The sequence below is a fragment of the Vidua chalybeata genome, chromosome 5 (assembly GCF_026979565.1).
Source record: "Vidua chalybeata isolate OUT-0048 chromosome 5, bVidCha1 merged haplotype, whole genome shotgun sequence".
In the NCBI taxonomy this organism is placed as follows: Eukaryota; Metazoa; Chordata; class Aves; order Passeriformes; family Viduidae; genus Vidua; species Vidua chalybeata.
The window spans coordinates 43,191,029-43,475,487 of record NC_071534.1 but is presented as its reverse complement, the minus strand read 5'-3'; the positions used below and the strand labels follow the sequence as shown (position 1 = coordinate 43,475,487).

Here is a 284,459-nt window from a genome sequence, read left to right as displayed (position 1 = left end):
GAATCCTGCTCCGAACTTCACCCTATCTTTGTGCTCCATCAATACAGAGCACCTGTTGTATTGGACGGAAGAATTTCAAGGAGAAGCAAATGTAGGTCACCACAAACTCCTAGAGAAGCATGCACAAGAAAAAACAAAAGCCTCTAACCTGATATGTACAAGTGATTCCATACAAGTAATTCAAAAAAATAAGAATTACTGTAGTGTGGAGACAAAGGCATGTGCACTCACTGCCAAAAAGCATGCTGCTTTTCTTTTTTTTTTTTTTTTTTAGTCACAAGCACACTGCAGCTGTTACTCTGGCTGGAGTGAAAGTAAAGAGACATAGGGTCCAATTCATCTCTCATATCAACACTGTTAGTTATGCCAAGGATAGTTTGGCTCACATAGCACTCTCCTAGCTACCAGCCTTTTTCAGAGTCCCACTCTGGACTCTAGCTAGTACCTAAAATTAGTCTACAAGAGAATACAAATTTAACATTCCAAGACACTAACAGCAGTCATAAAATTGACCATCAAATTATTAATAGCAAGTGAAATGTGCTAATGCAAACCTGTGTCTGTGCCAGTCAGAAATGCTGGCTTTAGCTGGAATTAGACTCCTCAAAACCAGAGATTTGCATTAAAATATATGTGGTAAACTGTACTAAGACCAGGAAGATCCAGAGGCATCTGAACTCCAAACACTCTGTTAGGTGTGCTTCTATAGCATGATGGAAGGGATTACTTAGAGCACAACATGAGATATCCTCATATCCCAGTGCTGTGTTTCAAAAGATGTGAGCTTGTTTTGCATTAATTTCATTGTTCTGACATTATAGTCATATGGCACAAATGTGGGAACATCATAAATTCATGGATCACTGCAGTATCTTACTGGACCAAATATTGTTATTCATTGTTAGAATACTATTCATGTGTTAGAACTCATAACTCTGACTATGAAATTGCTGAAGAAAAAAGGAGAAGAAAATCATATGTAGTAGTAACAGGCTTTCCTGGAGAGAGTATATGCTTCGTGTCTTTCAAGAAACTTCTAGGAAAAGAGTTGTCATCTCTCTGCCAGCTGATAGCCACTACATTAGCATACCAGAAACTACCATCTTCATTCTGGGTTTTTCTCAGACATGGGGTATTTTTATCCTCTTTCAGACACTATTTTTCGCAGCTGGGAGACTCACAAGAAAAATACCAAACTGATTACCAAGACAATGGATGGATGAGGGCTTCCATGGCAAAGCAATACAATGCTGTGTGCAAAGAGATACATTGTGCTTCCATCTTTAGTAATTCAGAAATATTATCTCCTGGTACCCAAATTGAAAATGCTGACATTGTAGAAATTTGCATAATTTCTTTTGTGTAGATAGGGCAGCACTACCCTATCGTTGTTGTTAACAATTGAAATTGTCATTCTGAAAAGTAAATACAAGTTCAGGAGATTATTTCTTCAGAATTTAGTTTTAGATTTACAAAAACTAATTAAGGAGAGTTGTTTTATCCCATCCAGCAGTAACAGAATTCATTCAGGAGAAAATTCATGTTTAATTCTATTTCTTCCAATGGAAATTTAATCTTGTGTTTCCATTAATTGTTTAATAGCGTAAACTGGGCATGCTCATTACTCATTTTCTTGATGATGTTCTTCATACACTAAAAACTCAACATTTCCCTATCAGAAAATTTGTATAACAGATATATAGTGTATGGCAGTTAGATCTGCTTTCTGTTGCATGGTTTCTGCTTTCTGTTGCATGGTTTCATATCTCATTAAGACACCAAAAGAAATTAATGCAAGGATCCCACATCATTCTTCTTGAGGTCTCTAAGTCAGACTTATTGGGCAAAATTTCTTTTTTATGAGCTTGAAAGAAATGGCATCAAGCTGAAAGTTTTTCCAGTTCTTTTATATCCTTTAGTCAAACATTTTGAGGATGAAAAACTTTAGATTAAGTTTGAACAAAGGAACTAAAATAAAAAATTGGGTCAGCCACTGAAAAAAAGGTAATAACTTTATATAGTGCCAAGCAGAACCTAAAATGTGTGTCTTGAATGCTTACTGTCCTGAGCAGATTTGAAGTTCATACTGCTGAATGGACAGGTCATTGAGTCATTTATATGTTGTGGGAATTCAGTATAGCAGTACAAGGATACTTTCCTCAGTTCTTTAAAAACTGATTTAATACATTTGCAGTGCTTTCCTGAGATGCCACTGTGTCCCTTTATGTAAGACCCATAAAGCAAATTCCAGCCAGTGAGAGGTACAAAACTGAGGCATTTGTCTAAAACCAGTATTGAAAGAGAACGTGTGTGTTTTTTGAAACCTAGGACACAAAGTTTAATGTTACCAGTAAAATTCAAATAACTATTATTAACAACCCTAAGACTTTCCTGCCAAGCAAAGGGTGTTGTGTTGTAGACCCTATTTGCTAAACACTGAAGCAAAATCATCTGGTCATTTGATTTCAGATCCTGGAGAGTCACGAGATGGATAATATTTAAATAACAGTAATTTAAACAAAAATACTTTGAATTTGAGGCTACAGGATAGTTTCATTCCCTCTTTTTTCTTCCTGAGACTAATTGCCTCTTCTTTTAAGCATTTTAATTTCTAAAACTAGAGAAGTGTTAAACTTCTGTAGTCAATAATGCATTATGCATTTACTACTAAAGAGTGAGAAACCCTTAGTTCCGCTGTAACTTTAACATGTCTCGCACTCATGCATAAAGATAAGCTCTCACATTACACTTTGAAGCAATAATGAGCACTTTTATTTGGTACTTAATACAATTTTAAGACTGTTCCCTAGACACAGAATAACCTAGAGGCCTCAAAGGGACTTAAGTGGTTGTCAGACCTCTGAGGGGAATATGTGTACTTTGCTCACATGCACATTTCCTCCTGAAGAGTGCTGCTATAAAGCAAGAAAGCAAGTGCATATAGTGAGTTACCTGGAAATTAGCCATTTTTTAAAACTGGCAGTGTCAAATCAGGGCTCACAGGGAGAAATTACACATGGTTCTGTCATGTTTGCATTCCTTTGAAACTTTTCAGGCAAAAATAGTAACAGTAATGGTAGTTTCTGAATGGCTGCTTTTTTCTGTTTCTAGAAGGCATAGACAATCTACATCCTAATTTGTACATAATGAGATGTTATTACAGATACTATATCATGTTCCATGGCTTAGCGTCTTATTGGTAATTAACCCTATAGAAACCAAGCATAAATTCAGTAAAAAAGTAAAAGATCTAAAGTCATTTCGGTATTTGGATGTAGTATGGAACCAACCCGAATTATAAGTAAGAAAAGCGTAATTCTTAAAACCAGAGTCACCAGGTTCCAATTTTTTTAAATTAATAATTGCAGATTTTTTAACTAATTACAATTAGCAGAATAATCCAGGGGAAATGCCTAGATTAAAACACAGGCTACAGAAACAGTTACGATTTTGTCACCAGAATGTCAAAACATCAGCTGGATTCCATCTCTATTCCATACAGCAGGTGGTAGAAGGAAATCATCTGATCCAATGATCCCAAGTTAGCAGGTGGTGGCATCAGTCAGGCTTTTCATAAAAAGCAAATTGTCCTCATCAGAAAGTTTAACAGAGAAAAATACAATTCCACTTCAGCTTGTGTTTTAGTAAGTCATTTCAGAAATAATCTAACTAGCTATGGTGGCTCAAAAATGAACAAATCATAAAGTTATCACTATACATATCAGTGTTGTTTAGCTACTTTCCTTGGGGCTTTTTCTAATATTCAAACTATTATTTGTTCTTTAAAATTAGTGTAAGAGCTGCCTAATGACCATTGCCCTGTGATCATTCTCTCATTAGACTTGGTGAGTCTGTGTGTACACATCATCTGTGCCTGCAAATTTCTCTGCTTTCAAATTGCCATGAAGGACCATGCTGGTAACTTTCCTCTTCCTACATGCATTGCACCAAAATAGTTTTATCTTAAAATATCCAATCATATTTCATCAATGAAGTAATGTCAACTGCTCTGTAAACTCCATTTGCTAAACAATCTTTTTACTCATATTTTATTGTTTATATTTATATTTATTCAGAATTTTTTCTCCTTTCTTGCTGTTCAGGTACTTATATATTCCATAAGCATAAAAATAAACAGATTTTAAAAGTGCAATAGATATACCTCTATGAGGTCTTTATATATAATGCATTTTCCAAAAAATGTAACTTTGTTTTCAATAATGAATTTCCTTTAAACTCCTGTTTCTTAAGGATTTTGCTGATAAATGTACTCTTATTGGTTTTTTTTTAGGAAGTACACGCACATATTGTTCTAATAGTTGACTCAAGACTGTACACTATGTCTAGCATTTGATTTTCTTTTACTCATAAATCATGGCTCTTAGTTACAGTCATTCTAATTTTTGAAACATTTTGCATCTAATTTTCTCAAAAGCATACTATGGAGAATTATGGTCTCTATTTGCTAAAAGATCATTTTTGATAATATATGGAAACATTTTCTAGAGATTTTAGCATTCTTCTTGGACACAGCTTACATTAGCAAATGCCCTAACAACATGCTCTTGTCTTCACTTGATGAATTATATAATGTTTCAGGTGTAGTAAAGACTCACTCAGGAATATGGAAAGCACATTATCTGTCTGGAAATAGAAACTAAACTATGTTGCTTGCATAATACTACTATTATTACTGCATCTTATTCCGAGTTGTAAAATAATGTCTCCTTCCACATTTAGAGAACATCCAGGACTAAACCTTCCTGTGAATTGCATCATACCTGCCTAGTGAGTTCAGCAACCTTTGTCTGATATAATTTTCATTTACAGACAGATCTATCATCTGATACTTGGCAGAGGAACACTTAAATATAATTACCTGTAACCTTATTACAGTGTCTTAGAGGTGGAAACTATTAGCTGCCAAGACTGACTGTGATGGACTGGTAAACAATCAGAAATCTACCTCACTTGGGTCATTCCTTTTAGTAAGCAATAAAATAGCTAGAATGTGATCTCTGCAGCCATGGGAAAAAATCTACAGGGCAGCAGATACATCCTTGAACTACTAAATCTGTATATATTGGGAAGATCTCTTATGGTGTAGTAATTATCAATGAGAACTGTTTATCATACACATAGCATTACAGTATTATGGATTATGTTGCTTCAGCGTTGCTAGCTTATTCCCTGTAGTTTTCCACTTTCTGTTACAAAATCTTCCAGTTTCTGAAAATGCCTCTGCCTATACACTGGCAAGTTGCAATCACCCCTTTTTTATATATCCATTCGCATACCCATTTATATATCCATGTATATATCTATGTATATCCATCTTTTTATTTTGATGTGTTACACTATGTAACACATCAAAATAAAAAATAAAACAAAAAACTTTATGAAAAAATAAATTTTGCATGAAATTTCTTCTTAAATGAGAGTATTTCCTGGGTAGCATTATTGTATTAAATACTCTGGACCCCAGTTAATGTACTTGTTATATAAGTGGGTGTTATAAAAATGGAGGTTGCATCAGAAAGCTTCAAATTTGAATGAAAAAGAAAGGACCTAAAATTAGATAATTGGAAAACGGTGTCCTTTTACGAGCAGTCTAAAAGTAAAAGTAGACCAAATGTCATCCAACAGGGGTTCTCGCCAACAAAATAGCCTGGCAGGAGATTAGAGGGATCAGCAGTTACTCCAGTGACCTGACAGAAGGCTGGTAAGGTGGATTGGCATCAGGTTGGAGGTGAAAATCAGGCACAGAGTCACTGGACATCCATGTCAGAAACAAGAGGGCAGGAGGCCAGGCAGGATAACAGCATACTGTTCTTCCCCTTATTAGAAGGCAGAGCAGGCTGTATGCAGTGAATATTTCTTTCCAAATTCTCAGATACTTGAAATCAATATGTGCACTCTTTTCTCATTTGGAGCTTCCTTGATTTGCTGCAGGGAAATATGCAGAAAGGTTAGTCTGTTGTGGTGAAATCCTTTGTACAAAGTGAAGCAGAGACGAGCACGCATCAAAGAAAATACTCAGAGTTATTTTTGCCCTGAAAAACTGTTGGCACTTTGAAAGTTCTCTCTTTAGATATCAAGATAGAGGAGTGACATGCAACTGTCTCTACTGGGAGCAGTTAATTCCAACAGTTATGCCAAACTGAAGGACTTTGCTCTCCTCTCAAACATCCTCCTGTATACACAAAAATGGAGGGGGAAAACACTCATGCTGGGGGATCTCCAGTCTGGTGCCACCAAAAAGAGCAGCAGCCAGAGGCATTGCAGTATGGCCTGTTCCTGTCGATGCACAGAAAGGCGTGACAGACAGTAAGCTGTAGAGCCAACTAAAAGCAGTGACAGTGAGCAACAGGCCTGAGATCCTGCCAGAAGGGGAAATGTTGTTTGATCAAGTCAGTCTTAGGTTGGTGCATAGCATCATGGCTCACAGCACAGCTAACATGCTTACAGTTCCCTCAGATACTCTATAGCACTTCTAGAGCAATGACAGTAGACTTGTCTCAGCATCTAGGAAGAAATATTGATGAGATGATCTTCGTGTAGGGTGAATAAGTACATTTTCCTACATCACTGCTAGGTTTTTTACATGATAGACTTTCAATCAATCAAGAGAGCTTTACCATATAAAACAGAAATTAAACAGCTGCTTTATTAATATATGTTTTTACCTAGCCTTTTTAGTGCAGGGAAAGGGGTTATCTTATTTGTTGTACCTTTGGTAGTGGCTCATCTGTATCAAAATCTGACCTGCAAGTCAAGACTGCTCCTTTTGGGATGTGCCAAAAAGCACTTTGATAGGAAGAGATGAAAGACAAAACTTGGAAATGAAACATTTTATCAAAAACTGCCATCCACTAACCAATGCAAAAGCAAGACTGATTAAACAGTCTGATTAAACTGGATGAAACATTCAGTGACAGTGGGCAGTGGTGGTGGACTGCAAGGAGTCCCCACCTCATTTCAGGTGGTGTGTTGGAGACTCAAGCACTGTGTCCCTCTCTCAGTAGCTCAGGCTGTGCTTACTTTTTGCCTCCTCTAAAGGTTACAACCACCAAACCAGACAGATGTATCCCATTTCACTCTCTGCAAGCAGCAGCTATAAATAGGTATTACTGTAAGCCTCACCCCTTGCTCTGTGCTTTGGGTAGTGGGACAAATCCACATGAGAAACCACACAAAAAGAAATCTTACGGGCTCAGTGCAGCTCCTGGCACAGGAGCGGCAGTTCTACAACTAACACCATGGACTATGGGATTGAATTAAGTGGGAAAAAATCCTAAAAACACTCATGTTTTTCGGAGTGATAATGCATTTTTGCTTGAACAGAATCAGTATCGAATTTACCAGTCTAAATAAATAGGTATAGTTTCACTGAATGTAAATTTGGATCATTGTTTAAAAATTTATTCTTACTGACTGAATATCATTGAAATATCAGCTAAGTATTTGAGCACAAAATTCACCAAGTGCACCAGACTGCATGAGGGGTTCAGACTTCCAAGTTCCCAGATACTCCCGGTTCAGTCTGACCACATCTTCTGAGATGTTGGTCACCTTGAAACTACCAATCTCAGCACGATTTGGGGATGCAACATTTTTCTGCGAAAGCCATAGCACTTTGCAATTTAAAGTGGGAACATTTGTGATGGTGCTCATCCATGTTAAAGTCATGTAAGAGCTTAAATTACTTCTCAGATCTAATTAAACTTTTTCGGAGTGAGAGCCACCACTATAGCTATTTATTAAAACAGCATACAGATGTTGCACAGGGCTTGTACAAACCTGTGCCTATGAACAAATGAAAAGCTTTTAAGATCACAGAGGAGTGTTTGAAGTTAAAAATTAGCCATGATTATGTACACAATAACCTGTCACTTCTTCTACACTTCTGTAAAATAAAACACTGTCAAGAAAAAAGAAAGTGTCCTGAAGAAACACCAGAACATAACTTTGCATTTGCTTAAAATGTGCTCCCAAGGCTGTTAAAACTTGATTGTTGAAAAATATTTCTTATTTTAAAAGACCTATTTGTTGTCATTTTGTATTGACACAAAAAAGCATGTGTAAGATACAAAAATACTTGCAGCACTGTAGAAAAGATTAATTTATAAAACCTTTTATTTTAAATTGACCACACAATATACTAAAGCTAGTTTTCATAAACAACTAGAAATGATGAAATATAGTGAGATAAATGCATAATAGCATTCATTACAAGTATTCTGCTTTTTAAAATGTGACTAAGTATTTAATTAGTGAAAAATTCTTTATTGTAATCTCATTCTTTTATCTATTTTCCTGTTCTTCTGGAACAAAACATCTGAAAGATTTTTACAATTTTTAAGCAAAATTAAATTTTGCTGCTTAAAAAGCCAGAAGAAAGTTCACTTGTGCCTTGGGAAAGGGCAAAAGAAGGAAGATGATGGAGGGGATGTTTCAGAGCAGAGCCAGATAAAGAGCGACAGAAGTTCCTGCATCAGACACTGCCAGCAATGAGCAGGGACCCTCTGCTATCAGGGGACTGCTCCTCTAGCACCTCAAGAGCCACTGTCTTCTATGCTCCAAAGTCTGGTTTCAGATTACCTAACACAGGCAGAGTGTATGTGGCTGCTTTTACAATCCTTGGCACTCCTAGGTGGTGGCACTCCTTCATTGGTGCCATCAGCTGAGATTGTAGGAGCTCTGCACTGGATGCTGATGTTTGTGAGCAGCTGTCAAAGACTGCTGTTGGCTTGTTAGGCCTTCAAATCATCAGAGAGAAGTGGTAGGAACAGGGATCAGGCAGCATTCCCCATCCCTCTGCTCATGCAAGAGGTCTATGCTGAGAGAGGCTGCTGACACCTGTGACAGAGGATACAACTCCTTAGCTTGAATGAATCCTGTTTGCTAGATAAATACTCATCCAGCCACTGCTTGCTGCAGGGGGCAGACCCAAACGACCTCATCCCACATGAGCCTGACTGGAATTTGCACAGCCAGATGCAGCAGAAACCAGGACTAGGAAAAATCTCCCTGTGTTGTGGAGGAAATTCCTTACAGACATTCCAGTTTGAATTGGTAATTCTTAACAGACCTGTGTTTTTTTCTGCTGAAAGAAAAAAGGGCAAAAAAGCTTTTTCCAACTTATTTTGCATTGTTAGTAAACCAAATGCTAGAAGGAGTTATTTAGTATCCTTGTAGGAAAAGTGAGGATGGTATACTTGCAATTTAATCATCACAGAAGCTGCAAAGAAATCAAGCAAATTTCATTTGGCAAAAGCCTGTAAAGGATCTAGCTTGTATATTGTGGAAGTCTAGTGCAGTCTGAATTTTCAGAAGTTTCTAGTTTGCCAAAATCAGGGAAAATGCAAAGGTCAATCCACTATGATATATCAAATTTCTTTACTCCAAGAAAGTTCCTTTTAGGTGAGCAGCACTTTGTCAGCAGGTGCACAAAAACTTATTATTTGCATAATCAAAGCATCAGAGATGGCTACAAAGTTTTCCTTGAAATTTTTCAAATATAATCAGCCCAAAGTCTGGTAAAGTTAAGAATAATGACAACAGGATCCTGCAAAATTTGCCTTGTACAGTCTCAATACCAAGTAATCTTAGAAGGTCTACCTACCACAGCTGTGTACACTACTAGAAAGTAAGTAAATAAATATTTGATACTTGGGAACTTTAGACTGACAGAAGCTCTAGGGGAAAAGACAAAAAAAGACATGGCTCTCTGTATTTTTTCTTAAACTTGTGATAGCTGGTTCTTTTCCACTTCTTATGAAAGGGCATAAAAGTCAGACCTATCTCTTTTTTTGTCTTCATAAACCAAAAGACTGATTTGATCTGTCAAGAACAAGACACTAAAAAGCTTCCTGTATCAGTCTGACTGATGGGACTGACCTTCCTCTGTTAAGGCCTCACCAAAGCAACAGAGTAGATGGAGGATATATGAAAAAAAGACCATGCTAGTGGGCAAACTTATACTGTTTTAGCTTGTGATGTGGAAACAGCTTTTGAATACAAGCCAAAAAAAGACCCGAACAACTCTTGTTTTCTCTTGTAAGGAGAATACAGCTCTTGAGAAAGATAACGAAATTTGGATCTTAAACTATCTTTAACAAAGCAGCAGTTCATGGTGGCAGTTACTGCACGTGCATATTAGAAGCCAAGTGCCAAATACTCCTGCTCAATTTCTTTAACAGCTGAAAGAATTTTTTTTTTTTAATTTTGATAACAGCTAAGTGGCATTCCTTCAAACTTCCTTGTTAAGGTAGATAGGGTTTGCAGTCCAAGATAGTCAGGAAGAGCCACTGCAAACTAAGACGTAAGGTATAAAGTAGTATCTAAACTATAACTGTAGCATCCCCTGAGCGTAAATAAATTACCCAGTTACAACAGTAATCACTGCATATTTATATATCAGGCAACATCTAGAATGATTCCGAAATGATTCAGTGAAATGTCAGTCATCACAACCTTCCTGATGAACAGGTGTCATTATCCTTATTTCAGAGATCAAAACACTGTAACACTTCTTGATTTGCATGACTTTGAATGCTTAGCTTCACTCAAGAAAACTGTAGCAGAGCCATGAAATGTGTCTAGATATGAGAACTTCACATTTTAAACTGTCAATTCAAAGTCTTACACTTTAAATGCAACATACTTTTGCATTTGATCTTTGTCCAGAACTTCAAACTTAATTTGAGCTCCCATTTTGAAGCTGTACCATTTGTATGCTATGTGGCCTGCAGGAATACACTGTTCACAGAGTTGGAGACTTTGTTTGAACATAAGAGGAACATACCTTTCCCACAAATGTCTTTAGCTAAATCATCAACACCTTGTTATTATATCACTTACCACAGTGTGCATGGATCTCAGAAATGGTGTTAAAGTGAAGAGGGAGTATGTGGCTTTACATTCTTTAGAGAGATACATTAGTTTGTACTTCCAGCCTGAGCAAGACCACTTTCACACCCCTCTTTGAATGCACTACAGGAATGAGCTTCAGTGAGATCCAAACCCCTGATTTTTATGGTTGTAATTCTGTGTAATTCTGTAAATCTGTGCCTCACCATCCTCATGGTAAAGAATTTTCCTCTAATAACTAATCTAAACTTACTCTTTTCAGTTTGAAGCCATTGGCCCCTTGTCCTGTCACAAGTTACTCTTGTCTCTCTCCCTCTATCTTGTAGGCTCCCTTCAGGTACTGGAAGGCTGCAATTAGGTCACCCCAAAGCCTTCTCTTCTCTGATTAGCTGTTACTTTTTCTGAGTAGCTGCTTCCATTAGGAAAGGGAAAACCTTAAGAGAGTTTGAAAAGCTGAGGACTGAAAAGCTGGAGACTAAATCATTGGGAAAGTACTTGGAACTCTGGTAGAATTTCCATATTTTTCTAACAGCAATAGTATAAGCAGACTTGCCTATATAAGCATGAGATACCTTGTCACAGCTTTTCTACACCATTATTTTAATTGACTGAAAAGGAGACACTGGCATATGCTCATTTTTCCCCTCCTTGTCATGAGGCATCCATACAAGAGAGATAATGCTGCCCACATTGTGGCAGCAGAAAAATTAAATGGAATAGCCAAAGAATGCTATATTGAATGATAGGCAGTGGTCCCACTCCAACAGCACTTAAGAGATATCTTGTCCTGGCAATGTTTGCAGCAGGAACCAGGACCAGCAAATAAGCTCAGGAAGTTGCCATACTGAAGATGTTTGTGGGCATTTAATTCACTCTCAATTTTAATGAAACAAACGTAATTCTGGAAATTGTGTCAGAAGCTGATATTGATAGATTTGTGCATCATTGAGTAAAGAGACAAAACCATTTCCTAAATTTTTCTACATGCAGACACTGACAACTGATGAACCAGTCTTCACAGGTGATTGCTTACTATATCCCATTAAAAATAGCCCAACTAGAAAAAGTTTTATGCATGACTACATACATACATACATACATACATACATACATCACAGGTGAAACCAGACCAGGCCTAAATATAGACAATAACCTTCTTCCATAGGACCTTTCTAGCCAGATTCTGAAGAATGGCAGCTGGGACTACACAGTAACATAAAAAGATACGCAAAAATGAGTGTCAGAGATTTTCATCCATTTGCATGTGTTTCTCCCCAATCTGATTTGGGTTTCCCCTAAAAGGCAAGCTCTCTCAAGTCAAGTGACAAAAGAAGTGAAAGGTTGCCTAGCTGTAATTCTAAGCAGAAGACAGGTCTAGTTCTGCGTATTATTTGTATGAATTTTGAGATTTCTCTGAGATGTGCTCTTTGGAAGAATTCAAACTCACCAGTAGTTTCTCCTGGGTAGGAATTACTCCAATGGCAGCAGTGAGCGAAGTCCCAGACTGCCTCTTGGATCCCTACACTGCACAGTGCAGTGGATGGATGGACAGCTGATGCCATTGGACAGTTACTCACTGGCAGTAACTGATGCATCACTCCTGTCTTCGGGAGCAGAGGTTTGCTGTTAGAGATTTAGAACATCGAAATATAAGATGCCTGCCTGCTACAACTCTCTCTTCAAGCTTAGCAGGCCTCTCCTCGAGAGGCCTTTGACACTGCCTCTTGCAGGTATCTCTGAAGAAGCTGCACACAACACTGTTTCTAGGCTCAACACAACAGGCCTGATGCTCTCCATGCTTAAGATGATAACATTTGACAGTCACTGAACTTCCTTCTTCCCCATAAAATGCAAGGAAGGGGAAATCCCAACATCCTGCAACTGAAAAAAAATAGTGAACTAATCCAATATGCTCATGAGCACCAAAAGGCTCCTTGTCTGCCTGCCCCACAGTCCTTGTTATCCCCCTTAATTAGATGAAACTATGGGCCCTCTGTGGGCCTTACTATTTTGAATGAAATTTGTCTACAAGCATAACGCTTTATTGTTATGCACGAAAAATGTCACCACAGCCATACAGAACAAGAACCCGTAACACTGCATGCCCTTTCTGGCTGGCAGTTGCTGGCAGAACAAAATTATTTGCAATCTTTTCCGCAGCTGCAAAGTAGCCTTTGTCTATTCATTTCTCCAGGATGTAATGCTACTCAAAATGCAGAATTCATTTTTGATTTAAATGATTGATATTTTGGGCCATTAATTTGACTGTTGAAATATCCCATCAGTTACCTAAGCAATAAGATATAGCAGACATATCTGCCATTTCATGGTCTAATTTTCAGATTGTTTCAATTTATTCTGTACATGAGCTGGGAAAGCATGCATGACATTTAAGTGATTTCAAGTGGTATTAAATTTTTTGGCCATAACCTACGGAATTCTGCGCAAGCCAGAAAGGTTGTGATTTATTAGGAGAAAATTTCAGCCAGAAATATTTCTTGAAGACTGGAACATTTCAGTTTGAGACTGAGATTCCCTGCCTTCCTATTATCCCAGGACTGCAACACTTGGGAATTCAAAGGGCCTGACGTAATGTTCAACACAATGTGGCTTACAAATATCCGATGTGAAAAAGCACCCCTAACATCAGCCTCTTTACTGCCATCCAGAGGAATTAATCAATTACCCAACATTAATATTAATATTAATATTAATATTAATATTAATATTAACATTAATAGTAATAGTAATAGTAATAGTAATAATAGTAATAGCAATAGCAATAGCAATAGTGATAGCAATAGTAATAATAATAAGAATTACTTATAAACAACACCTTAGAGACAAAAATGTTTGAAGAAAAAAATTGGCTAAGGCTTTTCAGCCAATCAGAAAGCAAATAGAAATGATGGAATGTGTTTGACATATGGAATTTTTATTCCAACTGAAAATGGCTAAAAAGGCAATGATAGGATTAAGGTGGTTTGACATTAAGATTTTACCAGCTCCCATAACTTAAGTAAAAAGAGCCTATGAAAGGTATTTCAATCATGTGCCAATAAGCTTCAGGTCATACATACCATATGTATCTTTTTATTCCTTTACATTTAAGTATTGCCTTTAGTAATAGTGTATATTACCCTAGGTATAATTTGTGCTGCTGAAACTTTAGCTTGGGGAGAAGGACTCACTGAGTTGAATTCCTGCCAAAACACAAGAAAGTTTTATACAGTAGTAAGAAAGAGAAAATACAGCTTTGCCTTGGAGAGGTACTGGACTCCCATGCATTTGCAAGGGACTCAGCTACCATGGCTTGATATATTTCCATGTAAGCTCAGCAACAACAATATTCTGCAACTGCTTTCTTGGGCTGTATCGGACACTATGGTGATTTTATCAGCTCCTTCATGTTGAATTTTTAGCTGTGTATTCTGAAAAACAACAGAATTGCAAAAGTTTACAGAATTCTCCATGCTTATTGTCACTTCTCACTCAGACTGGAAGTTAATTTGCACTTTCTGGTCAAGCAAAAGGACAGCAACGGAGAGCTTATAATATCTTTATCTTTCTGCTTGTGAAATGAAACCCACCTTTTGCTATTTAGTAATGTATTTTCAGAAACTGCTGCTTCACCCTCACAATGCACCCCTGGCCTCTGCTTGTGCAGTCCAGCCAGCTGTGACAATTGCTTTTTAAACCTCTTCACTCTAAAAGACAGTCCAGCAATTTCTCTGTTCTTCCAGAAGCAGGCCCCACACAGATATAATGGGGCTGAAAAGATGGCGTTAGCCTTCCACAGGCTTTTTCTACTGGGTCAATTGAGAAGTTATTGATTTTACAGACCTTTTTAAGAATTTAATAAACTTTACTTCTCCTTCCTAACCTACAATATAATGTGGCATTAAAGTAGCTTTCCTTTAAGAAATATTTCAAATACACTAAACTGACACTAAAAACAAGCAAAGGTATCATAAACATGGGTTGAGATTAAAGCTAAAACATTGTACATATATTCAAGTAAATAACAGCTGCTGTTATCAAGAAGGTAATCCTTTTAATTTGATACTTCCAAATTAAGCATTAATAATTTGGGCAAAAAATATATCTTCAAGCTGAAATTATCCTCAATTTTGGTCCTGACATTTGGCATTTTGCCACAGGTTAATGCCAGAAGTGCGAAATTCCAAAATTCTGGGGTAATCTAAAGGTCACTTTAAGAGTTTCAGCTCAAATGGGGAGCCATCCACCTTGTAAGCATGAACCAGGGGCATAGGGATGCCTGGGGATGGGTGGATGTGTGAGCCTTTACTCTTGCTGTCGACACTCAACAGGTTTGGCAGAGATGCTGATTTCCAGGCAGCACTGCAGAGTTGAGAACTGGGCTGACACCCCATGCTGAAGGAAGCAGAGGACCTTGTAAGCAAGACAAACACAGGAAGAATATAACCAAATGCCCTTCTGAAATCCACAATGACAGAGGTGTTGAGCAGTGCCAGGCTCAGTTTGGGCTACTGAAATCAATCTCAACTGAAGCTGCTTACTGCACCTAGGACCACACATTTGAAACCACCCTGTTCTGTTCAAAGTTGTCTCTCCTGCAAATGCCGTGCATGCACCCCTTTTGTGGTGTAGGGGGCTATTTAAATTGATGAATTATGTGTACACTTAAATGCTTGGAGGATTTTAGTCCATGAGAGTTTCTCACTTTCAAAGATGTTGGCCTAAGGCACAAGTGCCAGTTGTAAAATTGTTTGCAAATAAACGGGTAACAAAAATCATATGTACAAAATAAATAAATAAATATATAAGAACCTTTTCTGCAAAGCTTCTATGAGCATTAGTTTTTCTAATAGGTTAAAGATAATATTATGGGCAAGTTGAGAGTTCAGAATTTAAACGGTTGACATGTAGTGAAACTTAATTTTAAACTACTGATGGTAAAAGTGTGAGGGGAAAAGTACCTGTTTGCCTTTTCCATATTCCTTGTAATAACAACATTTAGGTATAGGAAATGCGCACAGCTATAAAAATGACATGGTAGAAACCTGTGAAAACAAATAAACTAATATTACTGAAAAACTCTCTCAGCACACTCTGTGGAGCCTTAATAGTGGCAGCAAAGGCTCCTAAACAAGGGTAAACTTTCTTGTCTGATTGCTACAATGCTTAGTTATAAGGAGATGAGTTAAGGGGTCTTTTGTCGTGTTAGCCTTCATAATATCTATGTCTCCAAGGTTGAGTAAAACCTTTCAGATTTTCCAAAGACAGTTTTGATGCCTTAATTGCTATCTTTTTCTTTTTTTTTTTTTTTCTCGGCTAATTAACATCAGTTTGTAAAAATCTCCTGCAAGACATTGTAAAACATCACTTGTTAAAGAGATTGTGGCTTGCTTTTGACAAATGTGAAGTGACATTCTGCCTGTGTCTTTTGTAAGATCATATAAAGGAGCTGGTTCATCTACTAGAAAAAAATCTCACCAGGAACCAGTGAAAAAGACAATACTCATCATACAAAGTCACAGGGCTAAGTGAATGGTTCACACGTCTTGCTCACATGAGATGAAAGGGAATGAATCTAAATTCATTTTACATTTGATCACAGACAAGGAATTCTCCAGATCAAAGTGTGCCATAATAAAGAAGACTAACTAAATGCAACTAGATCCAAAAACATCTGTCAGGGGCTTGATGTCTAAAAATGGAAATCCTTTATATTAATGTTATTATTACATAACCACATGAGAACCAAAAGACTCTTGAAGTCTTATTTTGTTTTTTGTGTATTGTGGTTAAGAAAATTCAACTAACATAACCTCCCCAAATGCATCTAACACATTGAGATACTAGAGAGTTAGATGAGTTTTCAACTCTTTGCGTCTGATCAGGCACTACTTTTAAAAAGGCTAACGGCAGAAATGCTGGTGACCTAAATAAAATATATCAGCAGGACAGAAAATGAGTTTGATGGTTGTAATCCAATTTTCAGTGGAGAAGGGTGCACATTGCACATCACACATCACAAAAACCTTCTCCACAATTAGCACTAATTGGCAACTTTTTTGGCAGTCTCTTTACAAAGACCAAAAACTGAATGAACACGGAGATTAAACTGTCCTTTTGTTACTAGAAGTACTCTGTTTGAACAGCAGCTGAAACTTATTGATACAGTAATGTGGAAAAAAAAAAATGTGGCATTTCTGACTTGCTGTACCTGTTCTGGAGATGATCAGAATTCATTTTTCAGGGCTGTCAAAGCAACTTGTATATGCTAATAGAATTACTGCAGAAAAGTGAAAATATTATTTAACCCTCTAGGTGAAAAAGCTTAAAATGTGTATAATATTTAAAGTTGTAGTGAAAAAAGTGTGGAAACCTCAGCTGTGCAGAAGTGAACAAAAATGGGCTTGCATCTTTTGGTATGAGAGGCATGTGTGTGCTGAAGGAAGTGTTGTTTCTTTCCATCATTGCTCTGCATTCACTCATTCACTAATGCAATTCTTTAGTGTAGTAAAGCTGTCTGGGTGCTCAGAAAAATTGATGCCCTTTCCAAACTTTATTTAACTTACTGAATTGCAGTCTGAGCTTGATCACACAGATGGAAACACACTGTTCCACCGAGAAGAAGGCATGCTTTGCTGCAGCCAGCCTTGCTCCTGAAAAGCTTTTGGAAGTTGTCAGGCTAAACAGCAGCTCTTGGCTCTGCAGTAGCTGGGACTTGTACTGGCATAGAAGTGCCCTTCATGTTTCTGGTTGAGTGAAGCTACAGTGCAACAGACACTTTAATCCATTACCCTGCAATCCAGCATGCAAAGAAAATCGAGGGCAGAGCAGAGTCCCTTTTCTCATAGGTTACCAAATCTACTGACTCTTGGCTGTAGCTGTCTTTACTATTGCCATTTCCAAGAAACTGTCCTTCTTGTCCCCAGCTTTCACAGTCTCTGCAGTTTCTAAGAAATACAGGCAGCTCTGCTTGTGGTGACATCAGCTTCAGTTCTGCTAGTATTATTTTGATTTATTCTAGAGTCTCTTTTTATTCATGACCTAAAAGAATTTAGATTGGTATGTTGGTACAGTATAATAGTACTAATTTCTGGAAACAGTACTTAGTACTTCATGAGAACAGTTTATTTTCATGGTGCTTACTGAACTTCACAGCTGTCACGTCATTCAGTCTTTCATTCCTCTGACAGATTTAGATTATCCTGTGCTCTTGTCTGAAATTATTCAGCTCTAACAGCATATGCAAAGAAAATTACAAACACTGTTTATGTTTCTACTGCAAGACTTTATTGTTGTCAAAAGATACAAAAAAGGTGAGCCAAGAGTATATCACCAGAATTCCTACTTCTTGTCAGTGTTATCATTGCATTTTTGTGGAAGAAAAAAAAAAAACCCTTCTGAAACAGATTTTAAAGCATGGGAGATGATGGTATGGCAGAAGCAATTGATTGTGTTTTGCAAGTCATATGTACAGCTCTTCTTGAGGTATTTGCTTGTCTCAGTGGTTTGATATTCATTTACACACTATGGAGAAATATATGTAAATATCATTATAGGCTAGAGTCAATGAGATATCAAGCTAGCAAGTGCTATTGATAGCAAGAGATTATGCATTATTAATGTTTGTCTGTATCTGAAGAGTTTGGTTATGAACCAAAATCTTTGTGAGGGATAGGATAACAGTGGGCTATAACTTGAAAGACAGCAGCTCTCACTGAACAGGATACAGATCTTTCACATGAAGCAAAATGCAAACATCTCCAATGTTTGATCTACCCTGAAAATTTTTCTTTTTACTCTTCTATGTTCTCAGGTGTCTTTTAATTGTTCTGTTTCAAGGCCTTATTTTTTAAATCAGAGATAACCTTGTTTATTTGCATTTTATACCAAGTCTTTCAAAGAAAAGTGAAAAAGGATGACTACAATGAAATAGCAAAATATGCTGCGCACAGTAACAAAAGTTTCCATACATTTCACCCTAGATGGTTTTCAAATACTGATCTGATTCTGCTGAAAGCTGTTCACATTCAGCACCCCCTTGCTTCATGTTTACCATAGGTAATGCATATCAGTGCCAATCAGTTCTTCACCCTGAGCAGATCTGCTGCAGTGAAACAAAGACAAACTATTAGCGAAGAATGGCATTGCAGATTAGACACCTGAAACAGTTTCCAAACTTTATACTCCAAGTATGACTGAAATGCAAGTTTTTGAAAGTGGATGGCTATATTTCTTAGTGACTGAATGAACAAGATTTTTAAATACATGTTGTTTCAATTTAACACAAATTGTTACCTATATTCTTTATTGTTCCACAGATGAGTATTATGTCCTAAAACTCCAGGCAAGTATGAAAAAATACTTTCATGAACACAGCTTTGCATGCTAACAAGAGTTTCCAGACTTCTGGAGGTTTGGGTCATTCCATTTGACAGATGTTGCAGTGTATTTTTAGTGTCTTCAGATGGTAAATTACCCCATTTATTATTCAAAATTGAGAAGAGTTGTTATTTAAAGCAGAATATTTTTTTAAATCAAAATTATCTGGTTTATTAAATTGCCAGATCAGTTAAAAATGTAAGGGGAAAAAAGGGAAGAATTCATTTCCGTTTCTTTCAATAATTTTTACTCAAATCACACAAAGACCTACTCTGAACTCTATGGCAGTTAATAAATTCTCCTTATATTATGCACCCATAAGGGAACACAAAGATGAACAATTCTGTTTTCATGAATTTACCAGGGATTTTGTCTTTTCAGCAAGGCCAGGATTTGACCTAAAATATTTACTGGTATAGAGATTATTACATTTTTTTCAGGGAGGTTACACTGAGGAATTACATGGCTTTGCATATGCTGTGCTCTGTGTGCATTTCTTGCCACACTCCAGAAGCTCCCCACTCCTAGAGGGGTAATCAGGGCCAGCTGTGAAGAGGAGGGTGAGCGGACACAAGGCAGCCGCTCTGGCAAAATCACAAAACAAAGTAGTCTCCTTTCGGATAGCTCTGTGCCCATCAGTGCCCAAGGAAACAAATCCAAAGCAATTGCTGTTCTCACTCAGTATCTTCAAAACCTGAAGGCAGAAATGTCCTGGTGAATAAAAAGGCATCAGACTGGATTTTGACACAAAATGAACAAGATCCATCCTGCGGATCACTCTGGAACATACCTGTGACTTATAGCCACCTTCCAGATTAACAGTTTGAGGGAGATTTTGTTTGGTTGGAAATCTCCTGTGTCTACCTCTTGATGATCTTCAAGAGGGGCTTTATTGGGACCATCTTCTTGAAGGGCTGACTGAAGAACAATTGCAAGACTCCCAGTCATTTTCTACTATTCCAACTATCTTCCTTCCAGGTTCGCTCTGAGAAATTCCTTCTTCAGTCCTTCTCTCTCTCCTTCATCTTCTTTATTTCATCCTCAACTACTGGTTCTGTCTCATAGTTTGTTCCCTTATTCCAGCACACAAGACTCTAGAATCTTCCTTCTATCATTCAGGTCCAGAAAATCCCTATTTCCAATAAATTCTCTGTTAATGTTTCTATAAAGAGATGATTGGTGAAATTTTTGCCTCCACAATTCTGTAATTTGGCATTCAAAAACAGTAGTCTTGTGAATGAGATGCCAGAATACACAATGTTGCAATTATCAGTGAGCATCCATAGAAAATTTGATAGTTATTGCCAGCAAAACACAACATTAGTTCTTTATCTGTAGTATTGCTGAGGTATGTTCTTTCCAAAGATATAAAAATAATGACTATTTCAAATACCAAAATAACATAACATTAGGAAATAATCAGAATGTGCATTATCAGTGTCACATCTCTGCCTAATACTCAACTTATAATTTCTGTAACAGCAATCACGCAGTTAAACTTTCAAATAAGTAATACTAACAAAAACAACAATAGAGTCCAAGTAAATCAAGGAAATTATATACAGTGTACTGAAGTCGATTTTAATTCTGGGCTCCAAGCTTCTAGATTGCTCCTATGTTTGTTCAGTTCATGAAGGTTTTACCCTCAATATGTTTCACATTGCCATCTAAGCTTGCATTGAAAGACAAAAAATGAGAACTAATTCACAGTGAACTCAAAGAGACACCACACAATATAAACATCAGAATCTACTTTTATTCTGGCTGAACTTCTGTAGAGTCAGATGGCAAGTCAGATACAAGGGAATTTCAATTTCCAGAAATTGTTTAGGCTGGCTCTTTATTATGGGGTCTTTGAAGGGCTTTGATAGATTCACAGATAGATATTCTCCTATTTATCTGCTACAGTGCATTTCACAGAGCAAACAATTCTATCATTTTGTGATTTTTTTCTTGACTTTCATAATGCAGTTCTCTATGTTTAACTTTACTCTTAAGATGAACTAAAATTTTTAGAAGATAAAATCTCAACTGGCATCTGTTAAAATCTCATTCTGGCATCTGAAAATATAAATTGTGCTGTTCTGTTGGTGACTTGGGCCAACGTAAGGAGCATTTTGATCATGCACTCATAATTCTTGCTGGTCTCCTTAAGCCTCCATTAATTACTTTTTTTCTTTTTTTTTTTTTCCCAGCATGATCCATAATTATTAAATACATCATACTGGTTTTGTCTGCCCTACAATCCTGCACCTCCCTACCTACAGGTTGTCCAGGTTAGCCACAAGACTGGCAATCTTAAGAGTGACTTGAAGGGAGGGAATGTAGAAGCCTGGAGTCTGAAGCTCTTCCTTTTCCTAAAGCAGAAGAATAATAAAAGACGATCACTTTGAAAAGTGCCTCCAGATCTCCTTCAGCATTTTTACAGCATTCTTATGGGTCAGTATTCTGCAGGTGATACCCTGATGTTCTTCTGTAAATAGCAATCTGCAATTCTGTCATCAGCTTGGAAGCTACTCCACAATCCTCTCTAGGAAGAGGAAGAAGAAAATCCACTTTCACTTGTATGTCCACCACAAACACAAGGTCCTTCTGGGTGTGAGGAGAATGGTCACATCATCCTTTGAATCTCTCTTATGGTAACTGAGGAGAACAAAGGAAAGCCCATAGAGTTCTCCTTGGGTAGGTTCCTCTCCCACTGTGTGAATATGAGTGTTTCAAGTCCAGCTTCTTCAGGCACACCTTTGTCAGACTCTAGACCCTCATTATCTCATATTATAGGAGGATAAGTTGGGGCTTTATCTTGGCATTTCTCTACCCCATGGGCTTTTCTAGACCTTTCTTAAATCTTTAATCCTGGCAATTACATTTTTTCTTGGTATTTTCCCTTTTATTTCCAGTGTTGACAACTTGCCTCTAGCCAAGCAGCTCCCTCCATAAGAGACGATGTCTGCAGGTCAGGCTCTGATCTCAGTCATGACTCTGTAAAGGACAACACTAGTCTAATGAAGATTAAAATCCACCCCATCATCTTCTTCTTCTATAAGCTCTTCAGAGCTTATATTCAGTTATTCTGACTCCACTCCTTCAAAGTGAGAGTTCTCTCAACTTCAGAGAGAGTTGAAGGCTACATTGCAGGCATGGCCTCTTCAATTCATTTTTATTTAAAGAAAAAAGAGAAATATTTACTCATAAAATTTGGCCATATTTTAGCTGTGTTAGAATTTAAAATGGAATATTTTGTAAAAGTTTGTAAAGCAGTAAGTTCTGTGTATCCTCAGAATAAACAGGATTCAGAAAAAAAATCAGACAGAATTAAGTCTGTTCAGTATTTACTAACCTGGTGTTTTCTTTACAGAACATTTATGGGGGTACAGTTGAATTCTATGACATGAGCACCTCAAAAATAGATCTGACATAATAACTCCTGTTGCAGAAATATTTGCCAGTGTCAAATGCTTGCTCGTGACACTGAAAATTTTGCCGAGTCAAGATGATTCAATCACTGGGAGTGTTCAGAAATAATTTTAATATCATGTCATAATTTTTATCATAGCAATTATAGTCTTGTATTTTAATTTATACTTTTCCCCTTAAAATCTGACTCTGTATGTCTTCAGCCTGTATTCAAGTTTGCAGTCTGCCTTTAGTTGCTGTTTCTTCCAGACAAAGAGAATCTCAGATAATGTAATTGCCTGACTGTGCTACAGCCAACTCATTAATAGATTTCATGCCTATGGGAAACTGAATTTACTCAGGTATGATGAAAACAATACTGAAGAGATGTAAGGACATGGTAAGGACAAGAAAACCTTTAATTTAGGTAAAAATCACTTTTTCAAAACTCCTCTTTTGGTACAACAAAGATGCAAACAGAATTATTTTTAATCTTAAGAAAGATTAAATTCATAATAGCTGTAGAGACAAAAACAGAGGATTCCAGTCAGACATGAAATTAATTCTGACACAAAGAATATTGTTTTCTAGATGACAATAGAATAAATAAAAATCTATCCATGCCCACAGCTGGATTTGTCTACCAATCTCATTTAAAGTATAATTACATTGTCTTTCAGAGAAGGATTTATACACTCTGCTGCCCTCAGCTTTTTAAGTACTTCTATTAATAAATATAAGAATAGGTTTTTATCATTTTCCTAATGGTCTCCTTTATTAGTTTCCTTTTTTTTTTCAATAAATACATTATAAGATGGAAAATCCCTCACTTGAAGATCTTACAGTTAATGGATGTGTTTTTTCACTTTGCTGCAGTCAAGTCATCCCTCCAAGCAGGGTCTGGAAAGCAGCTGATGTCATCTTCTCTTGCAGTAATAGAATCTGACATACTCTGAATAGAACTTTTAATAATCACCTTGGAGGTATTTCAGGTGTTTACCATTGGCATAATGGTAAAGCCCACTGGTAAGTGAAATCTGCAACCCTACTGGAAAACTCCACTTTTGATAAATGGAATCAAAAAGCCTACTGTGCTTGTTGCCTTTTTTGGTCCTTTTCTTTTCAAAATCTTGCCTTGTTGCCCAGTAAAGTTGCTCTGAGGGCTGGCCTTCAAGCTGATGGTGTTCTTTACAGCTCCAGCTGCATTTTTGCGTCTGCATTTCAGCATTGCATGGGATAAAAAGAGTCCCCTGATTCAAGCATGTGGAAAGGACATACACACTGTAAACCCACAACGTATCTACTGTGCACCAAAGGGGGCTGCCACATGATAGCAGCCGTCTGCCAAATCCTCTGAACTTTTGGCATCCAATAATAGGGACACCGCAATAAAAGAAAACCAAGGAAGGAAATTATTAGGGAACTGGGAAAAGTGACTTATGTCACTTTTTTCAGGGCAATCTCTTTATCCCACTTCATTAATGCAGTGATGATTGGATTGATAGAGGCTTAGCTCAGAGTACATCTGTTGGACAATAGCTGCTCTTTATTTATCTCTGTTCTGTGTATCAAAGAGTATAAAGAGAAGTTAACACTCTTTCTACACTTCAGCCTCTCACCCCAGTCCCAGAGCCTGGAATTTTCTCTCCTACTGTTTTGCTTCATTTAGAAAGGATATGCTCAAGTGTTGCCTTTGTTCCCACTTCAGAGAGATGGTCTCTAGGACCTGCAGCAACCTCCAGCAAGAAAGACAAATTGAGCATAGTAACCCTCAGGGCACTATTGATCCCAAAAGGAAAACATGGGAAAAGCACACAAGAAAATCTTTTATGAGTAGTATTTTTAAAAAATGTGAAGAAAAAAGTAGCTTATATAGTTATATACACTCAAATATGAGTGTATATAACTAGCTGAGTGAGAACTGATTCATAAATATTTACCTGTTAAGTGCAAATAAGATTGTTTTACTAAAATAACTAACAGAAATTGTCAGACTTGGGTTTATTTTTTTGTATTTTTACTCTTTTTTTTTTCAAAAGAAAATATACCTCTTAGGACAATGAAATTAACACCACAAAGTAAGGTTTGAACAAACCTCATATCTTTATGACACTAATCCCAAAATAGCACAGAAATTTGTTATTACTGGCACTGACTCAACTGACCTTGCTCAATTCTGCTTTTAGTTTATATTGCTGCATAGCCCATGAATTCCAGGGGAGTCATCTGACTTTTCTGACTTTTTTAATTTGAAAATTGTTACATGGAAAGCTGCTGATGTTAATGGAATCAGCTCAGACTTATTTAAGTGTTGGCAGAGTGTGCTGTTATAAATAAAAGGTTTTCATCATGTTGCATGAAATTGATCTCTAAATACCTCAGAACACATGGTTCAATCTCCTTTATTCATATGTATTTTTATTTTTCATGTCTTCCCTCTGAAAAGCCTTTCAAAACATTTACACATTAATTTTTATGTCCTGCTCCCCCTTTAGCTCATTCTCTTTGCTCCTTTCTTTTCCATGTTGCTCTACCTCTGAACATTAGTGTTATTTTTTTTTCCTCTATATTCTCTTTCTCCAGTTCTATCTTATGCTTTTTTTACTTAAAAAAAAATCTTCCACCTTACCAGGTGAAATTGTTTTTCCAGAGCTTTTCTTTTGTCAAAATGACTGTTTCTGCACCAGTTGCAGCATCATGAGCAAGCATTTCCTGCTGGACCAGAATTATCATTCCACAGCATTTTATTTTTTGAGAGTGAAGTTTTAGGAAAGAAAAGACAATGTCTGTTGTTGAGAGGAAGGCATATTATCTATCAAACCACACTAACCAACCTCTCTGCATGTTCTCACACACTACCAGTTCTACCAGGACTAGCCTGGACCAGTTAAACTCAATTCTATAGTGGAGGCAAACAGCAGAAGTGTTTGAACTTCAGTAACTTCACACTCTTAATTGTCTAGAAATATTTTGAGTTATGCCTTACACTCCCTCTTAGATGAGAGACAGTCATATGGAATTAATTCATATGGTTTATCCATTTATGAATAAAGTCAAAGAAAACTGATTAACTGTAGTATTCTGCTGGTTCTCCCTAAGGAAAAATGTAGATAGCAACAGGCATATCACCAGGCAGTTGTGAAATATTTATAAATCACCAGCGAGGATTGAAAATAAAACTAATTTGACAAGTACTTGTGAAAAATTAAATTAATTCCAACACTGGAGAATGGAAACAAGCCTTATTCAGGTTAATGAAAAAAATTATCAACAACAGCTGTACAAAACCACCAGAAAGGGATTCAACATATATGTCATCTTATGGCATGTGAACAAGACCTTAGAAGAGTAAAGTAGATATTTGTAAATATTTTGCTGTAAACAAAGTTCTGCTAAAATGAAAATAATTACTGAATTATTACTCATCAGAGGTGGTAGTGCATTTTCAGAGAGCTGGACATGGATTACCTATGGCAAGAGGCAAGCTCATTTCAGCCAAGTAATTCTCCTTCATTTCCAGTAATTGCATCCTGGAAATCAAAAATCTAATTTCAGCAACCACTCTCCAGTGATGTATTTGGTGTTAAGTCAAATTTCTGACTTCAGAAAACCAAAGGGACACAGATTTTACTGATGAACTTTTACAATTCACAAAGGTTCAGTATATAAAGTTCTTAGCCACAAGGATTGGATTCTTTTCTGGAGCATTGTGATCTTTCCTGACACCCTTTAATAATGCTACAAGGGTCTTTGTGTTTCATCATATTCGAAAACATTATTTCCATTGAAGTCTTGGGCCATGGCTCATTATTTGTATTTTTTGAGAAGTAAGAACCCCGCCTGAATCAGGGTTTCCCCTCCACCCTCTAGCCATGGTAGGCACCGCAATTTCACATGATAAAGCATTCATTTTTCACCAATACAGTCCTATTTGAAAAGAAAAAGCAAACAAAGAATAGAAAGGTACTACCATAATTTTATCAATAGCACCAGAGAGACTTGAAGTGGGAGTCTTCACCAAAAGGTTTATTTTAAAGAGGCCAATGCTAAGTAGGACCCTGCCACCTTGGAGCTCCTCAATAGGGAATATAGGCTGTAGGTAAATAAGTACTGTCACAAGGCAACTCATCTGATCTATTCCAACTGTCTGTGTAATGAGAAAATGAATCTGTACCTATAAAGGGTGTCCAGTTCAGATTAGCATCCTGAGAGTGACTCACTCAGATTTAAAAGTCAATCTTTTGATCTCTGTTAGGACCGATTACTCTCGTCACTGGTCACTTGACAAGGCTGTACAGCACATCTAAATCAGAGCCACAAACTGAAAACAAATTACTGATGTGTCATGCCCAAGGCTCAACTGTGAGGGCAAATTCTGAATAGCAGTTTCTAAAGATAAATTATATTCCCTGGGCTAGAAAAAGTGAATATCTAAATAGGCAAGAATAAAGAATTGCTTCCTGATTTATATCTTTCTGTTTCAGAAAGCTCTTTTCCTTTTGTCAGGCTGGCATGTGCATTTCTTCTTTTGTGCCAAGCAAGAATTTTCAGAGTTCAGAACATAAATGAAAGGTCACAGAAGTATAGTTTGCTTGCACTAAATCTTCAAAGGAAAGAGGCTGCTAATCACCACAGATGAAGTCTAGCATAGCAGAAAAGCTTGAAACAGCTTCTTCAGAGAATGTTGTAACAATCAGACCCTTTTCAGGAAGGGGGAGGAAAGTAAGCACACAATTGCAACCTTTATCTAATAATTACTACCAGCAGCTGCAATACCAGTTTTCCTCAGAGGCATGATATATCAAGACTTAAAGACAGTATCAGAGAAAAATAACATTAATATTACTCAAAACTGAGTCAGTTCTTTGATTCACAATATTCACTTGTTGAAATAATAAATTGCTAATTTTTATCCTTCCTTTTAAGATAGGGTTTTTTGGGGGGGTCTTTAGGTTCTTTGGGTTTTCTTTGGTGGGGGGATTGTTGTTTGTGGTTTTTTTTGGTTTTGTTTTTGGCTGATTGGTTGGTTTGGTTTGGTTTGGTTCATATCTGAAACATTTACAAAAAAAAGTGTTAAACATGGAGATAGTTCAAAAGGCTTTAAGGCCAGGCAGCCTCCCACTCCCTATCCTTTGCTAAGCAGGATGCAAGACATACATCAAAGCTTCTGTGGATGAATGTGGTAACTGTTACCCTGCACTCTACATGCTAAGAGAGACCCAGATCCAAAAGGGAACTTGGGCACTAAACTATGTGAAATCTTCTTGGCTGCTAACTTTGCCATCATAGGTTTCAGCATCTGTTTCCCAGAGTGTAATTCAGAGGGGTGAGTCGGGCCTTGGTGCTCTCAGAGACAATGCAGAGCAACATCAAAACCTGCAAAGTGGTGCCTGCCCCCATCCCACTACTGGATTTCTTCCTGGCCCTTTGCCCTGGCTGCACAAGGGACACTCCAGACACCACTCTGGTGCTTCTGATGCTTGAAGTAGGGAAGGGGAGATAGTATTTTTTTAAGAATTAAAAAGAAATAAAACCACAAGGTGGAGGTTCATGGCCTTTTATATGGCATCCTGATGCAGAATCTTAAAAATGATGAGTTACAGCCTTCCAAGGAGGATATTGGAAAAATTAGTTTAATTTCTGCTGAAATACCAAAAAAAAATTTTGGACTTAATAATTTTTATGCTATTGTATACTATTTTATTGTATTAATTTTTTATTTTAATGCTGATCAGTAAATGTTATTGCAATAAAGTAAAATATATAATTTGAAACATAATAAAAGTAAATTGTGATGTTTTATTGTTTGCAACAGATGATTTCTTCTGGAATGGATAAGTGAGAAGCAGTTGTAAATACCAACAGGATAATATTTTTTTACTGGTTAGAAAGAAACCATTTTTTATTTTCTTTTTTGTTTTTTTGTTTTTTTTTTTAATTATTTATTTATTGTTGTTCTTTTTTATAACAACAATGAAAGCTGAAAGCTTATATGGAAGGCAGGAAAAGGAAGTAGAACTCCTTTCTTCTTAGATATTTAGATCTGCATTAATAACAACAGCTAATTTTTTGTTTTCTTGATGAATTAAAGCCAACCAAAAACAATTGGCTATGCTCAGCTAGACTGAAATAAGAAAAGGTCATAGAAGAATAAGAAAGATCTTCAAAGCTGTTGAACAACTTTCCTATGGGAAACAACTAGGAAGACAAAAACTTTCAGACTGGATATGACCAAGGAGTGATATGAATGTGGACTACAAAACTTTAAGAGGCCTGGATAAGGGGAATAGGGAATTACTGTTTATTGCTTTTTCTAGTACAGAACTATGAAGCCTCAAATGAGGGAGAGAGGCTCACAAGCAAACAAGGAATTCATTCTTCCCACTGCTCACAGCTCTGGATAAACCATATAAGTTAATTCCATATTCACAGCTCTGGAGCTGTGAGATCAGTGGAGCTGGGGGACTTGGTGCCACCAGATGTTTCTGCTGATAAAAGTCTCCAACTTCTCCAGGGAAAGTGAACAAAGGAAACACATCTCAATTTAGGCAAATGAAGAAAAAGGTGTCTTAGACAAGTGATATCCTGTTCCACAAATTGGTGGCAGGCAGGAAAATATTCTGGGAGTTACTACTGCATTCCTAGGTGTTTCTAATCATCTCCTTGGGCACCTGCTACTGTTGGAGGTAGGCTATGGAGCTAGATGAGCCTGGGGTCTAGTTTGTCATGGTTTCAGTGTTTTTGTGAATGAAAGCTCTACATAGTTCTTGGCAATAGGAAGAGACTCCACAGCTCCTTTACTGCCCTATGAATGTTTTAGATGCCAAGTGTGGAGCCTCGGTCACTCCTCCTGACCTTAAATGTATGGTGAATTATTGTCCTGACCTCTTGAGCAAGCAAAGATCATTGATGAGTGATTATCATTAATCATCCAATGCCTCATATGGAAAAGAAGGCAGGTTTAAAAAAGTAATTTTGCTCATGTCAAATCTTTTTCAGTGTCTTTCTAAACAGAGTGTAAGATAAATGCAAAATTTTGAGATGACATTTTTCCTAAATTGGAGAGAACTTCTAGGGGCACTTCAGAAACTGGTGTAACAGAACCAACAGATATTCTAAGGCTTAATATGCCAAAGTCACAATGTGGTTTTGCAGGAACTATATTACAGCAGAAAATGTAGCTCCCATAAGATCATTTAATATAATTTCATCATGAATATTTGTTGTTGTTTCAGTTACTAACATAATCAGTCACAGCAGAGGAAACATAGATGTTCTAATTTCATTTATCATCAAAATGAGTAAAAACATTCTTCCACTGATTTTGGCATCTTGAATATGCTGACCATTGAAAAATGCATTAATAGTGGTCATTTAAGAAAATTTTCATAATGTTTATGATATGTTTATGTTTAAAATATGAAATATTCTTTACTGAAATTAAAAATCCAGAGAAAAGTTTTAAAGAACAATAAATCCTTGATATTTTAGAGAGAGCTGCAGAAAAAAAATATTTTATTGGAAAGTCGCTACATATAGAAGAAAATTAATTCCAGCAAATTCACTCAAAGTCATTCTGTCTCATTTTCCTTCACCTTACCTAGGAAGAGCAACTGTCACCAGTTTTCAGTGGCTATGGCAGCATGGGTACATGGGCAGCATCTGTCACCATTTTGCTACCAGTTGGGTATTTCTCAACTAAACTATATGGCAGCATATCTCGTGCAACATTCCTGCTGTAGCATGAAGAACTGGAAGAAGATAGAGCACATTGCCATGTGGGAGGCTGGAAGAGAAAGGCCATCACAGGTATGATGCAGGCAAACACCTGCAGCAGGAGTTAAGGGCATGTTTTGGCATCCAAGGCTGATCATGTTCCCAGGTGTTTGCCTTCTCCTCCATGTAACAAAAAAGAGATTTTGCAAATTAGAGGTGTTGATTAGGGACAACCTCATAGTCTCTCAAAAGACATTGCACATATAATCTATAGGGCTTACGCTATAGGAATATATAAATATTCTGAAAATTCATTGTCCTCTTTCACACATTTTTGGTGAGGAAGGCCATTGTGTGCTTTCACAGTAGATAAAAAGTTATTTTCTGAAAGCATAAAACTCTCTCATTTCAGCATTCTTGATCCACTTACATTTACAGACCAAGGATCTGAAGACAATAAAAAAAATAATGGGACAAAAATAATTCAAGGAAAGAGATACAGGATTATTAATCAACTTTCTGAAATTTGTGAGAGAGGAAATTCATTCAAAGGGAGGGTTTTGGAGAGGAAAAAAAATGGTCTAAGTCCACAGGGACTTCAAGATTACTGCCATGAGAGCAAATCAAGATTTAAGCTAAGAACAATCCTCTCAGACATAAAGGTCAAGCATAACTTTCTTCCTCAGTGAAGACATCTGTTGTAATGGAGGAGACCATACAGTATCTGAGCTACCAAAATGGGTAGTTTTCTTGAGGTTTTATAGATACAAAAAATATATTAATCTTGACATCATGAAGGTAAACTGACTGAAACTCTCTCAGTTCTGCAGAATTAGAATGCATTTCCCCAGTTTCGAATTTAGAAATCCTTTTCTTTGCAGCTGCCTGCAATATTTGCTCATGGTCTCTGCTGTCTCATAGTTTTAATCTTTCCAAGATTTCCATGGTTTTAAAATAATACTATTTTTATTTTCCATTCTATTTCTGCTGGAGTACTTTATGTGTGCAAATCTTTCAGCTGATCTTTGCACCCCTAATTAAATCCAAAACTGTTACAAGAAATTGCCTCACAAGCATGTCACGTTCTGCACAAACTTCACAGCTCCGTGGGTGGTTGTTTGAAGTACATACTTGCTATATCTTGCAATCTAGAAATCTCATTCCATGTCCTCAGCAGCAGTATAATATCCCTCTATCTATTTATCATTTCAGCACTATCAGTCTTTTGCTATGCATTCCTACCATACATTTTTACTGCCATTTCTGGTTTGAGTATCTTCTCTAGGAGCCTTTGTACTTTACAGTGCAAAACCTCAGATGAATATGTAGTCTTTCAAAGCCAGATCCTAGAATTCAAATTCAGACATAAGAGGGCATAGTCATCTTTGTTGTACTCAAGTTCTCAGAGTTAATACACATTTATTATTAACACACAAAATGCTGAGTTAATACACACTTCCCTGATGGGTGCTGGGATGACTTACTAACAGTTTCTCAAACATGTTGCCTGGATAATGGTGATACTAAAGCCAAAGCCAAAGGCTGACTTTAGCTACGAGGCTGGACCTTTTATCAACTACCTGCTGCAGCACTGGCAGGAAGACAGGGTCAAAAGAGCTCCTGTTGAAGTGTGTCTTTGTTTTGGGCTTAGCCACGCTGACGTGTGCTGATGCTTTGGCAGGTGCCCTGATGCCCTGATATTGGATTGCCAGGTACTGGAAGTCCAATACTTAGAAAGAATAATTCTTTCAATAATGCAACACCATGACCACTGTCATAAAATTAGGAAGGGTTTTGTGCTAGTTAAAAAGTTGTAATACGTGATTTCTATTATCTTGCTTTAAGTTTACATGGGAATAGAACTTAGTAGCCTTTAACCTACGCCTACTCCCTCCACAAAGTAATGGGTTCGCATTAAGTAAATGCCAAAGAAAACTGACTTCTAACATCTTTCTGAACAGAGGATCATTTATTTTTTATTCCTAAGTTTACTTTATACATTTTCTTTTGCATTATTTTGTCTCTTTTTAATCCTCTTGGATGATAAACCAGTCCATTCCCATCATTGCAGCTAACCAAGACATTAAACCAGTGACCTTCCCTTAGTCTGATAGTTCCCATCCCCTTGCTTCATTTCCCACACTGTCTATAAGATGATAAACTTTTTTTGTAATTAAATAATCCCTGAGTGAAATTCATAAGCAATCTTTTTAGCAGGTATCCTCTCTTCCAGAGGAATATCTTGTCATCAGTCTACAAAACTGTGCTCACTCTTGCTGCCATCTATTACTACAATGAATTGTGAATTCTCTATCAGCAGAGCTGTACTGTTTCACAAAGAAACAGAGGATAAGTCCACCCCACAGTAATTAGGAGAGGGGAATTCTGGATCTGAATACTCTCAAGCTGCGGACAAATATATCAGGTCAGTTCTTTGTCTTTTGCAAGTATGTTAAAGAAAAGAATGGCTGATGCATGAATTTTAAAGAAACCCTGTAGAAACCATGATGGAAGAAGTTACAGAGTATGGACAACAAATTCCAGCCTAGCATGTCACCCTACACCCCACAACAGGTACCAAAGTACCAAAAGACATGGATCTTCGAAACACCTCTAGTTTTGCATTCCAGGGACCGAATTTTGAGGTATTTTATTGTTCTCAGGCAGGGCATATGGTGCTCCAAACACTCACTCAGGCACAATTTCTCTGTGGTGTGCAGTCCCACACTGCTCACTATCATCTGTATTAATCTTAATAATTAAAAATTGAAAGTAGTATCAGTGTTTTATCAAATTAATTCACACATAAGAAATACTTTGCATTAACAAAGTAAGTTGTCAAGTATCAGCCAATCCTTATCAGAAGTCACCTCCATTAAGATGAACAGTTTACTGCATCATTCACTTTTGAATCAGGGGCTTGCTCAGGTGGCCATGATTTCCTTCTCCTTCAAAAAGCAGTGGTGTTACCTGCAAACTGACATGTTCATTGACCACCAGGCTGGTATTGAATATTTTGTCTGCCTTTTCTCTCCTTTTTCTTCCTTTTCACTGCCAGTTAGTGTTATTTTGACTTTCCTCTTCAAAATGCAAATCAGGGAGAGAACAGGCTCTCCGTTATTTTTTGGGGGGGGGGGGTGGGGGGATTTTGGGGGTTTTTTTTGTTTATTTTGGTTTTTTTGGGTGGATTTTTTGGGGGTTTTTTGGGGTTTTTTGAGTTTTTTTTTTTTTTGTTTTGTTTTGGTTTTTTTTGGGTTTTTTTTGTTTTTTTTTGTTTTTTTTGTTTTTTTTGGTTGGTTGGTTGGTTTTGGGTTGGGTTTGTTTTGTTTTGTTTTGTTTTGTTTTTTTGAGGCTTACATCCGAAACACAGAAGAAGAGACGGGAACACAGGTACTAAAAGATTAAATGCTGGGCACTAAGAGATATTTAGAAGAGCTGCCAAAGGTCACAGCACTAATGCTATAATGCTTAGGAACGTGCCTCTGCTAAGTCCCAGTGCAAAACCTGCTGTTCATCCTTCATGTTTCTCACAGAAGGGGATGGGTTTCAAAGCCTCCATCAGGGCAACCTGACACTGCTGCAGTCTTATGTTTGCCTTCTTGAAATGCCACTTTGAAATGATTTCTTTCTGGATATTTCAGAAAATCCTTTTGAAAGAAAGGTGCCATAGCCCCCAGAAACAGGATACCAGTGCTATTGCTGATTCAAATGCAAATCATTGTGCTGTCAATGCCTACAGTTACCTGCTTTATTACTTTGAGTTTCAGCCTTCCCTTTCCATTTGTATGAATATCTTTGATCTGAGTTAATACCTTTATTTGGAGATTTAGACAGCTGTAGTGTACCTACAAGGGATGGCATTGTTTCCATAATGATGGAAGTTTCCTCATCTGCTGTTCCATTTTATCTTGTAATTTAGCTAAATCAAGAGTTCTTATTCTCTTGGATCACCTTCTGCTTGACAAAGACACAGCTTGTATCAAAAAAGCAAGGGCAGAGTGTTTTTACCTTTAGAACTCAATTTAGCTCCCATTGCTTCCATCACTTTCATTTCATTATCTCTCACAATTTAAAGTAAATCTAAACAGATATTACAGGTGGCTATAAAATTACAGAACAATGGAAGAATACAGAAATTTCAGCATATTTGTTGGATTTTGTGCTCAAATTGGCAGCAAATGAAGTTACCGTTTTATGACAGCGTGTTTCTTTGTCTGAGATAATTACTATATGCATTCAGAAAAATTAAACTGTCATCTGAGGACCACATCATAACAGTCAGTTCTATCACCTTTTGTGAGCAAATGTGATACTTAACACTTGCATCAGTGGTGATTAGATCAGGTTCTCAGAGCACTTCTGAATAACAAATGCCTGTTCAATCAAAATAAACTACTCCTTTGGGGCTACTGCTGAAAAGAGATCATATATGCAAAAGAGTTGAACTGTTTAGATGCCTCTGGATGTTTTATTTATAAGTTAAGGTACTGTGACTATCAGTGCTTATTCAGGAAATGCATCAGAAATCTCAAGGTCAAGCATTCAGAGTTAGAAAATGCCATCAAAGGCCATTGTGACAATGTGTTAGGAAATAACTTTAATAATATTGTTATATACTCTCTTCCCATTAATCTGTAGTCTCACCTAAGGGATAGAACAGCCACTACCATCAGAAAGGCAGCTATGGAAAGCATCCTTTGACATTTAGCATTCCGTGAACAGTTCCAGGCTCCATGCAAGTGTTAAAACCCTGTTCTGAAGAGATGTTTTGATTTCCTTATGAACATTTCATTATATTATAGTACCATACATGCCTCACAAAGAGTAAATATTTTTTTTTCTAAAACACTTTAGAAAATGAGACAATAATTTATCTCCAAATGCGGGGGGGGGGGGCAGAAATTACGGAAACATTCTCCATTTAATTTAGGTAAAAAATCTGATCCTTACCATTGAATTTTCAAAAAAAGGAAATTCAGTGTATTGTTACTTTCAATTTCAGTTCATGCCTCACACTTTGCAGAAGACAGGGTCTCAAAAAAGCTTGCCGTAAAAGTGAGGACACATTTGTAAAAAATCTGTGGGTAAATGCCTTGACAAATTTCCTACACAGGAATTTTATACTGGAGGCAAGGACAGAATCTAGTCCCACAGAACTCAGCTGCTGCAATTCCACATTTTACAATTCTGTATTCAACTGTCTGAAACAAAAGACCATTTTTCCTTTCTCTTTGGATCCCTCCATCATAAGAACAGATCATAACACAAAGCCTCTTTCACTACACAATTCTTAAGTCTTCCTCAGAACTCTATCCATCCTTCACATTTCCTGTGGGAAAATAATTAATACAGGGCTGAATAATAACAGCAACACAGAGGAAGATTGAATTGAGCTTGCACAGGGAATCTCAGTTTCAGCATCTTTCTCCTTGCTACCATAATATTCTTTTATGCACTTTCTAACAAGCAGCTTCGTAGGGTTTTAAGAAAAGCAGGCATAGACCCCAAAAATTCTTTAATATGGAATTGCAAATTATGTCCACACATAATCTCCCTACATACATAGCAGGAGTAAAGCAGGCTGAAGGCTGGGAAAGCCACGCCTGCACTGCCCACATTATTTACTGTGGACTCTGTTGTAGCTTGGCTGAGAACATTAAAAGTGCTTAGAAAAAGCCAGCCTCAGGGTATCTGCTAGTGGATGGGGCTATATGTGCTTGGCTCAGAATATCCTGACCCTCATGAACTGGGTAAAAGAGAGCTTGGATCTACTCTAAAGTATCTAGAACACCCAAGCCTTCTTTTCTCTTGGGAGGTCTCTGCAGTCAACTTCATATATGACTTTCAGGCAGGCCTGACTTTCATAAGCAGTTCTGAAATATCAGGAATGCCTCAGCTTTTAAAGGGAAGTATTCATTATTTTGTCTATTGCTATTCCTACTGGGTTTTTGCCCTAGAAACCCACCCTTTATCCATTAAAATAGATCATATCTAAAACCCCAGAAGATAGTCTTTTGCACATTTTCCACTAAAATATACCAGAATAATCCAGTAAATCTAGTACATCTAGCAAATTCTGTTTAGTCTATTGTGCTTACTAAGAGAAGCAAAAGAAACACCTATGGAATAAAGTTGTATGATGTATTAATTATGAACCTGGAAAAGAAGCATATTCATTTCAAGAGTCTATTAATATAGATTTGTTTCTATTTCAACTCTGAATGACTCTGTTTTTACAGATAACTAAGCCATTAAAAGCAAAAAAACTGCAGTAAATTATGCCCACATTCTGATTCCTATTAGTACTGTCATGCAAATTGCTACACTCCAGTAGAATGATCTGTCTGTAGCTGAGATAAGCAGCTCCACATGAGTGTAGGCATCCAATGCAGAGATCTTTCCACGAAGATCTAACAAAGGGCCCTGGAAAAGTCCTTCTGTCTCAGATGTACTGGGTAACCAGAGACAGGTCAGAGATATCCTCTGAAGTGTGCATGTACACGTGTGCCTGTATGTGCAGCCTCTACTGGAATCTGATTTGTATGAATTGTATCAATCTGATGTTCTAGGAATAAAGAATGCATATTGAATTATTTTATAGCAAGTATGTGTCAATGTGCCTTTTAAAACACAGAACATCAGGAATGTGACACAATTTTCACAGTTTCTCCCCCATATGTGTATCTCTGGAAAGCAGCAGTTCTTTTGACTCAACACCTTGTTTCAGTGCACTCCGGGCCCACGCGGGTCTCTCTGATAAACTTTGTGGTCAGACTCCATGGCATGTAAAATCAAATGCCCTTCCCACACAAATACTTTTTATGAATTTGTCTGTCTGGCTCTGATTCTACCTCAACATTCCTTCACAGCCACATGATGGTCTTTCAACAAGAACCTCTGCACAATATGCTATTTTATTCTTTATGCAATTGTTAAAAATATGACAGGCTGGAAATCTCCTAATGCCTAAAAGCAATTTAAATCCTAGAATCAAATTTCTTGTGATGTTCTTACTCAGATGGACAGTTATGCTGATAATAAACTGAATTATGAATTGTTCTACCTGCACAAATTCCTTTCTGAAAACAGGAGTGTTATAAGCCACAGAAAATTGCTCATATATTACAGTGAAGAACATAAAAGAGGCTAGTAAATACCAGTGACAGATGAAGATCCAACAGTAGAAATGCTAATTGGTTCATGTATCATTTCTCAGCATTATAACATTGGAAGAAAATTATGTTAAAAAGTAAACACTGCATGTGACAAAACAAAGACCTTTGATATAGTATTTTTACAATTATTTCCTGATGTTAGCCTAAGAGACTACAGCATAAAACACTGTACCACACAGTAAGGGATTTACCTTCCATATCTGCATTGCTTTAATATATGGAGCAGAAGGGAGAAGTTTTCAAGGATGAAGTTTTCTCATTCACCTGATTCTCATTTTTCAATTCATTAGAATTTTTTAGATTCTGAACAGAGCACCACTTTTTATTGCATTTTAGGAATAGCACTTCATATGTTTGCTCAACTAAGCCTTAAAAGCACTAAAGACGAACTTGTCCTTTGAAGATAACAAATCACTTCACAGTTCCTGAACAGATTCAGCATCAAAAAGGTCCTTAGAGGAAAAAGTATCAGTTGTGGTCCAGCTGCTTTGCCAAAGACTATATACTAGTCTTCTGCAAACTTATTTTTCTTCTGTTTGCTAAGGTCTTTGTTGGGTAAATTCAAGTCAGACAAGCTCTGGGTGCAACTGGGTCTCTTCTTGCTCTGACACTCTCGAGACCATATTGGAGAGCTCTCAAGCATTGAAGGGCTGAGCTCAATCAAAAAATGTGACTTTATGTTCCTGCAGTGAAACTGGGCCTCTGTCCTGCAGTTTTACTTTACAGAACTCTTTCTGTACCAGCAAGATGGGAAAGAAATGCCTGTACAGTTACGCAAAGCTGAGTGACAGTCCCCAGTGCAGGGACAGGCAGGGATGAGCACTGAAGGACCATGGCAGGCCCTCTGATGGTTAACATTAAAAGGTCACAGTCCTGGCTTCGTGGGGCACAAGTTATTTGCTGCATATGATGGTTCTCAGCATCAGAGAGAGGAATGGCTTCAAATAAAAGGTGAAACTAGGAAGTCAGGATAAAATAAAAGAGTAAAATAAAAACTCATGACATGGAGAGAAGGGGGAAGGTTGATATGATGCTTTTCTGATAAAAAATACTAAAAAGCTGCTATAATTTAATAGCAGAATACACTCTGGCTTCTTTTGAAACAAGGAGCATAAAATAAAATCTTAGAGTCACTTTGAATACTATAATCACACATAGTCTGCACTTGCAGTGAGATAGACCCAAAACATGCTTTTTCTCCATTAGACTGTCTTTTATTTTAAACTGCCCTTTAATCAACATGTTCCTTGACAGCCCACACCCCACTGTACTATATATTCCCTGAGGTATCTCAGCTGGCTCCTGCCAGTCAAGCTAACAAGGATCTCCATCCAGCTTTTAACAGAATTGCTATTTCAGAAACTCGTTTCCTTCCTTCAAGTGAATGCAACAGTGGGTGAGTACAAGTCACACTCTGAACTGATACACTGAAAATATGCTGGAAAATATTGAGTGAAATGGGGAAATGACAATTTACACAGATACAGTTTCTTATATCTTACTTTCTCCTCCTGTATTACCATTTCCCAATATCATTCTTTTTATGAGCACTGTTTCCTTCTCAGATCATCTCTCTCTCTTCATACCTGCCCTTCTCAACACCACTCCAGAGTATCAGTCTTATCAATAACCCCTTCTCATACAGCAGTCATCCCATCCTCCAAAATCATCTCTCCTTCACACTGCTCTTATAAAAATTGTTGAAAGCATCCAGCCTAAAGCTTTCTTTTTATCTGGAAAATTTTCTTTTGCTCCACACATCCCAAGATGTACTTCCCTAGCTTTGCTGTGAGAAGCTCTCTGGGTAAAGGAGAGGTACAGGACTCTCAACCTTTAACAGAGCTTTATGGAGTATATTTGATGGAGTATATTGTTTTCCCCTTGGGAAAAATAAATAAATTAGTTAATTCACAGTATCATTATCTTATACATCATTCTAGGACAATAGGCAACTTGAGGCATTACTAAAATGTCTGAGTGCATGTTTATGTGAAAATGTTGTGAAACAGAAAACTATTCTTTGCCTTGGACATACCAGTAGGAGATAAGTACTATCTGTATCAGGTGTCTAGCCAAGATTTAGGGCTTATGGACAGTGTGAGATGGTGAACTCTGCCCTGTAGTTTTTCAGGATTTGTAAAATAACACAGTTTAATAATTTGTCAACCACTTAGCTAAAAGGCATTCTTTTCAAGGTGTAAAAGAAAATGGTTTTACAAAGGAAGTGTTGGGATAAATTATATGGCCTGGTTGCAGTGTGTATCACTAATGATGCATGTTGAAACTTGAGTTTTATGAAGGAGAAAATCTTTTGTCTGTCAGGCAACCATGTCATGGCCAAAGTCTGTTCCACTGCCCCAGACAGGTGTAGGGTGCAGGCCAGGGAGCACTGGGCCAGGCCCAGCCCCAGGCATCAGGTAGAACACCATGGGTAGGAAAGGGGGAATCTAGCACAAGGCGTGTCAGGACTAATCAGAGTTGCAGGCCCTCGGGACCCAGGGAAATTCAGTGCTGAATCTGAAGCACATTCTGATTCTTAGAAGAAGGACTTCTTGTCTCCTTCCAGAAACTTCCTTCCTGCAGGAAAAAAAACCCACGCCTGCCTTTGTGGGGTAGCTATCATCAGAGCTATGTATCCCAGGAAAAATGCTAGATGACCTGACCAAAAATGCTTGGCTTAACACAGCATCTGATGTGTCTACTGGCAGGTTAGGGTGAAGGTAGGTATTGCCTTCCTTCATTTCAGCCTGTGCTGAGGGTGGATGGAAGGTGAGTTCCCATTGCTCCAAGGAGCAACTTCATGTGTTTTGGCAAGTTCTATCAGACCTTTAGGAGCAAAATTAGGATTAAATAAAATATATCCTTAACTATGTGCAGTTTCTAGATCACTCATCTCAAAGGTTATACTAAAAATTAGTAAAAGCCAACAGAAGGACAACAAATATGGTAAGTATGGAATAGCCTGCCATAGCGGCAGAGACTGCACAGCTGCACAGTTGTGCTAAGCACCTCATTTAGGAGATACATCTGGCAAGCACACCCAGATGTACTCATATACATACAGCTGGATACCAAGGGGATGGATAGGGACGAAGTCCCTACCATCCTTTGAATTGAAATGTAGGAGCCGAAGATGATCAAATGAAGTCAAAAGGAAGCAGTTTCAAGTTTTTAAGTGCAGGAACATTCTGGAAAACAGAATCAATTTTTTAAATCAGTTATTTCTAAAGGTCATAAAAAACCTTCCTGTTTGAAGCAGGGAGAAGCACTTTTATATAAGCTGAAAATACATCTAAACTGCTGTAATATAAAAGACTGACTTCTGCTAAGCAGAATAAAGTCACTTCAGATGGTGTGAACATCTGACTTCATTGATTCTGCCTTCCTTGCAAAGACAACATTCCCAGACGATGTCTGCAGGATGGAAGCAGCTTTTTGGTGTGACAGAAACAGATCATCATATTGGAGCATTGAAACATACTCAACAGAACATACCCATGTGTAGGATTTGAGACTCTCCAAATGACCAACCTCACATTTGGATCCCCGTTTCTCTATGTGGACATGAATATGCTTGGCCTGCAGCTGGAGCTCACCTTCTGGTTTTATTTCCTCCAGAAGGAATCTAGATCTGAACAATGTGCTGCAAGACATGACCTCAGACTGAAAGAAAGGAAAGTGTTAATATTCTCAGCTTGCTCCCTTGAGTACCTATTACAGGCAGAAGTTCTGCAAGAAAAAGGAGGTTTGTCCTCATCAGCAGATTGTAGGAGGTCAAACCGGCAGCTGACAGGAACTCGCACTAAGAGAGAAGTTAATGGAGTTTTAATGAGTGAGCTGGGCCAATAATCACACATCTACCTGGCTTCTGAACTGCATTTGTGATAGGAATGAAATTTTAAGCTGTCTCCTTCTGAAAGATCTGAAAATTTGTACATTCTCATTGAGGATCATACTAGTTGTCAAATTTGTAGGGTATTAAAACTAACAGGATTTCACAGATTAAGAACATTTGCATTTCTCCCATTCAAATTCCCAATTATCTGACATCTGTGCTGAAAAAAAATCAATTGGTCATTGAACTTAAAACCCCTTTTGTTAAGAATAAAATCAGAAACCCCTCTTCATTAGTACTAGCGAATTGCTTTAAGGATTATCAGAAAAGGATGGAAGCAATAGAAATGTTTAGTAAAATGAGAGATGACTAACACATGAATCCTTTCCTTAAATTCAGATCAGTGCATAATGACAATCTTCTAAATGCAAGGGTGCAGATGTTTTGCTTATATAGATTATACTTACAAAGCTGAGTATTGCACTCATACAAAACTCTCTGAATTCAGCTATTCATGTACACAACCCTGCAAAATAGCTGCTTGGATTAAGAAAATGAATTACAAATGAATAAAATAAAGTGAAAAAGGATGTTTATAATATAAATATTCTAACAGCTAACCTGACTTCCCTGGTAGAACATTTCTACCCTAGGAATTTAACCTATGGGCACACATAATTAGCTCTTTCACCTTAAAGTTGCTGAAAGAATGATTTGCTTAAGAAGATTAGGGATTTTTAGTGTTCAATAGAAGTACTGACAAATGATCCTAAAATGATTATAGGGGAACTTTTTCAACACCATCTTCTGATCTTTTATTTTGAAATAGCATGCCTTTCAGTCAAAAACCTTTTAATCTGACCTTTGTGTTTTTCCAAATCAATGCTCAACTTTTAATACCTTCTGTGTTCAAATTGTGAATGCGATGAGACGGTTTTCAAGGCTCTTGTCATCCACATGGACAATGACCACAATACTCTTCTTGAATAGAACTTGAGTGCTAGTTTATTTCTTCTGGTCATTGTAACTGCATGCAGCTTCCTGTCTGCACTGGAGCACTTTACAATGCCTGTGCTGACACAACAACTCTTTCTGAGCTCTGCTGTACCAAAATTAAAGTTAAAAATAATTTTCCAAAATGGGGGGATTTTTAAGGGCAGGTGGAAGACAGATGAGATGATACTGAAAATCAAAGATGGAAGAAAGTTGACTCAGTTGGGTCATGGCAGGGAAATGGATTTTCCATCATTTTGCCTGTATACCATAAACTTGAGGCATGGAGTAAGCACTGTAATAGGGTAAGCATTGTAGGACACTTGCAGTGGCTCTGTAGCTATTGTGTGCATGACAGTCTATTTCCTCGTATAAAAGCTACGATCAAATTTTGAATTACTGACACAGACTTACAGAGTAATCCTCTTTTTTTAAGGTATAGAATTATCTGGATCCTTCATTGCTGCACAGTTTTATACATGCATTGAAATTATGTGAGGTTTATTTCTATTTTTCCTATTCCTTTAATTCTCAAGCTTGGGAAATTTATCCTACTCAGCTGTTAGCATTATCTGAAAAGCTATGCAATCATTTTATCAACTGGTGCAATAAAGAGAAATCAATTTATATTACTGATTCTTGCTCAGTAAAAATGTGTAGACTTTCCTACTTTAAGTTATGCTGCCATCTACAGGCAATCCAGGTAGGAAGAGGTCTTTAGTTTAACTGCCTCCACAAAACAATTATACTAACGATAATAAAAAGGGAAAAAGTATCTGATACTGATGCCAGATCTCCCTTTCCAAACCCAGATCAGCTCCTCTTCCAGGTAATTCCCGCGAGTTTATATACTGGGCATGATGTTTTATGGTGTGGAATATCCCTCTGGTCAGTTCAGGTCACCTGCTATGCTTTCTCCCTTGTCTCCTTTGTGTACCTCCTCACTGGCAGAGCATGAGACAAGAAAGTCTTTGACTCAATATAGTTAACTTAGCAAAAAAACCAAAACATCAGAGTGTTACCAACACCATTGTCATTCTGAATCCAAAACACAGCACTGTGATAACCACTGTGAAGAAATTAATTCTACCCTAGCTGAAACCAGGACAGTTACTAAGAGCTTTATCCCATTTGACCTTACAAACATCCTCAGATGGAGGCTGCACAGCCTCTCGGGAACCTGTTCCACTGCCTGACTGTCCTCACAGGTAAAAAGTCCTTCCTTTTAACCACTGTAAATCTGTCATTTCAATTTAGGCTCCCTGTCTCTTGTTCTCCTGCCACACTCACTATGAAGAGCCTGGTTCCACCTTCTTGCTAACCTCCTCATAGGTACTTGGTGAGCTGCTGTTGATTCCCCCCCACACTATGTCTTCTCTAAGCTGATGAAGCCCAGTTCCTTCAGCATCTCCTCAAATGGTAAGGGTTCCAGTGCCCTGATAGTTCAGAAGCTCTTTGCTGAACTTGGCACTTGGTTCTTGTATGTTTTTCTTGTGCTAGGGCCAAAACTGAATGTAGAGTTAAATGTGGTCAAACAACTGCTGGAAACTGGGATGTAATACCTTCCCAAGATCTATTGGTTGTGTCCCTGCTAATCTATTCCAGAAGGGTGTGGTTCGTTCTTGCTGCCAAGGAACAGAGCTGGACAGGGCCCCTATTCAGCTGCTCACCATGTATGTCCCTGCAGAGCCGAGTAGTGGCTCTGGTGCTTCCCTCCCTCTGGCAGCACTTCACATTTGTCCTTGTTGAGTGTCAAACACTTCCCATTGGCCTCTTCCTTCTGCATATCTAGGGTGCCCTGAACAGCAGCCTGACCCTCCAGAATATCCATTTGCTCCCTTCATTTGGTGTTATCTGCAGATTCAATGAAGCTGAATTCCATCCACTCCTCCAGGCCACTGACAAAGACACGAAGCAGGGTGGGGCCCAAAAGACACTCCAGTGACACTCATTCCAGGGAGGGTGTGACCCCTTAACTACTACTCTCTGCACCTCATTATCCCATCACATTTTCACTCATCTGGTTGTCCACCTATCCAAACCACAATGTCCTAACTTGGTTTCACAAATATTGTGGTACAGTGGCAAACAGACAAGGTAAATTATGCTTTTTTTGTTCTATCCTTTTTCAAAAATCCACTCATTTTATCACAGTTAACTGCCTTTTTTTTTTTATTTAATCAAAAAGAAAATAGAGAAGCTTTTTTTTTCCGAAGTTGGTTAGTATGCTTTTTTGTGCTACCATAAGGCTTGACAATAACAGGAATAGAGCCTGCATCTTCTAAACAATGTTAGGTGGCTTTGGTTTTATTATAAATGTTTTGATGTCAAGTACTCGTTTGATCTTGAAGAGTTTACTGAAATAGGCACTCCCAGCTATGCACTACTGAATCCTGAAATCATCAGCATTAACTTAACTTGGGGCATTCATCAAATGTCTGATAAAGCAACCGACAACTTGTCACTGTTGACTCAGGACTTTAACCTTTTTACATTAAGTACCTGAACACAATGAAACACAATATATTTAGGAAACCTCAGTACAACTTTTCAGTTAGAAACCTTTACGCTGTAAACTTGTAACATTATTGCTTGAATAACATTTAGTATAAAATATTTTTAAAAAATACTATGAATTACATGATCCATTTGTTTGCTGCAAATACTTTTCCAGGACTTAATGTTGCAAGCCAGATGCCTACGCAAACAGGAAATTCATGTTGGTTGCCCATGATTTCTTTAAGTTCTGTTAGACCTTTCTGGTGTAAGAGTTTTACTCCAACACATTCAATGCATTTAGAGTTTGGAATTATTTTGAAACATTCCAAAGGATTTTGGTAATGGTTTTTTTTTCCTTATCTGGATGAATCTCAATCTACAAAATTTTCCTGCTCATGACTTGAACCTACCTTATGTTCTTGGCATAACATGTAAAATACCAACACTGTACAATATTCCTGCAATCTTTCCTTAAGTGGAATATTAAAAATCACATTTCATTATTTCTCTCAGAAAGACTGTTGCATAACATGAAGGATCAAGGTCAAATGATATATGAAGAGAGACTTTTAAATCATTCAGATGGTTGTCCTCTATTTTGGTCTCTTTTTCACTACTTTCCAAAAAATATGAGAGATTCTGAACTTTTTTCAAAATGAGTCTGTAGCATCCAGGTATATTTAGCTGTAATGGAGACACTCTGAATTTGCACAACTCCAGCTCATCTTTAGAAAGTCTTTCATGGTACCATTGTCCAACTTTATTACTGGGATACTTGATACTGTGTCCCACCATTGGAAGAACCACCTTCAAAGAAAAAAACAAACATATTTGAGGTAATGCTCACCCATTCCCCTTTAAATAAATGTGATCATTTAAAATGTGTTTAAACCTTGTGTTTTGGGGCCTGAAATAGTAAACCAGCAGATTCTCTTGTGAAATGATGTTGTGCATGACAGGTATATTGAATGTCATTAAAGCAGAAAAAATAATCAATGTATCAGGATTCCAAAAACAAAGCAGTATACAGCAGTAAAGACATTCAGTTGCCATGCAAGACTTCACAACTACACTCTGAAACCTTCAAAAGTTATATCGTCAACTCCTTTTGAAAGTTTTTTTCAGTAGACTGAAATCTTTCCCAAAGTATTCAGCTTCAGGACAAATATTGCCATACTGCAAATGACACTATGCTTATTTCTATCTACTACCAAGTAAATTTGTTATGAGAGTGGAAATTAGTTCACATGTGTTTTCTTCAATATGCATTCTGGCAGTGACAAAGACTGCAGCAGTTAAATTAATCACATTACTTAAAATTAATAAGATAAAAAGATCAACAACTCAGAATTTTTCATACAGACTTACTTGGTATATAGAATATTTGTTAGCTGATTCTTCGGAAGCAGTGACTACATGAACCTGACAAGAGATTTAAGAAGAAAAAAAACCACCAACCTTTTAAAAAGTAAAAACATATGCTTTATTTTAGGAATTATGCATTGTACTCACAAACTTGCACAGAATATTAAGGTCATCTGACTACTGCAGGTGCAATACACTCAGATATGAAAAAATCTTAAGATTTGCTTAATTTATATTAATCAGTTTACTGGTAGATGGCATTGCATGAAACATTTACTGATGCTAGCTACCACTATTATTCTTTGAGTCTGAAGTTAACAAAGTCAATGGCATCTTGTACTACATCAGCAAATATAAAAATACAAAAAACAATGTTTTATATTAAGAAGGAATATATCTATATAAAACTCTGTAATTCAATACTGAATTTAATATATCTGCTTTTCATTTTATTTTATCTAATTGTTTCATTAGCATTCACTCTCAAAAATACTGGTAAAGAAAAATCTCAACTGAAATACAAGCTACTCCATAGGGACTGGAGGTAACCTTTCAAATGCTCTTGCCTTCAAATTTGTAAGAGGTTCACCCAAAAGAAATTAATTACATTCTGCCTCTGCACACATCTGTTTGCTCTCCAGTAACACATTGAACAGTTCATGATTGATCTGATCAGGAGAAAGATAGAATCACAGAATAATCTAGGTTGGAAAAGGTTGAGTCCAGCTGCAAAACATTGCCAAATCCACCACTAAACCCTCATCACATACCTCCAGGGACGGTGTCTCAAGCCCTTCTCTGTGCAGCCTGTTCCAGTGCTTGATAACCCTTTTGGTGACTAATAATCTAATTTTTTCTGGCACAACTTGAGGCTACTTCCTCTTGTCCTACCACTTGCTACTTGGCAACTGTCTTCACAATAAGGTATGCTAACCCCAAAAGAAGAGAGCACTTCAGAATGGACTTCAGTATGTCAAAACCTGGCACCAGACACTCCACTGCCAGATTCTATTCACTGGCTCACCTATGGCTCCATGCACAGCTCCCAGGCTGAGCTATGGGCAAGCAGAAGCACTACCTTGCCTTTTAGTATTTTAGCAAGAAGACCACTGCATTTTTTGAACAGCTGCTACCAGTTTAGACCCAGCACCAGTGAAATGGTGCTAAACATGTTTTGCCTGTGTAACTGCAATTACAGTTATTATCAGTCCAGCCTGAGGCTACCTTTAACCCTGGACTCACACTCAGCATTGTATTTAGGAAAGGCCTGATGTGGAGAGCAAGACTCAGATCTGCACTGACTGGTAATATGGGCACACCCAGAGTCTACTCTGAAGGTTTTCCCCAGTCAGATCCTAAGAAGAGCATTATATACCATGGAGACTAAATTTTCACATGTATCATTTCTGACCTTCTGCTCCTTCCTCTCACTTGAATAAAATGAACAGCCAAAACAGATTAAAGCTGCTAATTATATGCCTAGCTCGTAGGTCTATTTATGGTGAAACCAAAAAACATCCTATGTTTTTTTAACTTTGTCACAAATATTAAATATTTTAATGAGTGAACCACAATAAAAGCATTAGAGTATTTTTGTTTATGTATTCAAGTGCATTAAGTTGTTTGGGGGTTTTTGTTGTTGTTGTTTTCTTTTTACAAGAACTACTTTACAAGAAGACTCACCTTGTCATTCAGGGAAATGCTTTCATCATTTTCTTCCAAGAAGACAAGATCACCCTCAACCACTTTTGAGCCATAAGTCTTCAGCCTATATGATGCTGCTTCATTCCAAATTTTACTGCAATAAGCATGGACATAGAATATGCGCAAGGAGTGAGGAATGTTGAGCCATCCTTTGGTACAACCTTCATGATTTACACCATAGCGATTTAAAGCTCGTAGCAACATCTTCTCTCTTACTTTAAATTCTGGCAGCATCACAAGTGTGCCCTTTGCATCTTCTGATATAAACAAAAATAACCATGTCAGTAATCCCTAATGATTCAAGTATTACCTGACATTTAAAAAGATAAAATAACCAAATAGAGAAAAAAGGTGTCAGTCTAATGTCTCCATGCTTTGATTATTTCCTTTCCTTCAATGTGTTGTGTTAGACAAATTTCATCTTGTATGCCTATAAACACAGACCCATAAATTTTATTCTGTTTCATGCAGTATAAATTAAACTAGCTGTCATTCAGCTATTCAGCCTAGTTTGAACAATATTTTTTTTTTAGAAACTTATTTTATCACTTCAAAGGGGTTTTTCTGAACCAGGTAACTGGGAGTAAAAAACAAGCTATAAAAGAACATTAAATCTCTACTTCTCATCATTTCAGAAGATATATTTCACAGCAGGTAAAAACCATGTCTTTATTTTATAGGCAAAAATGATATTTGCCTTAGGGAAGTCTGACTCTTAATTAAGATGAAAATGCATTTAATCAGATATTTACTACATTATATAAATGTTGTATATTTAAAATTTTATGGTTTGTTTTTTTTTTTTTTTCCTATTACAAGTGATTACCTGATGAAGCCCTTTGCAGACTTCTACGTCTACTTTCAGGAAAAGGCAAGCAGCTGCTTTCAGGGTCCACATCAATTGGAAGTTCCATGCATCATACAGCCATATATAGAACAGAATTGTTTATCTTACATATCTTTGTCTTTTGAAGCTATATATCATAGTTAGTATGTCAATCTACACTGATAAGCAGTCTAATAGATGTGGAATATTTGAAAAGAAAAATGTATTTCTTCTTCAAATTGGTGAGAAAGTTCAGCTGAATGATAAAACCAATAAATATGGCAAACAGAGCACTCTACTCAGCACACTCCTGCCTTTGACCTATTTTGTTGATTTTAGTTCAAGAAAGAAAGAAAGTAGATGTGTTAAGTGCTGAGTATGAGTTGGGTGCCACATTCCTGTATACTTCCCTCACTATCTACTATCCCTTTTGGATAAGTTCATTATCCAAAAGCTGACAGATGGAAGGAGGCTGATAAATCTTAGTCTCCTCCAGCATTATGATATACAGTGTTTGCTCCCATATTTTCTTGCACCTGAAGTACATTCATTTTCCACTATTTTGCACATTTAGGGCCTCACCCTCATATAATTTTGAAATGTGCAACTCTATTGAGTTGCACATATAAAAATTATAATGAAGTTCATTATAATAAAGTGTAAGTGGCATAAAACAGTAGGAAAATAAAAAGTATTTCCCTGTGCAGCAACACTTTATTACCTCACAATATCGACTCTGCATAAATACATGGACAATTTAAGTAGACATACCAGTTTGAAGAAAGTATCTTTTTGCATTGTTTACAGGATCATCAGTATCTTCAGGTGTGAAAAATAATTTCACAGCTTTCACCTTAAAAGTACAAATTTTTTTTCAGTTAAATATGACTATTTGTCAGGTAATTATGCATCCAATTCTGTCTTGGCATATTCTGCAATCTCTCAAAATTAAATAAGTTCTTTAGTGTAAAAGTCAAATTCTCCCTTTCACAGAAGATCCCATGAACCACAGAACAATGTGTTGTGCCCCTTCTCAAGTTAAAAAGAGGGTTTAGTCACCCCGAAAATGTAAAACAGTTTCAAAGCTTTATGAGAAACCAGGTCACTTTCCTGGTCATCCAGTTCAAACTTCTCCACGTGAAATTGTCATCATTCCATCCTGAAGATAGAATGCTTCCATCCTGCATGCTTCATGCAAAATTTAGACTGAACACATTCCGCAATCTCATACAGAGGGAAAGCTTTTTTGTTTTGTTTTTTAATACTGATCTGTATTAGGTCAGATGACACAGTGACAAGGAAAACACTACAGTAATCGCCGCTACTTGCAGTATTAGAGGACCTGCTCAATTTGCTAGCATTTCTACCAAGCTGTGACACCTGGTTCTTGTCCTCCTCTGTATTGGACTGCGCAATCACATACTGGCACATTTTTTAATATAAACAGTAATCCCTACATATTTTAAATTAAAGTAACTAAGTTAAGACTAAGGATTTAAATCATTACTCCTCAGGGACTGGCACCTGGTCCAACTGCTATCTGATGTCAGATACATCAACAGCAGCTTTTCATGGGCTGCTCTCAAATCTTGATTCTTGTATTTGAAAGATAAGCTTTTTCTGATTTTTCTCAGAATGAAAACAAGATTAGAAGAAAAGGATATTCAAGTATCCTTTTGACTTTGTAGTGTCTGATTAATCTTCTACCTACTTCTTCTATAGTGCCAAACACTATACCACATACACTAAAAAGTACATTACTCTTATCTTATTATTATTTAATAAGCTCAGAACTGAGAGTTAGGGAAAGTAGTCAAGGAATAATGGAAGGCAGAAATCTCTTCTACATAGCAGATAAATTACCACAGTATTGAAAAAGCAAATCCTTTCTTACAAACTTACGTGACATTTTTAAGAAGTAAACAGACCCCCAGCAGGATAAAGAAGTTACAGTTCAGAGGTGATCAGGACCATGAATGAACACTGTATGAAGACTGCTTCTTTTCAGTGTTCAAACCCTGTACGGGTTTCAAATGCAAACACTTTCCTGCCAAGTGGCATGATGACAATCCCAATCACATTCCAATCACAGACAGAACTATCACCCCAGAACTATTTAAAGCTTCACTTGCTGTTTAAAAAAAGGTTTTAGTTTCAGTACGAGTATCTTCATGCTTATCTTGTTTTCAAAACTGATCTAGCAATTGCTTCCAGCACACAGATGGGTTCATCTCACAAATGAAATTGTTCACTGAGATGGTCAACTCCAGTGCTAGATATTGCAACAGTAATATGAAATTCTCTTGACAGTAAGTACTCAAATTACAAAATGGAAATACCATTTTTTCATTCAGTAAAGCCAATCCTATTTGATCTGTCTGAACAATTTGTCCTTGTCCAAATCGCTGAGGTCCGTAGTAATTCACAAAACCTTTTGTCTAGAATGAGAAACAATAAATATATTACATGCATGAAAGTACTGGGTATGATCAATAAGGCCTGGCAGACAGCACACATACATCCATATTTACATCCAAAATGTATAAAACCAGAATCAGAAGTTACATGAAAAACAAAACTCATAATTCATTATGATATTTTGGCACTAAAAAGACTATCAAGTTCTACCATTGTCTTCACATTATTAAAAAGATCCCAGGTAAATGAAATAAAATTATTCCTATTATTCCAGTCAATTATTATAATTACAACTATAGGTCAAGTCAAAGAAATTAAGCTTTTTAAATGTGTCAGATTATGGAATCTCTACTCAAGCAAATGCAGCACAGCTAACGAACAGTAACCACTGGATATTTTTCCTTAAAAACACTAATCTTTTTGACATGAGATAACTTCTGCTGTTACTGCAATATAAAGGTCAAAAGTGAACACTTCTGCTAATTGGGATTTTAAATCTCCTGATGAGTTCTAGGTCACACGCAAGAAGTAAAATCACAGTCATGTGACCCAAAGAGAACACCCTTTTCTAGAAAATAGTAATATTTTCTAGAAAAGGGTGTTCTCTTTGGGTCACATGACTGTGACCCAAATAGTCACAGTCACAGACCCACAAAATAGTAATATTTTCTAGAAAACATCTATATAGAAAATAGAAAATATACACAGTAATCTTTTCTAGAAAATAGTAATATTTTCTAGAAAATAGTTTGTCTTCTCTGCATGGAGTAGACAAACACAAAACACATATTTGTTTTCCAAATGGTTATTAGGTTCAAATTTTATAATCTTGCTTTGGACACCTAGAAGTCCCATACACAATTCTGCCTTCACAGAAGATGAAAAATGCATATTTTGGATTAATATGTATCCTGTTTTGTCATTTATCTTCTGACCAGTAAGGTAAATCCAATAAAGCAGGACACAATCATGGGAATTCGGCTTCATTTTCCAAATGGCAAAATAAAACAAGTCAGATGGAGCAAAGAAGGAATTTCCAAAGTACATGTAATGTATTTTGCTTTTGCACATTGGGTAGTTTTCATTCAAGACTTTATTCCTGGATTAATCTTCTTAAAGCAATTTATATTATAGTTATTACTTTGAAAGATAGGGCAAGAAAATCAATACTGTAAAATATATTTGCAGTTTTTCCCTTCCATTATTTGCTTTTATTTTTCTTGGTGGTTTAAGAATGTCACATGATCAGAGTTTGTTTCAGGGACTAAGGAAAGCAGAATCAAAATCCACTGCATTTCAGGGGAGTCTTCTTTCTCAAGAGACAGACATTCCACATATGTTCATACCATGAAAGCTTTTCATCCAAGCCAACCATGCATGTTCCTCACATGACCAAAAAAGGCAACCAGCTGTGATGTGTACTGAGCATATGTGTACCACATACACATACCACATACACATATATGGATGTGCATATATGGATGCACATTATTTCCTCCTTCATCTGCCACAGTGAGACCCATCACTTTGGCTGGCCTCAGCTTTGTGCAGCAATGGCTTTTATATCCATACTAATTTGTTACTGAATTCCCCTTTTCTTTTGCTGCACTACCCTGGGGCCTCCAGTCTAAAACACAGAATCAATTCATTTATAATCCCTTCTTGGAAGGCAATTTTACTCCTGCTTCCCTAAGTAATGCAGGAAAGACATAAAACTGCAAAAAGCACCAAATTTGGGAAATATTGCCATTATTGTGCTATTACAAGCATTTTCCTTAAAAGTACTTTTTATAACAGCAAAGAATTAAAGCTCTGTTCATTATCATGAGTCTTTCTTACCTCAACACTTTCCACTGCCTCAGATATTCTCTCCTTCAAATCTGCAGAAGAGTCATGACTGTGGTGTTGGAGATGTCTCACAACTATGTCGAAGTGATTGCCCTTCAGCTGACCAAGTCTGAGGTGCTGGTATGCTGGACGGATGTTGTATATTTTCATACCCTTTTTTTCCATTTTGCTTCCAATTTCCTTCAACCTGAATAAGTAATTAGGAGAAATTATGAACCATCCTCTACTAAAGCTATACAGCTTCTAATGAATGTCTTTTTCACCTTTGCACTGATACTAAAAACTCATAAAAAATAAAATGGGAGGTAAAACAATTATTATAAGAAAACAAAATCAAATGCAGACATAGAAGTCTTAAAATTTAGTTATAATCCAGAAATACTTTTTAAATTATTGGCATTTTTATGATACTGACAGATGCTGGAATTAAGCAATTCATGGAATTTTCTCAGAGTAACTGCACTAAATTTTTAATTTTTTTAATTGAAAAACTAGTAATTTTTTTACTCTTACCTCCTCAAAACCTGTTTTTCATTAAAGAGAGAGGAAAAGAAATGGTAATGTGCTCCAGCAGACTCCAAAACACAATTGCTCTTTCTTCGTCAGCCTTAACAAAAACAAATTTAGTGCACTGATTCTCTGGGTGTGCTCGCAGATGCTTGTAATTGGAAACACAGCTGACAGTTCAAATATTTACCCTTTAAAATACCCACTCAATCTCTTTGTTCTTATGTGTAAAAAGGAGTCATTCAAACCAAAGGAAAATTTCAGCATAAGAGCTTGAATCCTAAGCAATATTTTAATAACTTCATAAACTGTTTATTTATAAAAAAGATTTCTTTCTCTTGCTGTGTGGATGCATTTACCTATTCTTCTTCATCATTTAAACACTAACACAAAGTTTTGCTAATTACCTCCTGGACAACTGGCCCCAGTTTGCAGTGGAGATTTACCACTGAGTGCTAAGTTGCACATTCCCTAAAGCCACAAAAGTTTAATGCCATTTCCACTGTGCTCTATACAGGCAAGGGGAAGACACATCAGAATGGACATTTCAAGAGACTGTACTATGCTGATACTTATTAACACCAAAAACTACGTGTTAAACTGCTTGTACCCAGATTTTAAGTACCTCTCAGGAGTCACCTTCTTCACCACCATAGGTTGCAAAGTGATAGCCTTCTTATCTTTGATGCCAGTGTAACTGAAGTCTGAAGGAAGAACATCAAGTTCAGCTGCCAACAAGCCGATTGCTTCTAGTGTTTCTAGGTTTTCTTTCTGAAGGGTGAAAGCTGAAACAATCACCTCAGAATTATTAGGAACTTGCCTTTATGTTTCAGTGTTCTGCCGTGACAGATGGGCAGGTTCTTCCCCTCAAACCGCAACAGCATGGAAACTGTAAAGAAACTGTCCTCCTACCCCACAACACTAAATCAAATGGGACTTTTACAGCATAGAAGGAAAAAAATAAAAATGATACACAAAACTCAGACCAGCCAAAAACCCTGATGCCTTTAAAAACAGTACCTCATAAAATGCAACACAACTCAACAGACATGCATGGACGTATTGCAGGAAACATTCTTTGTATCAGAGAATGCTTTGAAGAATGAGATCATAAGTCAAATTTGACCTTACTGACTTGTTCAGTATCTAAATGCACCTCCTAAACCCCCACAATTACTTTCAAGGGAAAGCTATCACCCTGGGAATGCCACAGAGTTAGTTAGTGGCTACAATCAAAAGAACTGTAACCATTATCAGCGAGCAGTTTATGCCAAATGGCTGCAGTAACTTGATTCCTCCATTTCCTTCTCCAGGGATATAACACCATTGCATTGACAATGATTTATTTCAACACGAACAATGAGTTGACAGGCCTATGTGTCGTATCTGTCATATATGTGTCATATAAAAATGATCCTGAGTATCAGTCTTTCTACAGAACACCATAATACCTGCTACCTTCACTAAAAATGTATTTACCTGTATAAACATCTTGCTTCTCCTGAAAACCACCAGCACACCTTTTTCTGGACAAACTTTTTTCTCGAAACCGTACCATTATTGACATATTCGACTGATCATTGACATCTGTCACGGTAAAAGATTTTGTTTCTAAAAGCTTTCCAAATTTTCTATTGATAAAGTGGTGAACTGTTTTTCTGTGCTCTTTGTTTCCATCAGGCTCGAAGGAAAACGTAGAATTTTCTAGCTTTGCATCTAAAAATTTAAAGAAATCACTTGTTTCTTTTTCAGTTACTAATTGACAAAGTTCTCTGTAATCAGGATTCCCTTTTACAATCATTTCATTGTCTTTTGTAACAGTGACTAGAAAGGGGTATTTCTGCCTTACAGCACTGTGTAAATCAGCTCGAATTTTCTTGTCCAGCCTAGGTCCTAGCGAGAACTCCCCGGCACCAGCATCCGCGTTGGTTTCCAAGCCCCACGCATCCTTCACATCGCAGGCAAATTTGTTGAGCAGTTCGCTCACGGGCCTGCCGAGTAAGGACTCCAACACAGGGGCTTCCCCGAGGCCGGACTGCAGATCGGGGTCTCCCTCACGCTCATTTCTGCCAGGGGATGCAGCACAGCCGCCTCCCGCCCGGCTTGGGCCGCGCCCCGGGGGCCCGGGAGCAGCATCCCGGGGGCACCCGGGGGCAGCCGGGCCGGGCGGCTCAGTCCTCCGCTTTTTGGGCTCCCGCGGACACAGGCTGCTCTGTGCCGGCGGCGCTTCGCTGGTCTTCTGGAGCAATTCAGCTCGGGTTTCCCTGAGGAAGAGTTCGGGCACCTCGAGCTCTGTCACTACGAAGTCCCTCGGCGAGTTTTTGATAGTGCCGCGGAAGCCGGTGTGCTCGGTCAGGTAACTGAAGCAGGGCAGCATGGCCGCCCTGCTCCCCGCCAGGCCCGCCGCACCTGTAGCGGGCGGAGAGGAAAAAGGGAGAGGGGCGAAATAGCATCAACTGCTACGAAAAAGGCTGCTGAAAGGCGAGGAGGGTGGGTGGCTGGCCGGCTGGCAGGGACGGACGGACGGAAGCAGGGAAGCAGGGAAGCAGGGACGCAGGCAGGGAGCGAGGCACGGACGGACAGCGGCCGGAGCGCCGCGCGCCCCCGGAAGCCGCCGCCAGGGGGCGCCACGGCCTCCACCGCCCCCTCCTGCCATCAAAGGGGCCCAAGGACGTTACCAAGTTCCCCAGGGCCGGGGGGGAAAATCAACGAGGCAACGAGCCCCCCTCCTCGCGGCCGGACATGGGTCGTGCCGGGGGCGGGGCCCCTTTCGGCCGCCTATGGGAGGGCCAGATGGGAGAGCGCTTCCGCTGTGTCCTCACCGCGCCGGTGACGTCAGCGGCACCGGGGGCTGGGCCCCGCCCCCTTAAAGGGGAAGCTGTAAAGGTGGAGGGGAAGCGGCGCCGGTAACGCCCGGTAGGGAGCGGGGCTCGCGGGCCGGGGGGATCGCGGGCAGGAGGCGACGGTGAGGCGTGAGGGGACTCCGAGCGGCCCCCGCCGCCGGGTGCAGGGGCGCTCGCAGCCGGGAATGTTGGGCGAGAGCTGCGCCGCTGGGGGCGGCCCCGCCGGGCCGGGGGGCGGCCGTGGCGCCTCGCTGGGCGGCCGCTTCCCGGCGAACCGCACGGGTAACCCTGTGTCCCACTAGGAGCGGAGGATGGGCCAGCCCGTGACGGATTCCACGCACGTCCGCTGCCTGAGCTACGGGCTCGTGAGGCGGCTGGCAGAGTTCATCGACCCGCAGGAAGGGTGGAAGAAACTTGCGATGGATATAACCAACCCGTCCGGTGAAAGCAGATACAGCCAAGTGCATATAAGGTCCTACATGAAAGTCCCGTAACGTAAACTCGTGCATTACCCGTTCAACACAAATGCCTTGTTAAACCCGCTTTCCATCCCTTTACTGTAACTTGCTGCACTTCGTGTGCTGGTGGGCACTTGCGTCTTGCAGTCCCGTTTCCTTAGGGAACACAAGGAACTCCTAATTGTACTGCAGCTCAGCAGTACAGCAAGCCTCAGAAAATTGACTAAAGAAATTAGCATTAATTAGAACTACAGACACAGGTATTTTTAGCAATACAGCACAGGCTACATAACTTTCTGTACCCTAAAGACTAGGGTTATGTTATGGTGCCCAAGAGACAGCTGTACTGTAACTCCTAATTCACTGTTTCCAAGAAAATGCCCAATAAACGTGGGGAGCCCGAGGCCTAAAACTAACTAGTTTACTTGAGGAGTAATGCTTGCAATATTTTATGGCCACCTCATTGCTTGAAGGGCTTGTTGAATCCTTGTTGAAGCTGTTTCAAAGACTATGAGATTTTTAGATCTGTATATATATATATATATCATCTTGGGTTTCCAGTCATTTCTAGTAATGGTAGTAGTAAATCTTTTTCTTTCAATAATAATATTAAATCAGTCAGAATACTGGATCTCATTTTCTTTTTAATGCCCATCTCAAAAATATTCAAGGTGGAGTGTGAATGCTAGATGGGTGCAAAACAATTATTTTTTCCATTTGAACTGGGTCTGGCTAACTCTTTGTCTCTGGCTGACAGTCTCTTCTCTGTTAGTCCAAGATGCCGATATATTATGGATCCTAGACAAACACCTGAAGCCATGTATATGTGTATTTCCCATAGCTTTTCCCATATTTTGCATGCTTTTACTCTGATTTTAAATATGTGTAGGTTTTTTTGGCTGTGTCTTCAGAAGATTTGTGGGTTTTGTAGTGCGTTCAGATCTTTTTTTCAATGTGGATTTTTTTGTCATTTGCCTTTAATCTCTTTCCCTTCATGCTTCTTGAGGTATTTTTTTTCTTTTTTTTTTAATATTGGTCTTAACTTATTTTTTAAGGAGATTTGAGGCATTTGTACAAATGGGAAAGAGCCCCACGTGTGAATTGCTTTATGACTGGGGAACCACAAACTGTACAGTTGCTGATCTTGTGGATCTGCTGATTAGGAATCAGTTCCTAGCACCAGCAAGCCTTTTGCTTCCAGGTAACTGTTACTCTTGTACATTTTGTACTATGTTCTCAGTTTTCTAAGATGCTAAGGAACTTCACACTAACTTGAAAATCAGAAAGGATTAGGTTAAAATAACCAAAAGTGAATATATTTTCCACTTTCTATCATTTGTAATAACAGTTTAAGTAAGAGTTTCAAGTGTCAATAAAAGTGCTGGAGTTTACACGTGGTGGCAGAATATAACCTGGTGATACTTATGTGTCTCCTAATTTTCAAACATACTGGCATTAACATTACGTAGTTTTTCTCTGGTTCCTAATGTAGTTAACGCTTTTTCTAAATTCCCTTTTCAGAAGCTGTAAGGATGCCAGAAGAAGTTACATTACCTCTTTCTTCACAGGAAACCTTGCCTATACATGAGAAACAACTACCTGTACAGGAAAAAAAAGTGGCATCTATAAAGCCTGTTTTAGCTCAGAGTACTGAGAAGCATCATTCAGATTCTTCCTACTCAAGTGAAGAAAACAGCAGCTCACAGTCCAGTAACACAGGTAGACATTTACTTTGGTAGAATTCAATGCTGTTTTTTTGCTGATCTGTCCTTCACCCCATGTGAAATAAATCATAGCAGTGCATGAGAATGATGCCTCTATTCTATCATGGTGCATCTGTGGGAAACAGCATCTTGCATCTTGCCAATAAGTCACCTACTTTGAGGGAAAATTTAACTGTTAGTTAAATTACAATTTCTTTTTTGCCACACATAATCCTGTTGCGCTTTTCCAATACTTATAGAATGTTCAGCATCTCATGCTTTAAAACTAAATTTTGTATGTCAGAAATGACTAAGAATGCTGGAGAAGAGATGACTAAAGAAGGCATTTTAGGAAAGTGTGTGGTTGGTCTGTTCTTTCCTAAAGGTTAACTTTTGGGTTGCTGCTAGGAACATGATGTAACCTTGGTGTATTTTTTGCATATAAGGCAGTGTGGCTCTCTCTGTGATCTACATGTTTCATTTCTATTACCTGTATTCCAAATATGAATCCAACATACAATCAAGTGCGTGCTACAGTGTTAGTTGTGAAGAAAATGATGCGTAGGTAATTATATATGTTTATTTGCCTTCCTTTTGTGTTTCTGATATCTTCATTACAGAGCTGGAAAGAGGACTCCACTGTGTCAGGTTTTGTGTGGTAGCAAGTTTTTATTTTAAGAGAACTGAAACAGAAAACCTTGTTCCTTAGGTGAAAACATAGTTTTATGCTAAATGTCAATGTCTTTCAGATTTCCAAAATTTTTTGTTTCATGACTTGGAAAACATTACAAATAATTTTGATGTGCGACCAGAATCAGCTGGGGGTAATAAACTGGGAGAAGGTGGCTTTGGCATTGTGTTCAAAGGCTACATCAATGGCAAAAACGTGGCTGTCAAGAAGCTCATTGCTGTGAGTTGTCCTGGGAATTTTTCATTTTAATCACTGTGTACTTTATAGAATAGACTTGTTTATCTTGTTTATTGTGAAAAGTGTTGAATGATACATTTCAAAAAGTGTTGTCACCATGTTGCACATTAGTTGGATTAAGAAATTTATCCGTAGTCCCATCAGTGTTGCAAGTCAGCACAGTCACAGGAGCTAATTCTTGCCTTCTCTGTAGCTCTCCTTTGAGGGGCTAAGCAAGTTGTTGGGAAGAGCAGAGTGCTTCCCCAGTTGTTTTCCCCTTGCCCTCAAGAAGTGCCAGAAGAGAAGGGGTCCTAAGGAGGTTTCCATTTCAGATTAGGATGGCTGAGATTCACAAGCTAAATAGGTATTGTCACAGAATTTTAGTCTTTATAAAAATTCTTTTGTGTGAATATTGAATTTTGTAATTAAGTGCTTTTAGGTGGTAACTGCAATGAATGGAGTAAGTTGTTGACTGAAACTAGATCAACTTATACAGTGTTCCAAGGAATTTAAAGTCATGTTCTGATACTTTATTTTTGAGCTGAGTAGAAGGTGTATTGTGAAAAGTTAACTAAGAAAGGCTTACAATTCTTTTTTTTTCCTTAATGAACAGCTGTGCATTTTATTATGAACCAATGATGTTAATGTCAAACACTTCTTTTTATAGATGGTCGATGTTAGTGTTCAGGACTTGAAACAGCAGTTTGAGCAAGAAATAAACATAATGGCAAAGTGAGTACAATTATACAATTTTTGTCTTTCTAACATAACAATTGGCATGTTAACTGAAAATGTTTCTTGTACAGCACACTCACGTTTTGTTTGTTTTAAAACATCACCACACAAACCTGGCTTTATGCAGTAGAGGTGAAACAAGTCATTGAGAATCAAGTTCCCTCTGCCTTGTGTTTTCCTGTTTAGAGTCTTTCAGAGCACATGTGAATGGATTTTTTTTTTTTTTTTTGCTATAGGTGTCAGCATGAAAATTTAGTAGAATTACTTGGTTTCTCAAGTGATGGTGCTCAGCCATGTCTGGTGTATGAATACATGCCTAATGGTTCATTGCTTGACAGGCTTGCTTGTCTGGTAAGTGAAGTATTTTTTTGCTTCCAATTGCCTTACTTTGCTAAAGTATAGGAATCTCTGGAATGTCTTTCAAATGGAACTGAACTGTGATGTCCAAATGGTGTTTTACTACTTTCTTCTTGTGTTCTAATAACAAGTATTCTTCCAATAAGATTTTACACATTTTAGATAGATTAAAGTCAAATCAGGCTGTCCATGCAATGTCAGTGTACTGGTATCTGAACCATCACAGAAGCTTGGACTGACTATGCCTGTGTGAGGCAGTGCAGAGGGTGCTACAGTCTTGGACTGACTATGCCTGTGTGAGGCAGTGCAGAGGGTGCTACAGTCTTGTTCCCAGTTCTTTTGTTGGCATGTTCTCTTCTGGGTCCTGAGATTCTGCACTGTGAAACTGACCTATGTGATAGGTCATTTGTCCTTGTGATAGTGGTTGTAATGGTTGTAATACACTAAAATGGTTGTAATACACTAAAAAATATTATTTTGTGTAAATGCTTATGATTTAATCAAATGGTGTATGTTCTAGCCTTGGCCTTAACTAAATAACAAGTTGCTTTGGTTTGGTGAGGCAACTCTGTGTATCAAGGACACACAGTCCAATAGTAAGCCAGACTTTAGTAGATTAGTGTCTGTGTTAATTTGTTGAAGGAGTTCAAAAAATCTGCTTAATACTAAGCAATTCCAGCTTCTGAGGTTGTAATCTGGTGAACATTTTACATTAGTGCTTCTTCAACCACCCATGTTCCCAGACCTAAAATGTTGGGCTTGCTTTTTTTTCTACACTGATCTTCTGGTTGTACTGGTTCAAGCATCTATCAATTGGAGAAAGATCTGGATTAGGGAACTGATCAGGCTGATACAATAATACTTGGTTAAAAAAATATTTAATTTTCACCTGGAGACAAGATTTTGCATTTCCTTTGTAGGCCTGCACAAATACTTCTGCTCCAGTGGGAAAAAAGTGGTGCTGTGATGAAAATGAGTAGCAGTGCCTAGCGAAAGGACTAGTTCTCTTAGCACTGCTGTCTCAGTTTAGACTAATTTGTTTGCTTGCATACACTGCTACAGGTGCAATTATTTTGTTTTTTTTACTGAATCAGTGCAGAAGAGAGACTAAGTCTTACCTAAGGACAGTGCAAATTTATCTGTAGAAATGAGCAGTGCTTAACAAAGATGTATATGAAAATGGTCATCCATGTAACTAGCTGTTATCATCAAGGAAGCTTTAAAGATTGGGGATAATTGAAAGCTAAAGGAGAAATAAATGAGTCCTTTACAAGGAAGAGAAACATTTATGACATAAATCAAGGAATTTAAATCAGAATCTGTAAATTAAAAAGAATCTTTTTCTAAAAAGATCAGAGAGGTGAGTAATGTATTTACTTGAATATCTGTTCTTGCTGATAACTTAATTTTGACTTCACTGGATATGTTTGATGCACAGACTCTTCCTTGTGTCATCTTTGTGTCTGGATGTTGAACAGGCAAGGAAGGTGGTAGAATGGTGAGATACTGTAATCCACTTCCCTTGGCCACTGACAAGATTTTTGATGACTGGTTTTTAAATTTAGATGTCCTTACTTCTGAGGTTTAATTAGTAGCATGAATAAAACTAAACTCTCAAGAAATCCAAAAATGCTGGAAGATTGACTTCTTGTTGTTAGTAAAAACTGTAGATTGCTTTGAATTATTTGCTTTGGTTGAAGGCTCTGGTATCAATGCCAGTACAAAGTGGGAGTTGCAGTAGATATGGATAGGTCTTTGCAGAGCAGCTGGCCTTGGGGGGTCAGAATCAAACATTAACCAAGAACATTTTTTGCAACTGGCAACTTAATCTAAGGCAAAATGCAGGAAGAGAATGTAATGTGACAAAGGCATGTATTTCTGCCCAAGTAAATTAAGAAATGTATGCTGGTAGTGTTTTTAATCATCTACTTGAAAACAGCAAAACATAGCAAGAAGTTGCTTCTGGGTTGTGGGGGTTTTGTATGTTTGTTTGGTTTATGTGAGTGTATATATATATATTTCAGATTTTTACTTGCCTTTCTCTCTTAATCAAGGATGAAACTCCACCAATTCCTTGGAATATGAGGTGTAAAATTGTTCAAGGTACAGCAAATGGCATCAACTTTTTGCATGAAAATAATCACATTCACAGAGATATTAAAAGGTAAAACCTGTGGACTATTGCTGGCTGCGTTTTCACATTTTCATTTTTTCTTTTTCATCTTTCCCCTGTTAAAGTAATTTTAGAGAGAACAAACTGCAAAAGTATTACTTCAGTCAAGGGCACAATCTTCTGCAAGTGACATCCATCACCACAATCTTGTCTCTGCCACAAGAACATGACCAGTACAGACTTCTAAAGATAATTATGGGGCTAGAACCATAGAAGTGTTTAGAGTGGAAAGGACCTTTAAAATCATCAAGTCCAACCGTTAACCCAGCACTGCTATGTCCACTGCCAAACCATGTCCCAAGGTGCTTGCATCTACATGTCTTTTAAATATCTCCAGGGGCTGGTGACTCCACCACTTTCCTGGGCAGCCTCTTTCACTGCCTAACTTGGTGAAGAAATTTATCCTAACACCTAATTTAAACCTCCCGTGGCACAAATTGAGGCTGTTTCCTCTTGTCCTGTTGCTTGCTGTTTGGGAGAGAAGACTGTCCCCCACCTGGCTCCAGCCTCCTGTCAGACAGTTAGATAATAAGACCTTCCCTGAAGCTCCTTTTCTGCCAGCTCCCTTAGCTGCTGGACAGCATTCCAGCCATGGGATTTTGCATTGTAATTGTGTTATAAATGTAATATTTAAATTGTAATTTGTATCATAATCTATACTTTCAAATAGTTATTCGAGTGCCATGAGAGCACACAAAGTTCTGTTCTTTAACAACTGCTTCTAATGAAGCTGCTGTTGAGGAGCAATTAATTTTTAAATAAGGAATTTTTCAGATAAAAACACACCTTTTTTTTTTTCCTTTTTGTAGAACACTTCTTCAGAGTGTCTCCTTTGATTTATTCCTATTTTGTATGAATACAGTAAAATTACTTCAGTCAGGTTCATGAAGTTCATTGTTCTTCAATGATAATGAATGTTCATTTTTTATTATACCAGTTTTTTTTTTTCTATGGATATCAGAACTTAGAATATGTGAGGGTTTTGTTGTAGACTTTGGTTGGCTTTTTCTGGTGTTTTTCTTGTTTATTTCCCCTTTCCTGCTACAGTTTACTATGTTGGCTTTTTTAAAAAGCACCCCAAATCTTTGAAGAAAAGCCCCAAATGCCTTTTTCCATCTGATGGTTAAGAAGGAGCAACTGACTGATTGGGTGTTATGGATGAATGTTTCAGTAGCTTTCTGGCTTCTGGCAGCTCTGCTAAATACATGCAACTTCAGTTTTATGACCTTTCAGCTTCAGGAGAACAAGCATTTGCTTCATGTATGTGCTTGCTGCTTTGACAGTTTGTTTCTTCTTTCTTCCCTGCTTAAGCCTCTGGAGAAGTGTAATGACTGGAAGGGATGCGCTTTTTTACCTTACGCTGTCTCTACCCTTCTAACTGCTGTGAGTTTATCCTATTAGAGAATTGGGTTTTGGGTTTTTTTTGTTTGGTTTTTTTTTTTTGTTTGTTTGAATAACATTTTGCAACTTGTTGTGTGAGTAGTTCAATACATTTGATTAGTACTATTAATAGGGCTGCCACTCCCAGATAACATGTAGATGAAGAGACATCTAAGAAGATTACTTCAGTCTTCATTTTGCTGTGACGTGTAGACCATTCATAAACACACAGGCATTAGAACAGCTTCTCTAGGCTAGAGGGGACAAAATTTAATGGGTATTCTCACAGTTGTTCATAATTTTTTGGATTGGTTATGCCCAGGAAATAGTTCAGTTCTCTTTTGAAGCTTGAAGGTTGCAGTAAAACTTGCATTTATTGTGCTTTTTGTGGTGTACCCAAAAAAAAAAAGACCACTCTTTGGACTTGGCTCAAGCTGATAAGAAGCTGAGATTTATGAAGTTGTGATCTTGTTCTCTCATTTTTTAAGAAGTTGAGCTTTAAACAGGAGACCAGTTGGTGGATGATGCCTTGACAAGTGTCTTGGCCTTTTGTAGTGGTCATAGATCTAGCATTATTTACAGCAGTTCTAACATCACGTGATCCCTTGTAACTTACAGCTGTGTTAATTTTGTTCAGGTTTGGTGAACAAGAAGGGGATGTTAGAAGTATAACTTTCTAGGAAGTTTTATATGTTATATCAGGCATTGTGGATATTTACAGTTCCATTAAAGGGATCAGAAAATGAGGATTTCATAAATATTAAATCAAGCTATTTTAAAATGGTTTTAAGTGGTACAAGATTAAAACCCAGTAGATTTCTGCTGTAATTCATCTCACTGAGTATTTTATGAAAGCGTTAAGGACTTTGAGATGAGCCTCATTTGTCAGGGTTGCTTTTTTTTAAGGAAAGTAAAAGCTGGAGGTCAAGTGAAAACATGGCACATAGAATATTCCAGCAGTAATTAAGTTTTCTGGCTTTCTTTCGAGACAAGAATAAGAGTATTATTCATTTGGCACATCAATTTGTCATGGTTGACATGGTATTAGATAATAGGTATAAAAAACCTGCTTTTATTAGTTCTGAGCAGAGATTTAGACTGTAAGAATTAAACCGTGATCCAGTAGAAGTTGATCAGAGCCAAGTACTCTCTATTGTCCCTCTTAAAGGCAAACCATAAATGTAACATAATTGGTCTTTTAAAAGAAAGTTTTGTATTTCTAAGGTTTGGGGGTAGGGGGAGTGTCTAGTTTTTTTCCTTGTGTTTTGTTGTTTTGCCTTTTTTTTTTTTTTTTTTGCATGCATGCATACACACACAAGAAAGAACATGGATCTTGCAGTCAGTTCTTAATTTATTTAGAGGAATGAATTTTGAAATTGAGCAATTTCCAACAAAACTAAATTTACCTAACTTGTTTTATGAATAATGGATAAATATCTTAGCTTTCAAGCTAGTCAAAATAGCAGTTTACATTTGGTTATTAAAGAATTATTAGTATTAAAACCTATTTACTGTACTGTTTGGAAAATTCTCTTACCTTTTTTGTTTTTTCCCCAAACCTTCCCTCTCCACCAGTGCGAATATCTTATTAACTGATACATATGTGCCCAAAATTTCTGACTTTGGCCTTGCAAGAGCATCGGTAACATTTACACAGACAATCATGACTGAAAGAATTGTTGGAACAGCAGCCTATATGGCACCCGAAGCTCTGCGAGGAGAGATAACACCTAAATCTGATATCTTCAGTTTTGGAGTAGTAAGTAGAATGTGGGAAGCAGTATATTACTTCTTTTGTAAATGCTAAAAGCACACAAAATCAAGAGTATCTGGAATGAAATTATTATTCTGGTCTATAATTTTTCTTTTTCCCAATAGATATTTTCTTAAGATAGTGTTTCTAAAGTTTGACTGTGTTAAAATCATTTGAATATGTTGATTTGCTATGTGAAAGACCAGAGTAAAATATTCCAAGTTCTAGCGAAATGTGGTTTGAAGTGGTGTGGAACATACTTTTTGCTTGCATGGTATTGCACAAAAATGTAACTCAGGCTGAAAAAGAAAATTTAAGAAAATGGTCCAAAATTATTGTATTTTACTATATTGAACACCAAAAATACAATGTACATGTTGAATTTGCCTTAGAGCTGAGTACAAAAAAGACATGAGCTTAATATTTGAAAGAAAATTTAATTTGTTCTGAATAGATCCAAGACCCTACTCACTATTGACCACTTCCTTCACAGCATTTAGTTTCATGGGAAGGTAGGCCCAACACTATGTCTGAATAGTTTGGAAATCCTTCAATCTTGCTGTGAAGGAACACCATGTAGGCTGAGAATAACTTATGTTGAAATTTGTAAGCAACCCTGCTAATAACAGTTAATGAAAATAAAGGTAGGAACAAAACCCATTAATTGTATAGGAAATCTTTGGACAAACACAGATCCTGAGAGTGTTTGTTGAAAAGCTGGAGGTCATGCTCCTTTTTGCAAATCATATATATGCTAAGGGTTATTCTGTGCTTTATTTTCTCTTCTGATTTTTTTCCCTTTTAGGTCTTACTAGAAATAATAACAGGTCTTCCTCCAGTAGATGAAAACCGGGAGCCACAGTTGCTGGTATGTTCTTCATATTTTCTCCTTCCCTCTCAGTGCTCCAGGATCACTTTATATGAAATCATAGTAAGTTAACAGGTTCTGAGACAATCAATTGTTGGTCAGCAATTTCAGACTGACCCATAGAGGAAGGCATAAGATCTGCCTGTACTCATTACCTCTTATTTATTAATTTATGCTTCCTCAAACAGTACATGTGATTACAGATAACCCACTTCAAGTGTGTTGGAACTGAGGACTTTTGGACTAAATCAGTCACATTTAAAATTTGATTTCTGACTAGAAGTTTCCAGCGGATACCTCAGCCACTGAGGCTGGAGACAGAAGTTTAGTTTACAGACAGACATTCATTTACAGGAAGAGGCTTTATAAAACTGATTAAAAAATTATACCAGCTTCAGCTTGCATATTTGTAGGTTATTAGGCTTCTTCTCTTACAAAAGAAACAATACTAGAAAATTGAGCCTTGAAGTGGGAGACAGCTAAATCTGTATGATACAGCTTGAAGAAATTTGCTTTATGATGTTGTGGTAATTAAAATGATATAGAATAAAAATAAATAATTAATAAAAATGTATCATTTATTTGTACTCTCACATGCTGTTCAGATGCTTACAACATTATCTGCTTATTGGTTCAAATTCTCTTGTAGTTAAACATAAAAGATGAAATTGAGGATGAGGAAGCAACTATTGAGGATTATGTTGATGAAAAGATGAGTGACTGGGATGTACCTTCAATTCATAAAATGTATTCAATTGCTGATCGGTGTCTGAATGACAAAAAAAACAGAAGGCCAGACATTAAAATGGTAGGTAGTCTTTCAGGCAAAAGGCTTATTTTGGGTGAGAGTGTGTTTGTGTGTGTTCCCTGCATATGGTTACAGTATCAGTTAATTATATTTCTGTCTCTTCTCATCCAGGTCCAACAGCAGCTCCAAGAGATAAAAACTTGATAATGAGTTTCTTCTGATACAGCAGTGTTTCTGTAATGGAGATACCAGTACCAAACGTTTAATCAGTATTTAGTGCAACATTATCAGTGATTCTGCTTTCCAGAACTTTCTGGACACATGTAAGGTGAGCTGTTGGCCTGTCAGCAGCTCTTTCACATTTCCTTGGTCACTGAGCCCTTAACATGGGAAAACTCTTTCTTGTATTAACAAATTGCAGTGCTGGTACATCATCTTCTCCTACAGCTTTTTAAATGCATTTCCATATTATAATCTATTTGATTCTTTTTATTTCTAGATATCTAGTATGTCTGCTGCATACTAGATGTTACATGACTGTAACTGGGCAGAATGTTTTTTCTGCAAATTGCTTTCTTGATCAGGTGTACTAGACCTTCGTCTATTGAAGACAAAACCATTTAATAGCTATAATGGTACCTAATGTTGTCTTTTTGAGAAATGACAATAGTATTACCCAGTTTAAACAAGCTTCTACTTAATATTTTAGCTTCAGAGTTCATATTAGAGTAAATGGTCTGGTACTCTTAGTGAATGTGATTATTATCAAAAAGTCTTCTTGGTGTTAGTCTTAGTCAAATAAAGGCTGCAAGACATTTTCTAGGTTGTTTTTTCATTTCAAGGATTCCCAAGCAAAATAGTTATCTTCCTGTGCAGAAGCATTTACATTTGCAAATGCTTTCTTACAGTGAAATCTATGATGACAAACCATTTAATTTTTATTCACAGCAAGACTCTTAGCTACTTTGACTATTTTAGAAGGATTGAGTATTTTTAGTAGTTTAGGAGAGGATTCCATACGGATTATAAATACAGATGGTTGCTTTTCTTAAAGGGATCAGAATAATGATATAAAGATCAATTCTGCATTTTACTTAGTCAAATAATTAAGCTATTTTTAATACATATATGTATGTATATTAACTAAATACAAAAACACACTTCTGAAAGTATAAATAGAAAGGTTTTTAAAAGAGAAACGCTGACAGATCAAAGCAGACTAAAATGGAATGAAAGTGACTAGTGAGATTCCGGATACTTTGGACTAAGTATGAACATATGAACTAAGTAAATGAAATATGATATTTTCATATAAACTCATTTTGCACCTTGTGAACTTTCTTTATAGCTCAGGGATAAGAACATAGTCTGGCCTACAGTTAAATTTGAAAGCTTGAAATTCTGTGATTATGTGTGACTTCATTCAGGAATATATATCTCATTGTAGTAAGCATGTGATTTCTAATGTAATGATATCATTAGATTTCTGGCTATTTATTCATTTTGTATTGCCTTTTCAAACTGCTAGCTTAATTTAGAAAAAAATATCTACCTAATGGCTTCTAGATTTTTTGAGTATAAATTGTAAAAAACTGTTAACATAAAAAATAACCCTCTGCATTAATACTTCTTTTTACTGTTAAAACTTTAAGCCTTGAAAATACTCATCATTTTATGTTGCTTGCATTTTTGTTAATAACATTATGGTAATCTCACTGCATGGAATAAAGCTGTACAGCTCTGAACCTGGAGAAAAAAGCTGCTATTAAGCTAAATTAGAATAAAATCTGCTAAAGCCATTCTTCAGTTTTAAGCATCTCCAGCTATTATGTGAAGGTTTCATGTTAGATCACGTCTACTTTTTACTATTCCCTGGAGCTAGAATACAGCTATAGTGTTGGCCAGAAGTCTGTTTGCTGTAGCAACTCCCTGGTCAGGTCTGTTCACCTCTGGTAGGGTAGAACATTTTTGTTCATACACCAACTGTGATATTCTGCAGTGTGAGCAGTATCTCAGCCACAAGCATGGGAGTTCCTGCTTTGTCATACTAGACCATTACTATTTGCAGTGCTGCTCTCAGCAGTGAGGTTTTGGCAGTAGTTTTCCCTTCCTCACTGAAAATGAAGCATGTTAGCTACTACTTCATACAATTTAGAAAAAAGTTTTGAACTTCTTTAGTGGATATGAGGGTTTAACTAGGTAAAACTAGCTAACTTATGTGGCAACTATTTTTTTTTTTTAATATGCAGGGGGCAAGGAGAAGGAACTTTGCTTTTCCACCCCAGATTTTTTTTGAGGTCTCCATACAGTAAAGTCAACATCTCTAAACACTAAGAGGGTAAGAGTTGCTGACTTTAGTTTTATTTTGTTCCCTCCAAAAACATTAAATTATCCTAGAATACATACTTCTTTGTGCTAGTTACTATAATAAGGCCTTCTAGGACACAGATCAGTAACTTAAGTCATTCAGGATACTTGTAATGGGATGATCTGGTTTCATAGAACTGGAAATCCAGTAGTATAGTATAGTAGTTCATGCTGAGCAAGTAAGAACAGATAGAACTGTTCAATCACCAGTCAACTACTTCAGCATTTTAAAAGGAGAGAAGAAATTTTTGAAGGGGCGTATTACTGAAAGCACAAAAACCTCAAGAGAAGAACACCCTTGGATTCTGCTATGGAGCCCTTGGTGCTGCTCCCATAAAGCGATGAGAAAGTAGCTGTTTCTAACATAGTGATTTTTTTCTAATAGCAAAAGCTAGGAGCTCTGTTTCTGCTCACCTCCCTTCTTACACCCCACAGTCACTTTCTAGTCCCATTGGAACTGTCTGTTACACATTCTGATCTTAGAATATAGATCTTCATTAAAGAGACTATGAAATGATTCAGACAACACCAAGCTAAAGCATCAATCTTTATTTATAAAGTAAATTACAAAATAGATAAGGTAAACTTAGTTAATTTTAGCATCTGAAGGCGGCTTTCATTGAATACATAAACACACTGATAACAAATTTTTTTATTTACAATGTCAATCTAAGAAACAGCAATTTTTATTTTGATTAGTTTAACCATTGATAGGAGTGTTTTAAAAAATCGAGATCTCCCTAACTTGCAACATAAACATTTATTAAATAATTACCTGTCCTGTTAATTAACTATTTAATAGCTTGTGAGATAACTGCAAGCAGCTGCATTGCTTTTGGGCTTTATGAAGGCCAACAACAATTTGAATGGACACTTTCAATTATTTAATGACCAGAGACAGTTAATGGAGCAACTTTGATTAATGCCCACATTTTGCCCTGGTTCTGAACATTCGTGAAGAGAATTGGAAGCAACTATGTAGATGTAAATGTGATAGATTGTACAAAAAGAACAGATACTTCTTATTGCTGTTTGGGGAATAGCTACAAGAGGCCTGGAGAAGCAGCCAGCAGTGCAAGACTTCATACAATTCTCTTTTTGGGAAAAGTGAGGAGGAGATGTGCTCAGGGCATGACTGACTCCTATCTGGGCTGGGTGTGTACATCACATAGAATATTTTCAGGTAGGGAAATTTACAATGTCTGGTTTGGGCTGAACTCTGAAGTAGCTCTTGCATAATCACTTAACCAGCTCTCATCATCCTGCAGATTATGTTTTCTGTCTCCTATCCTCATCTACCTTGGGCAGGATTGCAGAAAGAAACAAAAACCAAAAACAGGAAAAAAAAAAAAAAAAAAAAAAAAAACAAACCACAAACAAAAAAAAAAAAACAAACAAACAAACATCCAACAAAACCCCCACAACATGCACACAACCACATCAGGTCAAACTGTTCATTATTTAAAACATTTAGTCTCAAAAAGCTGAACTTCTTTACTGGCTCAAGAAAGTGTAGAGGTATATGCACTCTTGCTGTGGCTGGCACAAGGGCAGGAATACTAAATTCAAAAAACCCTCTAGCAGTAATTTTTAAATGCTACACTCCTTAAAACCAAACCAAAACAAAAATTCTAATGTGAATTAGGTGTGTTACAAATATTTCAGTTAATCTAAAAATATATTTAATTACAGTTTACAGTGAACTGCACACAAAATAACCATATTTAAAAAACAACGACACTTGCCCAGGCAAGAGGCAGGAAAAGAACACAAAAGCAAGCAGGAGAGATTAGCTGAGGATCAAGAGCTATTGAATTGGACTGATGTAGTGTGTAAAATTAAATGAAAAAAAAGCTGAAGTGTAAAATTTCTGCTACATATAAAAAACCCACAGTAATACCAACTATTGCAACCATCACATTATATAGTGCAATCTCGGATGTCAATAGTAAGCTAGTATAGCCAAACAAAATAATAGATAAAACATTCTTTTGTTAGGAACTACTACTATCAAAACATGATTCCCCACAAAACTAGGTTAAAATCCATCTTCCACCAGGTAAACACACGATTCAGCTCTATAATGAGTATATCCAGCAGCTAGGATAATATCCAATAAACCAAAGCTGGCAACTCCCATGTAGCTTGAAAAAAATGCCAAACCAACAAAACTCAAAAACCACAAAGGTCACAAATACACTAAAAAGCAAGTCCTCACTGGGAGTATAATCTATTCATGAGTATTTGCTTCATCACATAGTTTTAAATATTTGAGGTCATCCAATACTTTATTTCCACATCTAATTCCCCCTTAATGCACTTACTGAAATAATCTACTTTTCCTCTTCCTGTTAAACACATTACTTACAGTTCAATCAAGTTTAGACTATTCTGGCTGATTTAAGTATTTTGAAGAAGGGAAGAAGGGAGGAAAAAAATCATCGAAATCCTAACTAGGGGCTTGCTGCCAGCAGTTATTCAAGACCTAGTTGGACTTAAATTACAGATGTCAGTTACATTTGAAGTTCAGACATTTAGAAAAAGTAATTTTCAGAATACCTTGAAAGTAAAAATTGCAGTTGATAGTGCAAACACAGTAGGACCTCAAGAATAACTCACTGTTATGAAGCAAGACTGCTTCAATTTTTACTGAACTTACACATTTTTAGATCAAACTGCACCAATAATTAATTACTTTTTAGATACTTTAGACATATTGCTTTAAAAGCAGCTCCATAATCTATTGAGTATACTAACTCTTTGACTTTTAATCTCCTTTTACTTGGTCATTCAGTACCTAATATGTAACCCTTATGAGTGATACAGAAGTCTGGAAAAGCTATTTCTTTAAAAGATAATTCATTAAATTAGTTATAAATTTCAGATGACCAAGATATTGCCTCAGCAAATGTCCACCTATTCCTGAATGCTTATATTAATTGAACAATAATTGATTTTAGTTTATCTTTTCCATTGCAAGAAAAACAAAACAAAACAACAACAAAATCCAGCAATGCATCTTGTCAAAATCCAGACACAACCGTCTATTATACTACTGTCCATAAGTGCTACAAAGAAAAATAAAGTTTTAATTGGGACAATGCTATGTAGTCCTTCATCTCTTCTCACATGGAAAGTCTTAGAAGTTTAATAGGCTACGCATAAGAATACAGCTGTGACTTACTCACAGACTACATGGGCTTCATAGTCTTATGTCTGCAAAGTTTATGATCAGATGTACAGCTATTAAATAATGGATTCTAAATTAAAATAAAGGGGTATTAGCTTAGTTTTTCTCTTCTAGCTTCAAAATAATTATCTCTTCTATATGTCATAAAACATGGTCAACAAATATAATCATGTAACAATATAAAAAGTTTTGAGGTCAGAAAAGAGAAGAGTAAAAAGAGCTTTTTTTTATCCCTAGCATCTATGAATGGAATGATTTCAGTTCATTACCAAAAGCCAGAATTCCATTTCTTACTCTAATACTTGAACAAATACAAACACAGTTTCTAATCACTAGGTGTTTCAGTCTCTGCTGGCCCTCTGATCAGTCTTCGTATTCCCCTCTTCCCTGCAGGACCTTTTGGTTTAGCAAAACTCTGTTTGTAAGCATGTTGTTTTGGATGTACTTCTTCATAAAGGAAGTCAGCAGTTAACTCATCACCATTATCTATTTCAATCTGGCAGAAAAAGACATCATACTCAAAGTCAAAAACATTTAGAAACTTTGCTGAAACTCAATACTATATTAAAACCATATGTGCAATAATGTTCAAAGTCAAGCATGAAAAGTTCTCCAAACTGTGCCTAATGCCCTGAGAAATCTTGGATAGTTTTTCTGAGACTCCCCTATACTCTTACCACTATTAAGTGTGACTTAATTATTTTCCTGAAATGTAAGCACGACTAAACTGTATATATGCTAGGGACTTCTCTTTGTCCCAAGCTTTGGCACAGAGTACCTGTTAACCTTAACTAGGAGAACACATTCCATGTGAAACTAGTGCTTATTTACTCATTTTAAGTATTTACACATTGTAAGAATCAAAATTGTTCACTATAACATGTTTTAAAAACTACTGTATAAGCAATGTGCATGCATATTGTTATCTCTTGAGAAAGAGGGGGAGGAGTATAAAGCTTATATTATTAGCTGGCTACTGCCACTCGGCAAGTACTCAAGTGTTTAGCAAGGAAAAGCATCTAGATATATGAAACCAAATAGAAAGAAAATAGTATTCTCAAGCCAAATTCCAACTGTTTTAAATTGCAAGAATTTAGAATTCAGAGAAATGCTATAGCATTGCTCTGCTGAGCATTCAGCACTTCATGCCCTGCCAACCATAACCCTGGACAGACTTGCAAGCTCCAGTTCTGCTGTTACAAGTACATGCTTCAGAAATTTCTGTCTGCAGGAATTTTCAGGAGTCACATGGTGCTTTAGTTTTGTTGTACAAAGGCAATTTCAGAAAAATAAGTACATACAAATATACATAGCAAAAATTTAGTTAATTAGTGTCATCTCACTAAAAATGGTTAGTATTAATACTGCTGTTTTTAAGGTAAACATAATCTCTACAGAAACTAAGTTTCTGCAAAAGTGTTAAAAAAGTAACCCATAGGTCACAAGTGGATCACTTCTGTGCTCTCTGCTTGGAAGATGAGAAGCAACTTTTTTCATTGCAGTAAAATCTATACAGTGTGAAAAGATCAGCTTACTTGCAAGTACTTGTTTGCCCCATCAAGGTCTCCTAAGATAGCAGTTCTAATTTTCAGAACTGCAGCTTGAAATTATTTTGAAAATCCCTACATAATTTAGGCTTAAAGGAATTTAGTGGTTAACAACAGCAGTATGTTAGAAAAATAAGACACAGTTTTGAGTAAGAAATCATGTTAATGCTATAAAGTCCTCCAAAGTACACTCAAATATTTCTTTGATGCACAAGGATATATATTTTCAATATAAAAGTGTAGAAATTATGAAACAGAGTAAAACTTCAAGACTTAACTTTGTATCTCTAGCTCCATCAACAATTATTTCCTGTTCAGGACAAACTAAGTTACACTTGTCATTGTTTAGAGAACGTGGTGACAGAGACAGTTACAGTTTTCCATTAAGAAGGAAAGACAGATATGGAGAAAATACCCCTACACCCCCTGCACTTACCTTTCTAATTATCTGCATCCACAACTGTGTTTCTACAATTTCCAACAGTGGACTTTTGCAACTAGAGTAGAGCATTCGTTCTCGTATACTACAAGTATACCCTGGCATAGAGTAGATGAAAACTGCAGGAAAAGAAAACAACACCACAAATACACTCTATCAAAAGCAGTATCATAAAATCATTTATAGCAGAGAGGCAATGGAAAGCAACTGAAAATCTGAAAGCAAAAAATGTAGTGCTGTTCTGGAGCTTTTTTTGCTTCAGCAAGTGTTTCATTTTAAACAGAGGATAAGAGAATGGCCAGTATCTGTATGTTTTCACATTTATGGGTGCTCATAATCAAAAGGGATAGCCCACTACTTTACAAACAGAAGAGCTCTCCTTCACAAGTTCAGTGTCACAAACCAAATGACTCTGAAATTTATGATCATGCTGACACATCTTTGACTCAAAATTCCTCAGGAATTTGAAACAAGCCAGTGAAGTTTCATATGAAAAAAAAAAAAAATAGAAAAATTTTCTCATACTTATGGATTCCAAATAGTCTCCTTCATGTGTGTGCTTATACAGGAAAAAGTGGTAACGCGCAGCATCCTTTGGAACTCTTTTTGGCAAGTCCTTAAGTTCAGTATCAAGCGTGTTGGCCAAAATAATAGTTTCATTTTTCATATCAATTTGCTGTAAAAAAAAGTAAACCTGAATATAGTTAATACACAAAAAAACAAACAAAAGAACATGACAGGATAGAAAAAAAGTCTGGATTAATCTAATTCAAAATGGTAATTTATCAGCATACTACATCAACACATATTGTTTAATATGTGGGTGATCTGTTTTATACTCATTATTAAAATACAGTTAAAATATTTTATACTTGCCAGTTGTACATAATTGAGTTTCTTATTTTTCAGTTTCTCCAGAGCCTGAATAGCATCTTTAGCAATGGGGAATGCTACTCCTTGCAGTGTTTGATGCTTGGTATCTACACCAACATCTGCCTGTACCTGGAACACAAGTCAGCTGAGTTGTTAAAAGAAACCTTTGCAGCCATTTAGTTTCAGTGACTGACAATACTAACTATTCATTCCATATGGTTATACTTAGAGTTAGCAGTAGCTATTCCAAGAATAAACCACCCCAAGAAATATTCCCCATATACAAAAGATTTGTATTTTTTAATTTACAGGTCATGTTTGTTTGCTAGCCTGCAGAGTTTCTTATCTCTGAAACAGTTCTGCTTAGCAGAGCAACAAAATCATCAGAGGGAAAACTGGTTCAAGTGTCAGTGAAGAAGTTCTAAGTTAAAATTTGCTATAGAGACACAATAACCCAGGAAAAAAAAAACCCCTTGATTTTCATATGCTGTGTTATACTTTTGAACTGAAAATATTCCTCATAAACTTTGTTATAGCTTAAAAAATTTTAGATCAAAACAAAGACATGATTTCTAGGGGGTCAAAATTTTTGAAGGAAGAGAGAAATTATGAGACAAACTGATCTTCTAAAAGGAAAAGTAAAGCTTCTACTCTCCCTCCTGCTTCAACATACTCCTCCAAATAGCCTATACCAAAACCAAAGCAAACAAAACAAACAAACAAAATCCTAATTCTTTATTTCTAGAAGGTCTACCTCAAAGTAAAAAAAAAAAAAAATCCAGGACAAGCTAGACAATTATTCATAATCCAGTTATATTAGTGTCAAATTACTGGAGACAACAGTTATTTTAATGCTGAATTTATGTTTATCTTACTATTAATTCAGTTTCTCTTAAAATGAGCTCTGGCCTCCAGTCTTCTTCAGTCTTAGTTTATTGTCTAAGTACTGTTTTTTAAATATATTTACTTCCTTTTAAAGTTTCACAATTACATTTAACATTGGTTATGAAGCTGCAAAAGTCAAAAAAGTGTACCAAGTGGAAAGTGTGGATCTTTCCTACCCTAGATCTATCAACTAGAAGATGTGCAGCTTTATTAAAAAGAGATGCTAATAAAATATGAAACAAACTGATAAAAAATTAAAAACAAACACATGTGGCAACACTTACTTATACTTAACATTTTAAAGAACAGCTTGTCAGCAACAAGGAGAGAAAGAAAGCAGGTGGAGAGCTTACTTTGCACAATTGATAAATTTATGAACAAGGTTATAGAAAAAATGTTTTGCAAAATATGTAGCTGCATAAAAGCCTGACTGCCAAATGTAAAATAGGCATCACGAAAATAATAAACCATCATAAAATACCATACTCTAGAATCCATATGAAAATACAGGTAGAAAATAAGTACTCCAAACTTAAAAACAGGCTGTGAAGTGTAGAGATAGACAAGGGAAGAGAGTAACCCAGTGCAACTCGAGATACAGGAAAATTAACAGAACCATCTAAGTCACTTAAGAATATTTAAATTCACACTGCTAAGATTTAGTTAGTAATGGCTGCTAAGTGCTGGATAAAATGGCAGATGAAATTTCCTGTGAATAAATGTAAATGTATGCCAGAGGAAAAAAACCGTCTTTTTCTACTTGTATGGTGATGGGGTTAAACTGGCTACTACCATTCAGGAGCAAGACCTTGCATATCATTCAGACTAAATCTGAAAATAACCCCAAGGCAAAAAAAAAAAAAAAAAAAAAAACCACCAAAACACTCCCCCATCCACAAATGAAATGTTACAAATTGTTAGAAAAAGGAGTAGAGAACAGAACACGTTATTACGCACTGTATATATCAGTAACGTGCCTGCATCTTGAATACCACATGCAGATCTGGCTTCCCCATCCCTCCATCTCATAAATTATATAGCAGAACTGGAAAAAACTGCAGAGAAAAGCAACAGGATCAGAAGTATGGAGTGCATTGTTTAGGAGGAAGAACTACCCAGATTAGGACTTGTCAGCCTGGAAGAGATAACTGATAAGGAATACAACAGAGGTCCATGGATAGAGAATCATGCTATAGTTGTGGTTGGAAGGGTCCTCTAAAGGTGATCTAGTCCAACTCCCCCACCCCTCCAGAAAGCAGCAACATCTTCAAATAGATCAGGCAGCTCAGAGCCTGTTTCTAGGGATGGGGAATCAACCACCTCTCTCAGCAAACTCTTCCAGTACTTATCACACTCATCATAAAACAAATTCTTGCTCATATCTAATCTAACATACCCTGTTTTAGTTTAAAACCACTCCCCCTTGTTCTATGGCAATAGGCCCCTGTCCCCTTACTTTTTATAAGCCCCCTTTAAGTACTGAAGGCCACTAAGATTTCCCTGAAGCCTTCTCTGCTTCAGTCTGAACAACCCCAACTCTCTCAGCCTTTTCTCACAGGGAATATATTCCAGCCCTATGATCATTTTTGTGGCCCCCTTCTGGACCCACTGTAACAGGTCCATGTTTTTCCTGTACTGAGTACCCCAGAGCTGGATAGTGTTCCAGGTGGGATCCAGTGCAGAGCAGAGGGGGAGGATCACCTCTCTTTACGTGCTGGCCACACTCTTTTTGATGCAGCCCAAGATATGGCTGGCATTCTGGGATACAGAGGGCTTTATCTAAGGGGAGGGGGAAACTGAGGATTGACTGAATGACTCTTTTTTGCCTTCGCCATACTATCTGTAGGGGTATCAGAATAAACTAGAGATTCTAGAGAGTAGTCAGTGGTTCTTTACATAGTATTTTGCCAAGCTGTGGAATATCCTGCCACAGGACCCGTGGCCAACAAAATCTTTATGTGGATTTGTGGAAATGACAAGACTAGATGATGGATGAAAAACCTATTAAGAAGAATTATATAGTAAGATGTCATCTTTTGTGCAGGAATTTCCCTACCTGCAAATGTTGAGGCAACAGAAGAGTATTTAAGGTAATTATAGCCTTCTTGCCCTGCTCCTAACACCCTTCCTAGATTTCTGCTGTTCTCTCAAGGACTTGACAACAGACTAGATGATCCTTTGATCTGGCCCAGTAAAATGTTTCTTAGGGTAATTATGAAAGAATATACATATGGAAAACTTTTTAAAATCAGAAAGCTTTTCGTTTTCTAAGTCTAATTACAGGCTCTGTAACGGTGGAAACAATGAAGAGAAAAATGACGTATGTTAATGTATTGTGAGATGTTTCAAACAAAGCCAAAATGGCAGCAATATATAATTTATGTGTCCCTGAAAAGCAAAGGTATTGCTGCTGAAATTTCAGAACACATGAAGACTTGGTTTGCATGAATCACCTAAACACATTGTATGTAGTACATACACTAATACCAGAAGTGATCACTGATCCCACAGAAGTTTTACATTCATTACTGGCTTTTTTTTTTAAAGCTGATGAAGTAAAATGCAGTATTTAATGATGGTGAATGTATTTCTACATTTAATTGTTAAAATCAGACATGAAAACTAACAAAAGACACCACTGGGAAAAAAAGTCAATAAACAACAAAGTTGCAGCAAAAGCAGAGTAGAGTGAAAACAAAAGATACACAGCTGTATTTAACACAATGGCTGCCTGGTATCCAGCTGCAGAAATACATCATACTTCAAACACATGTACTACAGCTCTAACATATAAGTCTAAAGAACTAATAAGTTCAGCACATATTTTAATATACATCTGATATAAACAGTGTTCAAATGAAGGAAAAATGTGATAAGGAGAATCCTCTGAAACTTTTCAGTCACTAGCTAGCTGGCAATCATCAATTTTTTTGGTTAAAGGCATTTGATAGAGATTTTTCTATAAGGTGTTTGTAGCATAAGCAAATCAGTCTCTTAAAGTGATCAGCTATTTGGTTTGGATTTCTGTTTTATTTTTCTTGGAATCCTCTTCCCTTCCTCTCAGTCTTAAAGACAAGTGCAGTGGTACCAAAAACTATGTACCTTTCTTCTAAAAATAAGGCTACTGAAATTCTCTTAGCAATCAATCACTATAATAATTGCTATTCTGTGTTTTCTCTACAATTTCTGCCACCATGAGAAATGCATGGGGGAATCACATGTGGACAATGTTGGTTGGAAGACTCTCTATAGGTCACCCTGTCCAACTGTTCAATCAGGGCCACCTAGAGCCAGCCGCCCAGCTGTCTGTCCAAACATCTTCTGAATATCTCCAAGATGGACACCCCATAATCTCCCTGGGCAACCAGTGCCTGATCACCCTTCACAAAGAAGGACATCCAGTGATACTAAAAGCTGAAGTTGCAACAATTAGTTGCCAGGCCTCTGATGCGGACACTACGCCTTTCAAACGTCGTGATATCACTCATGCCACTTCAACTCCAGCCACCATCACCCTGCAATTTCAACCCATAGAGAAGTACATTTATATGCTCATCTACTCACACTTTCTGAATCTTTCTATTTTCTGTTCTGCCTTTTTTTACCCTAGAAAGACATTTCCCTACAATATATTTGGAACTCTGCAGCATTTCCCACACATGCTTGAAAACATTTTAATTACCTCCTTAATCTTAATTTGTCGAAGTTCCTCTTCTGCTGCAGTCAAAGGTGCAGGGGAGGATTGTGATATCAAGTATTTTTTATATCCATTCAGTGAAACATCATCCTGAAAGCACAATATCAATATTTACCAGTTTTTTTTTAGAACAGAACTTTTCTTCAAAGATTTTCTATGGAGCATTGCAAAAACTAGTTGCCTTCCATACAGTTATGGTGATTTTATTTGAATATTCCAATATTCCATCATGTCTTGTTTCAGTAGCCCAGAGGTATCCAGGTAATACATATGAATTAGCAGGTGGGACCATAATAGGGTTCCACCACAATAACAGTGCTTGTTGCAACCAAACCATCCTTAGGTTTAACAAAATAAAGACGAAGCAATCCACTGGATGCTGATTATCAAGATCCTGAGTGAGATCAGCAACTTGAACACCTTGAAGAAGCTGCAATTTTCAAACAGATGACCATTAAAGGCCAGCAACAATTAAGAAGTTTATGAAGACACTGAAACCAGCAATTTAGAAATTTATAAGCTGTAACATAATGAGCCTGGGAAAAGTGAGTTATATCAGTGTCATCTTCCATGTGCCCCAGGCCCATTCTGAAATACCAGTAAGACAGATATAATGCTCCTTCCTCACAACTGAGATGGAAGCTCAGACTTGTAGGGCTAGACACAAATTCCACATATTACATAGACTGCTAATGGTTTGGTGCAAGTGGCAATGAGAGACTGCTTGATTGAACAGGCAAGAAAAAATAACAGGACCCCTAACAGTAAACCCTCTTAGCAAGTCAGTTATCTACTCCCCTAGAATACAGCCTCTCCACATATTTGTTAGGATAATGAAGCCTCCATGACAGGTTAATGATAAATATAACAAATTATTTACTTAGTGAGCAACAGAATTATTAGTCTCATGTCCACCACAACAGCCCATTTCTCTTTCATAGCTTTTTTCCCCACTATAATATCCTCTATTCTTCCCCAAACCTCCAACTCTTCCCATTCCATTAGAGGACTCATACTCGTTCAGTGAGATTAAGAGATATTCCTATTATTTTTAGGTTATTTAGTTTTCATAAACATTTGAAGCATGGACTTCTAAGCCTGACTGTACCTATCAACTTGTTCAAATGAGCTCAAATACACTTTAACACTGGAATAACACACATAGCTTTTAACTCTTTCTTCCTTAAACCAAAAAGACCATAAGCAACCCACATTCATACCAGTAACATCAGCTACTATATTCAGTATTTAAACTCAGTGTCCTGACTTTGAAAACAAAAACATACCTGTACCGTTCCAAATACTTCATCCTTAATATGGCCACCTCCAAATTCTTTCTTAAGCGTTGCTCGGGTTGCTGCATACAACATTTTTTGACGAACCTAGTGTATAATACAAACAGTAGCTTTTTGGGTTAGTTCTTTTTTAAAATTTTGCTGTACACAGAGAATCCAGCATGTTGGTGTACCAAGTCCATTAACAAACATCTTTCTTGAACAAGTATTTCAAGTGTTGAAACTGCACTATAAACTTGTAGAGCTCTTAGTCATGATACTGACTCATACTATTAAACTCACAAGGTCATGATACTATGTATTGTTATCAAAGTAACTTCAAAATTGAATTGCAGCCTTAGTTGGAGTATGAGCTTTTTTTAAAAGGGGAAAAAAAATCAACATAATCGTTAGTAATTTTAAATGGAAAAAAACACAATTGTTTGAATCTTTTGTCACCGTCCGTGTATTAATGGATGTAACAGACAGCAAAAAAGCAGACTAGAAGTAACTCATTATTACTTTGGATTTGATAGTGACTCCAGATAGTTATGGTTCAACTACAGAGTGGAAAAATTACATTTGCTCCCTATGAACTTCTTGTCTAACATAGTCACTTACTCCTCTCTCAGCAGTCCCACCTTCCCACTTTATTTCACCATCATGTTATCCTCTCCACAGTACTTCACCTTTTCCACATAATCGTCTCTACACACATCAGCTTTTGGTGTCTTATTATTTCCTAACTGTTAGTGAAAGCAGTAGGAGTACTGGAACAGCTTTGCTTTCTGCCTTCCCTTATCTCACATTCCCAGAACCAGTATCCTAGTTCTGTGGCAGCAGCTCTCTGGCCACAGAGACCAACAGACAACTCTCCCAGGCCTTTCTGGGAAAAGTCTGTAAGATCAGAGAAAAGAATGAGAAACAATTCTTATCTTCACTTGCTGCACCTGTTGTTTTGAACACGTGGAATGTGTTATGGAGATTTGTTTACCAAAGGGTGGTTTCTTAATTAGCCAATGGTGATGGTGTTTGGACTGGAGGACTAATCAATTCCATCTGTATCATAATTGTCTATAAAAGCAATGGGTTCCTTAAGAATAAAGAGATTGATCAGCCTTCTGTGAATCATGGAGTCAATGCTACTTATTACCAGGCCAGGGGCCCACTGTCACAACATAGTTCCTCCTAGAAATTCTTAATTCTGACCTCAGTCCTCTCCCATGCTCTCAAACCACTAAGAAGGAGTGTATTCTGTGGCACACCACATATCCACAAGTGCCAGCTTGGCAGCCAGCAAGCTAAACAGAATAAACAGCTTGAGCTCACACTATAATTCTGTCTGCCTATATGAGCACCCATTAAGATTTCTGTCCTATATCCTTCCATAAATTTTCTGAATTACTAACAGTAAGACAGACAAACGGCAAAAAAACTGTATTGTGTTCCCCAGTCAGTCTAAAAATACATTGGATCAGCTGTACTCCATCTAGACCTACTGATTTGCTCTTTAATCATCTTAAAGAAACATTTTCCTAGTTTACTTCTGGGAATGTAGGGGGAGGTTGGGGAATGCTTCATTCCTGAAATCCTTTTCCTTCATATCTCAGATTCAGACCAAATGGTACTGTTGAAAAATCATTAACATGAAGCCTCTGATGACTATTACTTACAGGAGAGTGATCAGGTGACCATGCAATGAAGATCCATTCATATCCTTGAGCATTCTGTGAATCTAATCTGTATAATATATAACATGGTTGTTTGTCTTCAAGAAGGGGAAGGACAAAGGAATCATAATCCTTTTCCCATGATCCAACTGGCTGTCTAGAGGATCCCACAACAAGCTGCTCTAAAACCAATAACCAAAGCTACAGGTTAGCAATAATACAGTTAATAGCGTCTGTCAAATTAATAATTACAATAAGAAGTTAATTGGACACTTAATCGTTCATAATTATGCCCAGAAGAATGGAAGACAAGAACAGTCAGTGTAAAAGTGGGTTAATTACTACAAAAGCTGTGTATGTTCAAACCCTAACTTACTTCAACCGAATTTCTGATAGTTGAGACGTAACATGCTGGTTGTCATCAAGTTCTTTGATCTGAAGTGATACTACTGATGTTAGCTTTTTTAGCTAAAGGGAAATAAGGGAAGGGAAATAACTGTGTTCTGACAATTAGTTTATTTTTTAATTTGGAATACCTAGGTATAAATAAGGTAAGAGTAAACTTTCAAATTTTAGAATTATAATTACTGATGCTCTTGGTATAACATATTAGTGTTTGTACTCATTTTCAGGAGTCAATAATCCAGTTATACAGTGAAAAGAGTTTGGAATGAATATGCTTGCACTAATCACTAACTTGACTATGTAAGTCGATAAACCTCTTTCTAATATAGCTTCATAGCTATGGTCTCTTTAAATGACTGAAGTTGTTTATTATGTATAATTGGTTTAAGTCTGTACAGAATACTTCATTGGTATCTAATTATGTGAACAGCTGTAGCAACAAGATTTTCCTCTTATTTATACATCACATCTCAGTTTCCAAAGGCAAGTGTTAGCATACCGTCTTACAAAACATTTATCAGCTTCCCAAGAAATACTAGCCCGCACAAGTGGAATAGAAATACCTTGTTTAAATGGCGTCCTGCAACAGTTTGAAGACCATCATAGTAGCTAGTATACAAACCACCATTTGAGATCTAGGGCTTAACTTATAAAACTTCATACAAAAGTACAACAGCACACAAATGCCTCTACAGCAAAACTTCAAGCAAAGCATTCTACCACAGTAACTCACAGAACACAAACAGCTCAGAGCAAGGGTGTTTGGCCCTTCTTTGAATTAGACACAAAGTACCTGAACTACCTGAAGTTGTACACCTAAACCAAGGGTATTCAGAATGTACTTGCCAATTCTGAACTCTAAGTGGATTTATACCCACTTGGATTTAAGATACAGCCAGAGGACCTTCATGCCCAGCAGCAAATCTCTTGTCTTATTAACTCAGATTAGCAAAACACAATTTGAATATTATCTGTTGGCTATTATCTGTTACTTAAAGCTCCTGAAGACAGATGAAGCAACTGCCGTTCTTCCAGTATACTGGGAGTTTTACAGGTTCCTTTTTGAACTGCAAAAAATACTATCAAAGACTGGATTCTGCTTCTTATAGAGATGAAATGCCTATACCTAGATGTTTGTATCTATGTATACACATTAATACATACACACAAAAATTAAAAAACAGGAAAAGTATTAAATTTGTATCTTATTTCTAGGCTTCACGTCATATTATAAAGTAGCATATAACAAAAGCATATTGTTTTGCCTTGCTTAATGGGAAAAAAAAACCCAAAACAAGGGTCTGTCAGCATTTACTTTGTGCTACTGAGACTATTGCAAAGCCCTGCCTGTAATCTTACTATTCCCACTGCCTTAAAGAAAGCTATATTAAAATATTGGAAGACTTCCTAAGAAAAGCAAGCACAAGGAAGGTAACAGTAGGTTATTTACCTACCAATTAAAGTGTATCTGTCTATGTATGTACATGTAACTTTCTCCAGCTAACAGATTTTTTAGTGTATTGTAAATGAAGTCTAAAACAAATGCTTTCAAAGTGGACAACTGACGTGCTTGAAAAGATGGACTAAACCAGGACATATCTTATATAACTAACCAACATTACTATTAAAGAAAATAAAAGTAATTATTAATCTACCTTTCAATGTTTGTAGCCTATATCCCTTCCCAAGAAGTTCAAAATCAAACTCGAGTTCTGATCGAAACTATGTAATTTTCTATTTCTACATATATGTTGAGATTTAAGAAACAGTTTTAACTTTGAAATTTTAAATAAAGATTTATAAAAATATTTTCTATGTAGCCAGATTACTACTTAAACATCTGCTTTAGCAGGACTTTCTACATGCAGCACTTTTATCTGCCTTTTTAACCAGTATATATCAGTATAAAATTTACAGTTCTACATCAACAAGGTATTTCTATTTCTGATTGGTTGCTGTGTAAGACTAGCTCTCTGTCTATTGAAAGTAACCAGAGTGTCCAAATGCTACACAGGCGTAGAAATTTTCATTTCCTCTACTCTTTAGTAAGAGATAAGAATAAGCTTATTTATACTATCCATACAAAATACACAGCAGTTCTTGGGAAAATATGAAATTACATTTGGGAGAAAAATTCAAATACAAAAATACTGTAGTATTGTAGTAAAAAAAGCTTAGGATCACCAAAATTTAAATTTTACCTTCTGTATATGAAAAGCCTTAGTAACATTAAGTTTGGCAGAGTTCTTTTTTTTAAACAATTGTATATGTAAGTCATTAAAACAACTAGGAAAATATCTAAAAGAAACAGAAAAAAAAAAGAATAAAATTTGACTAACCATTGTCAATGACTATTTTTAAAAGCCTGTATTGTCCATTTCTGGCTCCAACAAAGATGTCTTTAACACTTCCACTAGCTGAAAAAGAGAAAATAAAAGTAATCAAATTAACACATTTCACTTCCCTAGGACAAAGAATATTCATGAGGCTAAGAACAACACTGGAAAAATGTACAACTGGCCCTTTGCTACAAAGTTGGACAGCAAAATAAACCCAGGAGTGATGCTGCTGCTATGCTGCACACTGTTCCAACCATCAGCATACCACACAAAGATGAAAGGCAACATTACAAAACAGCCCTGCTTTCTAGCATACCAAATGATTTTCAACATTGTGAAAATTACAGGTGACATCATCAATCTCATGTTTCAGAGTTCACACAGCAACACAATAAAAATATGACGCATCTCAAATTACAACAGCTTCAAGAAGTCTGCAGGCTTAGTTCAAACTTTCAGACGGAAACTTTACGCCTGCCAGGAAAATGTTAGAGCTTGTCTGGCTGAAGTGATGGTCTTTTCCTGAGAGCACTTCTCTGCAGCATACCCGTGAAAGCTGCCACTCATTGCTCATCGTTCACACCTCCTTATCTCCTTCTATGGTTGAGGACATTGTTCAAGCCCCAACCTACTGTAACAAGATAGCTTTATAGTGAATTTACAAAGTAACTAAACTATTCTTACATGTTTGTAAATCACATTGACACTATACCACCAACATGACAGATTCACTTCCGTAAGCACACTGAAGAACTGCTCTTGACTCGCGTGAAGACTATTCTTATCTCAACTGCTCTGCTAAATAATCTGAGTGCAAATCGGTTTAATTATACTGGAGACAGAGAGTTGTAAGGATTTACTGAAAAACATTTATTGCAAGCTGGTCCTCTAAGTAATCCCATTGGATAGAGCATAGCACCAGCAAAACAAACATCAAACCAGGAAACAAATAAAATGGATTATTTATAGTCAGGTTGAGGCCAAATGAACAGATGGTATCCAGCAACATTACTGCCCATACTCAAAACATTTTACATTTATGTTCGTCCAAGTGGTGCCAGGCCCATTCTGAGAGTCCAAAATGGCATGTTAAAAGAACATGTTAAGCAAATTGAACTGCAGTGGGTTTCCAGTTCAACCCCAGTTTCATCCCAGCTGTCTTCTTCCCACTAACCAGTGCAGACCCTCACAGTAATTTGCTGACAGCTTTTCTAATCATCTCTGTTGGTCTTCACCATTCCATTGAGCAACCAAACATTGTGCCATTTTCTAGACTTTTTGTTGCCCCAGAACATTCTTTGTCCTCTTCTTGTCTATGATTCTTTTGTTCCTTATTCTCTCATTTCAACACTACATACCAAAACAAGAACAGAATACAGCAGTCTCTATACTAATTCCAGAACTGTTTCCTGAAAAAAATATTTTGAGACACTTGTGAAACCAGCTCACTATCAAGTGATCTATGTTTTTTTTTTTTTATCATGAAGGTATTTAAATCCACAAAAGTGATATTATTTTCTGTTTAAACTTTTTGCATAGCAGAGGGCCACAGAATCAAAATCTGGGCTTATTTCACAACTATTTTGCAGGGAATATTATTTTAAAATTATTTAGAAGACTGTAAACCCATTCAATTTTATTCCACCCTAGTTACTGCATTCTGTAACTTCCTACAGTATTTATCTGCACTGGCCTGTTTAAAAAGTCCAGTCCTTTTAGCAACTGCCTGGTACATAGCACTGGGCCCATGACTTCATTTCTGTTTCCAGAAAAAAGCAGCCCATGCTGCCAAATCTTGTAATTGTTTATGAGTGACAGTAGCCTGTTTGTGGCTAAAGCCAGCAATGGCACAAGTAGAGCTACTCCTCTTCCAAGTGGCAGAGGCTGATGCTTTGCTGCAAACAGGACTCCTGATGAGTGCCTGCTGGGGCAGGTTCCCAAAGGAAAGCTGCCGAGTTCTCTACAGCTCTCCTCAGAGGACAAACGATTCTCAGACACGAAGCAGAGCTGCAGAAGAGGATTAGCCACTCTTTTGCTTACAATAAGCAACAGAGTATTCTTCTGCTCCTCCCTGCCAGCATTGCCAGGAGAACAAGGGATTACGATTTACTAACAGGTTTCCCCAGACTGGGAAAAAAAAAATGCCATTCCAGGTGCACCTCTAGCCTGAAAACAGTTGAAGAACTTAAAACAAGAAGCTGCAAAAAAAGATCTAAGATTGGCATGCAAAGGAAGGAAAAGAAGAGAGTGGAAAGGGTGCAAGCCACACTCAGCCAATGGACAAAAAAGGGCACAGAAGAGCAGCTAAGGGCTGCCGTGGCTGGGACAAAAGTCACCTTCAACAATAAATACTGGAGAGCAGGCAAAGTACATGGTACTAAGTCACCAAACACGCAGATTGCAGAAATCCAGACAGTAAAACCCGACCCCTCCATAATCCTGCTATATAATCCCTGCTTAGCAATTCTGTGATTCAGGGGAACCCGCTAATACTGCGAAACAATACTCTGTCTCCTTCTAATTGCCCCTCGCACCGTCCAAGGCCTGGAAACACGGGGGGAAAAAAAGGTTCCCACATACTTTCCCCCTTTGTGGCCTCCAGTGATGGGCTTTATAGTGGACTCTCCTACGCCAGGGCTCCTGCTCCTCCCCAGGGCTCTCGCTCCAAGGGACCCAGCAGCGACCGCCGGCATTTCCCGTGCTGTCCAACCCATCCCAAACTCGGTAGGGCGACCCCGAGCAGGCGACAGCCCCCGGCTCGACGCTGACTCCGCCACCGCAGGAGAAAACCTGCACTGGGGCAGCTACCTGAGCCCAAGCGGGCCGTGCCCGCCATTCATGGGGCTCTGCAGCGAACACTTTCCTCGGGCGGGCTCCCTGCCTCTCCGGGGCGGACAGGCGCGCTTCGCTGGGCCGATAAACCCTGCATGCTTCGCCTGAATGGGAACGGAGCTATGGGTTCGACCCCGAGGAGTCGTGGCCGCCGGGGACGAAACCAGCAGCAGTCACCCGGTCGCTCGCCCCCTCGGCAGCCCGCGGCGCAAAGGACGGGCTCCTCCGGCAGCAAACAAAGAGTGCAGTAGTGGGAAAAATCCCGCCGGGAATGGCCCGCTAATCGCCCGCTGCGCCGCCTGCCCCCGCGCCGCGCCCCGACCCGCGGAGAAAGGCGCTCCGCCCGCCGGCCGCCCGGCTAGCAGGACCACGGCGGAGACGGGGCCGGCTGTCATGAGGAGCAGTGGGCACCGCGGAGCGGAGGTGCGGGGAGCCCCGCGGGTACCTTGGATGCCGGTCTGGTGGGACATGTCGCACCGCGCCCGGACACCGCCGCCGCCTCCCCGCCCGCCCGGCACGGCCCGGCCCGGCCCGGCCGCGCGCACGTGACGCGGCCCCGCCACTCAGCGGCCGGGAGGGAGCGCGGCGCCTTCCGGGCCCCGCCGGCCGGGCCGGGCCGGGGGCCGCGGCAGCGGCCGCCCCTGCCCAGGCACCGCCCTGCCCTCGGCACGCCCTGCCCCGCGCCCGCTCCCCCGGCGCCTCCTCTCGGTGCTTCAGAACGGGGACGGGCCGCAGCTTTCTCCTCTCCCGTACCCTTTCCTCTCCCTCTCCGCTCCTTTCTGTCGCTCTCTTCACCTGATGTTCGGATTGCTTGTTAACCGAAGTACTGAAAGGTAACTGAGGTGAATTTAGTTGATCTGTAGAAACCCGTGGTGGAGACCTGTCGCTCTCGCTTAGGGCAGCACAGAAGGAGTCATCAGGTGTGTCTGTGACAGCAGGCTGCATGCATATACTGGAAATTTTGGATTAAACAGTCCCTGACAAAGAGCCTACAAGTCGGGGAACAGAGCCCAGACCCAGGGCTAACTCCGTTCAAGCCCTTGCCCCTGACAAGGCAGTCTTTCTCTGTTAATTTTGCAGTATGTGGTACGTGGTGGCACTGTATCAACAGAAACAATGAAGATTTCTTCTCTTTCAGTGCGGGTCTGGTGGTTGAGCCACTCATCTGCCTCAGCAGAGCATGGATCCATGCTTGGGAAGGGTCCATCTGCTTCTCAGGGCCCTATCCGCATGGCCAAAGGCTCCTTTATGCCTTTTCAAGCTGTATTGATAGTTTCCCTCAGCTTTTTCTTTCAAAGTTTCCAGTGAAGAAGAGTCCTGCATCATGAATTTAAGCATGCTCTGAAGGTCAATTTGCTTTTGCTAGCTCTTTTTCAGGCTCATCTGTCTAGGGGTTGAGAAGTACCATCCTCTTAGCAACAAAAAGATGGGTACTATAACTTCTTTAAAAAATGCTTCATTGTCATGTAGTTAGCATTTTTAATCTGTGCTGTGGTCTAGATTAAGATTTCACAGACAAAATGTGCATGCTGTAGGCATTGCTGCTGATGATTCCTTCAGGTTCCTGGGATTTAGCAGGTTTTATGGGATGCTATTCAGCTAGCGAACACAAGAAGTGCTATAAGAGGACATACCAAATATCCGATCCAATGGACCAGACAAGAATTGAAGAGTAAGGCAGGCACATGGTAATCCTTCCCTGGTTCACCTTCTCAGCCTCCAGGATGCTGCAGCTCAGGAATTTCTGAAGTCAGCTGTGTTGATAAATGTGGGTGCCTGTGCTTTGTCAGATTCCTAGTTTAAAGAACATGTGGGATTTAGTGTCCTATTTGGGAAATGTGAAACAGCACTGTAACTGTTATGTGAACTGTGCTGTGTAATGCTAGTCCAGCAAATACAAAGTCACTGTGGAGACACGTCATCAGCTAATGAGCTGGGACTAACAGCAGCTGGGCAAACAGAGAGGCTTCAGTTTTTCTTTCTTCTAGCAAGGAGGCTGAAAGAAACAGGGAAAAGAGTTCATGTGAAACCAGGAAATAAGAGACAGGTAGCACCTACCAGGTACTCAGTAGTCAGCTCTTGTTCCTCTATTGTAAGGCTCCAGGAGCACCAGGTTTATATAAAAAAAGACACTCTTGGGGAAGAGCTTTTTCAAGAGGAAAGGAGTACTAGAGATCCAATCAAAATGGCAACAAAATTTGTGGTTCTATCACAATTACTTTAAATTATTTGATCCCAAGCTTGGTTCTAAATTTTTGGGTTTTCCCTGTTTTGGTATTAGTGCTTGTAACAGATGGGGTTGCCTGAAAATGTATGAGGGAAAAAGAAGTTTTCATTGATAGACAGATGTCCTGAAACACCAATCAGTTCCTTGCTCCAGTTAGTCATGTGTCCCAGAACCACTACTATTGTCACAATGTGGTAACAAGGATGTATGGCTAGGACTGTGGAACTGTTTTTTTTCAGTGGGAATTTGATATTTCCTAGACTGGAAATATCAAAATGGTATAAAATTTGTCACTATATTAAGATCATCTATTTGTCTGTCTGGGATCATACCACTACAGCTTCCACCAATCTGAGGGCTCTGAAGTGCAGGAATGTGATCCTAACATCAGTTTTATGTGAAACAAGACTGGTACACATTGATATTTTGTAGCACCTTTTTGACAAAAGGACAAACTGAAAGTCAAACATATTTTCTTTAAAATCTCAAAAAAAAAAAGGTATCATATATATTTTCCTATATTACAGTGATTGATGTGTGACCAAGAAGAGATGTTGCATGGAAACTAGCACAAGCAAGTAGGGATTTTTATATCTAATGAAGATTCCTAAAGTTCTGAATTTTAGTGTCCTTCAGATTCTTACTAAACTGCTTTAAATCATTAAACTCCTATCCAAATCATAAAGATCGAAGATGATAAAACAAAGCAGTAACGGGAGGCATATTGCTATTTTCATTCAACTGGAATGAAGACAGTCTTCCTGACACCAAATAGAAACTTCCCTTAAATTACACTTATATTAAAAATGGAGATCTTGTATTGGAAAAAAAAACTCCAAGGCAAACATAAGGTGCTATTTGCATTCATGTAAAACTTTTATCTGTAAGTCAAGATAGAAAAAAATTTTCAAATATCCATTTATTTTTTAAGAGACTAGGTATGTCTTACAGCAGCCTCTCCTTGTATGTTTTCATGTCAGTTAGGACTACTCTACCTTGCACTCCATTTGATTAGCTAGCTTTTTGTCCAAGACAAAGAAAATATGCTTGGGACTGTTTCAGTTCCATTTGGATGATCATACTGACAGCCCAGCACATGGTGGCTGGAGAAGGACCCCTTTTAGAAAGCTAGTGAGTCCTGGCAGAGAGCCACCAAACACAATACAGTCTAGATTTAAAGTAGATCTTATCTGCCAAGATTGTTAATTACCTCCTGCAGGGGTGGCTTGTCTGGCCAGTAGTCATGTCTAAACATAGAGTATTTAAAGTTTTCATGATCTAATGAGTTGGTAGGTAGCTTTGAGTACTCTGGAAAGCAGTAATTTTCTCAAAGATTTTCTCACTCAAATGTTCCTGTTATTACAGATATATAAAAAATAATACCAAGGCACATACAATGATTAGGTGAAAATGCATATTACAAAAATTAGAGATTATGCTTCTGTTTTTCCTAACAACATGTGGAGGATACAATAATCCTATTGAAATATTTAAGAATTCTGTCACTGACTTTGGTACAAATAGGATCTACTAGTAGGAAGCATGTGAAATGTTCTTAGTGGCAGATGATCTAGGATGATAAACTGGTGCAACACTAGTATGGATCCAGTAATTTTCCTAGCGAACTCAAAGGAGACATGCTGGGCAACATTCCTTTCATGCCCATTTCCACTTTCTTTTATTATTTACTTTAGATGAGTGCATTGAGTCATTGTAAAATAGTATCAGCTCAAACATCATCACTGTGATGATTTGTGCAATTGTTTATCTTGTTTTCCATTACTTTAGGGATGTTTTCCATTACTTTAGGGATAGTTCCTCTCTTGACAAGGTACAGTTAGTACAAACTAATTCCAGAGGAAGCAAACACAGCTCTGGCCAAGGCATTGTTTGCACTTGATGCTGAAGACAGAGTCCCAAGTCACTTCCTTTCTTAATCAGTGTTGCAGAGTCTTTGGGCCTTGCAGATAGTTTTTACTTTGTAGCCTAGGAGTATCAATATTTCAAAGCTTTTGTCATTTATCTTATATTTTCTTTGACATTTTGCCTAGCCTTTCTGAGCTCCCAGATTCCTGCCTGTTTCTCCATGATATGTATGGCTATGATGTAACATAGAATCACAGAATATTTTGGGTTGGCAGGGACCCTTAAGGTCACCTAGTCCAACCTCCTGCAATGAGCAGAGACATCCTCAACTATATCAGGTTGCTCAGAGCACCATCCAATCTGACCTTGAATGTTAGCAGGAGTGGGGCATCTACTGCCTCTCTGGATAACCTTTTCCAGTGTTTTACCACCCTCGCTGTAGAAAATGTCTTCCTTATATCTAGTCTGAATTGACTCTCTTTTAGTTTAAAACCATTATCCCTTTTCCTTTCACTACAGGCCTAAAAAGACTGTTCTCATCTTTCTTGTAAACACGCTTTCAGTATTGAAAAACTGCAAGAAGTCTTCTCCACAACCTCATCACTCTCAGCCTTTTCTCATAAGAGAGGTATTCTATCCCTCTGATTATTTTTATGACCCTACTCTGGACTCTCTTCAACAGCTCCATGTCTTTCCTGTGCTGAGGACTCCAGAGATGGATGCAGTGCTTCAAGTGGAATCGCATCAGAGCTGAGCAGAGGTAACAATCACCTCCCTCAACCTGCTGGCTACACTTCTTTTTATGTAGCCCAGAGTACAGATTGTTTTCTCGCTGCAAGCAGACATTGCTGGCTCATTACATATTTTCATCCACCAGTACCCTCAAATCTTTCTCAGCAGTACTCAATCCAGTAATCCTCCCCTTTATTGATTCCAGAGATTGCCCCAACCCAGGTGCAGGACTTTTCACTTGACCTTACTGGACCTCATGAATTTCACATGGACTCACTTCTTGAGCTTGTCCAGGTCCCTTTGTATGGCATCCCATCCCTCAGGGAAGTCAACTGCACCACTCAGTGTGTTGTCTGCAAACTTGCTGAGGGTGCATTCCATCCCATTGTCTAGGTCACTGACTCAGAAGTAAGGAGTCCTAATACAGATCCTTTGAGGGACACCACTCATCACTGATCTCCATCCTGGCATTGAGACTTTGATCACTACTGTCTGCATTCAGCTATACAATAAACTTCAAACTGTTGTTAGATAATTCCACATTTCTATATAGGCATCATGAGGACAGCTAAGACCTGAGGAATGTCTCAGCTGAGGTGAAAGAATGGGAAGACCTGGGACAAAGGATTCCTCCTACTTGTGGGGTCCTACTTGCAGGAGAAGAATTCAATCGGACAGGCTTTTCATCTGAGTCATGTAGAAGTGACACCCAATTTCTACCCATGGATTACTATATAAAAATAGTAGCAAGAAAACATGGCAAGTTTTATCCCAAAAGGGTTTCATGAGGCCAGTTAGTTTGTTGTAGAAAGCATTTCTAAGATGTGGTAGATCATTTCTGAGATGTTAGAGAATAAAAATCTAACACAGATCCTTACTATGCAGTGCTTACTGTTTAAATAGACAGAACTGTGGAAGAAGGGTAGGAAAAAGAATTGCAATGAAACCCAAAGTAGTTGCATTGTTCTCTTCTAGCACTGTTTTGTCTAGTTCAGACTGCTTTTTTAGTGCTCAGTTCCTTGCATTTAATTCCCAGCAGAATAAGACCCTCACAGGCACACACAAACTCAGATGTATGCTATGTCTCAGCATAAGCTGAAGGACTCCAGTACTTCATTTTAGTTCCAAAAGATTCTACAATGCACTCAGTGCTCTTAGAAATGGAAGGAAATTGAGGATGAAAAAACAAAGGATATTTTTACTCCACTGTACATTCTTACTTGTTCTCTCAGGAAATTATTCCAAGTGTGTGTCCATTTTCAATACATTTCCAGCTGCTAAATAAATTATTACATTTATCATTGAATTTTTTTTGCATAACTATGCTTTTTCACAGTGCATTAGTGTGAGATAAAAATAACAGGCATTTACCACAGGCTGTTCTTTGGACATTGAAAAAAGACTATTTGCATAATAGATACTGCATATCCCTATAAAGGACAAGAAAAAGCATAAAAGAAAGGTCACAAAACCTGGTCTTCTCATCACTTCAAAACTAAAAATCAGACAGCAAAACCTCAACTCTCTAGCCATAGCAGTGTATAAATGATTCCCTTATTAATTTTCTTCGGACTATGATTGGCTTTCTCATATTTAGTATTGCTACACAATTCTTTTCAGTGAGATTATAGTTCTGATTCACCAAGTGCTATCCTATGGCCAGTCATATTCAAGTTATTAGCAAGCATAGGTCAATGTATTCGATCCACTGCTTGGACCAGCTGTGCTTTGAGCAGGACACCTGAAGGGGTCTGCTTTGGCAGCATCAGATTTTCTCTTCATTTATATTAGTGCAGTGTCTGGTTTGCCACAGCCTCCATTGAGGCAGCCAGCAAAGCAGCCAGTGCCTCATAACATTCCCTGCCCTGTTTGCGTTTCTGTTCCCCCATTTCGGTCAGTTGTGCATGGCAATGCATGATCAGAGTCCTTTTATTGTAATAGATAGCATACACCAATTTCAGGTATGCAGAGATTTGAAAATAAATAATTTAATTGTTTGAGTTATCATACTATGTTTGAGCTTAAAAGAATACTTCTGCCAAGATGCAAAAAGTACTTCTCTCACGATGTTAAATTTTTATGTCATGCTACACCTACTTTTGTTTTAACAGAAACAGGACCAAGATGCAGTGAATTAATATGACAACACAGTAAAGACTTCCGATTTTTTATTTTACAGAGGCAATGCATTGTTGTACTGTTGTTGTACACACTAGAGTTGTTCATTGCACTTCAGAGGAGCATCATGAGGCACAGTATGGAAACAGGAAACAGGATTTTTTTTTGTCTTGTAGTTTTCTGTGAGGTTAAGAAATTTCCCCTCATTATTTGTAATCAAATGTTTCTTTATTATTGAGTAAACATTTAGACTGAACAGCCCCAACTCTTTCAACCTGTCTTCATAGTAGAGATGTTCCAGCCCTCTGATCATCTTCCTTGCCTTTCTCTGGACTTTCTGCAGCAGTTCTGTGTCCATCTCATGTTGGGGACCCCAAAGTAAGACACAATAGTCCTGGTGATGTCTCATGATAGTGGAGTAAAGGAGGGGAATCCCCTCCCTCACCCTGCTGCCCATGCTACTTTCTGTGTAGCCTAGGACACATTTGGCCTTCTGGGCTGCAAGTGCACGTAGCCAAGTCATGTTGAGCTTCTTGTCCACCAGCACCTGTGTTTCTTTCCAGGGCACCTCTTAATGCATTCTCTGCCCAGCCTGTACCTTTGTTTCAGATTGCCCTGATCCAGGTGCAGGATCTTGCACTTGCCCTCGTTGAACTTCATGAGGTTTGAACAGACCCACCTCTCCAGCCAGATAAGGTTCCTCTGGATGTCATCCCTTTCCTCCAGTGTGTCAACCACAGCACACAGATTGTCGTCCTTGGCAAACTTGCTGAGATGCATTCAATCCCATGTCACCAACAAAGATGTTAAACGTCACCTGTCCCACTACTGACCCCTGAGGAGTCCCTCATCAATGGTCTCTGCTTGGACATGGAGCCATTGACCACAGCTCTCTGAGTTTTACCATCCAGCAAAGTCCTTATCCACCAAATGCTCCATACATCAAGGGTTCAGCAACATTAGAGCATATTTTTTCTCTGACAGACCTTATGTTGCCACTTAATATTTTTCTGACCTTGTGTCTTCCAGCTTAATTCTATTTTTCTGAAGTCTTCCTTTACCATTGCAACCAGCTTGGACAGTGTGGTTAAATAGAATCTGTGTAAGGCTGAGCTCAGATTCCACTTTCTCTAGATTTGTGTTTTCTCTAAGTCTGTACATGGAGCTACTAGAGTAGCTGCAAGCTGATTATTTCTTTTTTTTCTAGTGCAGAAGTCGCACGTAGTTGTTATATTTGCTGAAAGCATCCATATGGCCAGCAGATGTACTTAAAAGGTGTTTAATGAGTGGAGTAAATTCATTCAGTTCTCCTTTAGTGGTTTCATCAAGGCTAGGTGCATATTGCCTATCTGTTTGAAACCAGTATGGATTATCTGAAGTAGAATTATGCTTACTTGGACTAAACTTGGTGTGGATGAACAGAAGTAAGTAATTAATTCAAGTGTAAGGTTTGTCATTGGACTATCATCTTCAAAATTGTCAGTACATCTTCCGCTTCAATTTTGGTAAACCCTATATCATTTGACTCTAGGACTGAGATTCAGCTTGACCATAAATAAAAGGTCATGTAAAGTTCTGGTTCTTCTACTGCTTTTTTTGTTCCACTGGTATTGTAAAGGTATCTATATATTATATATATATAATAAATATTTAATAAATATCTATATATTAAATTCTGCTAAAAATTTTATTTTTGTGATTTAACCTATCAACGGTGATGAAACCATCCCTAACTTCCTCTTAGTAATCTAAAACTGAGTGGACAAAAATCAAAAAGTACATACTAATCACCCATATCCCAAGGTTCCACTAACATTTTTCGCTGGAGCATCACTTATATTTCTTAAAATATATATCCAAATGCTTTTTTCACTTTTTTTTTGCCTTAACATGTGTGTGCACACACATGTGGTTGCTTTTATCCCTTTCACGCATTACAGCAGTAACTTTCTTCTAGTTCTGTGAATTTTCCTCAGCATTTTAGCAGTTAGGAAGCAAATTTCATTATTAACAATGTTGTCTATCATGTCTTTCATTTATTTTTCTATGACTCTTTCACCTGTCGTTAAAAAAAATGTTTAATTTTAGTTCATGCAGTTTAGTATCCTTCCATATTATTGATTTAATGGAAAGTATTTCATGTTACATAATGTGAAAACACTGTTACTGTTTATGTTTTCCAAATATGCAGCAGAAACATTTCTGCTGTTCCACATTCTTTTACACAATTCTATTTTTTCACATCTAGTTGAAAAGCAGTATTAGTGTTTAAAATATCATTGTCTCTGATTAACTTAACATTCTTAATTTCCACAGGATGTATCTATTTGCCTTTTCTTTCTTCTAAGTTCTTCAACTATTTAGTTCTTCAGTTATACACTAACTATTGCCAGCTTTTGTGTGGTTTTTTCTCCCTCATTTGTTTCATGTTTTATTGTGCTGCTTTCTCTTCTTTTAGAAGATAGTAAGAAATGAGTTGGGGATGAGATAAGGAGTAAGTTTGAAGTGGTATAGCTGAGACAGGTCGTCATAATCATGAGTGTGAAATTCCAAAGCAGGGAGTGTTTTGTTTCAAGGATGTTTTTACAGGTGTACTGGTTCTGGCTCAGAATTAAGTTGATTATCTTCATAGCAGTGAAACTGTGCTGTGACTAAAACTGTTTGTGACTAAAACAGTGTTGAAAACACGCCAGTGTTTGGGCTATTGGTCAGCAATGCTTGCACAGGATCAGGGCTGTTTTGCTTTCCCATTCTGCCCGCGTTCCCATACCAGCAAGTAGGCATGAATTTGGGAGAGGATAGAGCTAAGACAGCTGACCCTGTATAATCTGTAACATCATGCTCACTAATAAAACAGGGTAGAGGAAAAGTGTGAGATATGGGGTGTATTCAAAGCTGCTTATCAGAGACTGATGGTCTGCTTGTGGGCTTTGGTGAGTGGTGGCCTTAGCATTTTTTTTTTAATCCTTACTTATTACATTTTATAATTCTCACTTTTTTTCTTTACTTATTAAACTGTCTTTTATTAAACCATCTTTATGTTGACCTACTGGTTTTCTTTCTTTTTCTCCTATTGTTTCCCCTGTCCCACTAGGGAAAGAGGCAGGGGGAAGTGAGTTAGCAGCTGTGTAGGTGCTTACCTGCTGGATGTGATCAAACCACAAGAGCAGGTTGGAAGAAAAATACATTAAGAGCACAATCTCTGAGTAGTGGAGTTTTGAGATTTGAGGGAATGAAGTACGTTTAATGAGAAGCATGCCAGGGAAGAGGCATTTGTGCATCCACAGATGAAAGAAGAAGGAGGACAATGAGAAAATTGTGACTGTTTAACCTTGAGAAGAGGAGGCTCAAGGTAGAGGATCTTATTGATGTGTCTAAAAGCCTGATAGGAGGAGTAAAGATGAAGAGAGACTCCTTGTGATGTCCAGTGAGGGACCAGAGGCAATGGGCACAAACTGAAATACAAGAAGTTTCATATAATTTATTACAAAAAGATAACATTCCAGTTACAGACTATTGTGCTGTAACTATTGTTGCCTGATTCCTCATATCTGAGTGTAAAATGACACTCAGACAAAAATTGATACTGTAATATCAATTAGTAGTATCAATATATGGTTAGTTCAATACTTACAGCTCTGCTGGAAATTGGGTGTAAAATGACAGCCTTTACACAAGTGCTATTTTATAGCAGAAGTGCCGATAGATTAGTTTCATTCACAAGTATCAAAACTAACGTTTCAAGATGACTCATTGTCCTGATTCAGCCTGCTTTTTAGGTTCAACTTACTGGTTTTACTTCTGGGTTTTTCATTTGCTGACAGTTTTGTAGGTAAGAGTTTGTTTATATTCTTTAGTTGCAGGCAGTCCCTGGCTTTCAGTGAGCAGGCCTGATTAGTCTTGTCTACTGAGATTATTTGTTAATTGTTGCTATTCAGGTGTGCATTTCATCAAGGAAATCTTGATTGCTTGGTTAAAAAGAAGAAATAGGAGCACTCCATCTTTTATTATATGTGAGTGAAACACTACACTTTTAAAAATTATGTCAGCTTCCTCTTAAAACAGCAAATGCAACATGAAATCTGGGGGAGATACAAGGAGCACTTATGCTTTTGGTTACTTTAATAGAAAAGTAGATGATTTTGATTTTCGTAACTTAGTGACTTCAAAAACTTGCTCACTGATTTACTATCTGAAAAAAAAAATATTCATGGATGCTTTGTAGTAGCGTGGGTTTCAATCTGAGCTGAACAGAATATTTTTTGGTGTGTAGGTGCATGAAGAGTGTGATCTCTTTGTAGTGCATGCTGCCTCTCTCTCTGTGGGTTCTCATTAGCTGAACATAAGGAGACAGAGTTCTGCAAGCGTGGCAGTACACACAGAACTGTTGCATGAACAGGCAGTGCTTTTCACTGTATTTCTGTACTCTCACATTGCACATGATGATTTTTCTTTTTGAATTTTCTTTTTACTGTAAAGATAGTTTGGGGTGTGTTAGTGAGAAATACTGAATACTGCATCTTTCTACATAAAATTGAGGGTCTCAGACTATTCCACTGAGGAAGATAATGTGGTGATCATGTTAGACATCTTCAATAGCAGTTACATTTATTTACAAAAATACATAATACTGTATCGCCAGAAGTACAGAAGGGGTTCACAAGTCTTCTGCTGCTTGTTCTGGTTGTGCTGGTCTTTTGCAACGTGACTCTTCTAAATACCCTTCCACATTCCTTGGTGGATCTCAGCCACATTCCTGTCTACCTTGGCCTGAAGCAGCCAGATGTCTGACGCCAAATTTCAGATACCCACTCCAATGGAGTTACCTGACTTTCCCCAACAATATATTGTGTTTAGCAACTTCAAGTTTGTTTTATCTGCCTTCAGCAATGACCAGAACTGGTACATACTGCATTAAAACCCAGTCATAATGCAATGCTAAGAGCATCCTGTAAACGTTTTCCTGGGATGTCAGCAATACCAGCACACTGGCACTAGGGACCACATCCCACATTAAAAGGCTTTGGTTGACAATCCGGCTGAAGTGCAACGTCAACAACTCTGGCAGGCTGCACAGGGGCATTTTGCCCGACACAGTGACCATACAGACTGGGTGTGCACCCTGGAGCCTCAGCATACCCCCTTCCCAAGTAAGTAAATTGGGTGTAGTCCTCCTTCCCCTCCCAAATATGAGGGTTTTCATAGCACATCCTGCGTGATCTGGCTGTTACTGCCAGCCCTGTGCTTTTGCTTTCGGATAATAAATATCCAGTTTTGCCCGCCTGTCTCCCGTGTTTGTAAATTTGCATAATCCTGGAATCTGACAGATGGAAATTGAGTGCTGTTCGGGTTTCGTTCACCTTACCGGCTGGACAAGCCCCCGTGGCTCCCCGGCCACCCTTTCCCGGGGTGAATAAAGACACCCGCGGCACGCCGCGCACGTTTCGGGTCCTTGCTGGCAGACTCCGGGGGAGGGGCGGGCACGGCCGGGCACGGGCGCCGGGGGCGCCGGGACCCTGCCGCAGCGGCGCCGCCCGCTGCCGCCGCGGCTGCGGCACTGCCGGTGCCGCTCGCCCGCGCCCGGGAGCGGAGCGGAGAGAAGGAGCGCAGCCACCGCCGCCGCCGCAGCCGCTGCCTCCCCGCGGCGGCCGGGGGGCGGGACGCCGCGGCAGCCAGCGCCGCTGTCAGCGCCCGAGGGGCTGGGGGGCCCTGCCGGCCGCGGGCAGCGGAGCGGGGCCGCCCGCCGCCGAGAGCCGCACCGGGGCGGGCGCCGAGCCGCGCCGCAGCAGCAGCAGCAGCACCGCGCCCGCGGCGCCGGATCCCCCGTCGCGGTGAGTGCAGCGGGCGCCGGGCGGCCCGGGGCGGCGGCGCTGCGGGGGCCCGTGGCCCGGTGCCCGGCGGGGCGGCGGCGGCCGGAGCCGCCGCGCCGGGGGAGGTGGCCGCGGGTGCCCGGGTCTGCGCCGGGGCCAGGGGGAAATGGGTCGATTTAACAGGTTGCGACGGGCGTGTGGTCCGCGGCGCTCTTGGCACCCGCGTTTTCGGCGTTGAGGTAGGTAGGAGCAGGATTTTTGTTAGCAGTTTGTCACTGCTGCTGTTGCTAATATTGGCTTCCGATGCTATAAAACGTTTCCTAAGAAACCGCGTCTTCAGCTGGGTGTTTGATAATTCTCGGGTATCCGGCAGCTGTCAAAAATACCAGGACGTGTAGTTGTTTTTCTCCATTCGGGCTTTAAGATGGTTCATACACATAAGGAAATACCAAAACTTTTCTTAATGGTAACAGAACGAAAGGAGAACAAGAAGTAGCTTTGGGTATCCTTATGGCCCTAAAGGCAGTTTAATCTCCCCAGAGTGATATTTTCTTAGGCAGCGACCCTTACTTTAAATCACTTTTTCTTTCATAAAGTTTTTGAAGGACCGACACTTCCTCGTGCCAGCTTTTTAACTCTGTAATGTGGTATTTTTTTTCTTTTTCATATGTAATTTATGCATAATGGGACATTATTACTTTCTTTTATTTACTGAATGCATTGTCTGAATATATCTAGAGGTTCTTTTATCCTTTTCATTTATTAGGTACAGGATTCCTTGCAATTTTACTAATATAAGTTGGGTTATGGAGTTAAATAATTTTTGGATTAACTAAGGGGAGACATTGAAATTCATGCCATTTCTAAGTTTGCAAGTCCTAAGTTAGAAGTCCAGGAAGGGATGAGTAATTGATAGGGGGGTTAGGTCTTTTGTGGGCGGGTTTTTGTTTTGTTTTTTTTTTTGCTGCAGGGCATATGACATTTGCAAAAATTTGCCACTGTATCCTTCAAGGATCGTGCTGTTATAAACAAGCAATATTACTAGACACATTTTTTTTTTCTTCCTACACACTGTGTCGCTTGAATAATTTTGGTGTTCTACAACACAAAGGCCTTGTATCTTTGTGCATGCAAAGTGGTTGAAGAGGATGAAACAACTAATTGGTTGTGAATAAAAGAAAAAGAAATCAAATGGCAAACAACTAAAATGCTCCATGCTCAGCTGCATTTTTCTATAGCAGTACTTAATAAGTAGGCAGGTTTCAAAATACAGTTTTTGTATCCATACAGAACAGTCTTTTTTCAGGCTATCTTATTTTATGGTTTTGAAAATATAGGTGTACTCCCTAAAGTAAACAAAAAGATTTATACAGGCTTGCCTGACTTCCAAGAGTTAATTCTAGAAACTTTTCCAAGATGTTATTCTTCCATATGAGCACATGTTTGTGATGTTTCTGGGTCATATGCTTTTAAGCTTCCAGTAGAAGACCTCTGGACTTCTGAGCTGGTTCCGTCCTTCTCCTACATGGAAAAAGATTCCATTTAGGCTTAGCATAAACCTTTGTGAAATCTGTGTTGTATTTTTTTGTGTGGCTGGAAAGGCATTCTGTGTTTTAAGTAGCCTGCCATGTTTTTATATTCATTCTTTTCATGCCCCATTATGGAGGAGGTGCATGAAGTATAGTTATGTGAGACTGAAAATCTTGTGCTACAATGTATATATGTTTGGTTGTTGTTTTTACATTGGAATAGGGAGAAATTTCAGTTTTTCCTGTGCCTGGATCTAACAATATCTTTTGATTGAAACTTCCATTTCTAGTCAAGTCTAAAGTGTTAAAAAAATACTGATGAGAAGGTTGCAATGATTTGATTTTTGTAGTGTGTGAGTCTCTCCTAAATTCTGAGAATTTGGGGTATATATAACGTTATGCATTTGTATCTTACAGGCAAAACCCAGTTCTTCAGTATCTGAGGATGGATAAAGACTTCCGCTACTACTTCCAGCACCCGTGGTCTCGCTTAGTTGTGGCTTACTTAGTGATCTTCTTTAACTTCTTAATATTTGCTGAGGACCCAGTATCTCACAGCCAGACAGAAGCCAATGTTATTGTTGTTGGTAATTGTTTCTCCTTTGTAACAAATAAATACCCTGAAGGAGGAGGCTGGAGATTTTTGAAGGTGTTTCTGTGGCTCCTTGCCATTCTCACAGGACTGATAGCTGGGAAATTCCTCTTCCATCAGCGCTTGTTTGGTAAGTTAAAAGATGCATCTGCTGACTTCCTGGTAATGGCTTTCTGACTTTTCCGTTTAGCTTTCTACTTCTGGCAATTTATTAAACTTTGCTTTTAATCGCTTCTACTATTTAGAGCTGTATAAAACTCAGTACATCAAAGCTTACACTGTCATGGAAAGTAATGCCATAGCATAACTCTCAACGATTTCAGTCAAAAAAGGATAAAAATAGTGAAAGCTGACATGTTTTAATACTTGGGAGGTCAGTAACTTTCAGTTTTTCTATGTTACAAATGGACTTCTTTGCACCTTCAGACCAGTTTTTAGGTCTTATTAGGTAACTTTCTCAGCAATTTGAAGAAAAGGAGTTCTTCCTTGCGGCAGCAACTCCTCATGCCTTGTCAAAAGTCAAAAGTGGAAGCAGAGGCTCTTGTATTAGCAGAACTGTGCTGAAGAGCTCCCATGTGAAAATGGAGAGGTAGGACCTGTCTCTGTTTTAGTACAAAATCAAATCAGTAAAATGGAAAGGTGGGAAATGGGGAAAAACATGACAGTAAATGTTTCCATACACAAGCTATGACTTAACTGAGGAACGTACTGTACATAGGCTAACTGAAAGGGATGCAATGGCCCTGGAATAAATTCTGAGACTGAGAACTTAGATGTAAATATATAGAGATACAAAAATACCCGTTATCGTCTTAACTTATGTGTAGAGGATGTGCATCTGAAGGCTCAAGGCTGTCTCTATGTTCTAGAGATAACTAGAAATCTTCAGTAGAAAAGATTTCTTTGTTTCTGCCAGTTGCACTATTCTTTGAAACATCTGTCTCTGGGTGTGTTGCTGCTGGTCTAGATGGACAACCCCCATATTCTTATACTGTTAGTATTGCAGGATGGATGGTTACTGGAACACCTCAAAGCACATGAGCAATAGGCCATTTCCTTTGTCTGTCTTATTCTATTAAGATCAAGAGAGAGCCACTATTGTTTCAATAAATCAAATGTAAAGCTGTTGGGTTGAGGAATGAACAAGGAAAGCCACAATAAGTGACTTTTAATACAGACTTCTCTTGAAGCAGTTATTCTGAAAAATAATTAAGGGTCATGAAGAATATTCAGCTATTTTACCATAGTGTAATGGTAAATGTAAAATGTTCCCATAAAGAGGACATTTTACCTGGAACAAGGGCTACCACAAGAATGCTTTCAATTCTGGCTTCTCCAATTGAGAAATGATTTTGTTAAACTGAAGATGTTTAAGGAAAAGTGATGAAACTGATGATAAATTTAGAAAATTAGCCTGATAGTGAGAGGATTGAGAGGATAAAGGGAAGATTAGAGAGTGACTTGCTCAAATTTGAAGGGCAGAACTTTTGGTTCAGCATATATAATGCAAGGTCCAGTGCTTGGAAGTGGCAAATAGCCAGCATTTTTTTTTTTAATCTGGAAGGCTAGACAATCAGTGGAACAATTTTTTATAGGATATGACCTCATCAAGACATGAATTTTTCTTTCTGAAAACACATTTTTCTGACTACTGAGTCATTATCTTCTACCTAGGCAGGTTATTATGATAATTTCTTCAGGATTTGTAAGTGAATATCATATGTAGCTAAACATAAATTTTCAAGTGGCTTGATTCAGTCTTACTGCCAAACAGGGAAGGTCTGTCCAGCCTTCAGTGTCTGCTGCTTTGTGCCTCTCTGCAGTTGCTCAGTGAAACAGGATAGGGTACTTACCCATATTAGCAGCACCCATCTTTTATTTCTGTAAGGATCACATGTCTGACCATTCTGATGTTTGTGGCAGCACTAAGATGGGGTCAGCATTGAGAGGAAACTAACGGGGAAAAAATTCCTAGCCCTGAAGTCAGTGCTGGTTTATGGATATTTATGGTTGTGGTCTGGGCAAGCAACATGGGCGTAGTACAATCTGATTTGAGGCTAGCTGCTGCACATTGAGTTTCATGGCAATTTCAGCCAATGTAGATCTGTCACAACCCCACCCTCCTAATGCCAGCCACATAATTTTGAGCCAGTGCTGCTGTTGATATGACATTGCAGCAAGCCAGCTCAGGCAGCCAATCTCATGGAAAATCAGTTGCTTCTGCTGTCATCTACAGCAGCTCCTTGAACTGATGTGATCGCGTGAGTGCCAGTGCTGATGGAATGGCCAAGGACTGTGCAGCCCAGATAGCTGGGGGCTGTGGCAGCCGTACCTTGTGTTGGCTCGAGTGCTGTGGGACTGCACCCACACAGTGTGGCAGTGGAAGTGTGCTGCTGCTTGTGATACACTGCGAGCAGATGGCAGGCAGTGGGACTGAAGAGCTGACTGAATTGCTGACTGATGTGGCTGTGTAGCTGGTGCGGATAGACATTTCTGTGACAAGAATGTGAGTTTACAGCTTCAGGTATCTCTGTGTCTCCAAGAGATTTTTACAGCCCATGCAGAAATATTTTCTGCCTGTTATTCGCTACTACTTTAATGACTTCATTGTCTAGAAATCACTCCTTTTATTGAGATCCTCATTGAGTATGTCCTCTGGATCTTCTGGCATCAAGCAATTAATGAATTCACCCCTTTATTGTTTTTAATTTCTCTAGTCTATTTCTTTAAGTAGCTGCTACTTTTGTAATTTTTCTTTATTTAAGTTTTTTTTAAAAATGTATGATTGCTTAGGACCACTCTGGTTTTAAATCCTTGTTTGTTTATTTATTTTGTTTTTTTCTCTGCTAAACTCTGCAGAGGAAATTGTGACTGATTGTTTCTTGTGGCCTGTGTATAACTTCCTGCAGTCAGGAAACCAAATAGTGCCAATCAATCTTCCCCTGTCAGGTCTTGGCTCACCATGCAGGCTGCAAATTGAAAATGAAAAGAATTAGTCTGCACATCTCACTTTAAATGAAGAGGAGAGGATTTTCTTTCTCTTTGTCCTTTCTGCTTTTTTATTCCTTGTCTTCTGTATTTCTTGCTGCTGAGTTTACATAAGAACTAGAAAGATAGTAGCTGGAACTGTTTACCATCTGTGACAGTCACTGCCTGATAGCCATGACTGTCATGGACTAAAATAATAAAAGAAATAAGTTCAAACATCTTATGTGTCTAAAAGTGGAAGGAGACAGGTGCTGGAAACTTAATTTAGGCTTCATCACTCTGAGTTTACAGAGAGATAAGGGAGTAAGTAAACTATACTGATGAGAAGTAGAAATCGTAGCTGGAGGACATAATGGAATGTTTTCTGTTGATAATATTTGTTGCAACCTTTGAGCAGTATTATCTTCAGGGAATCCTTGAAGACTCTCCTCATGGCTTAAAACAAGATTAGAAAACAATTACTTTTCTTGTTCATCAGTCAAGAAATAGCTTATTTCATTTGATAAACATTTCCCATGATAAATATTCCCATGGTAAATAGCCCTTATCTAGTACATTCTTTATATATTCATGACATGTATCAGAACAAGCAGAATTTTAACACTGTCTTTTGGCTGTTATCCGCTGTATTATTTTGATCCATCACTAAAGATATCTTCTATTTGGTTAGGTATTGTGTTCTGCTGTGCTTTTAATTTTGCAATGGAAAGTGAAAGGTCATAGAAGAATATTGGGAGTTTGGGGAAAAAAAATAAAGATACCTACCCCTGGTTTGTTTTTTCTTTCTGTATGAGAGAATTACTTGAGAGGAGGGAAAGTGGTAATTTCTTGATTAATTTTCTGCTTTATTGAAACCAGAGAGACCTTATAAACTGACCCGTTTGATGACACTATGGATTCAAAAAATGCATTCTAATCTTGACTTAAAAGAAATTCCTAAATAAGCATTTGCCTGTTTTTCATTTTGCACTGTGGCATTGTATGGAAGATAGCACAGTGTTTAAGGTATAGAGAGTGTATGTTTTAATTGGCGCCTGCTCAGTTTATGCACAGTTGCTCTTCTGCACTACTTCAGACCTAAATTCTGAGTTCAGTGGGTTTTTTTTCTTATTTTGCCCAAAGTTCAGGCTGTGCATTTTGCATCAGTATAGATAAACACGATCCTTATAAATCGTTATCACTGAGCCCATCACAATAGCTATTCTAATCCGTGCCCCTCTACTGTAAAAACCACATGTTAGGGACAATATTGGAGCTATCTCTGGGTAAGAGAATAAGCTTAGGGACCAGAAAGGTATTACAACCTCAAAAAAGCCTAGGGACTACACATGTAAAAGTAAGTCTTCAATTTGAATAGACTTTTAGCTGTATGCATAAATGGGCAGTATACTTGGAAAATACCTTATTTTTTTCAGTCCAGCATTTTTGCTTTGACTGGTCCTTACGTGTACTAATCCTTAGCTTATGCTACATATTAGATACATCAGTTTTTAAAAACTTCTTACAAAATGTACATGCTTCTACTTGTCTTATTTCTGATTTTGAAGATGTATTAAAATCTGGTTAAAAGTCAGATTGCAGAGACTATGTTTGTATTGTATCTGTATTTGAATCAATTGCCAATGAGTGTTCTTAGATTTATACTTGTAAGTTCTTTTCTAAATGGTGTGGATGGAAAAACAAAGTACTTATTGTGTATAATTATAATTACAGAAAACAAGATGTATATAGCTAAATCTCTATTTCTTAAAATGGAGGAATCATAATACAGTGAATAAATTAGAGCTGTTGTATAAATGTTGAATTTAATGGGTTTCTCTCTTACAAATGTTCACAGTATGCAGTTTGTTTAAAATTAAATGATAATGTGAGCTTCGTAGACTCTGGGATAAATGAATAAAGCACTCATTATAGGAATTGCACTCAACTGTGGGTGCACACAAATGTTGCAGATTTTTTATCGGACAGTAGTGCCATGCTGGGAGTAATTTCATGATAGATGGTTTCAAACAAAATACCCACCAAGGTTATGCAGTCTGAAAATGTTACTCTTTTTGTCAAACATCTTATCTGGAAGGCTCTAAAACATCATACAAATGTGCTAAAAGCAGACTTCAGTGCCTGCTTTTATGCTGAATTTTAAGGGGTGTATTAACTGAATGAAGATTGCTAGAAGAAATTAGGCAGACTGGGATTTAGTCAGGATGATGGTGCACTACATGGGAAAAGTGGATATTATTAGTCAGGTAGCAGGATAAATTCATACAATATTACATATATAATCAGTTAGTATCCTGATATATTAGGGGTCATGTTAGTGTAAAATCTGGGCAGTGGTATTACTGCTGGTGTTGGCATATCTCTTTCATAGTGGTGCTTGTGAAGTAGCTAGTGAGCCATGTGATCTGTTTTGCCAAAGAAGCTTCCCATAGATTTGTTAAGATTTTTGCATACTTGTTCTTCAGCCAGATTGTTTCCCATTCTTGTTTGATGGTAGTGATAGGAACAGTTTTACCACCATCTGTAGAAACAAGTGGTGTTCATATAGCAATACTTGCATAAAATTCTCAGCTGATTGATAGAGCATATTCTTTTCTGTTGTCAGCTCTATGTCTTACATTACACTAAGGACTGTCACTTAAAACCCAGCAACTTTGTTCCTGCTCTTTCTTTCCCATTGATGACTTCAGCCTAATAGAAAACAACTAAGGTGATAACTGGTAAAAAAAGAGCCTGTTCAGTATTTTAATAACAACGATGAAGTTAATGCTGTTAAAGGTATTCAAGGTCTGCTGTGATTGCCTCACGGTCAATTCACCTCTTTTGTACCAGTAAAATGTTGAAGCAATACAATAAAATTATTTTGGTCCTACAAAATGTGTGCCAAGGGGCCAGTCTAACAGTTTGCTAATAATAACGCACAAATGACTGTGAGCAAGCATTTCTGAGAGCCAGAATCCTCAAATTAAAAAAAAAAAAAAAAAAAAAAAAGGCAACATAAAAAGAAGAAGCTCTCAGCCAGCCACTGAATGAGTTGCAGGCTTATCAGATTCCAGCTCTGGCAAGCTGACAGTAATTCAGATCTCAGTTTATTTTAAACTTTACATCGTTCATGAGGGAGACCACAAGTGACCTTTCAAATATAAATGAAAAGCATGCAAGTGACCTCCTAATTTCTTGTCTTACTCTTATTTTTAGAAGAGCCATAACATCTCACTGCTTCCTCTTTTCACACTCAGTGAGAAGACTGCTGTTGTCTGCACTTAGCCTTAGTTGTGGAATCAGTCTTTGGGTAGTAGATTATAGAGTTTAATTGAAGAGAAACAGGCAATGGCTACAAAAAGATTATTCTCTCTTCAGTGAAAGATTTGATTCTACTGGAGGTGCATATCCCCTTGCCCAAGCAGTAGCATAAGAGTGCAGGAAGACCTACGTGTGTCAGATTTTCCATAATGGGAAAGCTCTAGATAATATTTAGCATCCAGTGACTGAAAACTAAAAATAAGTTCATTGCTATTTCATATTGATGTGTCAAATCTGTGTTTTGATCTTTTTGACACAAGTTCCAGATTTTTCTGTCTGTTTGAAGTGATTTTGAGAGTGATTTTGGAATGATGCCTGCCACTTATGGGAATGATATGTCTCCATTCCCCAATTTCCAGAAATAGAAGTAAGCTTATTCTTAATAGATGCATCCTGATGGGCATAGTGCAGGTGCAACCTAGTGCAGGGGAAAATTTCATGTATCCCCATACAAGGAGGAGATGGAGAGGATATTAGTGTGGAACATCACCTTGCCATGTGCCTGCTGAAGAGTCCCTAGGAGAACATGATTTCCTTGGTCCCCTTAGGCTATCAGTGGCATGAAGGTCCTTCACAAAGGACCTTCACGAAGGTCCTTCCAAGCTAAATCCAACCTGTGCACTCCCCAGCCTGTGCACTTGCCTTATAAAGTTTTTTAAAATATAAATATATATATATATATATAATTTTTTTTTTTAATTCCAGAATGAAAAAAACCCTCAACATATTCTGGTCCTTAACAAACTTTGAGTGTGTTATCAGGATATAAGAACTATTTGACAAATAGTTTTCTACAAATGTGGGATATACATTTCTCATAGATATTTTACAGATGACAAAAGTAAAAAGAATTTGTAAATGTCTTCACTAACCAGACTGACTTTCAAGGAAGAGGGATCAGTAATTGTTCCCTATGACACAGGTAGGGCAGAAATGCAGGGTTTCTAAATGTGATTGCTGAGACATGAGAGGCACATGCCCTAATTTCAGATGCCGGAAAACAGAATTTTTTGCATTCTTCTTTTTCTCTTTTCATCAGAAGGGGCAATGCCCCTTCCCCCATTGAGTAACTCATGCCAGGGGTTGGCAGGAACAGCAGAAACTCTCATGCTTTGAGGAGTCACACTATTCCTGATTCCTTTATGTGGAAAGGAGTCTCCCAGGAGCACGCTGAACATCTGAGTAGAGGTATCAGCAGAGCCTTGAATTCAGCTTTCATCTGCAGCACTGGGGTATGATCTTTTGAAGTGCCCAGCTGTGCAGGGCTTTTTAGGCTCACTTATGTACATGCCAAATAATATTTTCTATTTCTGGGACACTGATGTAATGTCTGTCTACTATGAAGCCCACTTTCATTTAATAGTAAAGCAAAGAAGAAATTAAATCTGTACAAGATTCAGGTAAAGTCAAACATGCTAAACAAATAGTAAAAAAATAATTAGGACAGTGAGGGAGTAAAGAGATGAGGCAAGATGGAGAAAAACATTCCTAGAGAGTCACAGAGCAACAATATTTAATTTTAACTTACTTAAGTAAGAGGCCTAAAGGCTGAAAGACTGCAGTTTTAAATAACAAAACCTCAAAAATATCCTAGCTCTTTTGCTAATAGATGTAGGTGACAAAAAATATGAATCTTAATTCACACCTGACAGTGTAATGTGGTAGAGGTATAGAAAAGGGAGAAGGAACTGAAAACTAATATTTTATAAGGAATATCTGTGGAATTCCTGATCTCGGGAATTCAGGGCTTAACACAATGTTCAATTTTGTGTCACTTTCATGCAGGACATAAAAAAGTATTTACAAACAGTTTTCTCCATGCTTACCACTTTGCTTCATGTTATCCTTGATAGGTTCCAGCTGAGATTACTTTGAAGTGGTTTGGGGTTTCTATCCCATGAGCCTTATGTCTGTGGCAGCCAAAGGTGGAGTAATTTTTATCTAAATTAGAGGTCACTTTTTGTATGACTTGTCTAAATTCAGAGAGTAAAACAGGAGTGCTACTCTCTTGGGGATGCCTACAGATTTTCATCTCTTAGGCTGCAGATAAAAAGCAAACTTCTCTTGAGACTGTGTTTCTGCTTGCCTTGCTGGGCACACAGCAGAGCAAGTGCAGGTGCTCAGGGTCTCTGCAGAGGTCAGGGCCACGCTGCCTGTGCCAAGAGCTGACCGAGGCTGCCTGTGTGTCCCCACGGGTTATCAGAATGCCATGCTGGCTATCAAACTAAATCAGAACTTGGTTGAGGCTCATATAAGGTTGTGTATAAAAGATGAATTAGTGCATTATAATATATAATACTAGTAAATATTGCACTTGAATATTTTGCAGAATATTGCCCCTGTGGCTACAGAAGTGGTTGACAACCCCAAAACTCCATTAACTTTGTTTTACTACCCCTTTGCCCTCCTAGCAAAGGTGGTGGAGGATGCAAAATTGCAATTTCAACAAACCTATTTTATAATGGCACCACCAAAACAAATGATGCAAAATTAGCTTTCATGTGTTAAAATCTTTGTAATACTTATTTCAGTTTTGGGCTGAAGTTTCCAAATGCTGAAAAATTTCTTCTGAAAAAAAAAAGGTCAGGTTCTCTACTTTGATAACTCAGGAGTATGTCTATAATGTTTATAGAGTCAAAAATATAATAGCTATGTCTTCTTTTAATCACCTGAAAATCTGAGGGTTTGCACTTGGCATTTTTCACTCAATTGCAAAATTCAGAGAAATGTCATGAAAATCTAAGTATTAATCTGTTTCATATAGTTAGCTTCCACCAATGCACAAATGTCTTGCAATGATATGATATTAAGACCTGCTTGTTTATCTTAATTTGCTTTTCTAGAAATAGCACATCATTCATTTGTATTATGTACACTATATAATTTTGTCCAAAAAGGGTTATCTACTACATACAGATTGAAAGGACCACAGACTAGACAAAACTACCATAGCCACTATATTTAGTAGTAACTTTAAAAAAACCCTGGATTTCCCATCATTTGACACTATGTTATTTGCAAAACTAACAAGGACAAATAATATATTGCAACAACTATGGTTACTAGGAATACTCTGCCTGGAGAAACTGTGTTATAATAGTCAGTGAAACTGAACAAAGTAATATTTCTATTGCAAATTTCCTTTGGAGCTGGTAGATAATGAAGACAAATTTTCATTACTAAGAAAACAAAAGGGTGGGTAGGTTACAAGTAGAACATTAAAAAATACTCTTCCAAGGTAACTTTATAAACAGCTAGCAAACTATTAGGTCAGCAAGGAGAAGGGGAAGAGCAGAAAATATTGTAATTGAAAAATGTTTTATTTTTTTGCAATATATGCTTGTTTTTTCTCCTTTGTTTTTAAATAAATTATGAATTTAATAATAAAAATAGTGTACGGAAATATGCATTGCTATTCTTTATCTAGCATATTTAGCTCTCCTTATTTGGAGAACTGTTTAACTAGCTGCCATGTTCACTCAAGACCACTAGAAGGTGCTCCTCTGTTGAAAGATAATTATTTCTGTCTGAATTGCTGTTAAAAGCTAATTGTCCTCTGATAACTGTGGTTCTGGCCAATTGTTACACAGACTGTAATTGCAGCCACTACCCCTGCTATAGAACAGCTGGACCTTGTCTGCTATAACCATTATCACAGCTTGAAAATAACAGATTTATTATCACTCATGCTCTGATAAATTAAAATCCCATCTGAGCAGGACTCTAGTTAGTTTTGCTGGAAGGTGAGGCATGGAAATTGTGGTGAAACTAGCAAACATTTCATAAAATTAGGAATCACAGAATCATTTTGGTTGGAAAAGACTTTTATGATAATTGAGTCCAGTCATACACCTAACACCACCTAAACCCATTACTGGAGTAAATTAAGGCAGAATGCATCCCTAATGAGAGTTTGTACACTTGTCTGAAGTCTGAAGGAAAGCCCAACATAAAAAGCAAACAAACAAAAACAAATAAACAAAAAACCAAACCAAACCAAAGAAAAAACCCTAAACAAAACTACGACAAACACAAATAGTCACTTGTTAGAAGTACAACTGCTATATGTAAGACTGGTCCAAGTCTGGCAGAATAATAATCAGCCTTCCTGTATAAGATCTGTGCAGATTGCAGCACATACTACTTCTGACATAGGACTGGATTAACTGATTGTATCCTTTGTTGGTGCTCAGACAGGTGTTGATCTGCATGCATATACAGGTGCCAGTTGAGAAGTGTATAGCTTACAGAAAAGCAGTTTTCACTGAGTCTGGAAAGGCTCAGTTCTATGTGCATACCCCTGTACTCCACTGTGAGCTAGAGAGCGTCTTTTTCGTCACTAAAATGTGCTTCCTCTTGGTCCCACAAAACCAATTCCCCACTTTGCTTTGCACTGGAAACATAGACATGCTCAGTAACCCCTGAGGTGCCTGTTTGTCCAATGTGAGATCTAGTCAGTCTCCATAACAGACAGCAGAGTTGCAAATATTTATTGAAGACAAAAAATAAACCTCATGCTTAATCTGCTTTGTTTTCTTACTCAAAATTCTTTATAAATGTTTATTTTAAAGGTCTGTATAGTAGATACATTTTAAGTAATTCTATTTACTATTAAAAATAAGCTTGTGAATTGGCTTCAGAAGAAAAGAACAAACAGTATAGAAAAACCCCTGATTATTTTGACAGGTTGTTGCAGAGCATCAGTGAAGTGGCATTGAAGAACAGAGATTTCAGCACTTCCCTTTAGAGTTCAGCATCAGCATTATACAGGCTATAAATACTGCTATGTTTCTTTTATCTGCTATGAAGTTTGGATTCCAGATAATTCAAAGAAGGAAAATGTAGTTTCTGGAGCCATGACATATATGGTGATAAAACATTTTGGCTCTAAAATTAAAAAAAATAAGGAGAATAATGAAATTGCTTGGATAGGTTTGGGAGTTAAAAAATGCTAACTATTCTAAAATAATAAAGAGTGCAAAAATATAATTGAATATTTACATGCCCTTTAACTAACTTTTTTTTTATTATTATTATGCAGTGAGGCCATTTAAAAGAGAATTTTTTTTTCCCGCAAGTTTTGTAACCTGGGATTTAGTTACATAGAATTAAAAAATCTACACCTCAGGAACAAATGTGTTAGCATTTTTTTGTTGCTAATGCAGGGTTTTCAGTTACTTCCCCATTAAAAATGTTCTAAAACATTACAGGAAATCAATATCCATTTTTACAGGTTTCCTTTTATCTGCATCAGCACATTGTCTAAACCTGAAGTAATAAAATCAGTAATAGTAAAGTCTAAAATTAAAATTAGAGGCTAAATCTCTATAATGGAAATTGAGAGGCACAGAAAAATTAAGAATTACATCTGCCTACACACTAATTCTGGCACAGCTTTAGGTCTTCCCACATTAGCTGCATTCTACAACTCTTCCAAATCAGCAGACTGAAGTATTGCTTTTAGGTAGTAGCAATGACATGAATGTAAAGTGGAGATGTGGTGCCTTCAGGACCCCCCGTGCAACATTTGATATGGCAGATGGCACTGACCGTCACCACCCAGCTCTTTCTTGCCTTTGGGTAATCCATTAAGAAAAGAAAGTGTCAGCTCTTTCCTTGCAGCTGCAAAAGTCCATCCTCCTACTCTTGTTTTGGTATTAAAAGATGAATGTGCATTCTTTTGAACAATTCTTTTGAACAATTCTTTTAGTCTTTGAGAAATAGCAAGAAATCTCTAAAGGCTATGTGGCATTTCTGAAATGGTATTTCTTTCTCTAAGGAAGGCATGCATTTCACGTGTGTGCACTCACCTGCAGTCTCTAGTTCAGATAAGGCTCTTGAGACCACCAAAATCAGGTGACAGGCAGCACAAGAAACCCAGTTGAAAGACATCTGGCTGTGGTCATCAGTCTTCTGACCAGTGTTGGCTGAACTGGTGGGAAACCCGAGATCATAAGCTCTCTTTGTCTTAGTACACCATGTTCTGTGTGAGGACATCGGTTTTCTAGCTGGATCAGTAGCTGAGACCTTGACTGTTACCTTTTGTGACATCAGGCTGCGTTTTACCTTAGGCTGCAAAAGCTGAGAGCTGCAGTGCTCCCTGATTAAGGTTCACCTTTCCCAGCTGGAGGAAACCCCATCTATGCTGCATCATGTGAATCGAGCTGGTCGGTGCCAGCCTGGAGAAGACCTGAAAAGAGAACTTGGGAAGGCTGTAGGTTTGATAGGTCCCTGCAGGTGACCAGCACATCCCACCATCTCTTGATTGCAGGCTCCAGGCAGAGCACAGGGAGACGTGGCCCCTCAGTCTTGGATGTCTCTCTAAAGCAGGAGCAGAGAAGATACATTTCCTCTTTCAAGGCAGATGATGGACTTAGCCATATCACCTGCCTCTGCTGTCGTTCCTCCAGCTGTAGAATCAGTCTAGGCATATTTTTTCTCCTGCCTAAAGAGATTTGACTTCCACAGATTAAAGCAATGTACAATAGTGAAGTATTTAAATTACATTGTGGTATTGTTATAGGTGTTTTCCAAGTGAGGTGATTCTGAGGCATAGCAAAGAAAACCTTTGATATCGGAATGCACTTATTTATGTATATTGAAGAGAAAACCAAACTTTAAGGAACATCTGAACATTTTTATTTTAAAAAGTAAGCTCGTGTCTTAATAACTAAACATTTCAGTAGTTTCTTTGTGAGATGAAAGTATTACGAAGAAAAATAGAGAATATAAAGAAGCTTTCCTTAGCAACTTTGGGAAATCTGTAGCAAAATTTATCTCTTCAACTTAGAAATTTTTGGTTTAACAATTGTTGCTTACAAAACAATGCTGAATGCACAATAGTAAATGAGAGAGTTTTTTCTCTGAGAATAGCTGAGCATGTACATAAAAGGTCAAATCTTTCAGGCCATGGTCTATGTTGTGTTCATTGAATGTATTATGAAGATGTTAGAATATCTAGATAAGAAATGCAAAAGCTACCTAGACCTTGCAGTCAGTTTTTTAGACTAATGCATTATTACAATATACTATAATGTGTTCAAACTCATAATAGTTAGGTATTTAAATGAATACCATGTCCTCAGATTTAATCCAAACAAGATCAGTGAGAAACCAATATTGCAACATATTTGTCAGAGTAGAAGATGTTTACTTTGGCTCTTGGCTGTTTAGTTTATTGTTCACTTACTGTAGCAAAATGGAATAAACATATAATTTTATTTGTTTATGTCATTCTATCCAGGTAATATTATAATAAAACATTTTAGGAGCATGTATTTTGAAGTAAAAATATAAGCAAGTAAATATGAACAGATGTCTTGTGCCTTTTAACTCTTACTTTGCAGAAAATCTTTAGTTTCCATCAAGCGCATTAGATCAGCCTAGCTGAATAAAAATGCTTTTAAAAAGTGTTTAATTGATTATATAACCATTTATAATCAGGAAAACAAATGTCTAGAACCCTTATCAGCTACTAGATTATATTCACTGCTGAATATTGTGAGAAACAGGAATATCTAGGAGTAAGAGATGGAAGGATGTCTTTTAAAAGATTATGCAGTGCTTTTAGACTCAGCCCAGGACAGAGGCATGTTGTATGAGATGTCCAGGCTGGGAGAACAGGCAACAGAGGCACAGTGGCACAGATGTGTTTTGTAGCAATGCCCTCACCTGCCTTTTTTCCTTCTGTTCTTCATTATTCAGGGTTGGTTGAGACTAATTTTTCTAGAAGCATGAGGTTGTTACTTCTCTGTTTTTTCCCCTTTTTCTCTTATGTGTGTGAGCATCTTTGGACCTCTGTTATAGATGGCTTTATTGATAGATAATTAATGAGCTTTATAGAACTTGTGGACACAGACAATGGAGGCAGACATGGAGGCATATTTCCAATAGACAATTAAATAAAAAAAATGTTTTTCTTTTAAAGTAAGAAAAATTGAAATATTAAGAAATATCGAAGGAAAGAAGCAGTACTTAGAATGAGGTAAGTACACATAGGCATGTAATGCTTCTGTGGGATTTTGTGAGTGTAATAGTACAGACTGACACTTGTAAAGTGTTTCAGATTAGCAGAATTGGATTCTTTTCTTGTCACAGTTACAGACAATTAAAAAAAATCTAGATTTTATACATATATATTTAGTCAATACAATAGAAACAGAACAAGAGAGATTGAACACCCATGTAGAAAAGAATATTTTTCTAATACATACAAGGAGAAAATGATATTAAAACTGTGGAAATTAAAGAATTAAGACTGTACAAAGTATATTAAAATTATTTTGTAATCAGTAACTTTGAAAATAAAGTTAATGTGCTCACTGATACATAGGCTTTCATAATTAACAAGGTAATGTGTGGAACTTGGCACAAAAACAAGTCAGCAGGTGGCTGATTATTGGAACATGATTATTTTGCCCATACAATGTGATGAAAGAACACATATTTAATGACTCTTGAAGGTGGATGTTCTGATGACTGTTGTGCTGGTTGAATGACTAAAATGTATTGTAGTGTAATTATCTTGGACTGTCCTGAAGCTGTGATGCTAAGACCCCAAAGGAGCAGAAGCATTCTGTGTAGTGGCATCTTTTACCCTTCTTGCAGCTTGGCCACCTTTTTATTTCAGAGCTTTTCCAGTGCAGACTTCTCCCTGTTGAGGAGTTCAGAGTTCGTGGCAGAACACGGGCTCCCCTGAAGCAGAGCACTGATAACAAACAACAGTAGTTGCCTGGGGTTTGGGGGGAACCCCTGCTGCCTGGGAGAAGACAACACAGCTCTCTAATCCATGCTTGTTTATCTCATGAGCAGATTCATTGTAGCTCTGACTATCCTCAGGGACTTTATCTTACTATTTATTTTTTGTTTGTTTGTTCTTGGAAATGTGCTGCACTTTCCTGGGTCAGTGAGGTTCCACTGCCAGTGGAGCTCCAGAGCAAGCAGCATTAAAATGAAGTACTTGTAGAAAGCCTCTCTGCAAATGCTCAAGCAGTTCAGCTGGAAGCATTCTGACAGTTACTAATTGCACAATCACAATCACAGCAGCACTTACAAACAGATGAAGAAATAATTAACAGAAACTATAAGGAGGCTCCTCAACACTGTCTGCTCTTAATCTTCTTGTACTTTTCTCTCCCAGAATTAAAGGAGCTACTTAGAACTTTTCATAATTTTTTATTCCATGTTGCATGTACATACAGATAGAAGTATTATTTTACAATAAATTAGGGTATGACAACAATATTTAAAATGCCAATTCTGTAAAGCTAGGAGCTGCTAGTATTTCTTGTCATGTTAAGTTTTACTCTGCATTTCTGTGTATTCTTGCTTATTCAAGAGATATCTGTACAATATGGGAGACCAAATATGAAATAGGTCTGATGACACAAAGCCCAGTGAGCAGCTGGAGATGCAAGTCTTTGTACCCTGGCGTTTTAAGTCATTGTTCTCAGGGACAGAGTGATGTCCCTTACCCTTCCTGTCAGACAACAGCAGTTCTGGCACTTGGGATGACATTTTATACTTTTAATTCTTTGATAGAATGTCTTATTTGCTATTGTAAAAATGATTGGGTCAAGGCAACTGTTGATGCTGCAGATGATCTCTGTGACTTTGTAAATGGCACTTAATGTGCTTATGTTCCCACAGGGTGGTTGACAATGAATTCTATTAATTAGTATCACCATCATCATAACATGGTAAGGTATGAAAGAAACAGCAAACACAATCATAGCAGCTGAAATCAGTAACAGAGGCCTAACAAGTCGGTTCCTTCTTTGCTGACGTTTACTGAATTGTAGTAATGCTTTGAGAGTCAACATATAGCATGTAAAGATGACTGTGGCTGGAATTAGAAATCTCAGTACAATTTTGGAGAGTGTGAAGGGCACGGCAAATTGTAATGGTTCTTCAGTGCTATCCAGGTAATTTATGATGTTGTGCTGTCTTCTAGCTGCAACTGTGTAGTAAATCTCAGGCCCCGATGCAATCACTATGAAGATCCATACCCCGATGGTGCAAAACACAGCCTTTTCTTTGTCCCACCATGTTAATGAACTGATGGGATGAACAGCACCTATGTATCTGTCAAAACTGATGAGTGTCAGGAAATACACACTTCCATAGATATTAATACTAAAAAATAGTCCTATGATCTGATAAAAAGCTTGACTGAAATAGACAGCAAACTTCTGGATATTATAATATACTGAAAAAGGTGCCATGAGAGTCCAAGTAAAGTCACACAGTGCCAAATTAAAGAGAAATATGGTATTGGTAGTCCATGTCTTCATGCAGTAAGCATAGTGTCGTAGTGCAAGTATATTGCCTAGAAATCCTGTTAATAAACTGAAAAGGCAAACCAGAATCAGCAAATAACAGTACCACTCCAGCTTAGGATTTCTGTTGCAAATGAAAATAACGCATGTACCATTCATCATCTGTCCACGGAGTACACCTGAAGGGAAAAGAGAGACCAACAGCCTTTAAAATAAAAATAGAGTTGAATACATTGCATTTAAAACTAAAAAATTATAAGTTAAATTCAGTGTGTTTGAACTGGCAAAAGAATTCAGAACATAGTGTAATGTACAAACTCTCTCCTCTAGCTGAAAGAAATGTAAACTCCAAGTAGGTAACACAGCTTACTCTACAACACCCACACAAGCAGATCTTCATGAACTTATATGGAAAGGTTTATATACTTTCCTCTCTGCTATTTACTGTAGTGTATGATGGATGTGAGGAAAAAAGTGTGCAATCTCAAGTGATAGCAGTGTCCCTTGGCCACTAATCTATCTTTGGAAAAAGCAGAGGAGATGACAGAAGGACAGTAATTGCCCATGCTCATTCCATCATTGCTTTGATTGCCTTGAGCATCCATATGGGGCCAAGGGCAAGTTTCATGTGGGCAGCTGTGCACTGAACTGTGACTGAGATCAACAAATCAGCATCAAAACAAATGAGGATGAAATTCTGCTTTTAGTGAAGGCCACAGAACCTTTTCAATCTAAAGTGCTAGTCAAAGTGCTTTTTTTGACCTTTTTCTTTGATTTTCTTCTGTAAATATTTGTCCCAGGATGTGCTTTGGTAGGGTTAGAGAATATTCTTTTTGTCTAACTTTATGGCCTACTTTATATCAATTCCCATTATGGAATATATGGAATATAGATCTGCAGTGTATTTTTCAAAGCAAGTTTTTAATGCTTCTAAAGTCTTATGCTTAATTCTAATGATTTTTTTTACTCCTAATAAAACCAAAGACTGGAATATTCAGTCAGAATGAGCTGTCACCAATTGCAGTTTGTTATGTTTCTAGAAAATTTCCAAACAATGCCAAACTGTGAGGTCCAAGTAGAAGCTTTGTATGAGGATCATCCAAACAATAAATTTATAGATCAGAGTCCACTACAGTGCTTGCTAGGATGACAGAATAAAATTTTCATCAGTACAGGACACACCTTGAATGGAAGAAAGGACCTTTCCAGAATGTTATTGATTCATTGAAAATTTTGAAACGTCTTCTACTGTTGAGTTGGCAATAGTGGGTTTTTTTTCCTAACATAATGCTTTGCTTTCATGTCAAGCTTAATACAATAAGTCTTTTCCAAAGGTATGTTCACATACATGGGTCACAATATAGCAAACAGAAGCTGCAGTGAAAACCTGCTAAATAAAGACTGCATTATTGTGCTTTGCAAATTATAGTCCACTTGGTTACCTGACAAAAAGCTGGTTTAGACTGTACTCAACAAAATTAGGAAGGAAAGTGGTTTCTTTAGAAGCTCAGCAACAAAGGCAGTCAAATGACTTTCCAGGAAATTATGTAGATAGAAAACCATCTGTTCGACTCACAGTGTATTTCACAGGTGGGGAGTGTTTGTTCTATAAATGTATTTTTTAAAGTATTGAAGCACAGACTTTAACCTAGAGTAGCTATACTTTCCCTGCTCCTTAGCCTTTGTGAAATATAAAAAATTACACAAACTGAAATTTATAAGATATCCCTGTAAAGTCTTTAAAATGTGAAACATAGTTAAGTAACATTTTCTCATTGTATGATCAATTAAAAGTAGTTTGAATAGGTATAGGAAATTTATATTTTCCTAAAATCCTCTTGGCTAGAGTTTGTGTGTTCTTGGAATTAAATGGCATTTCCTACCTCTCTGCCTTCCTTTTCAGTACTTACAAATGGCAGTATAAATAAGTCCTAAACTGGCTACACATAGTATTGGCCATAGCTGCACGAGGCAATTGTAATGCCAGGTTCCTGATCTTATTAAGCTTCTGGCCAAGGGCTATAGGTAGGTCTAAATGGAGGGAGGCAAACAGCTGTGCCCCTTGCTCTGCTCTGCTCTAAGTTGGCTGGATAAAGTCTGGATGTGCAGCCTTATAACTGTGTTAGGGCAGCCACAGACTTGAATGAAACAAAATCCCCTATCTCCTTCATCGCCTTCAATTTGCTGGGCTGCACTCAGGGCTGAGCTGTATGAAATTGGTTTTGTAGCTGAAGGGGATGGAGATGCCCAGCTGTGTAAGGTGCATTTGGAGCTCAGAGAGTCATTAGAAAACATGTATGTTTGTGTAGGCATTTCCCACATGTCTACCTTGGGATTACTGTTTGAATTTTCTAAAATATTTTTGCTGTCTCCTGTTAAGTCTTTGTATTGTAGTAGAGCTTAGAGACCATAAATAAGACTAGGTTCTTGAAGCTGTACCTTGCAATTGAAGTGAGTGGCTTACAGGGTTCAATTGAATGAGTGGCTTACAGAGTTGACACAGAGGAACAGGTGCAGAGATAAAAAAACCTTTCCTGAGATAACTTAATAAGCAAGAGGAAAACACAAGGGGTTTGACCCCCAGCTTGGTGCTATTCCAGGATCTCCTGGTCTTCTATCAGAAGAATTTAAAGCCTTATACAGTCATGGATGCAGGAAGACAGGCAGCATGCCCTGCTCTTTGCTGAAGCCATTGGAGCTACCCTGATGTCCAGAAGATATGTGCTGTAATAATTTTCAGAAGTGATATTTTTTTATATCAGACAGTAGCAAGTTTTCTGTCTACTGTCTTAGCACCAACAGAATAACTCAAGCTATAAGTTGGATATGACTAGATTGTGTTCACAGTTTGAATCCAAAATTTTGCATCTGTATTTTAAGAAAACTTTATTTTTCTGAACATTACAGCATTCACTGCTAAGTCCGTGTATTCTGGAGCAAAGCCAGCCAGCACACATATGCATATTGCATTGAGGCAGAATGAGCAACAGCACCATGGTATTATAGTGTGCATATGTTGTTAGTACTGACTAAAATCAGACTTTCCAAACTTTGATGAAAGTAGAATTTGTCTTCAAGGTTAAAAAATACTTCCCATTTATTGAGATTAATTTTTCAGTTGAACAGTTTTGGTCATAGATGAAGATGACCTGGAGCACTAAGTGGGCAGAAAGAGCAATCCCTTGATGGTGCACCCAGAATTGAAGGAATACATCTGATTCAATTAAGAGCTTGGTATTAGAAAATTGCAAATATGCCTGGGAAATGGTTGAAGTTTATGGTTTTCATCATTCATAATTAAGACAAGAAAGCATGATAAATGCATGGATAAGAACTTACTGTTTCTCATTTCTGCTTCTGTTGCTTAATGAGTGCAACCATCTTACGGGCCATAGATCTAAAGATACTAGAAAAGTTTTAGTTTTTTAAAAAGCGACCTGTTTGACTCAATTTTTTGTATCTGCCTATTGAGTTGTCTTTTCTCTTGGAATGGACAACAAATACTGGTCGGTTACTGCCGGGTTTGTTGCAGGACCCTGAATTCTCTGCTACCCTGTGTTTCCCTAGTACTGTTGATGTGCTCTCCAAAGCCTTGGAGCAGATAAAAAGACCTGTTTCCAGTAAAAAATTACATTTGGAGGAAACTTCTGGTGGAGATAGGAAACATTATGATAAGAAAATCTTGATTTTTGTATGTAGTTAATTCACAGTTTATCACTGGCAGTCATTCATATGGCATTTAACTTGCATTTGCGAAGGTCCATTAGGCTTAACACATTTATTTGGGGATTTTTAAGTATATAATTTTTTATGTGTAAATATATCCTTATAACCATGTTGTTCTCTGTCATACCTGTCAGTGTTTTTTTTACATTTTTAACAAGTTCATAATAGGCAACTAATTTTCCCTGAAGTAAGAAAAAAAAAAAAAAAAGAAAAAGAAAAAAGAAAGTTGGGTCAAAAGCTTATTTTGTGTAATATTATTTTTTATCTATTCTCTTTGCCCCTTGCTACTTCAAATTTTACATGAACTGTTTTATTTTTCTGGAATTACTCTGAGAATTTTGTTGGGTTGTTTGGAATTGTATTTTAATCTAGTACAAGTCTATTCCAGTTACTAGATAGGTTTTCCAAATTTCTGACCATTCACACCCCATAATATTTCTGTTATGTGTGCTTTCCAAGTGTAACCTTTTAGCTCACTTTATAAAAAACCCCATTATACAGAGTCCTAGGTTTTGTTATAAAAATAATAAGCATTATTTGCAATTTTCACTTTAACAACTTACCTCTTAGGCAATCATCTGATCATCCATTTTTATTTCAACTGAGTTGATGTGAAAGGATATATAAAGCAATGTGAGCATTATATGGATTATTTAACGTATTTTAGTTTAACTGCATTTAGCATGTTATACTTACTGTTATGGTGGGAGCAAAAGTACCATCTGTGACATTTTTATGCAGTTAGGTAAGAAGATTGTGCTAAGATCCAATTCCTTTTGTTTTTATATATCAGTATTGTGATTAAGTACTATTTCTTTCATTAAAAAATTATGCTGATGAACCCTGCTTGAGAGTTAATGAAGTCGTATATGGCAAACAAGCTGCAGTAGAAGGAAAGTTAAAGTGGAAGAATTTGCCTACTGAAGACAGTATTTATGAAAATATTATTTTAAGAATATGATATTTATACATATTAGTAGATATTAATCAGTGTGTAATAACTAAACAGGAAACAGCATTGCTTTGGAGAGTACAGGTGCAATGAATATTTATTAAATCTTTCCTCTTACCTGTTTTAGAAAAGTTGGAATTATCTGTTTTACAGAAGTCTAGACTCCAGGCTGTATTTTTTCTCTCCATTAATCTGGACCTCCTGAAATCACAACTCTGTTTTGCAAGTACTGCTTATTATCCAAGGTGTCGGTAGTATTCCATATGCAATGGCAGCTGTTCAGAGAACAGGTATCAAACTGCAAGGGAAGTATCTTTTATCATTAAGCCCCTCCTCTCAGTAAGTCAGGATAATATGCTATTGCCATAGCAGCCTCTGCTTGCTCTTTAGGGAAGGACAGACTTACGGGACATCCTCAGTCTAGCTAGGCCTGGGGCTGTCATGGGTTTCCAGCAGTGAAAGTGTAGAAGACTACAGGGGCTTGGGGCATGTGTATGTGTGTTTGCACTTTCCCTTTCTTCACTCTTCTTCACTCACAGAAATCTTGTTGCTGCCCTACTACTGGACTGGTCTGCAGACCCGTGTTGTTCTTGTCCCATTGTAGAGCTTCATTCAGCCCCCCTATACCTACCTGCCACTTCTCCTGCCTCATGGTTCCCACATCATTCCAAAGTCTCAGCTTTTTCAAAGAACTCTCATCCTCCAGCTGTTTAATCCAGAGCTCACATCCTACCTCTTCAGCCCATAGCCCATGTCTGCTCCAGATCCTCAAGTCTTCCTCCCCCAAACCTGCATCTCCATCTTCAGCAGCAAATACCAGCTTTGGAATCTTCCTGTCCACCTGAATGAGCATTTCAAATTTTTTGTTATTTTCTCCCACGTTATAGATTCCCTCTGTTTCCAGCCCTAATCAATGCTAAATGTGGACTTGGTAGTTCAACAACCAGCTGAGAGAAATTGCCTCCATCCCAGACCATTTCACATCTCAGTCTGCTATATCACTTCTCTAGACACTTCCTGTCCAGCCCCTCATATTAGTTCTGTTCTGCCTGTTTTCACACCTTCTAGCACCAGATTGCACTGTCTTCTTGTTAGATGCTGTCCTTCACCTTGCTGCTTGAATTATCCCTTGTCTTCCTTTACCCCCTCTTAGCTTCTGCTGTGGCACTCTCAGCCTTGCAAAAGCAAATTCCCATCTCTTGTGCTAGTGAGGTTTTCAATACTCTAAACACTTCTCTAAAGGCAGAGATGACAGAGAAGAAAAGCTAGCCCGGGAAAAATATGTTTGTGGCAAAAATATCATAGAAGTTTCACCTAACACCAGTGGTGAGAGTAAGGAGAGCTTCTTTTCAAGTGGCAAGACACACCAGTATTCTTTGAAAAAAGGTATTCTTTGCAGAATAGAGTATAATAACATATTATATTATTAAAGTGATTAGGTCTAAGAAAAACATACAGTACAAGATTCTACACAGACTCATAATTTGATTACCAAATTAAATTAGGGAAGCAAATATTTGTTAGTGGACATACCTAAAGTACTTAGTCTTAGACATGAAAAGCTGTCTTGGACATGAAAAAGGAAACTTATGTATGAATCAGTAACCTTTTTTAGCACTTGAAATGCATTGTTATGGCCTGTGATCATTCTCACCATCTTTTAAAAATACTGCTATTAATAAGTTACTGTTGCATTATTTTCCCCCCCTCTGCATTGCAAGTAATTTATAATTTTATAGCAATAATATCTGTTCATGCTGAACTACAGAAGGGTAGTTCGTCTGCATGATGCGACATCCTCCTCACACACAGTAAAATAATTAGCCATAGGAAGAAATACAGTTTAGTAGTTTATTTCGGTTTTATTATGATGTAAAATATTATGTGTATTTACTGACTGATTAAATAATTTTTGTACCGTAGGTCAGTTGCTCCGTCTGAAAATGTTTCGAGAGGACCATGGGTCTTGGATGACGATGTTCTTCAGTACCATCCTCTTCCTCTTCATATTTTCTCACATTTATAACCTGTTCCTCATTATGGCAGGGAATATGAGGTAGGTTCCAGATTTTATTTTTGTCTCTTTTGCTCTAGAATATACTTTACTGTAAACTTTTTTATTGCTCTCTCTGAATTTAGGTAGAATAGTAATTTAATTGGCTAATGAACCCAGATGATAAAGTTATTAGTTATAAAAAATGGAATCCTAGACTAATGTTAGCAAATGTGAAATCATGGTAGTAATGAATATTATATCTTTTTTTTTTCTTTAAATTATAACTAAACAAATTTGATTAGAAGTTAGGGCTGAGTGGTTTACAAGATTAAGCATTACTATTGTGCCTGGGGAGGAAGTTCAGAGTTAAAAGTAATTGAAACAGCTAAATTTGAGGAAGCTCATGGATATTAAATAGGAGTACAGGTTTTTTTTTTGTTATGTACAACAATATTTGCTGATCCAGTTTGTTTAGAATATCCTTAATTTTTTTTTTCCATGAAGTGCTCTGACAGAGCAAAATTGTGTTTAGCTGAGGGATGAACAGCCATCTATTATATATGGATTTATTTTAAATGGACCTGTTTATATTAATTTTCTGTCTAAAACCTTGCTTTCTCCTATTATCTCAAAATTAACACCGCTTTCATGTGTTGATTTTCCTGAGAAAACCTATATTATTAGTCATCTAATATGTACAAAATCAGTTCATTGGACAAAAAAAACCCCACAGCAATATTGTTTATGAAAGGCAAGATAGCATCGAGGGACTTCCCAGCAAGGAATAAGAAATCCAAAGTATTTATGAATCGAAGAACAATGCAAATAAATTCCTTGTTCCTAGCAGAATATCAGAGCCATACCAACAGAATGATGATGAGTTATTTAATGGGCTGGTGGTGTGGTGTGTTACAGATCTTACGCATGTCAACAAAAATGTGCAGTGTTCAAAGTCCTGTAAATAAAGTGACATAAAGCAAAAGGTGAGTAGGAGGCAGACTGCCTGTCACTGAATGAGCATAAGCACAGACCAGCTGGGATAATCATGAGGTTGTGACATGAAAACTAAATGTATTGGTTTGAGGCAGGCAGGTAAAGCAGCAGAGTCATCGACTGTTTTGTGATCACAGTAATGACGCGGTAAATATGAATACTCAATAACAGGTGGGCTAATTAGGATGGGGAGGCTGGGAGCATTGCAGGTTTCTGGCTTCCCTATTTACGTAGTCATACTATTATTGGTATCATGTTAAGATTTATATTTGGTCTTTCTAATGGTCCATAGACTAAAACCAGCTAGCTGTTAGCAAAGCATTAAGAGTCTTGAAAGCCTGACTCATGTCTGGAAATCAGATTTCATTTGTCCGTCCACATTCCTGCTTCCTGTATCTGTTACAAGCTTCCATGAGCTGCACTGAAGAGATTGTGTGGCCATCAGCATTCACGTCCATGGAAATAGGCACAGCCTAGTACTAAAACAGCTGTGTCAGACAATATGCCCTCTTGCTTTCTGTGGGGTGATGCCTCTCCTTTCCTGGAGCTTATGCCCCAGCTCTGGATGTGTTGTGATTCTTTTGGGAGGTTCACAATAATGTGCTTATGGAATTGCATAGCTTTTTTTAAAGTGGGTTGAGGGCTCATTACAGACACGTTGGCTCTCCATTCCAGCAAGAAAGCATACAGAACAAGCAGTTTCAGTCTCAAACAACAGAACTTAAATCATCAGTAAAACAGAGCTCTTGGATCAGTCCTCTCAAAGTGGGGTAGAAAAATGTGTAGTACTTTTGAAAAGAGGGTTTCTACAACAAACATCATCAAAGCCAGCTGCTCCATGATGAAGTTGCCCTGATGAAGTGTTTCAAGGAGTGCATTATTTTTTCCTGAGTAAATGTAATCCTTATGAAAGCTATTTGCTTCATGGTTTGTACTTCTGTGCAAAAGACCAGCTCTGTCTATATCTTTTACCACAGTGCCTTGCTGAAATGATTGTCACCAGAGAGACTGGTTTCCAGGATGAAGGTCAGAGTTTGCCTGCATGAAGGTTATGGTGTTTGTGGAGAGAAACTGACCTTTGAGCCTGTGGGCGCCTAGGAAACACAGGCATCCCAGATTACACATCGTTCAATACAAGGGCTATGAAAGCCTTCCTGTCTACAAGACTAAGTGAAAAACATTCTTTTTTCTGCTTTTTTTTTTTGTGTGTGTGTGGGTTTTTTTTTTGTTTGGTTGGTGGTTTTTTTTTTTTTTTTTTTTTTTTTTTTTTTTTTTTTTTTTTTGTTTTTTTTTTTGTTTTTTTTTTTTGTGTTTTCTCCTTGCAATGTCTCTGGATCACTTTCCCTGGGTGCTGGCACCAGAGGGATTCTGACAAGTTTCTTTATGTCAGATCAGATGTTTGGTCTCATCAATGAAAATCCCTTTCTGGCATACAAGTAGGAAAGTCATACATCTTGCATTATGCCAGCATGGATGACTACAGCAAAAGCCCTTTTGAGGGCTAGAGAAACCTGTGATTGAAAGCTCTTTCATATAACCATATCTAAAAAAGGTACATTTTACAGTTGCCAAAATTTGGGGTTTTTTTAAAAAGTATTTTTTAAAGACACTTCACATGTGTCTTAGTGCATCAAACCTAAAAAAGTGTGAATATATCCCTTAAAAAATGTAGCAGGAGGGACTTGAATTTTCAGGGAAGAGCACAAGCTGAATATTGTGTTAATTTCTGGGCCCTTCACTACAAGAAAGACATTGAGGTGCTGGAGCATGGCCAGAGCAGGGCAATGAGGCTGGTGAAGGGTCTAGAGAGCAAGTCATAAAAGAAGTGGCTCAGGTTTCTGGGGTTGTTTAGCATGGAAAAAAAAAGGAGACTTAGGGGAGACCCTGTCACCATCTACAATGACCTGAAAGGAAGCTGTAGCAAGGTGGGGTCCATCTCATCTCCCAGGATGAGAAGGAATGGCCTCAAATTTTGCCAGGGTGGTGTGTATTGGATATTAGGAAAAAATACTTCACAGAAAGGGTCGTTGAGCATTGGAACAGACAGTCTTTGGAAGTGTTCTAAAGACGTGTGGCTCTTGGGGATATGTTTTAGTGGTAAATACACTGGTTCTCAGTAAACAGTTGGATTTGATGACCATAGAGGTCTTTTCCAATGTTAACGATTCTATAATTATATGAACAAGTTGCTGGTATTTGAATTACATTGTACAGCTGTCTGCTGGGTGTAAGTATGACTATTTGAAATAAAAAATTTGTGACTGATTGGAATGTGTCTTTTTAAATTTAAAGTCGCTATCTTTTTTTTTCAATGATGTTTCCTTTTAGGTACTTCACAGTGTAGGGCTCTGATCCACTATGCATAAGGTCACTGTTCTTGTAGTCAGAACTGAATATCTGGTGACTATATCTGTTGTCAAAATACCATTGAATACTTTTTTTAAAAAAGTGAGGGACTTGGGTGTTCATTTATTATGCAAGGTCATTTAGATTCTTGAAATTAAGCAGTGATTTTGAGCTGTGTAACAGATGAGCAACATGGCTTATTTATAAAAAGCTGTATTTGAGACATAAATGAAAGGAGGAAACGTTTCTTTTTCTGCATCAAAAAGTGTCTTGCGGCAAGGCCACGTGGTGGCAGCAAAGGGCACAGTTTAGGAAGCTAAATCCCTTGAAAGTGTACGGGGATCCTCGCTATCAAACTTTTTTCCTGGGTTTTTCTGTGCCACAAGCAAATTCAGAGCCCTTTGTTTATTATTTCTTTCTTTAAAGGAATGTCAGGTCTGGAAATGTCCAGGGACTGTCCCGTATTTTTGTCATTTACATGTGACTTCTGTACCCTTGACATACTGAGGTATTCCAAGTCTGTACCTACTCACATTGAAGTTGTCCCAGCTGCATTGCTTTAGGTAGAGAATATATCACCAAAAGGAAACCCATTTTCTCCTTTGGGAGCCTGCATCAGTAAATAATGCTTTGATGTTTAACATTACAATACAGTGATGTACTTTTCATATGACGTCCAAAAATCAAAGCTGTGGCTGCTTGTGTCACAAATGTTAGCTGTCTTGTCCTAGATGAAGAGATTCTCAATTGTCCAAAGGATGCTCAGGTGCATCATTATTCAACACTGTAAAGTGTCATTGAAATAACAGACACAAACCCATTTTCTCTTTAGCTGCAAATTGTCACATCACTGTAGCAATAATACAAATTGTTGGGATTATCTTCTTTGACTGTTGCATGTGTCAGGAGAGGGTTTGGTGTGAATTTATTACCTGTGCTGAAAAGATTTTGGTTATTCTTATTAAGCACGAGGAGAGAGCACATATTTTTGGGGGTAGTTTTATCTTCTCTTACTGCTCATTTCTTTTGCAGAAAAAGTGTGAAATTTCAATACATTTTAAATTACTTGCAGAAATTCCTTAGGAATAACAGCGCAACTTTAATTAATTGTAGTTAGAGTGATTTAGTGGATTTGGACCCAATTACAATCTGCAGCTGACAAATGCCTGTACAGAGGGCTTGCATTTTGTTTGACAAGCTGAAACAAGAAAACAGCTATTTATATGTTTAAAAGCCACAATAATAGCTTTCTATTAAATACTTTACCCTTATCCAAATTAGTTACTAGTCCTTTTCGTTTTTCCCTAAGATACAGATTATTGTGTCCCTGGAAATGTGTATTTACTCCAAGCTTTAAAGCTATGTTGTTCAGGATTCTGTGCTTTAGTTTGTTTGATTGCTCATTAGACTCAAGGATTAGTCATCATTAGCATAATTCTAGAAGAAAATTTAGGGACAACAAAGATTTGGTCTGTTTTCTAACCATCGTTACTATTCTACAGAACTGTGAGGTCCACAGTGGATCTATATTAGGCCTCCAGTATACTTTCACAGCTGTGTCTACCTGGCCATATGTTTTGTGGGCTTTATGTTGATGTGTATATTTGTGTATCCTCTGATCCTGATATATCCTGATGTGTATATTTGTGTATCCTCTGTGCATATTTGGTGTAGCTGCGTATTCATACCATAGTCATGCTTAATATTTGGCAAAGATTACAGTGTTATACTGTGAGCTTCAGAACGTTCAAGCTTTTGTGAACTACTGGGAGAAAAGGTCCCAAATCTGTAAGGTCTCTGTGCTCTTCTGAGACACTAATCCTTTGCCATCATTCTTTCTCAAAATGTACATGGAAAACAGGAACTCCCTTAGAATATTTGTAGCTTCTAAACAGCAAAAACTGTGACAGGTTTAAATTGTCTAAAAGTATATAGAGGCAGAAAGTTTATTATTTCTTACTGTATTATGGTTATACAAATTATGGATGTAAAATATTGCTCTAAGAATGCAGTCTGTAAGAGGTTTACAAGTTAGCCTTTTTATTGCAGATTGTCCTCCCAGCTGGGATCATAAGACACAGGTGTCTAGTGAGATCACAGCAGCAATAGAAACTGTATTTTCCAAGTCACTGTGATTGGAAAGTGTCTTGAGCCAGGTACTTGAAAATCAAAGTAATTGAAAATTGAAAGCTAGTTCATGGTGTTTCAACCTAGCTAAACTTACTCCCACCTGGTAAAAAAGTACTTCTCCATGTGCTAAATCTGCCATATTGCTTCTGTCTTCTGTGAATTAGACTTCATCAAACTTTTCCTTCTTCTAAGCCAGGAAATGACAAAGAATAGAAAATGCTTCATTTAATGCTTGTAATTACAAGATGATGATTCTGAAAACCCAAACCTTTTAACGACCAAGAAACTCATTCCCCAAACCACACTCACTGCAGAGAAAGGGCAAAGGAGGTCTTGCACATCACAAAACAGTTGGCATAGAATCATCATAGATCTCAGGGAGGATGGTGTCCCAGGACACCAAAGAGCTCTCTGATCCATAGAGCTGTCCCAGGACAACCTGCTGGTTGTTGGTATCAAAGGCTGCCAAAACTCCTGTGGCATAATTGGCTCTCTCGTAATGCAGGTCAGTCAGGGTGAGAACAATGTTAATCACTTGGATAGAATGACTGAAATTAATAGGAATTTGTGGAGAACACCAAACAGTGAGAGAAAAAAAAAAAATCAATGCCAAATTATTTTCCTGTAAACTCTTTTAGATAGCTTACAGGCAAAGGCCAAACCACAGAATCTCAAGTGACACATACCCGTTTTGGAAGGAGTTCTTTGTCAAAATACAAGCAGAAGACACAGCTTGGGAGTAAAGTACTTGTCATATGGGCTGACTGAATTAGTTTCAGGTACTTGTTTAGGTGAGAATTATAGTTGTAGCACTGTTGTAAACCCCTTTCCTCTAAGAGCTTTCTTCCTATTGCTCAAAATCAATGACTCTGGTTCCAAGAAGGTTGTCACTGATAAGAGATGCCAGAGGGAAGAACTGCAAGTGCTGAGCACAGCCAGACCTGTTAGCTATGAGCAGCAAGTACAAAGGATGCTGGAGGCTGCCATGGGAGAAGCATTGGAGAGACAAAGGCATGTCCAGCGCCAGAGGGGTCTTGCTCAAACCCAAGACAGAGGGACAAGTAGCCCTGTGGCTGTGTCCTAGCTGTCCTGTGGTGTTGCCATGGTGAGACTGATGTGGTTGTGGGAATGTCTTAGGGCTTTATAGACTGATTCCTCTTTCCTCCTTTCAAATAAATATCCTTTCCAGTGCCAGGGATAAATGACTAGGGAAATTGATCACAGCCCGGTGCTGTTAAACCTTATGCAAAAGTTAATTGATGGCACTATTACGAATTTTCTTATTTCATACCCCTCTGTATTGAACTGACGTGTAGACATTGAGAGTGTTTTCCCTTAACCACACTAACCTTGCTGCTGTGGCATTGTCCAGTAGGTTTATGTGAAAATGCTCTGCTCCAGCAGCTCTTTTCCCATTTCAGGAACTATAGCATTGCTGCTCTGTTCGTTTCTCATTTTCTTTGCCCATGACACACATGAGTTGGGTCCCCTGAAGACTGAAAAATACTTTTCTCTAACCCATATTATTGAGTTCCAAAGAGAAAAACAGTCTGGGGAACAAGTTAGTGGGTTGCCCTGCATTTGCAGCTCATGAGGTGGGGCCACATGTCTGTGGGTAATATCTCTGTGTAGAAGGTCCAAAGACACCTCCTGAGGCCTGTTAGGGAATAGACCTTTTGGAATGGTCCAAGTAAAGCATAGTTTATTCTTGTATAGGATGTCATGTCTTTAGGTCATCTCACCTTGAACTAGAAAATCTGTAAAACTGCAATCTGCACTTCTAAGAGGTTTTTTCTTTGCCAGAGAAAACTAAAATTGAGGTTTTTCTTCTGAGAGGACCTACTGCCAATTTCCATTAGCTGAGGAGATGGTCCATTAATGTATTGTTTGCTTTTAGCTTATGGAGGACATTGAGATAAACAGTGTTTTAAAAATAGAAATTTAATAATGAAAACTTTCATAAAAATCAGTTTTTAAAGAAGACTTCTTGACACTTTTTATCCTTCATCATTTTGGCTGAAAACCCTGAAGATACCAAGCACCTGGAATAGAAAATTGTGTAGCCCAGCTGCCACCCTAGTGAGACATTTGCTTGCTCTAGGTGCTGCTGCTGTATTCTCTTTTTTGTCACCAGAGCAGAACTGGGGAGAAGAGCCCACCTGTCCCCAGCATGCCTGCCAGCAGCGAGGTAGGTGGTAGCAGCAGATGGGGAGGCAGCCTGTTTCCCAGCCCTGTTAGGCTGATGGAGGGGAGGCTGCAGTTGTGATCAAAGCTGCTGAGCATGAAAGCCATGGCAGAGAAGAGAAAGAAATTGGAAAGTGCAGAAATAAATTCTGCAGGCATTTGGTCTCCCCTGGCAGCAGTGGCAGCAGCTGATGCAATTCAGACAGATTTGGCCCACGTGGTGCTTTCAGCTCCCATGGGTAACACAGGATGATGGGCTCTGCCCTTCTGACAGTCCTGGGTACATCAACTGCCTTGTGTTTGGAGGTGACTGTTTGTGTGAATTAAATTGAGCATTTGAGCTAATTCTTGCCAGATTATGGCCCTAATGCTAGAAGTTAACCTGCTTTTGCTAGAGAGGGCAATTTGAAGTTTCTGTTTTCTTCACTGTTTAGTAGTACAAGGGATAGTGGAAGAAAATAGAAAAATAGGTTTATTTTCTGAGAAAATTGACTTGAGCTTATTTAAAACGTTTAAGATTGCAGTCTCTCCCAAAAATACATGCATTTGTATGACATATTTTATTGTCATCTTGAAAAATCACTGCACAGACATTTTTATAGAAATGTCTGAATTTAGCAAGTGATAATGCATGTCTCACTATTGCTTTATCTGATGGTGAAACCATCAATCACCCTAAAAACACAACTGTAACAAAAATAAGTAGTCAATTTAAAAAAGATTTACCTGCACTTTTCAGCAATTGCCTGTTTTCTAGGTCTTCTTAAAGAGAATCTCTGAGTGTGCTGTAAATGAAACAGTGCTTTAGTGATTAACCTGCATGGTTAATGCAGCTTTTTTAAAACAGGATATCACTTTTAGGTGACACCTCTTCATTAATATGTTCATATCTCTACAAATCAGCAGGCTAAGAAATCTGTTTGTACATAAGAAGTTATAAATGTTTGATGCCAATTAAAAATGGAGTACCTTTTTCCAAACTAGAAAATACGGAGTTTTTTTATTACAGTCTTCTGGGTTGTTTTTTTTTTTTCACCCAGGCTTATGAATTCTAATTCTGTTTGTAAAAGGGAAGCTATGAACAGTTTTTGAGTTTCTAGAAAACCTTCAGGTATATTCCAGTGGGAAAAAAAAAGGTTAAAAATATCCAAGTGTTTTAATCGCCATGAATGACATGGACAGATTGGAAATAGTTACCAGATAGTAAAGGGCACAAATTAAGGTATCTCATTCCTGCTACTTGTATTATTTTATCTGAAACTTACCTAAGTTAATCTAAAATGAAACTAGCATTTTCACTATGGAATTGGACTTGAATCCTTAGTCTTCTCTTAGCAATACTCGTAGTATGGAGAAACCTTCATACTCGGCCCCCAATAGGAAAAAAGATAGTAAATTTGTGGAGGGAGGAGAAATTGTCAGATTTGATAAAGAAATTTTAATCTACAAAAGTACTCAGGACCTTAAAGGCATTCTTGCTTTATTTATTTTTTCTGGTTGATTACTCAGATTGCTGTTTTTTTCTCTCTGTGAGTCTTTGTGCCAAATCTTGAGTTCTTTAGTCAGAATATGCACTAGATGATCCAGGATTTTTTTGCTTGCTAGTAGCTGCAGCCCTACCAGAAGCTTTTTTTTTTTTTTTTTTTTTTTTGGCATGTTAACAAGAAACAGTCTTGGAATGTCTTGGAATGTGTAATGCTGTTTTTCACAGCATTACACATTTTAAGCATTTCCCTACTACACTTATCTATAGGTTTTGAAGTAAATAGGTTTATTTGCTGTGTAGTAACAGTGTACAAAGTTTTGAGGCAGGAATTACTCTCATTCTTTTTTTTTTTTTGTGCCAGAACTGCTTATTCTGTAGTTTCAGCACCCAAAGGAACTTCACATTCAAATAAGTAGCCAAAGCACCAGTCACAGCAAAATGAAGCAGAGATTTTCAATAAAACATTGAATACTTACTGTAAAAAAGTTAACAAGCAGTCTAAAATTCAAGAATTCAAAAATAATTTTGAATAATTTACAGATAACGACTTATGGTAGTACCAGATGGCAGAAAAAATTGTTAAATTAAAGAGATTTTTTATAATTAATGTGCCAAAAGCTTTCTCCATGTTATCATTCTTCAATTAAATTTAGCGTTAAAGCTTTAAAATTAGTGTGAAAGTTTCAGTATTATTTAGACAAAATGCAGTTACATCCATTTTTGTCCATTCTGTAGTAATATTCTGTGAAAGAAGGAATGGGCAATATATTTTAGTATGTGTTTGTTTGTGAATTGGTAGTTGTGTATATATATATATATATGTAGATTCAGGAGAATTGTGATATATTGCTGTTTCTGAAAAAAATGAAAAGATACTCTTTTAATTCTATAGGCATATTATTTTCCTTAAATTCATTACTGGCTGTAGTTATTTAAAGAATTTTTCTCCTTTTTTAAATTATGTAAAACTTTTAATGCAATTCACCATTTTAGGAACAAAAGAACTTAAAAATAGCTTAGTGCAAGAATTCTCAATTTGCATGCTGAAGTGTTACTTATATAGGCATGCAAAAAAGTTAATGTAACTTAGGATACGAACATTTTCTAATCCAAAATTCTCCATGCAACGATTTCTTACAGAAAATCTCTAAGTATAGGTTAGAAATGTTTTGCCACTTACCAATGCTCACCTAGGAAAACATAGGATAGGAATTTATTTTTAGAGACATTTTTACTGTAAGAGAATCAGCATGACTGTGATGGAGAGCACTGCTGGTTGTAAAAATTATAATGAAACATTGAAAATGACAAAGTTAGAACCTATCTCAATGGAATCAACCTGTAAAATAAATTGTGATAAAATGACTTTCAGTGACACATACTCTGAAAAGTAGAGTCAAGATGCACAATAGGTTCTGCTTCTTTCAGGTGACCCACTGTAATACCTCAAGTCTATCTAACACATAATGGTAACTGAGAACATAAATTGGTGCTAGGTAACAGCAGCATGTGACATATACAATTAGTCCTACAGAGATGAATAAATGAGAATAGACTCAAAAAAATCTTTTTCTAGCCTTAAATTGCTTGTGAGGCTAAGAAAGGGCATATTCCTTTAGTACTCTGCAGTAGCAGGAGGATGACACCTTGCTCTGTATGAAGTACAGTGAGGTTTTTGTTTTTGTCCTAAAGGAGTGAAGGCTGGTCCTGTGTGCACTCCCTGGACCCCCTGGGTGACAAGTCCACCCTGGAGCAGTCTGACAGCAGAGGCAGAAACCTGCAGTTGTGACTGTGACACCAGCTATGAGTGTGCTGTGCTTCCTGGGCTTAGTACTTGAGGCTTGTAAAACTGGCTTGGGACTAAGCAAAAACAACAAAGAAATGCCAGATTAGAGACTTCTGAAACATATCACAAAAGCCTGGAATTTTCCAGGACTGAAAATACTCTTCTTAACCTCTGGTCTTATGTAGCATCATGTAGCACTTGGGGTCACAAAGATATTTTCTAGTCTTTTTCAGGATGGTTTTCTCACAATATTTACCTACTAGAAGCATTCCACACTGAAACGATTTCCATATATGCATAAATAAGGTGAATGGAATCAGGATAGGAAAAATGAAGAGAAAAACCCCTGCCAGTATGGGGACACCAAAATTTTATAAGCTGGAGCATAACATCATCACAAGCCATCCACCTGTGATCAGTTCTTGTGACTCAGAAGCATGGATCTTTTTAGATATTTCAGTTTTGGACTTTTTCAACTAAGAACTGAAAGGATCTGTAGAGTAAATGCTCAGTTCTCATATTGGTAGGCTTGAGGAAAACCTTGTTTTTAATCTATTGCTGAAAGCATCTATGTCCAGGAGACAGGGCTTACCCCAGAGTATTTCCACACAGTGGATGTTATGATTCAGGTTCTCAGTTTTGTTTTGCCTTATTTTGCAGCTCCATAAATGCAACATAAGCATTATATGAGCAGAGTGCACACAGTGTCAGAGATATGTCTTGAATTCTGTAGCTCTGAACATTGCAAAGAATTGAATGTTCTCATCTGGTATTACTAGTTCCAGCTGTTTTTCATTTAAAATGAGAACAGAATGAAAATGGCTATTAAAAAAAAATGTTTACCACACAGTTATTCTCAGGATTTATACATTGAAATTTCAGTAGGCTGGGGTAGAAATTTGAAATGTTTTTAGGACCTCTGTTATGCGTAACCTAAGTTTTCTAATTTCACCCCTTCTTTCTTTCCTGGAAAAAGAAAGCCAAGGAAGGAACTTTGCTGTGTCAGACTTCAGGATTACTGAGGGACTGGGAGCACACTGCTGAAGATGATTCATTTTGGGAGTGGGGTGGGTGGGTCATCATGATAAGGAAAACTGGTTAGATGGAGCACAGTTGGCAATACCTATACCTCTCTAAATGGTGGTTCATGCAGAGATTTTTTGCTTCCATGAAAATTACACTGAAATTGTAAAATAAGAATTAAGACAGCTAGAGGGCACTGTGGCTAAACATTTGTAATCTGCTGTTTAACAAGACCTGATTTATTTGCCAGACATAAACTGTAAATTAAAATTAACAATAGCTTTAAAGTCACCCCTCATGTCTTTTGTCATATGTAGAATGCAACAAAAGTACTGTAAAAATGCTGTTTCTGTCTTTCATTCAATGAGCTTTTGAATGAAGAGACAAAAATATACAGAACTGAGTATTATTGAAGTCCCACAAAAGAATATATTGACTATAAACTGTATGATTATTTACGGTACTGTCTGCACATATTCAGATGATGAAATCTTCTATCCATTACTCACATTTCTCTAATTAATAAATAATTTTTAAGGAAGTTGGTATCCATATGTTATACTAAAATATTTATCTGAATAAGTGACAGGTGAGATATTGCTATATATGTCAGAAGTTGCTTCCTTGAGGAGGAATTCAGTGCAGTACATAAAATACTGCTTTCTGAGTTTGTTTGGTCATCAGTCTGAATGTTTGGGAAACTAAGTAAAACAGTAATAACTTTCTGTAACCTGCTCAGTTCCCTCAGAACTAGCAATATTTCAGCTGTGAGATGTATCACTTGGAAATCTTAACAAAGAAAACTTCCAGACTTTGACTTACTGAGAATGGCAACTTCTGAACACACAAGGTTGGATTTAGAGTAAGATTCTGTTGTATTGATTTCTTTGAAGAATGTCTTAGCTCTCCTGTGACCTCATTTAAACCAGTAGAACAAACTACTGTGAATTGGTTCTCATGTGAGTGAAGTACACCAAGCCTGTCCATAGCTAAACTGCTATGAATTAATCATTCAGGTGCCAGATAATCCACTCTGAATCACAGGGTAATCTCTGCTGCATAAGTGGTACATGCACAGCTAATGAAGAAAATACACAATCTTTACAAAATATGTTTATAAATGTATACATAAAAGTGTATTGAGACATGTAAGGCTTTGATGAAATTTAAAGTTAGTGATTCAGAGCACTAGCTTTTGCTTTCTGGATCAAAATGTTGAAAATCAAAGGATGTATAACATTATTTTTCACAGTTCCAGGGTTCTTGGCATAAAACTTCATCAGGATGCAAAATGGCTATGTATAGGGTTCATTAATGCAAAGTTTACATCTGATATGTCTGAATGTTTTTATCTACATAAATCACATACCAGTTAACTGCTGTTATTTAATTGCACCATCTATTTGATGGAATCATTTATTAATCCCACCTAATTGGGTGTGTGCTGGTAACTATTATCAGTTGTGCAGTTCAGCTGGGATTAGTTTCATGCTGGGTGTTGCAGCTGCACCATGACTCAACTCCTCTCTTTTGTCTCTGTTTTATTCAGGGAGATGACAGTATAGGTAACAGCTGAGCCAGTTATTGGTCTTTGGTTTATTGGCGACTTGAATGCATGCTCAAGGAAAAGATAAAGTGATTTCTGTCCTAAGGGAGTATTTTTTTTCCTTTTCAGGCTGCTTATGGTTGAGTCTATTCCTGATTTTTGGACTTGTTTTTTCCAGTGTCATTGAAAAATGTGTGTCTGCACTTTACAGCATCACTAAGTATATCCTGTAGAACATTTGAATTTCCAGTAGGCTTGCAAACATTAAATATTGATATTGAATTTCTGTCACCCTACCAATAGTTATTCTGCTTCTCTGACTTTCTCTAGTGCAGAAAGTATGCTTTAAAAATGTTAATTGGAACTCACTGTGCTGACTTAAATAAATGGTTGCACTAGAGTGTATTATTAAATTCATGATTTTTAAGATCTTATACCATATTAACTGTCAGTAGTTTTAATTGAAGCTGATTCTTATCAGTTTGGTTGTTCTTTACTTCCAATGAGAAAATTATATAATATACCACGAAAAAGAAATGAATGTTTATTGAGGCAGGTATGAAAAAATCAGATTGACTTGCTCAAATCCTTAGATTACAGGGAAACTACCCTGGTAATTGATGAGAAGATAATTGATGCCTCTCATTAAAATTCAGAGTCTTAAGGTAAAAGTTAACTCTCTATATTAATGCTTTGTCAATTCTAAGCTATGTTTGAGGCAATTTAACATACAATGGATTGATTTTCTGTCTTGTACCTTCCTCTGTCCAACAGGAAACTTGTTTGGCTCCCCTCTGTCTTGTGCTATAAAGATCAAAACAAGACTAACTCAGGGATTCAGTACAGTGCATGTTTTAAACAAAAGTCTTCCTAGCAGTTTATTCTGGAAAACACATATTTCATAAGTGTAATTTTGTATAATCCCAGAAGTCTACAAAGAATTGGTTTGCCTTTATTATTTAGGAAAACTCATGTGAACCAGGAGAGTATTGCTCTGCAGCTATTTTTTGTGACTACTTAAACTATGATTTCATGTATGTGTAATGAAACCTGAAAATTGCTTTTATTCTGATTGTCTGATAATCTTTTAACCTAGCAAGCAGTTTTCATCTCTGTAATAATGCTGTGTCATTACTGACGTTGTACTTTACATCTAGCTTCTCTTGCACCTGTTCTTTCCTTGTTTATGCATCATAGTCAAATAGATAGTCTGAAAGGCAGGATGGATCCAAGTCTGATTTACACTGATAAAAGTCTTTCCCAGGTAAATGAAGACACACAGAGATTGATTTTCAGGTTGTATTTTTAATAATAAAATGTTAGAAGAGAATAGTGTGTATCCAGTTTCCTGTCTTGTGTGTAGGTGGCATTTATGTGGGTATGAGTGTCCAGTCACAGAGTTCTCCCTACCCTGCAGCCACCGACTGAGGTGAAAGCCCTCCCTTCACCCACTCCTAGAAGCAAGCCTGCTTCTCAGTCCACTGAGCTTTGTCTGTGAAGATGTTATTTATCCCTTATCCAGTCCAACTGCCTGTATATTGGGGGCTATTAGATATCACCTTATTGTGAATATTAATGAGTTTGGCAGAGCTCAAACATCCTCCACCAGAGCCTGTCCTCTGTTGATAACACACACCAGGACTGAAAGATATACTGAAAAAGAAGGTGTTTGGGGCACCTGACACCCTCAGTGTTTTGGTTGCTTCCATCAGTGCTCATCAAACAGTTGATGAATACTGGGATATAACTTGCACTGCTCAACTTCATTCATTTCTTTTGTTTTTTTTTTTAAGGCCAAAAGGGCTTCTTGTTTAAACCTCTACTGATGTCTGTAGCAAAAGTGCCTTTGTTTTGAAGGAGAATGAGTGTCATCTGTGTCCTGCTGTGTACATTGCATGGCATGAGCTGCTCCTGGAGCTACAGGAAAGAGTTGGAAGATAGGAGAATAATGAAACTTGTAGGCTCCATAGGTGAATGCCTTAGAGGCAGAGCAGAGTAGTTGGCTTCCTGTAACTTGCTTTAATATATGATAAATACTGAAATTAGTTCAAGTAAAACGCCTTCAGTGCCCAGCAGCTGACTGTGTTGCAAGAGCACGGGAAGGAGATAGCAGTAAGATTTGTGTAGGAGGGGCACAAAGCTCAGGGAGGATGTTTGAATCCCCTACACTGGCACTCCCCATGCCAGTAAAGAAATTCAGAGGTAGTAGTCAGTTTTGAATTTAACGTACTCCTGTTCGATAGGGTTTTTTTTCACACAGAATTGTGTTTCCTTCATCCGTGAGTTTCTCACAGTGTTTACTAAGGCCTTTTGAAGCTGTTTACAGTTATGGGCAATTATCTTGTTCCCTACTACAGGCATTTATTGTTCAATAGGAGCTGTTTCTTTGTTTTGCTTATTTTTCCTCCCTGGTTTGCTGTATACAATACTTCTTTTTTTTTTTTTTTTTTTTTTTTTTTTTCTCTGACTGCTGCATTATAATAAATAAAAGTGGCCTAAACAACTAAGCTCATTAAAAATCCAGTAATCTGACAGGCTCCAGATAGTTCTAAAATGAAAAGATATTATTTGGAGTGTCTTAAAGAGGTCTGTGTTGATGTTTGCTTTGCTTGATATCTGGAGATGTGTACTGGAAAAGAGCAGAATGGCAAAGGATTTGATGGTCCCAAGTTTTTCAGTGTAGCAAAAATGAAAGCTCACTGCAGAGACTCAGAAGGATTTCACAATACTAAGTTAGTAGATGGCAGGTGACAAGCTATTCCCTCTCAGGACACAGGGCTCGGAGCTAATATAGGCGGTTGTATAAAAACTGTCAGTGCAAAGGCGAGCAGAAGGCAAGGAAGAGAATGTGAAGAATTACTAGAAAAAGAGCAGAGAAATAGGAATTGCATTTAGAACAAAACATAAATTATTGGCCAGCTCCTCATATCGCTCCTGCATCTTGAATAATATACATGGTTCTGCTGCCCCTTCAGAACAAAGAGTGGACTATTGTACAAAGAGCTCAAGAATGCATGAAGAAGTGCAGCAAGGATGTCAAAGGAACACCTTCTATATTACAAGCTATGAAGTAGACTAAAGTCTATGAAAAGGTCTATAAATTCATGGATGGCACAGAGAGAATTAACTAATTAAACTGTTTATCCTGCTATAAAATTTAGACTATATCTCTGGAACTCATTGCCACAGAAAACTGCAGATGTCTGTGTAGATGCAAAAGCAATTAATAAACTCATGGAACAAGAATATGCTAGACTTTTACACACAGTGTTATCACCTTTGTCAGAGAAAGTCCCTGAAAGTCCTCCCATCTGGGAGTCTGTAATAGGAGGTACCACCTACAGGGTTTCTCTATTCTAATACTTTCCTTGGTCATCTTACAGGGGTAAAATATTGGGACAGACAGGTGTTTGGAAAAGGTAGAGCCATTATTGTTATATCCTACAGCTTTGGTACAGCTCTGGTACTACAGCTTGGTAGTGTGTGTCTCTCAAATGTTTGATCATAATAAAAGAGATATTTAAAAAAAGTCATGTTCGCATTAAGCTGTGTAAAAACACACAGAAGAATGTTACAGATCACATCTCTAATGTGCCCTTTCTACCATTCTCTGAACACAAAATTGATGTTTTTTGAGGCTTCTTCTAAGTAATCTCATGAAAGATAGAAATTCTCTTCCAGATACCATAAGGAGTGATGACCATAAAAATCTGGAAATGCTTTGGCACTGAAAGGAAATCTAGCAAGAAAATGGGGAAAGAAGTGTATATAGACTTACAAATAGGAAAATTGGTTAAAAATGCTAGCCTGTGTTTATGGCCATCTGAGACTTTAGTTGTGTGTCTAATTCTATTTGGGATTCTGTTTCTTTTTTATTCTATTTGAAATAGTAGCTTTTGATTCAGTATATATTATTTAAGAGTTGCAGCAAGTACAGGGCTGGTGTATCAAACTTAAGTAAATATCCATCAGAGATGGAATGAATATTTTGTCATTCTCACAGTGCTGCTAAACACATAGGAAGGATCATATGCAAAATGTAACAAAGGTGCAAAATAGTAAGTGAGATGGTGAATTGCTAAAGTGTTACGTGAGAGAGATATCAAAGGTTGGTGAATGCTTCATAAAGATATTTCAATTTTGTCAGCAAACTAATGAATTGACTTCTGTCAGACTGTTTACGACTCCTTTAGCATAAAAGCTTGTTCTTTCTTTTAAAAGACACTACTCTTAAACATGCAAAACATGTACTTAAGAAAGTGAAAAGAGAAAGGTGTTTTGAGGGTTTTTCTGAGGGTTTTTTTTACAGCAGAGATAACATTGTACATTTATTGGGGTACACTGGATATTCTAAATCCTCCTGTTAGCAAATCTATACTACAGACAAGGTGCCGGTTTCATTCAGTGTTTTTCAGTTCATTCATTCACTCATACAGCACCTAACAGACACTGGACTGAATATTTTCAAATGTTTTCTCTACAGTCATAAATTATTAGCTAAATAAGCCATCACTACCCTGACCCTAAAGAGTGACATCATGTTATAAATATCCAAAGAAGGAAATATTGGAAAGCTTGACAGTATAAATCATCTCCTCTCAGTTTCTCTGACACCCACACACACACATGCGCATGTGTCGTGGATCACATGAAACATTCAAATCCTTAAATTAGTTCAGTATCTGTCCCTATATTTGCAATATTTATACTGTTTATCACCACAAGTGTACACATATTATGGTCTTGTTTTTCCAAATCCTGTAGGTAACACATTTGTCTTGTATGTCACTAGTATAATTTTGGTTTTGTTGTCAGACTGCTAAATGACAGTGAAATGTCTGCAGTATGCATAAAACAGCATCTTGTAATAGACTGCAGGTCCCATGTGAGAGCTGAAGATGAATACATTTAAAGTTGCAGCAGTATAGCCTGAAAAATTGTCATCAATAGTCCAATTGTGATGTGTGCATGTACTATTTTGACATGTGTGTGTATGCATGTTGATGTAAATCTTTCATGAAGACTGGGAACAGTATTATGACCTGCAGTTAGCGGCTTGTGTTACTTAACTAAATGATATTACTTCACGGAAAGAATATCAACAGTTCTGCTCCTACTGGAGAACATGTAGAAAATTTGAGGCCTTGAAAAGCAGTATTTCAATATTGCTAGTAATGCGTACCTGTGTTTTCAGAAACACGTGCCTGAGTCCCAAGGATTACCTGTGCAGGAATAGGATGCAGGACAATAAATTAAATTTTAGCTACACTTGTATAATATAAACACAGAGTATTAATAAAATATTACAGAAGTGCAGATGAAATTAAGGTGTTCTTTATTTTTGTTCATTATACCAGAATGCCAGAAAGCTTTTTGACTCATACTCTTCTTAAAAAAAAATGCAGGTTTAAGGTGCATGGGAGGCATCTCTCTTTTCCATCATAAATTCTACCAGTTTATGTCATATATAATTCATAGACTTTTGGAGCCAGGACATTTACAAGATTAACTCTTTTAATAGTAAAACATTGCTACCTTTATTCTGTTTTTGGTATTTAACTTAATCTTTCCATCAGTTTATGATGGTACTTGCTTTTTGGCTGGATTAAAGAGCTCTCTACTATCAATAATCTCCCATGTAAGTACTTGTATGGTGTAATCAAGTCCCCTCTTAACCTTTGCTTTGATCAGACAGACACAAATTCTTAAGTCTGTCGTTGTAAGGCAGGATTTACAGCTCTCTGATTATCTAGTAGTTCCACTACACGTTTTTTTTTTTCTTTTTTGTTCGTGTTTTACTTCAGAGCATTAGAATCCCAAACAGCACTCTGAAAATACACATCCTGTCCAAAAATACCTCCATATTGACAAGGAATATCATCATTGAAGTCTTGATAGGTATTCCTCTGCTTGTATTCCCAGGGATGCTGTTATCCATTGGTTGTAATACTGCATTAGGACCTTGTGTTTTGTTAGCAGTGATGATGCTCATAGTGTGTTTTCGCAGATGATATCCATCTTGTTTTACAGGTTAGGATTATTTTATTGAATATTAAAATGTTATTTGAATGAACACTATGTAATGTGTAATGAATGAACACATCTGTAGAAGATACAGATGACATAATTACGCCTCTGCTTTTCAGTATAGCTCTGTGCCATCTGCAATTTTTTTAACAATAAACTTGCAGTGTTTTCAGGTCAATGACAACTGAACTTGTAGGACCCCAGAACAAAATGTACATGACTGCATCATATAATGCAAAATAATTCACATTCTTTTAGATATCCCTTGTAAAAAATTGATTTGTTTTTGCACTCAGATGTGATCACTTTAAAGGATTGTATTCTCTTGCTGCCACACATGATGCATGGGTTTGCTAGATGGCCGCTAGTTGGTGCAGCTCTTGAATTAGAATTTTTGAGATGACTCAACTGCATGAATATTTTGAGAATACTTACCTACATGAAGTCTGTCATATGCTGAAATGGTCCTTTTCATGTTGTTAGTGTTAACTGGTAGAGTGAAATAGTGATGACTAAAAAGTCATTGGAAGCCTATTCAAACTACTGATCGTGCTCTTTTTTGGTTCTGTTGGTTGTTTTGGGGTTTTTTTTCTTTTTTTTTTTTTTTTTTTTTTTTTTTTTCGGTAGAAAATTTTACTCAGCTGTTTATGCCTAGAATACCTTTTTAAAAGGAATCAAGACCATAGGCAATATTGTTGAGAAAGGTGCTGTTTTGGCTCCTCGAGAGCTCACCTCTCCTCTTACTGAAATCAGTGGAGCTAAATAAACTTTATCAGCTGAGGATCTGGCTCAGCTTCTGTAATAAATTTTCCATTCACTAGGTAAGCTGACAATCAGATGTTTTGAAGTCAATCTTTTGAGAGAAAAAAAATGTTGCTCTGGAGAGATCTGTCTCTCCTTTATCCTTCTTCCTCCCACTACCTCCAAAAATACTCCACTTGCTCTCCCAGAGCAGGTGAAGTTTCAGGGAACATGAGGAGGAAAGCCCTTTTCCTGAGTGATGTACTCCACTTCTCTAGGCTTTCTTTGTCTGTTTTTTCAAACTCAGATGCCCTTATTGCAAAAGAATATTTTCTTTCCTGAAAAACCAATAAACTTTTTTTCAGACATGTATTTTTAACAATTTGGAGTTAGGTACCTGGCAACCTGTGGTTGTGGATGAAGTTCTGCATGATGTCAGACGAAATTCACAGTGACAATTAAGCAATTTTACTGATACTGTGGTACAGGAAAAACTATAGTGGGAATTTTGTTTTCCTTTCAGTGGAATACCAGTGACTGCTAAAGACTGCAGGCATGAAATACTTATTTTATAAGAGTGTTTTCTCCTTGCTACCATCTGTGAAAATTTGAAGCTTTAAACATTTGTCTCATGCATTTCTGTGTGGGAGGTGTGATACTTTCAGTTTAATAAATGAGCCTTAGCTTGTTTACAATATATCAGAATTGACTATAATTTGGACAGTGTGCATCTGTTCTGGAAAATGTCTAGTGTACTTACTTCATAATGGAGTGTGATTATGTTTAATTTGATTTCTTCAGCACAATGAAGCATAATTAATATTTAATTTGTAATCCTTCAGTAATACAGTATGAGACTGCTGTCAATTAATTGGAAGCAATTAATTCATTAGCTAGAAATGATAGTATCACAGGGACAATGAGCATACATAGCTGGGCAGTGAAAATATCTGTGAGAGACCAACAAGTGTAGTTCAAGTCTCCAGGCCACAGATTTTCTTCAGTAGTAAGCAATTTGCTACAAAGAGATGTGCCTGTACTGGTTTTAAAATCTGTTTTTGCATTGTTAGCTCCTCCTTGGAGTCTGACTTTATTTGTGCGTGAGTTGCCATTTTAATTGGAAATTTCCTTGAGACTGCTGATCATTTGGTTTGGTTTGGCCACTGCCCTGCCTTTTAGGAGACAACTACTCGAGGGAAGGTTCAGGGAAGGACCAGGGACAGGCTGAGGTACTGAGGGTTACTTGATATCTTGGTTAATTCAGGAAACCTCTTTTTTTTCCATTTCTGACTAGAGGTGAGCTTTCCCACTTGAAAAATTGAAAAAGCGATTCAAAGAGGGGAAGGAGTAGAGCTTAAGAAACAGAGCCCTCTGCCACCACCTCCTGTTAGGCAGGAAATTTGAATGGAGTATCCAGGTTACAGAGCTGCACACAAACCACGCAAAGTACAAATTCTTCAGAAAATTTGCTCATCACCTCAAGAGAAGAAGGTATTTTAAATGTTTCTTATATACTCAAATAATTAAAGGAATTCATATGACTCACCTGGTGCATTAAATCTAGCTGAATTCTTAAATATAGACATGATGGACTCTTTTCCTATGGTCTGACTTCTCTTCTGAGACCACCTCAGGGCCACCAGATTGATTCTCTTCTCTCTTTTCAATATTGTAGAAAAAAGAAATATCTATTACTATCTGTAGGTGTTTCACATGAATAGCCTAATTTATTGATGTGCTCTTGCCTGTGTTATCTGCACAGGACCATTTTAATTGGCACAGTCAAGAAGTACTGGGATTGTCCTGTTCCTTACTGTTACTTATTTGATGGAAGCTTTCTTTCTGCTTCCCCACATCTGTTTGCATCTTCCAGAAGAGCAGAGCTTAATCTGGTCCTGTTGTGCTTATACATCATGGACTCAACACTGCATGGGTGGGATCTACCATTCCTGAAGGACTGGCCCTTATTGTGACACCCACTGTGAAAACTTACCTCCTAATGTCGTATGGTTTTTTTTGACCTTGGGTATCAAAACCGTTTTCTGTTGAGAACCTATATCTATTCCAAAATACTTTTCCCCACTTTATCTTGTCAGGTCAAAATTTGTCCTTGCTTGGAAAAGTCATGGAACATAACCTTTTTCACAATTCGATAAAGTCAAAGTGACAAGAACAGGCTCTGTGCTAAGCTAGGACTAACTGCTAGCTTTCTCAAAAGAATGAGAGTAAACACAGACTGGTCTTGCTTCCAGCTAGTCAAGAGGGACCTGTGCAGCCTGTATCTGTGTTAGCAAGTTGCTTAGCAAAATAGGATTGGATCTGTAAAGAAAAAAGAGAGATGCTGAGGACTGAACATCCTTAATACATGCAATTTGGGGAGTGTGAGGGAGTTCAGCCTGGCTCTAGTCTAGTACTGGGGTGAGCAGCAGTGCCCCTGCAGGAGCATAGAAGGTGGGAGCCGAGTAGAAAGCTGGGACCTCAGTCGTGGTCAGCCTTCCCTTTCAGTTTCAATTTTTTTTCCAGTCAGTTCCTATATTCCTTACCACTGGGAGGCAGCTGATGTCTTAGGATCCAAAACAGCACCATGCTGCACAGGAGCCTTGGAAATTATTTGTGTTGTGAACAAACTGATGATCTGTAGAGAGATGTAAAACAAATCTGATCATATGCAGTGAAAGCTCCAGTTTTGTTTTGTCTTAGCATAAGTAAGGCAGCATGTTGCTTCCAGGCCATTAGGCTTGTTGTAATAATTTCCTTTTGTGCCGTTTCTCTGAAGTTCTGTGGGTCAATAAAAGGAGACATCTGAAAACCAGTGACTCTCTAGATGCAATACTGCAGAAAAGAATATGGGCTAAACTGAGATAACTGAATTTTGATTCCTGTCTACTTACAGTGTTTATTTTTTGGCAAAGTATCTTTTTTTAATAGATGCACCAAGTTATGATTTCCTGTTGATATTGTGTGCCAAAGACAATTAAAAATTCCAAGGAACTGTATTATTCTGCTGTTCTTTTGGTGAGAAAAATATTTTTAGTTATTGACATAATTTGCTACAGTTAAAATATGCACAGTGGTACCACAACATGTTAAAAAAATATTCTGAAACTGTCTGCACTTCAAACAAACAGTGGTTAGTTGCTCTGTGGAATTTTCCAAAGTGTCCTTGGATGAAATTGTGTTGTACCAGTAGGAACATTAAGACATTAATAAATTATTTGTCAGTGTTGCTGCCAGCATATACATAAATAAAACACTGTTCCTACATGTTTGTTTTCACTGGGACCCAGAAAAAATAAAAACTTCAGTGCTGATACTATTTTTTATAGCTTTCAGACCTATAATCTTCACCTCTATAGTAGTAATAGTAAACATACTACTGCAAGTAGTATGGGTATTCTTAACGTGAATTTAGAATTCCACTTTTTCAAACTACCTGCATTTTTTGCTCACATTAAGTACTCTGGAAAATACTTGCTTACTTTAAATTCCTGATAATTATATTGGCTGTTTCCTAGATTTTGTGTTGGGAGACAGATTTAATAACACCCTCTGATCATATTGTTTCTCCTTTTAAAATTATGTAATTTATAATCTTCTTCTTATATGTCTTCTGCTGCTATTTACTTTCTTTTCTCTTAAATGCTCAGCTTAAGCCTCAAAAATGGCATTATCTTCAGTGGTGCCCAGGAAACAGAAGTGGGGACTAATTTGTTAAAAAAAAAAAGCAGGATGAGGTTGGGGAGGGCAATGGCCATCTTGAGTTAATGACATTATTGTACCTGCAAGGCCAGCACCAGGTGAGATTTCAGTTTACACTGAAGGAAGAATCCCATGAGGAAATGCATATAACATGGAATTTATTTTCTGGGACATAAAATAAAATAAAATAAAATAAAATAAAATAAAATAAAATAAAATAAAATAAAATAAAATAAAACAAAACACCATAAAAGGAAATTAATAGACTTTAGATAGATTAATTGTCCCAGTCTGCATTCTTCTTCCCTTTGTTACATCTATATGCAGGTAACTCCCTTAGAATTTATTATTGCTCCTTATGTATTAGAACAGCAATTTAGCTGGCACTAGACACCTTGCAAAAGAAAGCTAAAATTCTGCTTACTGTCATTGAAAAAAGAATTGTTATTACACCCAGATAGTAATGAAATGGAGCAAAGCAGAGCAAATTTTTTTTTTTTTCATATTACCTCTATTGTATAGTCTCTCCTATATATATCTTTTGTGTCATCATCACTAAAATGGAGTTATTAAATCTGCTGGACAACAGTGCTGTTTTGACCCAGGGAGGAATTCTCCCATTGAAAGCAGCACTTCAGAGGATATTTTGTTTGCTTTTCATCTCATGTACCCTTATTTCTAACTCTTAATATACAAAAGCCAAATGAACTTGGAATTTTTGCTTCTTTTCAAAACATTTTAAAAGGTTTTTCAATCTATTTGTCAATCAAATTAAAGGTCTGCCACCAAAATGTGACTTACTTGTGGTTTGCATAGTGGCGATATCTACACCAGGAGCTTTTCCCCACCTGCTTATATCATCCCAGAATATTAATTTTAAAGAATTTGATCTTGATGCCTGCAGGTGAAACCAGTTAAGGAAACAAGAAACTTTGATGAACAAATTCCTTGAACACGGTACAAGGTGGTGAAGTTCAAGGGTAACACTGTATTACTGTTACCATCTTGAAACTGAAATAAAGTGAATAGTTCAGAGTGTGGTAGAGTAAAAATACAGTATGGTCTTCTCTGAAGCTGGTAATGAATTCTGCTTAGAGCCGGGTTGCTCTGTGAGAGCACATCAGATGACTGAGTTTCAGAACAAAGCATTAATTTTGCAAGGTATGTCCTCTCTTTAGTAATCTTGCAGGAAGGCTTTAGGGCTTTTTTCTATTTACTGCTCAGTAATGAAGGCTTTGAAAGGGACAGTCTGACTGAAAATACTGTCATTCCAAGGATATCCTTTTGCCTGTGGACCACTGAGAAAGAAAAGAAACAGCATCATCGGTCTGTGGATTTATATATTCAGGAGAGGTAATGGGAGAAGGAAAGGTACATTTATATCTAATTGTGCGCATTGTTGAGAATCTTACTCATGCTTTATGTACATAGAGTTTTGGCATCAACAGCTGCAAAATAGAGTGAAGATAGGAAGCTTCTTGAGAAGCCACTTCAGACACTGAAAGCTAGGAGAGGGTAACTCCGTGAGGCCAAGAGCGAAGAGAGGAGAAATGGAAATAGCAAAGTATAAATATTTCCAAATTGGGTTTCATGTAATAGAACTTCTTCACATGTCCTTATAGATACTCATGGATGTCCATGTTCAAAATACCTCATTTTATGCTTTTACTTAGTTTCATTTTGACCACTGGAGTGGAAAAAACCCCAAGGTTAGGTCTGCTTATGTTTTCTTACTGATACCTTATTAATGAGGCCTTACAGCAACTTTAAGTAATTCTAATCTCTTAATAAATATATTTTGTAGTAATAAAAGTAATTCCCTTTAGCAGTTACGTAATTTCTTTAAGCTACAAGGAGATGCATCCTTTGTGTAGCTATATCTTCTATCAGCCACTAAATCTACTGCAGAAACTGTGGCAGAGAACTTGGGTGACGTGTCTGTATTTACAAAAGTTACTGGTTTCAACAGTCAGTTGAAACTCTTGAACTACTTGTTTTCAGCACTCCTGCAGTATGTCATTAAAAATGCTTGCACATTGCCATTCCTGAAGTCTTCCCCAAATTTGTTCTGCATATGTGTCTGATTTCCCTGCGGCAGATTTTTCTTGACGTCTGCTGTCAAGACAACTGTAGCTAAACTGAGGTGGAAATCCTGTGGCTCTTGAAGTGTGCTGTTTGACCAAAATCTGGTACTCCAGACAGGGGAAAAAAAGCAACCAACCAACCCCCATAAATTTGTAGTACAGTTGGATAAAAGTTTTAATTAAGAATTTTCTACAGAAACTGTATTTTCTGCTAAATTAAAATTTTCAAAAAGACACTATATTTTTTTTAACTTTTAAGGAAAAATAGTTTAAAAATTGTGGCTTTTAAAAGGATTTTCCATTACAGCTTGCATAAATCTAGGTCACTGTGGTGCTTTATGGGATTATAGGAGGTGTAGTTTGGATAACTCCTGTCTTCATAATTCCTTGTCACCAATATAACTTTACGTTGTAGTGAATCTTCTCTGATAGCAGGATAGTCCACAACACAGCATAGAAGATATTTTTCAAAACTAAAGTTTGGAACTGAGTTTTTTAGACTTCGTCTTCCATCAGAAAATTTTCTGATATCAATGTTTTGCCCCTATTTCAGGGAAAAATGAGCATTGGAATAATTAATTTATTAAAAATTGGAAATTTATCTTTTTTTGCGAGCTTAAACATGCATATAAAGTTAATTGACTAATTCGTAAATTTGTCAAGCAGCTGTAGGAAGACTTGGCAGGGCATTCACTGCCTTGTTAAAAATAGGCTCCACCAGGAAGCTGAGGTCAAGTTCAGGCCCTTAAGTACTGAGGAGAACTAGTCATCTTTAAGCTATAGACCATTTATAAAATCAGACTTTAAGCTGCTGCATACAGGTGACATGTATAATTTATTAGTGATCTCAGGCAAATACTTTTTACTAACCAATGACTACAGAATGTAAAAACATCTTTACCATGAGACACTATGACAAGTTCTTAGGGAGATAACAGATCTATCTGCCGTACTTGGCAGCAACAAAGAAGCTTAATAGTCTTAACCTGGTTCAAGTGATGCAAACACTGTTGCTTGTATGAAGCATGTCAGTATTTAGTTTTTTATTAAGTTTTTTTGCTGTCAGTGGCTCTAAAGCTAGACATTTTTCTAAATAAAAATGCAGGAAAGATCTTTGGGTTTCCTTTCTTACATTATCCAAAAAAATGCTTGCCTTACCAAAAAAAACCATGACCCAGCAATATGCACATGCCTCCCAGAAAGCCAGTCTTACTGCGGGCAGCATCAAAAGATGTGTGGCTAGCAGGCCAAGGGAGTTGTTTCTGCTCCTTTACTCAATTCTCTTGCCATCCCATCTGGAATACTGTGTCTAGTTGTGAGTCTGCAGTAAAAGACAGACACTGGACCTGTTAGAGCAGGTCTGTGAAGAGTTACAAAGTTGGTCAGAGGGCTGTAGCACCTCTCCTGTGAAGACAATAATGGGATATTCAAACATGTAATAGGCACAAATACTGAAAGGCTCCGGGAAGACCCTATAGAAGCCTTTCAGTATTTGTGCCTATTACATGTTTGAATTGGCTCCACTGGAACAGCACCATCAGCAAAGTATTGATGGTGGATCATAAGAAAGGTGGAGAGAGACTTTTTACCAAGGCCTTTAATGACAGGAGAAAGGTCAACACTTTTAAACTGAAAGTGATTGGATGGAAGGAGGAATTGTTTCTTGATAAGGGCTGTGAGACACTGGAACAGGTTGCCTAGAGAAGTTGTGCATATCCCATTATTGGAAGAGTCAGGTTGGATGGAGGCTTGAGCAACCCACTAATGAAAGGTGTCCCCACCCATGGCAGGGGGTTTGAAACCAGACAATTTTTAAGGTCCCCTCCAGCCCAAATCATTCCCTGATTCTCTGGTTCTTTGAAACATTCACAAATGCCTAACTGCATCTGATCTTTGGTGCAGCTGTGCTGTTTTTCATTTGATGGTGAAACCCAGGCTGTCATTTATTGGAAAACAAAATACGTATTATGCTAAAGATACGTAAATTCTTTTCTGTCATTAGAATTAGTTCGGAATTTGCCAATTCCAAAAACATAAGCAACAACCTGAACTGTTCTGAGATAAACACATCAAGTTCCATATCCTATTAGGATGTAGAATTTGACTAGAACTGTACCTTTGTCCTAGTATGTATGGAACCAATGTCTTTTTTTTCTGTAGCCTTAGGATTCATTTAAAATGGCATCTGTTAAATTGTTCAACTACATTTGGTGGTTTTGTGAGTGAATGTTTGTCTACAAGAAGTTAAAGTAAATTATTTCTATTTATGTCTGGAAGCTTGAAATGTTAGTGGGAATGTCAGCCCTTCTCATTTTGGCATTCTCTAGAGCAAGGCAAGTGATTCTAGCAGTATGATCTTATTTATCTCTTGTCAGTTCCATGTGGTTTCTTTGGTCTATCTGTGTCTGGAATATTAATTCATAACAGAATTATTTCATCCTCAGCCAGGCATTTTTGCAGTGTCAGCATCTCCTGGTTTACATTTCAGTACTGTAATCCACAGTGTAAGCAGGCCTAAGGCATGGTGGCATAAAGAAAAATAATAGAAAACCAAAAGACTGAGATGACAGAACTAAGCATGTAAATAAAAAATGTAGATAAAGATTCAGGAATTAGAATGTGAATAAAGGAATCAATATAATTTCCCCCACATTTGTGTTAATAACAGAGATTTGTACACAGTGCCAATTGCTGTAAAATGTAGTAAAAGGGAAAATTCAGTAAAATTATTGTTGTTTTTAGGTCTGCATGAGAAAGTATGTGTATTTAATTCCTAAATTACAGTAAGTTTAAAGTGCCCTTGAATGCTTCGCTGATAAGGATGTTTCAGCAGAGCATATTCAAATGTGTAACAGCCCCAAATTTGTGGATATTACATTCTTCATCTTGCAGCAATTTTCTTAAGTATTATTGTTTGAGCCTTCTATTACATGTTAAAGCTAGTATTTGGTGAAATCAGTCTGCATGCAGTACAACAGCAAGGTAATGTGCACTATTAATGATCACCATCTATCTCATATTGAGATTCCTTTTCTTTACTGGATAAGCTCTATCATTAATGTGTCTCAATGAAATGAGATAAAGGTAAGGTCTGCTCATCAGTGAATATAAATTAGACAGTCCAGTTGGTACCTATTTACAGTATTTCATGGCCTTGTGCAGAGATTCTGAATTACCTACTGTAACTTTAAATTATTGATAGTCTTTTAGCTCTAGTTTGACCCATAAAACTAACACGTAGTAGTAATTAAATTAATACATTCAATATACTTGTATATCAATGAATGAAGTTTTATTTTGAAACTGACAATTCCATGTAGTACTACAGCTATACCTATGTATTTAATATTTTATTTGACAACTCTTTTCAGTAGTGAATCAGTCAGGAACAGATACTGTTTGTTTTGATATTTTGCTTACACATCTACTTCATTAATTATTAATGTCCTGAATTCTGCATTTTTTTTTAATTTTACCCTTTCTGTTGGTCTAGAAATAGGTAGTTTACTATTGGATTGATTAGATTAAAGCCTTTAGAATGGTGTTTGTGAATTTAGAAGCCTATATTCAACTTTAGCCCTTTTTGATCAAATTGGATTTGCTGCTTATTTGCAACTTACATGACCCTGAAAATATAAGAAGTCCACTTAAAGGAGAGCCAGCTGAGATGAAACCATGAGTTGTTTAATTTTGTGAATCCAAGGAACTATTCTGATCTCCTTAGCTGTCTATCTGATCCAGTGTTTGTGACTTTTAGTTACATGTCTTTTCTTCAAGCAAGTCTCTACATGGAATTCTTGACATGAATACCTGGTGTTACATTTTGCTTTGTTACTGTTGATAATATCTACTTAGATATTATTTCTGTTTTTGTATGTTCCTGACATGGTTATATGACTTGTTCTTAGTTTGTGTTGTTTACCTATGTGTGTAAGGAGTTTTTGTCCTGAGAGTAGTCCAGTTATCTGCCAAAGAAAACTTATACAACTTTCCGTAGTAACTTTATATTCACTTTCTGTGAAGCCCTACATATATGACACAAAGTAGTGGAGAACTAGGCCTGTAATGGTTGTAGTTTTGTAACAGTTATTATAAAATATTTTTGGTTGTTTTTTATTCGATTCTGGTTTTGTTCACTTTTCCTATATGAATGCTGAGGGCACTCTGCAGACTGATCACCTAAGCCAGCTTAAAAACATCTGCTGTGTAGTGACTGATAAGAAAAAGCCTCTGTTTTGCCAGAATCATTAGGTTGCTTCTAAAGAACTTGGTTTTACCAGTATACTGTGGTTCAGGAAATCATGCTTAATTTAAGTACACACTTTCTGATGTAATTAGCTTTAGTGATACACATGAAGGTAAATGTTCTGTTTTAGCTGACTATAGCAGCCAGCTTGCAGCACAATTTGTTTTAAAACCAAAAAGTATATTTTAGTACCTAACTGCTAGTAAAATACCTAAGTTCTCTCTTTCTCTCTGGGAGTCACATGAATGTAGGGGCCAGTTATGTATTTCACTACTCCTTATGTGCTATAATGTACTCCTTACATCCTTAATGCAACTTGTATTTAGACCTGTCCCTTCATTGGATCATTGCTGCATATTTTGTCTCAGTACTTGTTCTTATTTGTAATTAACAAACCCATGGAAATACTATAGTTGCTGGAATATTTTTTACTTCAGTTATGTTATGGTTTTATTAAGATATTGAGTGTAGGCTTCTAAAAGGTTAGGACACAGATAAAAAGAGGGTTAGCTGAAAATTTCAAAGCATTGTAAAAATTATTGACTTCTGTAACCTGATAATACTAAGCAAGCACCATAAACTTTGAACCTATTTGTAAGATTTCATTGACTTGAAACAGTTCAATTGAGCTTCTAGAATTATTGACTCTTACCAGTTTGGAAGTAAATAATTCTCAGTGGGACCTATTTCAAGGCTGGAATGGATCCAAGATAAAAGCCTTTGGACAGGGTATACACATAAATGCCTAATCTCATTGGTCAGGTTATTTTAGGGAAGCCTAGCAGATTAGTAACATGATGCCTTTCAATTCCACTAATGAAATCCTGTCAGAATAAATTAATGAATATCATACTGATATTTTAGGCTATCTTATGGCCATGTAATGCAGTTGTTTAAAAACTCATTGCACAAACCATTTTAAGTGTTGTTGACATTAAATAGTAACCCATGCAGTTACTATGTTACTCAGCCTTTCCTGTTAACAGCAGTATTGATTTGGTGAAAAGCAGAATTTACAAAACTATTTTCTGGCAAAGTTGCCTGGATATGATCAAGGTTGCAGTCCTACTAACACAAGAACAGTGTGAGTTCTGTACAGGATTGTCTTAAAGGAACTTATGTTTTGAGATTTTGAGAAACATTAATTTTGATCATAACAGCCTTTCTGTCCAAAATGTTGTAACAAAAGCCTATTTTGATTATATCAGTCTGAAATGAGCTTAAATACCCCTGTGCAGAAGTGAGTAATTTATTTATTGCCTTTAATAATTTGTATTTATTAATGCAATGCAATATTTAGAATTGTAAAAAGAGTGAAAATGCACTGTAGTCAATATCATTCAAGAAGATTGTAAAAAATATTGTCAAGAGGAGAGGAGGGAGCAATGCTATTGAACAGAGGTGACCTGGTCTTGTTTCCATAAAGAAATTGCATAAAATCAGGCTCAGAATGCCTCAGACACACTGATGTTAGAAGGTAAGTAAGAACATTACTCAGGTAATTTAGATTATAAAATATAATTCAGGTTAAATGTGTGTTTGCTTCATTTTTGATTTAACTTTACAAATTCATCATTAGTACGGATCTTCCTTAGATCACCATGTGAGTTGTCTTTATATTGCTTAAGACTGTAAGAATGCCAATTAAGACAGAAGGAGCTGGACCTTCACAGAGTAGTTAATGACCAACAAACATGTTTGTTTCTAGAACCTGTAAACAAACAAAGTAAAAAACCAAGGCTCTGAAAAACAGTGATAATGATATCTGCTATTAGTATTTCCATTTGCTGTTTGTACTCTGGTAAATCTGTTTTATGCTGCTCTAAATATAATTTCCAAATATTTTTTTTGTTACCACTGAAAGTTCTCCTCCAGTCAGAAGAACTTGGTTCTAGGAAACACTTCCCCAGTCAGAAGTTGAACCTTCATCTGTTTTAAAACATTTTTTTTTAAACCAAAGCATGTTGGCTTATACCACCTACTTTCTGAGCGGCAGCTTCACTTTGCTATTTCACAGTTTTACCTTCAGGATCTTACTGTCAAAAATTCTCTGATGGAGACTGGAAGGGCAGCAGATTGGTGTTCCACTGTATTGAAAGTGTTTTGCCCCCCTGCAGAGCTTGTATTCCTGCTCTTGAAATGGCAGATTGATCTGGAAAATTAACGATCTACTGTGCTAAACTTTAAACTGTTAACCTTCTCAAAGATCAGTGCTGGGATAACAGACTAGACCTAAGAAGGTCTTCACTCTTATCTCCAAAACTTCAATTTTTCAAATTCTCAGTCACCTCTTCCTGTTTAAGGAGATCATGAGTGCCATCAAGAATCCTTATCCATAAATCAAAAACAATGTTGTTAATCAACACATATCTTATTTTTAAATTGAAACTCAAATATTATAGACAAAATATAGTTAAAAAGTAGTTTAAAACATGAACTATGAAAGAAATTCTCCTCAGGTGGACATCACGCATAAGGACAAAATTATGTAAGCAGCATCTGCAAGAAAGTAGTAGTCAGAGTCTGAAATTAGTACTACAAAACTCAAGAAACATTCCTTTTTCTCCAGCTATAAACTGATTGGCTCTGAGTAGGTTCACTCCATTAAGAAAAGACTCATGAGTGAGACTAGAGACCACACGAAGTCTGAAATACAAATAGATGAGTTCCTCTCTTTCAGTATCTCTTCTTTTTTTGGCACTCGCTACACTATTGTTTCATGGCTCTTATTTCAGTAAGCAGTAGTCACTTCCTCGCTTGGCCTGACTTAAACATAAATTTCTTTTTGCAGCCATAGTCATCAACTCCTGAAGGAACTACCAGTTAATAATGAAGGCCTCTATTGTGGCAAAAATCTCCTTGCAGTAAGAAGGTTTACTGTAGTGCCTGCATTGCCCTGGAGAAGACAGACTTATAGCAAACCTTTTCATTGCCAAATTTTTCTTAGAGCTGATCTCTTCTATATCTAGTCAGATTATTTTGCATTATTGCACCCCTGCGCAGAAGTACTTCAGGATGAAGAATACTGGATATGGACCCCATCTTTACCTTATATTTTGTATATATTTTATTCAAGCTGACAATAGTGCTTATAATTATTTGAAAACACCTCAGAAAAGTGATTCAAACATTCTTAACAAACCTATGGCAGCAGTATCTTACAACAGTAAGAACAAAAATGTCAGCGTTTCAAATTTGGCCTGTCAAATGTGTCATCGTATATTACTTCTCTTTCTCATCTCTTGGGGAGTTTATCCCCAGACTATCTGGGGGAAAAAATTCTTCCAGTAACACAGGATCCATTGCATTTTCAACCTTCTCTATGCCCTGGAGGTCATCTGATATTATTGAAAGCTAATATTTGTTCCAAACTGGCACTGCTGGTGGGATCAAGAAAACTCTACTCTCTTGATTACTTTCTCTCTTGAAGGACTTAAAACACTGACTTTCTCTACAGTCTATTCAGCTTTTAAAGAAATAGGATTGACTTATTGGTCTTACTCCAAAAATAATCTCTTCTCTCTTCAGTGTTTTGAAGTGAACTGCTTGCATTTGTTTAATGAGGAGACACGTCACAAAGTTTCCATAAGGGAAAACATGACCTTTTTTAATGAAAACAAATCCCTGATAAGGAAGTGCATCTAAAGTGTAGTTATTTTATACCTTGCTGGTCTGACCAAATCATATGGCGTTTCTTTACATCCACATTGACTTAAAAAACAATAATTTATTTGGTTTAATGATCATCTATTTTGTGGGGAAAAAGGGTCTATTTCTGTATTTTCTATAAATAAGTTTTCATTTGAGATTTCAGTTTTATCTCATGGTGGTCATATAACATTTTGTGAGAAAAGGAAGTGCTAATAACTAAATATTTTTTGAGGGGCATAAAGAGAGATGCATGTCATGATAGGACTCTATAACCAAGGGCATTAAGAAAAGTGATACAAAACCCTCAGAAAACTTCTGCTGGCTGTTCTTCTTGCAGACTGAAGGCATGATACCAGCAGAGTTCATGTACTTCTTTTCCAAACACTAACTTATTCTGCTGTCTGGAAAAAGCCAGGTGGCTTGTGCTGTCTTCCAGCAGGTATCTTTGCATAGGAAGGCAGCACTGTGCTCACTGTTACAGCCAGCCATACTACTTACAGGATGGTTGTGGGGTCTACCAGATATTGTCAAGCCTGCAACTGAATAGAGAGAACACAAGGTGAAAAAGTATGTTGGAAAAGTAAATGAAAATGTGTCATAGCCACACCATGTTAAGAATCCAACTGTCCTCCAGAGGACACTCGTATGCTCCTCAACGGGGGCAGGGACTCCTTTCACTCCTGAGTGGTCTGTTAATGAGAAGGAGTTCTCTTAGCCCTAGGAAAGCTTCCTAAAAATGTGATAAACTAATGCCAAAGTCTTGTTTTCCTTTACGAGGGATAGAAAAATACATCATACTTTAAAAAAAATTATAATTTCTCTCTATTTCAGCAGTTCAGTTAAAGACCAAAGCCTGATTAGTGAAGATTTCTTAACTTGTGGGAGGATGGATTGTGAGAGAATAGAGATAGTGCTGAATGCAATCCCACCCCTGAGGAGCTGCAGCTGTACTAATTACCAAAGAGTAGGAACAGCCTTGCCTTTAATAGGTCACAGCTGTGTCCAGTAAGGATGGGTGTTATAAAAGAGTGGGCTCACTGGTTGAGGGGAGAGTTGGAGTCAGGTTTTTGTGCTAGGGATAGGAAGGAGTCAGGCAGCCATGTGGAAGAAAGAGAAAAGGAGTCAGTGTTGAGAGAAGCTGCCCCTGGGAACTCACAGAGAGAAGGTATAAAAGCTTTACAATAAGATAATAAACTAAAGGTGATGGTGAGTTCCTATCCACCATCAATTGGTGCCAACCACCAATACTGACATTAACTATCCAAAATTATAGCTTTTTATTTATCATTCTGTTGGTAAATCTTAGTTGAACAAGATTTGTGGGCTTCTCTGTCCAAAAACAGTTAACACATTTGGTTGTACTTTCAACTGCGTTTTTCTTTATCTAACAACATGATTACTTCCAAGATGAATGTAATTCATCTGAAATTTTCAGAAACTGAAATTTTCATCAGTTCAAAATGCTTATCACAAAAATGTAGCAGACTGATACACTTCTGACAAAAAAAAAAAAAAAATAATAAAAAGGAGGTATAACTATTACTTCAAATTTAGATGAATAGTATTTGTCATTCCAAATCTGATCAGTTGAAACATATTTAAAATATGCAGAACATGAAGCAAACTTTTCTTTTGGCATTCTTGCTCCTGTCAATCTTCCTGAAATTGGTCATCCAAGCTGCAAAAGAGGGCAGGAATATTTGTACTAATATCCTAATGAAACTCTAAACAGTTTCCCAAGTGGCACCTTCAGGACAGCAGTACTTCTCCTTTGTGCTACTCCTCACCTCTGACCACAGCAGATGGGGAGGTCTCCAACCTCAGCAACAGTTTGGGCTGTGCTGTCCTGCTGAGGGAAGATTTCCACACCCCTCAACATGCTCAGGTTGAAATCAACCCTGAGTTGAACAGGAGTTTGCATTAGGTCATCTCCAGTTTTCTTCCAACCTAATTTATTCTATATGTTCATGAGAAGTATAAAAGTAGGAAAGTGTGTAATATGTATTTGCAATGTTACTTGTCTGGGGTTTTTTTTGGGATAAAGGATCACCTGTAGAACAGCTGAGTTCTGGTCACAACAGAAAAGAGTAAAAATTTACCAGTTTTAAGTGCTGATAAATGACCCCCCCCCCTCCAGTATAATAGGAAATGTGAAAACTGGATATGAAAAAGTGGAACTGGATTCCTGCAAGGGGGAGATCTCCTGCCAGTTCTGAGATAGAATCTTTGGGGAAATTAAAGAGATGACTCAGTGTAATGCACAGTGTGCCTGTACAACCAGTAAATCAAAAGAGACAGTGTCACAATCCATTCTTTTTTCTCTTATCTAGCAGAGGATTTTGTTTTCATTTTCAGTACAGAACAAGAAATGGGATTTAAGTTCACAAATATGACAGACTACTGACTGAACAGGCTTCAAACAAATCCAAGAAAATGTTCTTTAAACATTGCAGGAGATATCCCATATTCATGGTGATACTTATTTTTAGTGTTTTTATAGATCATCTGCATTGTTGTGGAATGTTAAAATTTCTCACTAGGTTGACACACTTATCATAAATATAATTGTGAAGTTTTCCGCTTCATAAATTTTGAACTGAGGATGTAAATGCTATAAATGTCCCAGACAGTGGCCAGAAGGGGATGATACAAAGTTAGACTATGTGTACGAATGCAGCCCTTCTACCTAGATTAAGAGAAACTGGAAAAAAATCTGAAAATGAAAGTTTATGGAGCAGTTTGGTTTGGTAAATAATTTATATTAGCAAATGAAGGTAATTATTTTTTAAAAAGAACTCTAATGTTATTTAACAGTATGTATTTGAGAGATAAGTATGATTAATGTATATGCTGGGGATCTCTGAAAGTCCTTCCAGAAATTTGGCATTACGATTTGTATTTGAAATGTTGCTTAGGAATATTTAAATTAATGTTAAATCAGAGTACTTACTACTTTATCAGTTGTGGAATCTTTTCATTACTACAAAGTCAGTATGAACAGAATATGTTGTGGAGGGCTGATTTTGACTGGCTACCAGCACCCACCCTCAGGAGGACAGAAAGGAAATAAGATGGGCAAGATCATGGGTTGAGGTAAAGATAGTTTAATAAAAAAAGCAAAAGCCAGATATGGAAGGGAAGAAAAAAAAGAAGAAATTTATTCACCATTTTACGCCAGCAGACAGATAGATGTCCAGGGAATTGGTACACATGGCAATGCCTTCAGAAGGCAAACACCACAACTCTAAATATCCCTCCCTTCTCCTTCCCACCCTCCCTTTTATGACTGAGTATGATGCATGCAGTGTGGAGTATCTTTTGAGGCTGTTCAGGTGCCCCAGCTGTCTCCCCTCCAAACCTCTTGCCTGTCTACAGGCTGTTGGCCTTGTGAGTGTTAGGTTGCAGAGACAGCCCTGATACTGTGTGAGCAATGGGCAAAATATCAGCGTGTTGCCAGCACTCCTGTAGCTAGAAATGCAAAGCACACCACTGCATCGGCTGTGAAAATGAAATTAAAGTCTATCTCAACCAGACCCAATGTGTGTAACAATGGAGATGTGCAGTATTATATCTGATTTAAAGCTGTAGTTAGATAGGCATATACGTTTTTGTTCATGAGCGCATGTGAAAAAGACATTTAAAAAAAAGTGGGCAATATATATGACATATAGCTAGAAAAATAATTATTTTGAAAAATAATATAAGTTTAAGGTAAAGTGTCCATAAATGCTGATTAAAAATAAGGTTTTAGAGTCCTGAAATATGATCATTTAATCATATTCTCCTTGTAGTGACTAGTTTCTACTTATTAGGTCTCACATTACTTTATTGCCTTGTACCTTCTTAGTGGTGTGAGCATTGCTGCTTGAAAGTGAGCTGTTTACTATTTCTATCTTATCCTTTAAAAGACCAAATATTATTGTATGAGGCTTAAAATATTTGGTTTTACTTGAAGAGTTACATTGGATCTTTTCTGCTTCTAAGCATTCTCATGGCTTCAGCTGACAGGGAGAATTTTTGCACTGTTCCTGAGCAGGGAGGAGGGTTTAGAATTACTCTGCCAAGCCTTTCAGCAACCTTCTACTTCCACTCATCAGTGTAGAATATCAGTTTAGTTACAAATTCTCCCACATAATCAATATGTAAACTCAAGAAATACTGTAAAATATAGTGGTGGTGTTCCTGAAGCTTGGGCACATCCAAGGTAAAGATCTCAAGGTATCCTTATTAAGGACCCCATTTGTTTTAGCTAGTATCATGGGGATGATGATTTTCAGTCAGTATAAAACTATTTCTAGATCAAATTATCATTGAAGAGTAGCATTTTGAAATGTTTTCCACATTGAGTGTCAGACAAAGATATTTACTCCACAGTTTATTTAATTATATCTGTCTTGCTGTCATATTTTCAGCTTTAGATTTAACATAATATTTTAATGAAATCTTAACTGAAGTTTGCTCATTCCTTTAAAGGTTTCTTATTGACAATGTTTTATTACGTAATCTTTTACATTATTTGGAAGTATATTTTTCAATCTTATGTATAAGTTTAGAGGTATTTTTTTTCAGTTAGAATTGTACTTTCCGGACTACATATCTTAACTGAAGTCACTGGTTTTAGTTGCAGTTTGGGATATGTGTAAGCCTACAAGGAATGTTAGACCTTCACTCTAGAAATCTGAACTGTGTTAGTCTTAAATCATAAAAATCCATATCGGGTCATATTTCATAGTTTAAGAATCCAATAAAGAAGAGTTTGCATTTAACTAACTACTTTTGCATTTAATGGAACTGAAAACCCCAGAAGATGATTAATCTGATTCAGAGGTGGTGTTGCATGTTAACAAGGTAAGCTAACAGGCAGCATCAGTGTGTTATCAGCACTCTTTAGGTCACAAATCTAAACGACAGCACCATAAGAGGTGCTCTAAAGAAAATTGACTCAATCACAGCCAGACCCAGTGCAGATGTGTAAGACAAATCAGATGAATTATGTCTGTAAAGTGCTCATGCTTCTCCATTGACTCAAGAGACAAGTGGACTCTTCAAGGGAATCCTAGAATTACCAGCTGAAATTGAGACTTCTTTTAAAGTCTGTAGCTGAGATGAAACTCAGTAGTATTTGTAACTAACTGACCTTGAAAATGTAGCCAGAAGCATCAAAACTTAGTGTCTGGATGTCAAAAAGGCATGTGCATGCATCTCTCTCTCTCTCCATTGTTTGGAGATGTGCTACTCCTTAGGGAAAATCAGAAGAATATTATTTTCAATGAAGTTCAGACCACAAATTTTTATTTTTTTCATTTGTGTGTCTTATAGTTGTATTGCAAGTGACTGTGGTGGAGCAAAAACCTGAACAGTGTGTGGTTCTGATGTGTCTGTCTTCTGATAACTCATTTGCAAGACATTAAAAGAAGGCTGTATTGTAAAATGGACAGTCTGCAATAGAGAGCTGTTGATTTGAGGGTAAAATCAATAAAAACCTTCTGTCACTTTTCCCTTTATATTACAATGATAATTTTATTTAAAATGTTGAGTATTGTAGAGACCAGAAAATAAAGCAGTCAGTACAATACCAGGCAAAGTAATATCAAATGTTGGACTGGTATCAACCATTGGATGGTTAAGAAGTCACAGCAAAGGTGTTTGCTTTGTCAGCCAAGGAGTGGAAGAACAGGCTGTCTTCTTTGCTATGTTTTCCATGTGAAACTCTCTGCTGCAATTACATGCCAGCTCCTGTCAAGTGACTGGCCCTAGACACAGTTATTCTTTATATACAGTTTTCAAGTAATATAGTAAAGAAACAATCTCCTCAATTTCATAATTTGTACATAGCTTGAAGTCTAGTTCTTTTCCATCTGCTCTGCAATCTGCTGCTGATAGTACATCATGAGGGAAGCCAACCAAATCCTCAGACAAGCCCCTGAGTTGTCAAGCCTCATTTTCCTTCCATTTCTTCTCAAAGGTACCTGTGAGCATGGCAAATAATTTTTGTTTAACAACTCTAGTTTCTATATCTCTGTCTGATTTTATAGACTGAAGCAAGATAGAAACCAGTCATCTTAAGCAGATTCAAAGCCAAATATACATAACTGAATCATGGGATCATAGAAAGGTCTGGGTTGGAAGGGACCTTATAGATCATCCAGTTCCAACCCCCCTGTCATGGGCAGAGATGCTACGCACTAGACCAGCTTGCTCAAAGCCCCACCCAACCTGAAAGATATATTCTCTTTGCACCTGTAAGTAGCTTTAAATAATAACTTTAACTTCTATGACAGTTTCCCAATTAATTTTGATTTATCCACAGAATACTGGCTATGTGTCTGCAGGCTGTAGAACTTGGATATGTTTTAGAAAAAAACATTTGCAGACAAAGTGCTCCAGAAGATTCTTATTTAGGGCCGGTTTGTAGCTATATCAGTTTGTAGTATCCCTGTTAAAGCTGTCACTTGCAAGTCTTTTCAGATCCAGCTCAAATTCTCTTCAGTCATGATCACTGAGTGTCTGTCAGCAGAGATTCTGTGTCAACATTTCTTCGTTCCCTCTATTCCAACTCATTAACTTATGGCATGTTTTTTGTAGTTTTCTGGCATTTCATTATTTTAAAATAAAAAAAACCAGTTTTTTAAAATCGAATTTTCAGGGAAGCTTAGTAAGTTAAAGAATATGCAAAGAATATGCAAAGTTGCATCATCTGCTAATACTTACAAGTTTTTATTAAAATTTAGTTATATATTTTTCTGCTTCTGCTTTCCCAGTTAGACTGCTGTTTATAAGCAGCGTTCATCCGGTGTTTTGTAACAACTGAAAATTGTCCTACTTTCCCCTTTCCGAAAAGCAATAATACTGAAGTTACTTGTTTATTCATTGTAATAATGCATTTAAACTTCTCTGTCATCCCTACAGCTGAAACAGATAGAAAGTAAGAACTTTTCCTGAAATTCACTGAAGTTTTAAAGTTATCAAAGTGCTTGGTTAAAATGATAGAGTTCCAGCTATATTATTTTATTTAACTTTGTTTATATTCTGTTGATGGCAAGAACAGTTATCTTTTCTTTAAAGTAAATAATATTTTTGTCTTTGAACTTCAATTTCTGAGATTATTCCTACACATCTATTTCCTTTCTTAGGCATATTAAAATGTCAAAAGCAGGCATGGACATGTGCATGACTTAACAAGTCCCCAAAGCCACCTGTTGTATTTGTGTCCCTGGCCACCTGTTTTATCTTGCATTTTGGCACTTTTTACTGTAAAACTATTCTGATATCCTAATATATAGGCACATGGAGTGAATCAAATAGGTCATTTAATATATAGCACACAGTACAGTGTTACAGATTAGTTGCAGAATTTTACTAGCCTATTAAAGGAAATGCTAAAAAGCGGCAAGATTCTCTTAACTTGTCACAGTTCTCCTGACTTGTTTCATTATCCACTAAAATAATTTTCAGTAAGCAATTCACTTAGCAGTGAGAAAATGTCTTAATCCTCTCCTGCAGTACCAAACTGGCATGTAAGAGGCAACCCTGTGTGTCATTGCTTCAATAAAAACAACTTATGCAGCAGTGATAGAGCTGAAATGGAAGCCTAAACAGCTACATATAAGCTGCAGTGCTGGTGTGAGTGTGTGGTGGGGACAGGTAAGGCTGTGCTATGTGTGAATGGGTGAGCATTCATCTGTTCACAGTACAATTAGAAAATGCTTCTGCAACCTATCCTTGGCTGAGTATTGTAGCCTATATTTGCAGCAGAAAAATGCTTAATGCACTCTGCAGCCTTTGTTTTTCTTCTTTCTCACTAAACAGAATATATGTTTTTATGATGCACCTTGCACATGAACAGCAAACTCCTGGAAAGTTTGTAAAAGATATCTCATGGACATAATGAATCTGAAAAATCAGTTTGTTTAATTCTTTTTTCAGTCACCTTTGTGCTTTTCCCCACACTATCCTCTTCATCATAAATTCCTTGTAGTGAAATTGGTAGGGTTAGTACATAATTTTCAGCAGAGCACTTGTGTAGTGATGGAGAACGGCGCTTATCTGAAGGAAGAAATCTGGGTTCAATTCCCAACTTGTCCATTTGTTGTCTCCAATTTTATTTGTCATTTAGGGTTTGACAGGCACACACAAAAATGTAGGTGTAGCAAATCCTGTCATTTAAACTTGCTGGAAGTGCGTGTCAACACTCACAAAAGTTTACCTTTACACAAAGGGCTGCATTTCTCCCATAATGGAGGTCCTTAATGCTTTTGAATTTGCAGGTCCCTAAGATTTTCTTAGTAGAGATGCAGACTCTCACAGCCTCTGGCAGTAGGTCTCTCACTATGATTTGCATTTTGCAACTCCTTTTGATGTAAGCTGTTGGCCATTTTCATATATGACATCACTATGCCATAGAAGAAAATAATCTAAATTAACATCCTGCTTTGAATTGCTGTCAGATCCATTGATTGTGGAGACAGCCTAGGAAGACTAGCATCATTAGGCAAAAGTTAATCTGTATCATTACCACCTGATCTCTAAAGAGAAGTCCAGACTCTATTGGATATTAAGTGCTTTATGCTTGGTTTGTTGGAATAAGAGCCACAAAAACCCACACAGGAAACTCCTACAACTAGCTGTAGAAAAAGCTACATTACAAACAAAAATATGTTAAAAATCCTGTCCCAATTTGCTTAGGCACCTTAAATTTGGACTGTAATTGTGATCTAATCCAAACATCTATACTGACCAGTGGCATCCATTCTAAAAGTGAAGGAAAGGGAATATTTTTCTTATCTGTGAAAGATGATATTTATACAAAATATGGAATATACAGCTTCAGTTTCACCTCATCTAACAGACTCCTGAACACATATTTCTTACCCTCTTGTGTCATCATCTTTTCCTATTGAGAATGACAGTAAGGTTCAATTGTCTAACTCTGAAGTGCATTAAACCAGTGTCCCTTGGAATAGGGACTGGATCTCGTGTGTACCCTACCATTTAAGTTACATACCTCTTCTACATTAACAGAATTGAAATTGCTGTATCTTTCAATGGTCCTTGTCTTAAAGGCAGGCTTGCAAAGCTAGAAGCTAAATGGCCTGTCCCTGTGGACAGTGAGGAGCTCCTGTGTATTCTAGCAGCAGAACTTCTGGTGGCTTGGGAGCTTTACAAGCAAGGTCCCCAGAGTAACTTACACAGCTGCTAGGCCTGCTGGCTGATGAGCAGAGGTTTTCAGAATCATAGTTCTGCTGCCTTGTTTCAAAAAAAGCATATATAAATAAGTTACCAACCAGTGATGCTCAGTTACAGAATCGGTCTGTCAGTCTTAGGTGTTCTGTACTGTGCCACGATCTGCCTTGCTATAGCCAAGCTGGTTTTGCTTCTCAGATTTTTGTGTCTTGGCGATTAGCCTGCTGATCCTCCTGTGGCTGTTACCTCTTTGATGTCTTGTCAAGCAAAATCCCTGGTTCAGTGCCTCTTAATCCTCTCTGTTCTGGTGTCATAGAAGTTTTGTCTGCATGTCTAAAGCATGCACTGGGGATGGTTAGGGACTGGATGAATCGCTGTTGTGCTCTCTGTGCTGTTTGCTGGTAGCTGTGCATTATGCCATCCTCATTATGATGTGCCAGTTTATAAGACAGCAGGTCTTGCTGTCTCTGGGCACCTTCCAGTTCCCTGTGGCTCTGACTTCAATTCCTAACATTAGAAGAATAGTTTTTCAGCTGAGTGAATTGCTACCAAGTGTCTCATTTGCCATTCTGTCATTTTAGAGTGACAAATACAGATCAGGAACTGTATCTGCAGCCTTTTATGTATGTTTTCAGTTATTCTGACACTCTCTGCCTCTTCTAAATTGACAGTAATGGAAGCTTGTGGTGCTACATCTAAACACATACTTCTTTGCAGCCTGTGTAAACTCCTGTGCTTTCACTTGTTTGCCAGTGTCAAAGCATTTCACTTTGTCAAAAGCACCAAGCAAGATGAGTTCCATACAGATAATCAGCTATTTAAGGGGAAGGCCAAATATTAAAACCACTTCAGAAAAGTGCATATTGGACTGCAGAACATGTACAGACTTTTTGTTACTCAACATAAAAGATATCTAGGCCTCCCCTCCTTTTTAAAGAGCATTAAGTTATCACTCTGTGGATGCAGTTCTTGTTGGCTCTGTACAGAACATGCACTGTGTTCTGTGTGCCAGCCCAGTGCCTTCAGTAATCTAGAATATATAAAGAACCAGTTCAAGTTTAGTTAAGATGCATCAATGTTGCTAAAATTACTTTAAAAGGCAACTAAAACCTCCCCAAAGTGTCTGTGCTCTCACTGCTGTCCCAGGACACTCAGAGTTCAGTTCAGATGTGTCTGGATTGTCAGTTATGTCACAGACCTCACAAGAGATACAGAGCTCTTTGGATTATCATCTGGAAATCAAGTTATATTACTGCACTGGGAATCACTTAATCACATAGATTTAACAATGCCTTTTAATGTGAGCATGGGGTTTTTTTTTACATGCTAGCCATCAGAAAGTAACATAAAGCAACTAAATCCTTGACCCAGTTTGACAAAGCTCCATAGAGAGTTTGACTTCATGGTTTACCCTTACATTGAAGTGTCTCTGTTCAAGCTAAAGCCCATTCTTAGATCCTGTGATGGTGAAGAAAACACCATCTCAGCACTGAGTCTCAGTCATGAGATTTTTTCCAGGGCTTGGAACAGTGTCGATAGCACCACAGTGACTTGTGCATCTTTATCTAATGTAAAATTTAAAACCTTCCATTTGCTTTCAGACTTAGTAATTTTAGCAGTGTCATCTTTCTTTGAAAAAATGCTTTGATATTTTCCTTTGAACAAAATCTCCAGGCTAGTGTGGTTGTGTCCCTCTTTATCCATTTTGTGCACACTGCTGCTAACTCCAGAAACTGTTCAAATACACTGGGCTCATATGTCTTTTTACTGACTCATGGTTATTAACATACCTTTTGCATCAACATGGATATAGACAGTTACATATGATTTTTTAAAAATCTGTTTTAGAATTGTGTTTATCAAGTCTCCTTTGTCTTTTGATCCTTCTCTTTCATCCAATTCTGTTAAAATGTTGCTCTACCTTCCTTAAATTTTGGCCTGCTAAGAGCAGTTTCCCTGGAGCTGCAGCTTCCAGTGTTACTGTGAAAGGCTCCCAAATCCCAGTCACAAATTTGTCCTTTATCTATAATGTTCACAAGTATTGGCTCCTCAGAATTTAATTATTTACACGTATCCTGTCTCAGAAGAACTTTTTTACTCTGGGCTTTAAGTGCTGTGCTTTTTCACTCAGTGTTTCCTTAGGCTGTGCTGCTCATGCAGTATGCTGGTGCCTTGCTGCACAGTACACATATGGTGAAGCAAACAGAAGCCTTTTGACAAGCTATAGAAAATCTGTGCTGACCATGACAGGTAACTGGAACCCAGCAGACCTTAGTCCTCCTGCAAGGTGCAGACATGGGTCCTAGCCAGGAAGAAGGCTAAACAATTAAAGAAAACTACTCTAATCACTAGCTAAAGCTAGAAAAATGTGAGGATTTTCCACAACAGAATTAATTTTACTTTTGTTGCGGTTATAATATGTGTCCTGCTAGTACCATCAGGAAAGCATGTCTTTATTGAAAATGTCAAGTGTTCTTATTCCTATTTAAACTAAAACCTGAAAATGAAAACTGGAGTGTTACGGTTTTTTTTAAAAATTCATTTTTAGCAGCCCCAAATCCCTATTTTAAAATAGTCGATTTTTCTTTGTGTTTTGAAAGAAAAATAATACTACAGAGAGCATAAAAGACAGACGTGTAATGCTAGCAGTTAATGAAATAGTAATGTATTTCATTACTATTTCTAATAAGATGACAATTCTAAAAATATTCTTCCTGTTCATAAAAAGTTGTAGCTGTATTTTAATCAATAAGTGCACTTAAAACATGCACAGTTTATATTCCTAACAGTTTCTTTATAATAATATGCTATTTTGACACTAACTGAAGGTTTGTCAATTTGCATATTTTATTCAGGCATTAATTACTTGTAGACTGGAATGCACAATTTATACTAAACTTCTTTGATGTTTTCATGTTTTAAATGACAAGAAGAACTGTTGGGAGGATGTGATGTTTTCAAGACCTTTCTATGTATTTAAGTATTGTATCCAGCTCATTCAACCTTATTATAAACCTTCTGATACTTCTAACATTCATAAAAACAAGTGATTACACTGAGAATTTCAATTTCCATTAAAAAGAATCACTTATGTCTGAATTTATTTCTCTTCTGCTAGGTAATACCCATATTCAGGGATCAGTGACCTCTCAGTCTTTTTGGTTGACCCTCCTTGTGCCCAGCAGCCTGCCAGGGTGGCTGTGGCAGGCCTGCTCTATGTGCCAGGGCTATAGGGGTCGCCCAAGTGGCCCATTTTATGGGGGTGTTGCACAAGTGTTTGCTTATTGTACACCTGTAATCATGTGTAATGCATATGAGAATGCACCTGTAATCATGTGTAATCATGTGTAGTGCACGTAAGAAAAGGTGAGAACCCTGGGGTTTTGTATGTGTCTCCTACTGATGGAAAAAACTAAGATATGCTTTGCATTTGAGGGCCATTCCTTACAAATGCCATTTACTGCCATGCTTTCTTTGTGAATAAGAAACCTTATTAAGGAAAGCAGGCTTGATTATTTTCTGCCTTCGCAGAGGCTACAAGAATGGCATGCCCAAGATACAGGAAAAAAGGAATTCCAAATATTTTCCAGTTCTAAAGCATCTAGGAGAATATATCTTGGAGGGTTGTGCTTGCCTGTTTTCAGTCTTCCTTTGTTTCTGCTGTTGCCGTCTCTTGGAGACAGAACATTGAAGCAGGAAGACTTTAGGCTGTCCTGATGTTCTTCTTCTTGGGTTATTATATCCTTATTTATAACATGGTGAATTTAGGATACTGGTGATCTTTTAACTACATGGAATGCTGTTAAAAATAGTTTGGATTTTTTTTTTCCATCAGAAAATCAGATCCAGCATTTATGTGCTGTTCAACAGAAAAAATAATCAGATGGCATTTTTTGTTAGTGACATACCAGCTGAAAGGTCATAATATGTATAATGAAAAGGGCTGTTACACTAGGACATTTTTCATGTGTCATGAAACTATTCACTGACAATAATATTTCTGCTCTACAACATACTAAATTCTCTCTAAGAAATTATACCATACTATGCATGGATTTGTGCTAGCTAGACCTTCCATCTTGCTCAGATATTTAGATTTTAACAGAACTGGCCCAGAGAGTGGAATCAGTTTGCAGAGATCCAATTGCAGAGATATGGTCTGTATAGCTCCTAGACATTGCAATATTTGGTGTGTAACAATGGTGAGATTTGAATAATGGATGGCACAGTGTTCAAGGACACTTTTACATATAACTGTGTCACTTATGCGCACTCCTAAACAGGCATAACAATACACAAAAATGTTTACAAGTGTCTTGAAAACAAAGATATCACTTGTAAAGTTAAAATGCAATTGCCATTCATATTCATTATCATTTTAGCTCTTGAGGAGAGTTGCCTCTTCTTGGCCACTACAAAAGTCTTTTAGAAAATTGTATCAGTATATTAAAATGTATGGGTTTTTTCAGAAAGGTTTTAATCTGGAAGAAATAACTTTACCTTCTGAATTGTCTTTATAGCATCTTGGTGAACTTGAAGTCAAATTACCAAGTGAGGTTGTAAATCCTATCTGTTGCGTTATTTAAGCAGAATGGAAATGCTTCTTTTGGATTTAAGTAAAATATATCTGTGCAAATAAATTGTATAAATCTAGAAACAGTGACATCTCACTGAAATTTTGCAAAACTTGCTTACACTGATGTGTTAAAAAAGTGGTTGTATAGGTTGATAGAGTGAAAAGTCAAGCAGCTCAATTATAATTTTAAAGACACCTTAAAGATTTTTATTGTTCTTCATAAAGATTTTGCAAAGTCACATATTTGAAAAAATATTGTAATTCTATTTGTATAAAGGAAAAAGATAAAAAAGCATAAAGCATTTTCTACTTCCAGAAGCTTCACATAATCCTAAAGTCTTTGCCAACTGTTATTTTACCACCTTCAAAAGAGACATGGACTTCAAAATCAGATTCACATTGCATTTCTAGTTGAAATCGATCTCTATGGGTTCAGTTCTTTGTCAAGACTCAAATCAAGCAGAAAAGTTATTATGAAAGTAATGGGAAATCTTTCAAAGATAATAAATTTTGTCACTAATGCAAGTTCTTTGTAACTACATTGAGCAAATGTATATATCTTACGTTTCTGTTCTTGTTTTCACAGTGCATACATTATAACAGACTTCATGGGCATGAGGAATGAAAATTTTATGAAGGTAGCTGCAGTTGGGACTTGGATGGGAGATTTTGTCACAGCGTGGATGGTAAGAAACATAATTACATTTTAAAAGGAAAGGAATATATTTGTTGCTTTCAAGAGAAAGAGGAGAGGAGAGAAAACTCAATTTCTGTATCTCAAATGTTTCAACCCAGAAAAGTAAAAAGCTAACAAATACATAATGGCAGGTATTCAATTGACAATCCAGAGGAGTTTCACTAAAAAAATGTATCAGGGAGATTTTTTTTTTCTGCGAGTGGGAGTTTTGCCATTGGCTTCTGCATGGTGGCCCTTCTTTGCTATGAAGTAGCATCACAAGTTGCTATCTCGTGAAACAGTAACAGCTAAAGATAAATAAGTCTAATGAAAAGAATTAGAAGAAAAATCAAGCTGAAAGATGTGATAGAGAACAATGGAATGAGAGAAGTAAAGCAAGCCAGTTACATGCCAGGATTTGAAGGTAGTCTGATGTGAAACTATTTGATTAATTTTGTATCTAATTTAGGATTTAGTAAAATAAAATTTTCACTTGGATTATACTTGTTACAAAGGCTTTCTTCTATGTGCAAGCCAAATATCAGCTAAGTGAAAGAGAACCAGAAAATGACAGCTAATTTTTGGGAACAAAATAAAGCATCTGCACATTTTAATTGTTCAGAAAAAGCATTTCTTTAACACAAAGTGATAAAAAGTGAATTTAATTATTTTTTAAGATTAGGTTTTTAAGATTAGTTTAGGTAAGATTTTTAGCAATCATATTTTAATGTCTTCTACCCTCCATATTTGGAACATACTGTACAACAGACAGAAGGGGAAAAAAGCATCAAGGATTTTTTTGAGATGTTGTTCAGTATGTGTCTGTGGTTTGTCCAAGACAAACTGTACTCTGTGAAATGGTGACCATGAAAAGCAAGTACAGACAAAATAATTTGTATATGCTTTACAGTAAGGACATCACAGAATCGGTGCCTTGACTAATGCTGACAATTAATGTGGACTTCTTCTGAATTGGTAATAAAATTAATGGGTACTTCTGAATACCTTTAGCTTGCTTTTTTCTCATGGGCTTCCATGCCTTTATTCCACTGTCAAAGAAGAGATGATGCATAAACTAAGCTGAATTGAGAGACATCATGTACATCCTACATATGTGACTTAGGGCTCCAGTGATAAAGATAAGTTCTTTTACATTAGGTAATGTCGGGTTTTTTCAGTCCCTCTTTTCTCTTTCTCTGTTTTGTGAAACACTGTACAAAGCATGGAAATGATTGATTCAAAAGGTGTGAGAGTCCTGATCATTTTCTGGGTACTCAAAGCCCTCCCAGGTCTCTTCAACAGCAGAGTCACAATTGGATTGTGCCACAGCAGATTCCTGTGGCAGATGGAGTTATCACTGAAGAATGGGAGAGAGATGAGGAGAAACTACAGAAGTGGTTTGATTAGGGGAGACTAATTAGTCTGGTTCTATTAGCTTTCAGGAAGAGTAGAGAACATGGGATTGGAGGGTCAATGTGTTTTCGGACATGCTTTGGTTGCATAAGGAGAATTAAGAGGTGTAGTGATTCATGTTTAGGTCTTCAGGGTGAAAGAGAATAGTGGTATTGCTTCTGCAGTGCAAATCTCTAGGCAAAGTATATCAACCAGGCAATGGAAATGACAGTGTTCAAGGGCAGTTAAGCCTGGGAACATCAAACAAAGCTACACTTTCAGGTCTCTACCTGAATTAGTAGAAGATGAGATTGGACGTGTATGTTGGTGCATGGACATGTACATTGGTGTAAATCATCTCCCACGGCATCTAATTTAAGCAATCCATCTTATTCTATAGGAACAAAAATTGCTGTGTTATATATATTTGAATTTACTTGACCTTCTGCTTATAAAACCCAGCATGGAATTGATGTCAAAGCAACAGGAGTCTTTCTGTGGTATTATTTTTTATGAAGTTTCCTCATCCTGTTTCAAAACAGAAAAAGAAAAAACAAACCTGTAAATGAACCTTTGCACATCTTCCCATTAACAGCAGTGTTTATATTTTCTAATGTTTAAGAAGTTTTTTTAAAGAAACAATCAATCCATAGACTCCAAAGCAGAAGATGAATACCTTTTAGAAGTAGTAGAAGATGTAGCCTTCACTTCACTGTGTTTGAACCATACTGGAATTAAGATCTTATTCCTTATTTCACTGGAAACTTTGGGAATAAGCAGAAATAAAACAGATGAGATTCCATTTAAAAATGAATAATCAATAAACAATATTATTACCCCAGGACAGTGAGGAGTGGCTTATTAAATCAGTAAAGTAATTGGAATGGGAAAATGTTTTGGATCACTGTTTGTTTTGGATTGAAAAGGCAGAAGTAAGACTTTCTCCTCAACACTTCCTAGCTGACTCACTAGTTTGGTTACAGGATCTGACACAATTTCTAATAAAGTCAGTGATATTATTTCCATTGTGTATAATGAGAATGGGGCCATGCTATGGCTACAGAACCTTCTCCTTTGTACCTCTGGACAGGAGTGTCTGCTACTAATAAACATCTTTGCTGAAATCTGTAGTAAGTATTAGATATTCTGAAGTCTGTGAAGAAGGGAATGGGTTCAGTACACTGACTGTCTCTCTGCACTTTTCCCTCTTTGAAGCCATGGAAGTATATCTTGCAATCTTGTACCTGCTTTGACATGCCCTCCTGTTCCCATAAAAAGTGCATTGTCCTCCTGGAGAATGCTTTTGAGGCAGACACCACAGATTTTTGCTCAGTAGGGCACCTTGGAAGAAAGGCTGGATTTCACCCAGACAAGCCTATAAGCTAGCAATTATGGCTGCCTTCTGGCAGAGTGCAAGCAGGCTAAGGGAGGAGCTGATTTGAGGGCTGAACCTTGGATGATTAGACTGGCCTCTCTGTGAAGACGAGCAACCTGCTGCAGCTGTGTTTTTGTGAGGGACAAAGTCCCTTACCTGTGGGGTAAGGCATGCTCAGAGGATAGCTATAGGAGTGAGTGGGTGGCATTGAAGAGTGACACAGAGAGCAGAGTAGTGTTGGTTTCAGACTGTCAAAACTGTTATTCCATTCTGGTGATGGCTTTTTAGACTCTATAAAGATTGGCCCTGAGCTGCGAACTATACTCGTACACATGGTGAGCTTTGCTTACCAGCTGCCATTACCATTTGCGTTAAAGATATATTGCTGCCTACAAACCCTACATACATGTGTAAAAGTCTAAACAGTAGAAGTTTAGAAGTTTGTTGTATCTTTCTTAGACATTGCTTGCTAGGATTGTCAAAAGCTGAAGCAGTTGTCTTCAGCCAGTGTCTGGTACTGATCTCTATGAATATACCAGGCTGATCCTCCTGACAAGGAATCCTATTACTATTTATATTCTTTCTGAATGGTAATTTAGTTGAGATTCTCTTTTCCCATGTTATTTGCTAGAAAGAACTGGGAACATTTGAGAAATCACTGAGCAGCAGAGACTCTGTTCCTGTTATCAGAAACAATGATAAACTCTAGGGATGGTTTAGTATATTATTCATCAAACTAGTGTTTACTGCATATGTACCACCATATTCTTTTTAAAACGAGAAGCCAGGAATTTTCTCATCGGAATGCTTTAGCAGAGTACTTGACACAATGAATGTGAACTGAATGATTGCAGCAATTCCTGACTGTTCTTTTTGACACCTTTGCTTGATTTCAGTTTGACTTCTCCCTTGTGTGGGACAATGAAGACTTCTAGGACTATTTCTCTTTCATCATCTTAGCAGATGAATTAGTAGGAAGTTAGGAACTAGTACTTCCAGCATAGTCTGGATGGCAGAGTGAGAGATCACTATTGTTCTGCTGATGCAATGCTGACCAAGACACATCGTATCCACTTGGATGGATGGATGGATATGGAAGTAGAGACCTTCTGCCTAAGACTTCTTGTCAGGACATAGTATTGGGATTTCAAAAGGTTAGTACTGAGTAGTGAATCAGCAACTCCCTTTCCTCATTAATGGAACTGGATAATGACTCCCATATACAGTTGCCTGGACTTCTGTGAAGTCTTTTAGGGAAAAGAGTCGTTTCACTGGGTGGCATTCTGAATATAACTTTTGGTGGGATGCTCCTCCCCTTGATAAAGATTATTTGATCTTATGCAAGAAGGATTTTTTGTTCTCTGAGATTTTCAGCATTAGCTGTAAAAACTCCAGTTTTTCAGCCTTATAATTCCAGGGGGAAACCTCACACCATTTTGTGTTCTGGCGTTGCTAAAGAAATAGATTCTGTCCATATTTTTTTTTTTTCATTCATATTCCTCTGTTAAACATTTTTGTCTTCATCCTCTGGTGAAGAAACTTTCTGTATTTTTGCATTTTATGTGATTAACATGTCTTACCTGGGTAGTCCCAGTGTAACCAGTAGAGGGGCCTGTGGCTGGTTTGTAAAGAATACTCTAAAAGGCTGAAACCTTCCTTGGGATTCTTAATGCTATAAACATCAATAGTTGGCAGGTTTAAGTTCATGGTTACTGCCATGTAAGGACACAGGAAATCTGTAGAGTCCTGAACAAGAATGTTTTTCTGTCACATGCACCATATTGAATCTCAGGCTACAATTGTAAAAAAGCCCGGTTCCTCCACCTGGTCAGACCAAAAATCCACCCAGACTAGTATCCTACCTTAAACTATGACTATAAGCAGAAGCCAACCAGGAGAGTAAGAACAAGCCAATAGTATGTGGTAGGGTCCTCTAATGCGCTCTTAAAATGCGTGCACTTTTGTGTATATAATGACTTTTGATTTCAGAATTGTTTTGCTCTTTTTGCAACACTTTGCATTCAACTACAAAGAATTTCATCTGGCTTTTTATTGCCTAGGGACTTTCTTCCATAAGCACCTTTCCTAATTCTTCACATCCAGCAAGCCATCATCCTTTTCACTGTGCGAAAGTTAATATCATTATAAAGCTTTCTCACCTCACTGCTCATCCATTTTCCCAGCTTGCTTAGGAATATGACGAATAACTGCATCCCCTGCAGAAAATCCCTGTGGAACTCTGGTAATGACCTCCCTCCATTGCTAGAGCTGTCTGGATAACCTACTTACCTTCTGTTCCCTGTCTTTTAATCAGTTATTTATCAACATAAAGACCTTCCCTAAAGCTCTGAGTGTTGAGTTTCCATAGAAGCCTGTGACGAGGAATTTTTCAAAAGCCTACTAGAAAATTCAGCTTTGCCTATTTTAAAAACATCTCCTTTATCCACGAGTTTTGTTGACCTCATTCAGTAATTCTGTTCTGAAATATCTCCATTCCTGTTGTTTACAGAGCCAGCCACTTAGCACTCCTGCAGCCTCAGATATTCCCTCTGCCATTAAAGAGGTATTCTAACAATGTTGGCTGGCCCTGAAAGTGCAGTTTGCAGGAAAGACAAAGTCACAGCTCAGGAGCTGTGAATGTGTGAAAAAGTATGGAGCCATCTTCATCTGCCTTATCAGTGAAAGACAGTGAGCTTATTTCCTCATGTTCATCTTACTTCATCATTACTTTTCTCTGTCCTTTTTTCTCAACACCTCTTTGTCTTATGGCCTGGACATTATTTTGAAGGTGAAAAAAAAAACTAAGCTGTGAGTATTTTGTTTTGTATGTACTTGCATATAGCAGAATGTTCAGCAGAGCCTGAACACGGCTGTTGCTGTTATCTCAAAGACAGAAATGTCACTGCTTGTGGTAAGACCTATATTCAGAGTATGGGCCTGGATTCCATGTTCAGAGAACATCAACCGTAGATACATAACTTCTCTTTCCTGGAATCTTATGTAGCCTATGGATTTCTTTGGCTGAACAGGGAGGCTCTTAAGAGGTTTTTGATATTTTCATTATTAGATGGAGTTGTTGAATCATAATTTTGAGCACAGTGACATGTGTCTGCTAAAGTAATTTTTTGAATCTGAGTCCCTCTTGGTAGTCTTGCTGTGAAATGCCTTTTTTTAAATTCTCTGCTGTACAGACAGTGGACATAATCTAATTGCTGTATTTTAGGATAGAAGTGCTCAACTGCCCCAAATATATTCTCACTTGGCACTTATTTTGACTTTGTAAATGATGTTATGTTGTTCCTTTATAAAATACAAGCATAATGATGTAATACACAGTACAGTGTAGGGTGAAGTAACAAAGCCCATGCATTACATGTTAGTAAACCCATCACTTGATGTTATTGTCTGGTAGATACCTGGTACCTGTAGAATACTCTGTGTGTACTTTCTTCTCTACTAATTTTTGTGATAAGAATAGATGTTTACTTATTGCCATTAAAACATTTTTAATGGTTTGCAATCTCTTGGCAAGAGTTTTAAAAGTATTTCTAGATATTTGCTTTTGACTGTTGCCTCTGTGTTCATGACAAACAAAATTTATTTGTAGAGTAGTATAGCAAGCTATTCAATGGTTTCATAGTGTTTTCCTTGTGTCCATTAAGAGAGAATATTATTCTTGTCCTCTTTTGCTGAGATGTAACTATCTATGTCAACATCCTAGAGTAATGAAGAGTTCATTACCACTCTTAGATTAATTTACCTCTTCATTTTATTTAATCTCAAAATGCATATGTGTTGCTAGGGCTTGTTCACACAATGTGAGCAACATTGATGCTGGAAATACTATCATATTGATGAAAATAGCTGACACACTAAATTATTGCAGTGAAAATAAATAGAAAATAAAATAATAATGTGACTAAAAAATGAAGTTTACTTTAGTACAGGGAAGGACACCAGTATAAAGTCTATGTTGAAAGAAAACATAACATCATTATTAAATATAATAAAGTTTCCAGGATTCTGTATTTAACTTTTAGACTAAAATAATAGCCAAAAATGGTAACACTTAAACTTTACTTTTGGAACGTAATTCTTCTATCCAGGAAATTCTGTTTAGCAAAGAATAATGCATAGGTTTATTTGCAAGCAGTGAGGAATCCATTTTGATGCACATTACAAGGCAGTTTGAAGAGTCAGGAGTCTTGAATGACTGGCACCTTTTTTAACTCATGCCTCTGTCAAAGTTTGGGCATGACAATTTAGATTACGATCAGTGTCAATCTTCTTGATTGTTTCTATTCCACTGGCGTATCAAATGACAAAATAAAGCTGTAATTGAATTTGCAGCAAGATCTGAAGTGCTGTACAGCTAACAACTGCTGTTCTTGAGTAGTGGAAATGAAATTGAACTATGAAACATGAACTGGAAGGAGCAAAATGGGTGACACCTGTTAGTAAAGTCATTTGCCAGGGTTGCACAGAAATATGACTAATAACATTATTAGTGGCTATATGTTTCTTTCCATTCAGAGAGGCATACAAAAGCCAGTTGACCTTTTTGTTCACCTGTCTATCTTGTTTTGGTTTTAATTTCTTTTCTTGAGAGCCAGTCCAGTTGCTGAAACATTCTGTAGCTAGTGGTTCTATCTCCAGGTGATAACCACAAGTGAATTCATCAGTGCAATGGCAGTCCAAATATATCCAGTCATATGAGAGCTGCTAATTTTGTTTTTTTCCACTTTCTGGGGTATGAATGTGCTCTGCTTCCTGACTGCCACTTAGTTATATAAGGTGCAGTGTGCCTGGTGTCATCTGAGTTCATCCAATCATCCCATCAAGTCAGATTGTACTATTATTTATTCATTGATTGATGGTGTTGCCATCTGTTCATATGCTCTAGATTATAATTATCTGCCTTTTCAAGCTTGATCTTTTTATGTATTCCCCTGTTACTTTGTCATTTCAGTTCTGACCAGGCATTGCCAGACATGTTACTTCATCCCTATTTCCCAGCCAATGAGTTCCTTCAGCTCATTGTTACAGGAGTTACCTTTGTTGATAGCCATTTTCTGTGCTCTAAAACATGTGCTTAGTATATCTAGCAATAAAAGCCTCAGGATTTTTTTGAAGAAGGCCACAGCCAGCTGTACCTCAGAGCTCAAGAGTAAGAAATGCAAACCCCAAAGCTGGGCCCCCAAATATCTCCTAGTGTTTCTCCAAAGCAGCTACTGACATCTTCCAATTACAAGCAGACATAGTAGGAGTCCTTTCAAATAGGTGTGACATTTTCCCAATTATCTTGTGCTTATGAATTCATACACATCTTTTTGCAACCTCGAGCACACTTTTCTTGCAGTCTGGATCCCATCTAAAAACACAGGAAGGGTCATATCAAATATTAATAAGATAAATTCTCTTCTCAAAATATCGCAGAAATCAAAAGACAAGCTGCAACTCAAATCTTGTCTGATTGATTTGTGTTGTAGCTTCAAGCAGCCATACTGCTATAAATGAGACTGGGGGGTCCTCTATTTTCTCTTCCTTGTTGTCATACTCTACTTTGCTCTTTTTCATGTGGAATGGTATTTGCTTCTTGATGATATTTATGCAGCACATCTTGATATATCCTGGTTACATGTATTTAGAAACTGAAGTCAGAGCAGCATATAAATTAAAGTAACTATGCAGCAATTCTGCATTCTGACATGTTGTACTCCTTAGAAATGGTGTGAATGAGTGGGTGTCAGAAGTGCTGGAGAAGTGGGACTCTAGAAATAACATGTTCTTACTGAAGATCTTTGAGTACAGATGGCAAATGTGTAAACTGTTGGAATCTCTAAGATGGACACTTCCTCTCTGGAACAGTCTGGTTCTGGATGAGATTGCAGCACAAACCTTTTTCACTGACTGGGGGAAGAAAATAATTTCCTTTCTCAAACTGAAATTGAAACAATTGCCTCAATATATTGGCTAAGATGTGCAGTCAGGAGCTCTATGATAAAATGGGGAGAGATGGTTTAAAAAGTATTATGAAAGGAGTATTATGAATTGGACCAACCATGCACATTCAGCTGAAGATCTTTACTGGATTAAATATATGGTGAAGTAAGACCTTCTGTATCCACAGGGAGAGATTAGCAGCAGATGGCAGTGGTACACAGCAATACATTTCATTAATTCTGAATTCCTTCAGGATCTGTGGATGAACTGTTAGACACTGTACACAATGTACAAAGGAAAAAAGAAAAGAAGGATGTTTTATTATGAAAAAATATGTCACAGCACTCTTGCCTTAAATAATGTTGAGAATGTTGTACATTATCCATTCTTCTCTACAAGGAAGAGCAGGGTTAAAACTGGTAAATTAAGGAAGACACTACTGCTGGTCTTAAATTGCATAATTTTAATGGGTGGGTGTTCAGCTGAGAAACTTTCTCTGATGCTGTTTTATAGAGAAAATGTATTTAGAATATGTTCAGAAAGTAATGGTCTAATCACTCAAGTTACCAGAATATTACTCATTTTGTGTTGCATTATGCCTAAAAATAAAAGGTTGTCACAACAGCTATGATACCTTAAATTGTATTCCATGTTATCGTAGGTCAACTCAACCCACAATATATCAGCAGAGCAATTAAACAAATACTTGAGCAAATACAGCACAGAATTGAGTTTCCTGTGCAGTACTGCATAATATATGAACTGTAAAATGGTGTAAGAAATCTTCTCTTAACAGCCCTGCTATGAACCCTAAATTGAATTGATCAAGGAATTGTAAGTGAAATCACTAACTCTGTCTTGCATGTATGGAGAAATCTGAGAAACTGTGAAACTTATCTTATGATACTCTAGCTAGAAGGTCATTTTTTTGATATCCATACTTGTGATTGTGCTCAAGAAAGAATGAAAATTCAGTATGTTCAAACCCAGTTTCTACAGAAATAATCAGATAGGTTGGCTTCCAAAAGCTCTTTGCTGTCAAAACCCAAGTCCTACTTGGGTGCATTTCTGCTGATTGTATCAGACTTAAAATATACAATTGTTTCTTAAAAACTGAGATATTAAAAAGTTTCAATGGATATGAATTAAAATTCATTATAAAACTTCATTTAATAGAAAGCACTCAGTAAGATGAGTCTAGTCTCTTCTTGGTCTCTTCTTATTTTTATTTTACATTACTTGAAGTGGTAACTTGAAGTACTTTTTTAATGGATAGCGAGATTGTCAAGTTTTACTTAAACTTTTCTAAGTACTTTTAAAACCTCCATTAAAAAGCTATTTTTGTAATTTCTTACAGTACTACGCTTCTCCAAATCACAAAAGAAATCATTGCCTCCTACACTGGCAGTAATAAAAAAGGTTTTGCATTTTGCAGACACTAGGGATTGATCTTTATAGCAACTCATGGAGATACGTATGCTAATATGCCCCTGTTTTACAATAGAGAGCTGAAACAAAGGAAAAGGGACAAGAAAAAGGGAATTGGTGATGGAGCTGGGACCAGACCCTGCTCTCAGTTTTGTATTCATCCCATCTGTGCTCTCCTCAAATCTTTAATGGAAATGATTCTCTCTATCCCCATTGATGGCAGCATTCTAAAAGGTATCTGCCTCTGCAAAGATGCTGAATAATTTCTTCTATGGAAAATTGCAATGGAATGTATGTGCACTTCCAAGTGGTGAATGCCTCTGAACTGTGCTCCCTTTTCCCCTGGCTTCAGCTGTGTGTGAACCCAGACTATATGTTTTTTTCTGTGATGGTTTGTTCTGGACTAATTTCTGGCCTGTCTTCTCTTCTGTTTTATATTTCTTTTTTAGCTTGTATATAGCTTGTATAACTATACCAAAGGGATGAAGTTCAGACTAATGTGTGGTTGCAGAGAATCAAGGCACATATTCCCTTTCCCTTAACTTTAAGTGGTTCTTTGCTTAAATTTTTTTGGCTCGTCACATGACGACACAAAATTAGTTTTACCACCCAACAGCCTAATTTTATTGTAAAGAAGCAACCTAAGTAGAGTTATTAGACAAGATAATCTACTTCATAATGGACAGAGTCCTGTCAGGAGCATTATCAAAATGAGGTGTGATTACATTGGTGTAGCACTTGCAAAGGTCCAGCACTAGTGCAAGGCACAGCTCAAGTTGCAGCAACTAAGTGTTGTATTAGGTAGGACCATAATTTTCAGACTGCAGACATATTTTGTGTGCACTTCCTTTTATATCTCATAGACGTCCAGAATATCCATGGCAGATGAGGAACAGGCTTTATACCTGTATGGCTTTTCACTGTGCTTTACTTGGGTCAACACTTGACCCAGAGAAGGAAGGTAGGATTTGTGTGACCAAGTAGTAGTTTGGTCTCAGAAGTGATAAGATTTACATTTGGACAGCTACAGATTTTGATATTTTATTCTTAGCTGATTTTCTGGGTTATCTTAGTAATCAATAAAGAGAAAAAGGCCTGCTAAGTCATTGGACTATATTTGACATCTAAAATGATGCAAATAAATGACATTATAAAACCTCTTATTTCTGTTGTCCACTGCTATTCCTATAATAAAGGAATTATAAGGCGACTCAGATTCGCCTTACATTTGAGTCGATATTTACATTCAAGGTATTAAGGTTTTGTGTCCTGGGAAAACTTATAGGGGGTATAGAAATGCCAAAAGTTGTCACACAAACCAGCAGTGTTAAAACATGTAATGGTTTACTGTTAAACATCCCTTGGGAATTAAGGAAAGTAAAGGAATACTTCCACAGTGTCAAGGATTTCCTGATAAAACATGAAAAGAACTTCACATCAAGTCAGAGGTTCATGCAGCAGTGAGTAAATTAAACCATAACACAAATAAACCAGCAGGAATCCACATGCAACAGCAGTGTGAAATCAAGGATTGTTTGGACAGTAATGAGAACAAGCATGTCAGTGAATCCTCCAGAACTTTAAATTTTGCCTTGAATTTAGGAAAATTGCTAAGAAATATTATTTAAGTTATCTAAATTTCAAGGCGTATTTCAAAGGATATTGGGCATTAATAGATGAAATCAGTTGTGTCTGCATGTGTGTTCCTGAAAGGGAGCCTTTCTTGTGTTCTGTTGTTACTGATTCAAAACAGCCTTAATCTTTATAAGGCAACTGAAGGCAAACATTTATGACTAAGCTGATCTGTGGCCACAGAAAGCTTTGGCTCATTGATTTGCCCTGAATTTCCTGTCCTGTGGTGATTTCCATGTACATTCTCATTGGTGTGACCAAAGCCAGACTGGGCCTGTATTGTCTACTAAGTTTGTTCATGTTTGCTAACCTACTATTTTTATTGATTTAACCTATTTACAAGGTTATCTTATGTTAGCTGGTAGATGAAGGACTATTAAATGAGTTGAGGTAGCATGAAGGGCCTGAATCAGCCGCATGACGCTCAAAGCCAGGTACTTGGGAATGATTTCAGAACAGATGCCAACACTGGCTGACTATTCCTCTATCAGGCTGTTTCTCTGGCTTCTTGTCTGCTCAACTCTACACCTTCTTCTCCTTTGGAAATGCATAGAGATTTGGAGCTGAAAATACAATGTAGTGAGACCTCCAAGCCATTCTAACATTACATGGTGTTGCCCTATTGGGTTCTTGAAAACTGTTTAGCATTCACTGGAATAAAACCTTGAATTGCAAAAATGAAATCTGAATTACTAACAAGTATTACAAAAAATCCAGTTATTTGACAAGAAGGGATAATAAGGAAGGTACTAAGAATTTAGCAGTAATGTGGGGTTTGTATTAAAAGCTCTGAAATCTAACCACTGAATGATGCTGTCTCTAACTGATACCTCAGAAATCAGCTTTTTCCTCTTAAGTTTCTTTTTTTTTTTAAACTCATTGCTTGTCATTAATTTCAAACTGTAGATGTTAAAAAAGGATTATCTTTTTCTATTCTTATTTTTGTGTGTCAGTATTCTGGGATATTCTGAGTGGTTCTCCAATATCTTTTATTTCTGGTTCTGCTTGTTCCTTCCCTCATCCTTTCTGTGCACCACACAATATCTTAAATTCCTTATATTTCCTTTTTTCTTTTTCATTTGTTCATTCTGAATCTCTTGCCTGGTATTTTTACACTGAAGAGTCTCTCAATATACATTACACTTCAGTTCTTTCACATGGAATTAAAATTCTGACCACTTAATTAATGACTTAATTGATCTATTCATTTATTGTACTTCTATCTTCTGTGTTTCATTTTTGCTTCTGTGTTGTAAAATAGGTACTGACTGTCTTTCACTGGCTGTCTGTGTGGGGTTTTTGCAAACTGTACAATGCTAAGGCTATGCTGCAATAAGAAACATTAGTGCCGATTGAATCTTTTTAGCATTAACATAATTGCTTCACTCTCCTCTTGTATCATGGGCAGTGGAGTAAGTCCTGCACACCCCACACACTTGCTGTTTTCTTGTTGCAGTGATGTAGTCTGTTTTGATGATCAGAGGGGACAGTGTACAAGCTTACAGCTCTCACTGGCACCAAGAACTGTCCTTGCTGTGCAGTCCTGATGCATATTTTCTGATACCTACATGCTTCTCTTCAGCCCAGGAGAGACCCCTCTGTCAAATGGGTCAATATTATGTAGAAGGTTGAATCCCTTTTACTGAGGTTTTAATCAGAGCCCCACCAGCCTATACAAAAGAAACTAAAATTAGGAGATTGACAGGAATACAGCAGGGGCATGACCACAGCAATCTGCTAGCCACTTCTAATGGCTATACTTGAATAGCACTGTTAAAGGAAATTGTAGGAGACAGTGTAGGCTGAATTAACCCTAGCCATAACTTTTATCTGTACAGAGTTGCATGAGGTGGACCTTGGTGAATGTGGTCCTTTCTCTGTGGTTAAACTACATCTTTACACCTATTCTTAGTAATGAAGCACAGATGCTGGTGACATACATTCTCTGCAACATGGTAATGTAGGACAGACTTGTCAGAGAAAACTCAGATTGGCATTAGAAATTTTGATTCATTAAATAAAATTAATTGCTAAAATCATAATGCATTTCAGAATAAGGTGTACAATTGCAGCAAATAATCAGTTCATTTTGGGAAGAGGAGTAGATTGAATAGCTTGCATTAAATAAAAATAAATTCTAAAACTTTGTAGCAGCACAGGAAAATGTACTCACTTTGCTGCATTAACTTGTGGACAGTTCATTAATGAACATTACCAGGCAGAAAAACATGTCAACATTACAGAAGCACTCAGTGTGCCACCCTTGCAGCTATAGCTTGTGAACCCCTGTGCAAAGTGTCATAACTATCAGCATTACTTCTGATAAAGTCAGAAAAACTATTTTATTACTGATGACGTTAGAGCCAAGGTATTTTTAAAAGAAAAGTCTGATTCCACATGCACTTTTATAATAATTTAACTGCACCCTTATCAAAACTAGTTTGACAATGTCAGAATGATCATCCCACAACCCTTACAGCAGTATTTGTGTAAATGGTAGTGTACAGATTAGTAAATTTGGAGGAGCCCTTTAAAAATTTTAAGAGAGCTCCCACTCCTTGTGCTGTAGCACTAGTAGCTGCTGCTCTGGTTTCAGTTCACTTATAAACATTGAATCCAGCCCCCAGCATCATTGGATGCGGTCACCTGAGAGAAAAATTGAATTATTCATTGTATTTTTAAAATGTTTTGAACTTCAAATGTTCACAGTATACTGAATGACTTCAGAGAGCAGTGCTGATTTTGTTCTTAGGGTTCTGCTGCTGTCCATAAAGCATTTAGGCAGTGTTTTTGTAGTGTATGATGTCAGAAATGTAATCCCTTGAGTGAATGATACACATTTGTATTCATGCCAAGTCATCTTATTATCCTGAGGTTTTTACTCAGTCCAGTTGCTTCTACCAGCTGACACATCTTTGAACTCTATGCAGCACTTTTCTTGAGTAACACCCAGTTAAGGATAAAGTCCCAGGACTGAAGTGTGACATCGTGATATTATGAAAAAAGTGTTAAAAGTTCAGTCTTGTTCCTTCTGATCCTAATAACTTTTTATGACAACCTGTGCTATTTTTCTTAAAGATGCTGAAAACACTTGTTAAAGTGAATTAAATTTTCTAAGACTGAATGTTCCTTTCCTTTTACAAAAATATTCAAGAGGTTATTTTTCTGTCCATCTGAAGCACTGCACTGTTTAAAACACAGCACTTATAAGTGGGCTGCTTTGAATTTCCTATCATTGTTGAGTTCCCCAAAGTAAAAATACTTTATGAGAGAAGGAGGGAGAAGTGTCTTTACTGAGAGTAAGGACCATTGTCTTTCTAGGGAAAGAACTTAAATTGTAATTTCCAGTAACTCTAATCCAGTGAGCAAGCAATTGGGAAGAATGACTTGAAACTCACTTTTCAGTAATTTTCATTGGCCTCAATAGAGGATATGTTTGTGTCAGAGTAGGTAGGCAGTTTTCTATACTTTTTTCCTAGTCTAGGAACCACAAAATAAGAGCAGTTAATAAAGTATTACACCTCTCACTATGCGTATCTATTTTGTATTTACATCTGGCAATGATTATACACTGAAGACTGGTATCCAATCCATCCACCCATTTTGCAGTTTGGTAGGGAAGAAACTTAACTGGGGAAGGTCTGAGGATTTTGGCTGGTGAGATTTAGTAGTTTCCCTCTCTTCTTAATGGTAGCACTCTCACCAAGATTTCACTTCTGTAAAGTTAATTCTTCTGCATTGCTGAGCTTCTTCCCTTGGCTGACAGCTTCATTGTTCCAAGGGAACAGAGCTGTCAGAAAAGGTCATCACTGCAGAGGGGTGGAAGTCTCTCAAGTACCTAAGGCCAGTCCCACAGAGAGTTTTGAGGACCATGGAAATAACCTCCACCTGGACTCTGGAATCGTGAGGGAGCTTGTGCAGAGACCAGTGTGCCAGAATGATGCATTCACAGTGGCTTGTGTTGCTAAGCAGACTAGCAGCTGTTTTGTAGTGGTGGGAGTTCTTTTCACAGTATGTATTTTTCAATCTTGGATACTATGAGATGCAGTAATCAGTCTGGAGGTCATACATTTGTGGATCCCTGCTGCCAAGTCTCTGTCAGATAGATTCTGAAGAGAAGTATATTTTTCAGTACTTCATTCAACAATAAGTTGATGTTTAGTAAGGTGGCAGATTTTCTTCATTTCTTTGTGGTCTTTGTTGGGAGTGAAGAGGAAGAAGTAGTAGTTTGACAGGATTTAGGAGTAGTTCTTGTATTCTATCTATCCCATACATCTTCAGAATACTCAGTTTCCATGGGTACAGCATGAGGTTTATGGGTTCCCCACTTTGCTCATAGGATGACAGCTGTTGACTAGATGATTAAGAATTTCCTGTTAAGAACTGCAGTTCAAATTTGTCTCTGTATTCATGTCTGTGTAACTAAGGAACAACAGCCTTTCTGTAAGCTGAATGTTCTCTGTGCTTCTCCAGTGTTTTCTTTATCTTTTAATTTGCTTGAAAATAACAACTAAGAAGTGTTTGTATTGAAGTAATTGGTGCTTTAAGAAAAAAACCATGTGTATCCTTTTTCTAAATGAAAAAAGAGGACACTCAAAAGCATGTCTGACAGATAGACGAACTACTCTGTGCAAACAGTTTTCATGTCATACTCTTGAAATATTTTTACACAGAGCAGTTAACAAGACCTTGAAGGATTATTCAAAATCATGTTTCTGCAGAGAATGTATTGCCATACATAGATACTGAATAAAAGGAAGAAAACACACTACTATCACCTCTGACATTACTGTAGGAATTTATGGATGTTCCTGCACTGGCTTCTGTTGGTAGCAATAAGCAAATCACTTATTTTCAAGTATTTGTGCACCTTACTGATTTTATAGGCAGCCTACCAACCCTTCATTCATCATAAATGTTAAAATCCAGAAGAAAGAACTTTTTGTGGAGAATGCTGATTAGAAAGGACATGAAAATTCAAGGTAAGGAATCTGTCTCCTGTGCTATGTTCAGCAAGCCAACCTGCTAATTTAAGCATTTCACTGCAGCACCTATGTGCTACTAATGATTACTGCCTGTGCTAATAACTAACTGTTACAAGCAGTGGAGCTAGGATTTTCACTTTCGTCTGATAGTATGTTGCAAGTATATTTTGAAAGACAAGAACGTGGGAATAAGAAAACCTAGCCACAACACAGCCATGTGTGTTAAATTAGTTATCCAAGTCACCCCATCTCATCTTGGAATATCATGTTATAGTTCTGCTGCATTTTCTTGCCTTGTCTACAGAGATAAAGCTTGGAGAAAATTAACTGCATCTACTGAGGAATTCAGTAATAACCCCAGAAGAATAATAAAATTGTGTTTAATAGCTTAAAGGAAACAGCTGTGCAAGAACAATGGCTTTTGAAACACGGTGTATCTTGACAGAAGCTCAGATCCCATGTATTTCAGCCTTGTTCATTTGTCAACATAAAAGCAAGATAAAACCTTGTGGGATTAAGTAAACTCCATAGCTAAAAATACAGTTTGACACTGCTTGTAGACACATGACAAGTCTACAAAGATAATATATTGTAGTCTTTTCATCTAGAAAAGAATATGTGTTTAAGGAGGGTGAATGCCTTTATTGAATTTAGATTCAAGCAGTGTAGTATTAGTACCTTCAAGTAATTTCAACCAGATGCTGCATTTTTCTTCTTTTCAAACTTTACAAATACAGATGGTAAGGAAATCATGCGTGAAATACTTCTAAATAGAACCTTTAATTAATGTTTAGAAACTTTTTTGCAGTTGGCATGATTTCTAAAACTGTTCATCTAATTTTTTTAAATGTGACCTATGATTGGAATTTAATTTAGTTAATGAAGATTTTTTGTAATTTTAAGTTCTGTATTTCATATGTACTTTCCAGCAGCTTTGTAGGATACCTGTTCCTAAATTGAACATGCCATCCCCATTGATGCCAATTATGCTATATGCATTGCATACTGTTAAAGAGGAGCAGTGACAGACACCCAGAGTGTCAGATCTGTAATTTGTGTCAAACAAATCTGATGAGAGTGCAATAAAATGTGACAGGAGAGTCTGACTGCCTTGTGAAGGACAAGAATGTAGGCAGAACAGTAAAGTCTAGGCTGAACTCTGTTCTCTTTTAGGCCAATATAGAATAAGGGTCCTTCTTGCCATACAATCATATTAATGGACTTGCCCTAATCAGTGCAATGGAGAGCAGAATTCAGCCCTTTCATCCTTTTTCATGGTAACTTTCCACTGATTTTGGCAAGATGCAGTTCCTGAGTCACACCTGCTGTTAACCTTCAAAATGAGCAGAAGGTATTTTGGGATCCCATGTGAATCATAAACTTCTCCATTTTAGGTTTTGTTTGGAAAAGGCATTTCTATTGCCATGTGTAGAACAGCTGAGACTTTACTTCCATATCAAACATCAAAATGTTAACTTTGCAAAGGGCAGTTCGAAAGAGATATGTTATACTTTTCATGCACATGCAACATCCTGCATTTTTCTGGGAAGATTCTCACACTAGTTCACCCTCCAGTAGGTATCTGGATGGTAAGCCACACTTCCACTGTCTGCTGTATTTGCAGCATCTTGTTACTAACATCCTAACAAACAAAAGGAAATATGTTGTTTTTGGCAACCCATAGCTACACCTCATCAGTCCAGGTGTGTGAACCTCACTGCTCTTAGAGGAATGAAGTTTGCACATTTATAACTGGAGCTGCAGGTGTAAAAAGATCACACTATTTGCCTGGCAGATTGAAAGCAAATTGATATAATGGTGATGCCTTGAAGAGGGATCAAACAACATTGGTGTTCATCAATCTGAACACTGAGAGTTGAGTCAGAGCTTGAGGGTATGTAGGAACAGAAAAGTACAAATATAATTTGAAGCTTTTACTGTCTTCTAATGCCCAAGTCTGGGACTAGGGATCTGGGCCAAGAAATACTGTTAGTTTAGAAAATGATTTTAAATGAAAGTCACATTACACTGTTTTTCACACAGAAACGAATATTATGTGTCTGCAAAGACAGCTTCAGAAAAAATAAGGTGTGTCCAAAATATGCCCATAATTTAATATTTACTGTAATGAGAAAGCAATGAAATCTCCAGTATAGCAAACTGGTAGAGCTGTCTGAGCAAGCACCTTTGACCTCGAAGAGCTGAAATGAAATGGGCTTACCTCATTTGCCTTCCTTAACATTTCCATGTAGTTAATACTGCTTATCTGGGGGGTTGTTTGTTTGTTTAATTTTTTGTTTGTGCTTTGTTTTTTTTTAATATCCTCTGGGAATTACAAAGCAGCATGTTCTTATTGCTATGATGATGTGGAAGTCAAACAAAAGTCTAGAAATGAAGATGGTCATGGCCATGCAGAACTTTCTTAAATGGCCTCTTCAGTGTTCTTTTACCACCCATCAGTTTCAGATATTACAGCCACGCATGAGTCAGCAGAATGGCTCATATGAACCTTCTCCATCGACTTCGGTACAAAGTCAGACAGCTTAAAATGGTGCCAGAAGCTTTGTTATTTTGATCTCAGGAAGCTAACTATAGATTTTAAAGTCACCAATTTTATTCATAAATGGAAAATTGTCATGAAACAATGTGAGCTATAGGAATCTGTTACTAGTCGTGTTCCAACTGACAGTTTAATCTATTCCTAATTATTGTTCCATAATATTTATTGTTTGGTTTCTAATTTATAGTGCAGTTAATGAAAAAGGAGCATAGTCAGAGACCACAGGACTTATTTTCAAGATGGAATTTTGTTGCTATCACACTACTAAAAAGAAAGAAAATATATTGCAAGTTTCTTACCTATAAAACTTCTAAAAATTGCTAAAATAATTATGCTTAATGATATTTCTCTAAAGGGTGACACATTTGTATAATGCTAATATGTACAGTACTAATAAAAATAGTGCAAGAATTTAAAAACCAGAAACTTCTTGGATCAGAAAAATATAGACTCTAGAATGTGAAAGAAGACACACTCAAACTAATCCAATAGTCTAACAACAGTTAGAAAAGGAAGAATGACCAGAGGCAAAAGGTATTTTAGTTCTATTTCAGTATCTTTCTATAGCAGAATGAGTACTGTGAAATTTTCTATTAAGGGCAGCCATATGTATGGTGTCTGTGCTGACTAGGCATTCTGCTGTAAAAATAGTATAGATGTGTAAATACTATATATTTAGAATGTCATATAAGAATTTTGGTAGAGAAATGCCCTTCATAAATAGCACCCTTCAGAAATATCCTGTTTAGTGCTCAAATGAGGACTTTTATGGATGCTATGGCTTAAAAAACGTATGTAAATATGCCTTGGTTTGCTTGTGTATGTCCTTTTACCTGGTTCTAATTTTTCCATTTGAAGTACTTGATTCTTTGCTTCAGTAACATTTCTGCAGCAACAGAGTATCTTCAGCTCTTTGTCAGCCTGCTTTCTAGAAGCACTTTCTTTCTGCCCATTCCTGTTTTCTAGCATTTTGAATTTATTTTGTAAGTGAAAGTTGCAGTGGAGTTGTGGCAGTGTAGGGACAATGCAGATTGTCAGAAAGTTGGCATACTTTGAGCTTTCTCAATGACTCCCAAAGAATGTTTACAAAAAAAGTCTTAAGCCTTGAGATCCTTTGTTTATTTATTAGGTAATGTTCTTTCATTATAGGAATGGGAAGATATTCAGTGAGACAAATTTGAGGATGGCATGCTGCTGGGAGGCAGGCGGCAGGCAGGACATTAAGAGGGTGGTAGATAGTCCTGTGTAATAGACTTCCCTGCCTTATAGACCGGGGCAAGAGCTTGAGCGTGGGAATGCTGATTGCATTTGATTTTGCAGTCTGTAAACTGTAGACTGTAAAGTCTTTGTGGCACTGGGACCTATGTCCCTGTTTAATTTTTTCAGGGTGTTAATCTTTGCCAGTCAGATCATAAGAGTACTGAGGACAGACAGGCAAAAGTATCCTTCTTATGTATAAATTAATATTTTTGTACTTGCACATGTAGTCACTAAAAAAGTGACTACCACTTTTAAGTGTGCTATTAAAAATTCACCATTAAAATAAACTTACCTATAACGTAATTTTAAATTCTTTAATCCATCAAGTCATTTATTTTTCCAAAAGCCTACATCCTCCTCTTTGTCCTTGTAAGAGAGCTTAATATAAATACCTGACAGAGGAAGTATGCAGATATGTAGATATAAATGTATCATATATGACACAGGATATCAAACACCCATTTGCTCTTTTTATGCTACCTTGATTATTACACTGAAACAGTTAACAAATAATCATTTTTCTGATTATTTTAATCAATTGTAAGCACCAGGTTGTAAGTAACATCTCTAAATATATCCTGTTTACCATCTCTGGTAATTCTCAGCTTTTTTGGTTGTTTTGTTTTGGGTTTTGTGGGGTTTTTGACAATTGTATCAGAAATGGAAAAAACAATTTTACTAAAAATGGTAGAATTACTGCTTTTTTAATAGTGACTTTGACTGTAGCTTTTAATACTAGCCACGGCTAAAGAACTGAGACTGAAGAATCTGATTCTGCAGTCAGTCCTTCCATAGCCTGATCCCCAGTTTGCCTGCAGATTCTGTGTATAAATTGTTTGCAGGTTTGTCCCAGATATTTCATAGCCTTATTTTTGTATTGCAAATGATTGATAGTAGACACATCTGTGTGGAAAGCCAGGGATAGGTGGCTTTGCAATACTGGATTCAAGAGCTGTTCAAATTTATGTCCAATATTATTGGAACCCAGAAGTTTCATGGGTTCACATCACCAGAGGTATCTGACACAGAGAACCTTCATTCAACAGTGATAATCTCCTACCTGTTTGTAGACCAGTACAAAAGAAGCTCCCATGAATCAACAGTTGATAGAACATCATTCATCATCATGAAAAACTCAAGTCATGCTAAACTAAATTTAACTGCTGATTGCTGAATACAGGATTACAACATAGTTTAACTTCTTAGCCTAGTAACTGAAATGAAATATTCACATGGTGAATCAGTTTACCTTCATTACTTTTAATTTGGCATGGGGAAGAAAAAGTAGCAAATCCATATTTGCAAACCCAGCATAAGAAGCACAAGGGTGATCAATGCATAGATGTCAGGCCTGGGTCATAAAAATGAAAGCAATGCTTTGTGGTCCTTCATCAAAAGTAATCTGCCTGTGTCTCAGGAAGCCAAAGCATGTTAGATCAGCTGCCTGTGAACCAAAGCTAAGCGTGTGTAGATGGCATTGCAGTCCACTGAGAAGATACGCTGGCTTGTATTGATGCCAATTTAGACTTTTCCTTGCTGGGCTCTAGCATTGCTTCATAGTGGACCAAAGGTTTTTGAAGACTCATATCAAGTCTCTTCACATGTTTATCCAATGAGACAGTAAAGCTTATAAATCACTAAGCAATTATCCATTGCTCCTCTCTGTTACTTCAATGATTCACATGACAGCACTGGATTCTGTGTGTTTTGAAGATACTTTAATTACTCATGAAAGTGAAAAATCTACAGACTACTCCAATTAGGAGTATTTTTTAATTAATAAATTCAGGTAGTATCTAATTTCTGCCTGTCTCTCAATCATATGATAACACTGGGGTCTTAGACATGAACTTTTTGCTTCTGGAAGTTGTGTTCCTGAAAATGCCTGTATATACTGTGTTTTTACATGAAAAATGCTTCATAGTAGACCTAAGGTAATATCAATTTTAGCTAATCTAGAACTGTAATCATATTTCATTATTCATCTGTTATAAAATTTTGCCAATATACAGAGAGGAGCTGCAATTTTAATAAAATTGTTTACAGACATTGCTAGTTTTCAAGCATATATAGGTAAATTTTATATGCTTATATAAATAAACCTAAAAATTCTGTTCCAATTTTTCAGCCAACTGACATGGACATTTTCATGAGATTCCTGCTTATGTGACAAAAGAAATCAGGGAATATGTATTTCAGCTTTATGCATTATACATACACTGAGCATCACCACTTATATTTGTCATTTATGCTTGAAGTGGTACCACATTAATTTGGCTAGGTACTAGTTAAACCAGCAGTATCCCTCCTAGGTTGATATCCACCCAGGCTAAAACGCAAGTGCATCAGCCCAAGCTTAGTTTTCAACAGACTTCAAACTGGAATTAGAGTGGAGTTGTCAGGAAATGTCACAGTGCTCTTGTACAAACGGGCTACATAGTCATGGGCTGAGTAATTTTAAATTTTTTTTTTTTTTTTGAGCAAGGAGTTGCAATTAACAGTGAGAATTCAGAGGCATCAAACCTGTAGTCTAAGGACTGGTTCAAAGGTGACCTACTGTAGTCAAGGCAGGGAGGATGAAACTTTAGTAAAGCAGAACACACATATTTGATAGATGATGTAATTTAAAGTAAATCAGCTGTAGATATAAATTTACTTCAACTATTGCAGTAGTGGATATCCAGTAAAGATGGTATCTTTATCTTTTCCCAGTTAAAGTGAATTTTTTGTCTCATATCACTTGAGAATATGTAGTTACTATTTGAGAGCACTAATAATCTAACTGAATCTTTGCCTTCTCTTTACAGTCTTAAGGTAAAGATATAATTTTAAGTCCTTCTGTTTATGCTTAGAGAGCTTTTGTTTCTTATTTCTCAACAAAAATTTCTAGAAGATATTAAGAAAATATGATGTGGGCTCTGGAGGGCAGATTCACATTTCCCCAAAATGTGGTGGTTCCCTCCTTGTGCTAAGAGAGAAAGGCAAACAGCTGGAGCTCAGCCAAATGGTCTACTCAGAAAAGCCCAAATGATAATGCTCCTGGGTTATTTATGTTAATACCATAAGGGAGACATATATAAACATAGCATGAATAGAATAAAGGTGATTTCAGATTGTACATCAAAGCTAGTTCAAGCATGTAAATATAATCTGCATTTCATTTCCTGAGAACTCTGGGAGAAAAATCAGAACTAATTTGTCCAAGAAAATTATCAAAACACCTGATCTGGCTTAATAAAAGGGGTAACTTAACAAAACAGTCAGAAGATAAGGGATAAATATTTTACTAAACACAGTATTTTGGTTTATAGAGGCAAAAAGGTCAAAGCAAAATAAGACAGTCTTGTTATATATCCTCCATGGCATTATACTAAACTTAAAACAGCTTAGCAGCTTCATTGGAAGCTGCTTACCATCATTATTAGTAGAGAATTTGCAGGTATTAGAGAACATCCATTATTGTTTTGTAAGAAAGAATTTAAGATGCTAATTATAAACCCTTCAAAAATTATGGCTTGAGAAATGGACAAAGTCTAAGAAAGATGTTGAGAAGTCAACTGGTTTTCAACTAAATACCAGCCAGACAATTTTCAACAGAAGGGGCATGGTCTTAAGCAAAACACTGATTAAAATACTTAATCAAGTAAGCCAAGATGACAAACAAGACCAGGTGTGGAGCAAAGATTGTACCATATCAGTTGTGCACACAGTATGGCTCAGCCTTGAGAAATGTCCACATGGGAAGTAGTAATTGACCACAAATTGTTGTTCAAAAGAGAATCTGATGAAAAAATCTGCTTTACACTATGTTGATAAAGCAGCATTTTTTAATTTGCAACATCTGAACATTTAAGAAAACTAACTTTCCCTTTCATGTAAAGTTGGTCTCCTTGAATTTTTTCTCCTTTGTTCTTTTTTGAAAGAATGTATTGGTTTTTGCTACAATGTTTCTTATTAATATGTAAAAGGCAGAAGTGTTTTAATGAGTGACCATTAGCTGATTTCCCATGGTCTTGTGTGTGGACAGTAGATAACAAACCAAACAAGTCTAACTAATGGCAAATAACTGTGCAGCCGTGATCTAATGTTGCTTGTTTTCTTGTAAGTGACATCAATCCTGCTTCCCCATGGGATGAATGTTTGCAGATGGGTAGTCATACATAAGAAGCCAAAAAGAAAACCTGAAAAAAAAATCTTGATTCTTTGTTTATATAAGAGGTATTAAATTTCAAATGAAAGTGTACCAGGGGCTGAAGAACAATTGTATTTTAAGGAGTGTGTTCTCAAGTGTGCTTAAAAGTGGAACAAATTTCTTTCCATTCTCTTTGAATGTTCTCCTTGCCCAGAGGTCCTGGCATTCTTTCACTTCTTATTGAACAAAACCAACAAAGGCATAAAGTTCTGCCTATGCTCAGTAACTAAGCATTTTGGTTAAAGACTGCTATTTTCTATAGCCAAGGGCATGTGAGAATGCAGTGTTAGTACCAATCATTTCTAGCAATCATTGACTTCCCAGTCTGCAAAACTTATCTACTTACTGTAAAATTGGCTGTGGAACATATTTCAGCACAAGTCCAGAAGGGAGTGTAAAATTCTATCCCTAGGGATACTGCAATTTCTCTCAGCTCTCTTTTTGCTGTACCTCCTTTTCTGAAATCCTCTCTAGCAACCCAACAAGTACTTACGAATTCTTCACAAACCCTTATCCCCTGTGTGTCTTCAATATTCTTCCCAAACAAGGATCAGTGTGAAACTTTTTCAGTTGTATCCATTAATGTTTAATAACCAGCTTCCCCTTTGGTGCTTACTGTACAAAAAGTATCAATATTTGGAGCTGTTAAAATTTGTAATATTTCTTCTTGACTCTGAAGTAACAGCAATTTTATCTGAAAGCCAAAGAGGAGTTTTGTGTGATATGAGTGTCTTATCATCTGCTTTATTTGAAGGCATCAAATTTGGTGGAGAGTCTACGAAAACATGAACCTTAAAACCTGAATGAAAATAAAATAAAACTTAGTGGTAATATCTTTCTTAATTTGGTATATCTGAGCTAAGCCAATCACACAATTTTAAGGGAATAATATTATCACTTGAAATCCTCAAGGCCTTCAATATTATGATTTTTTAATAGAGGCAACTTTAGTTATGATTTCAATTTTTTAAGTATGTAATCCCAAAAGTTCCCCATTCAGGGAATAGGGGCATTCATTTTGTGTTCTTCTTTCAGCACTGAGAATTCCTCAAACAATGCCAATATAGTTTAAGAGTAATCATTATTTCTCAGCTTTCTAATAAGATTCTACATCCTCTTGTGAATTTTTGATGGGTATTTTTACACTTTAATTACAATCTGAACTGTTAATTGGCTAGGTTTTCTTAAAGAACATAATCCAACAGGAAAAACAATTGACTGACTTTTCAAAACAAAATATTTGTTATTCAGAATAGCAAATGACTTTGAAACAGAGTCTGGATATTTTCTTCTGTTGAAGTGAAACTGGTACTAATCACCTTCCACTGAATACTTTCCATGAGTACTCTTTATTCTGGAAGTAAGACCAAAGTAATTCTTTACCATTTAAAGAGGATTGAACAAACTGTAGCCATGTTTGCACCTCAAGTGCAGAATTGCACAGAAAATAGGGACAAATAGAAGGATTTATAACTTGTTGGTGGATTATGTTCTCAGTGTGATTGTAGCTTCAGTATAAAAAGGTAATTAAAAACAATTAATGACGCTGCCCATAAATCTGTCAAAAGACCAGCAGTTGCACATAAATATTATTCTAGTTGTATAATCCTTTTCAGTATGATAAAGAAAATACGGGAAAGAGCCAATGAAAGGTTTTTCAGAAGGGCTTCATGGTTTTTTTCAGTTTATTTTCCAGTAAGAGTTTTCATGAGAAACTTGTTTTGTGCAGAATTTCTCCCATTCTCTATTTAGACTGAAAATATTGTCATGTAGTAGCTATGTTTGCCTTGAGTGCAGAACAGAAAAGGCCATGTAAAGGAAGTTTCAAGTTCCCCTTTACTTACTCAAGGAATGAAATGGATTGAAACCACTCTGAGCTGTCAGTACATCACAGCCTTGAATCAACTGGAAAAGCAGCACGGTGCCAGCAGCATGGAGATGGATTTTCATTTAATTAGGTTCCTTGTTCTGGCAAGAGGAGACAGGCGAGTGTCTCAGCAGAGTGGCCTGTGTGCCTCCTGCCCATCGCCGAGGGCATCCCAGTGTTCAGATAGTTCTCCTGTGGTTATGTGCCTGGGTGCAGAGAGGTGGAAGGCAGAGAATAAATATCAGAGCTTGAAATCACATTCTTCATTCAAACAGATTCATTTGTTTTTACTAGGTTCTGCATTATGTAGACACCAATAGAGAATTTTGAAAGATATGCTTTTGTAACTAATATTTATCCTATTTAACTGTTGATCTAGAACAAACTGTGTAAAGTGAAATCAATTCCCAAAAATCAAGTGTCAGAAGCACCCATTGTATCTCACATTCATTCATTCATAACAAGATACTCCCTCAATTAGTCGCTAAGTGGAAGTTGATAGCACCCTCCCAAATAATTAATTGGAAATATGCCATTGTTACAAAGTATTGTCACAAAGGTTACTCTTTTTGCTTCCTCACATGTCACCGAATCACACTAACACTGTGTACTCAAGTGTTGGACAAGTGTTATTTATACATTTGTTGTTCTTCTTTCATCCCTTAACTCACCAAATATAATTTAAAAGTATTTGTGGGAAAGGAGAAGGTTTGTGAAAGGCACCAAGTGACATGTGTGTTGTCACTTTATTCTGAAGAGCAAGAACTTCAAAACTATGATTGTCAGAACAGCAAATGCTGACCTTCTGGCACATCAAAACATAGACTACACAGACATTGCATTGACAGTTTACAACTCTAACTGTGAGTGTCTGAGGGCATCATGATACAAATAAAAATGATGACGCTGCTCAAGAGTAATAGCTAATGGCCCATGCAGAAAGCTGTCTGCATCTGTTAGAGCACATGGGTATGTGCAAGTGTTACTGAGAAAATTGTTAGATGGAGACGTTGAAAGAAGACAGGCCTGAAATTAAATTTGATCAGTAGAAACCTTTGTCTTGTGAACCTGTCTGGCATGGTACTCCTTCATGTCTTGGGAACTGATATTTATTCCATGCCTAAACTGGTATTCTGTTCTACAGCAGTTACTCTGGAAGGCTTCCTGTTTGCAAAGTCCAGAAGAATTATCTTTGGAGACAAAACTACTCCTTGTCAGTATACCCAGAACAGCTGGCAATCTATCCAGAGCAGCTCAACATCTGTGTTGTATTGCAACAAATCAAACCAGAATTTGTTCCCAGTTTTTCATTGCTGTAGACAGTGACCTTCCTGAGTTCTATGTCCTTTATGGGACCAGGCAGTTGAACTTATCTGTGACAGGTAAATTCAGACATAAAAAATTTTGCTTAGGTTAAGACAGTGTCGGAGGATGAACCACACCTTAATTATTGTATGCCACCATTTGGTGTATATTTTCATATATGCTAAAACAAAACCTCCATGATTATAGGATGTGATTGTACAGCTCAAAGCTGGGAACCTGTAAATGCTGAGGTAAATAAGGAAATGCTTGCATTCCCCCAGTATTCCAAAATGTTATGGATTCAACTCTAATTTAAAAACTGCTACTTGAATTTTGCATAAAAATTCCTTTTAAGCATGAACTGATTTTGAACCTTCTGCCATAGCCTACCTCTATACTAATCAGGGGCTGGCTCAATTCTTTCTTCAATGCTTTGGTTTGTAGATAGGTATACAGCGTAATTCATAGGATTAAAGAAAGGATAAGTTGTGAAGAGTCTGATTCTGCAGCTACAGAAGATGGGGAGACTTGAAGGCTGCTACTTTGCCTAGGTGTGTCTTTAGAATTAAAGTCCATGGATAGTGCCTATAACATTGGTTAAGATATAAGCATTGTTAGATCCATGACTAAAAATAGGGACACTGATTTGACTGCTTTAAGCAATAGTCTACTGCACAGAAGAAAACCAAAGCACCCTTGGCATCATTCCCTAGAGAACTTTGCAGTTTTAGTCTCAAAAAATACAGAAACACATCCTGTGGAAACATAGGAAAGTATCTCTGTCTCTGATATTTGCATTGGCTGGCTCTGCTCCCTAGGTTGGGTTACCCTTTTGTGATATGACTTCTCCATTCTCTAAAATCCTTTGCTTGCTTCTCTCCAGGACCTGCCAAAGGGACTCTAAGGATTCTCTAAGTATCTTTGTCTGAAACAGCCTACTCAGGACAAAAGCCTACTTTTTAGGCATAGGATGTGTGAATACAGCCCTTTCCTATGAGAAAACCTCATTGCCTATTAGCCATCACATATGTCAATAATTAGGTTAATGACACTTTAGTGAGAAACACTAAAAAATGTAGGAAACTATGTTGGGATGTATGTTATCAGACTTCCAGTGCCAGCAGTGTGATCATCTGAGCAGATTCTGGTTTAGAGTGAAGAAATGACAGAGCCTATTTTGAAGTGAATTTCACCCCAGAAATGGTTTGTTTTTTTTTTTTTTCACAGACTATAAAAAGAATCTACATTGATTTAGATGCATGTGCCATGTGCACCAAACATGGCATGACTTCTGTCTCTGGCCTTTCACCTGAACCACCAAGCTCTCTAAATGAGTAAAGCAAACTTTCCACTAAAATGGAACTGAGCTGAATGCCTTAAATGAAAATCATGATGTGGCTTTATGTCTCGCACTTTGTCTGTAGTATGTGACATTACCCAGACCTCTGCTTCTGCATTTGTAACACTAATAAGGAAGCTGTAAAGCAAGGAAAAAAGTCTTCTGAAATGTGCTGTCAATGATTATATAAACAGCAAGTGCTTGCCACATAGCAGCCAGGACATTTTGTTGCACATATATAGTGTGCACAGTAGGGACTTAAAATATGTTAGGAAATTAAATGGCACAGCTTAGAGATTTTCTGCAGAAGCTCTGCTTCATTTGTAAAATTGATCCTAAACAGTTACTTATATTTAAGAACTGTCAAAGAATTTCCAATTAATTTTTTTTTTTTAATTTTAGATTTGGCTTTTAAGAAAAGCAAGAATTATTTAGAAATTATTTCTCCTGGTATGGAAATACAAAGCATAATTTTCAGAATAAGTTGAGTAGACTTAAAATAATTACAGACCAGATTTCTCCCTAACTCATCTTTTGATATCTAAAGTTTTTTACCAGAAATTCATTGTGGGCTAGATGTATGCATTGTGGATCATTCTGTCCTAACTGAATTTGGAAGTTGAAAGGAAATGCTGGCAGAAGTGACTTTTCTAAATTGAACCTAAAGTGTATATATTTTCAGTTGTTCTTGCCATCTTATTGAGTTGTTATCCCAGCATGGATTGTATAGAAACTGTTATGACAATATTCAGAACCAAATCAAGACATTCCAGTTAAAAAAGAAGAGGCTTGCTGCTTCCTCAGTGGGTGGAGAAATGGATTTGCATGGACCAGTAAAGATAGCAGTAATTAACATAAGCCTCCTCCATGTTTATACAGAAGAAGTTCTTTAACTGGTTTTGGTGGATATTTGGGTGTAAGACAGTACACATGTCCAAATATTGTGGATTGGGAGAATAAGAGCTCATAAAAGCAATACTTGGAGCATGGTGGGAAATATGTAAATACACAAAATTGTACTGGGGACCATTGTGAGAGCCGCAAAAGTGAACCATAATATTCTTTATCACTCATATTGGTTACTGAATTGTGACAGCAATTTAATTTGTTTTTCAGAGTTTACTTATTGTTAGAACAGTATATGTTTGTAAGACAAGAACAATGTTCTGGACCTGATTAAAATGAGGAAACAATAAGAAGTATATTGAAGGGGCCATTTTTTCTCTGTCATTGTTGTTGTTTTGAAAATGCAAATATGAAAAGAATTCATTGCAATTAAATTGAAGGAGAAGTAACCTAAAAGAACCTTCATTTTTTTAGGGTAGAAATCAACTAAATTAGGAATGTTCCAAAATAAAGGAAGCAGACAAACTTTAGAATCTAGTCGTGTATTTACAGCTGACTAATAATATTTAGTTTGAAAAATATTGCCTCCCCTTATAGATCTGTAAGCCTAATTACAAATATTTGTTAAATTTGTTTTCAAACACACATTTTGTTTATTCCAAAATGTAGCAGAGGGGATTGAAATAAATTAACAGTTATTTCAGAAGAATGTGTAACAAAGTTCTTGACACTTCTGCTCAACTGCCAAAACAATTTCAGAATTAAAAGAGGCATTGCATATTATCATGTGTAAGCTGTGTAACAGTTGAGATAGGATCACAGAATTACAGAATTGTAAGGGCTGGAAGGGACTTCTGGAGACCATCTAGTCCAAGCCTCTGCCAAAACAGAGTCACCTAGAGCAGGTGACACAGGAATGTGTCCAGGTGGGTTTGGAATGTCTCCGGAGAGGGAGAGTCCTTACTCCCCGGGCCTCTTCCAGTTCTCTGTAACCCTCTGTATGAAGAAGTTCTTCCTCATGTTGAGGTAGAGCTTATTTTTTCTCAGTTTATGGCCATTGCTCCTTGTCCTGTCACTGGGCACCAATGAGAATAGTCTGGCACCACCCTCTTGGCATCCACCTTTGAGATATTTATATGTATTAATGAGATCCCCATTAATGAGATCCAGACCAAACAGGCCCTGCTTCCACAGTGTCTCCTCATAAGATGAGCTGCTCCAGAAGCCTCATCATCACTGTGGCTTCCCCTGGACCCTCTCCAGTAGGTCTTTGCCTTTGTGAACTGTGGAGCCCAGAACTGGAAACAGCACTCCAGATGTGGCCTCACTAGGGCCAAGTGAAGGGGCAAGATCACCTCCCTCAACCTGCTGGCCGCACTCTTCCCAATGCACTCCAGGGTACCATTGGCCCTCCTGGCCACAAGGACACTGCTGGCTCATAGTCAGCTCGCACCCTTCAGGTTCCCCAACTCCTTTTCCACAGAGGCGCTTCCAGGAGGTCAGGCCCAGCCTGTGCTGGAACTTGGAGTTATTCCTCCCCAGGTACAGGATCCTGATTTGCCTTCTCTGAACCTCATTAAGTTTCTTTCTGCCCAACTCTCCAGCCCACCAAGGTCCCACTAAATGGCAGCAGAGCCTTCAAGTATATCAACCAACCCCCCACAGTTTTACATAATCTGCAAACTTGCTGAGTGTACATTTTATCCCTTTCTCCACATCGCTGATAAAAAAGACTGGTCCCAGTATTGATCCCTGGGGAACACCACTGACTACAGGCTTCCAACTGCATCCTGCTTGATTGACCACAACCCTCTAAGTTCTGCTATTCAGCCAGTTCTTGATCCACCTCACTGTCCATTCATCTGACCCACAATTTCTGAGCTTATCCATGATGTTATTATGGGAAACAGAGTCAAAAGCCTGAGTCTGGAGTTGAGACAAACATCAGCTATCCTCCCCTCATTGACCCATCCTGTCATGCCATCATAGAGGAGTATCAGATTGGTCAACACCCACAGAATACAATTTTCTCCCAGAAATCCAGATGAAAAAAGCATAAAAACATTTTCCCTATAGGTTACTTTTATACATCAAATTAACATCTCCACAGTGTTTATATATATCTAAGAAGAGAAAAGTGATGGATAGAAACTTTTAATGACTGAGTACTAAATGTTTGGTATATGATCACTGTGATGTAGTGCAGTAGTACTCAAAGATTGAGAAATGATAAAGAATTGATGTGCAGTTAGTGGGACACCTATATATAGCTCTTACCTAAAAGCACATAACAGCAAAGCAAGGGAAGTGTATCCCCTCAGCGGTATGCATTAGCTCTCATTGACTTCACACTCTGACTTCAGAAAACATAATTACTTTAACCTGATTTAGCCCCTGTTTTTTTCTAGAAAAAAAACCTCACATACTTTTCAGAAACACACAGGCAATGTTCAGTCTTTGCAAAACTATTGATGTATTCTTTTGATGTGGAATGCAATATTCATCGTCTTGCCATGGGAAACTGCCCTCTGGCCTGTCCTGTCACTATGACATCCTTACAGTTTCTAAAATATTTTAGAATTTATGGTATTCACTCTTATAAATGAAATGCCCCAGTTGCAGGGCTGAAAATAATGTTTCTTGTTTTGAGTTTGGGGTGAGTGGAGATGTGTAAGTTATACACTATTTAAAGGCTGAGCATCAAGTGAAATTAATATAGTGCTACATACAAAGAGGTTTATGATGTAAATTATTTAAAATGGTAAAATTCTAAAAATTGAAAAAAAAATAAAACTTCTAATACTTGAATCATGTATTTGACAGTGGTAGATAGGTATATTCTGGCAAATGCAGTTATCCAGGGTACTTTGTTTTCCAACAACACCATGATGTCATGTCCTTCTGGCTGAGCAGTTGCACACAAACAGCTTCTTTACTGATATTTTATGTTGGAGTCCTACTGTCCATTAGACTTTTTGCTACTCATTGCATTATCATAATAATATAAAAAAATTCATATTTTACCATTTGGTTTGTGTTTTCAGGCTTTTCTTGTGGATCTTAGATTCTTCTACCTACTATTGAATTCTGGAGGGCTGCTCTTATCCTGTTTTGATGATTTATCCAAGTATGAATAAAACAAAGAAAATGCTTTGTTAAGGGCTTGTCTCCATTAATGTGGCAGCATAGAATATATTGTGTCCTAAAGCCCAGAGTCCATTTCTCTAATAAGAAACAGTTTCTGCAGCTGCTTCTATGAAGTGCTATTATCAAACCAACTGATGTAGTTTTATATTTCTAAATTTCTAAAATGCAATTTTTCAGATGAAAACAGCTTGGCTAGCAGCCTGTGCCACATCAGTTTTCTGTGGTTTATCTCTTTGTGCTTGGAAAATGATAGCATAGTTCCTGGTAGTGGAGTATTTGGATGATACTTTCTAGGCATGACCAAAGTATGAGGCCATTTTCTTTTTATTTTTCTTTTTCTTTTAATTTAAAGGAAATTTTACTTGCTGTTAACTTAGAAGAGATACTTTGCCTTAGCTGACATTCCCAGTGCAGAGGTTGTCTCTGCTGGGAAGGACCCTGTGAGGTACAGCACAGCATCATTTGACATGAGTGTCTGCAGAGAGATGTAGAGTATGTGCAGAGTATCCTGAACAATAGGCTCAAAGAGTAACTGCATGAAAGGAATAAATGATCCTTAAGGTGTCTTACTGCTCCACTTGGTACATCTCAGGTATCTTAGGTATCTTACTCTTTTGTTGGGCTTTTTTTTTGAAGTTTTTTATGATTTTGCTTTTTGCACTTCTTGTCTGAGTAACTTATTTGCTCTGAATGCCTTTGAATCCCACATTCTTTCTTCTGTATGATACTATATAATTGTTCACATTATTGTATTATATATTGTATAGTAATATCTATTGTAGGCCAGGTTGGATGGGGCTCTGAACAAGGTGTCCCTGCCCATGGCAGGGTGGGGTTGGAACTAGAGGATTTGTAAGGTCCCTTCCAACCCAAGCCTTTCTGTGGTTTGATGATTGTATCAAACATCAAAAGGATCATATCAAAAGGAACAATTTCATTTTTCTGTAACAGAGAAATGGGAATCATAACATTTTGCTATTAATGACAGCAATATATACTTTTAAATCATTATGAGTTAGCCTCATAATTAATAGAAAAGTGAGAAATATGAATAAAGTCATATTTTGTAGGGCAAAATGAAAATTAAGATGCCGTAATATATATAAAACATAGTAATTATTAATGGGAATGGAGCTTTTTGTGGCATTTGTGTAGCTTATAAAGTTAGGCAGTGTGTGTGATACAGCTTTGCTTTTACAATTTCATATAATATAACTGTTTCTCTCATGAGACACTAAATAAAATGAAAATGTATACACTCTCTGTATGTTGGGGCCATTCCTTTTTGAACTGAACAGTGTAATTATTGAAGTATATTGCATCTCCTAGTTCAAGAAAAGAATACATTACTTAATTACATTGTAAGTGGCTTTCCCTCTTTTATTTTGATTATGCAAGATGCAGGCAGACATTTACTGAAGTGTCCAATGTTTTTCTATTCCCATGTATCAGCAATGTTTTCAAACATAGTCCAGTAAAGCAGAAATAAATGTATGCTGTCCAGGAATTACATTATGAAATACAAATAGAGGTAGAAAAACATACACATTTCTTTACATGAAGTTCTGCAAATTAAATTAAAATTTATATTTTTTCTTTTTCTAAAAACAATGGGTATTTGATATATATCTAAAACTTGTCTGCTGTATGACAGTGTTGAGTGCTTTTCTCCTGTGAGCTGTTTTCTACAGTGACTGTCCTTGACCAAATCAGAAAATGAATTTGATTTCTCTAATGCAAAAGGTAATTGGATTTCTCTTTATGGAATGCATCCCTTTAATGACTGTCTCTGCTTTAGCCAATTTAGCTGCAACTGCCCTGACATTGATCTGGTGATATGACTTTAAATAAATGCCAAAGTTGGGAGATGAAAGACCAGCTATTTGATATCAGAAAAAACATTTCCTGCCTCATCTTGCCATTTTCCTCAGAAAATATCTCCGTCTTGAATGTCATTCTTCTGAAACATGCTCCTTTGGTAATTGGTCATAGAGCTGCAAATTGCATCCTTCTCCCAAATATAATAATTTCTCAGAAAGTATCTGGAGAAACTATTTTGAAACTTGAATAAAGCCTCTTGAAATAGCTGTTCTTCTTTGCAAATAATCATTACTATGTAGACTTTTCCTAGGAGGGAAAAAAATGTTACTAAAGTAGTGAATTAAATCTTTGCAGAAGTCTTGTTCAGCATAAAATATTTATTGAAACATTTATTAAGATAATTTGGATCTTATCAAAAAAGTATTATAGTTTGCTGATCAGAGAAAAGATTTACCCACATTAAACAGTTATTGAAGGTTGTATTTTTGGATATTATCTGTTCTTTGTTAAGGTTAGGTTTAATGGAATAATAAAATTCTAGAATGTGCATTTCTATTTATTTAAAATAGTCTTTATCCATTGGACCCAGCCTAGGCTAATACACTGAGGACTTTTAACCCCAAATGGACTTGAAGCCAAAATTTAGCAGTTGAATCCATTTTTAATTTACTCATTGGCCACATGTTCTTTTTAATAAACACTCTTAATGCCATTGATCGAATGTGATAGCTTACAGTCTGGATGATAAACTGGATTTTAAAGCATCTGTGAATTTTTATCACCAGTTTGAAGTTATTTCCTTCTGGAACCTTAAGATTTATTTTCATTTTGATCAAAACACATAGTAATTTCCCACTCGGTACTGATAACAGTGAGGTAGAACTTAACAGTGGTTTACTTATCTGCATTTTGAAGCAGGTGGTCACCCCCATTTCCTTTATCTGATCAATTATTTCTTAAATCTTTACAAATGGATAGGTTTTTCCCTCTGGATCTTCTGCACAATAGAATTTATGAGTTTATTGTGATGTAACTTCTGGTGTTTTTTAGTACAGTTAATTTGAAGTAAATGGATATGAAAACACAGCTTCCCAAAGAAGCAGGTGCCTGAGGGGTATTCACCTCCCTCACTGAGCTGAAAATCATTTTTAATACTTTCATGTGCCACCCAGAAGTACTGCATACGTATAAGTCTCTGGACAGAGAAACAGATGGTGTCTTTAGACAGGAATTATGAAAATGAGGATAAATATTTCATACTTTTAAAAATTTTTGCAAGTTTTAAAGGTTTTTTTCTGTTGCCAGTCCCAAGTGTGGTTTTTATACTGATAGCAGGAACTGAGAGGACATTATAAATGTTATATAATTCACAGTCTTCCACTCCCTAACTGCAGTTCTCATTTCAAGAGTGGAAACTCTGCTGATGCTGTTCTCAGGGAAGTGGTTCTCCTCTCCCAGACTGGGCCAGAAAGCTTCACAGCCACAGGGGAATGTAACTCATGTCCTGTAGGTTGTTGTAGCTTTTAGATTGGTTCCTCTTATCTTCCTATCTTTGGATCTCTACAGGTTTCATTGTTTCTCAAGGAGTTGCATGCACTTCTAGAGGCAGAACATGTAGCCCAATATTCATTATCTTGATTGCAAATAACACTGGACACACTATTAGTCTACTATCTGTATCATTATCAGAACTGATGCAGCTGAGCTACGCATAAATAAAAATGTTCCTAAAGTCCTTGCCAGTACTGCCTTACGTAGCACCAGTGTAACTGTCTGCTATTTCTTCTTTCCCTATAGGTCACAGATATGATGCTTCAGGATAAACCCTACCCAGACTGGGGAAAGTCTGCCAGAGCTTTCTGGAAGAAAGGAAACATTAGGATCATTTTATTCTGGTAGGAAAATAGTAAAATCAAATAACTGTAAACAAATGTTTTATAGAATTTTGAAAAACATATCTTCTCTCACCATCTGTGGCAGAAAGAGATATGGTTGGAAAAAAAGGGTAAATCTGGTCTAAGTAAAAATTGCAAAAACGGCACATGAGTGAGGAATTCCTAATCAAAATAGTTGGTGTAGAAATATAATTTTAAAATTTATTTATAAAGTTTCTTTTATTCTTTTTGTTACTCTATAATTGAGTTGCGAAATTTTTGCTATATGTGATAATATTTGGGTGTCCTACTGTAATTCTTTGTAATAAAGTAGATATCTGAATTTCCTTTTGTGGCCATGAAATTAAGTATAGAAATTCTTTGAATTACCACATGAATAGGACTCAAAACATCGCGTCAGTCTCAGATGATTAAGAAAAATATTAAAAAGCAATGCAAAAAGCTCTGATGGTTGAGAGTTTATTTCACCTCAGATGTAGCCTCTTTCAGATAAATTCCAGACAAATTTAGCTATTGAAACAGAACACAAGTTATGACAGGAAAAATGGAATATGGAGAATATATATTCTAAGAAGCAGTCTGAAGACCTTATGGATGAGGCTATAAGAAATAGCAAAGATTTTTTCAATTATATCAGAATCAGAAAAACTCATGAAAATGTCATCAGACCTGCTGTTTTTAAAAGAACAGATTTCAAAAGAACTCTTACAGAGAAGTTGCAAGATTTATTTGTATGGAGTCTCCTACAGAAAATGCAATTAAGTATCTTGCACTTTAAAGGAGTAAAAGCAAGCTATTATATTAAGTTGAGGCAATAAAGGAAATAGTAAGAGAAATTTGAAAGGAAAGCGGAATCAGATGACTGATTGGCTACACACAAAGCTTATAAGGAACTGAAGAGGTTGAGCTGATGCAAGTTTTATTAGCACTTAATTGCCTATTGAAAAATTGAATATTAAAGTTTGGATATTGTTTTGCTTTTTCTGCCTTTTTTTTCCAGCAAACTAGTAATATCCTCCTGGCCTGTAAGTCTGAGTTCAGTTTTAGCTAAATTGATTGAATATATTATATGATTATATATTATATATCATTATATATCAATAATGGAATTATGAGCAAAGCTTTAGACTAATTTCTGCTAAAGGAAGCCAGGGAATCTTTGCTGAAAGAAAACCTTCTCTGATCTGTCAGAACTCTATGCACATGTCATCAAAGAAATGGATGAGGGAGAAATGCTTGATATAATTTATTTGGACCTTCCCAAGGGTTTTGACAAAGTTCTTTACTGAATGCAATTAAGAAAACTAGTAAGACTAAGTGTGCTGACATTTAGAAATCATCTCAGCAATGTGGAATGGAAGTTATGAATAAAATAATAATTCTCTGCTACATTGATAAGGCCAAGGAGTTATGTTATTTAATGTTTGAAGTAGTATTCATTATTTATATACATCATAAATATTAGTGACGTGACAGAATTTAAAGATTAAGTTAATAATTTGAAAAATGCATGAAAGTGGGATATTAGAAAACTAGGTAAAAAAAATAATGTGACTGAATACTTCAGTTATGGGTGGGGGGATTCAAGCAGCTCATTGTCATCATTGCAGGATGTGCAGAAGAAGCTTCTGTCTCAGCATGCAGGGATGGGCAAAAAGGTAAAGCAGATGTATCAAAAAAATTCACAGACAGGTGCCAAGTGGGCAGCCAAGGATTACAATATCATCTGAGCAAAAAGCTCCGTCTAAAACACCATTGATTTTTTTTCACCCTTGTCTGAAAGATAGCTTTGTCTGAAAGACTGAAAAGGAAAGTAGTTAAGATTTAAGAAAAACCTTAATTACACAAGAAGACTGGAAAAATGTGAAAAAAGGATTAAAAGCAAGGTGACATGATAGCTTTCAAATTTATATGCCAGATTGGGAGACCAATAAAACAGTATTAAAATTACTTAAATATTATTGCAAGCAATTTTCTTCCACTCTGAAATGTTAAAAATCTGTATTTTATTTCTAATAATATTCACACTGACAAATCCTACCAAAAGTTCAATATAGAGATAAGTAAAAAAAAAAAAAAAAAGAGTTTTCATGCAAGAGTCTCATACTAAAGGGTATGCTCAAAACCTAAAGGGTGACATAAATGCTTTTATTTTTAGTTTTAAGCAGTGAAATAAAATAGTTTAGATGACAGTCTATGCTCCATAGGCATTATTTATATACTGCACCTCAGACATCAATAAAAGTAGATTTTTTTTTCTCCACTAGGTAGGAAAAATAAAGGTGTGGTATTGTTAAGTATGGTAACATGGAATATTTGTATTTACTTTATTGTTGCTTAAGCAATGTGATGCATATAGCCTCATTTCTGAAATGTCCTAAATGAAGCATCCTCAACAGTGTGTCCTACACAGATTACTGGTGGGCCAAAATCCATTTATTCAGGGCATTTTCTAGTAGCACACCTGTTTAGTAGAGCTACTTCAACACTGTGCACTGTATTTTTATTTTATTATTTTTATTTATTATTCCTAGTATAGATATATGATACATAGTCTAAGGTAGTTGATGAAAACCTTAGATACAGACTAGACTTGTTTTTCAGCTAATGTCTTTTATATTTTCGTGTCTACTTTGCAAAATTAGAAAACTTCTGTAAATGTACCAAAGATGGACGGATTGCAAAGGTGGTAAAGGCACCACCTTTATCACTTATTTATGATAGTTAATTTGTGGCTGCTTTGTTTCTCATTTGGAAATGTTTTCAGCTCTCCAATGCAACTAATTCACAAAGGTTTTGATTTATCTTATCATCTTCTGTTTTAAATCATTCTCTGGAAACTTTGTCAGCAACTGCTTGTTGGTTGCTCCTGAGGATTCTGGCTGACTTCTGAATTTCTTCACAATATAATTCTTCCACGAACAGCTCATCTAGCTCAAGAATGATCAGTTGCTATTTGCCTTTGTGTAGTCCGTCACTAAGGAGTATTTTGAAGTGCCTTTAACCTTTTTTGAAGTCAGAGCTTGTCTTTTTTTTTTTTTTTTTTCATTAAAAAAGTCTCCATTTTGGTAATTTCAAGCTCTGCTCATGGCTAATTCCAGCATTCTGAGGCAGCTTTGTGTAACGCTGTTATATTGCTCAGTGATGCAATGGAAATACAAATACACTTCCTCATGGATTTAAGAAAGTGTGTTGTCATGAGGACTTCTAGGTAGCAATGAAGCATCTTGAACCTCGATGGAATTACTGAGATGTGCAGACATGTTTGTGGGTCGCAAAAGAAAGACACACAAGGAGTTAAATATCTGCACCACCTGCAGTCAGATGAGACTTTCTACAGACCACTGTCTCCAGTGCTCTGTCATCACCATCAGCAGTGCAAAATTATAAGCATGACTTGAAACAGGCTGATTTTTTTTGATATATTGATAACTTGGCTGATTCAGGAGACACAAATTATATATGACACGAGAGGACTGGCATTTGAAAGAAGCAAAAAGAAGTTTGTTGAATAAAGTTAAAAAAATATCTTGGTCAAGACTGATGACAAGTCAACAGTTGTAGCTAGTGGTAAGATAAATAAATAAGTCAATATAGAACCATACTTAATTTTGATGTTTTATATTAGATGAAGCAGGGACAGAAGTGGAATTTAAGACTGATTGTTTTGCAAATTTTTTTTTTATTTTCCTGCAAACATATAATAAATCCAACCTACACGAAATGTGTCCCCTACACATCTGCACAGAAGTGAGCTCTCCCCAGCAATACAGGCAGGTGATGCTGTTAGAGGCAGCCCACACCAATGCCCCAGTATGTGCTCAGGCTGTATGGTCCTTGCCCATGCTAACATACACCTCTCTGCCATCAAGGCTTGGGGTTATCTCTGCCTACTTTGTGCCTGAAATCACTGAATCCTCCTTATAGTGTCTTCTGCCGTGACCTGCCACATCCTGTGGAGAACTGAGCTTAGTAGTTGGAATAAAATCATAAAGACATCTCTGGCCTGTGTGCACAGTTTGCTCAATAGCGTCTCAACCTGAATACTCTTTTGACAAACTGCTCCAATATCAATTACCCTCAAAATTTTCCTAACAGAGTATGGAGGGTTTAAAATGAGTAAGGCATAAAGAATGTGAACTTTTAGCCATAGGGAAAAAACAGAGAACTGTGAAAAAGAAATCTGTTTATGGGAATAGCGGAAAAGAGCTGCTGAGGTCTGCTGTGTACGCAGGTAACAGAAAAATTGATAGTTAAAGGTAGATTATCAAAATGGGGGATTGTAGAGATAACAGTGGATTGTGCAGCTGAATCTTGATTGTAGAGAAGGTGACAGAAAAATATACACAAGCTGAACCTTTGAATATGCAGTTCCAGGCTGGAATCCATTTCTGTGGTGTCCCTGGCTAGACAGTCATTGTATGTGTACACAATGATTAGTCTTTATTGGTGTAATAAGGACAATTGGCCTTTGACACAGGATTCTTGTCTGAAATAATGCAAAACAGATACCAACATGGAAAAGAAATAAAGTTGTACAAATAATTGTAAATTTTTGATTCTCTATATTTGCTGTTTGACTTCACAAACTAAATATTCTTCTATTAGTATGCATTTCCATATGCTCCCGCTAGCTTTGTTTAATAAAAACCACAGATACACATGCTCAGAAATGAGTGTTAGGAATCACAGTATTTTAATATAGCAAATCAACCTAGTAATATAAGCTTAGAAGCTTTTACTCAAAATAATTGTGCAGAATTGCTACAGAGTTCTTTATGTACATTTATGTACATATGTTTATATTGGATTGTGTCAAACATAGCTTAGGTTAGTATTCTTAGCTGGACAATATTTTGTACCCTGGAAGTAGAGAAAGCTTCCTTATGACACATCTCCTACAAAGAAATAAAAGCAGTTTCTATAAGAGATTTTTTATTATGCACCTATTTGAACACTTAGTTTGATAAGTTATATTTCCATATTCTATGTTTTCATAGATAACTTCATAAATAACATAGATAACATCAATCAAGATGATAAGTTTATACTGGAAAAATACGTTCTTTTCACATATTTGAATGTTCAAAAGACAGCTTCTAAAAACATTCATTCTTCTCACTATAAGCTGCATTGAGAAAAACGAACTACACATGATAGCTTGGTCAATTTCAGTTGTGTACTAACTGAAACAAAACAAACCTTTCATTAAGTTTGAGTAAACGTTTTTGGGATACATTCCCACAAATAAAACTGCATTAAACAATGAAATAATTGTATCTATAATATATATGTGTGTTTAGATACACATACAGTATTCTCTCCTTGGTTTGGAGGTTTTTAAGTTTATTTATTAATTCTTTCATATTTAAGTAATTTATCTTGGGATAAGGTACTGATCACTGAACAGAAACCTGGAATCATCCAAAAGGTAAGGCAGATTTCCTGGTAAATAGCATAAATAGTATAAAAGAACATACAAATATTTTCCAATATTATTGCTCACAGTAAATCTTTTATTATAACCCAAGTGAATAATATCAGTTTGGATAAGCAAGACAATACATAAGTTTCCTATGATTTCCTTTTTGTCTCAATACAAAAAAAAAATCAGTAAGGTCCTCCATAGATGATTTATATTGAGTGATCTGACTACTAATCTTGTCTGGCATTGTTAAATATATTCTGTCAGGATAAAACTGTCCATGAATAGTGATTGTTACATTTAGTCTGGCCATCAAGATGTATGATTGTAATTTTTCAAGAAATTACTAAAAGATTTTTGAGAGCATTTATTTAATTTCTGGGTATTATTGGTAAATTGTGATGTGAAATGGCAATTTGTTAGCATGAAAAAATGTTGAAAAGAATTCATCATAATGTGAGTGCTGAACTTTCATGTAAATGAGAGTTGTTTAAGATTTCTGCCTATTTTTATTTTCATTATTATTTTGAAAATTTGAAAACATCAAATAAATACAAAAATACTGTTTTATCAAAAATATTTACAGGATAGTTTTTCTTCAGATCTATGTTTGGTCCTGTAAGAATTCTTCCTCGGGTTCATGTCCCAAGGAAAATTTTTCCACTTGGATAACAAAGTGCTTTTACAGTTCTGGTACAGAAAATTAAAAGTGGTCAAAACTCACCAGAATGGTGAGTCAGAGTCAGATACATTTTTGGACCTTGTTCTCAGATGCCAGCCCTCCTCAGTGCATGAAAATTATTGTGTCAGCAATTCAGGGTTCTCCCACCAGCCTGCTCTCCTCAGCGGGTACTGCTGTCAGCTGGAAGTGTCACTCAGTCCCTAGCAGAACATGTCTGCCCTTCTCCTTCTTCCCTTCCTCCAGCACAGCAATAGCCCAAAATGCTGCAGTGTTTGCAAAAGGAAAAGGGTAAGGATAATCTGGGGCCCTAGGTCAGTTGTGAGGAGGGTGGCTTCTGACATTGCATTTGCTGATCTAACATTATGGTCTGTCTCAACCTTTCCCTGGCTTTCCTGGGAGCATCTCAGTGACTGCAATCACTCCACAGGCCTCACATGTGGCCACATGGAGCATGTTCTGCACATACTACTAATGCACTGCATGAGGGGTGGATGCTTTGCATGACATTATTCATATATGAGCAGAGAAAAGGTAAGCATATGGGAGGGCATACAGGTGGAAGTCTCCCATCTGTCTCAACTACCAAGAAAGAAATCTGTGGCTTGCCTGTGCCAGTCTCTATTTGGAAAGGCTGTGTCATGCATTTTCCCACACCCTAGTCGTGATAGGAAGAATAGTGAAACAAATCACTCTTCATCTCACTTTTCTTCTCAAGGCAAAGAATTTGAGAGGGATATAATTAAGTTTAGGGAGCTCTGAACTCTGAGATTAAAAAAAAATACTTTAAAACCAAAGCAACAAACAAAAATTGTGAGATCGCTTTGGCTTGAAAATTAAGTTCTTTCCTATTTTTTTCTAATGGAGACTCCTACAAATCAAACAAAAACATGTGTTGCTTCTTATCTGTATTGGCATGAATAAGAGAACGAGGCAGGGAAGAGCAAGTATAGTGTGGCAGCTTTCCTCTCACATGAAGTAAGACCACATGTGCTCATCTACATCCACACACTCAACCACACACTTGAGAGGGCAACAAAGGGGAGGAAAGGAGCTCCTAACACCCCTGCACTTACACCATGTCCCTGGTAAGTGCTAGTGTGGAAACATTTAATGTTCTGGGGTTTAAAACAAAATATTCACAGCCCAATGTGGCTGAAGGATAATTATACTGAAGAGAGAAGAGCATCATCCATTAACTACAATGGGATTTTGGACTGGGCCCATAGACATAAATTTCGCCTTTAATTTGGATTTACATTCTCTGAATCAATGTAGTACATATGTATTTTATACCATATCTTTTCAGTTCCTCATCCTGTTTAAGCTTTTTGAGTTATATCTGGTAGATACTTGCAATGCAGTAGTTGATAGCCTGCTAGAAAAAAACCCTGGTTTTATTCCTACATAATTGCTAGATTCCTAAGTATAGCCTTCGTGATTGGATGGATATGGCAATTCATGTTCACTTATTTCTATAAGTACATTTTATTCCATCTCTATTACTGAGAAAGAGGTATATCATGAACAATTACTAAAAATATTTCATCCAATGTATAGCTTTAATAAAAGTTCTTAAAGTGCAGTGTCTCCAATGTTTCAGTAATAACAGTACTGCCAAATGACAGTAGTTTCACAAAATCACATTCTATGCCAAAACCTGAAAATGTCTAATTCTTTGATAAAATTTTTCCTTGGGAAATTACAAAAAGTTCTTTTCTCTAAATGGGCAGTTGCAGTTCTTGGTTCAACAACAGTTGGAGCAAGTTCTTTTTTAGCACCTTCTCTCCACTTTCTGCAGAATTCTTGCTGAGCAGGAGGCACCTCTTCCCCCACTCAGGCACTGGAAGATTTTCCAGAAGAGTAGAATCAGTGATGTGGTTGTAGTTATATCATTGCCCACTTTCTGCTTGAGCTCTTTACCTTTCTTCCTTTGTTTGTTATTAGAATTGTTTTTTTCTATCTTTAGCACTTACAGCTAGCCTAGGCCTCATTCTAGGTCCACTCCAAAATCAGGATGAGTGTAACTGTCATGTAATACATATTGTGTGATCATATAGGCAGAAAAAAGTGCTAAAAGGTAAAAAAATATATAATATAAAAATATAAATATATAATCAGATAGTTGAGATAGCCACCCCAAGATAGAAGTTCCAAGTATTGCAATTACATCAGCATGCGCATTGTGGACTGTTATTCTTACAACAGAAGGAAACATTTCAGACTATCAATGTAGAAATTCAGTCTTGCATCCTTGTTGCAGTGTGCAGAAGTCTGGCAAAATCATAGCCCAAAACATGGTCAGTTCAACTCATTTCTTTGGGAAAGCTGTAAGGAATCCATCACACCAAAGACCTGGTACATACAGAAGCTGCAGGGTCAGCCAGTGGTTTTGTGCAAGATGTGAACTCTGAAAGCCCACAAAGTTCAATGGAGATCAGAAAGTGAGCGTTTCAGCTGCTCATGCTCACAGCCAGAGTTCATAGACTTTGTCATGGCTGGATGCCAAAAATCAATACAGTTTTCTAAAATAAATGTGATGATTAAAGTAATGAAATTATTTGCCTTCCTGGAATGCTGGAGTATTTTTATAAAATTGTATTTTCTCCCTAATGGCATGTTTAAATTTGTGCCTTAGAATTTGCTGATGTACTTAGCTTAACTTCTGACTCATCTTTCTCCTAGAGTTATAGAATGGCATAGGTTGGAAGGGAATTTAAAGATCATCTCTTTCCAACCCCTCTGCCAACGCCTTTCACTACTCTAGGTGCGGCTCTCCGTTGTTTCACCTAGGTTTCTGGAAGTCCCATTCAAACCGGCTTTGAACACTTTCATGGATGGGCCATCCACAAATGCTCTGGACCACCTGTTCCAGTGCCTCACCACTCTTACAGGAAAGCATTTCTTCTGTTTTTGAAATCTAAACCTGCTCTCTTTCAGTTTAAAGCCATTCCTCCTTGTCCTATCACTACATGCCCTTGTGAAAAGTCCCTCTCCACCTCTCTTGTAGCCCCCTTTAGGTTCTGGAAGGCTGCAATAAGTCTCCCTGGAGCCTTCTCTTCTCTGCTTTGAACAACCCAACCTCTCTAAGCCTGTCTTCATAGGGGAAGTGCTCCAGCCCTCTGATCACCTTTTTGTTCCTCCTCTGGACTCCCCCCAACATGTCCATGTCCTTCTTTTGGGGGCCCTAGAGTTAAATTCAGCATTTCAAATGGGGTGACAAGAGTGGAGTAGAGGGGCAGAATCCCCTCCCTCACCCTGCTGCCCATGTCATTTTTGGTGAAGCTCATGGCATGTTTGGCTTTCTGGGCTGCAAGTGCCCATTGCCAGGTCACATTAAGCTTCTTATCCTTCAACACCTGCAAGTCTTTCTCCCCAGGGCTCCTCTGACAAGAAGAGAAATTAATCCAATACATTCTCTGCCCAGCCTGTACTTGTGCTTGGGATTAAGCTGACCCAGGTACAGAACCTTGCACTTGGCCTTGTGGAACTTCATGAGGTTTGCACAGACCCACTCCTCAATCCTGTGAAGGTCCCTCTGGGTGTCATCCCTTCCCTCCACCATGTTGATTCTACCACAGTTTGGTGTTGGCAACCTTGCTGAGGTGCACTTGATGCTGCTGTCCATGTCACCGACACAGGCGTGACACAGTGCCCGCCCCAGTTCCAACCCCTGGGATCATACCCCATCACAAGTGACTGATCACAGCTCTTGGAGTGCCATACAGCCAATTCCTTATCCACCCAGTGGTCCATTCATCAAATCCACATCTCTCCAGTTCGAAGGAAGGCTGTCAAGTAGTACAATGTTAAATGCTTTGCACAATTCCTGGTAGTGGATGCCAGTTGCTCTTTCCCTATCCACCAATGCTGTAATGCCATCATAGTAGACCACTGAAACTGTCAGGCACCAATCTTCCTTAATGAAGAAAAATCAGTATTCTTATGTTTTCTGTAAATACTGAGTATTTACACATTATCATGCTAAATGTTGTTTGGCTTTCAGATCCCTCTGAAGAAGCAATTCTGAAACTGATTTGTGCCCAGTGAAGGTCAGCTTAGAAACTCTGTTTTTAAGACCTGTGGATTTCATGTGTAACTGGACACACTAACACAGTGAAACTGTTCCACCAATATTAATGGAATTTTTTAACAATGGGAACTTAATCAGTCTCCCTGGGGACACTCTGAATGAGAATATTAATCTTCTGCAGTTTTCAGGAGGATATGGCCGTTGTCATCCGTTGACTGTCTGATTAAAAAAGTTTTATTCCTCTTGAGTTCCTGATAGTTCTTCATGATGTGACTTCTGCTGTGTTTTGTGCATCAATTTTTCAAATACAATTAGTGAAACTCTCCACCATATCCACCTATTTTCTGATGCAAATAGGCTAACAGCCACAGTTCCAGTGAAATCACATTGTGAGATTCAAAGTGCTGCACATGACTAGAATGTGGTTGTAACTTCTAACTTGAGATGCTTTAAGAGAAGGAAAAAATAGCTTGGTATATCCAAATTCTGTTATTATGCCTAAGAAAAGAATTATAGTACTCTATCTTCTGCAAAGACTGGACTTAAAGTTGGAGAGAGAAGTTATTATTTGAGTGCTGCCAGAGTTCATCCTCTATCCCATTCTGCCCCCACTCAGATTCTTGCATCCCATGACCACTGTCAGATTGAACCCCTTTCAATACAAAAGAAAACTTAATTAAAACTATCTTTTTAGGATGTGCTTAAAACAGTTATAAATATGAATGTATATAAGCTTATTTAGTCCATGTATAAAACCTCAATTTAGATGTAAAGAGCCTTTCTTTTGTTTCTTGCTTACTTTTCTACTTTGAAAAATTGGTATGGCTTTAAAATTAAATGCATCCGCTGACAGCTATCTTAAGCAAAGCATCCAACTTCATATCTTTTTTAGGCTGGGTACCATAATGAAAATATTGTGGCTGTATTTTTATTTCAGATAATTGCATGTTGTCTGACTGCAATTGTGACTGTGGAAAAAGCAAGGCCTAAAACAAAGAGTAGATTAAATTTTCAATGAAGTCACAACAAAAGGTTGTTAACAAAAGGTGCCCTGCAGGGCTCTTGGTTTCATAATGTACATTTTGATACTCTAGAGTCTTTGCTAGATTTTTCTTCTTTTAACACACAAAAAAAACATGTTAGCAATTAAGCCCTTACAAAACCAGCTGCCAGTTAAATTTCAGACCATGCATATTTGAGCATGCTTTGTCTAGCAGGAAGTTACCCTGATGAACAGAGTGATTTTGTGATATTGACTAATCAAAGAGCTTCAGAAAACTGTGTAAATAACAATACTTTTAATACAGTACTTGACATTTTCCATCTTTTCAGATTCTTTATGTACTGAAATGATTGATCTACTCCTTCAATCAAAACCACCTTGACTCCAGTTTACTGCTGTTTGCTTTGTATTACTGATTGTGTTGGTGCATTGGTAAGCACAGTGCTGCTTCTCATGAAGGCAAAGAGTAAATCTTTCTGGATTTCAATGGAAAGGGCATCAGCCCTTGTTTGTGATGGCCAGGGGGTAAAGCAACGCCAGTGAAAACAATTGGAAAACAACTTATTCAGCCTTGAGAAAGGTCCATATTTTTCAAAGCTTTGTTTCCTGCTTTTTCCTGTTTGTACTCTTGTTTGCTGCTTCCCCACTTCTTTTTTACATATCCTACTAGATTCTGCTAGTTCTGCTATAGAAAAATTTGAATTTTATTTCATTTATTAAAGACTATCTTAAAATTGAGAAGGGCAAGGGCCAAGAAATTATCAAATTATTACTTTAAATTAAGGAGGTTTTCATTTCAGTTTTGTGACTTGCTATGGCAGTTTTAATTTATTCTGTGCTATGTTTTAATTAATAAAAAAGTAAGATATTTTTTATTTTAAAAATACTAGATACAGCTTTGTCCCATGTCTGAACAAACCTCTTTGAGATTGTGCACTTTTGTTAGCTCCAGTTCAAGCTCCTTTTTCATACATGGTACTTTTCATTTAGATGGGTTGGTTTGAATTTTTTTTTTCAAAGCACCTCTTCTATGAAGTTAGGTTGAGAGAGCTGGAGTTGTTCAGCATGAAGATGAAAAAGTTCCATGGAGACCTTATAGCAGCTTTGCAATGACTAAAGGGGCTGACAAGAAAGATGGAGAGAGACTTTTTACAAAGAGGTGTCAAGATAGGATAAGGGGGAATGGCTTTAAATGGGAAGAGGATAGGTTTAGACCAGATGTAAGGCAGAAACTCTTTCCTTTGATGGTGGTGGGGCACTGGAAGAGATTGTCCCAGAGCGCTTGTGGATGTCTTAGCCCTAGAAGTGTTCAAGGCCAGGCTGGACAGTGGTCTGAGCAACCTGGTGTAGTGAAAGTGGCAGGGGAGTTGGAAAAAGATGATCTTTAAATTCCCTTTCAACCCAAACCATTCTGATTCTGTGATCCCAACTAAAAAATGAAACAATAATTTTATAACTTTTAGAAAATTAATTTTGTATAAACAAACACCCGTGGCCATGGTTTAAAAACAAACTGCTATTATAAATGCTCTTACAGGGGACTTCCATTGTGCTAGCATGGCACAGCCCAGGAGAAGTGAACTCTGCCCCAGGGAGGTTACAGTCTGGAATTCTAATATTAAAAATAAACATGGCACAGAAATGTGCTAAATCCCTCATCTATAAACATGTATTTGCTGCTCACAGAAGTGGTGTGCCAGTAAAAAAATGGACCTCAACACATGCTCAGCTTCCAGTTATTTGCATGTTTTGACCTGACCTCATCTATTGAAATATTCAAGGTCAATTAGCATAGCTTGGGAAGCATAGGTCTTGGGAAGAAAATAGAGTGATGCATGTTTTCGACAGTGAACAAGTTGGAAATATCTTATTTGACTTTTAAATTATATATTGAGTTGAGAGATGGAATTTAAGTGGAAACAATCAGTTTTAAATTGAATAAATTTGATCTGGAGGGTCTGGAGCAAGGCAGCACTGTCAATGTCATTTTTAATGCATTCGTTCTCAGGATGAAACTTCTTTCAAAGATGGGTCCAGATTTCTTGTCTGAGCTTCTCTCCAGTATTCTGTCCCGTGAAGTCTAACATACTCATGTTTGTAAACATTATAAATGAAGTATAATATGAGTATTAGTGTTTCCCATGTATTCTTTCAATGTCTGATACAGGCTTGACCAAGCTGCATGAGCATACCTCTATTATAAGGCATTTTTTCTTTCAAAATTTGGCACAACTGATTTTAATGTCTTAAATGCTAAGGATTTAAGACTGTCTGTAGCTTTCAGGTTGATCACAGAATCATTTAGACTGGAAAGGACCTTTGAATCCAGCTGTTAACCCAGCACTACCATGTTCACCACTAAACCTTGTCCCTAAGTGCCACATCTACATGTCTTTTAAATACCTTAAAGCACTTCCCTGGGCAGCTGGTTCCAATGCTTGACAACCCTTTCTGTCAAGAAACTTATCCTAATAGTCAATCTAAACCTCTCCTGGTGTTCTTTCATCTTATGTCACTTTTTGCTGGTTACAAGAGACTGACCCCACCCATCCTCAGTCTCCTGTTAGGCAGTTGTAGAGAGCATTAAGGTCTCCCCTGAGCCTCCTTTTCTCTGGGCTAAACAACCACAGCTCCCTCAGCCGTTCCATATACTTGTGGTATGGACTTGTGCTCCAGACCCTTCATAGGTTTTGTTGTCCTTTGAATATGCATACTCCAGCACCTCAAGGTTAATCCAGAATCAGGGCAGTGCTTGTGGAGATCTTGAGTATTGTTTCCTCAGGATGGCTTACTCAAAATTTTAGCTAATATACTGTAATTATATTTACCTTTAATAATTTGAACAGGAAAAGTTTTAGTTCATAGTAGAATAATTTGTAGGGTACAACATTATCTTAGGTTTTATTAAGGTGTTTTAAAAACATTCGACTTTTCCTCTTGTGTGCATCTGAACTGATAAAATTATCTGAATCCTAAAGTTTTATTTTTATGGAAAGTAAAAAATTTGTAATTTCTCCCAAAGCAAATTAATTTACAAAGTGCAACCACAGACAAAAGCATCTGGTATGTGATAATTGTATTTCAAAGAATGATTGTTTTATGTTTCAAAAAGGTGGGACTTAAACTTCTGTTTAAAGTGTTTAGCAAAGTTTGTCAGCCTATTGTATGATTTCCAACTCTTCCTACCTGAAACATTTATGTGAAATCACATACCGATGTCTTCAGTTAGGAGTACCACTTTCGTCTTGCACCACAATATCTTTCAGTAACTACAATATATGTTGGCTGGTTTCAAAAAGCATACACTGACTTTTAATCTATACACAACCTCAATTAGTGTTGAGGTCAGTAAGCGGGAAGACATTTATAGAATCAATCATTTTGGGTTAAGAAGTACACATACTGCAAGTGTACTAATGGAATGGAAATAATGCCTGGAACATCTCCAGAACAGTCACAGTCTCAATGGAGCAATTAAATATGTATGAAGAATGTTTGCAGTGAAGTTCAAACACATCAGCCTGAGGCTTATTTTTTGGTTTAATTTATTCTCTGCCTTTCTGTGTACTGCTGCTTGATGATTCAAAAACACTTCTGCACGCTGCCTCTTGCATCATCTATGTATACACTGACTGACAGATACAATGACAGTTGCTATTTTTAATTACTATCTCAGGAGCAAGGAGTAGACTCTACGGTAGAAAAATGTAGGGTTAGTATTGAGGTTAAGAGCTTTTATTCATTAATGAATTCGACATAATTCACAGTATGGAAAATAGCCTTCAGATTTAATTTGGGCAGTGTTTGAATATTTAGCAAAGCTTCTTAGTCTGAATCTGTTGGTGTTATTAGAGTTTTTCATTATATGCCTTGTATTCCGTATCTTCATATTGCTGCTTCTTTCCTTCATGAAAGAGATGCTTGTCCTGCAGTTAGAGACTATTTTATATCATTGTGAATGCCAGCACTCCTTAAAAAGTTAGTGGCTATATTTCCTGGTAATTGCTGTTCTTCACAAAATGTGTGAAAGGACATGTGCTATATTCAGCTTTCTCTGCTGTTTTGAGCCATAAATAAAACCAAACTATCCGGGACTTTGTAAAACATGTTTGTTTCCTTGATGGGTCCAAGTTCTATGATTTGTGACTGGTCAGAGAGCACCAGTGTATTAGCTGGTTCATCTGTTATCAATTCATGCGCTATGAGTCAGGGTGATTGTCGTGTAACCAAGCTTACAGCTATTGGCAAAGCAACTGAGCAAAGAGAGCCTTTCAAAAGGATTAGTAGTAATGTAATTACTTGTGGAAGATGTATGGATATCTCCCAATTGAAAACACCAGCATCTTAATATGTTCTTTAAGCAATACCATTAGTGGAATGAAAGCTTTTGTTCCAGTAATGGCATACTCTGCTGGTGGATAATGGCATAGTGAAGCAAAGGCATTTGTGTGAAGTAAACACTGAACTAAAGCCAGATATGTGCTTTTGTTTCTTTATATAGTTTCAGGGCTATTATTGAAGCAAAATTTACTTTCTAGTGACACTAGCGTTATTTTATTAAATGCAATGTGGTTTTGAGGCCTCAGAACTCCCAGTAGATTTTCTTTAAGTCTAGAGGAAAATCTAGAGGAAAATCTAGCAAAATATGCTGTTAATATCACCCCTATTACCAGAGATATCAGCAGTCATATCATGTAATTTTATAAAGAAGCAGAATTTATTTGGGACCTTCAATTCATGCAGAGAATAAGCAATCTTGGTGAAGTTGCAAATTTAAGAAAATCTTTACGCTTCTGAAGAGTTGTTGTCGATGGCTTTTGATATTGACTTTAACCATCAAGATGATTGACTTTTTTCAGTGAAAAGGTACATTCGCATGTATTTAAATAAGTGCCTGACCTTCATGTTTTGAAAATCAATGACAAAAGCCCAAAAGTCATCAGTGAAACTTTAATCCTCCTTTAGATACTGACAGATTTTTTTTTTTCCAGTTAGGTATAGGGGATGTTTTTCCTTGAAGTGGTTAATAAGCTCTATGTCATCCTTAAAAATAGATTACTGAAGCATACAATGATACCTGTCCTCTTTGATTTGTTTAAAGTCTTAAATCCTTTTCTCAACTTTGATAGCACTTCCCTCTTAGAACTTATGTATTTCTTTCTTCACAGTGTTGGGTCTTCTCATTATTCAATAAGCAAATAAGCAAATTCTTATTTTGCAATTGGTGCATGTTTTGGTTTTGTTTTTTCTTTTCTTTTTTTTTTTTTTTTGTTTGATTTTTGGTGGGGTTTTTTTGTTTGGTTGGTTTTTTTTTTGTTTACACCTAATCAGGCTCCTTTTTACATTAATTTATTGAGTTTTTCTTACAGGCCTATTTTCTGATTTTGAGTAATAAGAATATTCTTAACATGTATATCTTTATGATTCTTGTACAAGAAACCTGATTGGATTATTGATTGTGATATGTGAGCAAATAATCTGACTTCGTCAGTGCCAGGAGTTACATACTCTACCTTGTATAATACAACATTCTGAACTTTAATGTGTCTTGTGACAGCAGGTTTTGCCTCTCAGTGGAAGAACAGACTAATAAAGAAAGCTGACACTAATATCTAGGTGTATGCAGTCAGAAAGTGATGCATAGGAAAAATGTTTTACTCTTCTGTGAAAACCAGTCATAGCCAAAATATTCATACCTTACCCATCTCAATTTGCTGTCCTATAATGTTATTTTAAGCATCCAAATATATTAAAAATTATCTTGAATTTGACCTACATCATATTTGTGGGGGCTGCAGTACTTGAGATAATCAGAATTAAATATAATTCCCTGGCTATGGATTTAGGATCCTAGCTTCAGCCACAAACTAAAGTTTTATCATAAGGTCTTCCTATGGATCTTGTGAAAATTTTAACTATCCATCCATCCATCTTGTCAAGCCACTTTATTATGCTAATTTTTTTTTGTGTTTTCTGATCAGTTTCAAAATAGAAATAGGTTAAAAAAATAGGAGAGAGGAATCACTACTTTGTAATGCCATTATTTATTTTACCTCCTCAGTTTTATCATTTTTGTCTTTAAGATCATTCATGCTATGTGGATGTTTGCAGTGATGTGGCTTTCTGTGATTGAGGTAATTCCCAGTATAAGGACAAAAACAGAGTTCCTTGAACTGAGAGAGGAAGGATTCAACTTTCATGTCTCTCCCTGCATAAGCAGAAAGAGGAAAAAAAGATATTATTATCCCATTTTGCCATCTAAGGTCTGGGCTTTGGATTGTTTCAGGAACCTTTTGGCCTTGTGACACAGCTGTGCTCATTAGGACACTGGCAATTAGTGCTTGCTTTTATCATTTTCTTTGCAACATGAACAAACTGAATGAGCATTAATAAGACTCTAATTGGCAGCAGGTGTGACTATGTTCTGAAACAATCTAAAATTAAAGAAGCATTTTAATTTGCTACCTAATATTAAGTTTTTCAGTATAAATTAAAAGAAACTAAACAATCACTAGCAGGCCTTGGTTTGCTAAAAGAATGGGCTCTAAAAATCACTGCAAAGTGTAGTAATGTAAGTAGAAAGCTCTTGGAGGTGTTTTTAAACAATTCCTTTTTAAAGAGCACCTAGGTCAGACCTATTTGGAATGAAATCGATGGCAAGGTCCAAGGTGTCAACACAGCAGGCACACACACCACCAGCATAGTATGTTAAGCAGGAACTAAGATTTTAATCAGTTTTCATAGGCCTTAAGGTACTAGGTTGTTCCAAACTTTTTGACTTTGTGAGCTGTTCTGTTATCATCTTTCTGAAAGAGATTTGAGGACATTTTTCCACATGGTCAGCCCAGCTAGGAAATAGTCTTAATTCTTCAGACTGAATTATGAAAACCTCTTTTTTGGTTTATTGGTTTTTTTGGGTGTCTTTTCGTTTTTGTTTTTTTCTTTAGAAATATCTATACACTCTTTTTGAATTATGCCTTCATAATGAAACCCTTCATATGTTCGGTTATTCCCATTCAAGTAAAGCAATAGAGCTTTGCTAGTGTCATTCATTACACATATCCCATCTTTAAACAAATTTGATGCAAATGTAATTACAGAAATCTAAATAGAATTAAAGATGTGTTTTCCCAGCATTTAGATTTATGCAAATTCAAGGAAAGTATCATTTGGTTGACAGAGAAATTGGTAACAGCATTAGTGTCTGGAAGCATTGTTAAAATTTATTCTAGCAGCATATTCTCAAGAACTTGTGGGCTATAGAATATTCTGAATGAAGTTAAGGGCATCTTGCTTAGCAGGCAGGTAGCTTCAGAGAAGATGTTGTGGCATCCTGCAATTACTGTTTGTAATTGCACCTGGTCATTGCCCCAGTCCTGTATAACCCATATCTGAAGCCACCTTTAAATGCAGAATGAAATGCTTATATTAGCAATCATTGGTTATAACATTTATGAGCACTTTTCAAACTTAAAAAAAAAACAACCAGCTGATCTAGTATGACAGTATGACATTTAACAATATTTGGGGAGTTTTAAATGTAAAGTCTATTCCTCCCCAAATAAATATCAGAATATTCTCACTGTGTACTGAAAACCTGTTTTAACTTAGTGAAGGTGGCCACTGTCTCAAATGAAATAGATTTTTTTCTTTTTTAGTAGACATTGATGGGGTTATCAACTCAGAAATGTCTGTGATAGATTACCAGTAATGGGTGGATAGGCCCAGGGATGATTGTAAGTCACATTCATCTTTCACAGCCTCTTAGCTAGAGATGACAGTTATTTTCAGGGCTCCTAGGAAGAACATAGAGACAAAAACCTCATTGAAGAACTGGTCAAATTAATTTAATATCAACTCTGTACAATGACTGGATGACCTAGGAGAAAATGGAAGATAATACTAATCAAGTTAATAGAAATAACTAAACAAAGCTTTCTGAGATGCTGTATCTAGTCCCCAAAGCCGTCTTCCCTCTTAGAACCTTTGTGAAATGGATGCAATTATTTGCATATTAATACAAAAGTCTAAAAACGTAGCTGATTCTAGTCTCTCCAGTGGTTGATCAAAGAAGCCCAGTGCATCCATTTATTCCAAATTGACTTGTTTCAAAGACAAGAAGACAAAGGTTCCCTGTTTAGAGAGAAAGTGAGATGCTAGAAAATATAGTCCTTCCAAAAGTATTCCTCTAGCTTCTCACTTGTAGGTGCTTGCTGGAGATGGATTGAGCAATCATATAAGTGGTAGGGTGGCAGCTTGTAGGCATTTATGCTTGTCAAACACACGTGTTGAAGTATTTTACAGGAAGAAAAGGATCATAGAGCTGTAAAACCAGAGGGGACACAATCAGTGAGGAGTAAAAGTGTTTAAGACCATTAAACATGAAATATATGTTTAACAAAATTTGGTCAGCACAATCTCTATTAAACTTGGGGTCTCTTTAGCAGCAGCTAAACTATTTTGAGCACAGTGTAATCATGCAAGCAAAGCAAAATCTGATCTACTATTTGGGTGTCTGGAGATAAACTGGGTGGATACCTAACCTCACCTAGATGTGGCCCCTTGTGCAGACAGCTCGTCTATTCCTTGGGCAAGATAAAAGGCCTGTCCCCAGCTTGTACCCTGGTTCTGGTGAAAGAATTACCCTGTTGGATGGATATAAGAGGTGTGATTGATCACTTACTCATTAAGTCTTTCTAAAAGATGGTTATAACCCTAAAGGAGATCCACGAGAGAAAACTATGGGAGAAGAAACAAATGACTCTGACTGGCTTTTAGCAGCCCCTGTCAATCCCTACTGCCTGAACTCTGCAGTGTCTTTCAGCAGTCCAGTACTACTCCCCTGCCTTAAATCCTGCTGAGGTGTCCTCAGTCCTTTGCATTAATCCCAGATTAACAAAAAACTATGAAATCTTAGGACCAAAGAGGCTCTGTTATAAGTTACAAACCACATGGAAATCCATTCAGAACAAAGTCAGTTCAAGTGGACAGGTAAATAGGAAGAAATTTGTCTAAAATTGAATGAGTACTAACTGTGAGGAGGGAATGTCAGCTAAAAGCAAATATTAGGGTTTTTTTTCAACACAGAATTATGTGACTGAGATGGTAACTTCTGAGCATCTTTAATGTTAAGTCTTACTTGTTAGGATGTTAGAAGTTGAACAGACCAAAGCTGTAAGGTAAAGGATGAAAAATTATTTCTGGATGAAAGGGATCTTTGCTTGCACTTTTTTGGGAATCCTGCAATAAAGCTTTTGATTGCTGTGTTTTAAGAAAACCAAACCATTCAAATAAGCATCATTATTGGTTAAACCTTCATTGCTAAATGTTTCTCATCCATGGGAAGGAATTTCTGATCAGAAGTAGTGAGACCCCAGTCTCCTCAGAGTAGCCAGTAGCATGATGATCCAATCCACATGGATGATTGCTGATCTGAGCCCCTGCACTTCTCTTTACAGGGCAGGTGTGGGACAAGCTTTAGCCTGGGTTTTACTGCATCTTTGCTGAGTTCCCTGAATATTGCGATTTCTTCCAGCATTCTTCTGGTTTCTGTTTACTGGAACAATTTGGAAAAGAGTGCAGATTAATCTCAGGATAGAAGACAGGACTTTTTCTGAAATACTGAAAAGTTTCTGTTTGAGAGGGATAACTATTTTCTGGAAAACTCAAAGTTTACCCAGTATGTATCTGGGCATCTTAGTGAATTTAGCCATAACAATTCTAAGTTCCCTTATGCACCTTCTTCTTGGAAATTTCTAATGTTTATCTTCCACTGAAAAAGTGACGATATTCAATTGTCACAGAGCTGAGAATATAATTATTGGAACATCACTGGCTGTCAGGATGTGTTTTGGTGAGTCTTTTTATGAACTTCTTTTTGTTCAATTATATTTCTAGTCCTGTTCTACTGTTAGAAAGGTTAACTTTCCAAGAAGTCAAAATCACAGTAATTTGCATGCAATTTTTCTTTTTTTCTTAAGAAGACATGTCAGCATTATACTGGAACTGGCTCGACTTGTGAAAAATAAGGTATATGAACTTTTATTTTCTAGAGAACTTTTGAGTTGGTATAATTTCTCTTGGTATAAATTCTCTTGTCATCCTGTCATTCACTTTCTTGGAAGTGGTTATCTCCATCTTCTTCCTCACCTCCCATGGGGCATTCGGTGGGGGGTAGCTGTTAGTTTCTCTCATCCCCCAGGCTCTCTTCATTGGACAGGTGCTTCAGCACCTAACCAGTAAAGCTTTAAAATATTCCACTTTAAAAAAAAAAATCACTTTAGTTTATTGGTGCTTTTTATGTTCAGTTGGCGAAAAACTGGATGTGATATTCTGTATATGAGCAAAGTAATGTCCCTTGATCTACTGGTTGTGCCTCTGTTATTGCAGCTCTGGACACTGTTGGAACTTCTTTATTGCCAGCAGACATGCCTGGCATGCACTCAGCTTGCTGTCTACTAATGCCCTTTTCTCACTGAGGTAAAATTGATATTATTTGAAAGATTTTTGACATAGAAATGTATTGTTCAGGAAGCAAGATTAAAGTTTTGTTTGGGTTTGGGTTTTTTTGTGTGTTTGTTTGGTTTTTGTTTTTTTTGTTTGCTTTGTTTTTTTTTTAATGTTGCAGTTGTTTTGGAAATACACTTAATCAAAATATAATCAAGTTGTTAAGTGAAAGACCCTGTATTTATTTAAAATGCTTTAGAGAAAAAAACTGAAGAGCAGTTCAAAACAATTGCAATTATATTTTACTGTGATAGGGTTTGCACAGATACAATTGTAAAAAGCACATCATCTTGATGAATGATAAACTATATCCCTTCGATATGATGGTATATGAAGCCTAAAATAATGAGAAATTTCTTGTTCCATAAAAGTACTGTATAGATAAATTATACAGCTAATCTAGTCTAGAACATAGAAAGCTATTAAACAGCTATGTTTAATTTATTCTAAATTTTAACTGTATTTTAAATTTCAGTTTTGGTTGTAACATGTTGTCTGAGAAGCCCTGACAATGTAAGTGTATACTGTACAGCTTTCCTACCCACTTAGCATAAATATTTTCTAAGAGTAGCAACATGACAGTATCTGGGCAAGGACAACACATTCCATATGTTCTGCTTAGATAAAGTTCTATTTTTATTCTTTATGCTTTGTAACTCTTAGAACCATAGAGTGATACTTTTATTATCACACATACTATAGGAAATTTTACGGGTTCTGTTCTTGTTTTCTTTTCCAAAAACTTTTGAGGATAAATTTATGACTGTCACATCAAAATTATACGTGAAATCATTTCAGTTTTCTAAAATATGTTTTAAAAAGCAAGTAAACCCCAACTTTTCAGTGACTGCTTTCATGTGACAGTTTCTAAATACAAATTTTCCATTATTTTATTAAAAGATGAGTGTTGTTCATTCCTTTGTAAAATATATTTATCTTTCAATTCAAAATTCAAAGGCCTTTCATTGTTTTCTGTAAAGAAATCAAAACATCAACAACTGACTTCAGTTTTGAGATCCAGCTCTGGATTCAGGTGTCTGGTGTTTATGTGTTGATCATGGCTATCAACATGCCAGCTCCTGCTACAGCCAGTGGAGCTCTGGTCAATGCAGATGATGATCATTCAGCTTGCCACAAGTAGAACCTTACCTGTGGTCACCTGCATAATTTTCCAGACTCCATCATTTCAATAAAGGTGGGATTCAAGCCCCTAAACATAGGCATTGACTACAATTTGAAATACTTTGGTGTATTGAAATAGTGCACAGGCCTGGGGGACAGGACACAGGGCTCAGAGGAGACCTTCTGTTGCAAGATTTGAAGACCAACCAAGGTACTCCACAGCAGCCCAAATCATACTAAACTAAATTTGGTTTAGGCAACCAAATCTCACACTACAACTCTGTTGACTGTCATGAGAGATTAGATATGTTATTTCATGTGTAGACTTCTGAAGTCTACATTAAACCCTCTATGGTTAAGTTTCTGGCTGATTCTGAATTCCTTATAAAATGTTCTATTTGTACTAAACTAACCCATATGTAAAAATAATGTCTTTAAAAAAAAAATCATCTGTTTTTTTGCTTGGCTCTATAAAAAAATGTAGCACACCTCACTGTGATTTGGGAAAAAAATTGAATAACTTAAATGCAGAAAAGAAATATGAGTCTAGAATATCCTGAAGGAAACATTGGAAGTGTTGTTTATAAAGTAAAACATTGATCAGGTTTAAAGTTCCATTAATGATGAAATAAACTTTGAACACAAACAATGCTAGTAAAATTAGCAATTGAGAAGTAATTATTTATTAATGAAAATATCAGTTAATTAATTAATTTTTACCACTTTTCATACTTAGATGTTTTCAATTGTGTCTTCTGAAAATTAGTTTGTCTTAAACCATTCATCTAGAAATCCAAATAATGCAGATCATAGACAGGATTGAAAATGTGGTGTTAAAGCCACGCTTATGCTCTTGCTTGTTTCTAAAACTAGAGTTTAATAATGTGTCTCAATTCAGGAAAATCAAGGAGGTGTTGAGACATACTTCTAGCTCCTGCTCTAGGTCTGAAAAGCTTTGTTTTAGGCTTTTAGAATAGCATTTCAATTACTATCTAAATGCATTTGAAATAGGTTTTTCCTTCTAAATGTTAAAACATATATCTTTTCCATTTCAAAAGTTTTTTCCTGTTCTACATTGCAATGAATTTAAGACTTTACTGAGTATTTAATGATAACTGAGAAATGGAGGCCAATAACATTTTCTTCTCATAACCAGTTTCTAGCAGTTGCTGAGGATGCTGGAAACATGAAAGCCAAAGTCCCTGTTTTGTATGTTTTGGCACATATCCCATGTCTTGCCACAATGATAAACAGCCTTTGCCTCACTCTAACCAGGAACTGGGAACAACTAAGCACTAAGACACATGGGTGTAGGAAATCTGTGTCTTGAGAACTGTTGACTCATGACTAATGTTGACTCATGTATACTAGGTAGACCAGCTTCAGCTAGAGAGTCTGAACAAATAGTATCTTGTAGCATGTGAAAATCTTCTTGTTATTGCATCCAGTTGGTCTCATTAACAGTAATATTCAAATAGCTGGTCTGACTTACTCAGAACAGGTAATGGCCTCTGCACTGTTTGTATCATCTTATGTAACTGAGATGCTGCCCTAGCTCCTCAAACACAATGAAGTGTAGGGATTGTGCGTGATTCTGACACAGCTGCCCTCACATTACAGAAATCATCCCTTTCACAGGTAAATTTTGCATATTGATGAACTGCACTGGTCTGAATAGAAACCATTTTTGCTGAATAATTGCCAGGCAGGTCTATCCTAAGGCATATTGTTGCTCTGAAAATATTTTTTTTTAAATCTTTGTTCTGTTGTTTTTTGAGCAGCTGTCTTCCACTCCCCATTCCATTGACAAAATAAGTGATGAATCCATCTGAAAGTAAAACAGAAAAATGGCTTCTCTTTACGTTATATAGAATTGTGTTTGGTTTTCTGTTTTGGTTCAGGTTTTTTTCCAAATGCTTTTTGCTGGATGGAGCTAAGCAATTAACTTCTAACTTTAGAATTTGAACATGAAGTAGAGTTCCTTGGATATGATTCATGTGAGTTTTATACTACCTTGCATATGATAGTGATTGAAAATGTTTTTCACAAGACCATGAACTTTAACAGACTGTTTTTGCTTTTTTGTGTCACAGATAGGAAATGGCATTTGAAATGTAAAACTTATGATGATGAGTTTAATTTAAATGAGCTGCTGTTTGAAATAGATAACACATTCATTTTAGTAAATTAATGGTGTGGCAAAAGGAGACTCAAAGATGCTTCTACCTGTAATAAAAAAAAATTATGCTCTCTAGAATTCTGGTATTGCACCATGTGATTACATTACCTAATCTTATTAATTTTATTACATGAAACATAGCAAAATGTTTCCTTTATATATTAACATAAATGTAATTTCAGGCTTTCTATAAATCTTTGTGCAAAAATCCCAAATAGCTCTGGAATTATATTGATACACTCTAATAAAATCAAAACTGTTACAGTCAAAATAAAGATGTAAAGCAAGGTTTGTGGGAGAGATTGTTGGGGTTAGGTTAGCATCAGGAACATCTGGGGCTGGAAAAGGCAAGACAAGGTGATCCTGGCAAGGCCCCAGCCTTGCTGCTCCTCTACTTTTCTCATCGGGAAAACGCGTAGGATTTGCTTACTGTTAGGGCTTAAACTGGGGTTGGGGTTAGGGTTTAGTGTTCAGTTTAAGGTTAGGGTTGAGAGAGTCAAAGAGCCTAGAACTCCAGGAACACCGTGTCTGGAAAAGCCCTGCCAAACGATCCCAGCAAGGCCCCAGCCTTGCTGTTCCTACATCTTTCTGAACTTGAAACCCATAGTAGAGGGTTAGGGCTAGCCTGGTACTGGGGCTAGGCTTAGGCTTAGGGTTAGTGTTAGCCTTAGGGTTAGGGTTGAGAGAGTCAAAGAGCCTACAGCTCCAGGAACACTAGGGCTGGAAAAGCCCTGCCTACATGATCCCTGCAAGGCCTCAGTCTTGCTGGGCCTCCATTTTTCTGATCTGGAAACCCATAGGATTTTGTTAGGTTTCGAGCTGAAGCTGGTGTTAGGGTTAGGATTAGGGTTATACTTAGGGTTAGGGTTGAGAAATTAAAAGAGCCTCAAGTTCTAGGGACATTAGCTGGCAAAGGCATACCAAGTCAATCCTGGCAAGGCCCCAGCCTTGCTGCTTCTACATCTTTCTGATCTGGAAAACACATAGTGTTAGTAAATGAATATTTAAAAAAGCAGAAAAACAATTCCAACTTTGCCACCTCAGAGCATACATTGTACTCTGTGGTGTCCAATTTCTTCAGCTCACCAGTCAGAATGACAAGCATTGTTTAGAAGAATTAACTGGGAATGTATGGTTCTCAAAATGTGCAGTATCTGCTATTGATAGGTAGTTATGAGCCATACACAGCATAGGGAGTGTTTCAGAACAAGTATTTCAGAACTGGTAGTTACTGGCAAATTCTGAATTACTTATACATTACTTTCAACAGGACAGAAGTCAGGCATACACTATTGTGGTGACAGGAACTTTAAAAAATAATGTGATTCAACGTTTGAATTACAAACCATTTTCTTCTAATTGATATTTAACTTCAGATAATTAAGTCTCATTGATGGTAATCTGCATTAATGGAATTTCTCCCACTTATTCATGTCTGCAGAGCATGCCATGGGGAGTGTGGTGCTCTAAAATCTGACAATAATATTGCTCCATATCTCTGCCACATACTTGTCTCCATCAGGATCAAACACTTTATCTTAACAAAAGAGGTCCAATGTAATTAACTCTCCAAATATTCCTAGATTTCTAGGATCTGTATGCATTACCAATTTACTTCAGTAGCACATTTCTGGGGTGACCTGCCAGTTATCTCTCCACCTGCCCTTTGGCTAATGGTATGGATTGCTCTGGGGTGCACAAGTGGGATTTCTTCGGGATACATCTGAAGTGGACACTGCTTTCTGGGATCTCACCTGGTGTGCTAAAGTTATGGATGTGTGCTCAGTGCACACTACACAAACACTGTGAATATGGGATCCTCAGCACCAACTGTGTCACTCTGTGGCACTGCAGTAGCTGCTGGTAAACACAGAAATCTCGAGGCCCTGCTCTCTCTTCTTTCAGAGAACTGTCCCGTAGGGGCAGAAGAGCAGTGACCAGCTGGAGGATCGAAGTTATGCTGCTCCAGGGAACTTTCCACCACCAGAGCATCTGTCCCTTATATTTGCTTAATTGCAGAAGTGGTTTTGACACCAAGCAACAGGCAGACTAAATATTTTATTTTGAATGGGCTTAGAGTTGCTATTTTTGACAGATTAAATAATAGAGCCCTTCTTAATTAAAACAAGTGAAATAAAAAGTGTTGGCATTTGTATGTGAACATCTGCAGTAGCATTTTTCCTTATAATTATTGTGCACTGTGTGACTGTATATTTGACCAGTGCTGATTCTGAGATTAAAAATTATGTAGAGTATTTGACTCAATGGATTATCTTTCTTTCCTGAGGACTGAAAAGCCTTTTTAAATATAAAGAGCAGTAAAATTTGTTGTTCCTTTTCTGTATCTGTTTTCACAGGATATTTGCAACTATTTGGGTACATTCATGAAAAGTTGCCAAGGCAATCAGAGCCCGTGCAGGTGCATTGCACAGCAAGTGAGGGATTGTGACATAGTGGGGGTGGTTTCTGAGTTGGGGAAACCCCAGGGAAGTGCAGAGACAAGCCAGGAACTGGCAGTGTGATGTGGGTGGGACAGCAGTAATGGCAGACACCCCCCTCCCGCAAAGGGCAGCACTAAGGAGCGTGACTGACCAGTTTCTTGGTCCTGTCTAATGTGTTCCATCCCAAATGAACATTGTATTAAGTAATACTTGCAATCCTTGTTAACAATGTTTAATGATTTATAAATGACCTATCTAAGTGACAATTATGTGTGAAATTAAGATGAAAAGTTCTCAAAATACTGAGTCATACATCTGAGAGCTACTTTTGACTAAGCACAGATAGGTTTTTATTCTGTAAAAGGTGAACTAAAAGGGCAAGATAGTGTTTTTGCCTCTTGAAAAAGACAAAATGAAAATGCAGAAAATAACTAAAGTTTGTCTTTCATCTCTTCAGTTGGTCTTAACAGAACTCTTACTATCTGATCATCAAAGGTGTAGCATCACAAAAGATTTAGCAGAGGGTCATGTAAGAGAAGAAACTTCTAAATGTCTCCAAAAATGAGTAGCTCAAAGTCACAAGTAAAGGGAAGGTAGTGTTGTGCAGAGAATTGTGTTAAACCTTTGAATGAAAAACTTCATTTTCTCTATGTTACAGTTTGAGAAATGAAGTTCCATCACAGACCAGAATCCATTTTTAATATACTTTCCAACATTAAATGTTTTTTGAACATTTATGCATTTATTAGCTTGTCTTTTATCTTTCCAGGGACAAATTCTGGATTGTTCAGGTTTTCACTCAGTACAGACAAATAACAGACTGATTCTTGAGGGTGTGGTTGGATGGAGTCAAAGATACCTCCGGTGTAGGTTTGGAGGGGATGTGCTATGACTGGCTTTGTGGTACTGCCTTGGAGCTGCAAGAGAACGTGGCCTCATGGGCTCTGCTTAGGAGTTCCTGATGAGGGAGGTAGGACATGCTAAACAGCAGAAGAGAGTGTCTCCAAGCATCCAGGACATAAGATCACAGCAGTTCATTGTGTTTTCTTTCTACAGGATTTAGGTTGTGTGCCTGTCTGCCATGAGGGAACCACCACCAGTGACTAAAATTGCTCAGGCTTCTGGTCCACATGGTTCACAATCTCTCATAATGTATAATATGCTGGATGATAGTTTTAAAGTTGGTCAGTTTGGTCAAGGCTTATAGTGCAAGAAAGTGTTGTGGAAAGGGGTAGAAGGGAAGATGCATCTGGTTTGGACCTTGCCAAGTTTTTGAGAATCAGATTAGTCTTCTATTGACAAATGGGCCAGTAGTCTGGATTCAGTTTGACATGAGTGATTTCGTTTCACAAATTCAAGACCAAAATCAGTCCTGGTAATCAAAGATTATTACAGAGATGCGGTCTAAAAAATTACCTGGTTTTTGAGAGATTTTTGGCAGTAAAAGTTCTTCTCTTTCAACCTCTCCCTTTTTATCCCTCCCCAGTTCACTGTAGCAATGGGGATTTTAAATAATCGCTGGCAGTGATAAGTGCAGTAGTGACTTTTGTGGACCTACGTAACAATTTTAACTATTCAGTATGCTATTGGTCTGGACAGTGTTTATTTTCACTCTTAAGGAGTATGCAGTAGGTTGTAAAATGTGTGTTATTGCAGCTGAATAGGTGTCCAGGGCTCATAATCATTCAATACAGCAAGCTAGAATTAGAAGTGAAATATAAAAGTGCATTTCCTTCGTGAACTAGAGACAGAAATTGCACTTCTTAATGCCTGGTTCAGAGAAGAGTCAGTCCTCTCTTACCCTTCACCATGTAACCTTTCCCCTTCTGTAATGAGGAGAGGTCCTGCCAGCAATGTGGGGAATAGTTTGTCGGTGTAGCTCTTTCTCAATAATGTGCATTGCAAAATAAAGGGCAAACTATACTGGGCTAGATATAGCAGGGCAGTTCACACTGGTTTATCCAATACAAGTTATGTCAAGTTAAATGAAATCCTCATCTTTTTTTCCTAATTTCCAGGACACTGTACTTTCACAAAAGTGAACTGAACTCTAAGGCAAAAAATCCGCAGTTTATAATAATTCCAAAAACACATATTGAATATCTTGCTGTGTTGCCATATCATAGGTCAAAAATACAACTGAGTACTAATTATGCTGTTTAATGCAACCATTTTGAAAGTCTATTTCTAACCTTCTTTGTTGGTCTCACATTTTCTTATTCTATTAGCTGCCCATTTTCTGCTCCCTTCCCTCCCTATCTGACATTTCAGAATGAATAACAAAGCCATTTTCTAAGTGCCTATGCATTTCCTCAAGGAAATCAGGACTTGAGCACACACATCGGGTCTTTGCATGCATGCCAACAAAGCATGAATAAAAATAAGCCTGCCTTTGCTTGCCTACATGCCAAAGTCTGATCTCCCATGCTTTGAACTCTTGCTCCAAAATGCAAATGCATAATTCAAGAGGACTGAGGCAGAATAGTCTTGAGCATAACTTCTGGGTATATGCTTCCTAAAGCAAAATACTCAGATTTGAATTATGGTTTTAAATTTCCTCTGCCCCAGGAGAGGTGATTCCACAGAAAGAGGTCAAGGAAAATCAGGGTGCCTAGTGGCTGGGGGAGTCTGCCTTGACCAGCAGACAGGTGCTGAGGATTGTTTTCTTTCTGGAGAACCTTTCAGGTAAAGTAAGAACATTAACCATGAGAATTTCAGATATGAAGGTGAAATAAGTAGGAAAACCACCTTTGTGTGTCTCAAGAGACTATATGCAAGAGAGAGAGCTGTCTTTCCAAAGTAAACTGTTCTGTGTATGTGCCAAAGTGGAGCTTGTAGAAAAGTCAGTCAGGTTCAGGTACTGACAGTTGAGATGGTAGCTAAGCAAATGTTTTGGGATAAGAAGGCTTGACTATTGCTTAGGTCTAATTACATCTAATATGCCCATTTATTGTTTTTTTCTTGCCTAGTGCTCATAATTCTTTCAAGGGAAATTGTTAGGGTGTCAACCGTAGTGTTGCATGTAACTGAGTTAATTTATTAAGAACAAAAATAGATGTTCCAAGGTAAATGTGGTAGCAATCAAGTCATTTTGTGTCTCATTACATTCTGAAGTGCAGCCCATCATTTCAGAAGAATGATGTTTATGAGTCCAAATGTATTATACTATTGCTTATGTGCATATTTGTTTTCCCTTCCTCACAGATACAGACAAGGCTGCTGTATAAAAAGAAAAGCATACAGACTGGTAGCCTGTGACTACTGGTGTACAGGGGTTTTTTCCCCTCTGCTGAGTATTGGTCCTCTTTGGAAATGTCAGGGGAAATATTCTTCACTTTATTTTACAACGCTCAGTAGCTGAAGAGAATGAGTTATTATTTCTGTAGAAAAAAAAAATCCTGCCACAATTATTTAGCCATGAGCATGCATTCAGATTTTGATATCCCACTATTATAGCACAGATTTGCTGACAGCTATGGCTACTGGAAGAAGCCTTGCTCACCCTTAAATTACCAGCTAAATTTTCCAGCTTCCAGGGAACCAGAAATTCAGTCAATCACTGATGCCAACTCTGTAAGGTATTACCAACTTGCTGCTGGAAATGATGCAGAGATATTTTGCAGGGAGAGCTTAGAAAGATATTTACTTAAATACTGTGTTTCAAAATTGTGTGAATTAATCAAATGTATCTTCTGGAATTCTTGTAGCATTTATACAGAGGCCTTAATACTTTTGTGATTCACTCTTCACTGACTTCTCAGAAAAGTCATAAAATTGTTGAAAACTTTTACAAAGGACATCTTAGAAAAAACACAAAGCAAAATCTTTCTACAATCTCCAGAATTTGCAAAAAAATAATTTTATGCATTGATTTTTTTTTTTTTATGGAGACATGTTTCTGTATAAAAATTAGACTTCACAGTTAGTGGCTTATAGCTCTTACAGCTTAGAAGAGATTTTCAAAGGTTCTAATTTCTTTGGTGCCTTAGACAATGTTCTCTCAATTAGTTGATTTGAATTTGGCCTAGATCATGCAGGCCTTGGTACATCTTACTTCTCTCTTACTTTACTTAACTGGTTTTCATCTTCAGTGGAAAGTACAGAATGAAAAACTAGAGTGATATACTCCAGCTAATTTTGCAACATGCTTAGTACTAGCTACTAAATTTATTTTCACTAAGGATACAGCTGACTGCTTTCTTTCTTAAATTAAAAGATTTGTTTGTGCACTTAATTTTCTTTAGTCTGTTTTCATCAGTGGAAAAGTGCTGATAAAATACTAGTTGACCATTAGAAGACAGATAAAATAGAATGAAGCATCTTCATTGCTATCATATTCTCTCTGAACTATTTTTTCTTCTTCCTTCCAGGACGGTTCTGTTTACTCTGACCTCTGTAGTTGTGCTTGTCATCACTACTGACTGGATCAGCTGGGACAAGCTGAATCGTGGATTTCTGCCAAGTGATGAGGTCTCAAGAGCCTTCTTGGCTTCTTTCATCTTGGTGTTTGACCTTCTTATTGTCATGCAGGTACACTCTCCTAATGTTCCACTCAGGCTGTTGAGGCTGCCTAGTCACTCTATTTCCTCTAGAGCAAATGGTGTTTAGCTAAGGCTACAAAAAGGTAAATAAATATTTAGTTTGCAATCACTACTAGTAAGGGTATTTTATAACATCATTCTCAGTAATCTTGCAAAACAGGCCTCTGGCCTTTTATTTTAAAAATATTGCTGATCTCTTTTAGAGTGCTAGGTAAGAACTGCATGACTTTGCAAATTAGAAAGTGTTTTCTGCAAAAATTACATCATGAAAAAAACAAGAAGCTGGTTGTTTTGTAAATTCAAATCTTCTCTTAGGAAGATGAGATAAATTCAGATAAACGAGACAGAAATACTTCCAAATTTCAAACATTTACAATATTAGGTATACACACACTAAGATACTTTAATAGATGAAAATTAGTATTTGCTATTAAGATTCAGCTTTTCACTTCTATGTGATTTTTTTTTTTACTTGATGACAGGTCCTTGTAGTGTAATGACTTGTGCCTGAAAGCTTAACTGGGGAGTTGATTCATTGTAATCTGCCTGATGTCTGCTCCTTTGAATCCACCTGCTAAGAAAGGAGTCTGGGTCACAAGTATGTGGCCAAAAACCTTCTTCATGTGAAACTGTGCTCTCCCCTTTGCATCTGTATGTAGTTTGAGCCTTGTGTGAATAATTCACCCAAACCTCTGTGAAAAATGATGTCATTTGGGCTGAGTTAAGGAAGAGGAGTATGGAAGGCCCACGACTGCTCTTAGCCCTAGACACATTAGACTGTTGAACTGAAGGTCAGCAAAGAATATGAGAAGAACCAATGGGTCCATCCTCTCCAATATGTTATTAATCCTGCCAGCAGAGAGCATTTCTGAGATACTCAGTTCTCTTTAAAAAGCTATCTATTACTTGAGTAATTATCATAGATGTGACAGTGGTGGCACTCAGATATTATCACTGCTGTACTAGGACTTGAAAGCTGCATAGAGTCCTATAGTTCAGTTTTGGTTTCCAATGTCCACCACTGTTCAGTGCTCACTGTGGTTCGTGGTTAGAACTGGGCGGATAAGAAAGGAAATACTGTTTTTCTTGTAATACTGCTTTCCTTGTAAGATTTCTGGTGCATTGTTTTCTCTACCTTTGAATTTTACATTTTGTTTGATGTTTCAAAAAGATTCAAGACAATGTATAATAAATGATTGTACTTTACAGAGCTGTAATGAAAGTATGAATGAAAATGCAGGATGTATCAAGCTATACTGAATTTGATATTGCATGCAGGGTAGAAAAACAGAGCTGTCTTCATATAAAATAACTATTAAACCATCCTTTTGACTTTGAAAAAAGAAATTCCAGTATTTTGAACTTGGGAGTTGCTGAATATAGAGAAAAAAACTTATGTGAAACAGCTTGTCCTGAGCACTCTTTCATATTTTTATAGCACAAAGCAAGAGGCTCTTTTAAATTGCATTTCTAAGTGATATTTGTGTGACGGAGTTTTTTATTTATTTGTAGTTGTTTATTTGGACTGTGAAAATATGTTGGCATGTTTTATTTACAATGTAGTTCTAGCATTGCTACTGCAATAATCTCATGTTGAGAGAGCAAAGTATTAAATCACATGGAATCACAGAATGGGCCAGGTTGGAAGGGACCAGAATGGGACATCTGATCCAACCTCCCTGCTCAAGCAGAGTCATCCCAGAGCATATTGAATGGGGTTGTGTCCAGACAGTTCTTGAATATCTCCAGTGAGGGAGACTCCACAATCTCTCTGGGCAGTCTGTTCCAGTGCATGGTTACCTGCACAGTAAAGAAGTCCTTCCTCATTTTCAGGTGGAACTTCCTGTGCATCAGTTTCTGCCCATTGCCTCTTGTCCTACTGCTTGGCACCATCGAAAACAGTCCAGCTCCATCCTTTTAACACCTTCCCTTCAGATACTGACAGAGATTTATAAGGTCATCTCTCAGATGTGAACTTAGCAATAAGGGCAGGTGACCAGTGACAAGTTTTTCAAATGAGTCAGGGTAGATGGAAATTCACCTTTAATAAAACTGATGATGGATCCATATATCCATATATCCTGGACTACTTTTGTCAGAATTATGTGGAGTGTTTCATTCCATTCAGAGTATATTGCTCTTCCTAGCAGATTTTAGACATGCCTGTCAAACAGCATTACAGAAAAGGATAATCATTTTGAAGATACACCTGTACTCAGCTAATTGTGCAATGTTTGCTGAAGAATCCTGCTGTGGGAGCTGGCTCTGTTGTAGTGTATCTCCCGTGACCTGCAGATCTCTGGAGGAGAAGGGACAGGTTCAAGTGGGGTGACTTTGGGAGAAAACTTTCTGTAGCAAGTAATAGATTTTCCTTCCTGCAGTCTCTCACACAGTAAAGACTTCCCCCGCTTCTTTGTCCTTTCTACATCCTCATCTATCAATTGTGGAAGTGTTCCTTATCAGTACTGATGTAAAACATTCAAAAATAATCCTGAAAAGTGAATTAAAGGACTAGAAAGGAACAGTCTTGACCTACAGCTTCACTTTATTTGTACTTATTATGAAATCCTAGTGTCATACCTGAGTATTTTCCTAAATACCATTTAACCAAAAAAAAGTATAATGTTTCTCATGCCATTCTTGGAACCATGGCGTTTCTTTGTAGTGGGTCAGTGTGAACCTTTCTTTCCTATCCTAGATTTCTTTTCTTGAATCTGCCTCTACAGCTGCTACTTATGGATTTATAGCTGCATTGAATTCCTCAGTCTCAAAGTGCTGGTTTTTTTCCCTGAGAGTCACTGCTTTGAATGATATCAAGTCTCTCTCCTTTCAATTTTGAACACAGAACTGTAGCTCTCCTGAGCTTCACTTTCATCCATCAGGCATCTGTTTTCTCTTAATTTTCCTGTATCATCTCTCTGTGACTGGTAACAAGGGAGTGAGTTATTGTGTACTAAGAGAGACAAGTTAGTGCAGTCCCAGAAATGGCCAGCTCAGGAACAAGCACATAGAACTGGAGTGAACTACAGAGTGAAATGTCCCTGCCCATCTCCTGGGCAGGGAAGTAAAGCTCTGAGTAACCAGGTCATGGAGCCTCCACACATCCTTCACTTTGTTGTTTTCTGAGGATAAGGCAAAGAGAATGGAAATCTATTATTCTTACAGTTCAGAGAATGAAATAATGCTTTGGCAATCCAATGGTTTTATTTTAAAGGAAAGCAATTTAGAGTTTAATGAAAGTGTAGGTAGTATTTATGTAAAAGGGTGATGAGGGGCAAAAAGCATTGATATGTGTAATTAAAACCCAGAAGTTTCTGTTGAAATATTTTCAAGATCCAGTAGGATATATAAATTCCTTATAAAAATCCTTGAAACATTATTTTGCCGCCTTGCCTGACCTCACTATAAATTACAGTTTATTTCTTCAAGTCTTTCAATTACTTGGGGACTAAGAAAATTATAAGCAAAATCATTTTCTGCTGACAAAAAGTGGGTGTATTTTGTCCCTTATTACACATTATATACCTTACCATTTTAATGAGCTGTCTGGTTTTTCTTGCAGTGTTACCATTCTGTGCTTGTCTAGTTTGATAACTGGCACCATCATTTTATGCTGTGGATTTTATTATACAAGACATGTGATGCACAGTATTTTTAAGTACATTTCATCTTTTATACTGATGGTTAAATATTGCTCGTATGCATTATATTTATCTCAGGCATTATTAATCCAACTCCAGTGTTTTCTTTAGCTTCTGTAACCTGGTGTATTTGGGATGACCTGAATCCTCTTGTGCCAATTTATACTGCCTGAGGGCTGAGCCCTTTTTTTAGCTCTGTCACTTAGTTCCTCATTTGCAGAAGAGGAACAAGTGTAGTTCTTTTCTTTCACTATTTGTGTGATTGTTGGCTTAAGCCCCTAAGGTGCTCAGTGAAGGAGGCTGACTTGGTACAGCTTCTAGTGTAATCAGGCACCAGTCCCAGCTGGAGCCTCATGGCTCTGAGATGACTACACACAAAATGAATTAGCTGAAAAAGCTTCTCATTTGTCACAGTCATTCCCTTTTACCCTGACAATGGGTACATGCCATACACGTGACACTGAGGCCCTTCTTTGGCAGTGCAGGTGTTTGCCTGAAATAACAAAGCAGTTGTCTAAAAGTAGCCCCAGCATTTTCACATACTGCCCCTGGAAACCAACATATCCAGGCCCAATTCAGAGAAAAACATGCACTTATAGGAACAAGAAAATCTGGGAATTGTTTGCAAGTCTTTCATGGGACTATTTTCATCTTTAATAGCAAGGAGAGCCTTTTCATAGATTCTGCTGTAATCAGTATGTGATAGGGTTTGTTATTGGGTGTATGTGTAAGAAATGTTGCATTGTTTTAGAGTATATTGGAATGATTTATGTTGATATAACAGTAATGGTGACATTCAGATAATTTCAACTCTCCACAGCAATGCTCTGGAATGTATTATTTGACTTTAGAAATCCACTAAGGATTTTATAAAAACCACACAGGTTTTTATGTGAAAATAAAAATTCTGAGATGAGACTGAACAGGTTCACCTGCTTTCTAAGTGACAGAATTGCTTCCAATTTTTAAAATGCAAGCAGTGAATTAAAAAGAGAAAGATAAACCTCAGTTTGCCACCATTAGACAGAGCACTGCCTTGGCTACACGTTTTATGCCCATCCATATCTTACCTTTAGCTACATGGCATATTGAACATACAAGACTTACAGACAGGTTGTACAGAGCATACAGATCCACCTATCAATAATACTGAGTTCAAGTAAGAAGAGGGAGCGAGCATTGCTTGGTTGCTCTTAATCAAACCTTAGAGAGGAAAAGAAACAAGAATATGCTTGATATTGTCAGTCTAGCTGAGTTATTTCTGCAAAGCTAATTGAATGGCAGATGTTTATACTTCCTTGAAAAGTTTGAAGCCTGTCATATGAAACATTAACAAAAAGACAATTACTTTTATTGCCTTTGACTTCTTCTAACATGCTATAAAGCTGCTGCTTTAATTTGTATAACAAAACAGACATATTTAATCACTAAGTCTTGAGATACCAAATGCATTAGATATTTTTACATCTGTTAGAATCCAGACTTTACTGAGCCCATCAATAAATAATTTGTTTCCATATGTATAGAGGAGGGGAAGTATTCCCTAGTGCTTTTAGTGATTTGAAATTATAGGCTGTGATGGTTTCTGAGTTTCAACTACCATTTAATTACTCAGCTATACTGTGTTTGGCATCATGTCCCTGTGGGTCACAGACGTTGTGTAAGTGTGGCCTTCAGTCAACTAGGTTTCTAGTTTCCAACAGGTCAGAAGCTAAAAATTCCTTCTTCTGGAAATGACCATGTTTGCTTCTCTGTCATGTAATGATTTTTAGGGAAAGGAGATTCCCCAGTATAACACCAGGTCTGACAGATAGATTGGACACCAGCACTACATAACACAGTTTAATTTCTGTGTTTCCCACTGGAGCAGCAAAACAACAAAATCAACATGCCTATAGAATCTCCCAAATAGTCTCAGTAGTGTCCAGCAGCTGGCTTTGCCTCGGCTGGTCCCCAAATAATTAACTCTTCTTTATCTCTTCCTAGTACCCAGATAGTATTTTCAATATAATTTTTCGTTAAGATTCCTTAGAGCCCTGCCTGAGCCAATGGGTGCTGTAGGCATATCGCTCTTGTTGAAATGGTATGAGCAGGGACAAAGGTGATGTTGCTCAAACTGGGAAAGAGCTGTAGTTTTCTTCTCACTCTCCCCAACACTTTTTTGATTGCTGCAGTAGCCAGTAATGCTGAACTTGCCTTGATACCTCTAATGCCAGAATGACACAGCCTCAGGTAGTGTGTGATGGTGCTGTGTGCTTTCATCTCCTGCTTCATTAGCAGAGAGGGCAGCCACAGGCACGGAGGGGACTATCCATTAGCAACCGATGCAAGGTGGAGCTGTCAGAGCCTCTGAAATCAGTCACAGCAGGCATGGAATCCATTTCTCCCTGGATGAAAATAACTGAATTAAAGAGCTGCTTCAGGACTGGCTCTGGGGAAGGTACTGTGTGTCCTAAGGCGGCCTGATGCTCGGAGTGGTTTGAAGCACTTATGAGGGCCATAAGGGAGAAAGAAGCCCAGGCCCAGCAGTCATGGTGGCAGCTCCAAGCCTGGCCACCTCCAGCTCATACCAGACATTTGCAAGCAGTTCCCTGTCTCTGCATTAAGATCATGGTGGTAGCAGGATAGTCCTGCTGTGCAGGGTAGCATGTCAGCAGAAAGATTGGGAATTGGCTCTATCCCCTGCAATGGTCTCCCTCCATCCAACAGCACTGTACAGTGCACCAGAGGCACAGGGGGAGGCACAGACCAAAGGCAGTTGCCGGTGGTGGTGCCCCACTCCCAGGGAAGTACTCATGGTTTCAGTGACCCAGCCTTGGCAGGGCTGCTTTGCTGCTGTGGCCAGCCAAATTTGGCCATCACCTTCAAGAAGCTTTTACTCTGTCCTGGCCAACTCTGTTTCCATCTCTTTTTCAACAATCGTAGAATTGTAGAAGCCTCTGGAGCACTGCACTTCTCAGTGAATTCATGGCTTGCACCCCCTGCCAGCATTAATTTAGTGATACAGTAAGTCAGAAGACTGCACTATAGTTGTTCTGGCTGGTAATAGTCATGTTGTTCTGGCTGGTAATAGTCATTTTGTCTGTGATTTTATTTCATCTTTCAGGAGAGACATTGAAGCTCTTTCATTCATGTAAACCCAGCTTTGATTTCACTCTCCATCAGTTCTCACTGAGTTTTGCTGTGATGTTGTTTCCCACATCACATACCACACAAGGAATTAAATGATGGAAATTTGTGGCTAGGTAATCCATTCTATTGCCTGTAGATGAAAATGAGAAAACTGTGTACATCCCTTTCTAATGTATCTCACTATGGATTTAAGGATATAATCCTATAATCCTTCTTGGATGGCTCTTTACTTTTAGTTTCGCTCAGATGGTTTTTGGACTTGACTATATACAATGTGCAGCACACATTTGGTCTATAATGAAATTTCATTCTAGTTCAGAACTGTGTGCCCAAAGTGGAGAAACAATTCTCAACAGCAGCACTGATCCTATGTATAACACACAATCTGTTAAGGAGTAGATGGCAGAAAATAAGTGATTAAGTGATCAGCTTTATGAGACAGCTAGTTAGAGGAAACCAAGAAGATTGTTGTTCCATGTCAGGAGTGTGAGTGTACATTTTTATGGCCTTGATTTGACCCTGTTTTTACTGACTGTGTGTTGGAGAAAGCTGCCCAGACTTCTGAGACTGTGCTGGGTGACATTTCTGACGGCAGCTGCTTGGTGGTGCCCCAGCCATCTGCAACTGCCACCTTCCAGACAAGAACTGCAGCATGTTCTGTTGGCTCTAAGTTGTGCTTTTGTCCTGACCTTAAGTTGAAAAGCTCTAGCTACATCTTCTGAATGAATGTTAAATACCCTTGGGGATGTTTTTGGCATCTGGGCCAAACAATTACAGCACTAATCTAAATTACACAAACTCTTACTATTCCTCAAGGTCAGGCTGCAAAGATTTTCATATCTGGACAATGTGTTCTAAATACAGGGGATTAGAGAAAGAAAAGCATCACACAAACAAGCCTAATATCAGAAATGAGCAGATGATAACTTAAGCAAGACGAATACAGTAGCATGTAAAAAATGCTGTTAAAAATGTGACAATGCCACTGAAGCTGCAGAATCATGCATTCAGGAATTAGGAGCTGTTGGAATTAACTCACCAGTACAAACTTTTCACCCCTATTTTGTCCGTGCACTGTGATAAAATCTTTAATCATCTATTCACATTCCATTTTTCCACAGGACCTCTCTCACTTGCTGCACTGGATGAATGGTGTTCACTTAATGAGAAGCTATTCGATATCTTGGTTTACCTTTTCTGTGCAGCCTGTGGCCCCAGGCCTTACTTACTGCACATGATTGGAACTTTGCTATGAAGATGAAATCATTCATTTCCTTGTGGACTTTTTTTGTGACACTCATTGCTATATTTCCTAAGGGCTTCTCAAGCATTAATATATTTATCTTCACAATAGCCTTCACAACAGGAGTATTATTGTCCATTATTGTCCACATTTTATACTGAGGCACAAAGAAATTAAAGTCAAAGGGCCCCTAATTTGAGATGTCTGACGACATTATTATGAAAATTCATATTATTACCCATCTCTTATCTGAGCAGTTACCTAATTGAGGGAGGAGGGTCTAGCATATTATTTCATTAGTAACAGACAGAGCCACGTATTTACTTGATGTAATCTTATATATTATTATACTGGCAGCCCTATTTCTCTTGTAGCATTCAAACTATTTTAAAAGCAGTTTCTTTGCTTTTTTTGAATGATGCCTATAACTGTGTCAAATATGTAGCTCCATAAAAAGTCTGGTTACTTTTTTATGCTGATCTTAAAGGAGTACAGTGTTGTCCTATCTGGATAGTGCCATGCACTACAGGACTTCTGTTCTCCCCACGAATATTGTGTCAACTCTTCCTCTTCCCATTGGTGATATATTCAGGTCCAGCTCTCGTTAGTTTCAATACCAGCCATGGACACTTGTCACCTGTACAAATCTAAGCATAGGTAGGGTGGGGAGGCAGTCTCACAGGTAAAAAATAATAGTTTGGTTCTAGAAATTCACTTGGTGTCTCTTAGATGTCTCATAGCAGAGTAGGTTGAGAAATGTGTCATAGCAGAGCTGGTCAAATTCAGTTTCTCCTAGCAGCAATGACTTCTGTAACAGGAGGCAAATGTTTTCACATCTGCTGCTACCCCCTCTTCCCACACACTTTTCAGTCTGTGCAGCAGATGCAGAGTGCAGAACTACAGGGGTCTCTGTCACTATATATTTCCACCTCACAATCTTAAGTTAGATACTCCTTAATGAAAAAGGTTGTTTCTTCTGGAACAAACTCTGTGTGATGCAGTAACTAAGAAAGGATCGTACCATGCCTACCCACAAGCTACAGATAACCTTAGTCTGACATCTAGTTCTTGAGTCTTCACCACTGAAATTTTCAGGCAGATGCCTTAATGCAGGACTTTCTGTGTGCACAAATCTGATATTTTTTACAAAAAGATAGCAATCTCAAAATCAAAAGCCTGCCATATCAATCCAATGTGTCTTATCAGGTACTGGAACTCTTACCTCCCCTGCAGGGATGTTTGCCATGTGATCAACTGCTAATAGCAGTATGTGCTTTTTCTTCCAATGAGACAGTTCATAAAAAAGAAGAGAAATATACTTTGCCTCTGGACTTCACATCTACTTGTTAACAGCAGAGGGTGGTGATAATTAGAGGCATGATGACCAGTCCAAACTCCAGAGCCAATGAGGTACTGGCACTTTCTGATCATATGCCCAAGTGTGGCTTTTTCCTTCCTGTCACTTCCAAATCCTCTCTCTGTGTCTCCTTTTTTGCCCCCATCCTGGGTCCTCCTCATGTCCAGTTCTGTGACATATCCCATTATTTATATACAATTCCAGCTTTAAATCTTCATGTCTCTCATTTCTAGGCTCCATATTTAGTGAATCCAACTCATCTACCCTGCATCTCCCTTCTCCCTCTCCATAATTCGGTCCCTTTTTCCTTAACCAGCCAGTCCCAACCTCCTGCTCTCATCCCTACCCTCTTGCCCTCATTCAAGTCTCTCCTCTCTTCCCCCTCCTTTTGTGTAGTCTATTCCAATTTTCCTATAAAACCTTTGTGTCTCTGTGGTCATTTCCTTTCACAGCACGGCCCAGGCTGTGTGGCTGCACATCAATATGCCGAGCCTTCTGCTCAGCCTCTTAGAGAGGGCTGGTGGGGAGGGAGTAGGACAGGGTTTAGCATAGAATAATTTAGGTAGAATAACACCCTTAAGATCAAGTTATTAATCTAACACAGCCAAGTTCACCACTAAAACTTGTCCCTAAGCATCACATCTAAGTGTCTTCTACATACCTCCAGGGATGGGGCCTTAATCACTTCCCTGGGCAGCCTGTTCCAGTGCATATAATACAAAGTTTTTTATTATATTTGATTATATACTTTGATTCTACATACTGCTATGTTGTTCATTGTGCAAAATAAAAAGAAGAAGACCAAAAAATTAAAATTAATTTAAAAAAATAGTCCCTGCTATATTCAGTCTCAGGCTCAGAGCTAAATGCCCTTTTGCCTCCATCTTCCCTCAGGTCCAGATGCCTAGCTCAAGCTGTACTTGACTAGTTCCAGCTGCACACAGAGTACTTGGGATTAGTAATTAGAGGAAAGCTGGCTCTCTGTCTCTTAGCTGCTGTGCAGGGCTAGCTCAGTCCTTGTTTGAGAGCAGCTCAGAGTCCTGCCAGCAGCAGCAGCAGCAAAAAATGGGGGTGGAGGCAAAGGGGGGATGGAGGATGCTCTGTCTCTCTCTGAGATTTGAAGTTTCACTACAGTTTGATGCTCTAGGAGCTAAGGGACTCTTTGGCATGCTGAATGATGCACAGTTTGGGAAGGTGTTTGTTTCTGAACCTTTAACTAGATTCTTGTAAGTAGGAAAATTACTGACTTTTCAAACTTTGTCAGTTTGAGGCAGGTATTTACAGAGAAGCAAGAGGTACATCTCTGAAACAAAGTTACTCCCTTGCTAAACTGTATATCTCCACTTGAGATATCTCTACAGAGCAAAGCAGCTTATTTTCCATTTGGTCTCACTCTCAGAAGTGATTTAATGGTGCTAGTTGAAAATGTCAAAACCCTAAACCAGAAACATAGAACCACATAGAAAAAAAAAAAAATAAAACAGCCTGAGGCACACACCAGGCATGGGCTGTGTTCAGCCCAAGCAGTTATATTTGGAAAAGTTATAAGCAAATGAGATCAGTATGTGCACAAGCCCATTTGCATGACAAGCAGCAGTGCTGTGATTTCTGCCTCTTCTAAATGGCACCTGCCATAGTGATAGCTGGGTGTCCTTGTGTATGAATCCCTCTAGTGCTATTTTTTATAGCAAAACGAACCAAAAACCACTCTCTTTTCATACTGCAGGGAACTTCCTGCATTTCGTTCAGTTGCTTTTATAAAACTACACTAAGGACTGAGTTTTCTCACTCTGTTGCCCTGTGGGAGGGGTATGGAAGGAAGAAGAGCCTCTGCTTCCTTGACCTGCTGAATTTCAGATCAACAGAGGTGAGACTTTTCCCAGCTCTACACAACTGTGCTCTGGCATCCTGGCTCCATTTTTAGCCTTCACCGAGATGGTGGCTCCAACTTGACACAGCTGTGTTGATTTGCAGACAAAATGCCTTGTTCGTATTGGTGATGCTCAGAGTCTGAGCAGAGTTGTTATGTAGCCACTTCCATGCAACTTTTCTCAACCTAATTTTTGTATTCATTTTTCTGGCCATAAAATCTCTCTTTTCCTTTGCATAGTGCTTATAGGTATAAGCAACTTTGAACTGTCAAAAAAAAAAGAAAAGGAAAATGAAATTTTTATTCCCCATACAGTTCTGGTAAATAAATTTCCACAGTGTGTCCGAATGCAAATATACACAGTTGTGAAGTTTCTTCTGCAAAGACTACTTCAGAGAGTACTGCTCACTGGGACAGTGAGAGGCAATCAGGACAGTATTATCCAGCAAACACATTTTGTCTACTGTATCAATTAATGGTATTCTTTGTTATAAGACACAGATTGCTACTGGAAATTCAGAAAAGTGGTGAGAATCTTAAAAAACTGTAGCTAAAATTCAAGTTCCATTGGGGATAGAATAGTTCTCTATATAGCCACACAGAGAACTATACAGGCTAGATGGGCCTTCAGGTTGTATAAGAAAATTAAATTAAATTATTACTGTGTTTTGTGGCTAAATCATAGATTTCTGTAACATTAATGTTAGAATGAGAACATGCACTTAGTTTTCCTTAGTGATTTAGTTCCAAAAAGGTAACAGAAACATGCTCAGTAAAAGATAAATGTAGACATCAGTTATATGATTGGCAATTGCCCTCATATCATGGAAATTAGTGAACACTTTCAATGCTTTTTCAGGGAAGTAGAATGTTGTCATTAGTGCCAATTAAGTAGCAAGCCTCTAATAACTTTCTTTCCTATCAAAGAACCTCTTTCATGGGGCTTCACTCTCTTTATCAGCAAAAGGATTTCCATGTATCTAGTATGAGTTCATAGGAAACAATTATTTAGAATTAGGCATGAGGTGATGCAGACTTGAATAGTATGTTTATCAGAAGGAAATAGTAGTGCTTGCTTCTTAAATGGTTGCTACAAGAGTTAAATGAGAGATATTTTCCTTGAATTTTGACTCAATATTTAAAGCAAAAAGTTTGTCAGCTGACTGCAGGAAAACTCAGAAGAGAACTAGGAATGAGAGGCAAAAAATGTATTAATATTTTAGGAAGGAGCATTTAATTACTAATATTATTTCTTATTCTGAGTTTCTAACAAAAGGCCTGGTCATTCTAAGTGACTGTTAAGGAGTAGTCAATACTATGATCAGTCTTTATATTGGTCAAGAATACAAGACAGGGAAATGTTAAAATGAATTTTGTGTCCTTGAGCACAAAATTACGTATCCCCCTGTGCTATGTTCCTATAAGAGCTTGTAATCTTCAATGGCTCACTTGAGCAAAAACTTAAAAAAAATTCTTTTCTGGTCAGTGGTTTTTGGAGCCTTGATCAGGGAAGTCTGTCATTTGTGAATGAGATTTGAAGTAAAAAGACTATGAGCTCGAGCTTTCACCTCTTTTCAGCATCTGCAAGGTCTAGTAGGGTCTTCACTATAGTACATGAGAAATGTTTTTTATTAGTAACTCAGCTTTTGAATTTTTGCTTGCAGAATCCAGTGAAATTGCATTTTGGGCAGATCAGACCATTTGGCTGACCTCTGCTGTCAGGCATGCTGATGCAAGCCAATAGCCCAGTAGTCTTTAATTTCTAAATAGTATAGTCCTGTAATAATAACCTGTCGTGTGAATCTAATTTTTTTCCCTGCATTGTAACTCTCCAACTCTGGTTATAGATTCTTTGAAATTGCAGTAGTACTTGTTATAATCTGGTTTGCTCATATTTCTTTCATATTTGAATACCTTGAAGCCATGCTTTGTACATATAAACTGGATAAACCTCAGGAAAAATGTGCTGTGTCTGAGGAGACACCAAAGAAATGGTCTCTGATTTCTTTTAAAAACATGGCAGCAAGCCTATTGTTCTCTGGGCTCTAATTGCATTTACATAATTAACAGCAGAAGTGCCCAGCCAAGTCAACACATAGCAGGTAGCACTGCTACAGACCAGCACATCCCTAAATATGTTTTGTAGTGCATTTCTTATGTACCTAAACTACTACATCTAGTTTCTATTTTGGGAAATGTAGGTTGCCTGGGACCCTCTGATGAATAATGATATGTTTGAATGAGCACAGCAACTTCAGTAGCAGACATTTTTTCTGTAGACATGTTAGGAGAATTATAATTGATGCCTTTTTTTATCACTGAATGAAAGGAAGATAAAAGTGCTGCTATAAATTGAAAGTTGAAATAAATTATGTAAAATACATAATTCGCATAATGACTGTCCCTTTATAAATGTTCATATTAAGTAACCATATCATTTGGGATAATTCCTCCTTGAGGAATGCTGTGAAAGAACAGCTCATTCATTTTCTTGACTTGGTGAATTGTTCTAAAACAGCTCCTCTGATGAGAAAATTAATTTAGCATTTCTTTAAACTATTGAAAATAATGCTTGAATTCTATACTTTCCTGTTCAGAAAGTTTCAGTAACTGTGTCCACTGTTATGGTTTTGACTAGTTAAACTGGAACTCCCCACAAAAAACCACACACATCTACCTCTTGCCTGCATGCATATACACATGCAGAACCTTGCTTTAAATTCCACCCAGCCTATTAATCAGACTGACAGAGTAATCACTCAGCTGCTGTAATGTGGCTCCCCTGATTCATTGGTGGCAGTAATTAAAATTTTTGGAACTTGGAAGTTTGGAAGCCATGGACTTATCTGCAGGCAAGATCCTGTGATCTTGCCCTCATAACAGTGTCTCTGAGAACAGGCAATGTGTCATTTCCCAAAATTTTTGTCAGGAAAGTTCCTAAAATTAAAAATAGATACTTACGAATTAAGTCTACGACTTGTAGATGTTACAGAGGAAGTTGTGGGAGAAAAGACAGAAAAAGGGAAAATAATTTAAGTGTTATTGTTTGTGGCAAAAGTTAGAGAGATACAGTGTTATGTGGGTAGATGAAAGAGCAAAATTTCTGAAAAAAGAGATGGTGTAAGAAACCATCTTCCCCTCCAAAAAGAGTGGCTTGTGGGGCACTTATGATTTTCCTCAAAGAAAATTCTCCCTGAATGGAAATTAGCAAGTTGTCTTCCAGAAGTAGCATCAGCAGCAAGGGGGGAAAGGAATTTCTTGCAAATCAAAAGTAAAGACTAAATAGAAGGATTGCAGGAAGACATCCTTCAGAAGCATCTGTTAGTTTGAATAAGCTTCTACCAAGAGCTGTATATATGGTTTCTTATCTACACTGAATTTCCAAATCTTTTGAGTTGTCCACCCTGTCTCACCCTGTCTCATCTGTCTTTTTTTTTTTTTTTTTTTAACTTTAATTCAGCCTTACCTTGTGGTCAGCATAGTTGCTATATTTAGATTCAAATCTCACTAGGAGAATACTTCAATTCATTGCATACCAATGAATTGATTTTGTTTTTGAGATTAGAAAAGACATCTTAATGACATTTTCTCTGTTCCCAAGGATTTTGATAGGAACAGTTTTGAAATTCAGACCAAAGAGTTGTGTTTGCCAAGATCAGGGTGAGTTTATGCAATTAGAACTTGGTTCACTGTGTTTTTGACAAGCTCTCCCAGGAGGTTTCTAAACATTGAAAACCTTTTAGGATGAAGTTCATGTTTTCTGCATGTGCTTGGCAAAGGCAGGTATATTGCTCCAGTATAAAAAGCTGAAATTGCATTTTTCCTCTCTCATGCTCAGGAAGTGAGTTTTGCATTGGGCGTCAGAGAGGAGGCTGTAGAAAAGAGTTATCTTCCCTAATTTTTATTCACATTGAAAACTATCCTTTTGGCTTGTGATATTGTTCATCCTCTAAGGAATGTAATTTATGTATGTATAACAGAGTAGTAGCATCACTTCCTCAAGGGATAAGAAAATGAATGGATTTTTGGGGATGGGAGGGCAGATAGAAAAGAGAGAGCTTAAGCAAATAATTCTGCAACTATTAAGTGACATACACTCTCTCTAATAAGAGGATATGCCATGTCACTGAACTGCAGAGAATGACTAACACGATGCTGAGCGCTCAGTGGAAGATACACTATGGTAATCCCAGCAGCACACTAGTTTTGTGTAGCCTCTTATTTACCAAAAATAATAATAATAATAGTAGACCTGTACTTACATAGGGAGACCTACTGTTTTCTTATTTTTCTCAGCTCCTGGAACAGATGTGCCTAATGGCCACACCACAGCTTTTGAGGATAAAACTGGAGGTAGAGAGGTAGCATGGAGATGGGTCTCAGGAATGGGATAAGTTGCCTTCAGGAAATGAAGTTCTGTTTGCTAACAGTATGCTGCCACTGTGCATCCTACTAGCAGGCTAAAATCCAGGACATAGAAAATATTTAAACTTCAACTTAAAAAAAAAAAAGAGGGAGCAGGGAAGACCAAGTATATTCCATCTTACTCTTGTCCCTGAAACAAAAATTAAGTACAGAGATCCATGTTTTGCAGACAGCCTTTCTTCTTACAACCTTTGCACGCAGTTTCCTTTCCTTTCCTTATATAAATTATATATTAGTTAGCACAAGTTATGAAGAGGAAAATAATTTTGGAAAGAGCTATTACCATTTTTTAAAGGAGGGAATTCACATTGACTTGTTTACAAACCCCACATTTAAATTCATGAGACATTTCTCTCTGTATTCCATATGCATTCAGTGTTTTTACTTTATGTCGCCTTCAGCTCTATTATTTTTTCAATATCAGTCAAATGTAGCATGTAATACTGTTTTTTTGCCAATGGAAATTTAATATTACTGTTTCACTACCTTAATTGTAGCAAGTTGAACCCTGCACATGCTATTTTGTTTAGTTATAGCTAAACCAAAACAAGCTGGATGAAAGTTTCAAACTGAGAGCATTGGTCCAAATCTGCCACTTTAGATCACACTGAATACCCAAGGGGAATTTATAGTTTTCTTTGGAACCAGACACAAATTCTCGGGACTCAGAATAGGTGATGGTAAAACTCTTCAGAGCACATATAATAATCTGAAGGAATTTTGTCCAGAACAGAGTGGCTCCTCAGTCATGCATTTCTAACACTGATGCAGCTTTGGATTGATTTACTTTCCACCTACAGTGAACAACACACAGTAATCCCCTTGCTCCAGATGCTCTTTATTTTTATAACACCATTTTTGTTCTGTTGCAAAACTTATAGCAAGGAAATATCTGCTCAGGTATTTTACAGCAAATGTCTCTTCTCAGGTTTAGGTAACACTAAAAAACACCATTAAAATTTAAATATCAGGCAACAAGGAAATTCATGTATGTGGATATTTGTACAGCTGAAGTTAGCTGGAGACAGTTGTCTTAATGTAAAATTACTTTAGAACCCTAAATAGAGCTTGCTGTTCTCAAATAGGTACAAATGTAATTAGCAGTGTTTACAAATCCTGAAATGCCCCAGATACCATTTTAGTGTTCAGCTGCAGTGTGCATATATTTCCTACAATGCAGTGGTATGTGTTTCATTGCATGTACTTCTGCAATATTCTGATATTGTTGAAGATGATTGTACAGCAATATATTTAAAATTTATTTTTATTCTCCACATCATAGTCAGATATTTGGTTTTCCAGGGTACCAGAAAGATTGACTCTTCTGTCGTGATTTCCCTTGACAGTAGGATGTAGTCTCAGTAAATGTGTAAATATAAGTATTGTGTATTATTAGTGAATGTTCATTTCTCCTATTCATCACAGATATAGCTTTCATAAAGTGTGTCACTGAGGTAGTTAGAAAAACCATTACAACTGGCTGGTGGTTTACGGAAGTTTCAAGTAGAGAACAAGACACAGTTGCTTTACTGGAGCTGATTTCTTTGTCTTTTACACATACACAATATTGTAACATTAACACTTTGTTTAGCAGTTTAACAGACTAAAGAATTAACTGGAAAAGTTTTAACTGGTGTTTCTCATCCAGATGGATTGAGCTAATAAGCTCAACTGAGGTCAGACATGAGTGACACAGTAAAGGAGTAAAAGCTTACAGAAAATAGAGACACTGAAATAAAATCAAAGAACATTTACTTTTGAGTATATTTTTTTTCATCAGCTTTGTCAGCAGTTGTGAATAGCTATTCAACAGGTAAGAGTGATTTACAAAGAAGAGGAACCTCAGAGTATCATCTTGGATATATGTGACTTCACATTTTTCTGATGAAAAATCTGGTGGACTTGTCCTAGGACATCCTGGGAGTAAGTGCACAGAGGCTGTGCTTTATGGTGGCTGCCACTCCTCAGGAATGGATAAACGGGTTTCACCTTGCTCCTGTTTGACACTAATAAGTACTTAAAACTTAAAGAGTAACTGTAGTTCAGAACAGTCCTTGCCCTCAGCAGGAAATGGTGACCACTGCTGTTCCTGGTCACTACACATCTCAAGGTCTGAGACCTTCTAGTGTCTGCCCTTTCTTGTGCACTGGCTTGTTTTCAAACACAATTTGCTCCTAATGTAAGAAAATTAATGGATAGTCATTCACTCTTCACACTACTAGCAGTATTTGTCCTGTCAAGAAACTAGCAATGATCACTAGGGACCAGAGCATTGTGCTAGATGATAATTAAAGACAGCCAGAATACAACTTCAGTCCTAGAGAATTTAATTGCTAAAGAAAATCCCAGAGTTATAACTGGTTAGACAGGTAGGTACAAGCAGTAGCAACTTTATTGGTCAGGATGACAGGTAAGCCAGGATACCTAATTCATGACATGCTAATGTTTTGTCCTGCAAAAGAGAATTATAAAGAAGAATGAGACAGGATAAAGCTCTTCAGCTGATAGAGAACTGCTCAGGAGAAAAAAAAAAAAAATCTCTAAACAGAGAAAAAGTTATAGCCTGAACTTACAGATTGACTGAAGGAGCAGCTGTCATATAGACAGTCTGTACATAGGTGTTGAAAGATCTAAAAGAATTTGAATGAAAGGAAGTGGACTGTACTTTATTGTATGAAAGAGAAGAATTTCATGATCAAAAAAATAGACTAGGTGAATGGTCTTTGCAGAAGCATTTCTGTATCAGTGGAGAACAGCACCCATGAAGGCCAGAGGGAAAGGTGCCAATGTAACTGAACAGCAGATGACGAGAGCCTTGATAAAAATTTTAGCTGTGGGATTTGGTAGGAATCTTCATATCTGTCACATGTTATACAAAACAACTCTGCAGTATCAAGGCACTACAAGGTTCTGAGGAGTGAATAGATGATGATACCAAAACTATAGTCACAGAGGGAAGAGAGAGAGGTGCCATCTGTCATGAATCAGGTGTAGATATGCAACTTCCAGTGAAATGCAAGCGTTCCTTATTTTAGGTGGACTGAAATACTGAGATTAGTTTGACCTTCCTGTGGAAAGGCTAAATACCAATTCAGATGGTTCAGTAACAAATGGTACTGTTTTGAGGACATGTACATACACAGCTTTGTCTATGCTCAAATTGCATTAATGTGTAGATTCACAGTGCAGAGTGAAGAATGCAAAGGGCTTGTTTGGATCCTGTGTGGCCTGGGAATTGTTGCCCTTAAATAAACAGAAATAGATAATAGACCAAAGGATTCCGTAATTTTTTTTTTTAATGGAAGAGGTCATTCAAGGCCAAGCATGCATTGCTGCTCTGTCATAGAGGGACATATTGCTGTCTTATTATCATTTTCTCAAATGAGAGAAAAAGAGGAAGATTTGCAGGAGCTTGAAGAAGCTAAGCAGAGACTGAGGAGAGAAGAGCACAAAAATTATGGAGAGCAACAGCATGGTTGTGGATATGTTAATTCCTTACATTGACATATAGTGCAGGGATAGCCTTTCTATACCTATGTCTGGTCCTGGGAGTTGTCTTCAGTCTTCTGTCTCTGCAGCTTGGATCTCAACCGCAGCACTTATTCTACCACTGCAGTGGTTTTCCCATATTTTAAATTCTTTAAATCAACACTGTGATAAAAGGTGAAGCAGTGTCTTCAATAAGGGACTTGGTGCCACAGTTCCTAATGGGTTTTTTTAATCATTATTGTCAGTAACAATCCAGACAGGTGAAGCAAAATCAGATGACCAAATCAGATAAAATTTTCTGGACTTGAAAACTATGAAGAGATTAGCACTGATAGTACCAACATGAAGGTGGAGGTCTTCTGAAGAGTAGTGTGTCATCTTTCACTGTGGGAGATAAGTAGGCCCACTGAAGCCATTCAGGTATACAGGTGGTAACATTAAGAGTAGATGTAGTTTTTTGTTTAACAAGGGCTAAAAACAGCACTGCCTATCAAACTGTCTTCCTCTATTTGTCAAAGAACAGAAGGTCAGAAGGTGAGCAGTAAGTTTGATTTCACAAACATGAAAGTGACTTGTAGTCATAGCTGCTGACTTCCTTTCTTACCTCTGTTTGAATGAAATACTATAAATATGTTTGCAGTTTAGCAACTCACAGAGATCTCAGAAATAGACATCATGGCGAGTTGCAGGACTGCAATAAAGTTAGACATAACCACAGAGGAGTTGAGCCTTTGTCTCTGAATTCTGGTTGTTCATTTCTAACTTCAAACACTTGCAAAAATACAAAACCATTGCATCTCCTGAAATTTCCTCATGATGTCTGTGTCCATCATATTCTAAGATGCAAAGATATCTGAAAACCATCTTCACTTCAAAATGTTTTTAATAAATACATAAAACATGCTATAGGCAGTTTCTGAAACACATACACATTCATATATGCGTTTTCTCAGTTCCTGCCCTGTTTTTATTTACTGTTTTGAGACATTTAAAGTACAGGTGTGTTCATAGCATTAAATTTAGCATATGTCATCATTACTTAAAGCAGAAATATTCAATGTGCATCATTCCACTTTCCCTATTACATCTGAGCAGTGTTTATATTCTTCTTAGTGTTATTTCATATTTACTGAACACACCAAGAGCTACATTCAAACAGGAAGAGAGAGAAAACCGTGGCACATTTGTTCACCATTACTTGTTAGTGTTTTCTAATCATGGTCCCACCTTCTCTGTGGCATTTTTCCCTGGGGGGAAAGAGGCTTGTGGCTGAGGCATGTGGGGTTGTGTGTGCATGATGCATGGGATGTGCTTTGCTGAGGGCTAGCATTCCTCTCCCAGACAGCTAATGATCCTGACTTGATCCTGCCAGCACCTGCTCTTCATCCTCTGGGGACGTGGCCCACAACCTGCAACGAAAAACACCAAGGACCAATCCTGCACCAAATCGGGACACTAGGCATTGCCAATATGCTCCTGGGCAGCTGTGTGTCCTGGCTTGAGGTCAGGACAGGGCTGCCCAGGAAACACCTTCTCTTTTCCTCAGACGATGGCAAAAAATGGCCAGATCATATTGGAAAGTCTGGCTTTGATGCTTAGTTACCATTGCTAAAAATATCTTTACTTAAAGAGGTACCAAACTGGTGCTGCCAGCTGCACTGTAGGGTCTTAAACTAACACCTGGCATGGCAGCAGAGAGTATGTGCATCTGTTTGGCCTGGGTAGCTAGAACCAAAGCAAAGAGACTCAAAATACCATGATCTCCTCAGGGTTTTTTCTGTGCTTCTGCTTTTAATGAGGTAGCTGATGAAATCAGAGGTACTCTCTGCCTATTGCAACACCAGGATGAGGCTCTCAGTGATCTTAAATTCATCCTCTGGCTACCCTTTCCTCAATGACTAGAGTGAAATGAGGCCATAACCTTATTTGATTTGCACATGCCACAAAACTTTTCACTGAGGTTAGAGACCTCTGAGCAGCTGATTTAAGCCTGCTGGTTCTGGGTTGGCTCTGTCTCCACACACAGAGTGGATGTATGTGGCAGTCACATCCCCCCAGGCTGGGAACCACTGAAGTCAATGAATATTAGAAATCTGATGCTGATGGATTTAAAGGAGAAACAATCTGTTTGTGCAGTATGAAAGGTACATATGTGAGCTAACAGTATGTTTGCACAGCTTTTTTTTTTTCCAATTCTGCAATGCATTTTAAATATGGCATTTTGGGCCCAGTTCCTAATGAGATCCCACAAATGGCAGAGTACAGGCACCTCAACTATTAAAGCTGATCAAGTGAACTTTGCATAATTATGAGCTGAAAACTTTAACATAACACGTGGCCCTCATATCCCAGTGGTGAGTGCAGACTGATATCAGAGGCCACAGAGAGAAAACACTGTGTAGGGAAACATGATGCAGGCCTGAGCTATGTTCCAGAGTGGGAAGTGTTTGCATTTACGGGCTTGAACATTTGGTCTATTCATGTAGCTGTTAACAAGTGAGGTGGAATATATCTACAAGGCATCTTTGGTTTCTTAGGAAAATGGTTTTCTGGATATTGCTGAAATTAAGTTGTCTTTTGGCTGTCAGTAAGGGGAAAAAACCCCAAAACCCATATTCAAAAGGTTTTGGACATCATTTTCTTAGAATCTAGATAGTAAAATGGCAGCTTTGGCCATTGGGTTTGGATTTGACAGCCTGATATTTGCATTAGCCTGAAAATGTAATAATAATCTACTTTTCTTTGGCACAGTAATAATACTACAGCTATGAATCTGCAGGTCTTAATGTCTCTCTCTGTGGACAGTTGACACTCACTTAGCAAAGCTGTGAGTCAAATGAAGCTCCAAATGAAACCAATTTAATCCCTAACTTAAAGCTTCATTTTCCTAACTGCTGCATCTGTAGTGACTTCCATGGAAGTCAGTAGGTTTAACACATTATTTTAGTTTCCTTATCTTAAAATTGCTTTCGAATAAATTTTATTATTCACTGGTGGCTTTTACAAATTATTTTATTTCTGTAATGTCATGGGACAGTTCTTAAAGAACAGACTGTATAAACATTCTGATAAAGGGGTTACATTCAAAATGTTATTTATGGATGAGGAAGGACCTTTATATATAAAACCAGGATTTTATTATTAGTGTTAAGTTTAAACAGTGTAATCCAAAAATTATTATTAGTTGAGATCTAATCATTACAGAAAAGAATACATTTGTGCAAAAAGAAGTTTCAGTAGTAGTAGTAGTAGCAATAATAATTCTTATTCTTATAAGTCTAAATTCTTATGCACACACTTCTCAGTTCCTATTGCTTTTCCTGATATTTCATCCACCCTCCCTCTGTTCCTGTGGGTCTTGAAATGGGCAGTTTCAGTCTGATGGGGTTCAGTGGGAGCATTATGGCATGTCATTGGCATCTGGAGTCCTTTGCTGGGAAGGATATGATCTTCATCATGATGGTTTCTTTTTTCTTATGCTAGAAGCTGTTTTGGGGCTGTTTTTATCTTTGATAACATGTTTAGACCTTGTTGTTTCCTCCTTGATCCATGTTACAGATAGGTTTTACAGATCATGTCTTATGTGAGATACTTCTTTGTTCTCCTTGTAACCCCTAAAAGTAGTTTTGTCCAGCCCAGATCTGCATTTCTTTAGCTGAACACCAGTTAGTTGTTTATAGCTGTGAGGTCTGCAGCACCAGCCTGTACCCATCTCTCTAGTTATGGCCACACCATATTACAGTGCTTCAGTGTAATAGGGGCCATGATACAATTCAGGTGTATGGTGCATATATGTAGAAAATGTTATTATCAGGTAATACTCATCCAGATGAGAAAAAACTCTTTTTAATAAAAAGCTCAGATGCAGAGACACAGACCAGTACAAAATTCTGCATGGTGGAATTTTATCTCTAAATCAGCAAAAGGCACAGTAGGAGCCTTTGAACAAGGCAGGAACAGGAGGCCAGATTTATAGAACCATGTTTACCTATAACTAATGCAGAGTTCACAGTTCTCCATTAATTTATTTTCAGGAATATGTGATGTATTTCTTCCTATTTATTCCTGGGTGAGAGTATGTATGAGTTGACAAGAGACACCAGTCACAAGATGTATATTAGAAACAATGAACTGAAAATATGCACGCATAAAATTTTTATCTCTGGGCATTTTTTGAATGCCTACCCCCTGCAAGGGGATGTCTACAGATGCAGGGTAAGGGACTGCAGCTGGGCAGGTATTACCAGGAGTGTATGTGTTGCATTAGTGATAAGGCAAAAGGAGAGCGTCCTTATTTCTCTTATCTTTTATATCTGTAGATTGGCACTTTCTGCAAAACACTAACAAGTAATGTTTCTGGGAACATTAAGAACTAGGTTAAGGGTGTCAGATTTTCTCCTTGCTTGCGCTCCTGTTAATCCATTTAACTTGGTATAACAAATAGTTAGCACAAATCAGCTGTTACTGATCAGGCTGTGCTATTTCCAGATCATTAAACTCTTCCATTTCCCTTTCATTGTAGAAAATGTTGGAGAGCTTAGCAAGTCTTGGAAGTTAAGTTATATATAGTGATTAATCTTTCAGAGGTCATATAATCATAGAATATCCTCAGCTGAAAGGGACCCAGAAGGACTACTTCTGGGTCTGCACTGTACAACCCCAAGCATCACACCATGGCCTGACAGGATTGTCCAAACACTTCTTCAACTCTGTCAAGGTGCTGTGACCACTTCTGGGGGAGCCTGTTCCAGTGCTCAACCACCCTTTGGGGAGAAACCTTTTGAAGTATATGACATAAATGTCCCCTGACACAGTTTCAGGCCATCCCCTTGGGTTCTGTCACTGGTCACCACAGAGCAGAGATCAGTGCCTGCACCTCCTCTTTCCCTCATGAGGAAGTTGCAGACTGCAATGAGGTCTCCCCTCAGTCTCCTCTTCTCCAGGCTGAACAGACCAAATGACCTCAGCCACTTCTCACATGGCTTCCCCTCAAGTCCCTTCGCCATCTTCATTGCCCTCCTTTGGACACTCTCTAATAATTTTATATCTGTCTTATATAGTGGCACACAAACCAGCCCCCAGCACTTGAGGTGAGGCTGCCCCAGTTCAGAGCAGAGCGGGACAATCCCCTCCCTTGCCTGGTGCCCCCCAGGACAGGGTTGGCCCTCCTGGCTGCCAGGGCACTGCTGACTCATATTCAGCTTCCTATCGACCAGGACCCCCAGGTCCCTTTCTCCAGCACTGCTTTCCAGTATTGCACTCCCCAGTCTGCACATCCAGAGCTGCTCCATCCCAGGTGCAGAATTTGGCACTTGTCTTTGTTAAACTTCTTACAGTTGGTGGCTGCCCAGCCCTCTGATTTGCCAAAGTCTTTCTGCAGAACTTCTCTGCCTTTAAGGGAGTCAACAGCTCCTCCCAATTTAGTAGATGATTCTTAGTTTTGAATATCTATTTTTTTTTTTTATTACTCTATAAGGGTACTTTCTAGCCTTACAAAACTGAATTGGTTCTCATGGAAAGATGGCTGTGCTGGAATGATTTTCAGGTGAAGGAATCAGAAGTCATTCACAGACTTCTTCACATTTCGGATTCCTTTATTTTATTTTTAGTAATTCAGGTGCTTGTGGCACTAGCTTGTTGGATGCAAATCCAGGAGTGTGCATGGATGGAAAGAGGGGCTGTGTGTTTGCAACAGGAGGTCATCAACAATCTGCAGTGCAGAGAGTAATGACACTGGCAGTAATCATCCTGATTCTAGCACTATTGCTTTCAGTTTGGGCTCTGATGAGCCATGCTATCGTACCCATTTTCAAGTGACTGATGGTGGGTACAGATAACCAAGTGAAAAATTCCTTTAAATGCAGCTCTTCCTCACCTGGGGTACTACGCACTACCAAAATTTGCATAATGCTAGATAAGACCTTCCACATTTCCAACATTAACTTGTCAGCTGCAATATGGCAGTGGAGAAAACTGAGCTTGGGTTGATTCAGGCAGATTATACTGCAGGGCCTGCACTTGCAATGATTGTTTATTTAAATATATGAAGGCAAAATACGGAAAATACCCTCTAAGCTGAACAAGTAGAATACAGATATATGTGGTGTTTGAAATTCCTTTGCCAATTTCATACCTGTGAACTGTTTGCCAAATTATAAGTTACTAAGAGTAAGTAGCATAGCAAGGTTTTTATATAGGTATTCTTAGTGTTGACAGGTTTTAAATAAATATTCTTATCCTTATTCTGTTTTGTACTATCGCTGGTAAGGTGGGTTCAATACTGTTATTCTGAAGTGAACATTTTATACACATAATTACATGGATCTAATATCTAATATAAAGGTATTCTATTTCAAGTGAGTCAATCAAATTTAAAGTAAGAAAATCCAATAATGGAGGCTTAAATATAGAACATTTCTGTTTTATTAATTTAAGCCATTTTAAAGGCAAAAATATACTGTGAAAGCTTACTTTTAGGCTCTTATTTTTCTTTTTTAACAGGACTGGGAGTTTCCACATTTTATGGGTGATGTTGAAGTGAATCTTCCAGGCTTGCCCTCAGCACACATGCAATTCAGAGTACCTTATTTCCAAAAGATACTGAAAGAGGAATATCACATACATATAACAGGTAGGTAATCTTACAGATTGTGACCCAGTCACACGGTGAACTGCTTCCGTGTAATAAATGTATGCTACCATGGTCTTAAACGTGTATTTTTTTGTGTTTGTCCCAGACTTTCTCTATCTCTTTATCTGTCCATATCCATATTCTCCACACATAACCATCTCAAGGAAATGGGGAATCTGTATCTTACAAATCAGAGAGGCCTGCTGTTTCTCATTGATTTCCGCAACTTCTTGTGACATTAAGTAACACATAATGTAACTTCAGACATCTTTTATCTAAAACTACTCTCTCAGGGTAATTTCGTCTTCTAATCTCTTATGCTTTCAGATGCCTTTGCTATGATTTATGCTAATATCTTTTCATAACTTCGGTCATTCTCATCTGGCAAAGGCCACTCATAACCATACTTCCATCAGTCATCTAACAAGCAGCAGACAGTTAAATAGCCTCAAATAAAATAGAATTGCAGTTATTGAAATGGATGGTACATATAGATAAAAAGTACCTGATCCTTGCATACTGTGAGTCAGTATTTTAATAACAGTAGGGAATGAAAAAGAGAAGGAGGTTAAATAGGGATAAATATTTTGGTTTTACCTTCAAGCTATACAAAAGGAGTATAGCTCCTCTCTCTACATTGAGAAGAGACGGATAATAATGGATAACAGAAGAATGCAGGTGTGAATTGGCAGGGGTCTTTAACTGCTAATATAGAAAGTCACAGTACATGACGCCACACAGAAATAAGATAAATGAGGGCAACCAAGGACAAGCCAAAAGAAAGTCCTGCAGACCAGGAACAAAAGGAGCATTCAGAGATGATACAAAGATAAGGTCAAGAGTTAGCAGGTGAGTCACAAGCTCAGCAGACAGCTGAAGCTGAGGGAAGAAAATGTGTCAAGGAAAGAATGACACCAGCACTGAGTTGAGGCAGACTGGATGAGGCCTCAGAAAAGGTGTTTTCAGCAGAGAATGCAGAAATGAGATTAAAAAAACAGAAAAGAAGATAAAAATAGTGCAGAAGTTACCTGTTAGTTATTGACTGAGGGAAGGCAAATGGGCCAGCAGGAATTACAGATGGAGGGATAGAAAGTTTTTCAAAATTGAAGGTAGGTGTCCTGCTGGAATGCTGACAGAGAACAGATGCTAACAGGGAGAAAGAAGAGCTAGTACATATCTGAAGGAGAACATTTGAGTCATTAGTGGTTTATGGAACAGGATAAAGTAAATGATGGCCAGTCAGTGACTAGAAGGTGTAGGCTGAAAAGAGATGTTATGTATACATGATGAACACATTTTTCTCTCCCAAGTGAGAAAAAAGAGAAAGGAGCAGAGGGAAAAAAAAAATCATTTAAGCATCAAATATTTTATGTGAATTACAGGTATGGACAAAATCAAAAAATATTTTTTTTTCTCAAGACTAGGGAATGAATTTGGAGGGCTCAGTCCCACAAGGTTCCCATATGTCGTACTGTTATTCCATTGTATAAGGAAAAGTAGTGGAATGAATGCACAGAGTAGGAAAAATGGCTGAAGCGTGGTAGGTTGGACTGTGTCACCAGATACAGAAACTTGGCATATAATTAATGGGTGCTAGAAGAGGAATTGAAGAGCGAAGAACAGTTTTGCATTGTAGAAGAGACAGGGACATAGATGATAATCAGGGATAATCAAAGAACAAACAAGACCAAAGAACATAAATTAGTGATCAGAAATGCAATCACTAGCAATGCTGCTGTTTGAAAACAGGCCAACCAAATAAAACCAATATTTATGCATTGTAGTCTTCTGCACAGAGGACTGGAGTCTCTTCTGATTTTCTAGTGAGAAGGCATTCTTTTAATGAGGATGAGATAATGAATGAAGGCTGAAGGAAATTTTTCCCTGCTCAGCATTAACAAGATCCATTTATTAGATTCGCTAGACAAATCAATCCATTTGACTGCACATCACGTATCCTGTCTACTGAGAGCCTGTTTTATCTCAGTGCTACACCACCCTTTAGGAGATCTAATAAACAGCCATAACACATGGCACAAGAACCTCCCTTTGGGTAAGTTTTGCTTGAACCATCTGTTCTTGCCATCGGTTCTTATCTTAGGTTAGGGCATCATGTTGGATAATTTTCAAGCTGTAGATGTGCAGATACTTGAATATTCTACTCAAATCAAGGTGTAGAATATTAAAAAAAAACCAAACTAGTTGTATATATATATATATATATATATAATCAAGATTAAAATAATCCAATCCAAATTTTGCAGATGGATGCAACTGCAGCAGGTGACATGGGGGTAGGACAATGGTAACGGCAGGGAACCAGCTCTATTTAGGCCCTGTTTAATACACAGAATCCAGAATGTTAAGTTTAACCATAGGACCTCTTTTAAGTAACAAGCAGGAAATGAACACTGAGGCCTGAAAAACATTTCTTTTAGTACTAGCTATATAGATAACTCCAGGCTGTAAATCTATGACCTGTGCTCTAAGTTTTAGAAACTGAAAACCATTTTCTCCCAAACAGCAAGGAGAAAGAAAGCATGGCTGAAATAACATTTGCCATCCTTTTCCTGACAAAGTTTATTCTTTATTAGTTCTTGCATAATTTGTTTTAGTCACTATTGACTGATATAAATAAAAGTAGCCCTATTTAATATTGTTTTTTCAAATAAGCAATGGTCCCACAAAGGAGCAGCTCTAAGGAAAGTGACATTCCAAGAAGTCAAGGATTTCAAGCCACCATTCTCTTGGTTTGTCCTTGATGGCTTTGAGCAAGTTCTGTGAAGAGTTTCAGTTACATGTTCTGTGTTGCCAGCTCTCCTGATTTTCTCACAAATCTTAAGTCAGTTGCTCTTTTTCTTTTTTATTATTTTGTCTTAAAGACTTATCTACTCAATACAGTGAGAAAATGAGAATTTCAGCTTTCATAAAATAAAGATCATGATTGCAGAGAAAAAAAAAGTTAAAATTTGCTTCTGCATAATTCAATGTCTAAAAGGGCAGAAAAAATGCAACTCTACAAGGTATACTATTTTGACCCATGCTACTTTAAACTAATAACATGCTTTCTTAGTCCTGACTTGTGATTTCTGAATGTTGTTGGCAGTAATAGTGAATTAACATCTCCTGAGTCTAGCTGATATGCTTCAGTGTAATTTTGAATTTATTGTGAAAAGCTGTCTTATTTTTACTGGTAACTGAGTACCTCATTTTACTCTCATTTCTTTGCAGCTAAGAACTCCTTGCAATACTCCTTACTGAATATTAAATATTTTCATTCTGTTTTGATAGCCACTTTTTTTTATGAACATCAAAAAAATCTTGAATTCCTGCATCTGCTTAGCTCATCTGGATTTCCCTTGACAGATGGCTCTTTACAAAGAGTGTGTTTTCCTTTTTAGGCCAATGTTTATGAAAATACATAATCTATCCTATTTTCTATATTACCCAGGGAAATTTGTAAAACTTAAAAGTAAATTTTGTTACTTCAGCTTCTTTCGTGGTTAAAGGACACTGGGGTGATCTGCCTTGTACCCTTTAATGGCAGCACTGGAAATCCAAGAGCATCTACTATCAAGTATGCAGATAATTTTCAAACTGAAAATGTTACGATTTAGGTATCAGAAGAGATGGGAGATTTATCTGGCTGTTTATAACATGTTTTTGGGGGCTCATCTGACCCAAGTGCCCTTCCACCCAAAGGAGAAATCATCACCTTCATAGCTGGGGATTTACCAGCATGGCTGGCTTGTGGAGTTAAACCAACTGCGTGTCTAGATTCAGCCCAAGCTTACACAAAGTAGCCTGAGGGAGTCCATGGGCAAAAATAGAAAGGTTAGAGGTAAAACCAAAGCTGTCTGTGCACACAGACATGAAAAAACCTCAGAGGCTTAGATCAGCTGTGAGTGGTCTGTCTGTATGCATGTATCTAGCTAATAACACTAATGTGACAGAAGATAGAATGAACATTTCAAATGTTTTACAGCAGTGGCTGAGCGATTTTAGACACAAATTACAGTTGAGATAGAAGTCTAAAGCAAACATTTCCTACACTAGCCTCTGGCTGCGGTTGCACAGCATGAGGCTGCTTGTGTCTAGCCTTATTAAGTGGAATTTTCACATTACCTCCTGACCTCAGTAAGGTTCCTGAGGACTGGCTTCTACATGAGATCCTTTTGTTGGGAAATTAATGGTCTGTTCCAGAGTGGGCATACAAAAATAAAACTGCTCCAGAATCAGCAGCTGGTTTGGAATATTGGGATATATTCCAAATGTTGTGTGGAGGATTGCCCAAAAATCTTGTTCGATGGTAAAAACATGTGAATTTCTGGAAAAGGGAAAAATAAAAATCCGTACTTCTTTCAAAATGAGAAGACCCCTGGCATTCATGTGCACAGTTGTTCAGCTTCAGCAGGGAGGGGATACTGTTTCTAAGCAGAGTTCTGTACAGGCTGGTATTCAGAGCGTGGTCTTATGATGCAGGTCCAAGCTGCCACAAATGGAGGTTATTGGTAAGTGTTCTAGCCAGGAGGATACAATCCTCTTGAACAGACATGCTTTCTCAGAAAACAGGAGTGAATTTTCATCCCCAAATACTGGTTGTAGTTTACAGTGCATATAAAAACATTTCATGTTTTGCATCACAGCCTGACAAGGACACTAACACTCTTGAGTCCAATTTTTCTTTTAGAGTATCTTTGTTGCATCAAATTTCAGTATTGTACCATGTTTCCAAATACATCAAATCAGGTTCCTAGCTCTCCAAATATTATGTGCAGCATGTAAAATGTCAGTGCTGTGAAAGTTATAAAGTTTTTAACCATGTCACTTTTCAGGTAATGCATGACTGAATGACACAACCTATTTTCCCACATAACTTTCTTCATTGTTAACTTCATTGAAGACTGGATAAAATTCTTTTCAGTTTGCTAAAATGATTGACTAGCCTTCCAGTCTTGAGAGTTGATCCTATTACATCATTCCATTTCAAATCTTGTCTTTGAATAAACCACTTTCCATCCAAGAATGGCTAAGTGGGGTCAGGTATATCCAGTGTTCTTGGCCACACAAATTTCATTGAAGTAGAGCCAACCCTAAAGCAGCAGTAATACTAATTCTACAGAAACTGGGTAAGAGACAAGTTAAATGACTTCATAGTGTGGGGCTCCATTTTCCCTTGTCCCTTTTAATCTGGAATGAAACTTGAAATTTTTAAAAATAAAATTAATATCTATAGCTTCGTAATATATTTATTATGATCCTTAGCAATCTTACAAACTTGATTTTGTTCATGGGCAAGATCAAAGGCTGCGATTGATTTTTAATTTACCTTTTATTTACCTTTTATTTCCTATATAAGCTTGATTACATATGACTTAAACTTTGCTATAAAAATGATTATGCTAAAATTAAGTTGCAACAGACAATCATTTCATCTACATAGATTATAAACATTTAAGTTATCATGTTAAAGGTTGGTCAGTATATTAAATCTGTTTATAACCACATATGAACACAATGACATATTTATGCTCCAAAACATCACGGATCTAGAAGGATGGCTTGGTTGGCTTATTTGGCTGTCATGCCTGCTAGTACAGCAGTGAATATCTGGAGAGGGATAGATGGCAGAGGACACAGTATTCTAGAAAGAGGTAAGTAAGTAAGTACCCAAGACAGCACTAACTCAGTCATTTTGTTTCTAAGGAGATTAATGGCTAAAGGGATTACTGAGTAGGAGCAGAAAGATGTCATTGTGTTCATATATGGTTATAGTGAGACTGTTACTCATACACAGCCTTTGGTTCTGGTGACATCTGTATTCAAAAGAAAGGGAAAAGTCATAGAGGTCATCAAGCATAACAGTGATGCAAAGGATGAAAAAATTGTCTGGAAATGAGAAATTTAAGGATTTTTGAGAAAATCCGCTATAGAACAGCAGTTCTCAATCAGCTAGCTGTCGCTTAGACATACAGGTGGCAGTTCACTAAACGGGATGATGGACCTAAGTGGTTTGTATAGCCCACATGGACCCAACTGCAGCAGCTGAGCTCAGGGCATTGTTTCTGCCTGCCTAGCTCTGACTAGGAGCTGAGTGAGGGAGTTTCAAGTTCATGCTTTCTATGAAACAGGAACAGCATATCTTTCTTAGATCAGGCTAGTGCTTAAATTCTTAATGTGACAGGGGTGGAGCATTTTTTAATTTTCATTGTAATTTGTGTTTAGCCTACTTTTCCTAAGGAAATGAGAATTATGTGATTTTGTTCTATGTATGGGTTGGTTTTCACTCTATCAAACACTCAGCATCAAATAACTTCTGAACCCGTGGCCATTTTCAAAACATTTCCAGACAGTGAGAATATGAAAAACAGTGATATCAGTGTGTCCTAAGAAATGGTGGTATGGTAAAGAAGAGTCATCTAAGTGCCCAGCTGAGGAAAAAACAAGAAGTCGGCTATTATATGCTTGACAGCAGCTATTGATTAGTGAATCCTGTGTCTTTCTGTTGAAAGACAGATGTGATGGGAAAAATAGAAACATGAAATACATGGCAAACATCCACAGGAAATATCAAGTTCCATTGTATTGTTTGTTACATTATTTCATACTTTAGCATGACTTTCAGTCTCTTGGTGTTGATTTAAGAAACTTAAATATTATTAAATGTGGTCTTAATAGTCTGAAAAGATAATTTTCTTTAACATGTCTATTATATAACTGATGAAATCACAGGGAGAAATAATAGAATATTTTCAGTTCAGTTTTGTTTCTGAACAGTGACAATAAAGAGAATAAATATTCTTGTTTATTTTCACTCTATTTAATCTAAACTGAAGAGAAGTATTAAACATAATTCCTGAATACAATTTAGTCTCCTTACCCTCCTGAAGAATTCTGGTTGTACAGTTTGAACACACATACCTTTAGGAACTGGAATCCATTAATTCTTTGCAAGTCACTAGCCTAAGTAATTTGATAGATCCTATGATACATTGTCTTTTTCACTTGAAGCATACTTAAATATGATTCCAGCAAAGACCAAGATCATTCATCACCAGCAGGAACATTCCTCTATGTATGTATTTTCACTTAATGCTGACATGTAAATTTGCCGGGTTCTTGGGTGATGGCTGTCATCACTGCACAGGTGAGATCTTAACATATGTCTAACTAGAATGTAAGATATGCTTTGATTGTGAAAATAGTATAATTTGTTATGTGTATTCATAGACACAGATTATTAAAAAATCTAAGCTGGCTAGACTCTGAAGTCTACAATCAGCCCTTGCTATTTCTCAGTAATCTCACTGTGATTCTATAAATCGCAGTTTGTCTGATTGCCCGTACCTGAATGTATCTGCACTCTATGGTTGGTATATCAAAGAACTTAAGTATATACTCTTAAAATTCATATAATTACCAACCTCAAAAAGCTCAGTCACTTCAGTAATTTCTGGAACATAAATGTTTCTGTCAAATGTGGCATTTTTATGGAAAATTTCCATGTGCATATTTTTTAAGCTTTAAGATTTAATGCTTTTTTTAAAGTTTATTGATCTATAACACATCACCTAGCGATCTAATAAGCTGGTCACTTACAAACTGTAATGTCAATTGAATAGTTATACTCCTGTGCTTGTGTTACAAAATTGTTTTGTGTCCAGACCTAATTGTGAAATACTAAGGGATATTCAGCATAAATCTCACTGTGGTGGAAATGTATTTACAACTTTGCTTTACAGATTAATAAAAAAGAACTTTTTTTTCTCTGAGTATCTTTTATGTGTAATGGCATTTGTACTGCTTCTAAAATGGATATATCAGGTGACAGAACTTTCTTTTTCCAAACAGGCAAATGGTTTAACTATGGAATTATCTTCCTTGTTTTAATCTTGGATCTGAATATGTGGAAGAACCAGATATTTTACAAACCTCATGAATATGGTCAATATATCGGTCCTGGACAGAAGATCTACACAGTGAAGGACTCAGAGAGCTTGAGAGACCTTAATAGAACGAAGTTATCTTGGGAGTGGAGATCCAATAACACTAACCCATTGACGAACCGGACCTATGCCGAAGGGGACATGTTCTTGCACAGCAGGTTCACAGGCTCTAGCCTTGATGTCAAATGCCTGGCTTTTATTCCAAGTTTGCTGGCTTTTGCTTTGTTTGGTTTCTTCATCTGGTTCTTTGGGCGATTTCAGAAAACTGACCAAGGCATGGAGAATTTAGACAAATCATACACAAGAATGAAACGAAAGTCACCATCAGATATGGGAATGACACGAGAAAATACACAGGTGTTAGAAGAACCATTGAATTTTCAAGAACCACATCTGGTATCCATAAAATCAGACTTAAGCGAAATTGTTTTTAATTCTTCCCTTCTAACTTCTGAAAACTTGAACACACAACTCAATGAACAAGACAGCCCTTTACAGCCAGTACCAGAGTCCTCTGTCCCTAAGAATAATCCTGTGACATAGAGGAAAATACCCAGGAAAATCAGTTTAAATTAGCAGTTACTCTAAGATTTCAGTTTTACCTTTTGTAAGTTAAGATTTACATAGTGTTTAGAATAAGAAACTCAGCCTATACCAAGAGGTGCTCAGCATGCTTTTTCTAGGAATTTTGGTTTTTATTTGTATTATAGTACGTGCCTATTGTATATCTAACATTCCTTTATAGATTGCTTCCCAAAATTGCACAAGCTATTTATTAATACATTACCTTAACTGTATAATAGTGTATTAGATGATTACTTGCAGGTATAAAATTCTACCGTGGTGGTGCCTTGAGACATTAAACTGTTTTTTAACTCAACAAGAGGTGTATAGCACAGTTTTTCTCATCTGTTTTGCAAAGCTTTTTGTATATGCTTGTTTCAAGTGTCATTTGATACCTTGACAGAGGAGATAAATATAGTTATTCCTAAAGGTTTTCTGTTAGATTACCACAACTTGACTTTGTTACTTAGTCATCTGTGAAGTCAAAGATTTTGATGACCAGACTGCAAAGAAGCATGTTGATTACCTTTTAATTTTTCTGGCTAGCTGCCAAACACAAATACAGATTTATTGTGCAGTAAACAGCAGAGACATAATACAGCATGGGTCACTAGTTGTGAAAATATGCGTTTCTCCATCAGTAATAGCAATTAAGTGATAATGCCTAATTATGTTTTTTTTAATTAAAGATAAACTGCTCCTTGATTTAAAGTTTGCCCTTCACCTTTTAGAAACAGAGGTGAAAATACATGGTTGAAGCAACTCTTTCCATCATCCCACCAACCCCATGCAGCATCAAAGAGCCAATGGAGTGATTACAGTAAAGGACACAGAGCCCATTAAATCCAGTATTTTTGCAAATCTGCATATCTGCATATCTGCAAGTGCAGATATGCTCTGGGTATATGTGAAACATACATAGGAACATACTGCTTATAGTCTAATTTCTCCAAATACTGAAGAAATGTTGAAGGTTTTTAATTAAAATAAATTAATAGTTTAATTTTACCATGCCTTTTTTTTTTTTTTTTGTCCTTCATTTGTTATCCATGACTATTCCTAACTTGGAATCAGAAATAGAGGGAAACTGGGCTTTTTGCTTTTTTGAAGGGGACTTCGTAATGTGAATGTCTCTGCTGTATGAACAAACTATATGCATCAGAGAAACTGCATATCTAAAATATCAAAAATACTCTGATTTGCCTCTAATTCAGTCTATAAAATTTTTGTTAAAAGTTACCCAATTATAAGTCATTTTTAAGACGGAATTATTTCCCTGTCACTTTCTGGTGTTGCTGTATTTTGTCTTTGTGACTTTTTAATCTCTGTTGGTTTTGATCTGTTTGCTTTTAAGTTTTCAGAATGCTGAATTTAGCATGCAGAATAGAACTATGAATTTATTAACTGTCATTTGAGAGCCAATTTTAATAAACATCATTCAACAATTGTTTATTATGAGGCCGTAACACACTCTGTCAGTTTTGCAATTTTTCAAAACATTTTACCCATGCATTGCCCTATTTCAATTGATAAGTATTTCTGACACTAAAAAAGAGAGACAGCATCACAGTGATGTCAAAATCTAATATTTTGTTTATGAAATATTTAACATTTTATCAGGAAAAAATTCATTTTACAATCATACTAATTTTTTATCAATTCAAAATTATGGATAAACCCAAATTTATTTGCTTTTGCCTACTACAACCTATAAACTTGTTTAATTGACTTACAAAATAATCAAAGACAATCCATTAATAAGTAATGATAAAACAGTGTGAGATCCTGCTTGTACTATATAAGAGGCGATATACTGATGTATGACATTCAAGCAGCATTTGATTTCTTAAGAAATTACAGAAATAGCTGTTTAATTTTGCAGATACATGCTTCTCTGTATGTTTTGGACACTGTAAATCCAAGTACTGAAAATCTTTTGTTAACTCATTTCTCTATTTGTTCAGAGTAGTAGTTAAATCCATGAATATGTAGGCAGAAAAATGAAATAATTACTTGAGCCTTACAGCCTGCATGATTTCTTGACTCTGAGGAAACTGTTATTAAGCAACTGATTTCACAGCTAAAATAATTCCTTGACCTCATATTGAATTAATGCTTTTAAGGTCATTATAAGCCTTCATGAAAGAGAGAAAAGCATCAAGTAATCCTAGATTTTGCATGACTATTTAAATAATGGCCAAGCATAGAGACTGCTTATAGCATGTATTTGTAAGAGATTTAAAGATTCAGTGTAACCACTCACCATGGTCAACTCATCTAGTTAATTAATGGAGAAAGGACTTCTCAGTCATGTAGGAGTCTCATTTGTAATCACAGTCATAGATGGAAGAAGAGAGGAGTATTTTCATTCACCGCTTCCAGTGCTAAGTGTGAGAAACCTGAGTTAGGTGGCCAGGCTTGCCCCAAGCACCTTCTGAAATAGGCAGAGACTTGGGAGTTGAACACCCTAAAGATGATTCAGTATCTAACTCAGTCATTTATCTCTGCATTACTGAGTAGTGCAACCCAGCAAGAACAGATCTGAGGAGTTAGTGCTGAGGACCCAGTGCCCACTGTTGGTGCATTTCAGGGGTTTACATCAGTTTAGCTCTTGTTTGGTCCTGATAGAATGAATGAAGGATAGTGGCTGGGGTACATGCAGAGACCCTGAGTTGGAGGACCTCTCAAGGTCTGAGCTGGAGGAGAGTCAGTGAGCACAATCACAACTTTACCCCTGAGCTTAGCTGCTAATGCAGAGTCATTCTGAGTCTTCTTCCCAAAATGGAAATATTCCTCCTCCAAGCACATTCACTGTTGTCAAGTGTTGTTCACTTTTAACATTCTGAAATGCTTTGCTAACTCAAAACAGTCTGAACTGCTTTCTACTCTAGTACCCATAACTGGGACTTCAATATGGAAATTTGACCTTCTCCTGAAAACCTAACTATTGGACAAATTTTTTAGGCTTCTCTTTCTTTTTCTGAGGATGCTGAAAAACTCATAGAAGGGGAGACACTTGAGGAAGTGTCAGTTTTTCAGAAACTACACATCTCCATTCTACCCTCTATAATGAGCCATCTAGCAGCTGCCATCACTACAGGGCTGGCTGGTGTCTGCTTTGACAAAGATCAGGTTTGGTACAATACCTTTTTTTTTTTTTTTTTTTTTTTTTTTTTTTTTTTTACTGTAGATACATTATACAGTGATGTATGATAGAAACCTCCTGATAAAGTATATATATAGAAGATATATCTCTAGGATAAGCACATAAGATTTATGAGCTCACAGGTGCCCATAAATTGCCTTAGCATTCTCAACAATTACTTTTACTGAGATGGAAATGACATAAAGCAAATAGAAGGTAAAAATTCTTGTAGAAAGTACCTTAAATATAATATTCATGCTTATGGAAATGTATAGATAGCTTCAAAAACCGCATATATAAAATGCATATGTGAATGTACATTAGGAGACAAGGGATTAATTGATTTTGTTGGGAAAACTGCTGAGTTTCTCAAGGCAATTTACTACTGCCCTTTTCATGCTACATTGCTCCATCACTTACTTACTCCAGGTTGTTTCATCTCCTCTGCCTCTACTTATTTTGCAGAGAAAATATAAGACCAAAGCAAGAGCATTTAATTGCACTGTCTGTGTCCTCAAGTTATTTCTTTGTCAAATGTATGTGGAAACTAAATTTTTTCTGTTTTAAGAGATTTCCTTCCTTTCCAGCTAGTACCTAGTACTTTAGGCTACTGCACTGTATTACAGCATTTGTTAAATTATTGTTTTTCCTGCATTGAACAGCATCCATCATGACAACCACCTGGGAACAAAGAGCAGACACCTCACAAAGACTGAGAAGTTAGCAAGTCAGTTCCTTAGTAGACTGGCAAGCTCATTTCCCACAAGTGAACAGGTTATGACTCACTAGAAAAGATGTTACAGATTCTTATTACACTGGGCCTAATTTTAACAACCTTCTAGAAGGGGCTCAGTGGGAGAGGACTTATCTTAGACTATAAATTTGAAATAGTTACATCCTGCAAGCAGAGTGTGCATTTAGCGTGCATTTAGGATTTAGTGTGCATTTTTAGGGTGCATCTAAAAGCAACCAACTTAAACTTTGAGCAGATTGCAAGAACCATAAAATTAGACAACACTGTGAGTAAGAATATGAAGGTGATTCACTTTGTGCTTCCTGGCACAGGATGGAGACAAAACACTTTTGTCAGATGTTTGAGTGGCCCTGTGCTTGGGATTATGGATAGTGACATGCAAAGATACAAACTGCATTTATCAACAAACAGTTGCAGTACTTTTATCAACAGAGGTGCCACTGCCAGCACCAGACAGACCAGCTCTTCTGCCATACACTCTCTGTCTTGTCCATCCATTCTAACTTGCAAATGACAAAGGAGTTGCTCCTTTCCCTGTGCACTCAAAACTGTCCAATGGGGAGTCTGGGTTACCTGAGTGTGCTGTGGCACATTATTGCAATGCCTAATATACAACTCCAAGAAGGACAACCAAGGGCAGAAAAAAGCAGGGAGTCTGGTCTGTCACTTTTATGGCCTTGAGGTGAAGAGTGTCACTTATGTGACCATTTCAGAAGCAAATCAATATAAATAGAAGTCCTGTTTCATAGGAACACAAAGGGACAAATAGAGAGACCGGAAATCACTAGAAATCTTTTCAATCCCCTTCAGATATTCAAACAGAAGCAGCAAGTCCCTGTTTCCAAATGTTCACAAACAGTTCCCAGCTTCCAGATGACTTCTGGGTGAGTAGCTCTTCTGGGTAACTAGGTTTTAACACCATCATAATTCCCTCCTAACACTTCCTCTGCATGGGGGTTGTCAGCAGCTTTTCACTGTTTGGGGGAATGGAGTAGTTTTCTGAAAAGGAAGTGGGAAAGAAATTGCAAGGGAGATGCTCCATGAGGCTGGTACTCTCCACAGCAAACTCCTTCTTGGAGAAAGGAAAAGCATGAATCCAACTACTTTGCAAAGAGGAGTGAAGTAGCAAAATCAAATGCTTTCAGAAATATATCAGCAGCACAGTCACAGAGATACTTCTAATCTCATGCTTTTCCTTTAATATGTAGCAGTTGGGGTGTGCACAAGAGCAGCTTATCTGATTCCAGCAGGCAGGTTATAGACCCGGCTCTCATGCTGTTTGTGACATCTGCAACACTTCTCTTCATACTGAATTCCTTCTTCTCTTCATTTTTCTCTTGTTTTTCCCACTAAAAGTCCATTTAATTTCATTCTTCTGTTTTTATTTCCAAAAAACTTTTATTGTTAGTGACCTAAACAGGAAGTTACCCTCCAAAGGCCCATAATTGCTGTTACTGAGTTGGTACCATCTGTATCCCTCTCCCTCCCCTTCAATAGGAATAACCATCAATGGTGACTGCTCTGAGACGCTGCATGCCTTGTTGACCTTTCCTTTGGCAGCTCTGCAGGCACATAAAGGCACTTGATGTGCTGGTGGCTACTAGGTCTTTTGGTCAACAAAACACATACTCAGACATGGTTAGAGTTTCAGTATTTAATTGTTCACAGGATCACTTGCTGAAAACAAGTATAGCTTGAGCCACCAACATCTAGAATTAGAATATTCCAAAACTGCAGTGGCTCCAGCTGCTCCAGATGTTTGAGGACTTTTGCAAGGTTCGTTCCCTGTCGGCTGTGGCAGTACTGCTGAGGATGCACGTGTGGCTTAACTTTAGTGTCAGCCAATGATAGCACAAGTAGAGATAATTTCCAGTAGT

The 284,459-nt window shown here is 37.4% G+C and overlaps 5 protein-coding genes across 16 annotated transcripts; 2 read left to right on the top strand and 3 right to left on the bottom strand.

Annotated features, from left to right (window-relative positions):
- Nucleotides 1–44,530: 44,530 nt before the first annotated feature.
- On the bottom strand, nt 44,531–56,125 carry PUS7L (pseudouridine synthase 7 like). 5 transcript variants are annotated; one of them, XM_053943795.1, is made up of 9 exons: nt 55,383–55,437; nt 55,013–55,249; nt 54,159–54,318; nt 53,018–53,213; nt 51,100–51,198; nt 49,532–49,613; nt 47,914–48,191; nt 46,234–46,287; nt 44,531–45,672 (listed from the first exon to the last, which is right to left on the bottom strand). In XM_053943795.1, the coding sequence occupies exons 2-9, from the start codon at nt 55,098–55,100 to the stop codon at nt 45,349–45,351; spliced, it is 1,281 nt and encodes a 426-aa protein (XP_053799770.1). In that variant the 5' UTR covers nt 55,101–55,249; nt 55,383–55,437; the 3' UTR covers nt 44,531–45,348. The 5 variants fall into 5 exon arrangements, with proteins under 5 accessions (XP_053799770.1, XP_053799769.1, XP_053799768.1 ...); XM_053943794.1 differs by having other exon boundaries at nt 55,013–56,125; XM_053943793.1 differs by having other exon boundaries at nt 54,159–54,237; nt 55,013–55,996.
- A 238-nt stretch (nt 56,126–56,363) lies between these two features.
- Nucleotides 56,364–78,822, top strand: IRAK4 (interleukin 1 receptor associated kinase 4). Of its 5 annotated transcripts, none has more exons than XR_008430864.1 (13): nt 56,364–56,449; nt 56,679–56,848; nt 57,890–58,035; nt 58,356–58,553; nt 59,287–59,447; nt 60,112–60,176; nt 60,416–60,530; nt 62,591–62,700; nt 65,665–65,848; nt 66,648–66,710; nt 67,360–67,518; nt 67,630–67,786; nt 78,804–78,822. XR_008430864.1 is itself a non-coding variant. In XM_053942297.1 (12 exons), exons 2-12 carry the CDS (start codon nt 56,688–56,690, stop codon nt 67,660–67,662), a joined length of 1,395 nt encoding a protein of 464 aa, XP_053798272.1. In that variant the 5' UTR covers nt 56,364–56,449; nt 56,679–56,687; the 3' UTR covers nt 67,663–69,274. The 5 variants fall into 5 exon arrangements, 3 of the variants coding, with proteins under 3 accessions (XP_053798272.1, XP_053798274.1, XP_053798273.1); XR_008430863.1 differs by lacking the exon at nt 78,804–78,822 and adding an exon at nt 69,708–70,305; XM_053942297.1 differs by lacking the exon at nt 78,804–78,822 and having other exon boundaries at nt 67,630–69,274.
- Nucleotides 70,360–89,494, bottom strand: TWF1 (twinfilin actin binding protein 1). The gene is made up of 9 exons (XM_053942301.1): nt 89,422–89,494; nt 86,145–86,222; nt 83,404–83,582; nt 81,743–81,838; nt 80,442–80,546; nt 75,878–76,003; nt 75,527–75,677; nt 74,999–75,120; nt 70,360–73,511 (listed from the first exon to the last, which is right to left on the bottom strand). The coding sequence occupies exons 1-9, from the start codon at nt 89,444–89,446 to the stop codon at nt 73,341–73,343; spliced, it is 1,053 nt and encodes a 350-aa protein (XP_053798276.1). The 5' UTR covers nt 89,447–89,494; the 3' UTR covers nt 70,360–73,340.
- Nucleotides 89,495–89,588: 94 nt separating this feature from the next.
- Nucleotides 89,589–280,292, top strand: TMEM117 (transmembrane protein 117). 4 transcript variants are annotated; one of them, XM_053944122.1, is made up of 8 exons: nt 89,589–89,809; nt 103,676–103,980; nt 127,020–127,152; nt 175,380–175,479; nt 212,359–212,456; nt 244,215–244,374; nt 270,044–270,173; nt 278,025–280,292. In XM_053944122.1, exons 1-8 carry the CDS (start codon nt 89,775–89,777, stop codon nt 278,660–278,662), a joined length of 1,599 nt encoding a protein of 532 aa, XP_053800097.1. In that variant the 5' UTR covers nt 89,589–89,774; the 3' UTR covers nt 278,663–280,292. The 4 variants fall into 4 exon arrangements, with proteins under 4 accessions (XP_053800097.1, XP_053800100.1, XP_053800098.1 ...); XM_053944123.1 differs by lacking the exon at nt 89,589–89,809 and adding an exon at nt 101,696–101,750; XM_053944124.1 differs by lacking the exon at nt 89,589–89,809 and adding an exon at nt 101,900–101,968.
- LOC128788832 (P2Y purinoceptor 1-like) lies at nt 119,576–125,284 on the bottom strand. Its single transcript, XM_053944126.1, has 2 exons — nt 125,215–125,284; nt 119,576–120,597 (listed from the first exon to the last, which is right to left on the bottom strand). The coding sequence occupies exons 1-2, from the start codon at nt 125,282–125,284 to the stop codon at nt 119,576–119,578; spliced, it is 1,092 nt and encodes a 363-aa protein (XP_053800101.1).
- Nucleotides 280,293–284,459: the final 4,167 nt, after the last annotated feature.

Bases quoted from the DNA above. Each gene is read 5' to 3' on its own strand.
- PUS7L (XM_053943794.1), bottom strand. From the start codon at position 55,910: ATGCTGCCCTGCTTCAGTTACCTGACCGAGCACACCGGCTTCCGCGGC. The intron at 54,319-55,012 runs GTAAATACATTT...TGATTGTTTCAG, and splicing joins GAAGCAAGATGTTTATACAG to CTTTCACCCTTCAGAAAGAA. The intron at 48,192-49,531 runs GTATGTCTACTT...TGTTTATATCAG, and splicing joins AAGATACTTTCTTCAAACTG to AAGATGCAAAGGGCACACTT.
- IRAK4 (XM_053942297.1), top strand. From the start codon at position 56,688: ATGGGCCAGCCCGTGACGGATTCCACGCACGTCCGCTGCCTGAGCTAC. The intron at 62,701-65,664 runs GTAAAACCTGTG...CCTCTCCACCAG, and splicing joins ATTCACAGAGATATTAAAAG to TGCGAATATCTTATTAACTG. The intron at 67,519-67,629 runs GTAGGTAGTCTT...CTTCTCATCCAG, and splicing joins GAAGGCCAGACATTAAAATG to GTCCAACAGCAGCTCCAAGA.
- TWF1 (XM_053942301.1), bottom strand. From the start codon at position 89,446: ATGTCCCACCAGACCGGCATCCAAG. The intron at 83,583-86,144 runs GTTAGTCAAATT...TATTGGTTTTAG, and splicing joins AAAAATAGTCATTGACAATG to AGCAGCTTGTTGTGGGATCC. The intron at 76,004-80,441 runs GTAATTAAAATG...CTTGTGTTCCAG, and splicing joins GACAAATTAAGATTAAGGAG to GTACAGGCAGATGTTGGTGT.
- TMEM117 (XM_053944122.1), top strand. From the start codon at position 89,775: ATGTTCGGATTGCTTGTTAACCGAAGTACTGAAAG. The intron at 127,153-175,379 runs GTAGGTTCCAGA...TTGTTTTCACAG, and splicing joins ATTATGGCAGGGAATATGAG to TGCATACATTATAACAGACT. The intron at 270,174-278,024 runs GTAGGTAATCTT...TTTTCCAAACAG, and splicing joins ATATCACATACATATAACAG to GCAAATGGTTTAACTATGGA.
- LOC128788832 (XM_053944126.1), bottom strand. From the start codon at position 125,284: ATGGAGAGAAAAAATACAGCCTGGAGTCTAGACTTCTGTAAAACAGAT. The intron at 120,598-125,214 runs GTAAGAGGAAAG...TTTTCCCTTCAG, and splicing joins TTCCAACTTTTCTAAAACAG to GTGTACTCCGTGGACAGATG.